This window comes from Lacerta agilis, chromosome 9, assembly GCF_009819535.1.
Source record: "Lacerta agilis isolate rLacAgi1 chromosome 9, rLacAgi1.pri, whole genome shotgun sequence".
NCBI lineage: Eukaryota > Metazoa > Chordata > Lepidosauria > Squamata > Lacertidae > Lacerta > Lacerta agilis.
The window spans coordinates 678261-966618 of NC_046320.1; the positions used below are offsets into that span (position 1 = coordinate 678261).

Here is a 288358-nt window from a genome sequence, read left to right on the forward strand (position 1 = left end):
GGGCGTGGCGCTGGAGCGGCGCGGAGCTTTGCGCGCCCTTCCCAGCGCTCCAGCTGGGGCTCCGGAGGGTGGCTGGCTTGCAGTGCCAGGCCCCTCATCCCCCGCCCCATAGGGGCGGGGGCAGGTTGGTGAGGGGGCGCCCGGTATGCCGGCGGGCTCGCGGGGGCGCCCCTGGGGGGCCTGGCGCCCTGGTGCACCGCGCCACCTGCCCCTATGAATGAGACGGCTCTGGGTACAAATCAGCGGTAGAATGAAGAGAATCGGTGAAACCAGCTATTTTCTATGAATTTCCAAGTGTTTTAGACTATTTACTGTGCAAACAGGGCTTTCTGAAACACTGAACCGATCCTCACGAATTTACTCAGGAGGTAGGTTCAGATGCAAATCTGTGACAGTGTCCCAGGGCTACCCAGCAAGCTCCGAGGCTGAGTGCAGATTTGCAGGGGGTCTAAGCACAGCACCACAACTGGTTCTTTGTCTCCAAACTGTGATGATGCCTCTTGCTTCCCTGGATGAGTGTTTGTGTGTCAGAGAGAGAGGGAGAGGGAGGAAAAGGTTTCCAAACAGAGAGACTTTTGCATGGCTGGAATGCCAAGGTAAAAGTCATGTCCATTTACCTCTGGCCATGCGGCCCCCAGAAGGTAGCCTATGGGGGAATTTGGCACTCGTTCTGAAAAGGTTTCTCCAGGCCCATCCTTTTGCATGCATGGTGTGTCAGCTGTTTGTCCTCCCCTAATTTCATTGTCCCATTCATTTTCATCACAAAGGCATCTTCCATTATTCATTCCTTGCAAGCCCATTGGTTCTGTTCCCCATTCATTTAGACTAGTGCCTTACATTTGGTTTCATTCTTTTTTGGGTAGTTCTACTGCTGCTGTTTGTAGAAGAAGAAGAGAAGAGTTTTGGATTTGATATCCCGCTTTTCACTACCCGAAGGAGTCTCAAAGCGGCTCACATTCTCCTTTCCCTTCCTCCCTCACAACAAACACTCTGTGGGGTGAGTGGGGCTGAGAGACTTCAGAGAAGTGTGACTAGCCCAAGGTCACCCAGCAGCTGCATGTGGAGGAGCAGAGACGCGAACCTGGTTCACCAGATTATGAGTCTACCACTCTTAACCACTACACCACTCTGTTTCCAGCAGCTATTCCCGTCAGCTGCCATATCATTTCCCCAGGATGTTGCACTCTTCCAGCATGACACCTCAGGTCCATTGGCAAAATCAAATGCTCTACTCAAAGCAGCCTCCAAAACTGGCATCAGATGTTGTTGGAGGCCAACTCCCATCAGCCACAGACAGTCTGGTCAGGAATAATGGGAGCTGAACTGCAGCAACATCCCCATTCCTGACTTATACAGTTTCCCTGAGTGATATAGCAAGCACTGGAGAGCTTGGGAAGAATCCACAGAGACATTTTATCTGATCTCAGAAGCTGCACAGGTCGTTCCCTCTAGAAGTTGAGTTTTGGTTCACCATCTTGATTCAAAATAGTGACCAGTCCAAACATTGACAACCACCCTACACCAAGAGACTTTGTGCCAAGTTTGGCAATATCTCGAGAGGTGGCTGAAACTATGTCAAAAAATAGACGAAGTCATGCCAAAGTGATGCTTCTGCCTGCTGTATTGATTCAAAATGGCACCCAGTGTCCAAACAGCAACAATGTCTGGGAACCCTGGTGCCAAGTTTGCTGATCTTCTCTCCAGAGGCATCCAAATCTATAGAAGCCAAACCGAAACTGTGGTGAAGCATATACTCCTGCCGCCGGGGGTGGGCATACGAGGTGCCCCCCCCCCGAGGGGTGTGTGGTGTGGAGGAAGCCTGTTGCACCTGACCTGGCCAGGCACGAGTATGCTGCCTTGACAGCACCCTTGCGTGGGGTTACCGAGGAGAGGCATGGCAACACTGCCACCGCCCCTGGGTCAGGCTGCTCGTGCCAATGGGTGGGCATTCACATGCTAGGTGGAGCATAGAGCGTGATGCTCGTCACCCTCCGAACTCACCCAGCCGTGTGCACCCAGGACAACGGCCCCCCACACTACGCCAGTGAATGGACAGACAACCCACTTCCCAAAATATATAGTAGATAGGCTGGCGGTCATGTAATTTGCCACCCCTAAAACACACCCACACCTAAACATGCGCTATCCCAGTGATGTGAATCCCAAACTTGGTTGGGAACACTGTGCTTTTAAAAATCAAATACTTTGCCAAGAAAAGGTGATATTTTTGACGTTGTTATGTAAATCAACTCCATTCGCATGTAATTTCATTTCATTGCATAAGTCCTGCTTTTGCTCCCTGTTGGCCTGAGTACACAAAAGTCCTGCTGAGTCTTCACACCTTGGCTACATGGGACCCTGGATCTCTTTCCGCCACCCACCTGTGAAGCAAAAAGAAGCAAGCAGGAGGAAGTTAATTTGGAGCAGACCAAAGGAAGCAAACACTTGGTCTTTTATTCCCAATGTCAGTGCCCCCCCCCCAAAAAAGAAAAGAAAATGGAAAGGCGGATCACAGAATTCCTCATCACATCTCCTTTGACTCTATCTATCTATCCCTTAGCAACATGGGATAGAAAGAAACCAGGGGTGAAAATGGACTGAGAACCTATAAATAAACATGGGTAACGATTTTATAATGGGACAATTAATCAACTTCTTTCCGTTTATTTTTGCCCATTTTATGGATGTCCTTTATGAATCCCCAGCAGGCATTGGGCAGAAGTGAGGGGGGCAAAAATTGGACAAAGAGAAGCCCTTCGTTTTGAGTTTTCCTGTTCCAGCCTTCCAAGATAGCTGAGCAGTGGGTGGTGCAAGCAGTCTGGAAAGCTGATTAAAACTAAGAAACCGGGTGGGTGGGGGGGGGGATCTAAAATTAAGAGCTCTTATTTTTAGTTGATACACCATTTGTCTTTTGAGGTCCCTGCTGCAAATGGATCAGAGCCCCGGTGGACTAATGGCTTCATTAAAGGCTGGGTGTATAAACAGCCCCTCACTTTTCTTGGGGCTTCAACAGGCAGCCGTTGTGGGTTCCATCACTCCATAAATGAGGGAACTGCCATAGGCATGTAGGCTGAGTGGAAATTTCATTTTCTCTATTTATTCGGAGCTATTTTGTTAACCTTCCCAATGTTACTCAGTGATCTTCATGTGGCCAAGGGGTGCATAGGATTGCAGCCCATCTTATGCACCGTCGGCTGGGGAATAAGTCCCACTGGGCATGATGAGACTAGATTGCTGCTGTGCAGTCCTGTTTCTTAAATAAATGTTTTCCTTTTCAGATAATACAGAGCATGGTGAAATCACAATAAATAAAACCTCCCCTTCAGTAGTTTCAAGCGCTTCTACAGGTTCCACATTATATCTGTGCTGCATTGTTTACTGTGGCAGCACCTGCACTTTGGAACTCCCCGCCTATTGCAGCTAAGAACTTGCCTTTGCTAGACTCTTTTCGGGCACCTGCTAAAAGCATTCTTCTTTAGGCAAGCATACCTAGATGCTAAGGAAGTTGAAGTAATTTTAATCTTAATATTTTAGGTTTTGTATGTTTTAAAGTAGGATTGTTAATTTTTCTTGATTTTACTGCTGTGGTGTTTTTTGTTTTTTAAAATAATTTTTATTAAATATAAAATATATATATATAAATAAAATAACACAAGCCAAAACACAATCCATCCTGTAGATTTAAGTATCTGTCCATAGTCGCCTACTTGTTATCAGAGGCCCAGAATCCACATTCCTTTGTAAGAAAAAAATCAATGTGTGTGGGGGGGGGGGGTGACAAGAAATTTTCTGCACTGGGTACCACCTGACCTTCCTACGCCTCTGTGTACAAGGAGCCACCCCCCTGTATTAGGGACTCCGCTCTGGATTTGTGTAGGGTTTATTGTGTAATGCCTTTTCTTCTGCTGAAAATATCCTGCAAGGCAGCAGAGGTTTAAGACCAGAGTTTTCCTTCTGCTAGAGGGCTACTTTCCCAGGTGGATGAGTCCCATCTGCCCCTCACTTCCCTCTACAGGACATGCAGAAACCCCCTTTGGACCCACTCTTGGTCTGATGCGCTCCATCCTCCAGAGCCTGTCTTCACATGCAGGGGAAATACACTCTGGATTTGTGCAGGGTTTACTCTTTAGCCTTTTCTTCTCCAAAGGCAAGGCGGTGGGTGCTGGTTTTTCCTCAGGGTTTACTCCCAAAGCCTTTCTTATGAATGAGTGTAGCTGCAAGGCAGCGGAGGTTTAGAATAAGAGTTTTCCTTCTCCAAAACCAGCCACCTTCCCAGGATGATACAGAAACATAAACCTATAACTGAAACCACGAGAGGCTCAAGGAGGGGGGGGGGAGGCTCTGTATTACATCGGGAAAAATGTTCAGCCAATCAGATGTAACTCACCTCGAATTTCTTGAGAGACTTGTGGAAGAGAGAAATGTATTTTTGTTTATGTATTCAATAAAATCCCAACAAACAGAGACAGAAATGGCCACCTTTGTTTTTCCTTTCAAAATATGGGTGCAGTAGGTAAGCTTTTCATGTAATGCAATTTTCTCTATATTATTCCACCATAATGAATTTGATGAATTTGTGGAATCCTGTGTTGAAAGCATCTGAGTTGGTGGCCATCATGGCTTTTTGTGGGCGCTGTCTCCATAGTTTAACTATACACTGTGTGAATAATTATCTTTTGTCTGTCTGTCCTGAATTTTCAACATCATTGAATTTTCCTGGGTTTGAATATCATAAGAAAGAGACTCTTTCTCTTTCTCTTTCTCTTTCTCTTTCTCTTTCTCTTTCTCTTTCTCTTTCTCTTTCTCTTCCTCTTTCTCTTTCTCTTCCTCTTCCTCTTCCTCTCTCCCCCCTCCATGTATAATCTTTTGCACCTCTATCACGTCCCCTCCTTATTTTCCTACTATGGTAGTATTTAGTAGTGGGTGGACATAGCAGACGACACAGAGATTTCTCCAAGTAGCTCTTTATAAGTAAGCTGGAACCGCACAGCAAACAGCTCAGCCGGCCTGCTTTTATAGGCAGGCAGCATTGTAGCAACAACAGCCCAGGGTTTCCTGCCTAAATTAACTGACGTGGACCTGAGGGAAAACTACATACACAACACCCCTGGTGGCCAGGGTGAGAACTTCAATACATAACAGATAGTAGAGGGTATTTTGACTGGCTGGCTCAGGATATACTGGGGTATTAAGGACAAAGAGAGGGTGAAGACAGGGCCATGGAAGGCTTTGAAATTAACAGCACAGAACTAGTGCTTTAGTCATCTCTGTGCTAAAAATGACATTTTTGTAACACCAAGACTAGATGGTGTGGTTTATGCCTTGCTATATAATCAAGATGTCACAGCATCACAATGTTGCATGCTGGCTGGGAGGTCTCTCTCTCTCTCTCTCTCTCTCTCTCTCTCTCTCTCACACACACACACACACACACACAGTGCCATTTCATGATGGTGAAAGAATGGCAAGGAAATCCATGTGTTTGGTTTGTTTTCCCCATAATGTTAATTCAATTATTTCTGCTGCAATGAATAAAGAATTTGTTTAAAGAAGTACCAGATACACTACATTGCTCCAACTATTCCAGGGGTAAGCACTGAAAACAGGTTCCAGAATTAAACCCTGAGAAGACCACAGATGACCTGAAATTTCTTCATGGAACTTTCTAACCCCCCCCCCCCAAGTGAAGGCTTTAGGGAGAGCAAAAAGTTTCATGAAATTGACTCCCATTCCCTCTGTTGCCACCCACACTTGCTTTATGGTGCAGGCAGCAGCAGTTCCACTTCTAGAAGTCCTGTTACCTGGTGGAGAAGACCTTTCTTTCCTCCCTCCCTCCCTCCCTCCCTTCCTTCATTGAAAAGCTCCAGAGTCAGGGGCGTAGGAAGGGGGGTGCGGCCCTCCCCAGGTGTCATCCTTGAGGGGTGTGACAAAATGTCACACCACGGGGGGGGGGGGTGGCACCGCGGGGCCTGGCCTGCAGCGTGCCTGAGCCACGTGTCTCTTCTGGGAGTAACATGGTGCTTGGGGCCCTGCGCTGCCCGAAATGGCAGCGTGGGGCTTGCGTCTGCCAGGCAGACTCCATGGGCAGCTCACCGTGCCACCCCCAAGGTTGATCGATGCCATGCCCCATGCGCAGATTGCCCCACCCCCACTGCTCTGGATGCTGGAGCAGCTAGCTACCCCCCTGTCCAAAGTGAAGGCACAATGCATTGCTATCACTCTGACTTGGTTTCATGACACTGAGTTTATTGCCCTTGCTCTGCCTTGGTTTCATGACAACAACAACAACAACAACAACAACAACAATTTATTTATACCCCGCCCATCTGGGCAGCTTCCAACATAACACTAAAATGCAATAATCTATTAAACATTAAAAGGCTCCCTAAACAGATGTCTTCTAAACGTCTGGTAGGAGGGTGTTCCGCAGGTCTGGTGCCACTACCGAGAAGGCCCTCTGCCTGGTTCCCTGTAACTTGACTTCTCGTAGTGAGGGAACCGTCAGAAGGCCCTCAGCACTAGACCTCAGTGTCCAGGCAGAATAATGGGGGTGGAGACGCTCCTTCAGGTATACTGGACCGAGGCCCTTTAGGGCTTTAAAGGTCAGCACCAACACTTTGAATTTTGCTCAGAAATGTACTGGGAGCCAATGTAGGTCTTTCAAGACCGGTGTTATGTAGTCTCGACAGCCGCTCCCAGTCACCAGTCCAGCTGCCGCATTCCGGATTAGTTGTAGTTTTACAGGTCACCTTCAAAGGTAGCCCCACACAGAGCGCATTGCAGTAATCCAAGCGAGAGATAACTAGAGCATGCACCACTCTGGCGAGATAGTCCGTGGGCAGGTAGGGTCTCAGCCCGCATACCAGATGGAGCTGGTAGACAGCTGCTCTGGATACAGAATTAACCTGCGCCTCCATGGACAGCTGTGAGTCCAAAATGACTCCCAGGCTGCACACCTGGTCCTTCAGGGGCACAGTTACCCCATTCAGGACCAGGGAGTCCTCCACACCTGCCTGCCTCCTGTTCCCCAAAAACAGTACTTCTGTCTTGTCAGGATTCAACCTCAATCTGTTAGCCACCATCCATCCTCCAACTGCCTCTAGACACTCACACAGGACCTTCACCGCCTTCACTGGTTCTGATTTGAAAGAGAGGTAGAGCTGGATATCATCCGCATACTAATGCACACCCAGCCACTGGCGTAGTAAGGGCGGGGCATAGGGGGCGGGGCGTCCCGGGTAGTGTCATCCCGGTAAGGTTCCATCTCAGTTGCCCCCCCACACTCCGACCCCAGAACGTGCGCCCCTCCCCAGAACATGCACCACGCCCCTGTGGGCAGTGCACCACGCCCCCAGAACACACACCACGCCCCCAAAATGCGCACCAGCCCCACCCCCGCCTGCTTCCTGCCCCCGGTGCCGGAGCATGAAGCTACGCCACTGCACCCAGCCCAAACCCTCTGATGATCTCTCCCAGTGGCTGCATGCAGATGTTGAAAAGCATGGGGGAGAGGACAGAACCCTGAGGCACCCCACAAGTGAGAGCCCAGGGGTCTGAACACTCATCCCCTACCACCACTTTCTGAACACAGCCCAGGAGGAAGGAGCGGAACCACTGTATAACAGTGCCCCCAGCTCCCAACCCCTCTAGACAGTCCAGAAGGATGTTATGGTCGATGGTGTCAAAAGCCACTGAGAGATCCAGCAGAACTCAGAAACAGCTCTCACCTTTGTCCCTAGCCCACCGGAGATCATCGACCAGTGAGACCAAGGCAGTTTCAGTCCCATGATGAGGCCTGAATCCCGATTGGAAGGGATCTAAATGGTCTGCTTCTTCCAGGCATGTCTGGAGTTGTTCAGCAACCACTCGCTCAATCACCTTGCCCAAGAATGGGAGATTTGAGACTGGGCAATAGTTGGCCATATTGGCCGCATCTAAAGATGGTTTTTCAAGAAGTGGTTTAATAACCGCCTCTTTTAGCGGGTCTGGGAAGGCTCCCTCGCAGCGAGAAGGATTCACCACCCTGCGAAGCCCATCGCCGAGCCCTTCCCGGCTCGCTTTTATAAGCCAGGTTGGGCAAGGATCAAGGAGACAGGTGGTTGGTTTCACTCGTCCAAGCATCCTGTCCACATCCTCAGAGGGACAGATTGGAATTGATCCCACGCAACTTGACCAGACAGGACTCTAGCACTCTCCTGCCCTGGCCCTGCTCCCACGGTGGAGTCTACCTCTTCCCGAATCTGAGCGACTTTATCTGCAAAAAAACTTTGCAAAATCATTGCAGGAGATCATGTGGCCATCCAGAGCGAAGGCAATACTTCCTGCTTTTACTTTGGCTATGTTAAGGTAATAGAAAGGAAGAAGGGCTCCTTCTTCAGGGCTCCAGTAGGGCTCCTGGTGCTATGTTTGCACAGTACTGCCCTCTCTGCCAACATGCCCTCCTCATCCTCCTCCCCGTAAGCAGCAGTGACTTACCTGGTGGGAGGTCAGGAAACTTCCTCCATCCCCCATGCCATGGGTGCACAACTTGTGGCCCCCCAGTTGTTTCTGAACTACACCTCCCATCAGTCACAGCCAGCATAGCCAGTGATCAGGAAGGATGGGAGGTGTAGTCCAGAAACATCTGGAGGGCCACACGTTGTGCACCCTTGCCCCATGTCATCAACAACTGGGGGGAAAGGCCACCAGGAACTGAGTGTGTGCTCACTGCCAATTTTGCTTGTTGTTTTGTTCATGTCTCTACAAAATTGCCCCAGTGCCAACCTGACTTTGTGTCATGCAAAGATGCACCAATTTTGTGTGTGTACATGTGTGTGTGTGTGTGTGTGTGTGTGTGTGTGTGTGCATGCAGACACATTGGGGCAGGGTGGGGGTTTCAGCTCTGCTCTAGATAAGACCTTCTCCAGATTGAGCCATGGCTTTGGTGGCGATGTGCTGTGGGTATAACCTCACTCGGCGTTTATTTCTGTGCCGTGAGATTTCATTCATTAATGCTTTCTGAAGCCTGCTGTGATTGTTGAATGGGGATTGCTATATAGAGAATGATTGGAGGGCTGGGGAACCCTGCTTGCTGCAGGAGAGAGAATTCATCTCCGTCTTTTTAGTTTATCGGAAAAGAAGGTGAAGAGGTGACTTAATGATGCCTCATCAGGGCCCTCCCAGGGAAGAAGAGTATTGGGGACTAAAGAGCAATTTCATCCAGAAGAGTGGAGAGCGGCAGAACAGAAGCCGAGATCAGCATGGCACTGACGTCTCTTGGCAAATTCAGGGAAGGGAGGAAGGGCTAAGGATGATTCATTGTTTTGGAACACTTTCCCGTGCCTGGGATGGGCTGGCAAGGTTTATTTTCTTCTCTTTTACATTGCAGTTCTCAGCCTTCTAAAGATGTAATTCATGGATTGGACTGAGGGCATAATAAGTGATGAACACTGCACCAGGAGTTTCTGGTAAATGAATCATGGAATCGTAGAGTTGGGAATGACCCCAAGAGTCATCTAGTCCAACCCCCTGCAATGCAGGAATCTCAACTAAAGTCTCCACGAAAGATGGCCACCCAGCCTCTGCTTAAAAGCCTCCCAATGACTGTTAGCTCCTTCTCCCTTAGTCTCAGTATTACCTTCTGGAACTCAACAGGGAGTAGGGGGGCAAAAGCAGAAGTAGTTGGCTCTGCCTGTCATTGGCTCTGGCACACACACACACACACACACACACACACCCTGTTGGACTCCCTGCCTCCCACCCTACCAGTCCAAATGGGCATCAGCCAACACTTCATGGCACTTTACAAAAAAATGAGAGGATACGTCTCTGCCCTGAGGGACAAGAGAGGCATGAGAGAGAAGCAGAGGCAGAAGAGAATCTATTGCTGCTGACCTCTTGGTCATATCCTCAGAACCCAATAAGGCAAAGAGACTGTTGAAAACCCCATTGATTGTTAGTATCATATTTTTATTGTATTGTATGTTGAAAACTTTCAATAAAAATCAGATAAAATGAAATAAACTGACTAAGCCTGGGTTCTCTTTCTTTGTCTTTCTGGACTGAAATAAGCCAATGGAATTGTTCATTGCTAGGTCTGGAACTTTTTGTCAACTGTGTATAAAGTCTCCAAGCTGATGCCATCTGTCTGGGAACTGGAGTTGGCGCATTCTCTTGGTGCCAAGAAGGTTCATTCAAGCTGTGTTTCCATTTATACCCTCCCTCTCCCTCTCCCTCTTATTCACTTTCAATACATATTTTATTATATAAAGGCTTCGGTTGACATTGGTTAGTATACTTGCAATGGTGGTTCTCTTGTGTTTTTTCAAATACAGTGGAATAATTAAAAAAAATATCTTATGAAGTCTTTGCCCCTCCTCCCAGTTGCTCAATTTTCAGGTTACAAATCCAGGAGCAAAAGCCTCAGTGATATCTGTGTTATAAGGAGCATTTGTTCAGACCAGGCTGTGATCTGAAGGCACCTGAGCACACCACCTTACTAACACTAAGAAGGTCAGATTCTAGTGAATAGCTGTGTGCATGATCACCAGGGAATCCTCATGTACACTGTCTTTTGTTCATGAATGAAGAAAGATGGTGTATAAATTAATAATAAAATAAATATATGAAATATACATAAAATAAAAAATACAAAGTAAGAAGCATTACATAAGAAGTATAGTATGGATATCGAAGAAGCCTTTATAGCTGTTGCTGAAGTTCTCCCCATTGGACAGGTTTCTCTGCACCATAGCAGGGATGGAGAATCTGTGACCCTCCAGAACTCATTGGGCTACAACTCCCTGGCCATTACTCAGGCTGACTGAGGCTGATGAGAGTTGGAGATGAACAACTTCTGGGTTCCCCACTCCTGCACTATAGGGAAGACCCTTTACTGAGTCATTCCATTGCTTCATTGAGCTGGCTGGCAGCACATCTCCAGGGGTTCAGGCAAGGGATTTTCCCAGTTATTTCCAGAGAAGCTAGCATTTGATCCTTTTGCATATATACAAATATATACTGTTGGTATGAAATAAGAACAGGCAGAGTTTACTTAATCTTTTAGTTCCTCTTGTTTATTGGAATGTTGTCATCTGTGCCTACATGTGCATTCATTAAACATTCCTAAAAGAAATGCAATCTTGTTTAATATATAAAAATTCCTTCCATGGTTCTGTTATGAAAGCTTCCCGCGGCGGCAAGTTGAGAGACTGACCCCAAGGCGGACGAAGCTTCTGTGCCCTCTGGCTTCTGGAGTCCAGGAGCACAATGTAATATGTGGTTGTTCCCAGCTTGAAAACAACACACACAAGCCTTTTGGCTAAAACCTACTTTATTGTAGATAAAGAGCAGAATGTCTGCGTAACCAGCTCGTTAATTCAGAGCTGTCTATTAAAGCGTCTTGCATCTCCGATGCAAAACAGAAAGTAAGGAATACAACAGGATTACAATGACATCACATGTGTGGAATGATTGTTGGATTTCCCACAGTGTGAAACATGACTCTTAAGTCAGGTGCCTCGCTTCTTGCAGCTCGGCTTGTACTCATATCACAACAGGTTCCCCCCCTACCACTGCCCATTAATTAACACACAAATAGAGACTGAATCTGAGAAGCATTCAAGAGATGTTTTTAAAGTGAAATTCTTTCAGATAGGGTGCAAGGCTTCGGTTGTGCTTACCTTATCTTCAAGGTGGTGAAAGGATTTTGTGAATGTCCTTCCTTTCATTCTACAAATCCTCTGGTGCAGCCTTCTCAAGTGCCCCCACTTCTTGGAATTCTTCAGGTGGGCTTTCAAGTGTGGGAAGCTGGGGAGGCTGCCCATTATGGTCCTGTCAGCTGCACTGCTGATCTCAGGCACTTGGTAGACAACCTTCATGGCTCCCTGTGCTTCAGTCAAAGTCCAGGGGAAGATGTCCCATGCCACTCCTCTCATGGAGCTTTTTTAAAACCAGGATGTGTGGGAGACATTTTTAATGGAAAGAACACACAGCTGTGAGCCACCTCATGGTGATAAGGTAAGCTCAGCCATGTACCCACTGAAATTATAAATAAATAATCTCTGCATAAAAGAATTTATAGAACAATGCAAAAGTGAAGTGCTGGGTGAGATGTCACTTCTGCTGGTCAACAGTTTCTGCTGGTGGGGATTTCAGTGTGCCAACTCAAGCCTGGTGAAGTTGGATGGCCCAATTCTGGAAGGGACTATGGATTCAGCAAATCCAGTATTTCCTCTGACACATAGTGTTCTGTTTTGAGGGCTATTGCCAGCAGAAACAACACAAGTGCTATATATTTTGGGACTCTCAATACAGGAGTACAACCAGGTGGAGTTCCATTGCTGTTCCATCCTAACACCATCCAGTGAATCAATGGGTTAGGATTTCTCTGCTAATCATTGCACTGCATTGCCATTTTCTCAGCCTCCTTCCACCAATGATCCTGCTATTGACTTTGCTTCAATTGCTTTCATTCCATGCAGCTTTAATTACAGCTTTCCAACTCAAGAATGATCCAAAATGACTTGAGGTTCTATTTTGTTTGGGTGGAGAAATGCCATCTTTGAGAACGCTTGCATTAAAATTGCTGCTACCTCCCTTGTCTACTTCATAGCAGTTGTAGTCTCTTAAAGGTGACAGGAAATTCTAATTGTGATGACATTTTCTCCTCAGCACATGATTGGAAAGCAAAGGAGAGGATAACACCCACTGTACCCCTAGAAGCCAATCAGCTTGCATCCTGACACGATCTTCCTTGGGTAAGTGGGGGTTCTTCTCTTAGCACATGAGACTAGATGAAACATGGAAAGCTCCACTGTATGTTACCTCGTTCATGGTGTGGATTTGTCTGCATTAATCAAAGCGAGGGCATTGTATCTGTCCTAGGCAAGTGTGGTGCCTGCCAGGTGGACCCCCTCTCCCCTCAGCCTTGGCCATTGTGGCTGGGGGTGGTGAGACCTGCATTTCTCCAGTAGCTGATGGACTTCACGTTGGCTACCCCTAATACAGGTTTGGGTCGTTTACTTTGTTTTTTACTGGATCCTGGGATCTACTAGACAGAGCCAGGTGCAAAACAGTGGCTGAAGTGGGCATCCTTTCTATTGTGTGTCCAGGATCATATGTGCTCATGATGGTATTGAGGCAATTATGTGTGGGCCCACTTTCAGTACATCGGATTCAGGGTGGTCTTCCTGCTTCATTTCCAATCAGAGCATATCCCGGAACTTCCTATAACTTTTCATGCCCCAAATGTTCTAGTCGGGGGGGGGGTGTTGTCCCATTTGTGTTGTGTTGTGTTGTGTTGTGTTGTACTGCAAAAGTGACCCTTCAAACAGCAATAGCTCAACAACATTGTAGAAGTATTGCATAACAACTAATAAATCAGAATGATGTGTGGGTGGTCCAGGGGATGGACCACAAATTCATGGTCATTATGTTTATGAGTTGTTGCAGAATACAGCTGCAAAAGAACACCACCAGTTTTGAGGCACTCTGAGCAGATGTACAGGTACCTCTGACCCAGGAATAGGCGATCGGCACAAGAACCAAGCTCATGACAAAAATCACTTCTGGTTCCCACCCTCCTGAACCTGGTTATGCAAGACTTTAACTAGGGGTGGTTTCTCAATGTCTGAGAAATGGAAAAGGGGAGTGAGGTGCACTTTAAAAGACATTTTGTTGGGTTGTTGTTGTTGTTTGTTTCGATTATGTATTTTTTGGTTTTATATTCTGATTTTATTCTGTGAACCGCCCTGAGCAGATTCCCCCAGCCGGGAGTATCCAGGTGCTGGAGAACTACAACTCCCCCCATCCCATGCCATTGGTTACGGGTGATGGGGGTTGTAGTCTAACAATGTCTGGGGACCCAATGGGAGGAAATGCTGTTTTCAAGCAAAGACAGGAAAGTCCATTGTCAAATGCTTCCCTGCACTGAAAACATGTAGAAAACTAGCTCACTAGAGGGATGTCGAGCCAACTTTTCAGTGTGCTAAGTCTCTGCCTGCAGGGAAATTTTAATGGAGATTTTAATTTGATGGACATTAGGAATGTTATCACCCCACCTGGGGTCAGAAATGTACCGTCTATTGGACCAGAACATTTCATTTTCAGCCCTGCAATGATTGAGGGCAGGAATCAGAGATTCAATCTAAGTTTTTGGGGGGGTTGGGGGAACGGACCTGTGGCGCTCCAGGTGTTGCTTTAGTTCCCATCACTCTCATCTTGTGATTATTGTAATGGAAGTAGGTAATGTTTGTGAGAGCTTCCCAATGAAAATTTGCAGCGGGCCTTGGTTGGTTCTGGTTATGTATGTTGCATTTTCAGCACAAGTGGTGTTAAGCGGGTGAAGGATAGACCTTGTGTGCATTCCTCTCTCCTCTGCCAACTGAGTGTGGCTTGGCATCTCCTTGTGCCTTTCTGCAGGGGGCTATGGGAGTCGGAGGCTTCCTTTCTCAACAGGAACAACAAAATGAGCCCTCTCACTGCTGAGCTGTGCAAGATGTCTCTGTTACAGTCACACACACACACACACACACACACACACACACACACACACACTGTCCTTTTTTTCCTCCCAGCCTCTCTCTTCCCAGGACAGTCAAAGGAGACAAGAGCAGGTTGTGGTTTGTACAGTACATACCAAATCCTAGACTAAAATCTGTGAACTGTCAGCTTGATGCAGGTGGTGCGTGAGACAGCAAACATCAGAGCTGACTGGGCTTAGGCAATTTCTCAGCATGACAGCTCTCTGGAGGGAACAAAGGGATCTTTCAATGCAGAACAAAATTTAGTTCCTTAATGAAAAACATCAGGATGATTCAAGCATCCCTTCCACAGCAGGTTGGGGGCTAAGGCTGGGAAATCACACTGAAGCGCGACTCGTCTGGTTTATGTTAGCAAAAGGTGCTGTGATCTCTGGCTATGTTAGATGCAGAGAAATGTACTTATTAGTGTTCCCAGTGGGAGCCTCTAGGAATGTCCTGCACCAAATATCATTCCAAAAAGTACCATTGATTCTGTCCTAGGGTCAGAGGGAAGGCAATGCCCTAGTTCTGTTCCTATTGCAGTGAAGAAGAAGAAGAAGAAGAGAGCAGTATGGGAACTCTGAAGGATGAACCAGCAGAAACAACTCTCAAACATGACGCATTTTAGTCCTTGCACCATGTTCTCCCTTCCTAGAGGCTAGACAGGCTTAAGATGCCCTGTGTGCCAGTATAATGGGCACGTGCATCTGTTTGGATAGGGCTGAGAGGAGAACCACTGGCATCAGGGTAAGGATGGAGGAGGAATTTGGTCCCAGACTGGTTCGTGGATCAGAACGCATCTCACATTTGGGCTACACCCTTCTCTGGATTTTGCTGTGCAGTTTTGGGGCACAGAAGTGACACTCCAAAATATGTGTCATTGTTTTAAAAATTGGTATGAACTGTGAACGAATGGGCTGAAAAGTACTGATAAATTAATATTTTTCATTAAAAGTGCACACAGCACGTACCATTTAAATTCTTCACCAACATGGGATGGAGTTGATGTAGGATTGACTGCAAGGCTGTCTGTACCCTGGGGTTGCAAGGGGTGCGGTGCAGCTGTGCGTCAATTTCCAGGGGGGTGCCAAATGTATTCTGGGGGGGGGGGTGCCAAATGTATACCTACTGTATACTGGTCCCTCTTGATCAGTGGCAGTGAAAAGCAATGGAGCAAAGGGCCCCGCCCCCTCCTCCGTGGCTTTGTTACTCCGTAGCGTCAAATATTCCGATGAATCAGAAAACAAAAGCAGTTATTTCCGCTGTCGTCATTGTTACAGGTGAGCGATTTTCCTCCCCCCAAAAAGCTCAACAACCTTGAGTTCGCCCCCCCCCCCAAAAAAAATTCTGGGGGCGGCCCTGATTGACTGCAGCTGAAACTGAAATGGGACAGAATGAGGCTTCTCAGTCCATCTCTGTGGTGGAACAGAGTTTCCTATAACATATGTCTCCCCCACCCCACCCATCTGAAGCCACACCCCTTCCTGACCCTGCTTTGCACTTTCCTTGGGTGTTTCTGCCTGGCTACAGGGCATCCTTGAACTCTGATAAACCTGAAGTCTACTTGCATATCTGATAGATAGATAGATTTATTTATTGTCATTGTCCGTATATACACAGTATACACAACAACGAAAATCAAACACCCAAAGACCGGATTTACCATACACATTTGCACATATCTCCAACACTCTCATCCTTATTAAAATAATCTATTAAAACATAACATAATCCAGAGTATAACATAACCTATTATGGATGGAGGGGAGGGGGTGAGTGTGTGTCAAGAGGCCTACTGTGAAATTTACTTTTTTGCCCCACCCACGTTTGGCTATGACCCCACCCACCAGCACCATATACTCCCCAGAAAGATGCCCAGAAAGGAATGCAGCTGTCTGCTGGAAAAAAACCCTCCCAGCTCTAGCAGCAGCAGTGATAGACTAAGCCATGATTAGGGACACACTTTGGTGAACCCTTCCCCCCACTTCAAAGGTGACCACATGATCCCCTCCCTCTGCCCATTTCAGGTTGGTTCAGCTGAGCAATTATGACTGGCCCAAATTCACCCAGAGAGCTTCATTCAGAAACAACAAATTCAACGTTTTCTTGAATCATAAGTGCTATACTAAAATTTAATCACACTAATGGGGGTTTTCTGACCAATCCTTCAAAGAAAATATTTTAACACCCTTCTCCCAAAATTGAGCATGCTCAATAGTCCAAGAGTGGAAACCACAAAACCAGACAGAGGGGAGGTCTCTTGAGTGCCTTAGCCTCCACCAAATTTCACTTAAGCCCAACCCAGAGTGATTCTGGAGTGCCTTAGATGCGAGAAAAAACTTTTGGAATTTTGGGGGAAGAATATGGACAAAATGCATGGTGGCATTTTTGCAAGTGACAAGAGCTGGTCACTTATATAAATAGTTGCATAACTTAATGTAACTTATGTTAAAGAGCAGACAGTGAAACAAAGAGCGTAGCATTTGGCAGAAACTGAATGGCAATAGAATGGAAACAGCACCAATTAGGATTAATACAGGTTGGAATGGAAATTGCTCCCTTCCTGCAATTTTCTTCATTCCCGAAATGAAGAGGGAATGTGTACAACTTGCCACATTAATTGCATGTAGAACTAGTCATTCTCTAGTATGGCTATAAAAGAGAAAAGTAGGTTCTTTCAAGAGGTCACATCAATAGTCCTAACATGGTTGGAAATGGTGCTCTGACTGGATTGTTTTGAATGAAAATGACGTAACTCAACTGATGGGTGAGCCAATAGTGATAGGGTTGGATTTAGCCAGAATGCTTGCAGAACAGCTTTATAGAGGAGCACCTCTTCATCTGCTGGTGTTCTCATGGATATATCCTTCCCATCATTTTTCATGCCCATGACACATTCTGCAGCTATAATCAGCATGATGGAGTGTGTTTGATGTGCAGGCGCCATAGGGAAGAGAACTAATGATCGCCAATCATCTTAGCACTTCATCATCAGAACATTAACAGATAGTGGGTTCCTGGGGTTGTCATTCAGCTGGTGTGTGGTGTGTGCGTTTGCCAATTCCAGGTCAAGCCATCCTTTTGCCATCCCTTCCGATAACTCAGACATGACTGGCAGTGAGGGGAGCTGGTGGAAAGGGATGCTTGAGGAATTCATTCTTGGTAAAACTTGAGAACTGACCTGTTGCAGCTCCCAGGATGATACAAGGAACAAAAGGTAGTTTTTTTGCATTCTGGAAATGTTGCAAAATGATTCTTGGCTCAAAATGTGTATAAAGCTTTATTTTGGTATATGGATATGGAATGGAACGGAATTATGTGAAACTGACATACTGTAGGTTAGAAACTGACTGATCCATCTATAGGTGGATTGCTGTAATCTGCATGCTTGTGGTCAGAAATGGAAATCAGTCAAGCAAACAGTAGTAGTATTTGTTCAATAGTTCTCGTTGTTTTGAAGTCCATGAACCAAATGTAATTAATGATAGGGTTTTGGGTTTTTTTATACTAGCTTTGATGTTTCCTTTACATTGAAATGAATGCAAGTTACGTAAATAGTTGTGCAGCTTAAGTTGTACATTGAATAGTGGGCAATGAGACAAACAGTGTAGCATTTGGCAGAAACTGAACTGCAGCAGAATGGAAATGGCACTGATTGCAATTAATACAGGTTGAAATGGAAATTGCTCCCTTCCTGAGCTGCAAAGTCTTGAGAGGGTCACCTGCCTGATTTTCTAATGACAATATTTCCACCGTTGCATTGCCTTTTCTTTCATGGGTTTGCACTTGAATGCTGGTTTATTTTGCTGGTGGCTATTAGAAACAGAATGCCGGGCAGGGATCTCCACATGTCTTTTCCGAGTTACTCCTCCCTCACTGACGACTTTGCTTTGGAGGGGTGGAGGCTCAGGGCAGATCTGACAGAAGCCCAGAAGTAATGCTCTTCCTGGCTCAGATCAGTCCTGGCCTGCTCTCCTTTCTTCACTAAAGCTATGCACCAGATGAGGCTGAGCTTTGAGCCAAATGGGGCATATTGAGATGGACACGGGTGTTGAATGAGTGGGGTACAGGCTGCGATAGACTGCTGAAGCAGAGCATGCCATTTTAAGGGGTGTGTGAAACTTAATTTTTTGCTGAAGGCTGAGTTGGATGGCTCAGAGCAAGCCACTGGGCATGAAGGAGAGACTGACATGGGGGGGGGGCAGGATACCCTGTGAAAAGGCTCAAACCTACCCTGACCACTGACTATGTCTTCCGAAGAGAAGGGATGAGCCTGCAGCTTGACTCCTCTTCCTGCCTTGGTCCATCAGACTATGCATAAAAATGTATTGGATTCTGCATTTTGGCTAAGGACTCTGTGATTCTCATGTTGTCAGAGACCACTCTCTCAGGTGTCTGAATAAGATGAATCTATGCAATTTCTTTTGATTTCCACAGCACTGTGAAAACACCAGACAGTGGTATTTCTGGCAGGGGGAGCTCGTATATATCTGCAAAATGGGGCATTTCATGGGCAGAGAGACAGTTGGGAGGGAATCGAACTTGGCTATGCAGAGATCCAAAAAGCAGAATGGGGAGGAATTGGGAGGGAGGGAGGAAGCAAGTATAAAGGGAAGGGGAGAGAGCAATGACATTTCCATGCTCCCAGCAGGGTAGGCTCCTATTTTGAAAGTGCTCTCTCCCCTCTCCTCTCCTGCCAGGTGCTGCACACTTTGAAAATGCCTTCACTCACACACCCCGCCCCCATGCCCCCCCCCAGGTCTTCCCCTCTGCAAAACGTATCAATGGCCAGGGGCAGAAGATGGGGAGCCAAGCTACTCTGAAAGGGGCCTTGGGCAAAATTGCCGCCAGGCAAAAAGGGCAAGTTAGCTGCAGGCCCATTGGGACTCCTCGTAGCAAAGAGGAAAAACATGAGGGCTTAATTGGTGATCAGGGCAGTTGGAGAGTGTAAGATACTTAAATTGCTTTGTAATCACTGTTTTTTCTAAAAAATAAAATAATGTTTAGGGGTACTCTCATTTGCCTACTCATATTGAAATACTGTCCCTTAATGAGGCCAAACTTACGGTAGATGCACAAAATGTTTAGGGGTATGCGTTCCCCTGCACCCCCCATAAAAAGCACTGTTTGTAATATACATTATTTACACATTCATTGACATATAATGGCTGCTGTCCTAAACAGGAGCCTCTTCCCTTATCTTTCTTCTGAAGTATCGCCCATTGTTTCTGAGTGCATATAACTTGTCAGTTGGGAGCAGAAGTCTATATGCAAAAAGGCTAATGAATTGGGTGGGATTTGCTTCTGAGTAGACCTGGTGGCACGGGTGGTGCTGTGGTCTAAACAACTGAGCCTAGGGCTTGCCAATCGGAAGGTCGGCAATTCGAATCCCCACGACGGGGTGAACTCCTGTTGTTTGGTCCCAGCTCCTGCCCACCTAGCAGTTTGAAAGCACAACAAAGTGCAAGTAGATAAATAGGTACCACTCCAGTGGGAAGGTAAACGGCGTTTCTGTGCGTTGTTCTGGTTTCGCCAGAAGTGGCTTAGTCATGCTGGCCACATGACCCGGAAGCTGTCTGCGGACAAATGCCGGCTCCCTCAGCCTATAGAGCAAGATGAGTGCTGCAACCCCAGAGTCATTCGCAACTGGACCTTTACCTTTAGAAATGGCTAAATTTACAGCTAGAAATGGCTTTGTGAGGCACCATTACCCACTTTAACTTTGCCTTTAAGGTTCCCGGAGCCTCTTTGTTGTTTGTGCTGCAGAAGACTAACAGAGCTGCCCCTCTGGAATTTCGTTAACATTGAAAGGGAGCACACAGGGAAGGTAATTGATTTGTAAATATCTGTGGGTGGTTGAGATATGCATGTCTGTTGGGTGCTACAATTGTGCAAAATAAAGCAATTACATTGGGAGGGAAAATACCAGTGAACAGGGGTTGTAATTTTGCAAGGATCCTGAGCGTTAGCAGTTAGCATTCCCAAGCCCAGCGCCCTCACAGAACTAGAATTCCCAAGATACCCTGGTGAGAAAGAACTCCTTTTGAAGCAGCCTGGTCTGTATGGGAGACATGCCCTCCATTGCTGAAATGAAGGAAAAGATCAAATGGAGAAAGGAAAGGGAGGGAAAGAGAGATGAAGAACTCTATTTGCCCCCTCAAGGGAGAGAGGAAGGGCTAATTTATAGAAACATGTCTATCCAGGAATTGACTGTCACTGAATAGGTCAGCACTCTGCTGGAGAGCATGTAAGAGAAGTGGTCAGGTGCAGAGAACAGCACTTCTGCCAATAGCTTCATTTTCTGAGCGCTCCGCTCAGAAATAAACGAAAGAGACAACTCCTGGCTTTATCAGAGGCAGGGTACAGACCAAGCTACCATCTTAAGGTATCTACAGGGGAGTTTGAAGCCTTAGCTTTTTGCTTTGTTGGCGGGGGGGGGGGGGATGGGAGCAGTGGGAGATTTTTATTTATTTTATAAGTTTCTCCCCCATAACAATATAGCAGAAGTTTAGAAGTTATTTCCATATTATTTGCTACTTGCACAGTGGTCCACTATAGTTCTAGAAGTGGCTGTTACATCGTGTGAAATCTCAAATATAACATGGAAATTAACAGTTAGGGAAATGTCATTAAAATGGAATTAACTGCCCTGTGAATACAGCCATTATTTATTCATTTACTAATTACTTTCCACGAGGCATCCTGAAGTGTCCTACAGTATGCTCACCTATATAAAAACTGTTGAAACAACTAAAAATTAAAAAATCCTTCCAGTAGCACCTTTGGGACCAACTAAGTTTGTTTAGTTGGTCTCTAAGGTGCTACTAGAAGGACTTTTTATTTTTTATTTTGTTTTGACTATGGCAGACCAACACGGCTACCTGCCTGTAACTGTTGAAACAACTGTTCTCACACACGTGATATTGAACCTGGGACCTTTTACATTGGGGTGTCAAGAGTGGGGTTAGAGCCCTACTCTTTCCCTCCATGTGATTGTAGTTGTTGGAATCAAAATGCTTGAAGGGTTCTTGGGTGCCCCCATTTTTATAACTAAGACTGAAAACAATCCATTTCCTCCATCTCCTTCTATCAATTGGGCAATAAACTTCCATCTCGGGAAGGGGAAGGTTGTTATCTTGTTCACTGTTCAGCCCAGTGTGTCAGTTTAATGTTAAACAGGGGGAAGAGCTGGCATAGAGATGAGCACAAGAGGAGCCCCATGGCCGCTGATTTGCTTTGGCTTAGGTTCTGGTTCTTTATGGCTAATTGCTCCCTGACACTCATAAAAGGTGGGTGAGGGTGGGGTTTGTTTGTTTTTACCCCCTCCCCTTTTCTTTTAATTACCTCCTGTGAAATATTCAGGGTGATATGACTCTTGGAAGGAAAAATGAAAAGCAACCTGAGATAATTTCTCCCTACAGGGCTGTTTCTGGTTTTCTCTAAATAAGGAGATGTACATTGAATAGGGAGAGAATCGTTGCTAATGCAAGGAGAGCAGGTGTGTGGTCGAAATCTGCTTGTCCGCAGAGATTTTTATGCAGGCTTCAGCGCAGGCTGGAGCTGATGAGATTTCTAGTCCAAACATCTGGAGGGTATCGGTTTGGTGAAGGCTACCTTAAGGGATCTTGCAGAGCCAACAGAGGTGTACACAGTTATGACTGCTGTAGTTGAAGAAGTGGTTGGAGAGACTTTTCTTCCTCCCTCTCTCAGAATACGAGGATGAGGATGGTGGGAAATAATTTTTTGATTCAGTTCACATCTAAAGGTGAACCTCCCAAATTCACAGTGAGTGGATGAGCAGAAACTCAACCATGTCACAATTTGCACTTCTCAGAATTTAGCAATTCAGTTCTCCAGCCAAGTGATGTTTGCAAAAATGCATGTGCTGAGGTAAAAAATAACATTAAAAATGCACTGTACTAGAGGAAAATGCTTTGCAAAAATGGCCATATAAAACAACATCAAATATAAAAAATGCATGTGAGAGAAATTTGCATCAAAATACTGATGAATTTTCATGAGGATTTTTTTTTAATGCGAACTGATGTGGAAATGTAGAGAACTCAATTTAAGATTGAAAATACAGTGGTACCTCGGGTTAAGAACTTAATTCGTTCTGGAGGTCCATTCTTAACCTGAAACTGTTCTTAACCTGAAGCACCACTTTAGCTAATGGGACCTCCTGCTGCCACTGTGTTGCCAGAGCACAATTTCTGTTCTTATCCTGAAGCAAAGTTCTTAACCTGAAGCATTATTTCTGGGTTTGCGGAGTATGTAACCTGAAGCGTCTGTAACCTGAAGCGTATGTAACCTGAAGCGTATGTAACCTGAGGTACCACTGTAGTGAGATGCTGGGAGAAAACAAAACTGCCAGATTCCTAAAACTTAGGATCACCTAGGGAAGCTGAGTGCTCACTGGAAGGGCAGATCCTGAAGTTGAGGCTCCAATACTTTGGCCACCTCATGAGAAGAGAAGACTCCCTGGAAAAGACTCTGATGTTGGGAAAGATGGAGGGCAAAAGGAGAAGGGGACGACAGAGGATGAGATGGTTGGACAGTGTTCTCAAAGCGACTGGCATGAGTTTGGCCAAACTGCGGGAGGCAGTGGAGGATAGGGGTGCCTGGCGTGCTCTGGTCCATGGGGTCACGAAGAGTCGGACACGACTGAACAACAACAAGGGACGCTGCCTGTTGATTCAGGACACAGGAAAGAAACTCCTTCTTAACACAGCACTGTGACGGAAACCAGAGCACATGGAAACGCCATTTACCTTCCCGCCACAGTGGTACCTATTCATCTGCTTGCACTGGTGTACTTTCAGACTACTAGGTTGGCAGGAGCTGGGACAGAGCAATGGGAGCTCACCCCGTCGCGGGGATTCGAACCGCCGGCCTTCTGTGGTTTAGACCACAGCACCACCCGCATCCCTACTAAAGTCTGCAACTCCGTCCCACAGGAGGCAGGGATGACCACCAACCTAGAGGACTTTTAGAGGATTGGACCAATTCATGGAGGAGAGGATTATTGCCGGCCACCAGCCACAATGGCTGTGCTCTGCCTTCACTGCCCAAAGCAGAATGCGTCTGAATACCGGTTTCTGGAAATCACAAATGTGGCATTCAGGTCCCCCTGGTGGGCTTCCTACAAGCATCTGGTAGGCCATTGTGAGAACAGGATGCTGAACTAGATGGGCCTCAGGACTTGCCTTATGATAGCAGCTTATCCGAATGTCTCTCAGATATGGTGATGTCAGCAGTGTCTGGTATGAACATCTCAGCAGTTTGGAGCTCATTAGCAGATCATGTCTCCTGTTCTGCCACAGTAAAGGTGTGTCTATATTATTCTGCACAGCAGGTTTTCCCTGGTGCAGATACCTGTATGAATTATGTATTGGTTTTATTTACTGCTTTTTGTGTCCCAGTTTTCCTCACAACGTAACTCCTGGGAGCTCCTGTTCCCATACAAACACATAAAATATTCTCCCTACATGCACAAACACGTAAACACACTGCCTTCCAAGAGTTAGCAGATAGAAAATAGGGCTCAGTGGCAACACCCCAGTTCTCATGCTAAAGATCATTTCAAGATCCTCACCTCCTCCACTAGGACCCATGTGTCCTCCTCGCCCATTCCCCTCTGCTCATCGACTCCATGGGTGGAGAGCAGAGGAGGACCGTTCTTGTGGGAAGAGCCGCAGCTTAATGGTGGAGCATCTGCCTTGGCTGCAGAAGAACTCAGGTCCAATCCTTATTAGTTAAATCCTCTTTCTGAAACCCCAGAGAGCCACTGCCCATAGGTGAATCTGAAATCCAGACATCACCACAATTAGCACTATTAAATATATGAGATGGCACTCTGTAACTATTATCTTCGAAGGAACTGCTAACTTGGTTTGTAGTAGCTGCCAGGCTTTCTGTTGCACAAAAATGGAAGAACTTTAATTATCTGTCTCTTGAGCATCTCGTATAAGAAATGGAACCTCGCAATTGCTGAAAAGATAACCCGCAAGATTCATTCAATGAAAGGCATAGAGCTAGCAGAACAATTTCATGCAATCCGATGGCACTGAAACACAGTTATCATTCAAAATTCACCCTCCTTCGAATTTTGCAATGGAGTTCTCCAACCCAAAAACATGTACAAAAATGTAATTTTATGGGAACGTGTGCATGCAAATTCATCTGTTGGTGAAAATAAGCAGGCAAAAATGCATTCTTTTTATTACTGATTTATTAATAAAGAAGTGCAAACATAACAAACCAAAACAAAGAGTCAAAAATACAAAAATTCCCTTTAAAAATAATAAACTAATAAAACTAAAAGTATTCTCTACCTGTGACTTCCATTATTCTTGAGAATAAAGGTTCTATATAGTCTTAAATGAGCCAGATATTTGCATATTCCAGTAGTAGTGAGTGACCATGCAAAAACACATTTTATTATGGGGCATTGCTTGGGAAAACATTGAGCCAAGTTGCATCCACAGATCTTTTAGAAATGCACTCTAAACTGCCAATGAATTTTTGTGAAAATGCACAGCTGTTTTTTAAAACTCATACAGATGTGGAAATGTGGTAAACTGCATTTAATGATGGGAAAATGAGAAACTGGGAGAAAAGGAAAATGGCAGATTTGCTCATCGCATTTTGCACCTACAGATGTGAAGGTAATATACTTTTAATGTGTGGTGGCAGCCGCAGGGTATGTGACTGTGTGGCAAAGATCTGTTGGCAAACATGTGTCCTCTTCTAGCGATTCCAGCAGCTACTGTGACTCCTCACAGAGCAAATTACTTGGTAGCAAATTTGCCGCTGCATAATCTTTGCATCCATCCCAGCAGGATGCGTAACAGTAAATTTGCTCACCTTGCTGAGGGTCTCTGACCTTTGTTTTCCAAATAGCCTCCTTTCTAGTTACAGATCTTCTACCTTTGCATCGCAGGGACTCCCAGACTTTTTGGCTCAGGGAATCCAGCAATGGAGCTGGGCTTTGTTCTGGAATGAAGCTTTCCGTTTGAATTTCAAATTTGCATGGGAGACCTGCCATTTATTTGACTTTTAAAATTGTGAGCAAAGCTGTTGCTTGACTTCTGAGAAGAGTTTCGTCCTCTTCAGCCTTTTACAAATGGAAGGAAGGGCCATCCGAGAGGGCTAGGGTGGCGTACTGGTTTGAGTGTCAGAGTAGGACCTGCAAGAGAGCAGGGTTCAAATCCTCACTGCCTCTGTCAGCCTAACCTACCTCACAGGGTTGTTGTGGTGACAAAATGGAGAAGGGGCTGCCCACTTGTCAATCACCTGACTGCACAATGACATTGAGTTGTGGGGTGCTCTGCAGTCCCCACAACCACCACAACTTCAAAACGCCACGTGGGGCTTGCAAGGAGTCCTGGACGGTGCTCTGGAGTGCCGCTGATTAGCTGGTCGCTGACACTCCAAATCGCAGAGCAGGACTCTTTGCAAGGATCAAGGGTCCTGCGGAGACCTCTGCTTGGCTCTTTGCAAGTCCTGCCAGGGATCAGCTGGCTGTGGAGTCCCCTGTGGAACTGTCAGCTGATCCGCGAAAACTCTCAGATCCTTTTTCTGCTGGGATCAGCTGCGCTTTGGAGTTCCCCATGGCAAACTCAGTACATAGCGCAACCAATTCCAGCTGGCTGAGACTCACCATCAGTCAGCTGATTGGCAGTGCCAGCCTGCCGCTCTTGCCAGTGCATAACCAGGAAGGTGCTTCAATACTCTTGTCGGAGCATTGGCAGCCACTTCTTCAATCTCACATGCTTTAAGTGAAATGGCTTTCTGATTCACATTGGAACCTGAACTGGGCCAAACATAGCCTGTGGGCCAGAGGGTCGTCCCCCCCCCCCAGCTGCACAGTAGAGCCACAAATCAAATAATAATAATAATAATAATAATAATAATAATAATAATAATAATAATAATATATTTGTACCCTGCCCATCTGGCTGGGTCTCCCCAGCCACTCTGGGCAGCTTCCAACAAATATTAAAATACATTAAAATATCACAGATTAAAAACTTCCATAAACAGGGCTGCCTTCAGGTATTTTCTGAATGTTAAGTAGTTGTTTATCTCCTTGACCTCCAATGGGAGGGTGTTCCACAGGGCAGGTGCCACTACCGAGAAGGCCCTCTGCCTGGTTCCCTGTAGTTTTGCTTCTCGCAGTGAGGGAACCGCCAGAAGGCCCTCGCCGCTGGATCTCAGTGTCCGGGCTGAATGATGGGGGTGGAGACGCTCCTTCAGGTATACAGGACCAAGGCCGTTTAGGGCTTTAAAGGTCAGCACCAACACTTTGAATTGTGCTCAGAAACGTACTGTGAGCCAATGCAGATCTCTCAGGAGCGGTGTTATGTGGTCCCGGCGGCCACTCCCAGTCACCAGTCTAGCTGCCGCATTCTGGATTAATTGCAGTTTCCGGGTCACCTTCAAAGGTAGCCCCACGTAGAGTGCATTGCAGTAGTCCAAGCGGGAGATAACCAGAGCATGTACCACTCTTGCGAGACAGTCTGTGGGCAGGGAGGGTCTCAACCTGCGTACCAGATGGAGCTGGTAGACAGCTGCCCTGGACACAGAATTAACCTGCGCCTCCATGGACAGCTGTGAGTCCAAAATGACTCCCAGGCTGCACACCTGGTCCTTCAGGGGCACAGTTACACCATTCAGAACCAGGGAGTCCTCCACACCCACCCGCCCCCTGTCCCCCTGTCCCCCCAAAACAGTACTTCTGTCTTGTCAGGATTCAACCTCAATCTGTTAGCCGCCATCCATCCTCCAACCACTTCCAAGCACTCACACAGGACCTTCACCACCTTCACTGGTTCTGATTTGAAAGAGAGGTAGAGCTGGGTATCATCCGCATACTGATGGACCCCTAGCACCAACTCCCTGATGGTCTCTCCCAGCGGCTTCATATAGATGTTAAAAAGCATGGGGGAGAGGACAGAACCCTGAGGCACCCCACAAGTGAGAGCCCAGGGGTCTGAACACTCATCCCCCCCACCACTTTCTGAACACGGCCCTGGAGGAAGGAACAGAACCACGGTATAACAGTGCCCCCAGCTCCCAACTCCTCTAGATGGTCCAGAAGGATGTTATGGTCAATGGTGTCAAAGGCTGCTGAAGAAGTGTGCATGCACACGAAAGCTCATACCAGGAACAAACTCAGTTGGTCTCTAAGGTGCTACTAGAAAGAATTTTCGATTTTGTTTTGACTATGGCAGACCAACACGGCTACCCACCTGTAAAAGGCTGCTGAGACTGAGAGATCCAGCAGAACTAGGAAACAGCTCTCACCTTTGTCCCTAGCCCGCCGGAGATCATCGACCAGTGCAACCAAGGCAGTTTCAGTCCCATGATGAGGCCTGAATCCCGATTGGAAGGGATCCAAATGGTCCGCATCCTCCAGGCGTGCTTGGAATTGTTCAGCAACCACCCGCTCAATCACCTTGCCCAAGAATGGAAGATTTGAGACTGAGTGATAGTTGGCCATACTGGCCGGGTCTAAAGATGTTTTTTTAAGAAGCGGTTTAGTGACCGCCTCTTTCAGCAGGTCTGGGAAGGCTCCCTCACAGAGGGAAGCATTCACCACCCAGCAGAGCCCATCGCCCAGCCCCTCCCGGCTCGCTTTTAGTAGCCGTAATGGGCAAGGATCAAGGAGACAGGTGGTCGGTTTCACTCGTCCAAGCAGCCTGTCCACATCCTCGGAGGTAACAGATTGGAATTGATCCCATGAAACATGACTAGACAGGGCTCTAGCACTCTCCCGCTCCGGCCCTGCTCCCACGGGAGAGATACCTCCTTCTGAATTTGAGCTACTTTATCTGCAAAAAACTTTGCAAAAGCATTGCAGGAGATCTTGGGATTCCTACCAGGCCCCGATGTCAAAGGTGGTTCTGATAGATTGCGAACCACCTGAAGAGTCTCCTGCTGCTTTTTTCTGCAGATGCAATAGAAACGGTGAAGAAGGTCCTCTTCGCCGTCACCATTGCCACTTGGTAGGCTCGAAGTTGAGCTCTAGCTCATGTCCGGTCTGATTCAGAATGAGTTTTCCGCCACTGGAATGTGATTTACTTGCACAACTGCAGCTTTGTGCAGGTGGCAGGTGAACAAGCAAGGAAATAAATAGAGTACAGGGGCAAAGAGTTGTTAGGGGACACCTGGAAAGGCCCACGTGGGTCCAGGAAGTGGTAGTAGGGTCCCTACTGGGTTGTGCACATTGGCATTATCCCAGTAATGCAAACCCCAGCGCCCTTGTCCTGGCACTTCTCCTACAACAGCAACATGAAACAAAAAGATCTATGATGCCTTAATTCTCCTACACAAAGAGAGCCAAGCAACCCAAACTTGGGACGAGGACTCGGCTGTGCTGTTTCACCATTGACATCTGTTCATGCTGCTCCCTGCACAACTTCCCTCGTGCTCGTGAGCAGGGCAAAGGCTGCATCTCCTTTTTATGAATTAATCAAAAACAATAGTGTTGGCTCAAGCCTTTGATTTAAAGAGGCTTTTGCAAGCGTGCGTGTAGTGTGATTTCTTATCGTGCCTTTCTCTTTGTGTGTGTGCCTGCCAACAGGAGCCCCTCCAACTCCCAGCCACATCCTGAGGAGACGGCCTGAGCGCTCTTTTCATCTCCAAATAAAACAAACAGGAACAAAGAAGACAATAATATTGACTTTCATCATTGATATTCCCATTTATCTCGGCAATAATTAGTAATTCTAGCACCAGAAAGGCATTGCTCATAATCTCATTGTTTCCAAGGGAGCTTGTGTAATGTCATGGCAGACAATGCTGCTGGCACGGGAAGCTTTCCATGAGCTGAGCCACTGGAAGGAATGGGGCAGCAGGGGCCACACATTCAGAGACCTGTTGCAAGGAAAGGATCGCTGGATGATCCATGGGGGAGAACAAGTTTTGCATGTAAAAGGTCCCACGTTCAATCCCTGCAATCTTCAGGTGGAGCAGGAAGGAATTCCACCGGAAACCCTGGAGAGCCGCTGTGAGTTGAAGGTCCTGAGCTAGTGAAGTCAGCAATGTGTCTTGCAGAAGAAGAGAGTCCTCCGAAACCCTCAAATTGGTTGGAAGACTCATAGCAAGCGAACCCCCCTCCCAGCTCCCAATCACACCATTAAACTTGGGTACCTTCCCAGTCTATGGAAGGTAGTTTTCCGGCACACAAAGTCCCAGGCATTATCAATTCCACAGGAACCACTGTCACGGCAGCCGCAGGGACCAGCAGAGAAGCAAATGCAAATTCGGGGCAGTGTTTTTATTAGGATTTAAATGAGTTTAGGGCTGTTTAGAATTACAATACGATCTGAGTCAGGAGAGGCTTATAAAATCAGCACCAGTTCATATATTATACAATAAACGTGCCAAAACCCATGACTCCGAGCTCAGTGCATTTCTGTTGAGAGATGGGGGAGGGGTGGATTTGGAGATGCAAAAATGCAAATGCAGAATTCAAAACCAAGCAGGGGGGAAGGAGGTATGGGGGAAGGAGGCGCCGGCTGTTTGTTCGTTTCCCCTGGGACTGAGAAAGGAACTGCCGAGTGAAACCAATACTGTATTGAGAGACCAATACTAGAGGCTTTAAACAAGCTCATCTCCTGGAGCACTGGCTTGAAGATCCCTGTGCAAATGGCTTGAAGAAACACCCTGCCGGCCGCCCTGCTGCACAATTCCCTCCGGGGCTCACAACCCTTTTGCTTCCATTCCCCCCCCCCCTTGTTTCCTTGCAGTCTTGACCCGTGCATCCCTCTGATCGGGAGGAGGCGAATGAGGATGTCATTCACGGGCCAAGCCCAGCCCTTAGAGTGAGGCAGCTGCCAGGGGGGAAGCAGCAGTCTACCATACCCCCCCCAAAAAAACCCAGTCTGCTCTGAAGCCTCCTTGCTAGTCTGCTGCTTACAGGTACAGTGGAGGAGTCTTCCCTGTCACCAGTGCTGAAATAGTTTAGTTTAGGTCACACAGTGAGTTTTGTCACTGAGTAGAGATTTGAACCCTGGTCTCCAAGGTCAGGACAGGTAAAAGGAAGGACCCTTTCATGTAGCAGATAGTTGAACAGCTCGTGTAGGTTGGTGGCCATCACTGCCTCCTGTGGCAGGGAGTTCCATAGTTTAACTCTGTGTTGCATGAAGAAGGACTTTATTTTATCCATCCTGAATCTTCCAACATTCAGTGTCACCGGATGCCCATGAGTTCTAGTGTTATGAGAGAGAGAGAGAGAGAGAGAGAGAGACTGATACTTTGTTCTATCCACTTTCTGCACACCATGCATCATTTTATAAACTTAGAATCATAGACTTCTATAACAGGAAGGTTAGAAAGGACTCCAAGGGTCATCTAGTCCAACCCCCTGCAATGCAGAAATCTCAACTAAAACATCCATGACAGACGGCCACCCAACCTCTGCCTAAAAACCTCCAACTTCTATCAGGTCGCCTTTTCCCTAAACCAAAAAGTCCCCAAAGGTTTCAGCCTTTCCTCACAGGGGATCGTTTGGTGTCCCTTTTCCAAACCTTTTCCAAATTCTACAATATCCTTTTTGAAGTGAGGCACCCAGAACTGTATTATATTCCAAATGTGATGACACCATCGATTTGTATAACGCTGTGGTGATACTGGCAGTCAGTTCCCAGGGTTGCCTCACAGCCTCTCCTGAGTCCCTGACCTGCTACCGCAAATGTGGTAGTGAGGGTGCTGCCTTTTCCAATACTGGGACTGAAGGTGGCTTCTGAAGGTGGACTGTGGGGGTGGGGGGAGTCCTAGCTTGTCCTTCTCCTCCCCCAGCAGCAAAATGTGTTGCAAGATTCCTACTGGGCACCACAGAAGCATCACTAATTAGATCTGAGTTTCCCAGCTTTGAGCACAAGCTCTTGGTGTGATTTGGACAAGCTGGTTGAGACATTCAAAGCCACCGAGGGAGTATTGAGACATACTGCCGCTCTCCATTTCAGCAGGGACGGCATGTCCACGTCAATTCCCCCCAGTCCCTTGGAGGCTTTGAAAATCACAAGCACTTAACTGAAGCCAGATGAAGTCCACCTGCGGATAGACAATAATAACAGCCCCCACCCAGGGATGAGGCATTGATTAGAGAAGGCTTATGGGGGAGCAGGCAAGATTTGCTGGGAGAAGGGAAGATGCACATCAAACACACGTAACAAAGCCACATCAAAGAGTCCCGAGAGCCAGCAGCCAATGAAAAGCTTTTAACTCAAAGCCCCAGAGCAAAGGAAAATATACGCAAGGGGATCATTTACATGCTTTGCCAGGCTTTCATAGCAAATGGTGTCAATTTGAAATGGGGGGGGGGACTTTACTCAACACCTTATTGCAGCCACTTAGGAGTTCAGGGGTAAATCGAGAGTGTTGTGCATTTTGGCATTCTTCAGTGTTGTTTACTGCTTCCCTTACTGTCTGCGGAAGGGCTTCTGGATACGGTTGCCAAGCTCACACCGTTGCATAGCATGGCAGCTACATCTAAAGTCCTGCTTGGAGTACAGAATTCCCCTACTCAGGCATCGGGTGTGCAATTTTTAACCATGGCCCTACTGAAACCCAGAGCTAGAGCAGGAGTTCTTCACGCATTGACAAAAAAAGTCAAGTCCAGGCTGTGGGTTGATTCTTAGACTCTGGCCACCCACAAGCGCAGGCATGAGATGTGGATTCTCCAGCCATGTCTGTATAGAAATCCAGACCTGGAGAGCAAGTTTTCCAAGCTACCATCCTTGATGTCAAAGAGTCGTTCTGCCGCTGAGTTTAAAGTTTGGTGATCAAACGTTTGGCAGAAGGGAGGCTTAAAACTGAGGTCTGTTCAGTGATGACAGGGTGGGAAGCGGGACATGCCTGGCAGCTAGCAGAGCTGCCATTTATTCTTTTATGACAAATCTGTATGGTAGATCCACAGGGAGGGAGAGTGCTCTTGGGTTTTCTACATGCACCTGGTTGTTCACTTTGAGACGAGGACTAGATGGGTCCTTGGCCTAATCCAGCTGGCTCTTCTTATGTTCTTGAGGAGAAATGGGAAATCCTTTCCCACCTTGTTAGGTTAAGGTAAGCAGCAACACACACACACACACACCCCAGAGACATTTCTTCTTCTCTCCACCCTCCAACCACCTATGGATATTCAGAAGGGCATTTGTTTCAAACCCAGCCAGGAAATGGTCAAAAAGAAATTGTGGTATGTGGGGCCATGTGCTTAAATGATAGTTGAATAGATTTTAGCACAAACCCACCCAGCAGCAAGAGCGGGGGGGGGCACACACCAGATCTTAGTGACTCTAGGCATATCCATGGTCAGCTCTGCATTCAAGAAGAAGGTACAAATACAGCAATAATGGGGGGGTCCTCTTGTGGGGGTAGGGGTGGGGCAGGAATACACCAACTGACTTCTCTTCTTCTCGCCAGCTGCCTAACAGAGCCGCAGGGCCCAGGAGCTGGAGGTGGCGGAGCAAATTCACATTCCTAATGGAGGAGCTTTGATCTGTATCAGTGGCTCTGATTGGCTGCAATGGGCCCTTGGATAGCATGGAGGCAGCAGGAGGTACTTCAGTCCCTATTCATGTGTCAGGAGAAAAGGAGTGGGGAGTGACTGGAGGTTTTTTTTTTGGGGGGGGGGTGACATCCAGAATAAAAAGGCTAAAGCACAGCAAGAGGATGACTAAGGACAATGCCAGTTCAAGCTGGCTTTTTAGTCACCATTTCCCTCTGAAATGTGCTGTACTATTTACTAAGACTTACAAGAAAAATGAAATAAAAATAATAATGACCGTTTTGCTTGAGGGGGGAGCATTCCATGGAATCATAAAAGTTGGAAGGGACCCCCTGGGTCACCTAGTCCAGCCCCCTGCAATGCAGTAATCATTTTGCTATTTGGGGACCAATTCTCCAACCTGCTAAGATAATTTTGATGAGCTGCACCCAATAGTACTAAAGGAACTTGCTGGTGTAATCTCAGAGCCTCTGTTTATAATCTTTGAGAATTCATAGAGAACAGGTGAGGTCCCAGAGGACTGGAGGTGGGCAAATGTTGTCCTCATCTTCAAAAAGCAGAAAAAGAAGACCCAGGTAACTTACCAACTGGTGAGCTTGATGTCAATACTAGGAAAGGTCCTAGAGCAGATCATTCAGCAATCAGTCTGTGAACACTTACTGTAGAAAAGGATGCTGAGATTACTAAGACCCAGCATGGGTTTCTCAAAAACAAGTCATGCTAAACAAATATATTTTTTCTTTCTTTTTATAAAACAAGCTTGGTAGATATGGGGAATGCTGTGGATGTAGTGTATCGTGATTTTAGTAAGGCTTTGACAAATTCCCCTTTGATGTTCTTGCAAGGAAGCTGGTAAAATGTGGGCTGAATGAGGTAAATGTTAGGTGGATTTGTAGCTGATTGATTGACCAGTCTCAAAGAGTTCTCACGAATGGTTCCTTGTCATTCTGGAAAAATGTGACAAGTGGGGTGCCACATGGTTTTGTCTTGGGCCTGTTGTTGTTCCACACTAGGATGAAGGAACTGAAGGGATGCTCATCAGATTTGCAGATGACACCAAACTTGGAGGGGTAGCTAATGCCGCAGAAGACAGAATCAGGATTCAAAATGACAACAGATTGGAGAACTGGGTGCAAGCTAACAAAATGAATTTTAATAGGGGGAAATGAAGGGTTTTGCACTTAGATGGGAATAGCCAGATGCACCAATATAGGATGGGGAACACCTGGCTTACTTGCAGTATATGTGAAAAGGATCTAGGGGTCTTGGTGGACCACAAGCTTAACATGAATCAACATTGTGATGCAGCAGCAAAAAAGCTGTCACTATTCTAGCCTGCATCCACAGTAGTGTCCAGATCAAGAGAAGTAATACTCCCACTCTGTTCTGCCTTGGTCAGAACACACCTGGACTAACATGTCCACTTCTGGGTACCAGCATCCAGCATCCGAATTACACTGAAAATCATGGGAAACCTTGTGTTCAGTTTGGTGACAATATCTTGTGAGGTATTTGAATGCATAGTGAACAGATAGACAGACAGATGGACAAACCAGCCAACCATTTCCCCAGTTATATATTAGATTCTTTCATTATTTGTGCTCATGATGGTATTGGGGTAGTTCTATGTGATCCCACATTCAACTGGCAGACATTTTTAGCAGTCATACCACTTTGTTTCCAGTCAGTGAAGGCCCATTGTTTCCTGCTGAAATCCTATAACTCTTCATACCACAAATATTTTGAGTCCATTAGTTTGTTATCCAGCTTTGGTTGTGCTGTAGCAGAAGCCTGCATCTTGGTCTGTTAAAGATGCATCACAGAACAATAGTAAATTGGAATGATTTGTAGACGGTCCAGAATATTGTGTCAATTACATGTTGCAGAACAGACCTACCAGAAAGCACCAGTCTACACACACACACACACACACACACACCAACATAAACTCATCGAGGGCAACCAGAATATGAAAGGGAATAATGGAAATTGTTGTGATCCATTGATCAGCTTTAGAAGCCATTACAGGACATTACAGGGCGAACAGCTGCAGAAGACAGGATTAATTCAGCGATGTATAATGATGTGTTGACAGTGATGTGAAAAGGCGTATGTGTTATAAATACCCAAGCATGTCCCTAATTTCAGTTGCAATCCTTTGCACACTTTATCAAGGGAGGAAACTTCATTGTGTAGAGTGGCCTTTATTATTTCCGAGAAAACGTGCAAACGATCACAGCCTCAATCTGTGAAAATTTGGAGGGCGTACAGTGAAATGGGAGAGATCTGATTTCAGCCTAACATTATCTACTCTTTTTTCTTAACCAGGATCCTTGTGGTCCAGCAAATGAGGCAGATAATGATGAGGATGATTAGATTTCTGTTTCACCCTTTCTCTAAAGGAGCCCAGGGTGGCCATACAATAACACAATTAAAAACATTATCATTTTTGAAAACACAACATAACCATGCACAGTGGTTATAAGCTGGCAAAGCCCAGCAGCTTTCACCCCAAGTTCCTGGGTGAACAGAAACATCACCAGGTTCCTTCTGAATGATGATAAAGGTGGGGGTGCACCTCACCAGCGAGGGGCTTCCGTAATTGGGCACCACTATGGAAAAGGCCCTTCTGTAGGTCACCATCTAAAGCAGTAGTGCCAGCAGCAGGGGTTTCCCCCACTGACCTCAGAGCCCGGGAGGGGGTGTGAGATGAACCTGACAGAGGACAGCTCCAATTCAGATTTCAGGCACAGATTTGTTGCATATTCCTCCATAAAATTATAATTTTAAAAATCCCTCCACTTATAAAACTAGCATGTCAGGAAGAAGGGTTCAAGCTCTGCCATCTTCTTAACATGCTAACTTTCTAGTTGCATGAATGTTCTTTCAAAGGAAGAGGATTCCCAAGGAAACAGACCCATCTGCTGTTTGTAAGGCAATGGCCTTGGTTTCATGGGTTCTTTTTGCATAACGGAAAGCCAAGGACATTCCCTGGCTGTTTTACTATGGGTGTTGCAATTTCCACTCTGGTTGCCTCAGAAATCAGATGGCTGCTGTGATCTCAGCACTTTCATGGCAGGCAGGCAGGCAGGCAGGCAGGTGAATTTGTTTATGTATTAATTTATTGCATTTGTATATCATTGTTCTCTCTCAAAGGAACCCAGGGTGCTGTACATGGTTACCCCTCTCCTCAATTCACCAACACAACAACCCTGCGAGGTAGGTTAGACTGAGAGGTGGTGCACCCAGTGAGCTTCATGGCTGAGTGGGGATTTGAACCTTGTCTCCCAGGTCCTAATCCGACACTCTAACCACTAGGCCACACTGGCTCTGAAGATGTCTGAGGTGTCTTCGTCTCTATTCTTTAAAGCAGTTTTTTGCTAATCTGGTGCCCTCCAGATGTTTTGGAATACAAGTCCCATCAGCCCCAGTCAGCACAGGGCTGTCAAAAGTGGTCCTCTCTGCTTGCTGCACCACAGACAGGTAGCAGCTTCCTTGGATATGAATGCTCAGCAGTTAGATAGACTCCGGGAAGAGCAAGGACTCCTGTCACCAAATGGAGATTTAAGAGAGCTCTTTCAAATCTGCTCCCTTCCAGCCAGAGAAGCAAAGTATGGAAGCTGGGAGCACTTGAGTGTTAGGGCAGCTGTTATCCCCTGAGCAAGAGTGATGTGGGGCTGAGATAAACGAGAGAATGGAATTGCAGGTCCGTTCATGAAATTTCTCTTCACAATGGAGTTCGCTGAGCCCTCAAAGAGGTCCCCCCCTTCTTGTCTGCTTCACAGGCAATTGCCACTCTGTCTATTCCTCTTAAAGCTTCCATTTACAAATGTCCTGCCTCTGTTGGCGTTCAAAATCCTGGCTTATAAACACAATTTCTCACCCACCTTTAGAAAAGCATCTCCCAGAAGTCCCCAAAAGATGGGGGTGATGATGATGATGGTATCTATACCCCACCCACCTGGCTGGGTTGCCCCAGCCACTCTGGGTGGCTTCCAACACACATAAAAATAATAATAAAACATCAAACATTCATAGTAACAATCATATCCTATATAAAAAGTCACAATAACTTTTAAATAAGCAACTTATATCAAATAAAGCAATATTCAATCATCCATCAGAATCCAATAGTAAACAGTAAAATTAAACACCAGCAAATAATAGTTTAACAGTTTACACTTATCAATTACAACAGAGAATTACTAAACTATAATCAATAAAATGACAGCAAATTACAGCACACCTAAGTTGCTTTGGTATGTTACATCTGCAGCTAGGATTCTCTATGCACAAAAATGGGAAGAAGCAGAAATGCCCACTGAAGGATGAATAAGCAAGGGGTTGGATGATGCAGAATTGGCAAAGTTAACAGCTAAAATAAGAGAACCTAATGACGAAGGTTTTGTGGAAGAATGGAAACCATTTTCAGATTATTTAAAGAAATATTATTATATGATGAACACACAAGCAGGATTTGAACAGTAGCAGAAGGCTTTAAAGATTATAGTACTTTTGTTAAGGTTTAAGAGATAGATGACAGAGTACAGCAGGGGCAAAGAAACAGAAACACCATGGAAAATGAGGTGGGAAGTTGGGGAAATAGTTTTTATTCTGTATTGAAATGTGTGTGTGAAATTTTGGAAAACTTAATAAAAAAAAACTTCAGACAGAAAAGCACCTCTCCCAATTACATCAGAAAGATCTTCCCATTCTGAAGCAGCCTTAGGGGAAGGACCACAGCTCAGCAGTAGTGTCCTTGGCATCTTCAGGTATGTCTTGGGAATTTCCCCTTTCCAAAACCCTGGAGACGTGAGGGGAGAGATGACCTCCAAGCACACCTTCAGCCAGGTCTAATTCTGTCTCTGACTGGACTGGAACAGAAGCCAGATTCTGACTATGGATGTAAAGAGAAGAAAGCAGTCAGAAAAGGAACATAAGAACACAAGAAGAGCTGGCAGCAGGATCAGGCCAATGGTTCATCTGCACCAGCCTCCTGTTCTCACAGTGGCCATCCAGATGCAGGATTTGATCACAAGGTCTCTCTCCCCTCCTGTGGTTTCCAGCAAACAGTATTCAGAAAATAGCCCTCTCCTCCATGAATTTGTCTAATCTGCTTTTAAAGCAATCTAGGTTGGCTGCAATCCTGTGCAAGTGAGTTCCATAGTTTAACGATGTGCTGCATGGAGAGAAGTACCTCCTTTGAAATGAGAGCAGAAATTGCCACTGTTCACATGTTTGTCTAAGGTTGGGAACAGAGGTCATGCAAGCAGATATGAGTGGTTTTTGCTGTCATGTGGTTTTACACACACACTTAACTTCAGTGCATATCAGTGCAGCAAAAAACATCAAAACAATGCAGAAAATAATGTTATTATTTTTGTAACATTGGAGATCTATATATCTCCAATGTTACACAAATAATAACATTATTTTCTGCATTGTTTTGATGTTTTTGCTGCACTGATATGCACTGAAGTTAAGTGTGTAATTAATTCCTTAATAACATTGTGTTACTTAATTAGAATTGCACAAGTTTCAGTCATAGCAGATAGTGCGACAAATTATGTAGGTTTTAGCAGAAGACAAACTGCAGAGAAACAGAAACAGCACTGATTGCTATGAATGCAGGACAGAATGGAAATTGCTGCCTCCTTACATCCTGCAATTAATCCAGAATGCGGCAGCTAGACTGGTGACTGGGAGTGGCCACCAAGACCATATAACACCAGTCCTGAGAGATCTGCATTGGCTCCCAGTATGTTTCCGAGCTCAATTCAAAGTGTTGGTGCTGACCTTGAAAGCCCTAAACAGCCTCGGCCCAGATTACCAGAAGGAGCGTCTCCACCCTCATCGTTCTGCCTGGACACTGAGGTCCAGTGCCGAGGGCCTTCTGGCGGTTCCCTCGCTGCGAGAAGCGAAGTTACAGGGAACCAGACCGAGGGCCTTCTCGGTAGTGGCACCTGCCCTGTGGAACACCCTCCCATCAGAAGTAAAAGAAATAAACAACTATATGACATTTAGAAGACATCTGAAGGCAGCCCTGTTTAAGGAAGTTTTTAATGACTGATGTTTTAATATATTTTTAACCTTCTGTTGGAAGCTGCCCAGAGTGGCTGGGGAAACCCAGCCAAATGGGTGGGGTAGAAATAAATTATTCTTATTCTTAGTGCCGTCCTCAAGTGTTCGACACCTGACCACAAGGTCAGTGGGATGTGTGCTCAGATATCCAAAGCACTGGCATGGATTTACGACCACTTTGAGTCTCATTCCTGTTTCAAATACTCACACTCCCTTTGATTATTCTTCCCTTCTTCTTTCCCCACCAGTCCCAGACAGCTGGCTCAATGCTGGCTGTATTTCCATGCGTTTGCCAGGACACGTTTCTTTGAGGCTAGATAGACCAAGGACCAGGGCACCGTCATCCATCTTTGTGTGAACAAAGTTCAATTTACAGTCAGGGAGAGCGGATGCAGTGTTTGATCTCCTTGGCAGGGATGCTGAGAGTCTGTGGTTCCCCTTCAATGTCAACACCATAAAAAGGTAAAGGTAAAGGGACCCCTGACCATCAGGTCCAGTCGTGTCCGACTCTGGGGTTGCGGCGCTCAGAGGAGACCAGCAATCTTCATGGAATAGATATACAGTATGGTCAACACCATACTGTATATCTATTCCATGAAGATTGCTGGTCTCCTCTGAACCGCAAGTCTGGTCTCCTGCATGCATTGCTGCAGCCCTTGATGTTGCTTCAGCGCTAGAGGAAAGCATGTCTGTTTCCTGTTGAGAGTTCAGCTCACAAAGAGGCCCAGGGTGTGGTCTCAAGGCATGTGATGCAGCAACCTTGCTGAAGCTAAGCAGGTCCAGGCCAGGTCAGCACATGGGTGGGGAGCTGCATGGGAACTGCTCTGGGGTGGAGGAGCCTAGGTGGGTGATAAATTGTTGCCTACCAGTATTCCCTTAAATTAGATGCTTTGATGGTAGTAGGGAACTATGCCATGAGCTGGTTCACTTAAAGCAAGGGTGGCTAGCCTGTTGTCCCCCAGAAGTGACTGAACTATGCCTCCTATAATCCCCAATCATTGGCCATGCTGGCTGGAACTGATGGGAATTGGAGTTTAACATCCCGAGGGCCTCAGGTTTCCCACCTATGATTTAACGGCCCCTGTAAGCAATGCAGGTGAATTTACTCTAATCTCAAGGTATGTAGCAAATATGTATTTAGCCACTGCATTCTGAGCTATTTAATGCTTAATTTAAACCAGCAGGGAATCAGATCAACAAAACCATCATAGCTCTGCCTCAAGCGGCAATCACTTTCCTCAAGATTTTTGCAGAATTATGATTTCAGTGCACTAAGGCAGTGCTATTATACGTGGGGGAAATGCCCACCGATCTCAGTGGGACGTACTTCTGAGTAGACATGCATAGGGCTGTGTTACAAATGCAATGAAGCCTACCAAAACCTGTGTTTTACACACTGCTACCATGATGGGTAGACACCTTTTTCTTTTTCTTTTTTGGTTCTGTTCTTATCAACAATGACATTTGTGTCTGCCGTGAAGGGAAACAGACAAAGAGCCACTTTGTACATGGAGGATCTGTGGGTCTGCCATTGCTTCCCTGGAATTCCCTCCTGGAATGGGGCATTCTGGGAAAAGGAAAATGTTGGCCACCCTGCCAATCAGAATGGTGAGCAAGCTCCTATGGGTTGTCCCAAAGTCATCCCCACCTGCACAGCAAAAAAAAGTTGTACAATGCTACCTGCTCCCCACCAAAATATCATCAGATGTCTCTTCCATATTTGCAGCTTTTAAGGGAAACTGAAACTGGAGTGAGTCATTTTGGTCCACCTCTCAGAGTGTTGATTTAAAGCAAAGAGGGAAACTTCCTTGCATGAAACATTGGCTCAGCCCATCTTTCCTTGTCTTGCATCCTACTGAGCAGGCAGACGCACATTAAAAATGAATCTGGCTCCTGCAAAACAGATGAGAGAATGATGCTCTTGTCACCAAAGGCTTGATCTCTGCCCACCAGTGAAATGGGCAGGTCCCTAGCCACCAGCTCCCTCCCCATATTCCCTCAAATGTCACTTGTTTTAAATACACTGGTATTGTAAAGTAAGAAAAAAACTGCTCCCGGCCTCCTTAAACCATGGAATTAAATATGGTTTTGGTCTCCAGGCAGAGTCTGCCTCCTCGATTCTAAATCTGCTCAGTCAAGCGAAATATTGCAGGCAGAAAAGAAATCAATATTTCTTGGGCTGAGCAGAAGGGAAGCCTGTGTGTGTGTGTGTGTGTGTGTGTGTGCACATTCATATATATTGTACACAAGGACACAACTTTAGAAATGACCATGCAATCCTATACCCCAGCCAGCATGGCCAATGTTGAGGAATGATGGGAGCTGAATGACAGCAACATCTGGAGGGCTACAGGTTCCTCCTCCCTGTTATGCTCATTGACTCGGAAATAAGTTCCATTAAACTCAGCACAGGAACACAGGAACCTTATGTTGAGTCCAACCACGGAACCCTCTAGCTCAGTATTGTCTACACTGACTGGCAGAATTTTTAGACAGGGTTCTCTCCCAGCCCTACTCAGATTCGACCCAATAAAATTAATGAACTGAGGATGTCCATTGACATCAATAAGTGTACTCTGAATGGAATTAGTGTTGAATGCTACCCTCAGTTTGGAATGTGCCCCACGGCTCACTGCTGACTGTGTTCCAGTGGTGTCCAAACTTTTTTCAAAGAGGGCCAGATTTGATGACGTGAAGGGCTGTGAGGGCCAACCAAAGGGCCAACCAAAGTTGTTAACCTTTTTTTAGGATTGAAGTTGTTGAGGTTTTTTTTAAGATTTTACCCCAGGAGATAAACTGCCACAGGGGCCGGATTAAAACGACTGGCGGGCACTTGTTGGCAATGTACAGGTGCGCCTTTGGGGTGAGGTCAAGCTGTTGGGCAGTTGCAGCACCTGCTGTGGCTGTAGAGACTGATGAGGGAGAAAATATTTTTGTCGCAGAGGAAGGCATCCAGTTGTGCTGCTGCAGATGCACAAGGGCACTTCTCTCCCTGTGCTCCTCCCAGCAGTCATTCATCCTCTGGTCAGTGTTATGGATACATGACCTGACTGTCTCCGAGCACTGCCAGTTACAGGTGGGTAGCCGTGTTGGTCTGCCATAGTCGAAACAAAATAGGAAATTCTTTCCAGTAGCACCTTAGAGACCAACTGAGTTTGTTCTTGGTATGAGCTTTTGTGTGCATGCACACTTCTTCAGATATGGCAGACCAACACGGCTACCCACCTGTAACTGGAACTATGGAAGTATCTGAAGAAGTGTGCATGCACACGAAAGCTCATACCAAGAACAAACTCAGTTGGTCTCTAAGGTGCTACTGGAAAGAATTTCCGAGCACTGCCGTCGTCTGCAAGGAATTCCCAGTCTTCATGTCTCGTTTGCAGACATCTTTGTAACACAGAGTTGGTCTGCCAACGGACCTGGTGCCTGAGGCCAGCTCCCCATGGAGCATGTCCTTGGGGATCACGTTCTTTTCCCTTCTGTGGACATGACCAAGCCAGCATAGACATTGCTGAGAAAGGTGTGCAAACATGCACAGGAAACCCAACATGCTCAAGAAACAGCTAAGAATTGGCATGGATGTGTATAATGCCATTATAACTCCCAAGTACTACTTATAGGGTGGCAAGGATTGCATTAATATGGCTGGCCCCATGTTTATGCACCTCATGGGGAATGTCGTATTATTTTACAGCAAGATAGGGAAAGGAATCTTCTGCACTTCATATTTTAAAGACTTAAATCTCTTATTCTCTTATAATATGTGCTTATTAATCAGAAGCTGTCTGCTCAGCAGAAGGAGTTATACTTAATCTATTTTAAAAATTATTAGTATTCTTATTATTTATGAAATGTGCATACCGCCGTTCTCCTGAAGATCACAGGGAGGTCCACAACATAAAAATACAAAATGAGAACACAAAATGTACAATAAAAACAAGAACAAGAACAAAACAAACCAGGGCTTTTTGAGAACCAGGGCTGTGGACAAAAGCAAGTCAAATACCTCTGTGCCTCCCCAAACTCCGTCTCCCTCCCACCTTGGGCATTCAAAGAGCAAACCAGAGCAACAATAAAGAAACAAGATGTGATGTGGGAAATCGGTCATTCTTAAACACACTCATAACTCCAGAAGCCATCACTTTGAAAATGAAGGTGGCACAGGGTACCTTAAAGACAACCTTGATCATGGAGATCTTCTGATGGGGCACTTCTCATGGCCCCCATCATGACCCTGCAGTGCTTGTGGACTTTGCCATCATACTCATCAAGAAGACTCCAGAGAGCTCAATTATGGTGGAAGAATTTGCTGAAACTCCCCTCCATAATACGAGAAGTTGAGGATTCTGCTGTGCCCCACCACCTTCCTTCTCGGACTAGAGCAGAGCCAGAGAAGGACCCCAGCATCAGCACCTGTGGGGATTAAAGGGAGTCAGTGGGCACTGCCCCCCTCCCAGGCCACTATCCAGGCAGGTGCCCCACTTGGGGAAAGTGATGCTTGAGGAATTCCAATCATATGACTTGAATCATTACTCTAATAATACTAGAAGTTACAGTCCTGTGAATGAAATTGGTAAGCACTCAAAAGGAAGGACTTCTCAAAGTGAAGCAAGGATGCATTACCCGTGGACCTCCAGGTGTTGTTGGACTCCATCTCCCATCATTTGCAACCCTTGGGCCTGATGGCTGAGGCTGTTGGGAGTTGGGCAACATCTAGGGGCATCACACAAGCTCCCTCTGCCATGGAGGCCTTTATGGCCTGTCTGTGTGCTTCCTCAAAGACTCTGTCTGTGGAAAGCAAGATGTCAAAATTCTGACTCCTTAGGTGATCATGCTTTGGTTTCATAACTTGTGTCCCTCAAGCTGTGGGGCTGAAGCATTTCTGGTGATAGGCAGAAAAGTGCCCAGTAATGAAAGGATAAGCCTGTGCCTATAAAGCATTCCTTTTTTAAAAAAAATGTTTAAATTTCATGCAAACACATATACTTACCACTAAGAATACCACTGTGTGGTTATAAAACGGCTCACACATTCTAGTAAGCTAAGCCAGCTGTAAGAAATGGATCACAAATATAAACTAGATTCAAAACATCTTAAAGCATCAGAAAGTACTATCAAATCACAGTAAATGAAGGATAAGGCTTAGCAACATAGTGGAATTTAGCATTCCAATATGTTCCAAATCTCTGTACAAAAGATTGCCTTCATTATGTCATCATCCCCTTCCAAGCTTGGGTGTAATAGGCTGTTTTAAACATAATGGCAACTGTTGAAGCCAAAGTGGTGCTTTGTTTATAAAAAAAAAACAAAGCCGACAGTGCCAAAGCATTCCCCATTCTATGATCTTTCAGGGTGTCCAAAAGATAGCAAAGATGTCATGCTTGCCCCAGGCCCAGAATGGAAGTCACAAATTCCAAAGACCTTATGGGGGCTCCTGACTCCAGGACCACCCCATTACAGGATCAGAGACTCCCAGCTCATCTGCAGCTGAGGACCTAGAAGGACCCATGGACACCCCATGACTTGCTTCTAGAGGCTGCCAGGGTGTATCTTCAAGAAGAGAGGCCCAGCACCAGGGAACCTCTGAAGGACAGGGTAAGGCTTCAACCCATCAGTGGAGCTGTGTTTCCAGGCTCAGAAGAACCAGGCATCTCACGAGTAAGGGGACTCCTTGAGAGCCTCAAAAGCAGGGAACCCTGGAGATTGGGCTAACTAGTTGCAGCTGGGCTAGACAGATTCTGGGCAAGGAAATAAATAAACAAAACTAGATCGTTTGAACAAATTCTGGAAAACCATTACCAGATTTAGCAGAACAATAAACTGGTGAAAGTTTTGAAGTTTGAAGATAATATCTAGTTAACAACAGTGCCCCACACTTCCACTTTAATTTTAATGCACATTGTGCTTATTAGAAATGTGTCTGAAAATTTGCATGGGGTTTTGTGCAGACTCTTCTAAAACACACACAATCACAAATTGATGTGGCAAACTGAACCTAAGTTTGGAAAAATAAGAAACAGAGAAAAGCCCAAACTGATCCATCCCTATCAGGGCTCTGCTTGAAATGGGACCAGATGTTTTGAGCAAGGGGTTGTGTCAGTTGCACATCTCACCATGACTTTCTCATGGAGAAACCCAGACCAAGCATCCCACCTCCATATCTGGCATGGTGTGTGCTTCAGTTCCTCATTGTTCCAATCTCAAATTCAGTTTCTATATCAGTCCACATGCAATATCATCAGAAGCTTTATGTCAATTTCTCCTAATATACACATTTGTATACACAATTCTTCCTAATGCAGTACTGTGAGTGATTTTCACAAACATATTCATTTTATGCGCACATTACGCTAATGTACATTTCTTTTGTAAACATTACTTGCAAAATTCAAAGGATTTCAAATTTTGAAGGATGTCTCTGTTGCAGTTTGCATAGAGATTTGGAAAGTGAGCATTAGTTTGGTTTGAAATGCGAACTGAATCAAATTCCTACCCACCCAAAGCTGAGAGAGAAGCCTCAATTGCAAGTTGTTTGGAAGGTGGGTGGGAGGAAGGAGCCTGGCAAACTAGCAGGGCTGGCCCAATACAGAATTTTGCCATCCCAGGTGAATCTGAAAATGCCACCCACCCCTGGAATTATAGTTTACAAAACACCTGGAAGAGTCACTCCCCTGAGGGGGCAATGTTGGGGAGCCGTGCCACTGAGCCGTTGACCAAAGGCAGAAGGAGGGCTGAGTCCTGGCGCTTGTGTGCCCTGCCACCGCCTCTGCTGCCCTGTGGTGGCCTCTGCAAGGAAGCCCTGGCCTGAGGGGCTAGAGGTGCCCCAGGGAGCCACCAGGCAGCATGGGGCATCAATAGCCTTGGGTTGCTGCACCCATCAGCAGAAGGGGAGCACTGACCAGACCAAGAGCAAAGCAGGTTTTAAAAAAAATTGCTGCCATCTTCCTGCTTTGCCTTGGTACTGCTCCCCACTGAAGGAAGATGAGAAGTGCTGGACCATCCCTGGAGGAAAGCACTGAAGCCACCCACCCACCCACCTACCCACCCATCTATGATTTGCAACAGCTGGCCTGATTCCTCACTGTTGTGTGGGTGAAGAGGCTTAGGCAGGGGGGTCACTATTTATATGGTAAGTGTGTTGTTTTCGTTCCCCCCCTAAATATTATGTTTGACAATATATTACTTTCACCTCCATATATGATCCATGTATGATCCTCCTCTTTTTGTATTCCGTGTGTGTGTGTGTGTGTGTGTGTGTGTTGCTTTGAAACCTTCAGGTGACTAGCAACTAAGATGTTTAATACATAATAACAGCAATTAATAAGAATCTACAGTCAGCGGCGTAGGAAGCCTCTGCGCTGCCTGGGGCGGTGGGACGGAGGCACCCCCCTGGGGCAGGGCACGATGCACATGAAAAGCCAGGGAAATCCTCCCCCCCCCTTTAGCAGCAATTTTTCGGCGCAAGGAGCAGGCCAGCAAGGAGGGGGCGTCAGGCTTGTCACTGGCATGATGCCCCCTCCTCGTTGGCCCACCCCTCACACAAAAAAAAAGCCGAGGAAAGGGGGAAAAGGCGGCATGGCCTTCTCTGGGCCTGCCCGGCGGGGTGGGGTAGGGGAGGCCGGCCAGAAGTGTCACCCCCCCTCCCCTGGAACCCACGGTGGGCCGCTCCCTTGCTCCGCCCCTGTCTACAGCCACACGAGGAGCAGCAGAGGTGTTTGGGGATGCCCCTCTCTTTCCTTCCCAGATCCGCCCCCCCCCCAGCATTCCCCAGCCTGCCGCTTGAGGTGGCTGCCTCAGGGAGGCCAATAGGTGGGTCAGTCCTGCATGCTAACAGGCTTGAGAGTGACTCAGAAGTGCGAGCAAACAGCCTCCCCAGCTTCCTTGGCCTCCTGCAAGACAACCAGGGCTTCCCTGCCTGCTTCCCCTCTAGCAAGACAAGGCAGCAGCCTGGGTGGCTGCAGCAGGGCTCTGTGAGCTGTCAGGGCTGGACACCCTTATGTCTCAGTAAGAAGACGCTCCAAGGCAGCCTTGGAAATAAATATTTAAAAGAGACGCGGCTGTGCATTAGCTGTGTGTCTCTTCTTCCTTCAATGCTTTTCCATTTGACTGAACAGGGGAGTTCATTGTTTGAGGTGGCCATGTGGTGTCCCCCCCCCATGTAACTCCAACAGTTGCATTATTAATGATTCAAATGCGCACAAGCGGTGAGGACTCGCTCCATGCCAGTCTTGTTCCTGGACAGTTCCCCTTCCCTTTTTAAAACCCCCCAGTTCCCTGGGAGCTTAGCAGACCCCCCAGAACGCCAGAAGGTGTTTCCCCTCCTCCTCCCACCATTCCAAAATGGGCCAAGGAAGAAAAAGATCTCACAAAATGTCTGAGGGGGGCACGGGGGGGCACCACCTTTTTCAGCAGGAAGGCTTTGTGGAAGCCTCCAGAAGCTGCAGGGTGGCAGCCACGTAGTGTGAGCTCCCAGTGCCTGGGGAGGGTGCATGCGTGCCAGAGGGGTGTGTATGCGCACCAGGGGTGGGCAGGTGTGCACAAGGAGCATGCACAGCAGTTGGTGGCTGCAAACCAAGCTGTGCCATTGTCTCCTGCTTGCCTAGATGGAGAGATGCATGTTTATATGGCCAGGGGGTTCACTGCCTGCTCCTCTCTGGCCTCCTTCTGCCATCCTGGCGGGCAGTGGGCAGGCATGCAGCAGAGGAGGTGGAGGATGTGGCACAGGGCAGGGGCATAGTGGTGGGTGAGGGGTATTTTCTGCTTTGCCTCTAGTGGCAAAGCATCCTTGGCTACCCTGAGTGGGCGCACTATGACGTTCCACTCATGCAAATGCCTGAGCTTTCTACCCCCTCCCACAGATAGTGCTGCTGTGATCCTGCGGGCGGCTGTGTCCCCACTGAGCCAACCTTGCCGTGCCCTTCCACTCCCAGTCTTGGTGTGGTGCAGTGTCTCATCCAACCAAGGTCCTGGGAGTGGCCCCATGCCAGCCCCTGTTGCCCCAGAGGGTCTCTCCTGCTGGGCAGTTCTTTCCTCTGGCATCTCACGATGGAGGGAAGTGAGAGGACTTCTGTGGATCAAGGTGTGATGGGAAGAGGAGCCACTGCTGTAAAAATTTGATCGAGTTCCCAGCTATTTTTAGAAGTTTCTGTCACCTTTGGAGAATTCTCCAAGCAGATGGCACCTTCTGAGCGGCAGCTGAGCCACCAGATCTGAAGGGGATTCTCACTGCTTATTGAAAAGGCTCTCTGTTGTCTTTAGGGTAGAGAAATCAGATGAAAATCTGCTCTGGGGCCCAGCTCACCACTCAGTGGCAATATGGAAAGGCAATATTCACCCCAAAGGCCCGAAGATTCAGCATCATCTGGGATCCTCTGCTCTTCCCAGATTGAACCTGCTCTCCAAAGAGAAGGAGGGCAGCACCTGCCTCGCATGCCAAAGGTCCTGGGCTTGATCCAAGGAACCTTCAGACAGGGCTGAGCAAAACTCCTGCCTCAAAGCCTGGAGTGCAAGCAGCAGTCAAGGTAGACAATGCTGAGCTCAATGGAGCAATGGTTTGACTCAATATAGGGCAGCTTCCTCCATTCCTCAATGATATTGCTTCTTTCTATGTAGTGTTGCAAAAAGGAAAGGGGACGTAAGGAACTCTGTATCTTGATTCCACCTGGCCAATTGTCACAGCCCATCCCCGGTAAGGAAGGAGCACTTGTCTGATAGTTAGCCCTTTATTAGCAAGAGAAAGACTTGCAGCAGCTTCCGCTGTGCTCCAAGACACATGCACACAAGCTTCTGGCCTCTAGGCAGCTGTCCACAGGTCTGAGCCCTATGGAGCAGTTGCTCCCCTCTTCCAGCTTATACACTCTCCTCTGACGGGTTGTGTGCCCTCAACCTGAGACTTTTCCTGCATGGAAGTCATCACTGCTCTTCCCTTGTCAAACCCCTCCTTGTTCTAGGAAACAGTGGGATGGGAGAAGGGGAGGAATCCCTTCTTCTTCCACGTCATCCTGTGTACTGTGTACTGTGGAGACCTTGGACTGCCCTGACTCCCCCTCCTCCCCTGGCTCCTGCCTTGCAGGTGGCATCATACCCCATAAGTCATTGGTCCCTGCTCCTGGGTCACTCCCCTGGTCCCCTGCCTCCGCCACACACACTTTGGAGCCCTGCCAGTCCCGGACACCAATGCTCTCGCTGGTTCTTGATCAGACTGCTGTTCAAGCTTCTCACTAGCCGTGCTGCTTCCCCAACCTCGAGGCCTCCAGAGGCTGTTGGACTGCAGCACCCATCGCCCCTGGCTGTTGAGCCCCTTGGTTGGGGCTGATAGGGTTGGAGTGCAGCAGCATCTGGAAGGCACCAGGCAGAGGAAGGCTGCTGTATGCAAAGAGAGGCCATAACAATTCCCCTTGTAATTCCGCCTCCTGCGTGGATCAAATTTTACACTGCTAAGAACACTGGGAACATGTTGCCACAATCCACACACACACACACACACACACACACCTCAATGCATATTTATAGCTTGCTGTGGGGAGGATTAGCTGCTTTCTATAAATACGGAGGCTCTACAATTATCATTAGAGCTATTTATTCCAATTTGCAGGTAGATTAAATAATGAATGGTTCCTGCAAACATTTGGGTGATGCTGCACCGTGGTGCCTGGCTGTGAACATCTGTGATACCTGAGGACCTCCCTCCCGCCTCCTGAGAGTCAGGCTCAAGGGAGCAGAATGGGGGATCATTCACCTCTAAGATGCCTTGGAGGCTGTGGAGTCTTTGGGAGGCCTATCAACACGGCTACCAAGGGATTGGGGAGAGGAACGGTCAGGACTTCAGAACAAGTGAGCCAGGAATGCTCCTCCGAGGCGGAATGAGAATCTAGTGAGGCAGGTTTCTCTCTCTCTCTTGCAACTGCCTGCCCTGATCCCTGAGCTCGCTCCCTGCCCCCATTTCATTGCACATTAGGAGCATCGGTTTGGTAATTTCAGGCTAGGCTGCGGATGGAGTGGAATCGGAGGCATATGATAAGGCTCCCCAAAGCCTCTTAGACACTCATTTGGCATGGTAATTGATTTTCTCGGAGGTTGAACACATGCCCTGGCAAGCGGCCTCTCTGCTCTGGTTGCTGCTCTGACTCCATGTTTCCATGTTTCCGGCAGGTCCCTCTCAGAGCTCAGGCCTTGTCCCACAGCCATTTGAACACCCGCCACCTCTTTTGGGTCATCCCTTTTGGCTTCCCGACATACAGTGAAGGTCCACCACAGAGCTCAAGCAGACATTTCACCGAGAATTTGCTCGTCACTTCCAGCCCATTCCAGTGAATTAATTTGCCTCTTCTAATCCTTTCCAAATGGCCTTAGCGATATCCTTCAGTGACTGCATTGGAGCTACCCATTCCCACAACTGTACAGACAATTTGAAATGCTTCAGTGCAAGAACAACAAAAGGGATGGAGTCTGGAGATGTCACCAAAAGACTTGTGTTCCTGACTCATAAATATTTATCTCGGGGGCTTGTGGTGGTTGTCTCAATTACAAGGGGAGAATCACGCCCCTCCTCCCCTCACTATTCCTCTCAGGCTTGGATTTAATCTGAGTCAAAGGAAAGAATTCCTTCCTCTCCCCCATCCAGCCATTTTGCAAACCTTCACCATCAATAATCTTTGAAATCCCTTCACCTCCTTTCTTCGTGTGCATTTACCTTCTAGTAACTCTCCTGGAGTAAGTGGGAGGGAGGGAGGGAGGGAGGGAGGGAAGGAAGGAAGGAAGGAAGGAAGGAAGGAAGGAAGGAAGGAAGGAAGGGTATGCATAGATCTCAGAAATGCAGTTTTCCCAAGGGTTGTTGACATTAACAATAGTCTGTGGGAATACTGCAGTTCCCAGTTCTATTTGTGACCTGGTGCATTGCATGGCAGGCAGCAGACTTCCTGCATGCAAAGTGTGAGCTCTACTGCTGAGCTAGGCTTTGGTAACAGCTGGACCAATGTAAAGGGCTGCATGCCAAAGAGTCACACACCAGCAGGTGAGAAGAGACCCTCCTCTTTTGCGCTGCCACCAGCTTGCCCACCCACCTTCCACTCTGCCCCATACAACAGCGCTGTTGAGAAGGAGAAGCCATAGATGCCACTTCCACTTCCACATTGGCTCTGTGGCTGGCAAGCAAGCAGGTGGTAGCAATAGAAACATAAGGGGGGAGGGCTGCTGGATCAGGGCAATGGCCCACCTAGTCTGGAATGCTGCTCTCACAGGGGCCAACCAGATGCCCTAAAGGGAAACCCGCGGGCAGGACCTGAGCCCAAGAAGAGCAACCTTCTTCTCCCCTCCTCCAGCATTGCTGCCTCTGACTGTGGAGACAGAGCAGAGCCATCCTGGCTAGGAGCCATCCATAGCCCAGTATACCTGAAGGAGCATCTCCACCCCCATCGCTCTGCCCAAACACTGAGGTCCAGCGCCCTCAGTGGTTCCCTCATTACGAGAAGCAAAGTTACAGGGAACCAGGCAGAGGGCCTTCTTGGTAGTGGCACCTGCCCTGTGGAACGCCCTCCCATCAGATGTCAAAAAAATGAACAACTATCTGATTTTTAGAAGACATCTGAAGGCAGCCCTGTTTAGGGGATTTTATAATATTTGATGAATTATTGTATTTTAATCTTTTGTTGGAAACTGCCCAGAGTGGCTGGGGAAACCCAGCCAGATGGGTGGGGTATAAATTAATAAATAAAATTTATTATTATTATTATTATTACCCTCTCCTCCTCCATGAATTTGCCCGATCCTCTTTTAACACCATCCAAGTTGGTGGTGAAGAAGTAGAGCAATAGCTGCCGGTGGTGATGGTGGGAGGGAGCAGGTAGGCTCAAGGAGGACAACAGAGGGAGTCTTGCTGAGCACCTCACCACCTTCCCCCAAATGCCTGGAGCCAGCAATAGAGACAAGAGACCTTCCAATGGATCCAACTAATTTGTTTGTTTGTTTGTTTACAAATTTATATACTTCTTGATTGTAAAAAAGCAGTTTACAAAGCAGTTTACAAACAAGTAAACCAATAAAATAAGGGGGGGGGGATCAAACATACTTAAGAACATATAAAAGTTAAAATACTAAAAAGGATTTAAGCCACCTCAGCTTTCTAAGCATCTGGACAGGTTTGTCTAAATGAGAATGTTTTTAGCAGGTGCCAGAAAGTATACCATGAATACACCTGCTTGATATCAATCAGCAGCGAGTTCCAAAGTGCTGGCGCTGGCACAAGATTGATTTATTATAGATGCAGAACAAGTCAGCAGTGGGGTGTGTCGATGGCACCTGGGGCAGGTGTGTGTGCGCACAGGCGCACACCCGCGCCGGTGACACTGCAAGCGATGGAGGACGAATGGAGCCCACTGCTGATTCACGCCACACTCTCGGATCCGGGGAGGGAGTTGTGAGAACAGCACAACAGCCACGCATCCCTCAATCCCAGCCTCTCCAGCAAAGGAAGGCTGGAGTCAAAGGGTGCATGGCTGCCGTGTCCCCACACTGCCCTCCCTGAGCAGCCTTGCAAGGCCTGGCAAAGTGCTGCAGGGGTGGCTTAAGGGAGGGCACCCACTCCCCCCCCCCAAAAAAATGTGCCCAGGGTAATCGCAGCAGCAGCAGCCCCCACCCCACCCCCACCCCTGGAACAAGTATTATGTGGCACCCATAACAGTACCAATTCCACCAATCGAAGCAGTCTATTGGGCACATGTGGGGCAGGGAGATCTCATAGGTAAACTGGTCCCAAGTTATTAGGGGATTTATATACTAATATAAATTTAAAAATAAAATACCCTTGAACTTGGCCCCATAGCAAAGGTACATCTATGAACACAGGCGTTATATGCGGACAAGGCCTCACTCCCATCAGCAATTGTGCTGCAGCATTCTGCCCTAACTGCATCTTCTGGGTCAAGAACAAGGGAAGCCCCACATTGCAGTAGTCCAGCCTTGAAGTAACCATTGCTTGAACTGCTGTGGCCAAGCTCCCCTTCCTCTTCATCCTCTCCTGTGCCGGGCATCTTCAAAGGGCCCATGGCAGCCGATCTCTGGACTCCACAGCTTCATCAGAGTAACTAATAATGGCACACCGACAAATTGAATTATACTTCCCCAGCTGGTTGTGCCATTGATCAGAGATGTTTTATTTTGAAGTTTGGAGTTGCATGATCCTGGAGGCTTTTAATGAACTAAACGAGGTCAGGTTAGCAAGAGCCAAATCCACCATGGCAGCCTGGGGATGGGCGCTTGTTCCCATTACATTCAAAGGCACAAGAGAGCAGCAGCAGCAGCACAAATGCAAGATCTAATCCTTTCTGAGTAAAGAGGGGAGCATTTATTCTTGCAAACTTGGGAGAGGAAAGCTACTTTCTAGAGGAGGATTTGTTGGCAAGGGCCAGCCCGAGACGTCTCCATGTCACAAACAGCAAGATGCAAAGGCATCCTTAGCTACCTTAGATGCAAGTCAGACCGTTGGTCTATCTAGCTCAGTGTTGCCTACATAGTGGCAGTGGCTCTCCAGGGTTTCAGACTGTGGTCTCTCCCCTACCTGCAGATACTGGGGATTGAACCTGGGATTTTCTAGATGAGGGTTTTTCCTGATAGATATCCAAAGACAGCATAGGAAATAAGCATCACATGCTCCTGTGCAGAATCTATTCCATATATGTCAGCGCTCATGTAGCAGGACTACAGAAATAAAACTCTGGCTGATTACTTTGAAGAATGTCTACTAGTTAGACAAGTCAGCAATGGGATAGAAGGAATGTTTGCAGATAGGAAACATGAAGATATAGGATATCATTTTCAGCCTCCCATTCTGGCCTAGTGGGCTACAGGCGCTGGAGATGGTTGGTGCTCTTCTCTGCCAGGGGCAAGATATGTGAATCCTTCTTTGCAACCCAAGGGCTGCCATTCTCTTAGCTGCTCCCTCTGCAAAAAAGAAAAAAGAACACCAGAAAACAAAACCCTTTTCCCTCTGTCCTCAGGGGCCTGCTTGGTAGTCTGTCCACACCAGGCACAGGATTAACATTCCCTTCGCTGTGTCACTTCATCACCATTTCTATTAAACTCATTTGCTATCTAAAGGAATCCATTTTCCCCTTTGTTTGCCCATAATCACAAACACACACAGAGAATGGGCTTGTCAATGGGAAGGGAGGAGCCAGAGGATTCCATTTTATCCAGCCATCAGCTGGAGAAGACCACCACAGCACAGGGAGCTGACGGCCTGCTCTAGCAAAGCTGAGCAGGGGGGTAGAAGACTCCGGAGCCCATTGCCACCCCATAGCTTCTCTGTCTGGCCCTTGAGACTCTCCCCGGCCCCCTTCCCCCCCTCCACATCCTTTTTGAGTGATTTGGCCAGTCTGGGACATGTCCTTGAGCTGTGCTAATGTCTCCTGCTTGCCTAGGTGGAGAGAGGTCAGGGGTGGGGGTGGGGGGATCCACTTCTGCCTCTGGCCCCGCCCACAAGTGGCATGTCTCATCTGGAAGGCAGGGTGCTAGAGAAAGTGGTCCTGGGGCTAAAAAAAAGTCTCCTCACCCTGTGACAGATGGACGGAGAGTCTTTAGTGCACCAAGCCTAAACAGTGGTACACCGTGATGCAGGCAATGCTAGTCAGGTGGCATTCACGTGGCACTTTATTCCATTTCCGCAGCATTTCTCTGACTGTTTCCACTTCCTATTTTAGCTTTCGCATAACATAAAAGACGCTTCTGGAAACATAGCAGAATATTGCACAATTTTAGTGCTCGTTTCCCTCTTTTTTCTTTCCAGAAAAATATTCCATTTGCACAGGACATGTAAATGAGCAGCAAACACACGCTACATTCCACTATATTTTCAGAAGTGGCTTCATGCGGGAGCTCAGATATAATGGAGAAAATAATACATAGGGAAACATCAGGAAAACAGAGGAACAAATGCAGCCTTGGTGATATTGACCAAGTTTATGAGCACTCTGTCCAGCCTGTGAAGATTGGCTGTGTTACAAATTGAGCACCATGTCCTTCCCAAAGTCTTTGGCAGGCTCGGAAGGCTCAATGAGTTTCTGAATGTGCACAATTTGTGTTCAGCAGACCAAGCGCTGAAGGCTGGTGCCCTGTATGGACATGATATTACCTAAGCCCTTACTCTCACAGAAACTCTGATTGCTGAAGACCATGCAATGAGACCATCCGCTCAACAACACAGCCATGTGTTTAGTGAGCATCTCTTCCATCTGCTGATTTGTGTGCACACATTTTCCAGGATTGCTCTCTTCCATCGAGAGCTACAAGTTTTGTTCCTGGGAGCCTTTGCTTTGGAAGGGGGTCTTCATAGTTGGTGCTGGGAACATCAGTTCCAAGGGAACAATATGATAAGGCACAAGTGCACCCAGACACATTGTTAGGGGGCAGCTTGAGGGGGGCCAAGCCCCAAACCTTTGGTGATGGGGCCCAGGGCTTCTATTCCTTCCCGACTTTATAAAATCAGCAACATGCTTTACTTTGTTTATAGGGAGCTGAGCATGCCATAAAGTGCAAAAAGAGTGAGCCCCTAGCCACCAATCAGGCTGAATGGGGCAGTGCCCCACTGATCTCAGTGTGCCGTAAGCCACTCACCTGCCCTCTTACAACCAGATGAGGCCTGTCAACTTCCTTCTCCTTAGTCTCAGTGTTGCCCTTGTAAAACTCAACAGGGAGAAGGAGGGGAATGAAACTAGACTTAGGTGACCCAATGAATGCTCACTAATGGTTCCTTGTCATCCTGCCAAAAAGGGGGGGTTGCAGAGGTTTAAATTTGTATTTATCAATCTGTTATGATATGGGTGTGTAGGGTGCCTTGACTCCCTAGGTGCCAGGTCTCTCCTAAATTTAGCAGTGTAAAAATACAGGCTAAACCTGATTTTTCCTGACTGGGGAATCCCTTGGCAGATAAGCTGTTCAGAAACAAAGATTGGCTATCTGATAATGCCAAGGTTGTAGGTTCAATCCTGATAATACAAAGGTTGTACGTTCAATCCCTGTACAGGACAGCTGCATATTCCTGCATTACAGGGGGTTCGACTAGAACAGGGGTCAGCAACCTTTTTCAGCCGTGGGCCGGTCCACTGTCCCTCAGACCTTGTGGGGGGTCAGACTATATTTGGGGGGGGGGGAATAAACAAATTCCTATGCCCCACAAATAACCCAGAGATGCCTTTTAAATAAAAGCACACATTCTACTCATGTAAAAACACGCTGATTCCCGGACCGTCCATGGGCCAGATTTAGAAGGTGATTGGGCTGGATCCAGCCCCCGGGCCTTAGTTTCCCTACCCATGGACTAGAAGATCCTCAGGGTCCCTTCCAACTCTACAATTCTGTGATTCTGTGCCAGCCGCAAAGGGGGAGGAGTTAGCAAAGAAAATGCCAGAGTTGGGAGGGGGAAGTTTCAGAATTACTGTGGGCCTGAAGTACGCAAACAGGGGGGAAGTGTCGGTTTTTGCAAGTTTGAGAGCAGGAGAAGAAGAAGAGAAGAAGATTTGATATCCCGCTTTATCACTACCCGAAGGAGTCTCAAAGAGGCTAACATCCTCCTTTCCCTTCCTCCCCCACAACAAACACTCTGTGAGGTGAGTGGGGCTGAGGGACTTCAGAGAAGTGTGACTAGCCCAAGGTCACCCAGCAGCTGCATGTGGAGGAGCGGAGACGCGAACCCAGTTCCCCAGATTACGAGTCTACCGCTCTTAACCACTACACCACACTGGCTCTCTGGAGCCACACATGGCTCACACTGGAGAGGTCAGTGCACCATGTTAGCAGGGAGGAAAACATCCTCTCCAGTCTGGAATTGGCAAGCAGGAGAGAGAGACACAAAGTCATGGCTGAGGTCTCTTTAAAACATGGGTAGGCAAACTAAGGCCCGGGGCCCAGATCCGGCCCAATCACCTTCTAAATCCAGCCCACGGGTGGTCAGCGTGTTTTTACATGAGTAGAATGTGTGCTTTTATTTAAAATGCATCTCTGGGTTATTTGTGGGGCATAGGAATTCATTCATTATTTTTCCCCAAAATATAGTCCAGCCCCCCACAGGGTCTGAGGGACAGTGAACCGACCCCCTGCTGAAAAAGTTTGCTGACCCCTGCTTTAAAATCTGAGACAGTTGTGCCTAATGGAGATGTAAGAGACCCTCTTTGGGTGTAATGCTGGGATCCCCCCCCCATAATCTAGACTTAGGTTGTACATATCTGCAAATAAGCCATATGTCATAAAGACACCCCAGTCTCTGCTGTGCCTCATTTTCCTAAAAGGGAACACAAACCCTGGTAGGAGCATCTGATACCCCTGGAATCTCACACTGCTCAGAGATTGGGGTGGTCTGTAACACAATTTTAACATGAGCAACTTCTATACAGATTTGTGTAACAGGCCTGTGTCCTGAGTCTTCTAAGTGCCTTGCAACACCTGCTGGGTGCATTGACTAAACATGTGGGAAACAAATTAGCGTGTGTGTTTTCCCTGAACACAAAGGAAGTTCATCTCTTCATGGTTTTTGCCACAATAAAGATTCATGAGACACTCAGGTTATTCTTAACTCTGATTTTCTATGAGCCTGATGTAAAAGAATAAAACAAGTAGCCGCCCAGTTCCAAAACTTCACAAGGTGTGTCCTTACAGCTCCTTAGTTTGCGAAAGTGCTTTCTGGCAGAAATTGTGTGTGTGCCTTTCGGAGAGACGTGGGGAGAATGGGGAGCGTGCATTCTGAGAGATCAAGAAGCAAATTTATTTACAGTTGCTCCCCATTATGTTATCAATGTGGTTCCTGGTGAGATCACCTCCTGCTGGTGGGAAGAGACAGAGTGTATGTGAGAAAAGAAAAGGAAAGCCTTCCACTTCTTGTGTTCAAAGGCAGATGCAGGTGGGCAATTGATCCAGTCTGCATGTATTGATATCATAAACCAGTAGAGCTTTAGACAGCAGTATCTGTCTGCTCTGGATTTTAGGTGGTAGTGACAGCAGATAGATACACTGGTGTGCATGTATGCCAAGATGATAAAGGGTCTGGAAGCCAAGTCTTCTGAGGAACAGATGAGAGAGTTTAGTATTGTTGCACTCCACCCCAATCTCCAAACGGTGTGAGGTCCCAGGGATTGCAGGTGCTTCCGCAGGGTTCGGTTTCCTCAGAATGAGGTACAATGGAGTACTGTACTCAAGAGATCATATTCATTCATGGGCCTGTTTGGAAGTTGCAATCAATGTACCACCACCAGACTCCTAGTCACGGAGGCGCTTTTCCTATGACTTTTCCAAGTTTGCCCATAAATGAATTGGCAGACGATGCCAACTCTTGGAGAAATGTGTTTGCTTTAAATATAAAAAAGTGTTTCTGAGGTGATGATAACCTCTGCAGCAAGATCAGTCTGCTAATTAGAAAATCCTATGAAATTTGGATCCCATAATTCTGTGATTATATTGGTGTAAGGATATCAATTGTGACAAGTATGGAATTATCAAACTGATGCTGCATATTGAAAGATTCCCTCTCAAGCAGGAAATCCTGGGTGCCATTAATAGATGATTGAAGGTTTTGTGCCAGCTGTGTGTGTGTGTGTGTGTGTGTGTGTGTGTGCTATATAAACAGAGTACCACAACTTTATTAGTCAACTAACTAGAGCCAGTGCGGCATAATGGTTAGAGTATTGAACTAGGACCTGGGAGACCAGGGTTCAAATCCCCTCTCAGCCATGAAGCTCCCTGAGTGACCTCAAGCCAGTCACCATCTCTTAAACTAATCAACCTCACAGGGCTGTTGTGACAATAAAACAGGGGGGGGCGAACCATGTACAGCACCTTGAGCTCCTGGAAAGCATAAGGTGGTTTATAAATTTAACAAGATGGTTGGACAGTGTTCTCGAAGCTACCAACATGAGTCTGACCAAACTGCGGGAGGCAGTGGAAGCCAGGAGTGCCTGGCGTGCTCTGGTCCATGGGGTCACGAAGAGTCAGACACGACTAAACAACTAAACAACAAACAAACAAACAAACAAACAAACAAGAAAAATGGGCAGGTGTAGTAAGTAAGTAGCAATAAGTTAAAGTCAAGTTGCTGATAATTTAGTTGCTTAATAGATGGTGCAATCTGTTGCAGAAGTTTCAGTTGTGCAACTGTTGCACTGTATTCCTCTGTTGCACAACTTTAAAATTCTCCCATCCTTTAGTTCTAGAGTCCTTGCACTAGTGGACGGAGAATTTTAGACACAGACCATGATATGCAACAGGGTTATTTGATTTATATATACTCCCACCCCACCCCACACAGGAACTATTGTCTTGTGGGTGAAACTCTGCCTTGGTTAGTTGCTAGTACTGCTTAAGGCTACTCAAAGCCAACACATTGCAAAATGCATTGGTAAAAGCTTGTTGAATTCCAACTTTTCCTCAAATTGATAAGGCCCACAGACAGCTCTTCTCTTAGGCTGTCAACATCAGGTAGCCCTCAGAGACTGGTCTGAGGAAGCCCAGCCTCCAAATGTCACCTCAATGCTCACCAAGGTTCTCTGCTCTCCATTATCCCCCTTTACTAGGGCTGTGCATGGGCCTTGCAATCTGATCTATGGCCCCAATTTGTAAATCTGGATTGGATCTGCTCCACTCCAGACCAATCCAAACCCTTTTCGACAAACCCTAAATCAATCTGCATCCTAACAGCCTGTCTTCTCCTTTCCATGCCATGACCATGCATGCGCGCGCACACACCTTGTCCAGGGAAGAGGCAGGGAGAAGAAACATTAATGTAGAGCTTCAGGGAAACCTCTGTGCAAAAGAAAATGCCCTGCAGATCTCAGGAGCCGTGCAAGCAGGCAGCCCTAGTCTCATGCTGCTGGAACCGGTAACATAAAGACCATGCTATAAGCAGATCCCTTTGTTCATGCATTTGTCTGTGAGATGCATTCTCTCCATCACACGCATGTGCATAGTCATATGTATGCACACACACGCCAGTACTCCCAGCATCCAGCCAAAGACACTGAAATGTCTCCAAATATTGGGAGGCTGTCAAATGAACAGCCTCTGCATTATGTTTCCTTTTCCAGTAATGTTGCCAGAGACAAGTGTCAGCCCTGGAATCCAGTCACAATTGAGCAGGTGCTTTCTCTATGGCCATATACAGCATCTCAACAGCTGGAGGATGGCATGTCAGGAACAACCTGTGGCTACTAAGGAATTTCTTCCCACTTGGATGGCTTCAAAAGAGGATGAGGAGAGGGCTATCCATGGCTAGTCATCATGATGGCTATACTCTACCTGCACACTTGGAGGCAGCAATGCTTCTGAAGACCCACTGCTGGAGAGTTCGTGCTTGAGTCCTGTTTGTGGGTTTCCCATTGAGGCATCTGGTTGGCCACTGGGGGAACAGGAGGCTGAACAAGAGGGGCCATAGGCCCAACCCAGCAGGGCGCTTCTTATAATTGTATGGTATTAACTTTTCCACCAGACAGTTGTCCCAAAGGCTGAGTTTGCAAGCTACCTTTCGGTAACATCTTCTTTTCTCCCCCCCCCAACTATAGTTGTGACCCCACCCCAACACGCTAACTTGAACTTGAGTACCACTATAACCAATGGCACAATGTGATCAATGTATTTTGTCATTGATCAGGATGCAATGGCCCCTCTGTTCTGTTTTTTGCTGCACACACACAGAGATTCAGATTTTGCCTCACCAGGGTGGTTGTTTGATTTGTGGTTGCATAGGATTATCAACACATAGTCCTAAGCTCACCTTGGGTTGACCTACTGGTGCTTGGAAAGGGCCGTCCCTCCAGGTAGAGCATCAGCCTTGCATGCAGCAGGTCCTGGCTGAAACCCTGCGGAGCCACTGCCATTCGGCATAGATAACACTCAACTAGATGTACCAATGGTCTGACTCCGTAACCGCTGGACCAAATCACATCAAATTTAGGACAAAGCGTAACATGACCATGGGCATAATAATATAGCATAATAAAAATTTTTTAAAAAAAACACACCTGTCATGCCTAAAATATAGAATAAAGGCAAAAAAGTGGCGCGCCTATTATACCTCACCAGCAAAAGGAATGAAGACTCCAACAGCATCCAATAGAAAGGCGGATTGCCTGCTGACGTCATCAGACCTGGCCAGAGCAACAATGCCTTTGCCCTCACCTAAAATGGCCGCCGCAGCTTTGCATGTGCCGAGAAAAAAACCCACGGAGCAGGAGGCATGCCTGAGAGGTCGCACTAAGAAAGACCAGCTCTGAGGGGATTGTGTTGCTGGGGTGCGTGATTTTGGGACTGGGTAATTTTGGGTCTGGGGTAGGGGAGAATGCTCTTTAAGGCTCCTGTGCCCTAACCTAAAATGGCCGCCGCAGCTTCACGTGTAAAATGCATCTCTGGGTTATTTGTGGGGCATAGGAATTAGTTCATTCCCCCCCCCCCAACCAAAAAAAAATATAGTCCGGCCCACCACATGGTCTGAGGGAAAGTGGACCGGCCCATGGCTGAAAAAGGTTGCTGACCCCTGCTGTAAAGGGACAGGGAAGAATGAAAACAGGAGCTTCCAGAATATTCTCGGGGTCAGGAGAATTTTAAAAAGAAGAAGAAAAAAAACAGCAACGCGAAAGTGGGGGGGGGGGAGGGAGACAGAGAGGTGCCAGGCAAGAGTTCAACGGGAGAAGCTGTGGGGAGGCAGGCAAAAACAAGGAAAATATGGAGAGGAGGCAGGCAGAAGTTCAACGGGAGAAGCTGTGGGGAGGAAGGCGAAAGCGGGTGGGGGGAGAGAGAGAGAGGTGCCAGGCAAGAGTTCAACGGGAGAAGCTGTGGGGAGGCAGGCAAAAACAAGGAAAATATGGAGAGGAGGCAGGCAGAAGTTCAACGGGAGAAGCTGTGGGGAGGAAGGCGAAAGCGGGTGGGGGGAGAGAGAGAGAGGTGCCAGGCAAGAGTTCAATGGGAGAAGCTGTGGGGAGGCAGGCAAAAACAGGGAAAATATGGAGAGGAGGCAGGCAGAAGTTCAACGGGAGAAGCTGTGGGGAGGAAGGCTAAAACAGGGGAAAGACAAACAGGAGGCAGGCAGAAGTTCAACGGGAGAAGCTGTGGGGAGGCAAGCGAAAATGGGAAATACGGAGAGGAGGCAGGCGGGAGTTCAACAGGATAATCTGTGGGGAGGCATGCCCTTTCTCTTTTACATCTTGCTTTGCCTTTCACAAAATGAGCCACAGCAACGCATGGCCGGGTCAGCTAGTGGTACATAGATGTTGTGTTACAAATAAATAATAAAATGTCAGAAATGGGGAATTTCTTGTTCTCTTCACTCCCTTCACGGGATCTTTCCATGTTCTTGTGAAGCACAGCAAGGGACTGCAGCCTGTGGAACTCATAGGTGTGGTGGTCAATGAGTGATGAAAGGCTCTGTGTCTCTTCATTATTTTCCAATTATTTTTACAGGTAAAGTAAGGTTTCTAGTGGTTGCACATTCTGAACCAGGAGTGTGCCAGGTACTTTGGATTCATTAATCATGGTGAGAAGAGAGAGGCCTTGTTATTTGTGAAATGTCAAAGAGATTTTCACTTTTCTTAGAAGCCCTCAGCTTGTACCAATCTTGTTTGTCGTCTTCCTCTTCTTCTTCTTCTTCTTCTTCTTCTTCCTCCTCCTCCTCCTCAGGCTAAGTGGTTCTCTGGCTGCTGCATCAAAAACCCAAACTTCCTATTTTCTTATTTTCTTCTATTTTTTCTTCTAATTTTTATACTTTTCCTTCCTTCTCTTCGTTCTTCCAGCCTTTCTTTCTTCTATACTTTTCTTTTTAATTAATAACATTATCAAGAACTTTGTATATATGAATGTAATCGTAACACAAAGTTTTGATTTTATGCCAAATTAAAAAATAAAAATTAAATAAACAAAAAAATAAAATAAAGGAAGGGTGAACATCTGTGGGCGCCTAGATGTTGTTGGACTCTAACTCCAATCAGCCCCAGCCAGCATGGCCAATGATCAGAGGTAAGGGGAGCTGTGGTCTAACAACATCTGGGGAGCAAAAGGTTGCCCACCTCTCTATTTTGAAGATTTAGGGTCCCTTCTGCAAAGTAGGCCTTTCCTCTAACTCGCAGACCATGTGGACATGCTAGCAGGGTGCCTGGTTAGAGCTATCATTTTATGGGGTTCTCTCTTCATCACAGAAGAGATTATCTACGCATCTTACTCAGGACCAGTTGCTGGGGAACCACAGGGAGAGAAGGCATCAAGAAGCATCTAGTTGTCCACCACGGAAAACAGGAGACTGCATGCAAGAGAAGGAGGCCTTTTGGTGGCTCTTCATGGGCCCTTAGCCAGAGCTTTGATTCAAACGTTTTTCACAGCACCCCATTTTTCTTTTTTCTTTTTGACCCTGCCAAGCAAATGCATTTCTAGGATGTTCCAGAGAGAAAACAGTCTCCGCCCTTCTACATTCTTTTGCCAGCAGTGACCACACTAATGCGCAAGAGAAGCAATGTTTGCTTTCCTTATTACCTGTGGCTACCAGCATAAAGCCTTCTAGCAAAAGAGTTCAGGTAGTGCCAATTACCCAGAATTTAGGCAGCTCAGCCTGCACAACAGCAGCTACTTAATGTGCAATTAACCCCAAGCAGCACAGACCCAGCTCCCCTTGCCCAGTCGCAATCCACAAAGGCAACAGGTAAATAACACCAGAGAGGCCACCGATCAATCTTTTTCCAGCTGGGCCGGCTGGCAGGTTCACCACATGTCTTCCATCTCTGGACCACTTCATGGATTTCTGAGTAAGAGGGTGCACAATGTGCAAATATCTGCACATAAGGCATATTATGCTATGTTTGGAGCAGCTGTGCTCATTCCCATCGCAGCATGCACAAGAGCCAGCCAGCTGCAGTTCCCTGCCTAGTTCAGACATGAAAGCACATATGTATCATATGCTTGCAATCTGTGGGGTGTGAAGTGTTCCCAGGACTCCTGTTTTCCTTGGCCTTGTTATCACAAATGACGGATGAGGTGGTCCATCTGTAGTGAGGATATAATTTCATTTGATGATGCACATTGGTCAGAGAGGGCAACCAAGGTGACAAAGGGAGTTGGTTGAAGGAGTTGGAAATGCCTGGCCTAGAGAAGAGAAGACACAGAGGTGATGTGAGAGCCATCTCCAAATATCTAAAGGGCTGAAATATTCAGTGTCATGGACTAGTTGGATGCAGAGGAATGGTGAAAGGCTCAGAGCCAAGGGATTGGTGGTGGGACAATGGTGAGTGGTCAGAGGGAGAAGACTGGGAGGAGGAGCTATCAGAAGCTGGAGAGGCAGAAGTGGAAAATAGGAGGGTGGGTGGAGAGAGGCCAAGAGGCAGAAATGAGTCAGGCTGGTGCAGAGTCACGAGTGCCTTCCCCTCCTGCTGCAACGCGTTCCCCTCCCCCCTTGTCTCAAAGAACCAGAAGAGGCATGAAAAGGATGGAGGAGAAGTTGGCTTCACGCAGGCGCAGTCTCCGATTGCTTGAAAGAAGTCCTGGGGAAGAGGAGACAAGTCTATGATTCTATGATACCTATGCAGGCACCAAGTGGGAGGTAGCAGCTGGGAACCAGGGGTCAAAGCCAAGAGGTCAAGTCAGGAGTCAGAGCTGGAAGGTCAGAACCAGAGATAAAAAGCAAGGTGTAAAACTATTCTCAGCCAGGCAAAGTTTCCATCCAGAGCAGGAAGGTGGGTGAAAATATAGCAGGGATGGGGGAAGCGGAGACCTCCATCTGTTGTTGGACTCCAAATCCCATTATCTCTGATCATTGACCATTCTGACTGGGAATGATGGGGGTTGTCATCCAGCAATGTCTGGAGGTCATGGATTCCTCATTGGCCTCATTTTTAGGGAACAAAATTTCTGGGGTTTTTTGTGGAGAGAGGATTGGAGGAGAAATTTTCGAAGGTGACAAAATAGGAGCAAAGGGGCAGCCAAAGTCTGGACTTCAATTCAGTGGTGGTGACAGCACTTCTCCTAGCAGGCTGACAGCCCCCCCCCCAAAAAAAATCCCCATGGAGCAATACTTTAGTTATTCCCAGGTTGCATTCTTGGAAGAAACTGTGCCCCCCCTTCATCCCTGAAGCACCACAGCCAGTGGGAGGAGTGACACCACCCTATGGTGGTGACAATGGAAAACACAGAGAAATTTGATCTGGGGCAGTTGGGTGGGGGCTGTTTTGAGAAACATTTCAGCTCTTCCGCCCTCCCCTCATTTCCTTAAAGCTCAGAGCCAGCCTTTTCTATCCTGTTTAATAACAGCCTCCCACTTCTTTTTTCATCCTCAAATTTGCAGCTTCTTGGGGCAAACATTCTCTTGGGTCAAGATATACCAATACAGATTTCCACAATGTGAAATCCCACACCCCTGAACAACGCAGGAAGGATGGATTTCTCTTCTCAGCCAGATCTGCCCCCGACTTCTCTCCACCAAATGGTGGCACAACGGCTCCCCCTAGTGGCAGAGGGGCAGCACCCCTTCTGCCTCTCCCAGCGCTGGCTTTCCCCTTAAAGCCAAGTGGGCACCACACATTTGTTCCGCTTTTTACCCTTTGGTTGCCATGGAGACATTCCAGTCCTTCCCTCACAGGGGGGAACAAAGTTCTAAACATTTAATTCTGCAGCCCACCTGGGAGCCTTTTATACTCCCCACTCAGCGTTTGACATGCAGTAATTTTCCCCCTCCCTGCTTTCAAGATTATCCTAAAATTCTTGTCCTCTTTCTTTCATTCTCTAAATCTCAGCAGTTGGGCCTCAAAAGAAATAAGCACAAGAAATATGGATACATGCTTCTAATGATAATTTGACGCTGTCTCCACAAGCTTGCATCAAGAGGCACTGGAAAGAAGCTGGAGGGAAGCCAAAAGACTCTGGTTCATTGAGCTCTCAAGGGAGGAAGGGAAGGCAGGTGGGGCTTCCCAATAAGACCTGCGTCTGCCCTACCTGAGACCCATAACCTGACTGGGTTGTGGCCAACTGGGCACTTGATGCCCCCCATATTTTTGAAGAACGTAACAAGTATCCTGCAGAACCAGATCTAGACCAGCATCCTGCTCTCACAGTGGCCAAACAGATGGACATAGAAGGCCCCCAAGCAGGATGTGAAGATAACAGCTCTCTCCCTGTGCCTCCCTGTGGTTCTCAGCAACTGGGATTCAAAGGTGGACTGCCTCCAGTCGTGGAGACAGCTCTCTCTCGTGACTGGTAGGCATGGAGAGCATCGTCCTCCAGAGAGGCCTCTGTGGGGAGAAAATTCTGTAGTCTAACTATGCACTGTCATGAATCTTCCGATATTCAGCTTCATTGGATAGCCCTGAACTCTAATATTATGATGATAATAATTTTTATTAGTTTTCAATTACAATCCAATAATAGCCTTATTATAACAATACCAATTTATAATACAATTATTAATACCAATTGTTCAAATACAGAATTATATAATTTAGATAAGGTGCCCTCCGCGTGCTAAAATTGATGGCTTGATTATTTGCTTTATTTCTGCATTCCAAAATTTTATTAATTTCCATAACATTCCAGTCATGATAATTCCTTATGCAGCAACTGCAATATTAATAACTTCTATTCGTGTTGACAGATTAAATGATTTATAAAACTACAAGTGAGGCACTCAAACTATATCCTTGTTCTTCCTGTCTATGGCAATTATTCCATCTGAGGTGTTTCTTCCTGTCCTTGTAAGATGCTATGTCTTTCTTTCCCCAGTTGTTGCTGTTCTCCGTCATGCTTTGGGTGAAGCTGGTATCCCGTTGTTGTTTCAGAAATTTCTCCATTGTTCTGTTCCGTGCTTCGTTGTTTTGCAACTTTTAACAACAGTTGCAAAAATCACTCTGTCCCAATAAATAACCTGTTTTCACCATTTTTCCTCTCAACCTTGGAAGAAGAGTGGTCTGTCGAACTGCAGATGACTCAATAATGAACCTTATCAGTTCCTTGGCAAGTTCACAGACTCTTTTCATCCTTCCACCCAATTAAATTAAATTCCAAGTCCTCTTAGGGTTATTCAGTTCACTCCATAAATAATAAATAATGGGGAAGAGTCAGCTCTAGGTTTCCATCATAAAACTTTTGCAAAATAAAGCTTCCCTTCCTTTTTCCTTTTTTTTTTACACACACAGTTCCATTTAATGTTATATTCCATATCTATAATCCAATTTCTTCCATCTTCACTTGTACAAATATAATTTGAACTAAACATTCAGAGGAGGGTTGCCAAATCATAAATGTAGAGGAAAAACTTTTAAGTAAAGAAACCGTAGAGTCCCCTCTCCTCCCACCCATCTTTTGGACCAAATGAAGTCTTGTTTCAAGTTCAAACCTTAAAGTTTTGCAGTTGGTTTTGTTCTGCAGTTTGTTAACAGAACAACCTCTGCTTCTTAATGGTGACGTAGGAGGGTTACCTGCAAGCACTCAACACCTCCCTGCCTCCTGTATTCCATGCCAGAGTGAGAACCAGGCATTGAGGCGAACTGCGAGTGAAGCCCATTCCCCCCTGTTCCGGGGGCGGGGGGACTTGCAAGGATAATTACCCTCAAGTATCCTTGTTTTTCCTTCGCCAACAGTCTCTCGCTGTTGTGGGAGCTGCCTCCATTAAGGTAGATCGGAACTGGAAGCCTGAACTCTAATATTATGAGAAAGGGAGACAGAACTTATCCCAGTCCATTTTCTTCAACCCCTGCATAATCTTATACACCTCTATCCTGCCCCCTCATTTGTTTTCTAAATTAAAAAGTCTTGTGGGGAGCCCACAAGCAGACATGAGTGCAACAGCCCTCTCCCCATGTGTTTTCCCCAGCAAGGGGATGTTCCTTCCCAGCATTTTACTGATGTAAAATGCAAGTCTCCACAATCCAAGCAGTAGACTCGTTATCTGGGGAACCGGGTTCGTGTCTCCGCTCCTCCACATGCAGCTGCTGGGTGACCTTGGGCTAGTCACACTTCTCTGAAGTTTCTCAGCCCCACTCACCCCACAGAGTTTTTGTTGTGGGGGAGGAAGGGAAAGGAGAATGTGAGCCGCTTTGAGACTCCTTCGGGTAGTGAAAAGCGGGATATCAAATCCAAACTCCCCTTTTTTCTGAGGTTCCCTGGAGATGAAGGGGAAACAGGACAGAGAGAAGTGCCCAGAAGCCACCTTGCTTTCCTGACAGGCTTCCTTCTACCGCTCCTCATTCCTTCCCAACTTTGTTTTGGCAGCGTACAAGCCCAACAGCAATAGCAAAAGAGAAAAAAAGTTGTGCATCTTCTCTCTGAACAAAGATGAGGGCGGGGTTAAAAAAAACCAGAAATTATAGTGTCAGTTTCATACAGAGGAGTATCTGCAAAGTAGTCAGAAAAGAAATATTTCCCCTGTGTCTCACTCATCATCAGAGCTGTTCGCATTAGAGGGAGCGGCTTTCAAAGCCCCATGATCAGACGAGAACCTGGGAAATGGCACAGGACAGAGATGTCGGGAGGCGGAAGAAATGCTTTGGGCCAGTCTGCCAGAAGACTGCAGGGCCACACAAAGGGGTCAGCTGGCAGTGACGAATGCTAAGAAAGAGGTTCTAACCCACATATAAGTGGCCACCTGGACAGGCGAAATAGAGCCAACCATGTGCTCAGGGCCGTCTCATCCATAGGGGCTGGTGGCGTGGCGCACCAGGGCGCCGGGCCCCCCAGGGGCGCCCCCACGAGCCCGCCGGCATACCGGGCTCCCCCTCCCCAACCCACCCCCACCCCCACGGGCGGGCGGGCGGGCGGGCTGCAAGCTGGCCACCCTCGCCTCCTGGAGCCCCAGCTGGGGCTCCGGGAGGCGAGAGTGGCCGCCTTGCAGCCCGCTGGTGCGCGAGCGCCCGCCCGCCCGCCCCTCATCCCTCGCCCGCCGGCACGCGAGCGCCCGCTCCAACACCACGCCCCTCATCCCCCGCTCGCACACCCCCCCTCCCGAGGGGCGGCCAGCGCAGGAGGGAGGCGGGCGTAGAGGCAGCAGGCCGGGGGCGCCGAGGGATCGCTGCACCACGGCGGCCAATCCCTCTAAGACGGCCCTGCATGTGCTGCCCAACAACCTTGTCTTAGTCATGAAGCTCAGTGGATGACATTAGGCCTTTCGATAGCACCCCCAGGATTGGGGAACTATTATCACCGCAAGGGCCTCATTCCTTGGCTAGTGGTGGGCAGGAACAGGGACAAATGGAGCAGAGAAGAAATGTCAGTGTTGCCTCTGTACAGGAGGCTTCTTTGTACAATGAATTGTATAACACACACATGCACATTTCTGTCCTCCTTCTGGGCAAGCAAAAGACATCGTGAGAGTTCGAGGACACATTGCAGCCAGGGAAAAAAATGTTGGAGCCTGGCCTGGGGAAAGAGGTGTGCCTTGGGAGAGACCGTGGTACGAGGCAGTGGCATGTTGTGAAATTTTTCATAGGGGAACAGATAGGACCAGAGGCTCCAGCATGCAAGGGCGATGGGCAGGGAGGGGGGGCATTATGCACGTGAGCATCCTGCTTCCCTCCCTAAGCTGGGCAGAAGCTTTCCAGGCTTTGGGAAGGAGGAGCCAGGCTTTAACACTTTAATACTCTAATTCACTGGGAACTTTTAGGGGACAATCCCCTTTGTCCACTGACCACATGCCACTGGTCTGAGGGGAGTCTTGAGGGCCATAATGAGAGTCACCTCAGCTCAAAAATGATACTGCAGAGTTGGGAAAGGATCAGAGAAGGGCAGCCAGAGTGATCAAGGAGTGCAGTGACTCCCCTAAAAAGAAAGGTTTGAGGTCTTTCAGTTTAGAGAAAAGGTAAGAGGTGGCATGGTGGGGGCTTATAGAATTATGCAGGCTCTGGAGAATGTGGATAAAGTTTTCCTCCTCTCAGAATACTAGAACTCATGAACATCCCATGATCTGAATGTTGGAAGATTCAGGGCAGATGAAAGCAAGTCCCTCTTCCCACGGTGCAGAGTTATCTATGGAACTCACTCACCTGGGAAGTAGTGAGGACCACTACCCTAGATTGCTTCAGAAGAAGATTCACCAAACTCATGGAGGAGAGGCCTACTGATGTCCCCTAGGCAGGAGGGCTCTGCTCTGTCTCCACAGTTGGAGGCTGCAATGCTTCTGAATCCCAGTTGCTGGAAACTACCAGAGGGGAGAGGGCTTCCCATAGAGGCTCACAGGCTCCTCTGGCATTCCTGCAAGAGGCAAGGAAGGCACATTTGGCCCCCATACCTGAGGTACCTCATCTCTGGTGTAAACCTACCTCACAATCAGAGCTTTCTTTTCAGGATAAAATGAGTAATCCTCATGTCTGTCATCCATAGTTCCTCAGAGGAGTAGTGGAGGATACAAATAAAAGAGAGAGAGAGTTAAACAGAGGAAGTAGCCCTAAGCCACCATCTTAGACACTGTTGATTTTTCACTAGATGCCTTTGCATTGTCTCTGTTCTCTTGGGACTTGAACTCCCCTTATGCATTGCTGGGGACATAAATCTCCATCCTGTTATATTCCTATGCAACATAACCTGCAGCATTTTAAACTAATATTTCTTTGAGTTGAAACAAAGCAGCAGTTTCCTGCACACAAACAGCATCTACATCGGCAGCCCTTTGGCAAATCAGCTTCAAATTGAGCTCTCATGAGAACTTCTCTGTAAAAGATGGTGACTCCAGTGTGTTCATTAAGTTTCCTGGACAACTCAGCTGTGATAGGGCTTGATCACATCAACAGTTCTGAAATTCCATTTTGGTTCTTTTTCAAGGGATTGTTTTCATTTGACTGTCCATTTTGCCCGGCTCCTTCTGCATACATCAGAATCAGCTGCTGCTATTCTCTCATTTTCACCGAGCTTTCTGGAACATTCTAAGAGGACTAAGAAATGGGAAACAGGGAGGTCCTTTGCAGATTAGAGGGGTGGAATAATCCAGAGGGTGCTGAACTAGAGTCCGCATCATCCCAGACCATTGTCCATGCTTGCTGACACTGAGAGACGTTTGAGTTCAGCAACATCTGAAGGGCCAAAGAGGCCTCATCCATGGTCAAGAATTTCCCAGCAGAGGTGAGGGATGCAGTTTTGGTTTAGGACTGGGATGGGGAACTTGTGGTCCTTCGGACACCGCAAGGCTGGGGCGGGAGGCACTCACTGTGGGGCCTCTAGAGCAGCCGAGCCACGTGTCCTTCCTGGGAGAGACGTGGTGGCTTGGGCGTGCACAGGCTCTGCACTGCCCAAACGGTCCACCCTCAGCCTCCCCCTCAGCTGTAGGATGGCTGAGTGGGAGGAGGCAGGCAGACTCCTTGAAGGCCCCACGGAGCGTCCTGCCCCGGTTGGCCCCACTCCCAGGCACGGGGCACACGTGCCGCCCCAGGCACCCGTTCGGCTTGCTCCACCGCTGGTGCACACTTTGGGGTGGGGGCTGGTGTCCTGGGTTTGAGCCAGTGAATGTTGGCGCATATGCCATCATCAGGCTATCCCTGTCCATGATTGTTGCTTAGCTTTCTCCAAGATAAAAGTTTTTGCCCTGCTGGCAAAATGGCAGCAAGCCTTCTAGATAGAGATAAATCTTCCCCATCTTCTGACTCAGAAAACAGCGAGTCCTTGAAATGCAGGCTGCTTCCTTAAACATGTCCTGGCATTCACTCACCTCTTTTCCCCTCTAATAAGACAGTTTTGTTCTTCCCATCACATAAGAATGCACACTGGGCATAATTGATGGACAGGCCTTTGCTTCTGAAAGCTATCAACGTTGCAACTGTGAAATCACACGTCCAAATATGTTTATCTTCTCAGCTTTTCTAGGCCGTGCTTTTCGGACACAGAGTTGTTATTTTTTGTGTGCTTCAAGGGGGAAGAAGAAGGCATTTGCTTCTTAAAAGTCAGGGTAGAAAAGGAGAAGATAAAGGGGGAGGCACAGTCCTGGTGCTGCCTTGGAATCCCAAACAAAAACCAGGGCTGGAACCTGGCAGATGTATTAATGAAATGTCAAGCAACAGCTCTTATTCCCACTGGAAGGGAATAGCCATTTCTTTGGAGGGCTTCATGTTCTTCCTGGAGGTGATATGGGACTGGTAATCCTTCTCACCGATGTGCCTCCCCTGGCCTAGGGAAGCAAGCCTTATCTCAGAAACACAGGGCTGGATTAACAATCACACTCAATAATCTCTAGCAATAGGGGCCAAACTCTGGCTCAGCAAGCTGCCATATTTGCCCAGTGAAAGCACTTAAGAAGCTCACCAATCTTAAGCAAAATGCCCAACCTGATTTCACAACCATTATTTCTTCAGTAATGTATTCATACAGGTAGCTTGTCCCATCCTGAAGCCCACCAGAGATCATGCACAATCTCTAATCATCAACTATTTAATGCAGCATATGGCTGAAATGATATTTGAGAAGCTGTCTAGCCCATGCTGTCGGCACTTTGGGATAACGTGGGGATGCTGTTTCTGGACTTCAAAACTGCTGATGGAAGAGAACATTGGAAGCTTATCTAATCAGGGCAATGTGTGAATAAACCTTAGAGGGTGTTCACACATTACATTCAAGAAGTGTACAATCTGTGTGCCTGTGTACACAAATAGTTGAGCTGCATACATGTGAAAGTATTGTGTGTACTTGTGTACACAGTGCGGAGCTGTACAAATCAACAAGTGTACTCTCTTTCACAAAAACCACTCTGAACATGCAGGTACAATTTGCACCAGTGTTCAGTGTAATGTGTGAACAAGCCCATTATACTGGACATGAGCTACTACCTCCCTCCCATTGCAGTGTTCACTGCATATGGAGTGTGCATGGCACTGGATACTAGAACAATGGCAAAAGGTTCTGGGGTCTCACTGCTGTCTCAGGTAACCCTTTGTCTGGAAAGCCTGTGAAAGAACAACCCCATGTACAGGGAAGTCCTTGTTGTGTGTCAGGTGGAAATGTGTTGTCCTTCCCTCCTATTCCCTATCATTTTGTTAATCTGTCAGGCCGTCTCGCTGCAGAGACAGCCAAGGGATGGTGTGATAGATGTGCAATGGAGACAGAGCACTTCTGTTGCACTCGGGATGCGTGGCTGATTGATGGGGAGAAAGCACACCGGCATCGCTTTATTTCCAGCTGCAATAAGGGGTCCATGCCGCCACACACCCAAATGGAGAGAAGGTCAAATCAGTGATGCAAGGCAAGTTTATGGATTTCCAAATTTCCCAAGATACTTCAGTGGCAAATGCTCTTCCATTTGGGCATGTGTGTCTGCATGCTGATACAGAATTTGAATGCAATAGACGTTTCTCCATCTCCTTCCAATTTTACTCCCAAGTAAATTAATGATTTCACCTAGCTGCAAAGTTGCAAAATACTTCCAAGTCTTCATGAATGAAAACAGAAGCTGGTACTCTCCACGTTTGCTCAGTTATCCTTTCAAGAAACCCATTAGGCAATCTTCATTTCCTCTTATTTTCAGGACTTGTTTTCAGTAATTGGCATCCAGCATTTGGGGCCCCCTCCCGGTCAGCTCAGAACCAGAACTACTGTAGTTGAGACTTCCTTCTTGACTGAGGACCCAAGGCCAAAGCTAGGGGGTGCGGAGGTGGGTCCCCACCAGGGGCACAGGCAATTGGGGGGGCACAAAATCGGCTTTAAAATACACTGATTGTTGCCTCATAAGAAATGGTTTTAAATAGAGGGTGAATTGATGGGGTGGCGGAAAGAAGAGCTCATTTGTCCATGGCTGGGGGGAGCAATCTGGACGGTTCTGCCAGGGGCACAAGATCACCTAGCTATGACTCTGTGAGACCCCATCACTAGCCCCAGTATATATGGCAGGAGTGGGGAATTTCAGTCTTGGGGGCTGAATGTGTCCCTCCAGGGCTTTCTACCTGGCTCTCGGGAACCTCTCTCGCCAGCCCACCCCCCTCATGAATTCTGCTTTGCATCCCTTTTGAATGGTCTAGACCGGCTGCAATTCTGATAAGGCCTCTTGGGAAGAAGAGTATAGAGGGTTGCGTAGGGGGGGGTGTGCATAGAGAAGCTGCCTAATGCACAAAGGGGGGATTTATTGCATTCATTTTCCAGCCCATTTCTGCCTCTGCTCTGGCCACCTTCTGAAATGTGGCCCCTGGAAGGTTTCCCAGAAGGGAATATGGCCCTCAGGCTGAAAAGAGTTTCCTGCGCCTGACATATAAGAACCAAGGAGAGATAGTGGAGCCTCACCATTGTCTGGGGAAATGTCTAATGCAGGGAGTTGGTAAAACTGGGTGACCCGATATATCTGACCAGTCCCATTTCCCCAAGCTGCCACAATTCACTCTGCAACCCTTGGAGCAGAGACATCCATGAGCCAGAGCTGATGTTCTGATGAGGCATGTGAGGGGGCCTCTGACACTACAAGCCTTTCCTTCTCTGAGCTCTGCTTAGCTGGAGGAAGCACAAACAGAGGCAGAGCAAGGCGGGTGCAGTGGTTGCTGGCTGCCCTAGGTGTCATCCCTGAGGGGGGGTGACATCGCCGCCCGCCCCCGGGACGCTCTGCACGGGTGGCGCACGCCCTGGGATGCACACCCCCTGGGATGCTCGACGTGGGCGGCGGCACAGCACAAACCCCGGGACACTCAGCGTAGGCGGCACACCCCTGGGACGCTCATCCTGCCCCCCTGGGACACTAGTCCCTCTGCTGGAATGCTAGCTCCGCCCCTGGGACACTAGCCACACCCCATGGCTGCCTAGCACCGCCCCCAGGTGCATGCTGCTCTGGGTGCCAGAGCAGCTAGCTCCGCCACTGAGAACAAATGAAAGTATATTCTGAGGAGAGCCCCACTGATGCTCTCAAAAGTAGTGGAGCTTCAAGAGTAGCTGTAAATTTAAACCTAGGGAACTGGCTGAGCAGCTGATTCCATCCAGTTTTAGTCCCTCTAAGACTCAATCGTATGTCCATTCCATCCTGATCCATCCTGCTGCAAGCTGTTCCATCCCATCTTAGGCAATTTCTGTGCATCTTGTACTTGCACTGTTTACTAGGGATGCACATGACCCCCCCCCATCTGATCTAGGATTTCAGGGCTGACCCACCCTGGATATGGGCCCTGAATCAATTCAGGGGTCAGCCCTAATGTTTAGTTAGGCTTTAAAAGGCTGATTAAGCATGTAGTTTGGAGGGAGAGGAGAAGGAGAGGCTGTCTCTCAAAACCCTATTAAAACATAGGGTTGGGGAGGGGCAGGGGAGGAGAAACGGCATCTCCTTTTCCTACCCCCCCCCCCCCAAAAAAACACTGCAGACAGCAGAAATGAACTTCCACTCACCAGCTGTTGAGCAGAGAGTTTCAAGCTGCTGGGTGCTTTTTCACTGCTATGTTCCCTAGAGGTGATCTGGGCCCAGATTGACCCAAATCGGCCTGATTCTGTACAGGATGAGGGTTTTGGCTCAACCCAGTGCACAGCCCTACTTTTTGCATACAACACATTGCCCCCACTCCTATCCAATGCATTCCCCAGTGAAATAGGCATTTTGTTTGCAGCTTTCTTGTACAATCTTTGTTCACACTTCTTACACACTGAAGATGCATTGCAAAATCCAGAGAAGTGTACCATCCGACTGGGAGTTGTGCTCCAACCTAAAAGCAAGTTCAGGAGCATCAGATCTGGTGGTCTACTGCACATATCCAGCCAAACAAATTCCTCCCCAATCCCAAATCAAACTTCTTTGGTGACTGGCTGTTGCTAGAACAACATCTCCTTCTGCAGAGCACCTTGCCTTTTGCTGGAATTCCACCTTCTTGGTCAGACAGCTCCTTTCCTTCCTCCGCAGCTTTGCCCTGGATCTGCTCCTCTCCTGACCTCACCAACAAGATGGGGACTCCAAGCACCCCAGTGCCGGGGACAGGGTACCAGCAAGGCAGCCTGTCTTCCCCTTTCGGGCCTATGCAAAACCTTCGCGTTGATGCACACCTGTGCTTCCTTTGGCTGCCAAACCTTGCAGAGATACGTTGGGTCCTGGGGAAGGCAATGCAGTTGAACTCACAACTTACACACATTTAACTTGCACAATTGCAGCTTTATGCACTTGGCTGGAAAAAAACAGGGCAGGAGAAGGGCAGAAACTTTGGAAGGGGTCAGGAGAGTGCTGATGGGGAACCATCTGTGGCCCCAGCCACCATTACATTCACCCTGGGAGAGCATTCAGAGGTGAAGGGAGAGTCTGTAGCGGCCTTGGGAGAGTAATGTGTGGCCTTAGGAGAGAGTGCAGAGGTGGTTGGAGAGTCTTTTTAAGGTTTTCAAAAGGTTGTTTTGACTATACATGATTTAGGTTTTTTGTGATATCCCCAGAAGGTAGCCTCTGTGTAAGCTAAGGGGCGAATGTACACACAAAGCTCCCTCCTTCTTTCTTGGATACCTAATATCTGTACCCAGGTTGAGCTGCCAGCTATTGAACTGGTGCTTGAGGCTGTCTCTTTAGCAGCAGCTAGATTTGTGGGCATTAGCAGGAGAGAACGTTTAGCCTGCCCCCCCCCCAGTCTGCCCTTCATGTATGCAAACAGGTGGCTGACTCACACCCCTTGCTCATAAATTCCTTTGCCCTTAAAACTGCTATTTCCCAGATGGAAAACCCTCTCCAGAACTGCTTGCACTGACAAACAGTCAGCTTTCAATCTCTCCCCCCCCTTTTTTTCCTGGCACCAGGGTACCCTGATTTCCTCAGTGAGTTTATCAAAGAGTACAAAGAGAGCATACATATTGTTTTAGATTTAATTGTTCAGAATGTTAACCTTCAGTTCTAAGGTTTTAGTCATTTTCTTCCCTCTAATCTTGGAATATAAAGGGCATCTTCATAAATAATGTTGCAATTCCTCCATAAAATTCACACCGCAAGGGGTATTTCCTTTTTAAGGATGACATTTGAAATTCTCCCACTTTCACAGAAATCCTGATTTCATCTGCAGACAGAACAATCTTGTGATCGTTTTGCTGAGTTGTACTTGACAACTAAAACTAATGTTTTATTAGACCCAGTTTTGTTACTTCTAGTGCTGTGACGAATCCTTTCTGCCAATTTCTTGAGAGTGTTCCTCCCCTTTGAAAGAGGGTCTCATTCGCAATGGGCTATAGAATTTCTCGAACATTTTGCTTGGTGTGGGACTGAGCTCACCTTTGTGCTATGAGGTGGGGGGGGGGCTTTGTTTTCCACTGAAAAGTTCCCCAACGTCCTTCTCCTGGACGTTAGGTGAGGCACAGGAACAGATCCTCCAAGTGTCCCTATTTTCCAGGGGTGTCCCTGATTTAGAGAAGCCGTCCTAGTTTCTGATTTGATCCTGGAATGTCCTGATTTTCCTTAGGTTGCCCCTATTTTCATTGGAGAAAAGTTGGAAGGTATGGAGTTATCTGACCCCCGAGCCATCTGAAGGCAATCTTGTACAGTGGTACCTCAAGTAACAGACGCTTCAGGTTGCAGACTCCGCTAACCCAGAAGTAGTACCTCGGGTTAAGAAGAGAAGAAGAGAAGAGTTTGGATTTGATATCCCGCTTTTTACTACCCGAAGGAGTCTCAAAGCGGCTAACATTCTCCTTTCCCTTCCTCCCCCACAACAAACACTCTGTGAGGTGAGTGGGGCTGAGAGACTTCAGAGAAGTGTGACTAGCCCAAGGTCACCCAGCAGCTGCATGTGGAGGAGTGCAGACACGAACCCGGTTCCCCAGATTACGAGTCTGCCGCTCTTAACCACTACACCAAACTGGCTCTGCACGGGTGGCGCACCCCCTGGGATGCACACTTTGCTTCAGGATGAGAACTTTGCTTCAGGATGAGAACAGAAATCGCACGGCGGCAGTGGGAGTCCCCATTAGCTAAAGTGGTACCTCAGGTTAAGAACAGTTTCAGGTTAAGAACGGACCCGAGGTTCTTAACCCGAGGTGCCACTGCATGGGAAAGTTTTTTTTTTTTAATGTTTAATGTTTTATTATGTTTTCAAATGTGTTGGAAGCTGCCCAGAGTGGCTGGGACAACCCAGTAAGATGTGTGGGTTATAAATAGTAAAATTATCATTATGGAATGGGACATCCCCATTTTCATCAGAGAAATCTTGGAAGGTATGCAGGAATACGGGAAGGCTGGTAGTAAAGCAGATGAGAGCCATACATTTACTCAATTTGTTTTTAAGGGAAGTGCTTCCTTTTAACTCTTAGAAAAGCTTTTCACACTGATTTCTTTAGAAGTAAAAAAAGACTTTAAATAAATAAAAAGAAAGCACTGTAGATAGTAAGGCTGCCCATGCCCCCCCCCCCCGATTTGATTCAGGCCCCAGTTCATTACATTGGAGCAGCCCCGGAATTGGTGGGCCAAAGGTCTCCCTCCCTCCCTCCCTGTGTTCCTCAACCACCTGCTGCAACATTTTGGTGCCTTGAGGCACCCTGAATAATTCACTGCAAAATTGCTTCCTGAAGGAGGACAGCACCCTTAGACTTCTTTAACTTGGCTTTTTCAGTTCACACTTTAAAAATACTTTGGCAGACCCCCTATAGATTTCCTAATGTCCTTGAAGACAAGCATAGCAGATGTTCTGAGCTCTATAGGGAGTGCGTGGACTTCTAAGAGCTTCAAAATCCCATGGCAAATAAGCCCAAATTAACCATGCAGTCTCCCCCCCCCACTCCACACACATGCACACACCAGTTCAGCTGAATAAAATAAATGCACCCAGAGTTAATAGACCAGGCAGTTTTGAAATATGACAGAGAGGGAAGGAGGGTGAATTATTTTACTAGTGCCTTGTGCAGATTCATTCATTCACTTTTTAAAATCATTTTTCCTGTCTTGTGAAGATCTCTAAGAAGAAGCCACTTTATATTTGGAGTTGTCAGGCCTTTTTCTTCTCCCCATCGGGTTCAAGATTGTAATCAAAACATAAGATGGCTACTCCAAAATGGCAAAAATGGCCACGAAAATCAGAAACCAGGAAAATAGATAACTTACAAATTTTCCCTATTCCTTGTGAAAGTTTCTAAGAGAACACTGTGAACAACTAAAAACCTTGGCAGGATTATAGCAACACTTGTATGAAAAACTAAGGTAAAAATTGATTTTTAAGATAAATGGAGAAACTATAAGATGCAGTAGAAAAGGTTTGACAATGGAAACCATGGAGGGAAGTCTAAGGGTTCAGGGAATCCTATATGTTTATGATAACGATTAATGTTTAAATTCAAATGTATATTGTAAAACTGAATAAAAGTTTTAAAAACAAAACAAAACCATAAGATGGGGACGAGTGGAAAGGGCTGACAATTAATCTGTGATATTCTAATGTATTTTAATATTTGTTGGAAGCCGCCCAGAGTGGCCGGGGAGACCCAGCCAGGTGGGCGGGGTACAAATAATAAAATAATTATTATTATTATTATTATTATTATTATTATTATTATTATTATTATTATTATTTAGATTCCGGAGCCCCCATTTGCATTTCCCCCTTAGGCACCTTCTGCTGCAGTGCGAGGCTTAGCTACTTGGATGTAAGTACTGCAGAAATCAGTGTGGTTTGCTTAGGACTGGGTGACTTGTGTTTGTGGAGTCCAGCAGCAGAAACAGTGAGAAGGCACTTTCTAGGAAAGTGTGGGAACAGAGGGGCTCCACTGGGTCACACCAAAGATCTGCCCAGTTCAGTGTCCTGTTCTTTCAGTATCTGAATCAACACCTCTCTCCAAAGCCCACAAGCAAGACCTGTGTGTAATAGCACTCTCCCCATGTGTGATTCCCAGCCAAGTGGTATTCAGAGGCACATGGCTAGAATCATAGAATTGTCGAGTTGGAGGGGATCCCAAGAGTCATCTAGTCCAACCCCCTGCAATCCAGGAATCAGCTGAAGAATCCCTGACAGATAGCCACCCAACCTCTGCTGAAAAACCTCCAAGGAAGGAGAGACCTTGGGGGAGGGTGCTTTCAATTTGCACAGCCTCAGATTGCTCCCTCTTCTGCATCAAGCGGAGGACAAAGATGTCTCAAATACACAGACACACAAGAATTAGGCAGGTGGCCTTGCTGCATCATTTCTTTATATCTGTTTAAACCTGTTTTTATTTAAACCAGCCTGTCCAGATATATAATCTCATCACCTAGAATGATTTTAAGTTTTACTGGTGTTATATGTGATTCAATGACAATTATTTTTAGTTTTTAGTTGCCTTTTCGAACATCAGAATTAACAGAAAGGTTGGTGCTTGTCCTCTTAAGAAATAAAAATAAAGCTAAAAGGTAGCCAGGGTTTGTGGCCTTCAATTAAAGTTGCAACAGCCACCCTTGATACTCAGAGAGAGCCTTCGAAAATCTCTTCTGTGATCTCGGCTTCTTGCTTCTGATGAAATTTTGATTTGTACTATGATATTCTATGAATGGGGAAAGAGGAGGAGGGTGGGGGAACCCTTACACTGGAAACCATCTGCTCTCTGTGTTTGGGTGTGCTGTTTGATCAATAGATGAATCGATACATCTGTTAGAGACAAAGGTGGGAAGAGGCTGAGAGAGAGGAGGGCATTCGAGGATGGCAGCAGGACTGCGGAAGCCATGGCCTCGGATGTCCCCGGGCTGCATCTTCCACCAGCCCCAACCAGCATGGCCAGGGGGAGTCATAGCCCAGCAACACCCCTAGATTACAGAAAGAGGGGTCGTATCTGGCACCCACCATTTCCTACAGATGCTTGACCAATCTGATCTTTGCAAATCCCCGTGTGAACTGCCCTCCTGGACTAAGGGGCAGATCAAAAGTCAGTTCTCCATCAGACTTCACACTTCTCCAGCATTCTGATTTAGCTCTCACCTCTGAAAAGAAGAAGGCATCATTTATAATAACAACCAGGGGCTACCGCCTCTGCTCACGTTGCTGGCCAACTTCACCAATCCTTTCCCTCTCTCCCTCCCTCCCTCCCTCCTCCTGCTTTTGCAATGATGCTGTTTGTGTGCCCCCTTACTGATGACCATGTCAACTCCAGTGTGACACCTTTTCTCTTGCAAAAATATTATATAGTAAGATAATAAAAAAATTATGAATTGCTTCCTCTGAAGCATCTCAAAGCAATTTTACAATGCAATAAAAGCATATAAATTGTTTAGTATATAAACACACACGCACACACAGTATATAACATTTAAAAATATTTTCAAATCTAATATAGATACTGACTCAGATAAACGCCTCCACTTGGAAGTCTTGTTGGAAGAGGAAATTCTTCCAATTAAAAGACAATAGAAATGGCACCTGTCTTAATAAGTAACGAGAGGGACTTTGCATGTTTAGAAAAGTGTGTTTTTAAGATAGTGAATTTATAAGTGCATATTTTAAAAGAAAGCATGTTTGAAAATATGTATTCTGACACATCTTGAAATGCAATTTGTGTGCAATTTTATTTTATTTTTAAAGCAAATTAATAATCAATCAATAACAATTTATTCGACCGTCAGTCAGAACACAATCAAAGCAAATTAATAAAGAAATGGGGTAGAACAGATTTATGGGTGACACATGTGGAACTGACACAGACCAGAAACGGACTGAAGCCCCCACCACTTCTTCTCCCCTTTGCTGAAGCCCTTCCATTCCTTGTGCCACTGATGGAGAAATTCAATCACCTCCAAGGAGGGAGAAATAATTGTATTTTTTCCAGCGAGGGCGTCTGCCACTATTTTCCAGTGCAACACACCATCAACTTTCAATTGTGGGAGCTCAAGCACTTAGTTCTTGTCTGATCTGCCTCATCCTTTGCAGCATCAAGGACAGCCTTGATCATGGTTGGGCCTGATGCTGCCTGGTCCTGAGAAGCTGACTGCTTTGAGGAACAGAGGAAGGGCAAGGTGCAGGGTTCGCAGCATTGGCCACCCTAAGTGATAGGGTGGCAATAGGAAGATGCGAAGGTGGCTAAGGATGGGGGAGATTTTGTTTTTGTTAGCAGCAAAGAATGGCAGTAAATGTACTCCCCAGCTCCAAACAACATCCCTCACACACGTGCAATGCAACGAACACAGTTCTCCTCTATTCTTCCTTGGTCAGACCACACCTGGAATACTGTGTCCAATTCTGGGCACCACAACTTAAGAATGATGTTGACAAGCTGGAATGTGTGCAGGAGAGCAACCAAGATGATCAAGGGTCTGGAAAACAAGGCTTATGAGGAAACAGTTGAAGGAGCTGGGTATGTTTAGCCTGGAAAAGAGAAAACTGAGGGGAGATATCATGGCCATCTTCAAATATCTGAAGGGCTGTACCCCTGACCGTTAGGTCCAGTCGCGGACGACTCTGGGGTTGCGGCACTCATCTCACTTTAATTGGCCTAGGGAGCCGGTGTTTGTCCGCAGACAGCTTCCAGGTCATGTGGCCAGCATGACTAAGCCACTTCTGGCGAACCAGAGCAGCGCACGGAAACGGCGTTTACCTTCCCGCCAGAGCGGTCCCTATTTATCTACTTGCACTCTGACGTGCTTTTGAACTGCTAGGTGGCAGGAGCTGGGAACGAGCAACGGGAGCTCACCCCATCGCAGAGATTCGAACCACCAACCTTCTGATCAGCAAGCCCTAGTCTCAAAAAAGTAAAAACGAAAAAGAATAAACACTAAAGTTACATCAAAGTGTCATACACATTCACATATCGAGATTGCTCTGAATTTCCTGACTTCCCCCATCCCATGCATGGGTCCTCTTACTTCTGTTTTCATCTGCATAACAATACTTCTCCAAAGTTTTCATCATCCTAAATTATATGTTGTTTCTATTACATTACAAGTATATTTAAAATCCTACGATCTTTTTAAAATTTCTTGTCTTCTTGGTTCCTGAGCTTCCCAGTGAATTTTGCCATCTCGGCATAGCCCACCAACTTGATTTGCCATTCTTCTTTGGTCGGGGCTGTCTCTTCCTTCCATCTCTGGGCTAGCAGCATCCGGGTGTCTGTTGTAGCATACACAAATAGTTTCTTCTGATCTTTTGAATTCTAGGTACCTATAATTCCTAGTAGAAAAGCTTCTGTTTTGTTTTTTAAAGAACAAAAGTTAATTTGAACATTTTTTTTTCATTTCATTATATATCATTTCCCATAAATTTTTGATTACATCACAGTTCCACCACATGTGATAAAAGGTACCCTCTTTTTCTTTGCATTTCCAGCATGTATTGGTACTTGTTTTATACATTTTTGCTAGTTTAGCTGGGGTTAAATACCACCAATACATCATTTTCATATACTTTTCTTTCAATGAAGAACATGGCGTAAATTTCAGATCAGTTTTCCACAGCCTCCCACAGTCCGTCATTTGTATATTATGTCCCACATCTTTTGAGAAGGGGAGGCTATTCCTATTTATTTGAGGATGCAATCCTATGCAGCAGGCTTGGGGAGCCTCGGACCAAGGAGCCCAATGTGTCCCCCAGGCTTCCCTGTTGGTCCTCAGGACTCTCCCTAGGTTATGCCACACCTCTAACCAGCCTTGCCCCACGCCCTGCTTGAGTGTGTCAGCCTGGCTGAAAGAGGTCCTTCAACAGTGAGAATGTCTCTTGCTTCCTTGAATAGAGAGCTGGGTGTCGGTAGACCTCTGACCTTTTGTGGCTGTGTGCTGGCTATACAAAGGCAAGAGTCACCTCCACTGCTCAGCCACTTTTACCTCTGCCTCCACTGGCCTGCAGCTCCTGGACGGCTCCCTGCAAGAGAAAGCTGCCTTCACAACGAAAAGGGTTCCTCACCTTTGCTGCACACTTAGTTGGGAGTGGACCCCATTAAACCCAGTGGGTCTTACTTCTGAGCAGATGTGTAGGATTGCAGTTCATTCCTATTCAGGTTTTCTTACATGAGCCAACAGTGTGATGCCACAGCAAAAAAGCTAATGCAATTCTAGGCTGCATGAGCAGAACTATAATGACCAGATCAAGGGAAGAAATAGTCCCGCTCTAGTCTGCCTTGGTCAGACCCCATCTGGAGTGTTGCAGTGGTGGATTTAGCCTGCCAAGGGGGTGCAAAATAAGAAAAAGAAAACCTATATGGACAAAGTTAGACCACAGCCAGACAGATGACTGAGTTGCAACTTAGGAAGGTGAGATTGGGGGAGGGTGCCAAATTCTCTCCTCTCTTGGGGGCACCATGTTGCCAAATAAGTACTATGTCCAGTTCTGGGTGCCACAATTTAAGAAGGCTACAATTTGCCATACTGGAACGTGGCAGCCCTCTCTCCTCCTCTGTGTTTATTCTTCTTAATTTCCATTTCATTAAAAATAATAATAATAAGAGCTTTCGTCCAAGTCAGAGTCAATTCAAGCCCTGCGTTACTGGCAGCCAGATCCCCGTCCTTGAGTGAACTCTTGGAATACGTTAATCTGACCACAGGCAAAATCCATTTGCCAGTAATTCAGAGATTGCATTATGACTAGGTAATCGGAGCTGTGTCTTTCTTGTGGCCATTAATAGTCCTATGTTGTTGAAACTGCCCCTAGGCTTTGAATTTGGTGGGCATTGTTGCTAGGAGACCAGAACAATGGAGGTGAAACACCTACCAGGAGTCACAACATCAGTGGAAGACCATCTCCACCAACAAGCTTGCTGGGAGCAGCCGCCTGCTCTTATTGTGTCAATTAGGTGAAGTGATGCTATTTGAGTCAGACTTTGGGGCAGACATCCAGGACTCAACTAAACAGAATAAGCAAGAGGGGACCTCAAAGGCAGCAGGACTGGTTGATCTCATTTCAGAGCAGGAGAAATAGTAAAGACTACCATCTAAAGAGCCATTTGATGGAAGTGAAGTAACATACACGACCATTTCAATAGCCCCCTCCTCCATAAGACCATTAAGCCCAGGATCTGAAGTTATCTAAGTGTACCACTGCAATGGTGGTGGGCAACTGACAAGTGAGGACTCCAGAACCCAAACACTGGGGGAACAATGGGAACGCAGTCTTGACTTCAAGTCCATTATCTTGAGAGGGTGGGAATTGGAGCAAAATTGTAGAATGTGCTCAAGGTGGTTTGTTGTGGATGCAAACTTAGAATCATAGAATCATAGAATCATAGAGTTGGAAGAGACCCCAAGGGCCATCCAGTCCAACCCCCTGCCAAGCAGGAAACACCATCAAAGCATTATTGACAAATGGCTGTCAAGCCTCTGCTTAAAGACCTCCAAAGAAGGAGACTCCACCACACTCCTTGGGAGCAAATTCCACTGCCGAACAGCTCTCACTGTCAGGAAGTTCTTCCTAATGTTTAGGTGGAATCTTCTTTCTTGTAGTTTGAATCCATTGCCCCGTGTCCGCTTCTCTGGAGCAGCAGAAAACAACCTTTCTCCCTCCTCTAGATGACATCCTTTTATATATTTGAACATGGCTATCATATCATATCATCCCTTAACCTTCTCTTCTCCAGGCTAAACATACCCAGCTCCCCTGTTACCTCTGTGCTGATCCCAGCTCTTCCAAGATCTTATGAGATTTGCTGGAGTCAATCAGAAAACAGTGACAGAAGCATACAAGCAGCATCCTGAACTGTTCCTGGTATCTTCCCTTCCTGCTCCAGAAAATAACAGAGGGAAACCTAGCTTGTACAGGACATTGTGAGATTGCATAACACAGAGTGGTTGTAAGGATTTCTGAGATAATGTCTGTAAAAGCTCTATGAATATACAGCATTTCATTTTTTTTCTGTCTCTTGCCTGATGTTGGGGACCTAGGGATGGCACAATCATTTGTATTTAATTTGAAGAGCAGAAATCATGGTGGAGTGACTGTGGCCTGGACATTTTGATTTCCTCTGGATGCTTATTCAGAAGTCAGTCTCCCTAAGTTCAGTTGTACTCACTCACACACCAGAGTGCACAGAGTGGCAGATGTAGCTGTGAAATTCATCCTATCTCTATGGTGTGTGGAACTGCAAGGCACCAAGGTGGCCGTTTTGCATATGAGGGCCAGATGCCTTGTTTTCAACTGTAGGGTGTAAGACAAAGATGTTTTTTTCCAGACTGCCCCAGCACAGATCTGGCTTTTAAAGCTCCATGTCTGAGCCGGGGGGGGGGGGGTTGTCTTGGTGCTTTCCCCCCAAAACCTGCATTTGACTACTGAATTTGAGCAAATGGCAATTGGGTTTCCCGTGGATTGTTGTTTGCCTCAATTTAGTGGTAAAGCACAGGTTTTCCCAGGGAAAGCACCAAGACCGGGGGGGGGGGCACTTGGAGCTTTAAAACACAGACCCGTGCCTGGAAAGTGTGGCACAAAAGGAAGTCTGGACAAGCCCTCTATTTAAAATTTTATTTCTTTCCAGTTATCTGTTGGTGTGACACATGGTCCCCCCCCCACATTCACTAAACTGGTGGGGGGGTACGGGTGCCCATTGGTGGTTCAGCTCAGGTGCCAAGATGTCTTGGGCCAGCCCTGCTGCCTGGGACTGATGGGAGCTGGAATCTAGCAACACCTGGAGAGGCCTGGGATCCCCATCCCTGCAGCGGATGCTTGAATGCCTGGGGCCAGGGATATTCATGGAGCAGGACCATCTCTCCCATCCCTTGCTTGGTGAGGCCCAAACCCTTGGCTGCTCATACTTAGCCAGAGAATGTTGGTGTCATCTAAACCTCACACTCTCTCCTGCCATATCTCCTGGTTGACATCTTGTTGTCACTCAACATCTGTATTTATAATCCCCCCTCCCCATGCGCTCATATGGCCTCTCTGGGCTTGCTAACAGACTGACCCCTTGAGGCAAGCCAGTTGGCAGAATGCAATTTGATAATTGCAAATGATTTCAACAGTGAAGGATATCAAAAAAAGGCAATTGGCTTCCATTATAATTAACCATCCTTGTGTTTGGAGTTCTGCTAGGCAATGATTTAAAAGCCCATTTGAGTGGATTTATTGTGTCTGAGAGGGCAGGACAGAGTCACAGATATGGAGGCCGGCTGGCTAATGAATTTGTATTAATTGCTAACAGGCCCCGGCTTCTGTAATGGGGGATTTATTCAAACGATAACAAGAGGGACCTCCATTAGAACCAGATATGTGGTATCTTGATGCTGTTCCCCAGAGTTCTCCTTGGTACCAGCAAGATCTCACACACAAGATAAGTCCACTGGGAACCTCCCATGGATGTTGGCAGAATCAGGTGGCTGAGTCCTGATGTGGTGTAAAGGAATGTACCACTTTAGGGTGAAGATGGGCAGCATCATGTTTTGGAGTGGGGGTCATCCTTGGTAACCTCCTGCAGATACAAAGCTCCCTGGTACACTGCAGATGCACAAATTTCCCAAGGCCTTCCATGTTGTTCCTGGTCAGGACAGCCCTCTGCTTTTCAGCAAATATGTAATTCTGAGAACTTAAGATGGCAAGTTTTCTTCTGCACTGTTTTCATAGGAGCAAGTGGTCAGCCACCACCACTTTCCCCATCCTGCAGCCCCAGTCCACCCCCCAGCCCCACGGCAATGTTTTGTCATCAACTCTCAGCTATGAAGGAAGCTTGGGAAGCTTGTAAGAAAGGCTTCCGTGGTGCGTATAAGAGAAGAAAAGGAGTCCAGAGTAACTACACACAATATTCCCGCATTAGGGCTCTCAGCTCATTAGACTTTGTGCATCTTCCATTGAGGAGGGAACATTTGGTAGGATCCTTAGAAGGTCCACTGTGCTCCAGTTCAGCATTAAAATGGCACCCATCCTTATTTGGGCTCAATACAGGCTTTACACTTGTGTTTTGCAAGACCTGACTTCCTCATCGGTAATAGTCAATCCGTTCTTTTTTCCTCTTCTTCCACTTTCTAGTGTCTTGATAAGGGCTGGTTTTAAAGCAAACCTGAATTAATGCTTTTTGTCAGTTCCAGGGTTTTCTATTTGCTCGGCCATCCTTCCTTGCTTGCATTTATACCCCCTTTGGGGGCGGTGTATCCCATTTTGCTGTGTGAGGAGAAATGGGAAGTGCCACCCTGCCATGGCTCCTGCTGGCGCTGTCTCTGTTGCTGCCGCCACTGCCGCCACCAGCACTGCACAATGCCCCATCTGCTGCTGAAGAAGAAGTGGTGCCGCCATCTGCACCAATTTCAGGCAGGATCATGCCATTTCGGGGTGAGATCTCACCCGAAATCTCTGCTGGAAGTCCTGCTCCGTGGGCCCTTCAATAAGAGAGGTTAGGCTGATGGGTACTGGGGGCAGGGCTTTTTGGGTGGTGTCCCCAATACTTCTGAAATATAGCTCTCCATGAGGTCACATTGCTTCTTTATCCGTGAGCTTTCTTTTTTCTTTTTTTTTTATTTTAAAGTAATCTTTATTGGTTTTATTTACACACATTAAAAATATTTACAGTCTCATCAATACAGATAAGAAAAGAAGAAAAAGAAAAAAAAACAAAGAAAAAGAAAAACACAAAAAGGGTTAAAATTAATTTACATAACCACACTTCTCACATACATACATACATACATACATACATACAAGTCTTCCGATCTTTCTTATTGTACTTTCATTACATCATTGTTTGTCTGCACAGTTTTGATCTTCATTTCTCGTTCCTTTATCTTCAATAGTATTCGATATTTGTTTAATTACAAGTATCACTCTAGTTCTGCTAATATGGCCTTATTATTGCAATATATTCTGATGTATTCTTTAAATATTTTCCATTCACCAAAAGTTTTCTGCATCATTTCTCCTCTAACTCCTCCTGTCAATTTTGCCAGCTGCAAATAATCTAACATTAGCATCTGCCACTCTAGGATTGTCGGTACTGATTCGTTTTTCCACTTTCTAGCCACAAGAATTCTAGCTGCTGTGACAGCATACATGAATAGCGTTCTCCTTTCTTTTTTAATCTCTGGGGGTAAAATTCCTAATAGGAAAATCTCTGGGGTTTTTTTAAAAGTAATTTTAAACAATTTCTTCAGTTCATTGTAAATGTTATCCCAAAATTCTCCAATAATTACACACGTCCACCACATATGGTAGTAAGACCCCACGGCTTTTTGGCATCTCCAGCAATTTGGTGACCCTCCTTTATACATTTTTGATAATTTCGAGGGGGTGTGGTGCCACCTGTAAAGCATTTTCATGGTGTTTTCCCTTAGGGTATAACAGGCTGTAAATTTGACATCCTCCTTCCACAGTCTTTCCCATTGATCCATATATATGTTATACCCAAAATCCTGGGCCCATTTCACCATTACCGTTTTAACCTGTTCTTCTTTGGTTTCCCACTCTAAAAGATGGTCATAAATTCGTGAAATATTTTTCCCTTTAATCAAGATTAGATCTTTTTCAAATTTGGATGTCTCCCTCGCTATTCCCTGCTTTATATCTATTGCCAATCTTTGATTTAACTGAAAATACTGGAGCCAGTCCGTTAGGTAGCCCTTAATTTCCTCATATTATTTCAGTTTGAAGTTATCATTGTTTAATTCCAGTACTGTTCTATACGTTGGCCAGTTTGCTTTCATGTTCGGTCTTTTAACTGCTATGGCTTCGGTTGGCGACATCCACAGGGGTATTTTTGGCTCCAAGATTCCTTTGTACTTATTCCAGATCTTATACAATGATTTTCTCACAATGTGGCTCAAAAAACCCCTGTGGACCTTTACTTTTTCATAGATTAGATATGCATGCCAACCGAACCTGTTGTCGTGGCCTTCCAAATCGAGTATGTCTGTATCTCTTAGTGTGATCCAATCCTTTAACCAATTTAGTCCAGCTGCTGCGTGGTATATTTCCAAATCCGGCAGTGCGAAGCCTCCCCTCTCCTTTTTATCTATTAACGACAGATGTTTGATCCTAGGTTTTTTCCCACTCCATATAAATTTAGATATTTCCCTTTTCCATTCTCTAAAACAATTCATTCCTCCTAGAATGGGCATCGTTTGGAATAGATACATCATTTTAGGGAGGACACACATTTTTACCACTGACACTCTTCCCCAAAATGAAAGGTGGAGTTTGGTCCAGGTTTCCATGTCTTTCTTGATTTCTTTCCACACTTTACAGTAATTATCTTCATACAAATGTAGACATTTATTTGATATCCAGATCCCCAGATACTTGACTTTATTTTTTATTTCTAGCCCTGTCTTTTCTTGAAGAGTTTTTTTCTCATCCCCTGTGAGGTTTTTTGTCAGAATTTTGGTTTTTTGCATATTTATTTTCAGCCCCATAATTTCTCCAAATTTCTTAATTTCCTCTATTGCTGCTATTAAACTTTGCTCAGGATCTTGAATCGTAATTATTAAATCGTCAGCAAAAGCTCTTATTTTATAGACTTTTGCTCCAATCCGTATCCCTTTTATATTCTCATTTTTTCTGATACTGTGGAGTAGAGGTTCTATTGCTAGTATGAATAGCAGGGGCGACAAAGGGCACCCCTGCCTAGTCCCTTTTGAAATGGAGATGTTTTCTGTTAAGTTACCATTTATCAGCAATCTAGCTGTTTGTTTTTCATATATTGCCTCTATTCCTTTTGTAAATTTTACTCCAAAGTTCATTATTTCCAATTGCTTCTTCATGTAGTCCCAGGACACATTATCGAATGCCTTTTCGGCATCTAGTAATACAAGGGCAGCCTTCTTATCGCTATGTGCTTCTAAATATTCTAGAATATCTATAACATTCCTTGTGTTTCCAGCTATTTGTCTGCCCGGGAGAAATCCAGTTTGATTAGGGTGGATAACCTCCTTTATAGCCTCCCTTAATCTATTGGCCATTATATTTGCAAAGATTTTATAGTCACTATTTAAAAGTGATATTGGCCTATAATTTGATATTAGTTCTGGGTCACCTCCTTGTTTCGGTATGAGAGTTATGTAGGCTTCTCTCCATGAATTGGGTATCTTACCTTGTTTTAAGATATTATTCATTGTCTCAGTTAATGGGGTTGTTAACAATTCTATCATCTTTTTGTAGTACTCCGCTGGAAGACCATCTGGGCCAGGTGTTTTGCCTGTTTTAACTCTCTGGATAGCTTTCTTGGTTTCTGCTTGTGTTATCGGATCTTCAAGTGTTTGTAGTTTATCCTTATCTATTTCTGGGATTTTATACTGACGAAGATACTCTTCCACCTTCTCTCCTTTATTTGTTTTTTCCTTATATAAATCTTCATAGTATCTTACAAAACTTTGCATTACTTTCTTTGGGTCATCTATGTATTTCTCATTTATTTTTAGTCTATTTATTTGTTTTTCTTCTCTCCTTTTTTTGAGTTGCCAAGCCAGGTATCTACCTGGTTTGTTTGCAAACTCAAAGTTATTTTGTTTCCAGGTTCTCAAGTTAAATTGTATTTCTTGTTCTATTTTAGATGTGTATTCTGCCTGTAGTAATCTAAGTTCCCTTTTAATACTCTCATCTCCTGGTTTTTTGTTTAATTCTTTTTCTTTTTTCTTTATTTCCTCCAGTAGTCCTGCTTTTTTCCTTTCATTATCCTTTCTTAAAATCGCATTTTGTTTTATAAAATATCCCCTGATGACCGCTTTACTAGCGTCCCAGATTGATCTTACATCGCTATTTTGCTTGTTATTTAATTCAAAATACTCTTTCAGGGTTTTCCTAGCACCCTCTACAATTTTTTCGTCTTTCAGGAGGGATTCGTTTAGTTTCCACCTCCAAATCCCTGTTGTCCATTCTGGTTTTATTTTCAACAGAACCGGATTGTGGTCGGAGATTGTTTTGGGCAGAATTTTTACCTCTTCAATCCTTCTTAACATTTCTTTTGAAATCCAAATGGCATCGATTCTGCTAGCTGATTTATTAGGTTCAGAGAAGTAGGTATATTCTCTCTCCGTTTTGTGTTTATATCTCCAGGTGTCTACTAGTTCCATATTCTCCCCCATTTTAGAAAAGGTCGTCGGCAATTTCCCTTGGTTCTTTTTCCCTCCCGATCTATCTAAATGTGGGTCTGGTACCCCGTTTAGATCTCCCATTAGTATTATTTTGTATTCTAAATACTCTATCAGCAGCGTTTCTATTTTCTTATAAAATGCGGCTTTTCTTGTGTTAGGTGCATATATTCCTACTATTACATTTTTTTCTCCTTGATTCGTGATTTTTATTATCAGTATTCTTCCTTTGGGGTCTGAAAATAATAAATCTGGTTCTAGATTAGGTCTAACATACATCACTACTCCTCTTCTTCTTTTTTTTTGATCAGCAGCTATAAATTCTTTTCCTAGCTTGGGGTTAATCAAAACTCTCTTATGATCTTTTGTTACATGTGTCTCCTGTAGGCAGACCACGTCATTCTTTTGCTTTTTCAGTATATATTCTATTTTGTTTCTTTTTTTCTTATCATTTAATCCATTAACATTCCAAGACAAAAGTTTTAACTTCATCTTTATTTATATAGATTAAAAAAAAGAAAAAAAAATAATCAAGCTTTTATTTGCAGTGACTTTATATTCTGGTGTTGTTTCAGATGTTATGTTTCTTACTTTTTTAAACTCTTCTTCCTTTTGGATCAATGGTTTGTTTTTATTTGTTTTTCCTTATTCACTGTCCAAGCTACGGTCTGAGTTTATACCTTTTGTTTGTACATTTTTTGGGCTGGATTCTTTTTCTCCTAAATATTTTTCGCCCCCAAGCTCACCTCTGTATGTTCTGTGGAATTTTTTTGCATCGTCCACTGTTTCTAATCTTCTCCTTTTTCCTTTAAAATTGAAGGAAATTCCTTCAGGGAACTCCCATTTGTAAAATATTGACTTTGCATTTAGGGCTTTTGTTAGGAATTGGTAACCTTCTCTCTTTTTAAGCAGGCGGGGCGGAATTTCTTTTAAAATTATAATTTCTTCTCCTTGTATTTTGAAAGGTTTCTTTCTTCTACGCTGGAGGATCATGTTTCTTAATTTATTTGATGTTAAAGTAATTAAACAATCTCCAGGCCATTTGTTTGCCTTTGCTTTTCTGGAATTAACTCTAAATGCTGATTCTGTGTTTTCTAAAATTTCATCCTCTTTTATTTCCAGCCAAATAGCTAACTCCTTTGTTAAAATTTGTTGGATATTTTCTTCTGGAGTTTCAGGTACCCCTCTTATCCTGAGTACTTTCTCCTTATTCTGCATCTGAAGAATGGACATTGCATCCCATGTCGCCTCTTGTGTGATTTTAAAATCATCATTTTCCTTCTTTACCCTCTCGCATTCTTTCCTGCTCTCTCTTGAGTCTTTTGCAACCTTTTTATAAGATTCTTCTAAATGTTGTGTTTTTATTTTAAGGTCCGCTACTGCTTTTTCCAATTCTTTTTTGTCTTCTGAAAGTTCTCTCACCTGAGTTTTCAAATCTGCGATTGCTTTTGTATTGTCATCAGTTTTTATCCCCATCTTGTCTAGCTTTTCCTCTAGGCCTTTCACTTTCTCATTCATTTCATTTTTCATAACATTGAAATCCTTCCTCCTATGTCTCCTTTCAGACTTAATATAAGTTCTTTTAGTTCCATTTCTTGATCTAATCCGTGAGCTTTCAAAAGATGCAAGAAGGCATGACTTTCTGCTCCGCTCCATCAATTTCATTGCCAAGGAAACACAATGTAAGTGGCTGCATGTGCATGCAATTATGTATCATTCGAGGAAAGAAAGCAGCAGCAACAGTGAATACTGATAACGGGATGGGTTTCTTTTATGCACATGGGACAAATAAGCAAACGTTAGCAATTCCCGTTCCCATTTGCATTTTCACAGGAATCCTCTGATATCCCGACCAAAGACTCAAATCTGAGCTTGAGAAGAACTTTCTGGGCTGTAGCCCCCACTGCCAATGACTCCCTGATGGGGGGCTTTAAAGGCCAATCCCAGCACCTTCCATGAGGCAGGAGAGAGGCAGCGCGTGTAACCAATGCAGAATCCTGGCCCAACTCCCACTAGCTGCCTCACTCTTTTTCTGTAGAAGTACCAGTTGCCAAACCATCTCCAGCTGTAGCCCCACGTGGAGAACACTGCAGTAATCTGACCTGGACATAACCTAGGCATACAAAACTGTGGGCAAGGCAAGGCAACCATTCTCCATAGAAAAAACAAATCTTAAATGGCAAGAAAGATGTCCTGCGACATCTTTTATATTCTGGTGTTTTGTTCCAGATTAAGAAAAAGACCTTGCAGTCTTATGGTGCAAGAATGATCAAGGCCAGTTGCAGCGCTATGCTGCTCAAGTGCCAGACACTTCTGGGCTTAGTGCCAGTGTTGGAACTGACTCTCAGCCCCCCACTCCCCTGCTATGGTGCTCTGATCCCCAGTGGTCCTGAGCAGGATCAATGGCTTCCTGTGTCCCTTTCATGCTCCTTTCACCAATACCTCCTGCATCTTCTGCAGTGCAGCCCTTGCCTGACACTGCCTGCTTCGACAGCACAGGAGGTAGGGGTATGTGCATGTGGGAGTGCAATTCATGGGAAGACAAAGGAAGCCACCCTCTTCCTCCCTGGAGCAAACACACCAGCCAGATTACCAACCTGGGCTGGAGCATTCTACACTTCCAATATTTTGTGGCAGGCCATGCTGTTTGCTATATTAAGGGGGGGGGCAGTTCATGAGAACCAGAATCTTATATTATTTTTAGCTGAAGGATAATAGCTCAGGGATGGAGCATCTGCTTGGCATGCAGAAGCTCCCAAGTTCAATCCCTGGCATCTCTTGTGTGAAAAAATGGAGAGCTGCTGCCAGTCAGTGTAGCCTCTGGCCCACAGGGGTGTGGAGCCTCTGGCCCACAAGCCAGTCTCGGCCCACCAGGGGGTCCAAATTGGCCACAAGGCAACTTTTGGAAAACCACACCCACATGGGGCATACCATCTGATGGGCAAGGGCTCTGCACATTCAGATGGGCTTTTAAGCGCACCCATGAACTTTACACCTTCTTCAAATGCAAACGCTGCCTCCGTGGGAGCCATACTTCCGTGAGCAGGCACACATGCAAAGGAATGAGGAGTTAAGCAGTTCTGCAAAGTGAGCTATTTATGGATAATGAAAAACTCCCTGCTTCTCCCGAGATACGGCTCTCCAATCCTTTAATTATCTGCAGTTATTTCATGCTGCGTCTCTTGTTTGCTGGCTTCGCCATACACACTTTGGGGTGGGTGGGGGGGGCACAAACGTGCAAGGAGGCAGTGCTGGATTCTGCCTCGCAGGTCCTTCTGCTCTCTTGCTGGTCTCTGCAGGGGTGCAGTCGAGTAGGGCTGGGGGTGAGGAACATTTCTGTGCCAGGATCTGCAGGAGCTTATTTTCTGCAGCCTGCTGGCTCAGCTGGCTGTGTGGCGCTCAGGAGCTGCCAAGGGAAGGATCAGTGGCCTGTGTGACATATATGTCAGAGGAGGGCCACATGTCCATGGTGGGCTGGGCCGGAGACAAAAGCATGCAGAGCAACCAATGTCAGGTCCTCCAAGTGTTTCCATTTTCCAGGAATGTTCCTGATTTAGAGAAGTCAGTTCAGTTTCTGATTTGATCGCGGAATGTCCTGCTTTTCCTTAGGATGTCCCTGTTTTCACTGGAGAAATGCTGAAGGGTATGGAGTTATCTGGCCCCCAAGCTGCCTGAAGGCAGCCAGTGTGGTGTAGTGGTTAAGAGCGGCAGACTCGTAATCTGGTGAACCGGGTTCGATTCCCTGCTCCTCCACATGCAGCTGCTGGGTGACCTTGGGCTAGTCACACTTCTCTGAAGTCTCTCAGCCCCACTCACCTCACAGAGTGTTTGTTGTGGGGAAGGAAGGGAAAGGAGAATGTTAGCCGCTTTGAGACTCCTTCGGGTAGTGAAAAGCGGGATATCAAATCCAAACTCCTCCTCTTCTTCTTCTTCTTCTTCTTCTTCTTCTTCTTCTTCTTCTTCTGCTTCTTCTGTATAGGGAAGTTTTTTAATGTTTAATGTTTTCTTATGTTTTTATATATGTTGGAAGCTGCTCAGAGATGCTGGGGAAACCCAGTGTGATGGGCAGGGCATAAATAGTAAAATTATCATTATGGAATGGGATGTCCCTATTTTCATTGGACAAATGTTGGAGGGGATGCAATGAAAATGTCACCTTTGTACAGTAGCTTAAGCACCCCTCTGTATCCTCCATCAAGCAAAGAAGAGGCAGTGCCAGGGTCCAAAGACCTGCTCAAGCCAAGCCACTCGGGGGCCAAGGAGTCTGAGGAAACAATGTGGCCACGGGTGAATTGCAAGGGCCACACCGAGAGGCCTGAGGTGCCCCACCCTCAGCAGTAGAGCAGGGCATGATCAGCTCACAGGGGGAACATTCATTCCGTTTGCCCTTCCATGGTCTGGTTTCAATGTTTGAGGGGCTACAAAGTCATGCAGAGTGTGGACCACAGAGGGCTAGGAGTGGGCTGAGCACACACTGTTTTCTTGTGCATTTCCAACCATCTGAACAGAAGTGGGTCTCGGCTCAAGGTCTTTCCTTCCATGCAGATGTGGGACATCTGGCCAAAGCTTGGCCTGGGGGCCATCATGCCTTGGGGCAGAGGTGGGAGTCCCTCCAAGATCTTGGAAATCCTGCTGCTGAGCTCAGCGGCTGACCACATGCACATTCCTAGTCCTGACATTCAGAAGTGGAAATGGCGGCGGCGGCTGCACCCCAGCTTTCCTCCAAGGAGGCAGGGGCGGAGCTACCTGCCCCGGCACCCGGAGTGGTGTGGGGGCGGGGCTAGCCCATGGCGAGCGTGTGAGCATGGGGTAGGGGTAGGGGTGGCACGGCGATGTCACCCACCCTCACGGCTGACACCCGGTGTGCACCACCCGCCTTTCTCTGCCACTACAAGGAGGTTTACATGGTCCTCCTCCTCCTACTGCCGGAGGAAGAGGAGTGGGGGGGGGAGCGCACCACCCCCGGCAGCACGATCCCAGTAGGGTGCCATCGCAGCTGCCCACCCACCCACGCTTGGCGCCATGCCCCTGCAGGCAGCGTGCCCTACCCCTGGGACGCATGCCAGCCCTGCCCCCACCTGCTCTCTGCCCCACCCCCCACCCCACCCCCGGTTCCAGAGTATAAAGCTCTGCCACTGCCTCCTCCTTCCAATTTTCCCTCATAACAACCTTGTGAGTTAGCTTAGCCAGGGGTCAGCAAACTTTTTCATCAGGGGGCAGGTCCACTGTCCCTCAGACCTTGTGGGAGGCTGGACTATATTTTTTTTTTAGGGGGGGGAATGAACAAATAACCAAGAGATGCATTTTAAATAAAAGCACACATTCTACTCATGTAAATACATGCTGATTCCTGGACCGTCCGCGGGCCGGATTGAGAAGGCGATTGGGCCGCATCCGGCCCCTGGGCCTTAGTTTGCCCACCCATGGCTTAGTCTATGAGAGGCAGCAACAGGATGTATTGCTGTGAACACAGCCTCCCTCTCAGTGAGAAAGGGTGCCCCACTAAGAAGCTAGAGCACCCGCCTCCGCTACCTCCCCCCTTCTTCTTCCCCAGTGCATAGTTAAACTATGGAACTCCCTGCCACAGGAGACAGTGATGGCCACCAACCTAGACAGCTTTAAAAGAGCAGTAGACAGATTCATGGAAGAGGGGGCTATCGATGGCTACTAGTCATGATGACGATTGTCTGCATTCACAGCTGTTGATGGTAGTGATGCTTCTGAATGCCAGCTACTGGGAATCACAGGAGGGGAGAGGGCTGCTCTTGTGCTTGGGTCCTCTTGCTGGTTTCCCACAGGCATCTGGCTGGCCATGGGGAGAACAGGAGGCTGGACCAGACAGGCCACTGGCCGGATCCAGAAAAGCTCTTCTTATGTTCTTAAAACTGGCTTTTCAGGGGAAAGACTAGGATTCTTCTACCTGCCCTCCAGTGATTTATAAGAATCATAGAATCATAGAGTTGGAAGAGACCACAAGGGCCATCCAGTCCAACCCCCTGCCAAGCAGGAAACACCATCAAAGCATTCCTGACAGATGGCTGTCAAGCCTCTGCTTAAAGACCTCCAAAGAAGGAGACTCCACCACACTCCTTGGTAGCAAATTCCACTGTCCAACAGCTCTCACTGTCAGGAAGTTCTTCCTAATGTTTAGGTGGAATCTTCTTTCTTGTAGTTTGAATCCATTGCTCCGTGTCCGCTTCTATGGAGCAGCAGAAAACAACCTTTCACCCTCCTCTATATGACATCCTTTTATATATTTGAACATGGCTATCATATCACCCCTTAACCTTCTCTTCTCCAGGCTAAACATACCCAGCTCCCTAAGCCATTCCTCATAAGGCATCGTTTCCAGGCCTTTGACCATTTTGGTTGCCCTCTTCTGGACACGTTCCAGCTTGTCAGTATCCTTCTTGAACTGTGGTGCCCAGAACTGGACGCAGTATTCCAGGTGAGGTCTGACCAGAGCAGAATATAGTGTTACTATTATTTCCCTTGATCTGGACGCTATACTCCTATTGATGCAGCCCAGAATTGCATTGGCTTTTTTAGCTGCTGCATCACACTGTTGACTCATGTCAAGTTTGTGGTTTACCAAGACTCCTAGATCCTTTTCACATGTACTGCTCTCAAGCCAGGTGTCACCCATCCTGTATTTGTGCCTTTATTGATAAGTCATAGAATTGATAAGTCATAAATTTATTGATAAGTCATACAATGTGCCATCTGAAGAACTCTGTTTAATCCACTAATGGTTTTAGGAGTAAGACAGCCAAACATGAAACAATGGAAATAATCTCCTGTGCTTTTGGAGGCCCAGCTGAATGAAGCCTGCTCTCCCCGTGAATTATTGTGAGTGCGCCCTAAAAAAAAACTAAAAAAAACCTTCCTCAAATATTATGTTCTTTGCTAACACCTTTCCTTGCATCACCCCCACCCAAACTGGATTAGACAGAAGTCATTGAGTCCTGCCTCTCTGCCCAAGCAAAGTTCACAGAGTATGAAATGACTGAGGATCCGTCACCCCACTTCTCATCAGCCATTCCAAGGGAGGAATACTTGGTTGCAACAGGTCAGAGGTTCAATTAGAAACATGGCTGAGCTGAAATTGGCTGGTTGGTAAAGGACGCATCCCTACGCCAGTTGCGTGGACTCCTGGGTAGAACCGGAGTCGGAGGGCCAGGTTGCCACGCCAGGTTGCCACGTGCAGCTGCCCTTGCCTTGCTCACAACCAACCTGCGTCATCTCCATCCATTTTCCTGGGTGCTTCCTCCATTTCATCCTCACAATGACCTTGCAAAGTTGGCTAGGCACAAAGGCGCAAGGAGTGCTGCTGATGAGCATCCTCTTCCCCAGACCTCCTTTGTGATGTTGAGTTCGAGGAGACTCAAGATGACATCGTGCTCAGAGTTTCCCTGTCCCCTTCCACCTGCGATGGGCAGAAAATGCCCAAATGTGATGACTTCGCATCTTGGACTTGAAATTATCACAGAGGTTTGCTCAGAGATGTGGGCCAGTGGAGACTATAGGGGTCCCTTATAGGCGTACTCTCTGCCTAGCTGCCCTAAAACAGGGTTGTTATGATGATAAAGTGGAGAAGCTCCTTGAAAAGATGGTTGGGTCAAAATATAATTCATTAAATAATGCACCCATATGCAGGAGATATATGAAAATAAGCAACACCTCCTGCAAAACCTACCCACTTTAGCAATAATTGGGGAGGCCTTGAAGCTGGGAGTAAATATTCTCCCTTCAGAATAAAGGAAGGAAATATTTCCTGCACTCTGATATGCCATTATGATGTCATCCAGTAATTGTATCTGATTGTATCTATGCTGTGCTGTGGCATCATCACGCTGGCTACTTGATCCCTGCTTGGCTGGAACAGGAGTTGAGCAGAAGAAAAGAGGGTGAAAAGACCAGGAAAGAAAGAGTCTTCCAGGAAGCAGCTGTGAGTGCCAAAGCTCCCTCTGCAATACCAAAGGTGTTCGCCCATGAAATTTGCCCCAAGTCTCCTTTCCATAGCCAGCTAATTCATTTCATTCGCTTGGGAAAGGGAAACTTTTTATATTGCTAACAGCATCAATGGGCTGTCAAGAAAATGTAGCCACATTTGATTTTTTTTTGTCAAAACCTCATTTGTTTATTTTATATGGATTTTGAAATTTCATTTCTGCTCAGCTGAGGGAGCCAAGGTGTTTAGACTAGACCTGTGCCATTCCAGCTTTTAGGTAACCGATGGAGGCTTTGACGGATAGTGCAATTTCCTGGGGAAATTTCTCTGTCTTTTAAAGTGCTCTTTTCCTTTTTTAAAAAAAGACTGGATGTTGCAGCTGTCCTACTTTTTCACCTTAATAGTCATAACATGGTGGGCTTTTCACCTCCTCTCTTTCTCTGCTCTGATCAAGGCACCTGCACTCTGATTTAACTCTAAACATCCCTGGGGGGGGGGGGAGTTGGGTGTTTTTTGAAAAAAATAAACCAAAAGGAGCAGCCAGCTGGTTAGATATTCACAAAGTCCTCTCAAGGCAGCCCTGTCTGAAGGGTCACTGTGTGAGTTGAGGGAGCCACAAGGTTGGTGTCACACCTGAGCCAGGAAAGGTGACCAGAAGGTCTGCAAGTTGGAGGAGGAGAACAATTCTCGACTGTAGCTTGAAGAGTTCTGGCTCCTGACCCTCCTGACCAGGGAAGTCAGGCGATCCCATAACCCCCTCTGATTGGCTATGTTGTGCTATGGCTTCATCAGGCTGCCACGATCATTCCCACTTGGCTGGTTCACATGCAGCCCAGTGATATGGAGGCAACCGATGCATGGTCTGGGTGACTTGGCAGTGGTGATGACACAGCAGCCCAGGGAAGCCAGGTGAGGAGAGAGAGACAATAAGAAGAGCCTGCTGGATCAGGCCAATGGCCAGGATGCCTGTAGGAAACCTGCATGCAGGAATCAAGCCAAAGAGGGCTCTCCCCATTGGCTAGCAGCCTCACAACAACCTTGTGAGGTAGGCTAGACTGAGAGCAGGTGGTTGGGCCAAGGTCACCCAGAGTACTTTGCAGTACTCCTTATCCAGCCGCCTAACTGGGACTTTGCACCAAATGCTGATTGGCTACTGCGGAGCCCGCCTAAAAACCGGAGCACATGGTCTGGGCTGGTGTCCAGGCATCTGCTGATGGTGCGTACCCCAAGAGCCTCTTTGCCACCGGACAAAGCCCCCCTCCTCTTCATGGGAACTGTTACGTATGCAGAAGTGAACCTCCTTGCTTGCTCCCCAGACAAGAGTGATGATCACAGGCTTTTGGCCTAGCCAGTGGGAGCAAGGAGGAGAAAGAGGAGCAGCCGGAGGAGCTGTGACCCTCTGACAGAGGCGGGGGCCAGGGCGTCTTGTCAAAGGGCCGTGCGAAATCCAGAGCCATTGCTGCTCAAAAGCCCCATCTGTGCTAGATGTTTAAAGCACTGTGGTAGCACTTTAAACAGCCGTGGCCTCCCCACAAAGAATCCTGGGGATTGCAACTTCCGGGCGCAGGAATTTATGAGGAAATCTGCTCACAGGGCTACAATTCCCAGAATGACTTAAGCATCAGCCTCCCTCCCTGGACAACTCCAGGAGCTGTAGCTCTGTGAGAGGAAGTGGGGTCTCCTAGGAGCTCTCCATTTTTAAACTACCGTTCCCAGGATTCTTTGGGGAAAGCATGATGGTTTAAGTAGTAGGCCTGTAATACTTGGAGGGTTCAGTGCATACTGTGGATGTAGCCACACTTTGGAAGCAGGTGCAGCTGGAGAATGGGGCGCTCGGTATTTGCAGCAGAAAGTGGTTCAAGTTCCCAGATGAGCTCCAATGCGGCTTCTGATTGCCCTCCCAGCCTGTTATCCAAATATTTGCCCCCACCCTCTTTTCAGTCCCTGCAGCTGTTTCTCCTCTTCCTTCTCCGTATCTCAACAGGCTTGCTGCTCTCCTGTGTGATCAGCATGTTGGGGGGGGGGGTTGTCTCTGGCTTCCAGATCCAAACGAGGCCTGCAATTCTGCCCCCCAGCCCAGCCCACTTTCCTCTGCTCTGCCACAGGCTTTTTAGTATGTAAATCCCTTCTGAATTAAATCCACCAAGGCATCAGAGACTTTTTAGAAGGAACACCGCTTCCCGGGGGCGCTTAAGGGTTTTACTCAGCAATCCCAGCCAATCTTTGGTATCTTCATCTCTCTTCCTCCTTGGCAGAATTGTCTGTGTTGGGCTTCCTTCCCCGTTTCCCATTAGTTACCTCAACCACTGAAGCTTCACTGGTTCCACATAAAAGGGCCTCTTCCCTTGGGCAGCTTTTTGCCTTTCTAAAAGCAGCATTATCTGAAACACACACACCCCCCCTTCTATTTCCAATGTTCATGCTGTACGTGCCATCTACTTATGCACCCTCCATGTGCATGCACACTCTCTCCCCCCACCCCCAAAGGAACCCTCCAAGACAGTCTGAATCAACCTGAGCATGCTCAGTGCCCATAGAAACCTGACTGGCTGTTGGCAAAGGGGGAAACTGACAAGCAGGCGGCAGGGGGAGTGGAACAGAGGAGCTGCAAAAGAAGGACTGGGACACAGAGTCCTCAGAAAGCCAGAGAGAGCTGTCCCTTTGTCGGGACAGGCCATACTATGAAGCAGGACTGAGCAGGCAGAGCAACCCATCTCATGCCTAGTGGAGGCATAGAGACAGGGTCCTATGTGTGGGGGCCACAGGAGATGCTGGTGGGCAAACGGCAAGCATCTCTTTGGTGGCCTTTGCTCCACATCAGGTGTAATTTTATACACCTGGCTCATGTCTTTGCTCACCTGCCTTTTATTCCAAAATGAAAACCCTCAAGTACTTTAACCTTTCTTCCTCGGAGATCAGTTGCCACGGATGGTGAAAACAAAACAAATCAGGAGAACTTAAAAACACAAGAAGAGTCCTGCTGAGTCAGGCCAATGGCCCTTGCAGTCCAGCCTCCTGTTCTCACAATGGCCACCCAGTGGCCGGAGGGAAGCCTGAGCACCAGAGCAGCCCTCTGCCCATTGGTCATTCCCAGGAACTTATATCCGGACATGCCACCTCTGACAGTGGAGGCAGAGCAGAGCCATCCTGACTAGCAGCCCCATCCGCAGCTGAATCCGCCATGAATCTGCCTGGCCTCCTTTGGAACTCTTCCAAGTTGGCAACCATCACCATCACCACCTCCTTTGGAAGTTCCATAGTGCAGCCATGCGCTGCATGACAAAATTGTTGGGCATGTGCATCAAGCGAGTTTGCGCAGCGGCTGGGGTGATGGAATAAAAACTTGCCCACAATATCTTTGTTTACTTTTTATTTTTGAATATACTGTATAATAAATCAACACCTACAAATCACTGCTTCTCACCACCATTCCTCAACAGTTCACACTACACTACTTGATCAACATACATACAGTTTTCCAGTAATCAATTACCCTACCACATTGCTGCATTCGGTGCAGCAGGTAAACTCCCCCTACTAATTAGTTAAGTTGTTAAGATACCTCAGGTGTGCTGAATTGTCAAGAGCTCACAGGTGTGCTGCCATGCAGGTTATAATTACAAACATACCATTGACCACATCAATATTAAGAAAACCCAACAAAAACAACTCCTTGTTTTATCTGTCCTGAATCTTCCAACATTCAGTCTTGCCAGACATCCTCCTTGCAACCACGGATGGTACTTTGCAAGGGGGGGCTGGAGGGCGACACATCCAGCCCCCCCTCCCCCGCTCCTTGCTGCTTTGCTTGGAGACAGCAAGGAGGAGAGCAGGATTGCCCAGCATGCTGCACTGAAAGGGGAGGAGAAAGCATTTCACTTTGGCATGTGGTGTTTGCTTGGAGAAGAATAATGAACAGGGTGGTCATTAAGCAATTCTAATTGGGCAATAACATTCTCATTTCTTCTAACTCTAACCCATAAAAGGCTGGAAAGGAATTAGGGAACAAAACCACCACCCGGAGGCAGCCACCTTTGTTAAACCTATGTTCATTAGGACCAAATTTGTGCTACCTTATTAAGGTTGTGTGATGGAAGAAGTTAATTATCAATTGCTTCTGTCCGCACTTATCTCCCCTGAAGGCCCTGATGGGTTCACAATGAGAGTCTCCATTCATCAGAGAGTACCAGTTTATTTCCAAGTAGAAGGCTTGACCGAAGGTACCAGAGGTAATGGATCTTAGGATCATGGATCATGATGGCCCTTAAAGTTCAAAATGGCTTAAGTCATTAAGTCATACTTGAGGGACTGCCTCCTCCCATGCCACCCTTTCTGCAACCTAAGATCTGGTGGGTGTTCTCTTGATATCCCCAATTATGGTGGTGGCTCGGTTGATGTTGGCCACAGCCAAGCCATACATTGAAAGCACTATGATGCTACTTTAGACATTCATGGCTTCTCCAAAACAATTATGGGAGATGTCGTTTGTTAAGGGGGCTGAAAGGTGTTAGGTGACCCCTACTCCCCCAACCAGCCACAATTCCCAGATTATTAAATCAATCCATCTTCACAGGGAACTTTGGCCTAAGGGTCCCCATACCTGAATGACTGGGTCTCCCAGGACATTCTATACAAGATCTCAAAGTAGCTGTCTTACTACAAAGGAGTTTCAAAAATAGACTGGAAAGAGAAGTTGCTGAATTGCAACTAATTACCAAACTTAAAACCATGGAGAGACCTGGTCTGAACAAAGACATTGGATTCTTATTTGTCATTACTGTATACATGACAAAGCTATCTTTAGCCATCTCACCCCTTGCTTTTTCCTGTAAGACCAATTACAGTTGTTTTCCACACCTATCAGCCAATCCCCCATTCCCACCACCCTTCTGAGTAATACGCCTCCCCACTCTCCCACTATATATAAGGGTCTGGTGACTTCTGTTTCAGTGTATCTGAAGAAGTGTGCATGCACACGAAAGCTCATACCAAGAACAAACTTAGTTGGTCTCTAAGGTGCTACTGGAAGGATTTTTTTTATTTTTTATTTTGTTTTGACTATGGCAGACCAACACGGCTCCCTACCTGTAACTGGGTCACTTTTGTGCCATTTCAGTGTTTCCTCTCTAGCCCTAGCAGAAGGGCAGATTTCAACAGACCCTTGCTTCTTCATCTTGCTGTGTTTCTTATGCTGGGAGAAGCTGCCTCTTTAGAAATTCTCCCTCCTGTGTCGGTATGCCAGACATGGCAATCCTAGGCATATCTATCCCGCCTTTCTCTTTATTTATGTACACTTTGGGTGATTTTTCGTAAGGTGTTTGTTGGTGCTAATATTCTCCAGTGATTCTTTAATGGGCTGTGAAATTTGAGATGCTTCATTAATCACAATTTAATCAAGGATTCTTTAGCATTTGTATGGACCTGCCCACCCATTTACAGATATGAGAGAGCAGCTTTAAAAAGTCAGCGGAGATTGAATCAGGCATGTTTGCATAGAGACCTCTAGGTGTGAGCAAATCCCTCCCTGCAGCACGGGATTTAAGGGCATGGGGAAATAGTCAGGCAGTCATGTCTAAACCTCCAGCCCGTGGACCAGTTTGACTCATGATGTCATTTCCTGCTAATATCACAATGCCATTCTGCAGATCTAGGGTGCAGCCTCATTTGGGATACTGTGGACAGCTCTGATCCCCTTATCTGGAAAGGGTATTCTGGAGGTGGAAAGGGTTCAGAAAAGGGTTGTTGGGGTTTTTTTAGTTTAGAGAAAAGGTGAGGAATAGGCAGCATGAAGAAAGTAGATAGAGTAAAGCCCCCTCCCCCTCTCGCAAGACTGCAACTCATGGGCACCCAGCAGAGAAAGGGGAGTCCTTCTTCACTCAGCAGGGAGTTAAACTATGGAAGTCCCTCCCCCTGGAAGGGGAGATGGCCACCAACTTGGGTGGCTTTCAAAGAGGATTGGACCTATTCACGGAGAGTAAGGCTACCAATGACTCCTAGCTCCAATGGCTCTGCTTTGCCTCCCCGGCTGAAGGCAGCAAGGCTTCTGAATGGCAGATGCTGGGAGCCACAGGAGGGGTCCTGCTTGTGGGTTTCCCATGGGGGCATCTGGCTGGCCCCTGTGAGAAGAGGAGGCTGAAATAGATGGACCATTGGCCTCACCCAGCAGGCTGTTCTTGGGTTCTTATGTTTCCCCCCCAAACCACACCTGATGTCATAGGTGCACCTACCAAGGAACTATCTGAAGCCTTAAAGCAGGTGTGAGGGTTGTTGAACTAGAACCCCTACAAGCCCTAGCATAGGGTTACCAGACATCCCCATTTCCCAGGGACAGTCCCCGGATTTGCGAATAAGTCCCCGGACATATTCCATCCCCGGAATGTCCCTGGATTTCATCTAATGTCCCCGGGAAACGCAGCAGCTGCAGTCTCAGCAGCCCGGAGCAGTTGCCTCTGGCTGGCTTCAGGAGCTGCTCAGAAGTCCCCATAGGATGGTGGTGCAGGCGCTCTAAGATGCAGCTTCCGGGCTGCCTCCACCTTCCCTGACCCCAGCAACTAAGCTGTGAAGGGAGGCTTCATGCTGCCTATCAGAGCTTGCGTGCAAGCAGGAGGGGGTGGGGTCTCTCAGTTAGGCAACGGGAAGCCTTTCTTCCCAGCTGAGAGATCCCTGCCCCCTCCTGCTTGCACATAAGTAGGAATGGGATTGGGGCTGCTCTGATGGGAAGGGAGGCATCGCGCTGCCTGAGCCTCACTGCCACCACCGTTTTCAGCCCTCCTTCTCCGCCTTCCATGCCCGACCCACCGTGCACCGCTTCACCACCACCACCGAAGAACCAACAACCCAGGGGCTGCCCAGGCTCATGGAGAAAGGAGATAAAAGCCTCCGAGGAAGGGGAAACGTGGCGGTTGAGGTCAAGGCGGCAGCTGCCCCTCTGCCACCGCCATCGCTGAAGCATCAACGTCCCAAATGTGTAGTAGGCCTATGTATGTATTTATTTAAAGTGTCTCAGGATTCATTGAAAAAATTGGGTAACCTTACCCTAGCAAGCATGGCTAATGGCCAGGGAAGGTGAGAGTTGTAGTTTAGAGGGCCAAATACAAGAAGCTGGGAAGGAGGCATATAGATTCTTCCCCCTTATAGGGATGGGAAGCCTTAGGCCTGGGGGAAGGGCAGATGCAGACACACACACACCCCAGCCCACCCTGTCTGGCCCTCAGGATGTTCCCCAGACCACCTCCCTCACCAGCCCAGCATCCCACTCTCCTTGAGTATCTCTGCCTGGCTGGACGGCGTCCTGGAGCTCTGAAATTGCCTGTGTGTCGAAATGACACCATGGACGTGTGCCCACCCACCCCCAACAGAAGTTGCCCAGAAGGGGGTGAGGCCTTCAGTCTGGAGAAGGCTCTCCACCCCTCTTCTGCATCTTGGATTAAAAATCTGGAGAGGAGAAGAGCTTTTTCCCCTTTGAGGGGAGCTTTGCAAGCTGTCTAGATTTTGCATCCTCAGCCAATTCAGACTTTGACAGTGTCACTGTTCCCACTTGTTGGCCGCCTAAGCTGTAGCTGCTGTGGTGGAAGGGATGCAAGTCCTCTGCACACCAGCATGTGGGATGAGGCGCCCAACTTGGTATGTGCAAAGAGCATTGCGTGGACGGCCCAGGAATAGGAGCTCAGTGAGGGATATTTACACTGCTGCTGAATTATTTAAGCAAACACAAGAGGACAAATGACTCAGAGATTGCGGTCTGTCCACGGAGGGTTCAGCAGAACAGGCCAAAATGCCAGTGATTCAGTTTGTCCTCTTTGGTTTATTCAAATAACTCAAAGGAAGTGTAAACACTGCCCTGGTGACAGCTTTATTTTCAGCAGCTTGGCATCAGGGTGCTTGTGCAGAGACACATTTGCACTTACGGACAAAATTACCTGGTATCCTTCAGTATTGCCCGCACAGACTCTTCCCTTCCTGCCCTATCCTAGGACTCTCCATAGCCAACAGAGGCTAGAAAGAGAGCAGCGGCAATTACATGGTGGTTTTAAAGCACAAGGGACCCAGGTGGCGCTGTGGGTTAAACCACAGAGTCTAGGGCTTGCTGATCAGAAGGTCGGCGGTTCAAATCCCTGCCACGGGGTGAGCTCCCGTTGCTCGGTCCCAGCTCCTGCCCACCTAGCAGTTCGAAAGCACATCAAAGTGCAATTAGATAAATAGGGACCGCTGCAGCGGGAAGGTAAATGGCGTTTCCGTGCGCTGCTCTGGTTCGCCAGAAGCGGCTTTGTCATGCTGGCCACATGACCCGGAAGCTGTCTGCGGACAAACGCTGGCTCCCTCGGCCTATAGAGCGAGATGAGCACCGCAACCCCAGAGTCGGACACGACTGGACCTGATGGTCAGGGGCCTTTACCTTTTAAAGCACAGCACCAAAGTCAGGTCACTAGTCCTCATGGTACTTTTTGAAATAGAAACCTAAAAAGCACTGTCAGTTTCTCCTGAATGGAAAAGTGAGGATCAGCATTGCTTCAGTCCCCACTCACTTGGTGTCCAGGGGTTGGGGGAGGCAGAAAGACTCCATCGAGTCCTAGACACTGATGTGGAGTTTACCAAATGCTGGCTATGCTGTACAAGGTGGGTTACTGGATGAAACTGAGTAGCAGGGAGGGTGTTGAGCAAAGTGGTTGAGTGACGTTTGCTGTTTTGCATGATGTGATTTCAGCACTGACATTTTGTTTGCTTTCTTTTATTGTTTATTCGGGCGTGTAGGTTGAAAAGATAAACATAAATGGCAGAAATAAATCATATGTTTCAGCACATACAGCAACATTGGTTTACACACCTCCAAAGAAGAAATGGAGGAGAGGAAGTGGCCCTGAGCAGCCTTGCCTTTCTGTCTTATCCTGATGTGCATACAGGTGTATAAGAGACACACACCATAGAAGGGCTCTGGATATGTATGTCTTGGTCTGGGTGTGTGAGAGAGACAGACAGACAGACAGACAGAGGAGCTTTTCCTGATAACTCTAAAGCAGTGGTTCCCAGCCCACCCCCTTGGTTCCATATATCCCCAGTGCCCCCCTACCCTATAAAAAGCATTATTTAGAATAGCGTTTTGTACAGCCCACTAAGGAAGATAATAACGCAACAAAATTCAGACCAGTAACATTTAATTGCACATTTATTCAAAATTCCTTTAAAACTATTCAGTTCCACAAAACCTATGAACTTGATCCAGTGATATCAGCTTCCCAAAGTCTGATAGTCATGAAGTGCCCCCTCAGGTAACCCCCCTGCCTGCCCCCTTTGGGAACCAGGGCTCTAAACCCGGAGGAGACTGCCTTGCAGCGTCTTGGTGGAGGGTGGGAAATAAGAGATGCCAACCTTCCCCTTTTGTTTGTTCTCACTAATGAGGTGTTTGTAGGAATGACATGACATCTGCTTCCCTCTTTATAAATTGGGTAATTTATGAAAGGTATTAAAGCCAAAGTGATCTCCTGGATAGAGCCTGGGTATTAGCTAAGAAAGGGGTCATGAGTTACACTCAAATAACACAGAGATATATTTCTTTTCTCCCTTTATGAAGGGGCTTCCCCCCTTTTTCTCTTCCCCCCCTTTCTTTTTTCTTTTCTTTTCTTTTGCACATAAGTACACCAGCTCTTTGTGTTTCCCTCTCTTCCTGCTTCTAATCCTTTTTTGGAAATGGGCCAGTCACTTGCCACAGTGGCAAGCATTCTGGCTAGTCGCAAGGGAGTGAACAGTGGCAGGCTTTACAGGCAAGGGCAGCAGTGGAGGGCAAACTGGGGTTTCCTCAGGGAAGGTGTGCTGTGCAGCGTCCAGCAGCAGTGCCCGGGTGGAAATTGACCCCCCCCAAAAAAAAAAATGTCTGGGGAAATCTGGATGTATGGCAGCCCATGGCAGCAGTGCCAATTTCCCCAAAAAGTAGCTCAAAAATGGCAAACAAACAAACCAAGAACAACAACTCAACACCTTTGCCCCCCAAAAGCTGAACAACTTTTCTGTCTGGATTTTCACAATTTGAAATACGGCACCCCTAGGCAAGGGAGCTGGTCACTTTCTCCTGCAGCTCCTGGGAATGGGAAGCGTCCATTGCATCTACAGTGCCCTGGGGGAATTCCTTGAAAGTGGACCAGAACAAGTTTCTCTCCATGTCCAGGAATGCAGAACAATGGGTCTGATTGACAGGAACTGGATGCACATCTTTAAAAAGGCTAGATGGCATCAGAAGAACAGAAGAGCCCTGCTGGATCAGACCAGAGACATGGAGCCTTTCAGGAAGAAAACATCCAGGCATCTTCGTTGACCCTTGGGAAGCCCACAAGCAAAACCTGAGTCCACCTGTCCAGCTAAGGATGCCTTTTTAAATTTGTTTTTTCCTAAACTACACCATTTTGCAATCATCTTTTAGCATATCTTGTGAGTGCAGAACAGCAGCTCAGAGTTTTGAGAAGTGTGAAATCTGAAGGAAAACTCACGTTCCAATCCACGCCCTTGTCTCAAAGGTGCAGATCAGGTTCGTTTGTATCCGTACATGCAAAGATCAAATTCCTCCAGTATTCTTCATAGCCATGAGTGGATGTTGCCATTTTCTCTCCTGCTGCACTTACAGGGAGTGGGCAGTAGAGCTCTGTGTTAGGAATTTTATCTGCATAGAATTTTTTCCCTTGGCCACGATCCAGTGGAAAGGTGGGTAGGTTTGCCTTTAATTCCATAAGCTGGTCTCTGAAAATAATGACTCACACCCAGTAGAAGCCTCTCTCCATATCTGAGGTGTCGCTGGAATAATTAGTTGAAGAGGGAGTGACGGGGGTGTGAGATGAGCAATATTTGGGGGAGCAAGGAATTAGTTAGGCATTCTTTGAACAAGGCACCAATAATGTTGGTGGGTCCGTCCCCCCCCCCCCCAGAAAAAACCCTTACTTTCATAAGGAAGCAGAATGAAGCTGTTTGTGTTGCAAGTGCCACATTGAGGAGAGATGGCAAGTTCATTCCAGCCAAGCAGCCTTCGGAGATATTCACACAACAACCCAAAACAAAATGTTATCTGCTTACTTACATGCAAGCACCAAAGGTGAAACAGAGGCGACATTTTGATTCATGCAATGGCCTTAATTTACCTCTTGCTTCCAAGATATTCCACTTCTCTGGCAGGTGGAAGATGGAGCTAGCCTGGGACTAAGGTGGGGGTGGGGGAGATATTAGAGTCAGTTCACATTTAGAGGCCAAGTGACCTAATTGACCCTTTCCTAAACAATATGTGAACAGAGTCACAGTCGTCCTTCGAAATTTGCACCTCTTCAAATTCTGCAACGCGGTTCTTCAGCCACTCAATGTAGACAAAAATGCATTGATGGAGGCAAATGTGTTCATAATGATGCAGATATATTGAGGAACGCAACATCCAATAATGCATTAAGTTTGGGGGAATTGCTTTGCAGAAATGGGTGTATTAGGCAACATTGCCTACAAAAATGTGTATATTAGGAGAAATTCACACTAAATTTTATTGAATTCTTTTTTTTTTTTTTTTAACAGAATTTATTGACATTTTCACAAAATAACACAAACCCAACCCCCACACCTACAAATATCAAAACAGATACAAATACACATAATGTCAGGATTCTTCTTCTTGTCTGTATACCTTACTAAAAAAAAAAATCTAGTTCCAAATCTTGACGTTTGACTTCCCCCGCCTGTACACCTTCGGTTTTAAATCAATACACTATTTCCTTAACAACTTTTCTCTATAAAAATTTAGCATTGCTTAAAAAAAAAGGAAAAAACACCTTTATCATAATCTTTGCATTATAACCTAAAACTTAACCAGATATTCTTACAGCTAGACTTATTTCTTCTATCATTTATCATGCTGCTTTTAACTTAGATTCAATATCTCCTTACTTATTTAAAATAAACTTGTAATTAACAGACTTCACACTCCGATTTCGGATACCATGGCAGACCATCTATGTTATACTTTAATTGATTCAGCCCACTCCCCTTTTGTCCATTATCTTCTCCTGTCTTTCACCAGAACCGGATCTCCTATTGTATTCTTCTGAGTGTCCACAGATCCTGATTGCAACCCCAACAAACCCTGCATCGAGCTCCAAGATGTTCGCCCTCTCCAATCTGAGTTTCTCCGTGTCTTTGTGCCATACTTCTTCTTCTTGTAGAAATCTTAATTCTATGTCCCTCGACCCCGAGCTGCCACCTCGAAGTCTGGATATTAAAAATCTTTCCGTTCCAGGGTTACTGCCACCCCCTGAACTCGGCCCCTGTTCCAGACGGATTTGCTCAGCCATCTCAAACCATCCTTGCAGCACATCTTCCAACTCTTTGCAAAAGTCTGTTTCCATTGAATAAAACTTTCGAAAAGCCTCCTCTGTGGAAAACAAATTCTTTCCATTTATAATCGCACTCAAGGCTCCCAGTTTTCGACCAAGCAGTTCCAGTTGAAAGACAGTGAGCTTTTCCTCCTCCTCCCAGTCCTTCAGTGCCAACATAAATGCAAAGTCCAGCATCTTCGGGGGGAGGTGGGTATCAGATTGCATTTCCTGTCTTTTCCTTCCTTTGTCTGAATTTTTTCCTACGCAAGTCCGAAACGTCGCCATTTCTTCCAATGCCGGAGTATAAAGACCAAAACTTCAAATGAAGATATTTTTTCCTCAGTTAACCCCCAAAAGGAGATCTCAACAGAGTCAACTTTCAAATTCCAAGTACTTTCAATTGATTGTTGTAGCAGCAGTCACTTAAAGAGTTAATTTCTTTCACCACCCGAAGGGAGAGAGGCGGGCTGCCTTTCTTCTCTTAATCCCAGAGCTTTCCCGGAATACAAAGAGTCAGTCAATTACTCACAGCTTCTGGTTTCTTAGCAACTCCTTAATGATAGGTAGAACAGAGACGCTCATCACGGACTTTGCCGCCGCATGTAAACATCCCGGTTGGGGCATTTCCCCTAAGGCCCGGCTCCGTGGTCCCTTCACCCCCACTCCCCCTTTACAGGGGGTGCGGGGGAAGGGTTCGGAGCACAATGGGCACAGCCGGGGAGCCCAGGGCACGGGACGCTCTTCCCGTGCCCCAACTGGAGCCCGCTATGCGGTAGCGGAGCTCCTGACCCCCGGGATGAACTGGGTGCCTCGCAGCCGAAGCAGCCCACGACCATCCATGATTGCGCCAGCCGCCGGCGAATTCTTTTTTTTTTATTAATCAAATTGTGGAGAAATGAACTGAAGACTAGAGAAATGAGAAACAGAAAGTATCTGAAGGTTTTAGTATTTTAAATGTATTTTCATGGGAATTTCTCCCAATTTACGCATTTTTGTAAATTGTAAAGTAAAATGTCCCCAAATGGAATGTATTGCAGGATGTTCTTTTCACATCCCCTGCCCTCCCCAGCACTACCTATGTTAAGTTATGTTGAGACTTTTTCCTTTTAGAATAACAGAATGGCAGATTGGAAGGGACCCACAAGGGTCATCTAGTCCAACCCCCTGCAATGCAGGAGCCACAGCTAAGGGATCCCTGGCAGATTAAGGAAAGTCCACCACCTTGTGTGAAGCAGCTGACAAACACCACCATCACCACCACCACCACAACAACATACTCTTAAAGTTCTGAGAGTTGCAGTCAGCAGCACATCCAGGTGTAGCATGATTTACCTGGTATTTTCAGTGGTGTTTGTGTCACTCTTTCTCGTCTTCTCCCTCCTCCTGATTGTCTCTCTCTGCCTGTTAAAAGGGAATGTGCGAAGATGTGAAATAAAAAAGAATAACAGGAATAATTAAAAGCCTCTCTGTCTTCTGTCAACTAAGCCCCTATCAAAGCACAGCAGGACTTGGATGGGATGGAGGAGCTCTTTAAAGCCAGCAAAGCAGTGGCATAGCAAGGGTGGGGCGATGGAGGCGGGGCGCCCCAGGTTCCAGCAGCAGCGGGGGGGTGACACTTGGCGGCCCCTCCTGCCACTCCTCAAGCCGAGCCCTGCCGCCCAGCAAAAACCTCGCTCGGTGCGGTGGTGGCGGCGGCGGCTTGCTTGCTTGCTCAGCCAGCTGGCTGGTGCGGTCTTTGCTTTTTGTTTGTTTGTTTGTTTTGGGCGAATGCTTTGCTAAGCTCTCCTCTCCCTTCCTGCTGGGCTGGGCCCTGGGTGGAGCCGCGGGGGTGAGGGGCGGGCCAGCGAGGCATCATGCTTGTGGCTGGTGTGGCGCCCCTCGCTGGCCCGCCCCGCGGCTCTGAGGAGGAGGGCAGCATGTAGGCGAGGGAGATGTTTGCGAGCACAGCAGTACCAGCCTGAATGTGCCTTGGCTGGGGAGAGGCGGGACGCGGAGGCGTCGGGTGGGGGGAGTGCTCCAAGGGGCGGGTGTGTTGCACAGGTTTGTTGAAGTTTGCAGGGTTGTGAAGACAGGCGCGAGGTGGGGTGGGGGGAGCAAGGGAAGCTGAAGGTTGCGCTCTGTCTGCTCCAGCAGGAAGGAGGTGGCGGGCGGAGGGGGACAGAGAGAAGAGGCTTCTCTGCGTCTCGCTCCCCTTTTATCTTTCGGATTTGGAAAGGGCTATAAAAGCCCCACCTCTGGCAGCCGCCACTTCTGGGCTTCCAGGGGGAAAGGGGAGAGTGGGTGGAAAGGAGTGTTTTTGGAGAGCTACTTGGCACGTCTTTTGGCCCACCGCCAGTGAAGTTCAAAGATGAGTACCGGGAAGAGACAGCCAATGTGACTGAAGCAAAAAGAGGCTCTCTCTTTCAGTACATGTGTGGGGCATATTTGTTGCTTTTCTAAACGCTCTTGGAAAGAGACTGCAGAGGCTGTGGGAGGTTTTCTTCTCAGTTGTTTTCGAGGCCACTTTTTTGAGGGGGGTGTTGGAGTCGGTTGGGCGGGTTGTGGGGGGAGGGAGAATAAACAGGAAGGTTCGGGGGGGGGCAGAGAAGCGATATTCTAGAGCTGGTGGTTCCAGTTCAAAGACTTTGTGTTGCTAGTCTGGGGTGGGGGTGGGATGAGGTCCAGCGCCACCATTAGGAATTTGGGCGTCCTTTGCACCTTTCCTTTCTGGCTCCGGGGAGGTTGAGAACTTGCTTCCCAGGAGCGGATGGTGGAGGGACAGGCAAGGAGGCTGCTGGCTGGAAAACCCTTTCCACCCACTCTCCCCTTTCCCCCTGGAAGCCCAGAAGTGGCGGCTGCCAGAGGGTTGCTTGCGCTTGTCATCTGAGGCACGTAGCTCGTTTGTTGCAAAGCTTGTCTTGCCTCGGGAGCAGCAGCACACATGCACCATTCGTCCTGATACGTGCGTCATGACGTCACGATGCACAACGCATGTGTCAGGATACATACACTCTGCAGAGCGACGCCCCGCCCTGGGGGGTGCCTCTGCATTTGTCACCCCGGGCAGCTAAGCGGCTCCGCTCGCCACTGCAGGAAAGCAAAGCCAGAGCTCTCCAAATGAGGGCCTAAATCAGCCCCCCAGGAGTAAGAATATTTGAAACCCTTATACCAATGCATTTACGAAGTTAGGTGTCCATATGGATGCAGAAAGCTGCCACAAACCAATTTGGCCCATTCCACAGATTGGTTCACACTGATTATTTGCAGTGACATTCCAGGGCTTCATAGCAAAGTTGTTCCCAGCTCTGCTTGGAGAAGTCAGGGGTTGAACCCGGGCTCTTCTGCCTGCCATGATGCAAGCACCCTTCTACCCACTGAGCTGTGGCCCCCTCCCACTGTTCCAAAAGCGAGACAGACAGGGCCAGGGAGAAGCCACAGCGGAGGAATTGGTGGGTGTCTGTGTGGACTAACCTGTTAGCTGCCTCCGGAACTAATGTGTGGATTGGAATTCAATCACCTACCAGCTTTCACACTTTTCCAAATGCAAAATGTTCTGACAAACAGTTCTTGGCTCAAAAAAGAAAATTTATTTTTTAAAAAATTAAAAAGGAAAGTTAAAGGGAAAGCATGTGTATCTTGAGAGAAATTGCATTTATAAATGTGGTTTTGATTTTTAAAATGTATTCAAATACATATGGTATTTGCATTTTTTGTGCATATATTTAAAAACAACAGCCACAAATCAACCTGCAGAAAGGATGGAATTGGCTCTTGAGAAATAGGGGGTTGCTTCCAGGGTTAGTCCTTCTCAGAGTAGACCCATTAATGTTAATGGACATGGCTGCTTCCAACATCCCCCAGAGAAGACAGGATGTTTGGTTTATTCGTTGCATTGTACCCTCACGACAACCCTGTGAGGTTGGGCTTGGGCTAGAGGCTATGCCTGGCTAATGAACCTGAAGGGAGGATTTGAATTCGGTGCTCTGTGCTTCTTCTCCAGAACAGTCAGGCCCTACTGCTGCCCTCCCAGGGCAGATCCATGTCACACTTTTGAAGCAGTGCTGCATATTTATGACTTCTCCCAAAGAATCCTGGAACTGTAGTTCCCAAATACAGAGCTGCAATCCGCAGCATCCCCAGCAAACTTTGGGGAAAGCCATGTGCTTTAAATGTAAGGTATGAATACTCCCAAGGGTCATCTAGTCCAGCCCCCTGCAATACAGGAATTGCATCCTTGACAGATGGACGTCCAAGGAAGGAGAGTCCACCACCTCCCAAGGGAGACCGTTCCACTGTCAAACAGCTCTTACTGTGAGAGAGTTCTTCCTGAAGTTTCACCAGAATCTCCTTTGTCACTTGAATCCCTGCCTAAGATGTCTAAGACCTTGCTGTTGTTTGGGACTTGAAGCCGTGAGGGTAATTTCAGCCTCTAGCCCAGAAGTGTGTTTGATACATCAAAGACAGCGAGTGAGGGGCGGGGTGCCATCCCAGCAGCCTGTTCTGAGGTCCACACAAAGGGGCAGAGGTTTCAAGCGCTTCTGCCGCAGGACTGGTGACACAGTCAGATGGTTCTTCGTTAATCAGAGGAGATTAAAACTCGATTAGTGGAAAGCACACCAGTGGCCAAACAGCCCCTCCTCATGTCCACCTGAAGTAGGCTGGATGCGTAAGGAGGAAAATAAGGATTCCCAGGCTTGTGGGCTGACATTTAAGATGAATAAATTATTTAAGGCTCCAGTTTATGAAGCTGGGGGGGATTTTCTTCTTCTTCTCCATTTGCAAGCAATAGAAGAAAAAAAGAAATAGGCTGCACAACTTCACATCCATTGAACTGCCTGTTTTAGTTACTGGAATGTAGTTATTGTCTCTCCTGTGGGATTTAGGGGCGAGGGGGTGGGGTGGGGGGACAGGAAAGAACCAAAACTGTGGGAGGGGAGCATTTCAGGGCACCCCAGGAAACATTCCTGCAAAATGGCAGGGGGTGCTCACCTGTTTCTGAGCACAAGAGAGCATCGCCCTCCCTTTGGCTTGGCTTTCTGACACGCCCTCTCCTAGCAGCCACAGCTGCTTCCTATGCAGCACAGTGGCATCATCAGGGTGGCCGAGTGACCCTTCATTGCCTGGGCCGCACAGGAAATTCTGGCTCACAAATATGCTGCCCAGTCCTGCTGCTAAATGCACAGTTCAGCCACATGGCTGAGAGCTGCTCACACTCGCCAGGTTTCCTGCTGCACTGCCTTGACTCGCTTTTTGAACAGAAGCAGCTTCTATTGATGCTCAGGTGGCCCAGGAGAGACACAGGTGCCCTCAATGTGCACCTCTCCAGTTCAGCTCCCTCCAGGGCCTTTCCCCCCAGTCCATCTGAGCTCCACATCACCCCTGTGACATCTCACAACCAGAGCCACTGCCGCACCAGAAACCTCAGCATAATCCAAATGAGGCAGCCTCCACGGGAGCGATACTACAAAGGAGCATGCGGAGGCACAGATCATATTTCCTTCCATTTAGATGAAGCTCCCTGCCCTGCTGGCATCTCATGGGAAGGGCTGAGCCCTGTTAGGACGGCCATGTCTAACAGAGCTGGAACCTAGCAACAATATCAATCTAGGGCTCTTCATCTTCTCCAGTTCTGAGCACCTGTGAAACTTCAGGATTCAGTGCAGAGTTCTGAGCACCTGTGCTTTCAGCTTAAAAATGGGTTACTAGTCATGGTGCTGGTGACTGGTATTTTCTTGCGTCTCTGGTGTGGGCAACAATACCTATGCTAATGTCCATAGTGGGATTAATATGAGACAAGCAGAGAATGTGTACAACCCTCTCCCAGTGGTGCAGCAATAAGATTGCTAGCAAAGCCAAGCAAGGTCTGGTCTGGTTTCAAACTGGATGGGGGGGCCACATGTTGAGATGCCTGCATTGCAGGGGGTTGAATGAGATGACCTTCAGGATCGCTTCCAACTCTGTAATTCTAGAGTGACATTATTTGGCAATTAATTTCATATCCTGCCCGTCAATGCAGTTGAGTAATGTTGGAGAATAAAGACTCAATGGAGGGATTTAATATAATCAGAAGAAAGGCTGTAGCTCAGCAGTAGAGCAGCTGCCTTGCATGCAGAAGGCCGCAGGTTCAATCCCCAGCATCTCCTGGTTCATCTGGGAAAGACTGCCTGTCTGAAACCCCGGAGAGCAGCTGACCATCAATGTGGACAGTAATGAGCTGGACCAATGGGCTTAACTTGCTGTAAGGCAGCTTCCTATGTTCCTATATTACCAGTCTCAATATGTGTGGATGAAACACCTCGTTTACAATGTCAATTTGTGCACATTCCAGGACACCATTTGGGATTGTGCCAATTAGTTAGGCAATGTATGAAGTAACCAGTGTGCTCTGTTGGCTTGCGTATGCTTGGCGCTGATTCAGATTTGTGAAGGGAGAGGGGAAACGAACTCCCAATCCCCAATGTTTCATTCCCCTGCATGGAGAGGGCTGGTTGCAATAATCTGAGTTCTTGCCACTGAGTTAAAGAGCCCTTTTCTGCTGTTGCTCATCTCTCTTTCTGAGGCTGCTGGAATGAGTCACAACCAGCTGGGACCTAGGACTACTATTATGAGATTTCAGATGTCTAGCTGGTGTGAAAATATCTTAAGTGTGTTGAAGTCGCCCTTGTCAGATTTCTCTACTCATCAGGGGGGTCCTGAGCTATATGCCTAACCAATTCCAGTTTTCATGTGGAAGTGCCCTGACAGCATTTTTTTTTTGACTACAGCTCCCATTATCTACAGCTCCCATTATCCCTGGCACCAGAGGTGGATTTAGGGCAGGACCATCAGTTCCACCATAATGGGTGCAGAGTCTCGGGGTGCTGAAGGGCGTCACCTCTACGATGTAGTGAACTGAGCAGAATGGAAGGTGAGAGACAGGGGCACTGAATTTTGGCCTCCCATAGGGTGCTGCTGAAATTTGAAAGACCAAAGTCCACCCCTGCTGGTACCTGGGCACCAGGTCGGGAAAAGCCACTCAGTTTTCCTGAAAACATGCCAGCATCATCTGCAGAAGGCAGTCAAGTCTGGTAATTTTGAACTCTGACCTCAGTGGTCTCATGGGATGGGCTCTATTTGGATCAGGCTGGCAGTGGTGGCCACCAAGCTAGATTGCTTTAAAAGAGGATTAGACAAGCCCATGGAGGAGGAGGAGAGGGCTCTCGATGGCTGCCGGTCATAATGGGTATGCTCTGCCCTCCACAGCTGGAGGCAATAATGGTTCCAAATACCACTTGCTGGAAACCACAGGATAGAAGAGGACTCTTGTGATTAGGCCTTGCTTGCTGGTTTCCACAGGCCTCTGGGAGAGCAGGATGCTGGACTAGGTGGGCCATTGGCCTGATCCAGCAAGCTCTTCCCATGCCGTTATGTTCTCCCAAGTCCCAGTTGCAACACTCTAACCACTACATCACATTTCCATAGTGCAACACATTAGATACATTACCATGTAACATTGATTGCTCTGTTTCCTTCAACATCTGGCATGCCAGCTTTGCTACACTTCGGGGGGGGGAGCTCTCTCTCATTTGGCTGAGAGGGCCCAGGATGCTTGCTCCAGAGCCCTGCCCTAACTGCCCCCCAGGACTGCCTCATTCCCTCCACCCTTATCCTACAGATTCTTCTGGCCTTATGCCTGTCTCTCATTCCATCTTCCACCCACCATCACCACCATTAAGGTTCGTCCATCCTTTCTTGACCTAATCCTCCTTCCTGCCTTCTACCCTCACACTGCATTCTTGAGCAGGAAAGGGGTTAGAGATTCTGCAGAGTCAATTTAGGCAAGCTGACACATGATTTGCATTAGGTTCTTTGCATAATATCAAGGGCAGAAGTTCCTCCACAGGACAAGTGGACTTTTGGTCTGAGATCCAAACATGAACTGCCTTCCATTTTGGGTTTGGTGGGGCCAGCAGACAAAGACAAGGTCTTTTGTGACAAGCACCACAATCTAATGAGATTCTGCCTTACAGCTATAACGATCTCTGGCAGGCAAGCAGCCTGATAAGCAGCAATGACTCTCCTTCAGTTTTATGTAGGTTTATTTGCAAGAGAAAACACACCCAGAGCATGGCCCTCCAGCCTGCTCTCATTAACAGTAGTTGGTCAGTCTGACTCATCGTCCCTCCCCCAACAGGAAGAACGCCCAAATCCCGCCTTTCTTCTCCTTCCCTTCCATTGTTCTCTGAGCTGCTCCAGTTTCCTCATACGGGGACTGAACAGCTGGCCTGTCTCTCCTCCCTACTCCCCGAAGACTCTGGCTTATCTGATGGTTGCCTGGCAACGCTCGGGCCAACTTCCAACTCTTCCTCTCCTTAGGAGCTAACAGCTTCTTCCCTGAGAAGGAGGGGGGCCAGGCTGTCCTCTCTAAACTCTGACAAACAGGTCTCAGCTGCAGAGTTGGCCCCTTGCTCACTTAGTTCAGTTTCTGAGGTCAACTCTTCTGCTGTGTTCTGGGGGGGCCAAGTTCCTGACACAGCCCAATTTGACACCTGTTCAAACTGAAGCCCTGTTGGATTCAAGGTGGCTCAGGTTAAGTATGCATAAGAATGCAGCCCTAGACATTTTGCAGAAGAACACAGGGAAGCTGCCTTCAACTGGTTCACATCATTGTTGCCTCCTAAGTCAATATTGACCAGCCTACACTGCCAGCAGCTCTCCAGAATTTCAGAGCGTCTGCCCCAGACCTACCTGGAGATGTCGGGGATTGAACCTGGGTCCTTCTGAATGCCAACCATGTGCTTGGCCACTGAACTGTGTTCCTTCCCTGCAGCTGAGCACCCAGATCTGCCACACCTATGTACAACCAAGCAGCTAAAGTGCTCCTCCTTCTGAAACGGCACCCTATACAATTGCCCAGGATTGTCTGTTGGTGAGATTTGCTTTAGGCTTAAAAAAAAAAAAGGCGAAGAAGAAAGAAAGAAAACTTTCCATTGATTTTAGAGACAGCAGGACTGCGCAGGTGCATCAATCTGGCATCTTGTCTTTGATCTTTTTATCACCGGGTGCAAAAATCTGTTCAGCTGAAGTGATAGTAAATGTCACTTACAGGAAAGGAATCAACCCTGTGATCTTGGAAACGTCCTAGAATAGCAATTTTCTTCCCCTGTTTTGGAATTCTATTTTTTCTCTTTCATGTGGTCCTCTGTCAGTATAAAAGGAAATTTTACCTAACCATGTCCCCCTCCCCATCTGCAACACTTCCCTGCCCACCTCATTTCCCCGCCCCCCTTCACGCAAGCCCCTTTCTCCCTCCCACTCTCTCCAATATGTTTCCAAATGACAAATACACACAGATGCTTTGGCATTTGCTGTCCTTTCCCCCCTTCTCCCCCCCCCCAAACGCCCACTTCCCTTCATTATACTTACCGAGACACCGAGTCACCTCCCCCCCACCTCCTCTGAAGTGTTGCTGTTACTATTAATGATTTTAAAGTGCCAAGGATATGTCTGAAGAAACAGCAAGAGAGGGGCCTTGAGGCCTCAGAACGTGGATGGTGGCCTGGCCCATTGAGAAGCTGAGGACAGCAGAGGCCCAGGAAGCAGAGCTTCCTGCTTCTGGTAAGTGAGCAGCTGAGCCGAGCTCCATTTCATCTCATGGGCAGAAGCAAGCAATGACTTGAGTTTCTTAAAAAGCAACAACCAAAAATGGTATAAATAACCCACAAGCAAATAATTGCTGTTCTCAGGTTGCCTAAGGTCGTAGAGCAGGTTACAACATTAAAATACAACATTAAAACACAATATCAAAAACAGTTGAAAACAACTTTCATTTATGGAAGTAAGTGCATCCTAAAAATACACATTTCAAGTGTCAAATGGGTTTGTTTATTAAAATATTGAGATGCTGCCTGTTCTGTAAGCATCTCAAACCAATGCACTTGAAACACCAGGCCCTAAAGCACTCTTACGTGGGCAGAGGGTGCATTTGCATACATGGGGGGTTTTCTCCCCCCAACAACACCCCAAACAGTTTGCCTTGCAGGCAGGTTTAGAGTTCTTCAGCCCCAAGGATCCAGCTTCCGGGAACTGTAGGCACTGCAGAGAGAGGAGGGGGGGAAGCAAGAGGGCAGAAGAGCCATTAGGATCCAAGTCTGTGGCTTTAGAGCAGGGCTGACTAACTTCTTTTGGGCCTTAGGGCCACACTGGCCAGCCCACCAGGGGCCGTTTGCCAGTCGGGGCTGCGGACAAATGCGTGTGTGGGCACCTCACACTTTTGCACAAAAAGATGACTCAAACCTGCAGAATAGCTGAGGAGAGGAGTTGGGAGGGCAAGCCCACAAAGCTCTTACTGCTTTGCGATTGCTTTTGTAAGCCCATGCTATATGCACAAGGCACCCTGGAGCGGTTGGAGGATCAGACTAGGGCTTGTGAGATCTGGGTTCTAATCCCTCCTCAGCTATGAAGCCCCCTAGGAACCAGAGCCCTATGGGGGTTTCACTATCATGAATGGTGAATGCGAGTCCAAAGGGGGTGCAGGGAAGCACACCTGGTGCCCATTGGGGCAGCTGGGGCAGAAGACAGCGAGGACCACCGGGGGAGCCAATCATGGGCAGCCCATCTCATTCTCACCTCCTCTTCCTTCCTGCTGAATTTACAGTGTTGGTTTTAATGAATGTATGAGGCAGTCTTGGTGGTCCCCACCACATTTTTTTGTAAAGTCACTTTGAGTTCCCTGCGGCAAAATAGTGTCTAATAAATTTAACAAATAATAATGGTAGAATTATAGAATTGTAGAGTTGGAAGGGAACCCAAGGGTCATTTGGTCCAACCCCTTGCAATGCACAAATTTCAGCTAAAGATTCATGATAGAATCAAACCTCTGCTTTAAAACCTCCTGTGAAGGAGAAAATGCCACCATCCGAGGCAGTCCATTCCACTGTCAAACAGCTCTTTCCATCAAAAAGTTATTCCTGATGTTGAGTCGGAATCTCCTTTCTTGTAACTTGAAGTCATGGGTTCGAGTCCTGCCCTCCAGAGTAGGAGAAGACAAGCTTGTTCCATCTACCATGTGACATCCCTTGAGATATTTGAAGACGGCTCTCATATCTCCTCCGAGTCTTCTGTTGCAGGCTAGACATACCCATCTTCTTCAACCATTCCTCACAAGACTCAGTTTCTTGGTCACCCTCCTCTGCATGCCTTCCAGCTTGTCCATATCCTTCTTAAACTATGATGCCCATACATAAATAAAATATTGGGGGAGGGCCCAGGTAAGTCCTACCCCGCACACACCATTTGAATGACAATGTCCAGCCCCCTCAAATATTTTATTGGTGGGGTCGAAGGGACCTCAGCCCCTAGGAGTTGGCTCCTATGTCCCTAACCATTGGTCATCCTGGCTGGGCCTGATGGTAGTTAAGAGGACCACAGACCCTGCCCCCGACTGCCCTGTAAGCTGCCAAACATGTCTTTGGAATCACAAAGGTTAGAGACTTGATCTTTGAGAGATCAATAAATAAATGGAAAGCCACTTCACAGACTGCACTGCGAAAAGCAAGACAAAAGACTGGGAGTGCATGAGCGCCAGCTGTGTAAACAGGGTTCACGGAGAGACTAGCGGGGAAATCAGTGAGTCCGCGTCTCTCCAGATAGGCGCCACTGGCTCAACTATGGAAATGGGGGTGTGCCCCCTCCCACTTTAAGGAGTCCCATGGAGACGTTCTTTAGAGGGGGTAGTCCAATGCTGAGGAAGAATGGGAGGAGAAAGGGGAGCTGGGTGGGTGACCTCTTTGTAACTGCAGTGCTAGGTTGGGACACTGTAGCAACTTCATTAGTAAAGCTTTTGAAACTTCCAGATGTGGTAGAAGACTCCTCTTCAGAGTCCGAGAAGGAGTGCCAGGGCACCCACTGAGATTAAGGCAAACTGCAGGGAGCTATAAAAGAAGGCAAACTGGTCAGGAGAATGGACCTGTGCAAAGTTATTATTAATGATACAGCTATACGGAACCTTCAGATTTAAAGACAGTCTACCTCTGAACGAAGGTACCTACCTACCTCACGAAGTCTACCTACCTCACGAAGAGTCGGACACGACTGAACAACAACAACAACCTCTGAACTGCAGCTGCTGGGAGCCAACCGGGGGGGGGGCTGGTGCAATAATGTCCTGCTTGTGGTCTTCCAGGAAGTGTCCAGTTGGCCACTGTGAGGAACAGGACCCTTGGTGGGATCCAGCAGCATGCTTCTTATGTGCTGGGCCTGATGTGAGAGATGGATCTCCAAAATCTGGTTCATGTTTATGTGTGTGGTTTTACTGCTGTACCAAAAATGCCCAGAAGGCTCTGCACACAGGACAAGAAAAAGGTGAGGTGGAGACTTTGCCATGGGCACCCATTCCCATCTCTCCTGTCCATTGAGCAAGAGCCACGCACCCCTTGCCTTCCGCCTTTCCTGCTTCTCAGGCACATCTACCCAACATGGCTGTTTCTGCGGGTGCTGCCAATGCTCTTCTCCTCCAACCCGTCCTCAGGACGAGGCAGGTGGGCAGGCAGCTCCAAGGCAAAGCAACGCTATTGGGAGTCTTCAAGGAAGGCTCATTCCCGCTTTCTCATCCCTGGATGATTCTCCTGTGGTGTCAGCCCAGAAATCAAGGGCTCTGTGCATGCCACACTGGCGCCCTCTGTTGGAAGCCAGCAGGCACTGCTGATGGATGGGAAGCTGGAAGCCAGACGTCAACGATGTGCCTGGAGAAAGAGGAGCTGGAACTGCCTGCTTCCCTTTCACAACATGCGCGTGCACACATGGGTGAATTCCAAGATAGGGGGCATTAGTCTGGAAGGCACTTCAACACTCTGGTTCCCCACCCCCAAGGCACTGAGATAGTTCTCCCTTGTCGCTCCATCTGGTGCACAGGATGAGACCCTCCCTGCCCCCGGACTGTCTCGCCAGAGTGGTGTATGCTCTGGTTATCTCCCGCTTGGACTACTGCAATGTGCTCTTTGTAGGGCTGCATTTGAAGGTGACATGGAAACTACAACTAATCCAGAATTCAGTAGCTAGACAGGTGACTGGGTGTCAGAAATGTCCCCCCCCCCCCGGGAGCAGCAAAAGGGTCAGCCTCAGACATTGAGCAAGGAGCCGACTATTCAGCTGAGAGCTGTCTGTCTGAGTTTAGACAGCTGTCTGTCCCTCCTTCCCAAGCAAGACACCGTTAGCTCTCAGGGTGAAGGAGAGTTGGAAGGCAGCCACAGTGAAGCCGGCCTGCCAGCAGATAAGAGAGAGACAGAGACAGTGTCCACTGAGGGTGGAAGGAGGAAGGCCAGCTTTTCAGTCCCCGTACCAGGAGATTGGAGAGGCTCAGAGAATTGCAGAAGGGGAGGAGGAGAAAGGCACGGTTCTGGCGTCCTTCCTGTTGGGGGAGGGATTCTGAGTCAGACTGAGCAACTCGTTTGCTGAGAGAGGGCGGGAAGTTTTGCTGTGGGTGTTTTTTCCTTTGTAAATAAACATACGTGAAGCTGACAGAGACTCATTGCTGCTTATTGGACAGGTTGCATGCCAGGGATCATGAGACTGGGAGTGGCCGCTGGGACCATCTAACATAGGTCCTAAAGGATCTTCATTGGCTCCCAGTGTGTTTCCAATCACAATTCAAAGTGTTGGTGCTTTAAGGCCCCAAATTGCCCCGGCCCAGTACTGTATACCTGAAGGAGCGTCTCCATCTCCATTGTTCAGCCCAGACACTGAGGTCCTCCTGTGAGGGTCTTCTGGCAGTTCCCTTACTGCAAGAAGTGAAGTTACAGAGAACCAGGCAGAGGGCCTTCCCGGCAGTGGCACCCTCCCTGTGGAACACCCTCCCTTCAGATGTCAAGGAGATATAGAACACTACTACTTTTCGGAGACAGGTGAAGGCAGCCCTGTATTGGGAGGTTTTTAACATTTGATGTTTTTAATTATGTTTTTAGATATGCTGTAAGCCTCCCAGAGTGGCTGGGGAAACCCAGCCAGATGGGCAGGGTATAGATATTATTATTATTATTATTATTATTATTATTATTATTATTATTATTACAAGGGTCACTACAATTCACAACCATAAGTCACTTTTGTGAGTAAAGTAACAGAATTGATGGTGATGATGCTAAATCAGCCTGGTGCTGTCCAGATGAAGTAGGACCTCCCCAGCCAGCAGGGCAGGCAGTCAGGGATGATGCAGGTTGTGACCCTCCATCACCTGAAGGTGCCACGCTGACTCTCCTCCCACTAAGGGATCCAGGAACAAGAATTAGAAAGAACACTCTCTGAACTCGGCTTTGGAGCAGGGATGGAAGCTTTGTTCCGTTTACTCAGACCATGGATCAGGTAAAGGAGGGAAGGGGGACTTGTGATCCTCCAGATCTGTGATCCTCCTGCGGGCTGGAATGGAGAGGCATCTGGAGGACCACAATTTCCTCACCCCTGAGTGGCATCCAAGAGGAACTTAAAAAAAATAAATGCTTAACATAACATGTAACAAAAAACCAGAGGCATTCCTCTTGGGAATAATATTGACGGATATCCCTGCTGCTAGAAAAGAAAAGTTTTTTTATACGCAATGGCTGCGACTATTGCAAAAAATTGGAAAGGAGAGAGAATTCCCACAATAAGGGAATGGCAAATAAAATTTTGTGAATATATAGAATTAGCAAGACTTACGGCAGCAGTGAGGGGTCAAGCAGATCAAAAACTGATAGAGGAGTGGACATGTGTCAAAGAATACATTAAAAAACATTGTTCTGGTATTAATATATCAATATGCAACAAATGAAAATTTATAGAGGAAGTAACAGAGACGTAATGGGTATAAGAATAGGAAGTTAGATTAATATTGATAACACAGTGATGAAAGAAGGAAAAACAAAGGAAGTCACACACAGGTGGAGGGAAGTCATAGAATCACAGAATCCTAGAGTTGGAAGAGACCACCAGGGCCATCCAGTCCAACCCCCTGCCAAGCAGGAAACACCATCAAAGCATTCCTGACAGATGGCTGTCAAGCCTCTGCTTAAAGACCTCCAAAGAAGGAGACTCCACCACACTCCTTGGCAGCAAATTCCACTGTCCAACAGCTCTTACTGTCTGGAAGTTCTTCCTAATGTTTAGGTGGAATCTTCTTTCTTGTAGTTTGAATCCATTGCTCCGTGTCCGCTTCTCCGGAGAAGCAGAAAACAACCTTTCATCCTCCTCTATATGACATCCTTTTATATATTTGAACATGGCTATCATATCACCCCTTAACCTTCTCTTCTCCAGGCTAAACATACCCAGCTGCCTAAGCCTAAAGTTTTATGAAATTGTAATTTTATGTTTAGTTTTGTATCTTGAGTTTTAGTTTAGTTTTTGATTAAGTGTGTTTGTTTTGTGTTTAGATGTGTGTTTGTGTGTACTGTATTTATCAATTAAAATAATATATATATATATATATATATATATATATATATATATATATATATATATATATATCCTCACCCCTGAACTAAAACTTCAGGGGCCAGTCCTAATCAAGCAGAGCAAAAATAAAGTAATAGGCAGCAAATGGAGGACCTGTCTATCCTCAAAATCCCTTTGGTTTCAGTACTTTAATATCACAGAATGAAAAGAAAGCACATTCCTTCTGAACAACTAGTCCATGTTCTTTCTTGAACTGTTAGAGAGCTTTCATTTGGCAAATCACTTCTATTGAATGAAATAATCAGGTAAGATAAAGTAGGGGCAACTAAAGGAGAGTTTCATTAGTCAAGAGCCTTCTTTTTCAGTTGCTCTACCTCTGAGCTCTGTGGCACACCCCAATGGCAGGGACCATGCTTGGTCTGCAGAGAGCCCCGAGTTCAATTCCTGCCATCCCTGATTAATATGTTCCCAAACAGCAGGTCTAATGGAGGTCCTGGGGAGCTGCTGCCAGTCAAGCCAGGCACATGGGGTCTGACTCTGGGCAAAACGAGGCAGAATTTTTTTCGCATCGTTATCACTTGCAGGATGAGAGCCTAAGCATAGTCCTGATGGATGGGGCCAGTAGCCCATCTAGTCCAGCATCCTCTTCTCATTGTGCTGCATGTTCTCACAGTGGCCAATCTGTAGGAAGCCTGCAAGCAAGACCTGAGCAATATAGATTTCCAATAGCAGGCCCTGGGGGATGTCTGAACAAGATTGGGACTGCAGGATCATAAGAGTCTGCTGGATCAGGCAATGGCCCACCCCACCCAGCATCCTGTTCTCCCACTGGCCAACCATTTGCCAGTGGGAAACCCTCAAGGAGGGCTCAAGCACAAGAGCCCCCTCCCCTCCTGTGGTGTCCAGCAGGTGGTCTTCAGAAGCATTGCTGCCTCTGAGCAGGGAGTGGCCAGAGATTCCAATCTCAACTGAGTCTATCCCAATCTAGCCAACCCACATCCCAAGCTTGCTATTTATTTAAACACACACACAAGGGCTAACAAGACGATCAACATCCCACCTCCAGTTTGGTCCTCAGGGTAAGGCAGCTTCATCTCTTAAGATGAACCCCACACAGACTGCATGGAGACAGCTTCGTTTGTCTAGAGCCACCTGCTCTGCAGACAACCAGGGGGTGGGAGGAGGTCTTTGTTGGCTGTGGCAAAGTGAAATCTACATGCCTTGTATTTTAAGCAGCCAGCACATGGCCATAAAGTGGTGCTGAGACTGCTATGTTCCTTCTTGCAATGAATGCGGAGTAAAATGCTTCTTGTCCCCTCATCCCAACCATACGGGATTAACAGATCATTAAATTATTGCATGTGAGAGAGAAAGAGGGTGGTGGTGGGGAGACACACTTTGCAGAACACCCCAGGGGTAACCCTTGGCATTTCCAGTTAAACTGGTCAGGCGATGGGAAGGACTTGCCTGTCAGAGACTGAAGAGCTGCTGCCATTCAGAGCAGATGATCCTGGGCTGGGTGAACAAGCAGCTCAAAGGAAGGGCCATAGCTGAGTGGTAGTGCAGCTGCTTGGCATGCAGAAGGTCCCAGGTTCAATCTCTGCCATTTCTATTTAGGGTTAGGTAGCAGGTGATGAAAAATGCATTCTGTGCAGGAGACCCCAGAGAACAGCTGCCAGTCAAGGTAGACATCTCTAGGTGGACATAGCTTAAGGTGATTTTAGGCAGCTTCCTATGTTCCTATTTTTTGCCTCCATCCTGCATGACAGCCTTCCCCAACCTGGTGCCCTCCAGATGTTTTTGGACTACAATTCCTATCAACCCCAGACAGCACATTTATAGAACATTGGATGTGATGGAAGTTGTAGTCAAAAGTATCTGGAGAGTTCCAGATTGGGATGGCTGTTGTCAAAATTAGACATTTCCCATGTCTCTGCTGATAACAGCTCATCCAGGCACTTCCATTGGACCAGGGGATCAGCTGCAGTTCTTGTAACAAACGTTGAACTCCATGTGCCCGTTCCAAGAACTTCACCTTATCCCATTTACAAAACAAATCTTTAGTTTGGATTTCTTATTAGGTGGATGGAAAACATTGGCCATGTAGTTAGAACTTGATTCCTGCCCCCATTTCCCAATTATCCAAATTGCTGTTTCTCATAACTGAGCAATTGCATCCAAATCACCGTTGACCATTAAGCACCACTTTGCAGGAGACACCGAAGCCCGCCCAGTCCCAGTAGGACCTCCAACATTTGCCTAGCTGATTTCAGGTTCCCACTGCCCAATCAGGGGTGTGTTCTGAATGCCCTGCAAACTGTGCTGTTTTGTGTGTGTGCATGCATGTGTGTGGGGACGCGGGTGGCGCTGTGGGTTAAACCACAGAGCCTAGGGCTTGCTGATCAGAAGGTCAGCAGTTTGAATCCCCCTTAATGGGGTCAGCTCCCGTTGTTCCGTCCCAGCTCCTGCCAACCTAGCAGTTCGAAAGCACATCAAATTTCAAGTAGATAAATAGGTACCGCTCTAGCTGGAAGGTAAACGGTGTTTCCATGCGCTACTCTGGTTCACCAGAAGTGGCTTAGTCGTGCTGGCCACATGACCCGGAAGCTGTCAGAGGACAAACGCCAGCTCCCTCGGCCAATAAAGCGAGATGAACGCCACAACCCCAGAGTCGTCCACGACTGGACCTAATGGTCAGGGGTCCTTTTACCTTTATGCCTGTGTGTGCACTCCGCCTGGGGAGTTACAAAGAGCTACTGCAGGAGAAGATCTAGAATTTCAGAGGTGTCAAAACTCTGAATAAGGTTGCACACACCTTTCCGTGGAAGGAGGGAGACAACCCAACATAAACGCTCATGACGGTCTTGGACCCCTCCAAAAGCGCTGAAGAACATGGGTGTGCAGTCAGAGGGGGTGGGATCTGGGTGCTTCTGTGACTCTCCCTCCTCTTTCTCTCTCTTCTCACAACAGAGAAGAGCTGATGACTGTTTAGAGAATTAACAAGCTTACTTCTTAACACAGCACACGGTTAAACGATGGAGCTCGCTGCTTCCACAAGAGGCGGTGATGGCCACCAACCTGGATGGCATTCATGGAGAAGAAGGATTTCCGTGGCCACCAACAACCACAATGGCTCTGCTCTGCCTCCATGGTCAGAGGAAGCAACGCTTCTGAATGCCAGTTGCTGGAAACTTCAGGAGGGGTGAGGGCGCTTGTGCTCGGGGGCATCTGATTGGCCACTGTGAGAGCAGGATGCTGGCCTGATCCAGCAGGCTCGTCTTCGCTCCCATGTCTCTCCACCGTTTCCTTAGGCAGATCTCCGCCTAAGAAGAAGACCCCCTCCCTCTCTTTCTGAGATCTCTGGGCTTCCCAGCTGTCAGAGACAGAGAGACAGATCTCCACACCCAGAATCAACCTGCCCCTCCCGCCGCTCTCCTGGCTTTCTTCCTTCCGCCTCGCTCGCTCCGGGCTTGGTAGATCATTACAGGGAGGGCGGCGGAAAAAGCGGGCGGGCGAGCGGAGAATGGACTCCGCGCCTGGCTCCCTCCTGCTTTGCCTTTGAGGCCCCCCCCCAATCGCATCCAGGGACCCCCCCTCCCCTTCCGCGCGCACCTGGATTGTTCCGGCGGCGATTAGCATACCTCGCCCCCTCCCTGCAGTCAGGAAGGAGGCGGCCCCATTGATCGGTGGTTCCCCTCCCTCCCTCCCTCCGCCCTCCCCTCCCCGCGCGTCCCTCCCTCTCTCCCGTTTCCAAGCGGCGACCGTCCCAGCGCAGCGCGCCGCCCGCTTGCGCGTCGACGGGGCGACGCGCGCCGCTTCCCGTCGGCTGCCTGCTGCTCGGCGCCCGCGCCCCGTGTACCGCCGCTCTTCCCGGGCAGCGCGCCGTCGCACCTGCCCCTCGCCAGGCGCCCTGAGGAGCCGCCGCCGCCCAGGCAGGAGCGCCGCGCCCGGGCTGCCAGCCAGTAGCGCCTCGAGACTGACGAGAGACGAGCGAGCCCCGCCGCTGGCCTGCGGGAGGGGCCGGGCGGTGGCCCCGTTGTGCCGGGAAGAGGGCGAGGCGCCGCCGAGTCCCGAGCGAGGACGGCCGGCGAGCCAGCGCTGCTGGTGCACTGGGCGGGCGGCGCTCGAGGGAGGGAGGGCGAAGCAGGCGATGCCATTTCTTGGCGAGGGAGACGGGCGGCCAGCATGAAAGATGCAGGTGAGGGGCGCCCGGGGAACCGGAGGGGGGGGAGGCTGGTGAAACGGGAGCGGGGGTCTGGGTGGGGTTGGAGCGAAGGTGAGGGGTGAGCTGGTCCGGATTTGATCTTTTTGGGGGGGTGTCAAGGCATAATTCGCGGCTCCTGGGATTGTGCTGCTCCGCTGTAATAGGTGGTGGGGCGGGCGGGGGTCGACTGATTTGGTGCCGGAGAAACCCGAGCCAGGCTTAATAGGAGGGAGGGGTTTGGGGGAGCGGGGGGGGGGGCTTCCAGTTTGCTGCCTTTTTACACAGTGCTCCAGATTCGATGCTGTGGCGATGGAGAGCTTGCTAGAGGTGCGGGGGTGGGGGGCGGAGAGATCCTCTTTGCCCGTTCAGAACTCCGCTCTAGACTAGATGTGCGTGTATTTATCCTTTTCAGAATTAGGGCGGGGGGCTGTGGAGGTTTAGGGTTCCTGGCTCTTTTGAGATTCTCGGGGCAATGGTTGCCTGCCTTTCCCGCGATTTAGGGTTTTGTTTTGTTCCCCACCCCACAGCTTGATTGAACCGGGTGGGCTGCTCCTGCCTCGATTGGGAAGGGGGTGCACCAAATTGGGAGGGGGTTGGGGTTCAGCTGTGAGCTTGAGGGGGTCTGCTCTGGGAGCTGATGTTGGAGGGGCAATCTGCACCAGCCCGTCCACAGCCACCCTCCTAGCATGCAGTCTCGGGGCTCCTAGCTGTTAAAAAAGCAGTAATAGCCCACCATCACCCCCCTTTTTTCCTGGGTCTTCGGGGTTTGCCCTATGGAGCCTGCTGGCTTTGGGTGAATTTGCTCTGAGGTTAGTAAGCACTGGCTTATTTTATATATGCACCAGGAGAACAGTTGTGTGTGTTTTTTGGGGGGGGGGTACATACAGGATAAGCTGCGTTCCTTGGGAGTGACATCTGGGTGTCTTTATTGTCTAGCGATGCCTCCCCCCCCTTACCTTTGCCAGGTGTGTGTTCGTGTTAACAGATGTGGGGCTGTGTATGTGTTGCTTGAATTGATGTTAGGGTGTAAAATGGTCCTATGTGGTATTATTTTTGGACTAAGGAAGGACGGTTTAAAATGGTAAAAAAGGAGAGGTCTCTCTGGGTGGATCCTGCAATGGACGGGGTGGGGGTTGATGTGTTGCCTTTCCCTTCTGCACCATCTCTGGGTCTTTTGTCCCAGGTGAGCGTTTCTGGGTCGCCTTTTCTTATGCAATGCGTGTCCCTTTCTCTTTTGTCCCGATCTTCTATGGTTGTGTGTGTGACTGCCTTGTAGAAAGGGATAGGGACTGGGTGCTTCGGGGCAGATCTGTTATCAGAGGAGACCTGCCAGTTCTCTTTCTGTCTCTCTGGATGTGTTTGCGCACCAGACAAGGGGTCTAGAAGAAAAGGGTGTCGTTGGGGGTCAGTCCTTTTCGAGTGCAGGAATGTGTTACCTTGCAAGAGGATGAGTCGAGAGAGCCCCCCCCCCCACCAGCAGCCAAGGCACAATGTTTTCTTGAATGATGATGCCTCAGAGCTGGAGGCTTTGGGGTTTTTTTGTTTTTTTGTTTTTGACAATGCCTTCCTTCCTTCCTTCCTTCCTTCCTTCCTTCTCCCCATCTCCCCACCCCTCGACAAAATCACCCACTGGCTTTCCCTGTGGCGACATCAGCTGCCCCAGCCTTAGGTCTCCATGTGAGGAGAGCTGCATCTCTTGCACAGCCATTGCCCCCACATCTTTAGCCGGAACCCCCTTATCGCCTTGGGAGGAAGTGTGTGAAGCAGGGGCAGGTGGAGGTCCTTAGGTGGGGCTGAGAAACAGGCTGCACAGGGTTCCCCTGGCATCAGGGTGAATGGCTGGGCCTGTTCAGGGTTGCCCTGATGGACCCCTTGGCCCCCTGGGCTGAGAGCTGGGAATTGAACATTGGTCACCTTCTGCTGGATGTAACTGGGAGGGTCGGCAGAAGCAAAGTTCCCCTGGGTGTCCAGGCCAGCAGCCAGCTGGGTTTAAGGTTATTGTTTACCTGGGGGTCCTAAACTCTAAGGAGGCAGTTAAAGGCCATGTTGCTATCAAAGCAAGTGCCTAGTCCCCCCTCCCCTTTCCTTCTTATTGATTTAGTTAAGTACAAATATAACAAACAAGGAAGAAACCAAAGCATCAAAAATGTAAACCATAACAGTTGCAGCCTGAGAGAGCAAAAGCACAGTGCTGTGCAGAGATTTGAAGCTGCCTAGGAATCACATTTAGGAAGCTGCCATATGGCAGATTAGACTGTTCACCCACCTAGCCCAGTGCTGTGGGCTCTGATTGGCTGGGATCTCCAGAATCTGACTTAAAAGATATTTCATCACTTGGTCGCCTGGACTGTAGATGTTGAGGGATAGAACCTGGGACCTTCTATGAGCAAAGAATGTGCTGTGCCCCTTGGCTATCTGACCCCAACACTCTCTGTTGTCTGTGGGCTGATTGCTGTGGCTTAATGACTTTGCGCATGCCCAGTGGCACGACCTTGATTGTATTTCTGGCATTCCAGGCCATGTCCTGGTACTAAGAATGGGGCATCTAGAAACAGAAGATGCCAACCAGTACATGAGCCTTAAAAGCTGACGCGTTCGCTCATGGTAGATTGTGCTCATTGTGCATTGTTGGCTGTTTGGACTGGCTGTGGCTTCTGGAGGCTTCAGCGGAGGCCCTGCTCAGCCCAGGTACCTGAGGTCCTTTTCTGTTAGGGGTGTCTGGATCTGGGACTTTTTCTGCTCGCAAAGTTTGTGCTCTGCCTCTGAGCTCCCAAGTAATATTTTAATCATAATTTTGTTATTTATATGGCACCCATCTGACTGGGTTGCTTCAGCCACTCTGGATCTACATACACCAGAGATTCAAAGTAGGCTATGGTTTGTCTATAGAGCCCCCTTCCAGAGAAGAAGGGCTCTGCGTGTTTTGAAAGCTTGCCAACTCCCCATCACCAGAGCTAGCTCAACTCAAAGTATTCATCTGTTTGAGATTGCTTGACCTCTGGACAAAGAAACTCACATACAAATGGAAATGTGGCACATTGACACACAAGGTGTGTGTGTGTACGTCAGCAACTGGTGCACATCTGTGCAAAAGACTCAGGCAACTCCTCATATGAGTGGGCCACTTTGGCACGTTGGCCTGAGGATAAGGGGTTTCTCTGGGAGTGAAAAAGCTCAAACGGATTATGAGGTCATCCTCACCCAGTTGGGGAAGACTGAATTAGAACATGCAGGAGAGTAACCTGGAGACCCCAGGACATGAAGAAGTGGTGAAAACAGCTGAAAATGCACAGAAATTGATATTGCTATGATGCCTACACCAACTTAGGATGCAATCCAGCAACTACCAACTGCTGAATTAAATGGGCGAGAGAGCACATATTTAAATTGAAATAAATAACATTTAAAAGTGCTTAACTGTTGTTAGCTCAGTGCCCATGTTTATTATATAGTACTTTTGAGTGTCCAGAGCACTTCACCTACAACAGTTGTATAAGGCAGCAGGTAAGTATTATTGTTCCCATACTGCAGATGGGGCGACTGAGGCAAAGAGAAAGCGGATTGCCTAGGCCCACCCACTGAGTATACTGAGCTTATGAAAGAGGCAGAATATGAACCAAGGACCTCCTGGTAGAGAAGAAATGAATATCCACCATTTTTTTCTCCAGAATTCACCAGGCTTCTTTGGAAAGAAAAATGCTGAAGGCACCCTTGAATTTGCACTTTGAATGTGAAACCTTGAAACTTGGGGCACTATTTAGGCTTTTGATTTTGGCAGGCTTCAAATATGACAACTCACAAGCTGTTGCCTGTCAAAAATACTAGCTGTTATTGCAGGTTATGCTGTACAGTATACTGAATGGCATTGCATTTTGCAGCCACAATATACCATTGCATTTCAACAATTTAAATTCTACTGCATGGCATACCAGGGCTTTTTAGACTGCCTTTGGGGTAGCCTCCCACAACTTAGTGCCTTCCAGGTTTGTTTGTTTGTTTGTTTGTTTGTTTGTTTGTTTATTTATTTATTTATTTGCCTACAGCTTCCACTATCCCTAACCAGAGGTGACAACTTGAATAAAATATGGGGGTTGGGGTCAGGGTAAGCTCTGCCTCACATAATTGATCACATGATGCAGTGTATGCACACCATTTGAATGGCAATGCCCATTAACTTTTTTGGGGGGGCTCAAATATTTTATTGGAGGGGTGAAGACCCCCTCGGCCCCAAGCAGTTTCCTCCTATGTCCCTATTGGCCATGCTAGCCAGAGCTGATAGTGCACAGCATCTGGAGGGCACCAGGTTGGGGAAAGGCTGCTCTGGGGAATCCTGCAGTGATTTTTTGGATGCTTCAATTAGAAGGATGATAGACAGACACAATGCCTGCTATTGCTGATCTTCCTGGGCTGAAGGAAGAGCAAGATCTATTGGCAGATTCTTGGATAATTTGCAACAGGTTGGTGAGGACTTCTGACTCCCAACAGCTAAACCATAGTAACCATGAAAAGTGAAGCGTGAGAGTAGTAGACATACACAGGAATGATATTTTGTTCTTACATAGGTTGCACTTCTGTGCCTGCTTTATGAGCCTCAATGTTTCCCATCTGAAAAATGGGACTTTAGGCTTCATTGTGCTGCTGCCAATTGCTGTTCCATAAGAATACAGTAAATGATTCTAATAGTTCTCAGCCGTGATTGGGCTAAAGCTAATTGATTCAGCGTCAACAGATGTATTACTTGGCTTTCTTTGGCTCGGTACAGTTCAGCAGTTATTACTGGCTGTGATGGCTGCATGCTACCCCCATGGACAGAGGAATACCAGTTGCTGGAGAGCACAGGGTGGAAGAGGGCTATTGCACTAATGCGCTACCAGTGGACTTCCCATAGGTGCATATCTGGTTGGCCGTTGTGAGAACAGAATGCTGGGCATGCGAGGCCTTTGGTCTGATCCAACCAGGCTCTTCTGATGTTTTCCTGAGGTGCACCAACTCAGCTGCCTCTTGCACCCCATGAGCCGTGCACTGGAACAACCTGCATATGTAGGTCAGGGCTGGCTCTGCTCTGAGGCAGGGTGAGATCAGCACCTCAGGCATCAGGTGCTGGGGAAAGTGAAGGCAGCCCCCTGGCTGTGCCTCCTAAGCCCTCTGGCTCCATCCTTCTCCTAGAGGACCAAGCAGGGAGATTCATGTCCTGTCCCTCAATCCAATAGCTAGCCTGCTGCCCGCAGGAGCGATGGAGGTCGGTGGAGGTTGCAGTCCCATTACCAATATTAAAATGAGATTCACTTGCCAGTGGGGTCAGTTTCTATATGTGGGAAGGTCATGGTGCCACCTTGCACTTCTCCTCAGGAAGCAAAATATCTTGGGCAGCCCCAACCCAAGCAAAAATCTGCTTCTGAGTTTCTCTCAGAGCTCCAGGGATTCTTCTCAGTCAGTTCAGGTTGTATGTGACAGGTACAGCAAATTTGCTGTGTGCTATGTTTTTAGGTAAGTGCCCAGTGCTGATCAGGCATCCCACCTGCTATCCAATTCTTGCTGAAACAATATCTTCCCAATTAAAGAAAACATGGGGGAGGGGTGTTTTGATGCAAATGTTTTTCCGTGGAGCAAAACTCCATAATCAATAAATGTAGATCCTACCACTTTCCCTAGACACAGTCCATCACTTGGATGCTTTCAGCACAGCCGGGAAGAACCTCTTGTCTGAAGGCCCTTCCCAGCTCAGCCTGCCAAAAGTGTGCCATCAAACTGTGGTCCATCCTCTTCCTTCCCTACATGGAGGGTGGAAAACGAACATACAATCCATTAGATTACTGTATAGAGCATCACACACACACACACACACAAACCCATGCAAGCTAATACAGCTGCTTCAGAGACCTCTCCCGTGATGCCTTTTTGGACTTAGTCTTGAAGTGGTTTGAAAGTGGTAGCCCTGATCCCAGATAACAACCCACTCTTCTTCCTCTAAGCAGTTGTGGGTTTTATTACCAGAAGGAGCAATTCTGCCTCTAGCCCTGGGCTTTAAAATAGCAAACAGAGAAGGAGAAGAAGGAGTAGCCAGAGCAGATGTTTCTGTTCTCTTTCTGTTGCTCTGGGCTTTGCATGCAGAAGGATCCAAGTTCAGTCTTGGGCATTTTCAGTTACTAGGCTTTCAGCTAGCATGGAAAGATGTGATTTTGGGTCTTTGGTGGACTGCTCTTGGCCTACTCTGGTGTCCAAGTAGATCAAGAATGGTGGGGGGGGACCTTTTCAGCCTAAGGGCTGCCAATCCTTGTGGGGAACTTTCAAGGGCTGCATACCAGCAGTGGGTGGGGCCAAGGTAAAAGGGGGAGGAGCAGCACATGTAATAATTGCCTCCACATGGTAGGCTAGTTCCTACACACTGTCTCACACCCCTCTCTTTCCTCTGTCTGGGTGAGCCAAAATAATTTCCAGAGCTTAAATACATATTCCAGCCAGCAAAAGTGAGGTGGCCATTGGTGTGGCCAGGGCAATAGCCCCCAAGGCAAGATGGGGAGGATTTCGTAGAATCATAGAGTTGGAAGGGAGCAGGAGGGCCACCTAGTCCTGCTTCCTGCAATGCTGGAATCTTTTCTTCAACGTGGGAATCGAACCCACGCCCCCGAGACTGAGTCTTGCGCTCTGCCACCTGAGCTCTCCATTGAGTAGGGGCTGCATTGGGTCTTTGGGCCTGAGGTTGTCCCCGCCTGCCCCCCCCCCCACCCGAAGCAGATGGTCCTGTATCCTCCTCCAGTCCAGTGCCCTCAAGGTGTATTGGGGCTACATCACCCCTGCCCCTTGGCTGCACTTACTGGAGCTGATGGGAAATTGTGCTCCAAAACAGTTTGAGGGCATTTTAAGGAAACATTCTGAGCTGTGTAGGATCCTGGTGCTAAGCAGTTTTAGGCCACATTCCCTTCAGTGAAGGTGCTGCCTTGCTTTCCTTCAGATCACGCTCCGGGGGCAAAATGGTGAGGGTCAAAAGCCTATTCTCTTTTTTTTTATGAAGAATTTATTGGCATTTTCATAACACAATACACACCCAAACCCACACCTACAAATATAAAACAAATACAAATACATATATTGCCAGGATTCTTCTTCTTGTTTATATACATAAAAAAAAAATTTCTATTTCCGAATCTTGACGGTTGACTTCCCCTGCCTTTTCACCTTCGGTTTTAAATCCATAATCTACTTTCTTAACATCTTATCTCTGAAAAAAGAATTTAACTTCAATTAAAGATAACACAATTATCTTAATCTTCATATTCTATCATAAATCTTAACAAAATATTCTTATACAATCTAAACTTATTTCTTCTGTCCTTTATCATGCTGCTATTAACATAAAATCTCAATATCTCCTTACTTATTCAAGATAAACTTACAATTAACAACCTTCACCCTCCGATTTCAGGTACCATAACAGACCATTTAACTTTTACATTAAATACTTCACCCCACACCCCCTCTGTCCATTGTCTTTCTCTGTCTTTCGCTGGGACCAATCTTCCAGTTATCTTCTTTTCCCAGATGTCCACAGATCCAGGCAGCATTCACAACAAACTTTGCATCGAGCTTCAGGATACACATCATCTCTTTTCTGGGCTCCTCCGCATCTTTGTACCATACTTCTTCTTCTTGTAAATATCTTAATTCCTTGTCCCTTGCCCCCGAGCTCCCACCTCGGGGTCTGGATATTGTAAATTTTACCGTTCCGGGACTGCCACCCCCAAAGAACGGTTCTTTTTCCCGGAGTAGCCCAGACATTTCAAACCATCCTTCAAGCAACCCTTCTAACTCTTTGCAAAGGTTTCCTTCCATTGTGTAAAACTTTTGAAAAGCCTCCTCTGTGGAAAGTAGATTTTTTTTATTTATTATCCCACTCAAGACTTTCAATTTCCGATTAAGCAGTTCCAGCCTCAAGACAGTAAGCATTTCTTCATCCGTTAATCCAGAGTTCAAAACAAGTTCAAACACAAAGTCCAGCATGTTGGGGGAGGGGGTGAGTGTCAAATTTCAGTTCCTGTCTCTTCCTCCCTTTGTTTCAATTGTTTCCCACATCAGTCCAAATTTTCCATCGCCATTTTTCTGAAGCCAGAGCGTAAAGACCAAAACTTTAAACGGAGATATTTTCTGCCCACTTAATCCCCAAAGGGAAATCTCAGCAGTCTCAGTTTTCAAATTTCAAACACTTTGTATCCATTACTGTAGCAGCAGTCACTTAAACTGGTTATTTTCTTTCTTTCCCGAAGGGAGGGAGGCAGGCTTCCTTTCCTCTTCCCCCCGGATCGTTCCCAAGATGTAAAAATCAGTCAAATACTCACAACCACCGGGTTCTTTAACACCATTAAAGACAGGTAGAACTTAGACGCTCATCACGGGATTTGTCGCCGCATTTGCATCCCGGTTGGGGCATGTCCCCTATAGCCCAGCTCCGTCGTCCCTTCACCCCCACTCCCCCTTTACAGGGGGAGCGAGGGAAGGGTTCGGAGCCACAATGGGCACAGCCGGGGAGGCCAGGGTGCGGGACGCTCTTCCCGCACCCCATCGGAGCCCCGCTTTGCGGTAGCGGGGCTCCAACCCCCGGGACGGACTGGGTCGCCTCGCAGCCGAGGCAGCCCACGACCTCCCGCAATGGCGTCGCCGCCGGAAGTCCGGGTCAAAAGCCTATTCTCAATCCAATTTGTCACCCGCAACCCACATTTGTAAAACCTTTGAGAATGAGTAAGAATTTTATGAGTGCACGCTTTGGGAGGATAGGAATTTTGTCGTGAATGTCATGTAGGAAGAATGAGTTTTGGCTCATGACAGCTTTTGCCACCCCAGCGCTGTGGTGGGATGAGATATCCCAGCCAGAATTCTTCCTCCTGCACAACTGTTCTAGGCTCAGGAGCCCTGTTTGCATTTTCACTCTGAACCACTCTGGTGTCACTGCAAATGTCTTGTAGTAATAATAGAAGATCATCTAATTGACTGTATAATCCCAAAACACAGCATACAGAATGCATCAATTACAAATCCTTTTCCCATGTTGGGAGAGGGGGCAAAAAATGGAGCAGACAATGTTTGCAGCTTCAGGACAATCCTAGGTTTAGAACAGTGGTTCCCACAGGCTGTGGGATTGCTTAGGGCTAAGAGGCAAGGGGACAGCAGGGGGGCACTGGCAGTGTAAATGGCTATCGGACTTTGAAAAGCTGGTATCCCTGGATCAAGCTCATCAGTTTTGTTTAACAAATTAAGATAGTTTCAGCTGGATAAATGTGCAATTAATTGTTCCTGTTTTGAATTTCACTGTGCTATTTTCTTCCTTTGTAGATTGTGCAAACTTCTATTCTCTATAATGCTTTTTGTAGAGTAGGGCAGGGGGCTCCAAATGGCCCCAAGGGGGGGGGTGACCCCAAATGATTTGGGGACCATTGGCTCAGATGGTAACAGTGGTGGTAGGAAGCATTTCTTTTTCTCCCAGACTGTTGTCCAGGCAGAAATCTTGGTCTGTATATCCTGCCCCCCCTACTCTCCACCACCACTTCTTCTGTACAGCCAAACATCTCCACATGCCAATTTCCAGTTGGGAGTGTGGTCATCAGCTCCACAGAAAAAGCCTATAAATGGAGAAATAACTCAGGAATAGTTTGCAGAGAAAGAGAGATGATACTTCTCATTGCTACAGAGTGGGGGGCAAGGTAGCTTAGGCCCCCCTCCTGTTTTGCAACTTCCAAAGAAAGAATTTTTTATTTTATTCTTTAGCGCCACTTTCCTTCTTCTCCAGAATGTTCAGGGACCCACATGTGAAATCCCAGAGACTTGAGGATCGGCAGAACAGCACCCAAGCCTTGAAGGTGGCCATGCCCTAATAACCAGGGTCTTGATGGACTGGATCTACTATTCTGACCCTGTGAAAAACAGTGTGGCTTGCATGTGAAGGGCTGGCTATTTCCTGGCTAAGGTTGCCAACTATTTCCCTGGCCCTTGCTCCCATGCCTTTAACAGCATTTGATCATCAGTTGTTCTTTTCTCCAGTCTTTTGCCGTTTCCAGGGTTCAACCCTCTTTACATGCAGCAGATCTCACATCAGAAATGTCCAAGGCTTCTTTTCATCATGCTCTTATAATGTTGGAATAGAAGTATGCCAGCTTTGGAGTCATACATAAAATTTCATCAGGTAAAAAAGAATATTGAGCAGCTCAAAATAGCCCACATATTCTGCAGTATAGGCCTATATTAAAAAACAGCAACAACTGGCTAGAGAAGAGGGTGTCTTGCTTTTGAAATCGCTCTGTTTAGAGGCATGTCTTTATCTTGGTGGGAAGTGCCAAAAGCAGTTAGCTCCAGAGAAAGGTTTACAGATCTGATGGTCACCCTTTTTTTGGCCTTTGTGCACAGGCCCACTCCCTGGACTGCCTCCTTTCCGGAATAAGCGATGCCAGCAGATTCACTCCATCTTTATGTAACAGTGAGGAATGAATCTGACTTGGACGTCTTTCTGCTTCATCCTTCCTGACCTGTCTTTGCAGAGGATGCAAAGCAACAGCCACCTGCTTGCCTCTTCTCCCTTGGGCAAGGTTGAAGCCTGTGGTATGGGGCATCACTAGGTATGGCACAGATTTGCATGCTATTTGCATATGCTAATCAATACTGATTGCTGCAGAATAGTTCCAGGTTCCCTTCCCAGGGGCATCTCCAGGTAGGGCTAGGGAAGAACCTTCTCTGGAACCCTGGAGGGCCACTGCCAGCCTGTGCAGGCAATATGGAGCTAGATGCACCAAAGAGAGCTTCCCAGGTTCCTATAGCCTCACTTGGGGGGGTCAGAAACATTGGGATTGCAGGGGGGGCTTATTCTGAGTTTCTGGGGAGAGTATAACACACTATGTCAGGGCTGATGAGCCTGATGCCTAAGGACCAAATGTGACCCCCCCCCCTTTGAAACTCCTCCTAGGCCACATCCAGCCCCTCCCCATCCCAGCCAAGCCCCTCACCAGCACACACCTTTACCTGACTTTTTTTTATTTGTCAAGACATCCAAACCAGACCAGGGTGTAAAAAAAAATGTGTTTGTGTCACAAGGACATTCTTTCTTACTTTATCCACACCCCCCCCCCATTTCTATCCTGCTTTATCTGCGAGGAGCTCAAGGTTCTCCCATTCCCTGTTGGATGCTCTCAGCAACCCTGTGAGGTAGCTCAGGCTGCGCGGCTGTGACTGGCCCAAGTTCACCAGGGAGCTTCATGGCCAAGTAGGGATTTGAACCCAGGTCTCCCAGGTCCTAGTCCGACACTCTAACCACTACACCACACTGGTTTTCACCCACCCGGATGCCCACGGGAAGCCTCACAGTGGTGCCCTCGTCACTTATGGAGTCCCAGCATCTGACAGTGAAGGGGGAGCAGAACCAGCATGGCTGGCAGCCACTGAGCATCCTAATTCAGTTTGTATCCATTTCTTCTCTGCAAGAGAATTTGCACCCAAGGCAGCTTAAGAATAGAACAGTAACTAGGTAATAAGCAGTAACACATAGCAAAAGGAATATCACTGGCATATCAAACAACCCATTTCAATAACTCTTTCAAGAATATTTCATTCAGTAACAAGTTAAACATGAAACAATAAACTAGACGCTGTAAAGCTCCGCAGAAAAAGTGCAGAGGTTTAACAAAGTAAATTAAAATCATAGGAGCCTCTTAAAAAATGGCAGCAGCGATGTCAGATCTGCAGATATGACAGTGCTGGTATGCATAAATACAACTCCATTAACCTCAAGCAACAAGAAAGCAGTATAAGTTGTCCTCACATCTTCTTCTCAGGTGTCCTGGCCATTGATGAGAACATCTGTATCTATAATGTAATTTATTTGGTGGCACTCCAGTTACTACCGCATGACATGATCTGCAAGGTCAAAGGTACACACACTTCAGTTTTGACCACATTAGTTCATGGCTTTTGGGAGTTTTCTCCGCTAACCCCTGCATATTAAGCTCAGAGCAGCACCTCTTTGCGTGTCGCCCTCATTCGACAACATGGAAATTGGTGTATCATTACACTTTCATTTCACTTACTGCCATCTGACAGGGACTTGCTGCTGCTCCTGTCAGGAGTTTGGAGAGCGCCAGCAAAGAGAGCGAGGTGGCACCTTAAAGATTTAGAGATCTATGTCAGCTTCATAAAAAACGTAAGAGCCCAGGTGACTCAGGCCAAGTGCCCCTCTCTAGTCCTGCATCATCCTGATTTCAGAGTGGCCAGTCAGGTGCCCATGATGAGAAGCCCACAACCAGGTCCATGAGGCTATCGGAGGCAGCTGCCTCCAGGGGTGCTGCGGGGGGGGGGGCAGCAGATGTGGATCTGGGTCAGCAGCAGCAATGGCAGCAACACCTCCTCCTCCATGGGGCAGTTTCTTCATCCTCACATCCCTCCATCCAGGCAAGCACTCATCTCACACACCCCACCGACTGGCCTTTGCTCCATGGCTTACTGGCGGGGGGGGGGGGGGCTGAAGCTGCTGTCCTGCACAGCGGGGAGAGAGTCTGCCTGTCAGGAGGTGGCTGCATTTGCCGCGTGGCTCTTGTGTGGGGTGCCGTGTGCTAGTGATTTGATAGAGGAAGGGAAAGGAAGATGCCGTGAAATGGAGATGAGAAATGTTGTGCTGAAGCAAGAGGGAAGAAATTGAGAAAGAAAAGGGAGAGGGAAGGAGAGGGAAAGTGGAATGGAAAGAGGAGACCTAAAATTGCAAGGTGCAGCAGGGGGGAAATAGAAATAATGCAGGCACGTGAACAAAAGCTAAATACCTTGAAGAAAGGGTCAGAGCAAGCCAGCGTGGATATCTGAATTGGTGCACCAGAGGTGGGTGGACCAATGGCTGTGGAATACAAGAAGTGCAGTCTACTCTGGGATGTTGAAATGCCAAAATAAAGAGAGCTACAGTTGCTGCGTCTTAAAACGTTAGGTTGGGGTAGGGAATCTGTGGTCCTCTAGAGGTGTGGTTCCCAATCACTGAAGTATTGCAGACCTCTTGTTTTCCAAAAGCCAAATTTTTGCAAATTTTGATATCTCTATGGTAGATTTTGTTCTGACACCCCAGTCAGGTATGCCAAGAGGCTTGGAAATTGCATTCACAAAACCATTAAACATACCGGCAGTTAAATGTATTATAGCAACTCTGGTTTTGTTCTTATTGATAAACCAGCTCCCACCCAGAGTTACAACATTTTTACGACAGGGTTGACAGCTTGATAGCAGGCAGAATTTGGAAGTCAAACTGCTGGAACCTCCCCCCCCCCCCCCCATTTCAGAGACACAGTGATAAAATAAGCACCACCAGTTGAATTTGTGCCTCATCTGCATATGCTTCAGCCATAGGTGCTCACCAGGAAAAAATGGCATTCCTATAGCCAGAAAGTTACCTAAAACATGTTACATACCTTTCTGTCACAGCTGATAAGTTGACTGAAAAACTTAAATTCAGAATGGGCATTCTGAGAGATATCCACTTGTCTAGTGAGACCCATTTATGTTTGTGGTGTCCAATTAATAGCAACAATTGCTATTAAAAATGTTATATGTATTAACAATGTGTCACTGATGTGAACTGTGGATTAGTTCATGTGTTTCGGGGGGGAGATTACTGTAATAGGTAAAATGTGAGACTGAATTATAAATACATTAATGTTGACAATATACACATTTTTTATTTTTTGCTTTGTAATCTTGCAGGAAGAAAAATCATGCCTAAACATTCTGCTCTTGCACCCATAGCCTGGGTTTAAGGATACATTTAATGAATAGCTCATGTGTCTGAGTTTCTGACGCAGTGCAGGAGATGGGGTGTCCTTATCATGGTGCTAGGAAAGTTGCCTTGGTGGGACAAAAATTAATTGGTGCTTGATGGATGTTGATGGATGCAATATCTCATTCATTGGCCACGCAGGTGCCTTTGCATACTGTCAAGCAGGGGTGGGGAAAATGTGCAGCCTGAGGGCCACACTCCCTTCTGGACAGGCTTCCAAGGGCCATATGCCAGTGAGTGGTAGTGGAGGCAAAAGCAGGTGCCACAACAAATGTTGATTTTATCATTGTAAACAAAAATACTTGGGGTGTGAAGCAAGACCAGTGAAGGATGTGACCTAGGGAGAGAGGGTGTGCAGTCTGGGAAGAACCCTGAGGGTCAGAGAAGGGGGCCTGGAGGGCTGCCTTGGGCCCTGGGCCTCAGTTTCCTCACCACCAATGGTGCAGCATCCTGTGGCCACAAGTGGCCAAGCCCAGGAGCAGGAGACAAAGAGCAAAGGGGTCCCATCCTCTTTTGGTACACCCAGCAAAGGATGTCACTGCATCCCCTTGTTTTGTGTTCAACTGCTTCAGCTGAAGACAAATTCTCTTAAGTAAGAATGAAGGTCCTAGATGAAGCTCTCGGTGGTCTGGTAAAAAGTGATAGGATTTTAGAAGCTTCGTGCCACATTTGCCAGAAACATAGATTGCGGAAATCCACGTGGCATTGGAGATACAGCAACATGAATGGAGACAAATTCAAGTCTGCTGAGCCATGATTCCACACACAAACCTCCTCCCCGTGCCTTGGATATGAGATGCATTAGTACTGTGCAGTGATCTTTCCATAATAAGTCTGTGGTCTGTGACATCCCAAGGTCATGATTCCTTCCTGTCTGAAAGTCTGGATTGGTTTATAAGAACCAGGATGCTGTTCTTTTTCTTTTTTTTTTTCTTCATTGCTAAGTGCCACTTGCCTTTGCCGGAAGGCAGACCCAGAGAGAACCGGCATCCCTGACTCTTCCTTTCCACCCGCCGCCTGGGAGATGCCTTTGGGAACAGATCGCCAAGTTCAAGTGCCGCTTAGGAGACGGCTCTGTGTGGGCAAGTGCTCTGGTTCCATGATAGCTGACTGAGCGCATACCTTCCAAATGCCCCCGTTTTCAAGAGACAGTCCCAGAATCACAAAAGCCACCCAGGCTTCTGATTTGATCCTGAAACGTCCCTCTTTCTCCCGCCAGTGCCAAATGTAGGGAGGGGGGAGAGCTGCCCTGTCCCGAATGGTGGCAATGGCAGCTGTGAGGGAGCTCCTGCCGCCTCTCCATGCTGCTGCCAGCCTCCTCCCTTGGGCAGCTCATAGCAGCTGCTGGGGAGCAGGCAAGGAGGAGGAGAGGCTGCCGTAGCCCAGCCCCACAGGACACACTAGCTCTGAGGGGCAGGTGGAGGGCAGGGGTGCCGTGGGTGGGTGGGAGGGAAGAAAGGAGAAGCGGAGCGGAGCACAAGGAGTTTCGATTTTTTTTAAAAAAATGCTTTGTGTGTTCTTTTCTAATCTCTCCCCTTTCTAAAATTTATTTATTGGTGTGTGTTTTTCTTTCCGTAAATCTACCAAAGCCAGGGTTAAGGGGTTTTCTCAGGATGCTGGAGGGATTGTGTCCCACTGGGGAAGTGGTTCTTGCCCTTCATTTGATAGGAAATGCTCTGTGGAGGGGGAGACACACACAAAATGGGGGGGGGTCAAGTATGGTCAGTTGTGGGGGAGTGAAATCATAGAATCATAGAAGAGTTGGAAGAGACCACAAGGGCCATCCAGTCCAACCCCCTGCCAAGCAGGAAACACCATCAAAGCATTCCTGACAGGTGGCTGTCAATATGTTCCTATTTTCATTTGGGACATTGGAGGGTACATGAGAGTGCAACCCAAATTTCCCCCTTCCTGCAGCTCATGGTGGAAGGTGGGGAGGGGTGTTGGGGGGCAGGGCAATCAGGCTGTAACAATTGCCTTTCAGAGACCCCAGAGATCCTGGAGAAGGGCAATGCTAAATGACTCATGCTAACAACTTTTTAAGATTGCATCTCCTCAACAGGCTTTTTCAAAAAGGGGGCAGGGACACAACTGTGAGCCAGTGATTGGTCGGACAGGACCAGGATGCTTTAAAGGGGCCTGCTGGAGCATACGTTCAAATTCTCCTGCAGTCATGGGATCTTGCCTCTTGGGTGAATTCCGTGGTTGGATGCCCATGAACAGCCTCACTGTCTAACACAAGCAGAGCTCTGGACAAGTATGCGGAGAGCTATCGGAAAGCGGATCTTGTGTATTGCATGGTCACGCCTTGTTAGTTTTGGGTACAGCCAAGCGCAGGAAAATGATCACATCTTCCCCTGGATTATAGAATATGGGGGGGCAGGGGGGACTAGGACAAAGAAACACCTCAAACTGGAGGGCAAAAACGTGCCATCAACCATGAGAATGGAAGATAAACTATATGGGGAGTGGGGAGCTTTTTCTATTTGATGAGTGGGATTTGTGGGAGGCCAGGAGCATCTGTCCACTGGCTCATCGAGGCAGAAAATCACCTGGCAGGGAATCTGCCAGGATCATAGGATGTCCTGTGACTAAGGAAGATTGGTGATCTGAAATAAGGTACATTGTCTTGATCACCACAATACACAGTGGCAAAGTACAAGAAGCAGTGATGGCCACCAACTTGGATGGCTTTAAACGTGGAATGTCAGAAGAACCTACAGGATCAGGCCAATGGCCCACCTATTCCAGCATGGTCAATCTGATGCCACAACACAAGGAGGACATGAGCACAAGAGCAACCTCCCCACCCCACCCATCCATCGGTGGAGGCAGAGCCTTCCTGGCCAACAGCCTTTGATGGACCTCTGCTCACTACAAGTAATTTTACCATAGGATGGCATGCCTGATTTTTCTTATCTCCACAGTTAAAAAAGAACCATATATATATATATATATATATATATATATATATATATATATATATATATATATATATATATATATATATATAACAGCGTTACTTATTTTCATAGGCTCAGAAGAAGACGCTGTTTCTTGATCAACCGCTTCACACACAATTGCATAAGACAATGAAAGTAGCCACAAGAGTAAGCTAAAGTCTCAAGTTCAGCCCAGGGACAATACAATCTAGCAATGCAGTCTTACTGGGTGACCATGGACCAGTCGCTCCTTCTCAGCTTAGCCTACTTTGCAGGCCTGTTGTGAGGATAAAGGGGCCTGGACCATCCTCTCCTTGGAGGGAGGGCAGGATAAACTCCTCATGGATTGGTTTTGATGTGTAGCCTGCTCTTTTCCACTGACTCAGAGTGGCCAATAGCAGCAGGTGGTGTTGTTGTTTTAATGTAAGTAGCTCTGTCTCTAAGGGGTTTCCAGGGATTTGGGCAGGGGGACATTCCCAGCCCTCCCCAGAGATACCAGGGACTAGCTCTGCATGCTAAGCAAACACTCTGTTGCTGAACTATGGGCTTCCCAAAGTGCTGATAGAGTGGAGGGTGGCCTTGTGTTCAGTTTCCAGCTGTTGAGAAGCCCATGGACAAAAATTGCTCTCAATTCTGAATGCAAATGCCACAAGAAAACGGAGCTAAGAGCTTGCAGCCAAAGAGCTGATAGCTTAGCTTGGATCAATATGTCCATTTCAGCCATGGACACTTCCTGGCTCTCACCGTGTCCATGGGGCGGCCAGCTTGCAAAGGCTGCAGCAGCAGCAGAAACCACAGCCAAGGGCACCATAGAATTGTGACTGATCCACAGGGACCCTTCCTGCTCCACCCTGTGCTCTGCCCACTCTCCCTCCATGAGCAGCAGACAGTAACTGCTGCTGGCTGCCTCTTGACCCCCAGGCTACGGTTTCTTCAGCTCCCCCTTTCTGCAGATCCACATCTCCTCTGCTCCCTGCTTCAAAGGGCACTGCCAGCTTTATTTATATATTTTATAAAGCCATTTACAGGCAAGTTAATAGTAAAAAATAAAATAAAATCTCTTAAGCAGTGTATAGTCTGAAAAACACGACAACGCAGTATATCATTGGAGCAAAAATGCAATGTATAAACCAATAAAACAGCAATATGTAAACATGCAAAAGCAGAAAAGCAAACAAAACAGAAAATCTTCCCAATGCCTATACTTGCTTTGAAGGGGGAATTTTCCTCAGGACCCAGCAGAGTAGTAAAGAGTTAAATGTTCCTTCCATACCTGCTAAGATCCTGATAATTATCAGTCCCCTCCCTCTAGCTGATGCAACTTGCATTCTGAAAAACCTGCTTGATGAATGCAAAAATGCATTTAACAGTCAAGTCCTGTTTGGCCCACAGTCCAATTCCTGCACAGCACCCTTTTCCCAGCCTTTAACAGCTGTCAGAGCCACCTCCAAATCCTTACTATCCCCTTTCTTAATCCACAGAGTCAGTCATCCAAAGATATCATTATTCCATAGCTGACCAGAAATCCTGAATGGGTAGAAGCCAACACACGTCAGTTTGTTTGTTTGTTTGTTTGTTTGTTTGTTTTTCTACCGCAAAACCTCCCTTCATCCCACTGAAACAAAGGTGGTGCACAAACAAAACACAATCCACAATAGCATAACAATGAGAAACAGGAATAATTAATACTGTTTTTAAAAGGAAACTAAGCAGAGTGTTTTGCTGAGTTGTCAAACAACAGTACGCCTAAGGGCAGGTCCATATGATACATTTAAAGCACATCCCATTCACATTTAGAGGATGTGAGTTCCTTTAAAGAATCATGGGAACTGTAGTTTTCTAGCGCAGAGCTGCAATTCCCAGCACCCTTAACCAACTACAGTTCCCAGGATTCTTTGAACAAAGTTGTGAGCTTTAAATGTTTGGCTCATTTCCAAACACACACCTCTCTCTCTCCTCCTCTGTTCAGGCAAGCAAGAGTCATTGTCAGGGTTCAAGAACACATTCCAGCCAGGCAGAAACGCTCAAGGAGGGTGCAACCGAGGAGGGATTGTGGCCTGAGAAGAGTCCCGAGGGCTGGATAGATAATTCTGCAGGGCATAATAATAATAATAATAATAATATTTATTATTTATACCCCGCCCATCTGGCTGGGTTTCCCCAGCCACTCTGGGCAGCTTCCAACAGAATATTAAAATGCAATAGTCTATTAAACATTAAAAGCTTCCCTAAACAGGGCTGCCTTGAGATGTCTTCTAAAAGTCTGGTAGATGATGCTCCTGGGGTTTCCCATTCTTGATGGTGACAATCCTGGCCACGATGGACCAAGGATGTCTTTCGTTTTTCTCTTCTCCATCCTCAAGTGGCTCTTATTCCTCTACCATTTTTGTTCTGTCTCCATCAACCCATCAGTGGCGTAGGAAGGGCGGGGCGTAGGGGGCACTGCGCCCCGTGTTCCAGGGGAGGGGGGATGACACTCCCCGCTGCCTGGCACCCTGTCCGGACGGGACAGCCCCACGAGCCACCACTCGCTGGCTGGCTCACAGCAGCGCCGGCCGGATCCATTCTAGGCATGCTCAGTGCATCCGACGTGCCGTGACGCCCCGCCCCCAGGGGGTGCCTCCACACCGCCACCCCAGGCGGCGAAAAGGCTTCCTACGCCACTGCAACCCATCCATCATTTCCTCTTTCCATTTCTTCTTTGGCAGCTGCCCCTCTGCCTTCTGTCCCTAAAATGCTGGTTTTGACCTATAAAGCCTTAAACAGCTCAGGACCACAAGACCTCAAGGACTGCATCTTTCCATATGAACCTACACGAACCCTGAGATCATCTTCTGAGGCCCTTCTTCATGTGCCGCCTCCTCGAGAGGTCCAGAGGGTGGCAACATGAGAACAGGGCCTTCTCTGCAGTGGCTCCCCATCTGTGGCATGCTCTCCCCAAGGAAGTTTGCCTGGTTCCTCATTATACACTTTTAGGCACCAGGCAAAAACATTCCTTTTTAACCAGACCTTTGGTTGATCTGATTTACATCCTATGCCCTTTTAAAATGGGGGGTGGGGGTGGGGGGACTATTGGGTTGTTGTTTTTATTTTTATTAATTTTTGTGGTTTTATATTTTGATTTTATTCTGTGAATCGCCTTGAGATCCCTGGGTGTAGGGTGGTATATGGATTCAAATGATGATGATGATGTTGATGTTGATGATGATGTCGGCCCCCCCATCCCACCCCTTTATCTTGACTGACTGAGTGCTCTTAATGGGCTCATTTTGCATTCCACTCCATCTTGGGTCTTGGGGTGACTAAGAGCAGTTAAATTGGTCTGTGTCCTTTCAAGGGCTCACATTAAAAATAGATCCCATAAATTGGCCCAGGAGGAAAGGGAGAGACAAACAGAGGGAAGGAGGAATTAAATCCTGAATTCAACCCCAAGCGTCCCACCCACAGGGAATGAATTGCCCATCTCAGTATGGCTCCATCCCCAACCTTCCAGTATTAAGTAGGAAGCTGTAAAGGGAGGTTCTCAATGTATGTATTCTGCTGAATGTGCAGGAACCGCAGTTGCCCAAGTGTTCCCAATCATGGCAGGGAGACAAAGTGAATTCAGCTGAGTTGCCTTTCAGTCCTTCCCATGAAGGATCCAGATATGGCCTTTGGGGGCAGGGCTGGTGTTGGTGGCCCTGCTCCCTCTCTTTGCAAGTTGAATTTCAGAACACCTGAAGAGGGCTTGTGACCAAGCATGAGACCCCCAGGGGGGACTGTCTGTACCTGAACGACAGGTGTGTGTGGAGAATTCAGATGGGCACATGAGCAGAAATTGCACATTTGTGCCATCCCTCAGGTGGAAATCAATCCAGGGAATAGAATTGGTATTTGCTGCTGCTGTTGTCAGCATGACAAGGCCAGAGGATTATACCACTTCTTTAACCTCATTTCTTACATTTTATTGGGCTTTCATTGGTTCCCTTTCTGCTCTGCTGTTCTGTGTTCATCCATCCATTCATCCATCCATTCCCAGGACCGGCTCTATCCTTTGTCAGAGGGAGGCAGCAGTCTCCTTCCACCCCCATTAGCAGCCTCTGCTCAGCTTCTCCCTCAGGGTACGGCAGAGAATATCATCCCTCATGGGGGGGGGCGTTGATGTGGGATTCCTCTCCCAATTATATGGGATACTCAGGGACCGCCAACTTTTGCAGACAGCTCCACGGGCACATCTGCAAATCAGAGAAACTGTTGTGGGCACTAAACAAGCCTCAGCCACACACACACCGCCGTCTGTTCCATGGGCTGTGGCAAACACACTTGGCTCAGGGGACACGGGGGGGGGGGAGCCTGTGGATGCCAGAGAAGGTGGGTGCCAGGCATGCCTGATGCCGGGGGGGGAGGGGCACCATCTTGTTCTTCACCTAAAGCAGCAAAATACCCTGGGCTCCCCTTCTGTCTTGTGTCTTCAGTTGATGGGTTGTTGTTTGTTCCAGTTTAAAGCTAAAGAGGGGGCTTTCCCTGGAAAGGAGCGAAGCAAGGGGAAAACAGGTCAAACCTAGAAAGTGCTGGTCAACCAGAAAGCTGCTTGGACACCCCTTCCCCCCCCCATGCTTTCTAGTGGAAGTGTGAATGAGTTTTAAGCTGCTAACCTAACCAACATCTAAGTACTCAGAAGTAAACTGCATGGAATTTAATGGGACCCAATCCAAGTTTAGATTAGGTTGGGACTGCAGTCTTAGTAGGTAAGAATATAGGAAGCTGCAGCTGCCTTATATTGAATCAGGCCATTGTGTCCATCTAGCTCCATACTGTCCACACTGACTAGCAGCAGCTCTGCATGGTTTCAGGCAGGAAGTTTCTCCCAGTCGTACCCGGAGATGCTGGGGATTGAACCTGGGACCTTCTGCACCCAAAGCAGGTGTTCTGCCATCCCCCCCCCCCCGTCTCACTCACTGACCCACAATGTAAGCACAACCAAGTTAAAACAGGGCTCCTATTTTTTTCATCTGCATTTTATTCCGTGTAAAAACTAGTGGGTTCCATAGTGCCAAGCTTAAAGGCTGAAAAGTACACATCTAGCTTTCTTTTGCTTTTGTAAATTATAATCCCTCTAAAGAGGCCTTGTAAGATCTGCTCGCAGAGGCTCAGGATGATCTGGTTAGCAGCTTGCGTTTGGCACAATTGGTAAACCCTCTACTTTGAAAGAGCAGAGCTATTCTATTAAATGTTATATTTACAAGAGAGAGTTGGAGTAGCAGAGGGCGTGGGTGTAGCCATAGGGGGCCAGAGGGCAGTTGCCCCCCCCCCCAAATCAGGGAAATAAATAAAAATGCTTAATGAGCTGACAAAGTGTGTTGCAGGTAGCTCAGTTCTGCCCACCCCCTCAATCTTGGCTATGCCCATGGCAGAGTGGCTCAGAGACTGAACTCCAAAGCAAAAAGGACCTGGTTCAAACCTCACCTCTGCCATAAACTCACCTGGTCAGCAGACTTTGGGGGCCAGTGGTCTCATTTGCATAGCTTGGCCTGTACACTTTGCACAGACTGTACACATATTGAACATTACTTGTTATTAATCATATGAATGTCTAGCTTGACTATTACAGGTAGTTAGCCGTGTTGGTCTGCCATAGTCAAAACAAAATAAAATAAAAAATTCCTTCCAGTAGCACCTTAGAGACCTACTAAGTTAGTTCTTGGTATGAACTTTCGTGTGCATGCACACTTCTTCAGATACACTGAAACGGAAGTCACCAGACCCTTAAATATATTGAGGGAGTGGGGAGGGGTATTTCTCAGAAGGGTGGTGGGAATGGGTGATCAGCTGATAGGTGTGGAAAACATGTAGACGACTGTTAACGACTGCGATTATTACAGTAACTCAGAAAATCTGTGGTGTCAGGTACGTAGCTGGGAGCACTGATGGCATATGGTTTCAGAACAGAGTCCATATAACCGGAAACCCCCACTGTAATGGTGCCGATACCTGAGATGATGGGGCGTCCTGGATTTCCTGGTTTGTGTATTTTAGTTAGAAGATAGAAAGTTCCTGGTCGAGGTTCTGCTGGTGTGTTCGTGAGGATCTGTCCTTGGATGTGTGGGGGTAGCTCCTTAACAATCTTGTTCAGTTCTTTTTTTGTATTCTTCTGTGGGGTCTGAGTCCAGTTTTATGTAAAAGGTGGTATGGGGCTTTTTAGTTTGCCAAAAATATGAGTGCACAATAGAAGTGTGTAAAATTATGTGAGGAGAAAGAGTCCCCAACAACAACATGGGGACACCCAATGAAGGTGACTGCTGGAAGGTTCAGGACAGATAAAAGAAAATACTTCTTCACACAGAGCATAGTTAGTCTATGGAACTCACTGCCACAGGAGGCAGTGATGGCCACCAATGTAGATGGCTTTAAAGGAGGATTAGACAAATTCACGGAGGAGGAGAGGGCTATTGATGGGTAGGAGCCAGGATGGCTCTGCTCTCCCTTCACAGTTGGAGGAAGCAATGCTTCTGGAGAGCAGATTCAGGAAACCACAGGAGGAGGGGAAGAGCACTTGCTGGTTTCCCACAAGCACCTGGTCAGCCACTGTGAGAACAGGATGCTGGCCTTGATGGGCCACTGGCCTGATCCAGCAGGCTCTTCTGGTGTCCCTTGACCACATGTCCTCCTCCCCAGACTGGCTTGCACCTGCTGGCATGAGCCAGACCAGCTGCCTGTTCTGCAGCCTGAGCTGGCAGCGCAGAAGGACAAGGACACTGGTCTCCAGTTTCAGCCTGACCTGAAGGAGGTGGGGGGAGGTGATGCCAATGCGTGCTTTCCTGCATGTTTGAAGGGATCCAAATCTGTCGATTCAGCAGCTAACAACACTTATCTGATGAGCCCAGGGATGCAACAGGGACCAACCAAGAGATATTTGTTTTGCAGCACAGCCAGAGAGAGAGAGAGGGAGGGAGGGAGAGAGAGAGAGAGAGAGAGAGAGAGAGGGAGGGAGGGAGGGAGGGGGGGAGAGAATGAATGCTATTGCTGGTGGAAAATTGCCAGGAAAGCCAACTGGGGGTTGAAAGGAATTGTGAGGCGGGAGGGGGACAGATGGGGGGGGGGAGGTGTTTAACCCACCCTGTGAGAGGGAGGGGGAGAGATAGATAAATAAATAAATGTGACAAAAGGCTGTGACCTCAATTTTATTTTGTGCTGATTTTTCTCCCTCCGTTTTGAAGGGAAGGAGGGAGGGGGGATTGGGGGCAGGCAGTGACAAGGGAAGGAGAGCGATTTCTCTGCTGCAGGTAAAGAAGCAGACTGCTCCTTTTGCTCGCAGAGACCCCATGGCCAGCAAGAGCTCGTGTGTGCAAGCATGTGGCAATCAGAATGAACGTTTCCGATTTGCACTTTTGTCATTTCCCTCCTTCCCTCTTGGCTTTCTCCCCCACCCCACCCCCTTTAAAAAAATCCTTTCTCCCATAGGAATGCAGGAAGCTGCCTTAGTCTGAGCCAAGCTGGTGGTGCACCCAGGCCAGGCGACACACCCAGCCAGCCCTCCCTGGAGATGCTGGGGGGTTGGACCCTGGACCTCCTGCATTCAAAGCAGCAGCTCTCCCCCCACCCCTCAAGGCTGTGTTTCTGCCATGGGTGATTCATCCCAGTTTGAAAGCTTGCCTTGTGGATTTGCACTTACTCTGATCAGTTTGGCCTTCTTATGGGAGAGGGCTCTTGCACGCGCATCCTGCTTGGGGGCTCCCCTGGAGGCATCTGGGTGCTGGTCTAGCTTGGCCATTGGCCTGATCCAGCAGGCTCTTTTCACGTTCTTTGCTTGCTCGGGTCCTGCTTGGGGGCTCGGGGGGGGGGGCACTGCGTGAAGAGGCTGCTGGAGTCCATGTGTGCCTGGATGAGCCTGAGCGCTGGCCTCTGCTGGCTAGCAGAGAGGGCCTGGCTCTCTAAAGATGGATGGCAGAGCAGTGGACGTGTCCGAGGCAGGTGAGCATTAATTGTCTTCTTGACCCGGGGAATTGAATAAATGCTAATAAATGCCACAAAGGCCGCCATCCTCTCTTTAGCACTAGCAGGAAGTCTGGAGTGCCATCCATCACTGACGGGCGGGGGGCATAAATTGTATCTTTAGCCAAGTGACTGACACAGGAAGGATGGGGAGGAAACAAGGGCACAACTCTCACCTCTTTTACCCAGGCGACAAATTAATTCTCTTTGGGTGCACTCAGGGACAGCCCTCTGGGAAGAGGCTGTTTGCATCCTCCACTCAGTTGACACTTCAAGAAGCTTCTCTTCCTAGGCAGCGTCCCTCTCCATGCAAGTTGCTGGGGAGTGTGCCGCTGCACATTTTGGGCATCACAATAGGCATCTTCTGGGCAATGGTGAGAACCAGATGCTGGACTAGATGGGCCTTTGGGCTGATCCTGCGGCCAGGCTCTGCTTTTGTTCTTTCCCATCTGCACCCTGAACCTCATGGAGGCAGCTCTTCAAAGGCGCCCAGTCTGTTCACTTGCGTTTTGTTCATTTCACTTTAAATACTGTGTTTATATCCTGCTTCCTTAAAACTAAATAAATAAACCAAGCACAACCACTGAAGCAACGTCTGGTGAAAATAGTGGCAAAAATAAAAGCAACAAATGGGTAGCTGCAAATGGGTAGTTAAATTGACAGTATTAATACAGGTACATGAACTACCTGTATGTAACAGTATCAATGAGCAGCAGTTCAAAATGAAAAAGAAAACCACAGCAAGAGTATTGCAAGTTTAAAACTGCAGATCATACTTCAAAAGCTGACAGGGTAGATTTCTATAATCTATATAGATATTAATTGGCTCATCTGGAAGAGAATGCCATGATCTGGCCACCACTACAGAAAAAGCTACATCTTTCGAACCCATGCCTTTATGACCAAACCAGCTCTTTTGCCAGACAGTTGTCTGTTGACTCTCTTCTGGCTCCCCCCGTGTTTTCTGCCTCTTTCCCATGCCCCCCAAGCAACGCCTATTGCCCTGGTGGTGCTGGTTCTCTCTGAGAATGCCTCCTCTCCCTCTCATCTCTCAGTCACAGCAATGTCTGGGTCAGGTTCCTTCCCACCCTTTAGAAACAGGCAAATTTCTGCTCTCATGCTGAGGCCACCCATCTCAAGGTTTCCCAATCACAAAATACAGCAGTGCCATCTTATGCATGACTACTCAGAAGTAAGCTGCATTGCGCTTAATAGGACTTATTCCCTGGCAAGTGAGTATAGAAGTTCAGCCTGAATGTTTGAGATCCCCATGCTGCAATAACCCAGTGCTATGTGGAAGTATCTGGCCAGAAGTTATAAATATTCCTTTGTACTCCTGGGCATTGTAAATTTGCGTTTTCAAGACATTTGGCCACATTTGCAAGAGATATTTGCAAAAGATGTCTCTTTTCTTCCTCCCTGATCCTCTGTATTTTTCACTACCAATCACCCTGCCTGATCCCCCCCCCCCCAGTTTCCCTGGTGGCTTCAGATAAAAGGCCAGATCTAGGTTTGCGTATGGCGGAATATGATGGCAGAATCCTCGGGTGGGAGAGAGAGAATAGGACCACTTCAGACAGCAAGGGATGGCCACATTTTTAAAAAAACAAAAACAAAAATCCCCTTGATTATTGGCAGAGGGAAATGCACAGCAGATTGAAAGCTAGTAAATTATTATTATTATTATTAAATTTTGTATACCACCCTTCATCCATAAATCTCAGGGCAGTTCTCCAGCTGAAGAGCATGGGTGGCAGAGGGGCTGCCATATCTTGAAGAGCTCAAAAGAGGACAGTCCAAGTCACTTCCAGCCCAAGCCGGGGAAAGAGGTGCATGGGTGTGGGGAGCCTGAACTGCCTGAGCCCAAGCCTCCCCCCCCCCCAAAAAAAACCCAAATCCAGACATTTCCTTTAAAATGTAAAAATCTGCCCAAATGGGCATGTTGGCCCTCCAAAAGATGCCTGTCTGGGTTTTCCTGGCAACCCTAACAGATGGGAAACCTGTGGACTCACAGCATGAATGGGGAACTGGTGGCCCCCATAATTTGTTCACTTACATTGTATGTTTTTAAATTTCTATTTCACCTTTTGTCAAAGGAGCCCAAGGTGGTGCCCTTAGCTCTCCCCCTCCCCATTTTATTCTTGCAGCAGCCCTGTGAGGTCGGCTGGGCTCTGATTGTCTCAAGGTCAGAGGTGTAGGAAGGTCAGGTGGTACCTGGTGTGGAAAATTTCTTGTCAAACCCCCCCCCCCATTGATTTCCCCCCCTGCAAAAATGGTTTTACGTTATTTCATATTTTCTTACAAAGGAATAATAACAAGTAATAATAATTTTAAAAACTTTTATTTATATCCCACCCTCCCCGGCCGAAGTCGGGCTCAGGGTGGCTAACATCAGATACATAACATTGGTATAAAATCAAACAATAATTAAATTACCTCCTAAAAACATCTCAGAATCAAGTCTAATTAGATGGCTTTCCACAGGGTTAGGGTTGGGAACAGTAAGTGCTCCACTGGACTGAAATTTCAGCCTTCATGACATAGGAAAACCGCCAAGTGAACAGCTATTTTGGTGGAGGAGGGTCAAGATATTAACCAATATGCATGAAATTTCATATATAGCTATATAATCCCTAGTATAGTAAGATAAGACCTTTGGAGCTTTTTTTTAAAAAAAAAGTTTTTTATGAACTGCCCTAGTAGGGCAGTAATTGTTCCTTGATAATTTGTCACCCCCTTGCTACGCCCCTGCTCAAGGTCACTCAGTGAGTTTTCTGGCTCCAGCCCTGTGACCCTTACACCACACTGTCTATGCTGTTGGATGGTGACTCCTCGTCATCCCTGATCAGCTGCAGCCGATGAGAGCTGCAGTAGAAAGCACTTGGGAGGCACCAGGTTGAAGAACATTGAATTATAAGGCAGCTTCTTCCCATTCTAGCAAAGGGAGCGTTAATTGCTTGACTTTGACCATTTACACTATACAGTGGAACCCTTACGAAGGCTTCGGATAACGAGCTCCGCTAACCCGGAAGTAGATGCTCCTGGTAGCCAACTTTGCCCCGCGATGCGAGCAGGAGTCGTGTGCCGGCAGCAGCGGGAGGCCCCATTAATGAAAGCGCGCCTCAAGTTAAGAATGGTTTCCGGTTACGAACGGACCTCCGGAACGAGTTAAGTTCATAAGCAGAGGTACCACTGTACATTTCAAACCCCCTGGGGGCGGAGAATCGCCAGGACGAGTCCCCTGTTGCCTCCACAGAGCATCAGTTCCCAGAGTTCCCTGCAGCCCAGCGCCCTTCGTGAACAACAGCTCCCAGAAATCCACCGGGGGGGGGGGGGCTGTGTCAAGTAGTGTCATCTTTAGTGCAGATGAGGCTTTTGCTTGTGTGTTGCTTGAATTTCAAGGGAAAGAGGGTCATTAAAAAAAAATTATTTGTTTTTAGTACATAAAAAAGGAAAAGGAAAAGAAAGTAGATATAATAATACAAAAAAGATTCTTTGCACCAATTGTACACTTCTTCAGGTAAGCTGAAGTTCAATTACATTGCAATAACATTAGAAAGAAAATACAGATTACCCATAAATCCAATTCATTTTAACAGTTTCAATACTCACATAAAGAAGAACTTGATTATATTTGAACATTGACTTCCAAGGGAAAGACGGTCATTTAGAAGGTCCTGTGTTTCATCTACCATGGAACAATGTTTAGTCCAGTCTAACCTGAGACTGGACTAGACCAGTGTTTTTCAACCTTTTTTGGGCAAAGGCACACTTGTTTCATGAAAAAAATCACAAGGCACACCACCATTAGAAAATGTTTAAAAAATTAACTCTGTGCCTATATTGACTATATATAAAGTAATTTTTCAATTTTTCCCACGGCACACCAGGCAAAATCTGGTTGAACAGTGGTTGAAAAACACTGGACTAGACCAGACGCTCCAGGTGTCCCTATTTCCCAGGGACAGCCCCAGATTTACGGAAGCTGTCCTGGTTTCTTATTTGGTCCTGGAATGTCCTGCTTTTCCTTAGGATGCCCCTATTTTCATCACAGAAATGTTGGAGGGTATGGAGTTATCTGACCCCTGAGCCATCTGAAGGCAGCCCTGTATAGGGAAGGGTGTTTTTTTTTAAAAAAAAAAAAAAAAGTTCATTGTGTTTTATATATGTTAGGGCAACACAGATGAGCGGGGTATAAATAGTAAAATGATGGTGATGTAATAGGATGTCCCTATTTTTATTGGAGAAATGTTGGAGGGTATGCTAAACTGAAAATGAGAACAGAGCATAGAAAAGTGCCAACCTTCGCCCTCAGCTCGAGGCACCGTGAACATGCCAGGGATTAAACCTGTTGCATGGCCACAGAGGAAACAAAAGGATCTGTTTCGATTGTGGATAAGGAATGAGAGGGCAACCAACTAAGCCACTTCTGGCGAACCAGAGCAGAGCACGGAAGCGCCGTTTACCTTCCCGCCGGAGTGGTACCTATTTATCTACTTGCACTTGAGGTGCTTTTGAACTGCTAGGTGAGCAGGAGCTGGGACCAAGCAGCAGGAGCTCACCCCGTCGCGGGGATTCGAACCGCCGACCTTTTGATTGGCAAGCCCTAGGCTCTGTGGTTTAGACCACAGCGCCACCCTCATCCCGAAAGACAATATAGAAATGTAATAAATAAAATGAACAATAAAAATAAACCATCTAGGTCAGTGGCTGCTAACCTTTGCCCTTCTAGAGATTGCTGAATGAAAACTGCCATCCTCCCTGGCCATGTTGGCTTGGACTAGTGGGAGTCTGGCAACATCCAGGGGGCCATCAGTTGCAGCCCCCACCTCCGGAGCTGATGTTACTGGCTCTGCTCTGGCCTTTCTCCGTTGGAAGGCTACTGGATGTGGCCTTTGCTAAGTGGCATGTGAGCTGCAGCAGTAACAGCTCCCCTGGGGAGATGCTTCAAAAACAGAACACCTGCAGCAGCTCAAGTCTCTTCTCCGCCAACGGCAGGAGGAAGCGAACGCCGGGCAGCCCAGGCAGGCTCTTGAGGCCGGCATCTGCCTCCTCCCACCTCTCGGTTCCCGGGCTGCCTGCTGTCACTTGGGAGACGCAAGTCCTCCAGGGAAGCAGTCAGGTTTAACTGCCGTGACTTGCTCCGGTTTAAATTAAATGTCGGCACTTTCTCTGTGATTACTTTTTATTGTCAGGCAGCCCAATGTGAATTCTCCCTTCATCATTATCATTGCTGACATTATATTTTTATTTATTTATTTCTGTTGTCATCACGCGGAATCTAGTTCTTCAGGAAAAGCAACCGAAACAGAGCAGAGCTTGTAGGATTTAGCCAAGTAGGGTGTCCGCTTATGCTTTGCCGGAAAAGAGGGCAGAGGAGGATGCTGTTTTGCATGCAGTTTGCATGCGCTAATGTTTATGTCTGGATGCAAATTTAGAAATAATTGCCATGATTTAAGTGGGGGGGGGGACTGTGACCTGTGTACCCGCTGAGTCTGTTGCCAGGGGCTCACTCTTGATGGCCCTCTGGCTCCCCCTTCTTTATCTTTAAACCATAGGTCTATCTTTAACTGGATTTGGACCCAGCTGCCCTTCCAGTAGAGAATGGACTCCCCCCGCTCACTGCCCCCATTTATATACAGTGGACCCATCGCATGGTGCGCCTATTAAACAAATTTCTACCATTTCCCACAGGCTACCTTGTGGGGGTCTTGTGCAAGGGAAACTTTGATTCAGGGAGTCTCAGGCAAGAGTTGATCAGACGTGTCATTCTTCTCCAGAGCGCTGGCAGCAATGGACCAGGCTGCGCATTGGAAATCTTTGGCCTCTAACTAGCTCATGGAGTATGCAGGCATTGGATTCAGTAATTAAAAATCACTACAATTTCCCACACCACACTTTTAAAAAAAGAAAGGCAGCAAAGATCTGGAAGAAGGGTAACCCAAATTCTGAGTGAAGAGCAAAAGGGTTGTACATTCAGTGCAAACCAAGCACTCTTTGTTCACATAATTCACGATGTAGAAATTATTCCCCATTCACTACAGTGTGGAAGCTAAAAATGGCTATAACTTCCTCCTTCATTTTAACATAACTGGATGAAATCTGCTGGCATTTCAGACCCTTCCAAGTGGATTCCCTGAAAATGTCTGTTGGCCTGGGGAATGCTGGTCCAACCGATACTGGTTTGCAGCCCCATGCAGAACTTGTCAGAGACCCGGGGCAGGAGTCTTGTTGGAATAAAGTTATAAACTCAGGCAAAACAGCAGCTGGTCCCTGGTGGGGGGCCTCATAGCAACTTAGCCCCCCCCCCCCCCCCCGCACAGGCCTGCTGGCTTGACATTGGTGGTGGAGAACTTCTGGACCAGAAAATGGCTCCATTTGTAGCCCAGCTGAGCATAATGAGCCAAGCAAATTCCTGTACAAACCAGGTCATCATGGATTTTGAATACTTGAGCTCCTAACATTCCACTGAGAGGGAGATATGGGTGTGACCAGATCTATATTCCTGTCTTTTGCTTCCATCCAGATGGTTCCCTAGCAGTTATTTTTCTATAATGAGACCGGCTTCTCACTAGAAAGATGAGAGGAGAAGGAAACAGGCTGGAGAAGAATGGTCTGAAGGGGAGAAAATGTCTGGTTCCTTTGGGTTAGCAAAGGCAGCACATGCACCTCCAAAACAGCACCTTCAAGACCCAGAGTAGAGTGTGAAGTAGCCCATGTTGTGATGTTCAGATATTGTTGGACTAACAAAGCCCATCATTGCTGGCTGGGAAGGAAGGAAGCTGTAGTTCAACAGCATCTGGGCAGCCCCATGCTGGAGCCCACAGGACCACCTCTTGGCTGAAGCTGATCATGTCTTGAGTTGGGACATTGCCTGGATGGGAGACCTCCAGAGAACTGCAAGCCAGACACCTTGGCTTCTGTGTCGGGAGGAAGTTGTCTCTGTGTGTGTGTGTGTGTGTGTGTGTGTGTGTGTGTGAAGGCTCACAGCTCGATTCCCTCTTTATTCATTTTGTCTTGGGCATTCTATATGCCACCCAATTAGCCATGTCCTCTGGGCGGTTCACTGCTGTGAAAACAATGGGATGCTGCTCCTCTCCAAAGCGAGGCAACGTCAGCGTCACAACACAGTGCTTAGGACAAAGAAAGGCAGAGAACAGTTGGCATTTTTATCTAATCCATTTTATTGTTGAATGAAACAATAACGGCAAATATGGACAAAGCCATAAATAATGTAAACTCAAACAAGCGAGAGACACAGAGGAGAAGGGGAGAAAATATTTGCATGGAAGTAAAACCAGCCTGGAGGCAGGGAGGCTGCAAAAATGATCATAGTCAGAGCTTCTCTCTCTCTCTCTCTCTCTCTCTCTCTCTCTCTCTCTCTCTCCCCCTTCCACACTCCCTCTCATTTCATCCTTTCTCTCTGCATTTCCCTGGGGCCATACTTTTTTGTTATTAGGTGCATCTTGACAATAACCCAGGGAGTGACAGGAATCTGGCTTTTCAGGGAGAAATCTCTGCAAGAAGAGACAGGTGGGGAAGAGAAGGGTCTGCTGCTCCTTTCTGTATCGTCAGCTGCAGCAGTGTCACCTTCAGAAGCCGGGCTCCGTATCACAGCCTTTTCCTCACTGCCCCAAAGCAAAGCAATGGTGCAGCCAGTTGGGGCCTTGAATGGCTGCAGAAGGAGGCCGTGAGCATGCTCTAGCAACCAACCAGGTCTCCTTTGGCTCCAACGAAAGAAAATGCAGGTATTGCAGAGCAGAGAAACACCCGGCTGCTGTGCTTGGCAGAACGGCGCACTGTTGCCATGCTCCAGCTATTCTGGTTTTATCTGTTTTCCAACGCCTGTCCCTGGTGAGTAGCAATCCCTCATTTTTGGCAGCAGAACGAGTAGGCAAGGATATAAGAAAGGCTTTGTTTTGATCCAAAGGTCCATCTTGTTCCCACTATGGCCGATCACGTGCTGAAATGGACATAACTGCAGTAGCCCTCATATGTCCATGGTCCTCAGAAACTGGTATTCAGAGAAATACTGCACCAGATACTGGAGAAAATGGCTAGCCATTATGACTAGTAGTAATTGATAACTTAGCCTCAATGAGGTGGCCTAATCTCTTTTTAGTGTCATCCAGGTTGCTGGCCATTGCTGCATCTTGTGGCAGGGAGTGCCACAGTTTGCCAATGGGCTGTATCCATACTCAGGGGTAAACAACAAGGCACAGAAAGATGTTTGAAAATTGGCCCATGCTCAGTGAGTTGAGCTGGTCAGACTGAATGTTAGGGCATGCAGGAACTTTCAGGACAGTTTTCAGAGACTGCCGTACTGCTTTGCCTTACCTTGTGAATGCCCACTTGGCCACCTCAGTCAGCGCAAGTGGCACTTCTACAAACGCCGCATGATGTTCATTCTCCACTTTTATTGGTGGCAGTCCAACACTCTGGAACTCCCTGCCCATTGACTTTAGGCAGCCGCCATCACTACTTTTTTCTGCCCTTGCTTAAAGCTTCTACCCAGACATTATCGTTATTTTAGTTTATAATGTATATAATTTGTTGGCTTTATTTTTATTAAAGCTTGTTTTTAACTGACATTTATTGACAACATTAGCATATATTTTACGCTATTTGCAAACTGCTTAGAGGTTTTATTTACATTTGAACAATATATGAACCCTGCTAAAATAAAGAAGCAAAGCAAGATAGCCACAAATTGGCAGAGATCTCTCTTGCTTTTGCACGCTCTCCTTGCAAGAGGCTTGTGGTTGCTCTGAAGAGATGCACGGAAAGCTCAATGGTGGGGGTAACTGGCAGCAGGAGTGTCAGGAACGTGGCCCCCCAGGACCCAGCAGAAGCGTTAGCCTTAGAAAGTGAACAAGAGGCAGAAGGGTTAAACTTCAGAGCTAGCAGTTCATAGGCTGAAGGTTCTGATGCGGGAGAAGGACTGGTTTCCAAAATTGAGACCCCGCAGCCCCCCCCCCCCTTCACACTCCTAGCTCAGATGAAGAGGGAGGGTTGCCAAGGAGAGGCCAGGCTGCCAACAGATAAGAGAGAGAGAGTGGAGAAGAGCCGATTCAGGCTTGGGGACGCCTTAAAGAGGAGCAAAAGGGGAGGGTCAGACATACGAGGTTCTGGCGTAGTTCCTGTTGGAAGCAGAACTCGGATTCAGATTAGAGCATCTGTTGTTGCTGAGAGGAGTGCGAAGCCCTGCTCGGGATATTTGTTTCTGCAATAAAAACTATCTTGAACTGACAGGAGTCTGCTTACTGCCGGGAAGCTGGCTAGTTACCAGGGATTGTTACAGTGTAAGGAGTAAGTCCAACTCACTATCACACAGATAGACAAGCCAGCTGACCTGCTTGAGCTGAGCACAAAACACACCTTTGCATAGGCAAGAATTTGGGAAAGGAAGCCTCACCTTGAACCTTATTCCTAGGTCTGCACTCAATTCAAAATGGGCCCCATTATTGGAGCAAGGGAAATCTCAAAGCAGTTTGCAACAAATCCAGAATAAAACATCACTGAAGGAAGCAAAATATAAAATATATCTTCAAAACAACCTAATGAACAGGAAACAGAAAGTCAAATATATTTAAAACAGCACAATTAACAAGGGAATAAGATGTTATCATGACCATAGAACCGATCTGCTGCTGTTGCTTCCAATCCTGCCAAGGGCGGTTCATGGCAGGAGACGGCTGTGGAAGCTCAGGCTCAGTGACCTGGGTCTGCACTAAAAGGCAGCCACTTGCAACCCAGTAACAGTTTTGACCCATAATCTGTGGTTTGGTGGTAGGCCAGGCCTTTGACAGAGTGCAGCTTGTCTCACTCTATGTGCACCCACCAGGCATTGCTGGGATATCCACATGGATGGAATGGGGATTGTTTTGATTGAGCATCACCCATCTGAAACGTTCACCTCATTCATGTGACACATAGAGCATTCTGAATGAAGAACTGAAGGATCGTCCTCTGACAGGTTATCTCCATATTGCTAAGCTGTGCCCACACCTTATGCATCCAACTATCCTTAGCTTGGAAGTAAAGACACTTGTGTACATCTGCAACTTCTCTGTCGTCACACAAACCTGCATGTGTTTGTGTGAGTGCACACACACACACACACATTGCCGAGCAGAGGCAGCTCCAGAAAAACTAGTTTGAAGCAGCAAAGACCAGTACTCCTGCATCGAGCAGGGAGTTGGAACCAATAGCATAGAAATTCACACCTATGATTCTGACTGTTAAGGATGCAATCTGTATTAGACTTTAATAAGCTGTCAATCAGGGATGGAGGAGAAAAACGGTTGGTTCACTTTTTGCAGCAGACCAATCTCATTTGCTGGTCGTGAACTTGCAGATGGATCAGAAGACATTATCAATCCAGTTAGTAATCAGATCAATGACCTATTGAAACTCTTGGTATGCAGAGTGAGAAGCTTTTCAGCCAGCAGAGTTGACTTGTTGCAAGCTCACACAAAGAGATGCTTGTAGGTAAGAAAAGCACAAGGTGGTTTCTTGCAGGAGATGCATCAGAGTCACAGAATTGTAGAGTTGGAGGGACCCCAAAGGTCAGAGAAGAATATGGCAGCCATGCTTCCACCTTTATTCCCTCTGGGATAGTTACGGTAAATATGACTTGCCACCTTGAGGCTTGAGAAGGAAGTGGGAGGAGGAGGAGCAAAAACATGATGCAAGCTGAGAGTATCAGTCTAAATAATGTGGAGAAAAAGAGGCCAGCTTGAGAGGTTAAAGAAACAGGGATAGTATGGGAATCTGGAGGTCCCTAATCTTTGGGTTAACCCCATGCAAACCCCTCTTCTGCAAACGGAGTTGCACCCAAACATGCAACAGTTACATACTTCTGATTTTGTGATACAGTGTTGGCCCTCTGAAAGTGTGCACAAAATATGTATTTTATGTAAAAGAAATTAAGTTATAAAGATGTACAAACTGCATACATTAGGGTGAAATGCATTGAAAAGCATACCCCCACAAATGCATGTTTTGGGTTATGTTTGCATATAAAATGTATACAACTTTTTAAAAAAAATCTGGGGGGATGATGCATTCAATTGAAAAACAGAATAAAGTGGATGTAGCATTCAGGAAAAAAAATGGGAAAGGGTGGAAATGAGCAATACGCTCCATCTGTAACCGCAAATTGGATATTTTGGGCTATCACCTTCAGGAGCTATCACTGTTGCTGAAGGTTCCTCTCTGTTGGCCTTGATCAGTAGACATTCATTTGCCAACAGCCTCTCCTGAAGCAGCTTTGTGAAGGGCAGAAGTGGCTGGTGCCCATGGGGTGGTAGGGGGAAAAGCAGGGAGAGCAGCAGGAGGTGGGAGGGGCTGGCTCCGTCCAGACTGAGGTGGGGGGCTGCTGCCCCATTTGCCCCAATCGACCTGCACCATTGGGTAGGGTAACCTTTACTGTTTCCTCTTTAAGGAACACAGGGTGTTTCTTGCATGGTTTAATCTCACAGTGGGCCTGTCTCTGCTTCTTTTGGAATGGCTGCAATGTATGGGGCAAGAGCTATGGTTTTCCCAGTAGTAATGTATGGAAGTGAGAGCTGGACCATAAAGAAGGCTGATCGCCGAAGAATTGATGCTTTTGAATTATGGTGCTGGAGGAGACTCTTGAGAGTCCCATGGACTGCAAGAAGATCAAACCTATCCATTCTCAAAGAAATCAGCCCTGAGTGCTCACTAGAAGGACAGATCCTGAAGTTGAGGCTCCAGTACTTTGGCCACCTCATGAGAAGAGAAGACTCCCTAGAAAAGACCCTGATGTTGGGAAAGATGGAGGGCACAAGGAGAAGGGGACGACAGAGGATGAGATGGTTGGACAGTGTTCTCGAAGCTACTAACATGAGTTTGGCCAAACTGCGGGAGGCAGTGAAGGATAGGCGTGCCTGGCGTGCTCTGGTCCATGGGGTCACGAAGAGTCGGACACGACTGAACGACTGAACAACAACAATGGGGCAAGAGCCCTTACCTGGAGAGGCAGGTGGGGGTTGATGGTGGCAGTACTGAGCAGTGGGTATTAGGAGCCTGGAGGCTACAGCTGCAGGACCTTTCTGGGAGTCAATATCAAATACTTAGATACACAAGTGATTTTTCAGTTCTGCTTCTATGAAGAGAGGTGGGCAGAAAAGGCTCAGTGGAGCCTCTCAGTGGCAGGAAATGTATGACTATGGCTCTGGGGCACACAAGACTGCTGGGTTATAGCTTTGGATCCGGCTCTGCCCAACCCTGCCCTAGTGACCAACCTCCCCTGGATGGTTGTGAATAGGGGCCTGTCACAGTTTCCTTTGTCACTACCATGCAGTGGCAATGATTTTCCTGGTTCCAAATTGCTGCCTAACCATCTCCGTTCCTATGTATTGTGTTGTGTTTAAGTCCCCCAGAGTCCCAGATTTGGACTAGAAATGCAACCTAACAGGCTCAGAATCAAAGAGACTATTCTTAAGGAGCTTACAGTCTTAGGTTGATTGGAAACAGGTGGCTAGTTATGTCCAGATTGTTGTGGGTATGTTGGAGGGGGGCAAGAAGAGAAAATTGCCCTCTGTAATGTGATGACCAGGAGGGCTGGCACAAACCAGTGCTTTCACAAAAGCAGAATTATAGAGTTGGAAAGGACCTTAAAGGCCTCCTAGTCCAACCCCCTTACTTAGGATGGTCCTGCAGCATTCCTAAGGGATGGTGGTCCAGTGAAGGAAAGCTAGCCACCTCCCAAGGCAGCCTGGGCCCACTGCCAAACAGATGTGTCCCTCCACGCAGTGCTGCATTTTAAGGTAGGGGGCTCAGGATTGCAAGATGTCTGAAAGCAAAGTCCTACAAGGGAGGATTGAAAGCACTGGGGGTGTCTGGCCTGGAGAAGAGACGATGAAAGGGAGTCATGGTTAGGGCTGGGGGAGAAATTTGATCCAGTTTACATTTAAAGCTGAACTAAATTTATTACTTATTGCATTTATATCCCACCTTTATTTCTCCAAGGAGCTCAAAGTGGCATGCATGGCTCTCCCCCTCCATATTTAATTCCCCACAACAACTGGCCCTACTTCATGGCCAAGCAGGGACTGGAAGCCTAGTCTCTTCCTGGTCCTAGTGAACCAAAGCACAACTGTGCTTCAAAATTCGCACTCCTCTGAATTTTACAATGCAGTTCTGCAGTCGAGTAATGTACAGTATACAGAACTGCATATACTCTGGGGATTTGTGCCAATAAATGCATAAATTAGTGAAAATAACATGCAAACATGCATTCTGTTATGGGAAATTACTTCGCCAAAAAAATCATATTGGGCAAAATTGCATACAAAAATTTGTATTGGGAGAAATTCACACTAAAATGCTGAAGAATTTTCCATGAGGAGTTCCTTTAAAAAAGGAAAAAGCACAAACTGGCATGGAAATGTGGAGAACCAAACCTAGGATTGAGAAAAATGAAAAACCAGGAGAAAGCAAAATTGACAGGTCCTCCCATCCCAAGTCAGGACAGCAGTCTCTCAACATTAGAAGAGCTTCTCACACAGAAGATGAAGCAATGCGCTCTTGTGCTCAGCATGCCCCAGCCCCAGGTTAGGAAGTCTGGACTGATCCTTGGAATGTGGGTAGTCCTGGACCTTAGAATTGCCCAGGAAACAGTCTGGAAAAGTCTGGGCAGCTTCTAGCTCAGGGAAACAGAAGAAGGAATCTGCAAGGTATCATGTGGAACCTTGGAGATGTTGGAAAAACAGCAACAGTTTCCAAAGCCAGTGCAAGATCTGTGGGATACCCTCCCTTTTCCTCAATGTTGCCCTGGACCAAAGGACCACTTATGTTAGTGCATTTTGTAATTTTATAAGCTATGTGACCTTGCTGCTCGGCGGAACCCTTGTAAACAGCCTGTTGTGACTTTGATGCTATTTTTATTGATTCTAGTCTAGTACAGGCAGCAACCATTTTACATGTCTCTGGTTGATGCGCACACACTTGTCGTTGCCGACCTGGAAGTGGCCGGGAAATGGGGAGGGCTTAGGCACACTTTGCCAACACACACGGGGGTCAGGAATGGAACCCCCTTGCCTTACTCCTGTAATGATTTGGAGTGGATTTCTGTTTAATTATCATTCACTGATAATTATTGTTATTGTGTAATATTCTAAATGGATTAGGGGGAAGTGGGGCAGATTGATACAGAAAAATTCAATCTCATTTCATGTAACAATTTTATGTAACAAAAATGAGTCAAATGATAATTTTTTGGTTTGATGCATGGCATAACTAATCAATATTATAATAGCAATCAAAAGAACCATTAAAGTTAGGGGATAATGAGAATATAATGACTGCAGTAAAAAAAGGGGGGGTATCATTCTGCCCCACCTACAGGGCACTTTGATACATTGGACGGGGCACTTTGATACAAAGCGTAAATTGTATGAGAATGGTAATTATTTGCAAAAATTTAATGAAAAAACAAATTTTATTGTGAGAGATCATAATCAGCCTTACAATTTGTTACAGTACTTAAAATCTAAATTATGTATCAAAAGTAACAGTGTTTCACACATATCATAGACTTTATAGCAAGTTTTCTTAACAAAACATCAAAACTTATTAATCTTTCCTCAAACACCTATCCATTAAAAAAAAAAACTTTGGAAAAACTTAAAAAGTATAAGAACTCACATTAGGTAGTCAAAAATAGTAATTTAAACAAAATGCTTATAAAAAATAAGATAATTATTTAACGTTTAGCTTCTATTGCACATTATATCCACTTAAGTCAATAGAAAAAGTATAAAGTGATGATGTTCGAAATGTGCCCTTTGGGAAATTTGGTTTTGGCAACGGCAACAGTTTTTTTTTCTTTTCAAATTTAATGAATTTAGAGATTTCATGCAAACTTGTATATTGGAACACTATTATACACTAGCGGGGCACTTTTATATGTTATCAGTGTGTCTTGGTGTATCAAAGTGCCCCAACAGACATTTTAAAAAAACCTAACAATTATTAATAAAACCACTGAACTTATTTAAAAATCACATGTAATCCTGATTACTGAGTGAAATAACTTACCTTTGGTATTTTTAAATCTTAAGTAAACAACGTAAAACGGTGTTGGAACACTTTAACATTTCACATAATTTTTTAGTTGGCCGTGCTAAAAACACTCCTACTCTCGTCAAACGCCAACGGCTAACTGGCGGGAGGCGCAGGCGCAACTGTTATACTCACACTTGTATAGACACTTTTTAGTGACGTCGCGACACGAATAACATGTTGGTGTATCAATGTGCCCCGTGCATCCATGTGCCCCGCTTCCCCCTATTCATTGAATACTACTTTACTTGATATAAGTTGCTTATTTTAAAGTCATATTTTTTATTATGACTTACCGGTATTTGCATTGGATCAGATTTTTATAGGTCATGTGACCTTTGTTGTATATGTTGTTGCTTCTACAGCTTGTAAATGGTCTTGTGCATAGCAATATAAAAAGGCAATGTACAAATTAAAAGCAAAAATGAAATGTGGGCTGGGAACTCTTCACTTGTCCATGTTGAGTGGGCGAATGCTTTCCTGGGCCTCTGTTTTAATGTCCACTTGGCTGTTTCTCGGTCCCATCCGCTCCTCCCTGTGGCTCATTCCTGACACTCCCAACAGCCTCTCTTGCCTTGGTATCTCAGCACCAGGGCTCTGTAGCTCTCCACCTGGTGACAGATGCAACAGTGTTATCAAGATGACTTTAAGACTTCTTCACACTGCCGGTAATCTGGCTCTGCTCACAATGTCAAGTTAATCAAGCTGTATCAGTGCTCACCTGTCATTGGAAGTGTCGCCGTGTTGGCCAAGAACACCTTTCTGTGCCCGTGAGTTATCGGAAGTTATCGGAACATCAGTTCTGCGATGTTCTGACTTCCTGAAGTATGCTGGGCGATAACTGTGGCTTAGCGGTGCTGTCTGCAGATAAACCAATAGGACGTAGTGATTTGTGCCTGTATTATGGCTCATGCGATCCCGCTCCAGAGCTGCAGCACAGCTGATACGACACCAGCCCTTTGCATAATTAAACAGCATCACATTAATTGGGAGGTTATTTTAGGGGATGTGCCATGAGAATGCAAATCTTTCTAGCAGAATCATCCTCTCTCTAAATTAATCATAACTAGCGTAAAGCTGTTTTCAATAAAAGAAACAGCTTTTTACTCATGCTTTTGGTGGCCTTGCCTCTCTGTCTTGTCTTGTTGCTGGGTAGATACAATGTTGGTGGCAAGGCTTCATTTCTGCATGCCTTAGAAGAGGGAGAGCTGGCATGGTGCCCTCCAGCTGTGTTGGACTACACCTCACATCCTCCCTCACTGCTGGCCTTTTTGCATGTGGCTGGTCAGAGCTGTAGATCAAAACATCTGGAGAGCAGCGTGAAGGCTATCCCTTCCTTGCCCTCCAGATGTTTTGATCTACAGCTCCGACCAGCTTCCTTCTGGCTGCAAATGATGGTTTGGGCTGCGTTGCTTTCCTGAGCAAAGCACTTATGCAACCTGCTCTGTATTCCAAAACTTGTCTCACATCACTGTTCCACTTCAAGGTTTCTTCACAGGCAGGCGGGGATTTCATCAGAGGGACTGTTTCATTCAACCGGGTCTTCTCACCCTTGTTCCTGGGCCATATCACTCAATTTGTTGGGGTTGGAGAAAGATAGATAGATGATAGATAGATATAGATGATAGAAGCTCAGATTTCATCTTGCATATTATTTACTTCACAAAAGTTATACCCAAACATTCAATTCAAATACCGTTTTAAAATGAAGCAAAAATTAAAAAAAAATCAGGGAAGCAAACATTTTAAAAGGAAGGAAGAAGCTTGCAGCAGTTGTACTAAATGAGGAAGAGCAAACTCTGCATAATGCCCTGAGATCTCCGGATGAAGGGCGGTATACAAATTTAAGCACTCAATAAATAAAATAATTTGCAACCAATCAAATGTCTTTCCAAATGGAATAGTTATTTTTTTTAACAGAATTTTATTAGCATTTTCATAATATAACACAAACCCAACCCCACACCTACAAATACAAAAACAAATACAAATACACATAAAGTCAGGATTCTTCTTCTTGTTTATATACCTTACACACAAAAAAATTCTAGTTCCGAATCTTGACGTTTGACTTCCCCCGCCTTTTCACCTTCGATTTTAATTCAATATACTATTTCCTTAACAACTTTTCTCTATAAAAAAATTTAACTTTACTTAAAAAAAAAAACATACTTATCTCCATCTTTGCATTATAACCTAAATCATAACCAAATATTCTTATAGCTAAACTTATTTCTTCTGTCCTTTATCATGCTGCTTTTAACTTAAAATTCAATATCTCCTTGCTTATTTAAAATAATCTTATAATTAACAGACTTCACACTCGGATTTCGGATGCCATGGCAGACCATTTAGATTATACATTTAATACTTCAACCCACTCCTCCTCTCTCCATTGTCTTTTTCTGTCTTTCTCCATAGCCAATCTCCCATTGTCTTCCTCTGAGTGTCCACAGATCCAGGCAGCGTCCACAACAAACCCAGCATCGAGCCTCAGGGCGTTCCTCATCTCCAATCTGGGCTCCTCCGATTCTTTGGCTCCTTCTTCTTGTAAAAATCTTAATTCCATGTCCCTTGCCCCCGAGCTGCCACCTCGGGGTCTGGATATTGTAAATTTTCCCGTTCCAGGGCTGCCACCCCCAGAAACCGGCCCTCCTTCCATTCGGAGTTGCCCAGCCATCTCAGACCATCCTTCAAACACCTCTCCCAGCTCTTTGCAAAAGTTTGTTTCCATTGTGTAGAACTTTTGAAAAGCCTCCTCTGTGGAAAGTACATCCTTTTTATGAATAATTCCACTCAAGACCTGTAGTTTCCGATTAAGCAATTCCATCTGCAAAATAGTGAGCATTTCCTCATCCCTTAAACCAGAGTTCGATGCCAGTGCGATCACAAAGTCCAGCATTTTGAGAGAGAGGGTGAGTATCAGATTTCAGTTTCTGTCTCTTCCTTCCTTTGTCTCAATTTTTCCCACGACATACCAAGTCGCCGCCATTTCTCCGAAGCCGGAGTGTAAAGACCAAAACTTCAAACGGAGATATTTTTTCCCCAGTTAACCCCCGAAGGGAGATCTCAACAGACTCAGTTTTTAAATTCCAACTTCTTTCTATGATTGTTGTAGCAGCAGTCACTTAAAGGGTTAATCTCTTTCACCACTCGAAGGGAGGGAGGCGGGCTGCCTTTCTTCTTTCCCCCAGAGCGTTCCAGGAATACAAAGAGTCAATCAATTACTCACAGCCTCTGGGTTCTTATCAGCTCCTTAATGACAGGTAGAACTTAGACGCTCATCACAGGCTTTGCCGCCGCATTTCCATCCCGGTTGGGGCATGTCCCCTAAAGCCCGGCTCCGTAGTCCCTTCACCCCCACACCCCCTTTACAGGGGGCGCGGGGGAAGGGTTCGGAGCCACAACGGGCACAGCCGGGGAGCCCAGGGCACGGGACGCTCTTCCCGCACCCCAACCGGAGCCCCGCTATGCGGCTGCAGGGCTCCTAACCCCCAGGATGAGCTGGGTGCTTCGCAGCCGAAGCAACCCACGACCACCCATAATGGCGTCAGCCGCCGGAAGCCCAAATGGAATAGTTAGATGTCATCAAATGCTCATGGTGAACATCCCTGGGGAACACATTCCATAAAATAGGACCTATGACAAAAAAGCCCTGTTTGTGGTAGAAGCCGACCTTCTCTTCCAAAGCAGGGGCTTCCATAGAAAATAGAAATAGGCAGGTTGAAGTGGCAGAAAGGGCTCCAAGTGCTCTCCATCTCCAAGTGCACAGCCAACATGCTGGTGGCCACTCTGGGGGGTCTGCCATGCTGGTTGAAAGCACCCAGTTGGCTGCAACCTAAAAGTCATCACAAGTACTCTCTGGAACTCACCTGGCACCAGCTTGGCATCTTCTCATCTAGGGTCAACAGGCGTTATGGGGTATGCAGGAACTCTGTGAAATGTCTGTCTTGCTCTCCCTCTTGTCTTGTGAGTACAGCTTGTGTCTACTCCACTTCCTTCAGTCTCTTTCAAAGCCATTGGCGTACACATTCTTCCAATTTCCACTCTTCCAAATAATTATGGAGGCGTGAGAACACTTGCCAACAAATCCACTTCAGTTCTCTTCTGAGGCTGCAAAATGCATTTAATGCCCATACAAGGCCATTAATACCCTCAAATGCTGCCTGTTGGAGGCCTAATGAACTTTTAATGCCTTGGGATTATTTGCCACCTTGTTGCCTTGGAATGATGATGATGATGATGATGATGACAATAGCACCGTGCATGTGCATAGTACTTTGGAGTGTTCCCCATGCAGCACTGACATCATATCCACCATATCAACAGCTACTAGCCACAATGTCTTTGTCCTACCACCATGGTCGGAGACATGATGCCTCTGAATGCCAGTTCCTGGAGATCACAAGTGAGGAGAGTGCTGCTGAGCTCAGGTTCTGCCAGTGGGCTTCCTGCAGGCATCTGGCTGCCACTGTGAGTTTGCTGAACTTGGTGGCCTTCGATCCGATGATCCAGCAGCGATCTTCTTATGTTCTTTGCTTTGCAAAAACAAAACAAAACTGCAAAAAGGAAGGAAATTAATTGACTATAGGCATTATTGTGTTTGGCAGGGGAACTGCTTTATGAAATTAGGAGATGTAGGGATTTCAAAGGATAGCTGTGTTCATGTATTGTTTCTGAAAGTATGGATTTTGTAGCTTTGCATTTAAACCTGAACTGACTTAATTTCTCCTCCATCTCTGCCCCGGCACTTTCCAATGGTACGAACACTGAAGTGCCAATTTCAGTAAGGCATAGGTGGTGGTGGACCTTAGGGTCTCAAATTTCAGCAGTGCCCTGGGTAACATCAAAATTTGCCCCCTTCCTCTTGCCTTCCATTCTGCATCACACATTCGGCTAGTTTCTAAGTGTGCTCCCTTCAGGAAAGCAAAGGTCCTTATTGGAGTTTGAGGGCAGGCAAAAGAGAAGCACTCAAAGAGAACGTAGAGCGAGGCAGGTGAGCAGCATGGCCTGCAGACCTTCCAACATTACTCTGATGGAAATCAGGGCGTGTGTCTTTTGGTGTGGTGCTTCTTCCTGAGTTAGGTGGCAAGAGTTTTCTGTGCTCAGGGAAGTGGCTGTGTTTAGCTTATTTATTTATTTTTAAATGCTGGTGTGCGCCTCGCTCTGCAGCCCCCTGCCTGCTGGATGGAAATGACATGGTGCCAGACACCCCTTGCTGCTTGAGTCTGCCAAAGTTACACACTAGAAGAGGGGATTTTATGCACCAAACACCAGCTTAGGAAGCTCATCCTTGCTTCAGGGCCTGGTGGATGTTGCACAGTATAAGAACTAAAGAGAGAGTGTTTTATTCTTTGGCTGCCTCTGTGCTATTTCTGAAGGAAATCAGCCCTGAGTGCTCACTGGAAGGACAGATCCTGAAGCTGAGGCTCCAATACTTTGGCCACCTCATAAGAAGAGAAGACTCCCTCGAAAAGACCCTGATGTTGGGGAAGATGGAGGGCACAAGGAGAAGGGGACGACAGAGGACGAGATGGTGGGACAGTGTTCTCAAAGCTACCAACATGAGTCTGACCAAACTGCGGGAGGCAGTGGAAGACAGGCATGCTCTGGTCCATGGGGTCACGAAGAGGCGGACACAGCTAAACAACAACAATGCTAGATGGTTGTCCAGCTTTTGTTGGCAACTAGTGGAAAAGGGACACTGGACTGAACTCTTCCACCATTTTGGTTGTGTGATCAGAGAAAGGCTCAAGCCATGGGCTACTGCAGGGGATGGGTTCCTACAGGTCCAGGGTCCAAATGCAGCCCCTGAACTGGCCCTTGGGACTCTCCTCAGGCCACACCTTTCACCAGCTTTGCTTGCAGTCTCCTTGGGAATATGTCCTTGAGATCTGATCATGAATTTGGCTTGCCTGGAGAGAGGATAGAGAGGTGTGAGTACATTCCCTGCAAGTGTCCCCAGGGGAAATGGGGCATCCCATTTTCTCACATGAGAGCACAGACTATAAATACATATAATTTTAAAAAATCTCATTCTTCGAACCACTTGCTTGAGATACAAAATAATGACCTACAAAAAAGAGGCTTTGCAGGACATGGAGAATGGAAATCTTGGGTCTTACATGCACAAGAAAGATGTTAGAGCCTGAGAGGCGATAGCTGAAGCCCCGCCCCCCTTCCCTGTTGTAAGATTAATTCCCCCCCCCCCATTCCAGACTGCAGCCTGCTCTCTTGGGCTTTGCACCTCAGCTCTGCTCAGCTGCCTTTGCAATTACTTATTGATCATTTCATAGAACTTATTCTTTGTTGGTGGGTCACTGAGGCATGTGCAAGATGAGTGTGAGAAAATCTTATTTGAGGTGGAAGGGCAATGGTAATCTGAGATATAAAGGGGGGAGGGGAGACATTTGCATGGAGATGATCATTTGCAGTCCAGCTGAATCCAGTGCAGAGCTGCTGCTTCTTTTAAGCACTCTGAAGAGAAGCATTTCCATTGTGCTGCATTGCAAAAACTGGGTTGCCATTTGGGGGGCAAAACGAGATGAATTGTGGAATGCCTGTGTGCATTTCTCATACGTGTTTAAAAATAAGAACTAAATAGCAACCACGGTGTTTAGAATTGTGCTGCTTGGGGAGAGGTGTTTATTAATTTCTCAACAGCAGCCAAATGGGGGGGGGGGAGTGACAATGGCGTACTACTGAATGACATAATATCTGAAGAAGTGTGCCTGCACACGAAAGCTCATACCAAGAACAAACTTAGTTGGTCTCTAAGGTGCTACTGGAAGGATTTTTTTTGTTTTGTTATAACATATGAAGTTTGCTATAAAGCCCAAACTATATCAGTATATTTTCAAATAAGTGTCACAGGTTGAACAGCATCAGGGAGAGGAGGCTAACTCCTCCTCCACCCTTCATTAGTGCGCCATAGAACCAATCCTGACTCCCCATATCCACCCACCCATATGTAAATAAAACCTGTTTGTGAGACATATTCCTGCATTTCACATATTCTCTGGTTGGGCCTTGAAATAGCAGCTTTGCAGAGCCAGTTCTGCCGTTGGGCAGAAGGAGGCAGCTGCCTCGGGTGCCAGAGGCTCGAGGGGGGAGCGGCGGCAGCAAGGGGATGGAGCTGCATGTGTCCTGCACCGCGGAAGCTGGCCTCCAGCAACCAGGTGTTATGGGGGATGCTGCCCCATCACTAGCTCTGCAAATCCAGTTGGCTTCTGTATGTGGAATTTGCGCGGGGTGTGGGGAGGTGCTCCATCTTGTGCTTTGCTTCAGGCAGAAACATGTCTTTGGCCAGTCCTGTGGTCCTGTTTAATTTAGCCTTTGGAATTTTTCCTTTTTTCAAAGCAAATTATCTGTCTTGAGGTTTTCAGCAGAAAGAAATGGTAATAAATAGGAACAACAAGATGCACACACAAATTGGAAACTGGAACCCAGTAGCTTAGTAGACAGGCTGCATCGTTGGGTGGAATTGATTCATGCAAGATTCAGCTCAATAGAGATTACATTTGACAGGCGCACAGAGAGAGGAAAGAAGAAATATTACATGAATTTCCAGTCAAAGGGCCTAATGAGGATGGCTGCTCTCATCTTCCCCATACCTATGTAAAAGGAAATATATGGGTGTTCCTGGAGAACCTCTGCTTTCCCAGATACAAACATTGGTACATACAAAAGATGAGAACCACATTTCTGGAAAAGAAATGATTCCCCCAAAGCCTGTCAAGTCAGCTCATTTGTGGTTATAATATTCCACTTTCAAACAGAAAGGGGGGGGGGAGTAATGAAACTTAAGGCATTTGTTCCTTTTGTATATACACACCTCAAAATATCTATAGCAGAGGCAGGAAATTTATGGCCCCAGCTGTCCTCATCCTTGGCCACTCTTGGTTTAGAGCTGGTGACAGGCAGAATTCAACAACATCGGGGTGGGGGGGGGGAGAATCCCCCACCCTGGAGCTGCAAGAATGTCCTGAACACAAATGAGACAGTCATCCTTCAGGCAAAGAGAGAGAGAGCCATGGATATTAAGACTTGGGACCATATCCTATGTTCTGTGTGTTTATGGGTGGCAGAGCTCAAAGGTCCTTCAACAACGGGATCTTGGTGATACCTGGTGGCACAACACAAATCAGCTTTTGTACAACAAGTTTGGCAAAGTACTTGTGTTTTCTGTTGCACGACAACATTCCACTAACACAATCCGTATACCCCTAAGTGACTAAGAATTGATTATGATAGCCATTCAGTGCCAAAATACATGTGTCTTCCACGTGGGTGCCATGTATTCCTTCTAAAATAGCCAACATATGGGCTGCTAGCTGGATCAGGTCCCTGCTGTTCTTCAGATCCAAAATGCCCCCCTCATGCCTGCTCCCTGCATAGTGGCTGCAGGGGAGAGCACCCATTCACTCCACCCATGGCTCTAAAGGTGACGGAGAATTAAAAGGGGGCATAGCAGCAGTTGGGGATCTCCATAGGTACGTGGTTATTTCCCAATGAAATGAAGGGTTATTGGGTTCCTAACTGACCTCAGAAGAGCCCTGATGGATCCAAACCAACACCTTGATAGTCCAGCATCCTCTGACATATAGCCACCACAAGCAGTAACTTTCTCCTCCATGAACTGGCCTCATCCTCTCTTAAAGCCATCATGAATTGTTGACCATCGTCAAATCTTGTGCAAATGAAAAAAGGAGGTGATTTGAGGGTTTGTGCCACTGCAGGTGTGTGTGTGTGTGTGTGTGTGTAGGTGAGAGAGATATATATGTGAGGCAGGAAAGGGAGTTGTTCAGCGGTTGTCGATGTTGTTAGGAATAGAAATTGTGTGTTATGAAAATGATACTGTTTGAGTATGCCATCATGGCAAAGCTGATGAAAGAAGGCTGGCCAAAGATTCATGCATTAATGCAGAACTGGGAAGCCATTATTAATGTTAAGAAAACCAAATCAATTTTTTAAATTAATAATACTAAAAAGGGACTTGGTCACATTGCAGCCCCTACCACAGGCAAAAGTGCTCGCTCTTAATGTCAAATGTGTTTGTTGAGTGTAACCAAGTTGGCCTCTGCAACAGGTAATGAAAGTCAGAGCTGGAAGTTGGGAAGAGAAACCAGAGTATAGAGATTTGGGGAACATGCTGGAAGGAATAGCTTTGCATTTATTGTGAGACTTAATTCAAAAGCAGATACACTAGAACTTGAGGGTATGACCATAGCTGTCAACTTTTCCCTTTTTTTAAGGGAAATTCCCTTATTCCGAATAGGATTCCTCGCAAGAAAAGGGGAAAGTTGACAGCTATGGGTATGACTACTGTCATCCTTCAGAGGGGACCTGAATGTCCCATTTCCTCACAGTCCCTTTGACTTGTCTCCATACCAAGCTACCCAGCCTTTTCTTTTTCTCTACCTAAGAACTCCTTTGCCCTTGAATATTTCCGCTGTCCTCTTCCATTCCCCCACACAACAGGCCCTTTTAACGTGAATTTAGTGCAGTTATTCAAGCATCAATACTGAAGAAGTGCCGTTTTCTATTTCCCTCCTGAGGTGCTCCATCATCCAAGAAGGGGCTTGTCACTAGTCGTGGGCAAACACCCTCTGGCCCTCTCCATAATTGGCCCAGTTTTTCCAAGCTTTCCCAGAGCAAGCAGATAGGAAGCTGCCTTGTGCTGAGTCAGACCATTGGTCCATTCAGCTCCTTATTCTCTCATCTCAGGGGCAGCAGCTCTCCAGAAGCCTCTCCCAGCCCTACTTGAAGAAGGTGTTGCAGATTGAACCTGGGAACTTCTGCATTCAAAGCAGATGCTCTGTCACTGAGCTACTGTAAGATTCTAGTCCTCGTGTCTCTGGATAAAGGGCTGAGTTAAATAGGTCCTAAGTTCAATCGCTGGCATCTCCAGGTTGGGTTAGGAGAGAATCCAGACTCCCTGCCACTATAGAGCTGGGTGACTGTTAAGAAGGAGGGAGGGAGAGGGAGAGGGAGAGAAGAAGAGGGGCAAGGGATCTTGGGAGTAGAAGGAGAGAGTGACACAGAGAACATTCTCCACTTGTAGGGTTATTTTTACATCTCTCCTTATGGGACACACAAACATCCAGGCACAAACACCATCCAGCTGCTTTGCTATTTTCTTGCATTTCTCAAGCCCTCTGTGTAAAAACTAAGGAACTGTTAGTTACTGAAGCTGGGGAGGGTTTTTGTTTGGGGGATTTTAAGAAGATAAACAGTCATGCAAAAGTGTTTCCCCACTTTTTTTGCTGCTGTTTTATTTCAGGGGTCTTTTGTGACCTTTCGAAAAATGGAAGCAATTAACCATTTAAAAAAAAGAAAGCATCAAAAATAAAATGAGCACCCCAAAGCATACCTTGTATTTTGGGCAAATTAATCTGGAGTAACTACCATTTCCTGGTTCTGTACCAAACAACAACAATTAACACATATTACAGGCCTACACAACTGAAGGCAGAGAAGTCCAATGCATTTCTTTATTTCAGGTATTTATATCTAGCCTTTTAATCCAATGGATTTTAGTTTACAATTGAGATGGATTAATCAGAAGTGAACCGAAACATCAGCAAAGTTACTAAATAAACCAATTATCAACAAGCTCAATACTGTATGGAAGCAGGTTATTCTTCAGAATGTTAAATGGAAATGGCAAGGAAGTCTGCATGCGTCCCATGGCTTCCTCCACTAAAGAAAGGCTGTGCAGGTTTTCACCCACAAAGCTGGCCAGGTTTAGGGTGCAGAAAATGAAAGGGTGGTGCCTGGGTCTCCCCTGAACATTCCTCAAGTCTCCCCAGGGTGCAACAGCGCTCTGGTTGACACCCAATGAATTCAATTTGTGATGGGCTAGACAATGCTACCATTCAGTGGATTTGTAACTGGCTGACTGACCGAACCCAAAGGGTGCTCATGAATGGCTCCTCTTCATCCTGGAGAGAAGTGACTAGTGGGGTGCCACAGGGTTCTGTCTTGAGCCCAGTCTTATTAAACATCTTTATCAATGACTTGGATGATGGGCTTGAGGGTATCCTGATCAAGTTTGCAGATGACACCAAATTAGGAGGGGTGGCTAATACCCCAGAGGACAGGATCACACTTCAAAATGACCTTAACAGACTAGAGAACTGGGCCAAAGCAAACAAGATGAATTTTAACAGGGAGAAATGTAAAGTACTACACTTGGGCAAAAAAAATGAAAGACACAAATACAGGATGGGTGACACCTGGCTTGAGAGCAGTACATGTGAAAAGGATCTAGGAGTCTTGGTAGACCATAAACTTGACATGAGTCAACAGTGTGATGCAGCAGCTAAAAAAGCCAATGCAATTCTGGGCTGCATCAATAGGAGTATAGCATCTAGATCAAGGGAAGTAATAGTACCACTATATTCTGCTCTGGTCAGACCTCACCTGGAATACTGTGTCCAGTTCTGGGCACCACAGTTCAAGAAGGATACTGACAAGCTGGAACGTGTCCAGAGGAGGGCAACCAAAATGGTCCAAGGCCTGGAAACGATGCCTTATGAGGAACGGCTTAGGGAGCTGGGTATGTTTAGCCTGGAGAAGAGAAGGTTAAGGGGTGATCTGATAGCCATGTTCAAATATATAAAAGGATGTCATATAGAGGAGGGTGAAAGGTTGTTTTCTGCTGCTCCAGAGAAGCAGACACGGGGCAATGGATTCAAACTACAAGAAAGAAGATTCCACCTAAACATTAGGAAGAACTTCCTGACAGTAAGAGCTGGTCGACAGTGGAATTTGCTGCCAAGGAGTGTGGTGGAGTCTCCTTCTTTGGAGGTCTTTAAGCGGAGGCTTGACAGCCATCTGTCAGGAATGCTTTGATGGTGTTTCCTGCTTGGCAGGGGGTTGGACTGGATGGCCCTTGTGGTCTCTTCCAACTCGATGATTCTATGATTCTATGTGTATATACTCTGTTAACTCAGCTTCCCGAAGTCTAGGATTATGGGTAAAACTAGATGAAACTTGAGTTCCACAACTGGCTCTCCTGTTTTGTTTTTAAGTTAGAACTCAACTCATTTTATTTCGGCTTTAAGCCCATAAACATAACAACCAAAAACAGAGACAGAACATCACAGACTGGTTTACAATTACTAACAATAAAATAGCTTAAAAATACTCAGCTGAGTAGAATATGATAAAAGTTAAATTGAAATTTCAAACTGTATATAGCAAACCATTGTGTTTCTTAAGTGTCAGGACTGAGGTCAGAAATTTTGCCATATGTAAAGTTACAATTGGGTCTGTATCTTGCAACAGAAGAGCAAGGCAAGTCTCTTCCAAATACCCCGGTAATTTTTGAATTTTAAGTTAGAAAAGGTTTGGAGGTTTGGGGTTTTAAAAAGGGGGGAGGGGACAAAATCCCCACCATTGGTGAGCCTCCTCAAAGGGGTTCAACCCTTTGGGTGGTTTCCTCAAATCTTGAGTTTGAGGGAAACTAATATGAAGCAGAGGCTGCAATTCACTCAGACGGTAGCAGTCATAGCCCCTGCCTTTCCATTTGACCCAGAACCAGCTGCAATGGGGATTCTGTTGGGGGGCTGCTTTTAGTTACCTTCCTCTCTCTGTCACTCATGCTGTGTGAGTAGGGGTCTCATTTTCTGACCTCATCCAGTTGCCAGTCAACTCCTTCATTAAAAATGGAGGTGGAGGATGGGGGATCAAAATGAGCGAATAGCAAGGAGAAGACAAAGGCACAAACGTGTTTGGAAATGAAAGCATTCCCGCCACCCTTTTGTTTCACTGCTTTGCAGATACAGTAGCTGCAGGAATACTTAGCACAGAGCCTGAGGTCTGCAAAAGCCAGTCTCTTAGCAGCAGGGAAAAAAGTGGCTAAATATTTATTTGTAATCCCAGAGTCTTTATCTCTAAACCTGTGTTGCGTTCAATAAAACTTGATTTAGCAGCTTACAGCAGGAGGACTGCGCCGGAAAGCCCTGACTCAGGGGCTTTTAAAAGGAAATCCAAAATGGAGATGCAAGGATTAGTTCTAGGCTGCTTTTGTGACATCCCTTGGAGTCAAGATCCACTCTCCTGGTACCTGCGCGGATGTAGGGATGATAACTTGCTTGCATGCCCATTGAGCTTTGTCCATTCGTGCTGAAATCCATTGAGATCTATCCAAATGTACCAGAGGAATAAATATTCCCAGTACAGAGCAGCCTTACCTGGCCTGTGGTTCTCTAGATATTCCTGAACTCCAGCTCCCATCATCCCTGACCATTGCCAGGCTGGTGGAGGCTGGTGGGAATGGAAGTCCACCTATATCCATCCAGCAGGACCAGGCGGAGGAAGACAGGTTCACCTGCTAGACTCTGGAGTGCAATGACACCCCTGACTAGTCTTAGCCTTCATGGTTCCACTCTCTGGGAATGTCACGATCTGCTGAAATAACTGCTCTCAAAAACAAGCATTAGTATTTTTAGAGGGGGAAATGTGCTTTTTATACTTCATAATAATTTTTTCACAGTCATCCGCATATCCCAAAACATTGTGCCTTTGCCAGGTATGCCTCCTACCTAGGCTCACTTTCTACTTTATCACAAAGAGTCACTCAGGATGCAGAATGGGCAGGTTGACCAGAAGCAAATGTTTTGCAAAGAACTAATCTCATCAGTCCCTAAACCTCCCCTTTTGGGGGCAGGGGGCCTCTGAATAATAAAAAAAGAGAAAGACCCCTGGACAGTTAAGTCAAGGCAAAGGTGACTATGGGGTGCGGCGCTCATCTTGCTTCAGGCTGAAGGAGCCGGCATTTGTCCACAGACAGCTTTCCAGGTCATGTGGCCAGCAGGACAAAACCGCTTCTGGTGCAACGGGACACCATGATGGAAGCCAGAGTGCATGGAAACGCTATTTACCTTCCTGCTGCAAGGAAGGTTGGCAGGAGCTCACCCTGTCATGCGGATTGGAACCGCCAACCTTCCGATCAGCAAGCCCAAGAGGCTCAGTGGTTTAGACCACAGCTCCACCCTCATCCAGTTGCTGGGGATCACAAGTGGAGAGAATACTGTTTTGCCAGGTCCCCATGGCATCTGCTTCCCCACTGCGAGGTCAGAGGAGTGGACTAGAGGAGCCTCTTGCAGAGTCAGAGAATGGGAGAGTTGGAGGGGTCCGCTGGGTCATCCAGGTACCAGGCATCTTCAACCATTTCAGACCCAGGGACCCACTTTTAACTCAAACATGAATTTGGGGACCCATTTCTTTACCTATTGCTATCTATTTTCATGGTGATAGTGCTCCTGTGACCCACCTTGGTGCAGGCCATGGCCCACTTGTAGGTCCCAGCCCACCAGTGGAAGATGAGTGATCTAGCCCAACCTGCTGCAATGCAGGAATTCACAGAATTACTTTTGTTTAAATTGATTTTTATTGAAATTTGCTCAGACAAATGAGAAAGACATAATAACAAACACAACATACATGACAAATACTGACTTTGAGCTTAGGGCTCGTCCACACTTCCTCTCGCCCCCGCCTAGAGAGCACAGCGCTGCGAGGTTTCCTGCTTGCCCCACACTTCCTAGGCATGTGGCTGAGCAGTTTTTCATTTGTCCCACTGCTTTCCCCAGGGTGGCGCTGTGGGTTAAACCACAGAGCCTAGGGCTTGCCGACCAGAAGGTTGGCGATTTGAATCCCCATGACGGGGTGAGCTCCCGTTGCTCGGTTCCTGCTCCTGCCCACCTAGCAGTTCAAAAGCTTGCCAAAGTGCAAGTAGATAAATAGGTACCGCTCCAGCGTAAAGGGAAATGGTGTTTCCATGCGCTGCTCTGGTTCGCCAGAAGCGGCTTAGTCATGCGGGCCACATGACCCAGAAGCTGTACGCCAGCTCCCTTGGCCAGTAAAGCGAGATGAGCACCACAACCCCAGAGTCGCCCGCGACTGGACCTAATGATTAGGGGTCCCTTTACCTTTACCTTCCCCAGGAAAACCTGCTATTCACTGCTGAATCAGAACAAACATCAATCCACAGAAAAACTTATTGCCATTTGTTCTGATTCAGCAGTGAACAGTGGGTTTGCATGGGGGGAAGTGGAACAAGCAGAGGTGTGGATGTGCTCTTCATCCCAGCCCCGGGGCTTTTTTTCATCCAGAATTTAGTTCTGGTGTCTCTCAGGTGGGCACCATTGCCACCCTAAGAGAATGAGGGAGGTGTTCACAGTGAGTTCTGGCACCTCTTTCTCTCGAACAGGGGTGGCCAACTCCCAAGAGTGTTTACAATCTACTCACAGAGTTAAAAACTGGCAGTGATCTACCCCCTTTTTAGGGGTTCAGGTCAAAGTTGTTGAACTTTTTTTAGGGAGGAGGGAAGCCACGTTTTCTTAGGGGTGCAGGGCAAAAATGATGAGCTTCTTTTAGGGGAGCCAAAGCTGCTGAGCTTCTTTGGGGGGGGGAGCCAGTGATCTACCACAGACATCCAGTGATCTACCAGTAGATCACGGTCTACCTGTTGGATGTGCCTGCTCTAGAAGAATAGCACTGCCCAGTACTACTTGTTGAGCCACAGAAAAAAATGGAAGAAACCAACCAGAGGACCCATAAAAGAAGTAAGATGTAGAATTCATGAATGTGGAAGCTAAAGGCCAAAAGCGTTCAGGTATAATACTCGTCTATAATGGATGGTGGAGATCTCGGGGGAAGAACTGCTTTCTTTTGCTGCAAAACAAATCCAACAAGTTGAAATCAAGAACCTGTGGTGGATGTTTTGGATTTGACCCCTCCAAGTTGTCTGTTACATTCTACGAACTGCCACTCCTTATTCCAGCATCCCTTTAGTGACATGGGAGTTAGATCTCCCGCCTGGTGGATGAGTAAGTCTTTCCACAACACAGTTTGCATTGCAGCCTTAACACAGGAGAGCTAGGGTCTCTCCTCGCTTCGTTGCCTATACCATGCCTCGCCAGCCCAGCCTTCTCCAAGCCACTCCATCTCAAGCCATCTCAAACTTTTAAGTCTCCGCCCTTGCACTGCTGGGGTTTGCTGAAGTCAATGGTGAGAAATGTATGCAGGCAGCTGGTTCAAGGGTGAACATCAGGAATGTAATTTATGATTGCCTTTTATTAGCTGACTCTGAAATGCTGCTTGGGGATTTCTTTCCCCCCACTCCCTTTCTTTCAGATAGAAAACATCCTGTCCAAACTGCTCCATCAGCTTAGTTAGGCTTCTCTCCTCACAGAGGACTCTTCCCAACTTAAGGCAGGTTGTGCCCTTGCTTCTAGAAAGCTGAACCCAGAAGTAATGAGCAGCCAAGCTTTCCTAGCCTAGCAGCAAAGGGGTCTTATGAAATAACAACAAAGATAGACAAATAAATAAACATAAAAAATGAGTTCTGCTAATTTTCAGCTCCACTGATCGAGTGGGAGCACAGCAGCAGGCAGGCAGCAGATCCAACCACTGAAATTGAGAGTTTGGCCCCATCCTCACAAGGGTGTTTATGTTGGTTCCCCCTAAACAGTTTTCCTGTTCCCTTCTTATTAAAAAACGAACCTTTAAAAAAATTAAAAGAGGCTACCTCTGCTTGGTTGCCGCCCTCCCCTTCCCTTTGATAAAAAAGGAGAGATTGGTGGGATGGGGCTGGGGGGGGGTACCTTCTGTGTCACAATAGGTGTAAATGGAGCAGGAAGGCCTTGTGTTCTTTTAAGTTGTGGCTGCTCTTGTTGAGATACCTCCATTGCAGCGGTACCTATTTATCTACTTGCACTGGTGTGCTTTCGAACTGCTAGGTTGGCAGGAGCTGGGACTGAGCAACGGGAGCTCACCCCCTCACGGGGATTCGAACTGCTGACCTTCCGATCGGCAACCCAAGAGGCTCAGTGGTTTAACCCACAGCACCACCCACATCCCAGAAGAGAAGATACTTCTTAATTTTTTAAAATAACTTCACACACACACACACACACACACACACACACGATTGATTGATTGATTGATTGATTGATTGATTGATTGATTGTGTCCCCAGATTCATTGAAAAAAAATCTGGTAACCTTAAAGGGCTTTCACACAGAAGATGGAGCAAGCTTGTTTTCTCTTGCTGTGGAGGGCTTTTAAGCAGAGGTTGCCTGGCCACCTGTCGTGGATGCTTTACTTGAGATTCCTTCATTGCAGGGGGTTGGGCTAGATGACTCTTGGGGGTCCCTTCCAACTCTCCAATTCTCCAATTCTATGAATGGTGAAAATGCCACTTGCTTGCCTGGATGGAGAGAGGTTTGCGCAGAAACATCTTGAATGAAGCTTCCGGTACAAAGGAAAGAGTCAGATCTGTTGCTCCCTTTTCCTCTGTCCCTGCTCACAAGGGGTAACTGGTTGCCCATGAGGGAATGTGGCCCTTCCTTTATGCTGTTTTAATGTACCCTGCTTTGCATTGCATCTTAACTTGCTGTTTGCTGCTTTAGAAGCTTTTTCGTTTAAAAGTGCATGCACACGAAAGCTCATACCAAGAACAAACTTAGTTGGTCTCTAAGGTGCTACTGGAAGGAATTTTTTTATTTTTTATTTTGTTTTGACTATGGCGGACCAACACGGCTACCCAGCTGTAATCATAATTATTGACAGGTCAGTTGACCATTGTGCCAACCAAGTTCAGGGAGAAGAATTTGAACCTAGCCTTGTTTCTGACCTGCTAGCTTTCTGTGGGCAGGGCCTTTTCCTGTTTTGGTCACATAGCCTGTTTGAACAGCCCAGATGTCATCCTTGACTGTCAATTGACAAGCATGCCAACCCAAGTCAGAGAGAAGAGTTCTAGCCTAGGCTTCTTCCTGACCTGCTAGCTTTCTAAGGGCAGGGTTGTTGTTGTTGTTGTTGTTGGTGGTGGTGGTGGTGTGTGTGTGTGTTTTGGTCATGTGGGAACATTGAACACTGCCCACATTCAGTGCTCCTTATGAAATATCCACCAATGTTTGTTTAGCTCTTGCAAATGCAGTCCTTTGTAAATAGTGCTCCTGTTTATCCAAACATCTCATTATCCAAATGGTGTTGTGTGTTGTTGTTGTTTTTAGATGTTGCTTCTGAGCATCTCCAGATAAATGAAGCATACTGTAATAAAAGAAAATGGGGATAATGGCACTTCCCTCCCTTCCGAATACTTTATGAGGATAAATATATTCAAATATATTAATGACGCCGAACTTATCAGGGAAGAGCAACACAGGCAATAAAGCATCTGGAAGGGGTGGTGACAAGTCAGGAGAAGCAGGAAGAAATGCGAATGTTGAGCTTTGGGAAATGAAGATTAAGAAGGCAGAAGAGGAAGGTCATGGAAAGATGGAACAAAGATGGTTTGCATTGTCAGGGGGAGATTTATAAAATCAGGGTCAGAAAGGATCAAAAGGCCACTTAATTTAATCCCCTGATGTGAGTCAGGATCATCTAACCACGCTACACACAAACAGAGTAGCTGCAGAAATTTTGTCTAAAGAGAAACTTGGAGTAATTATTGGGAGAGTTTGTCCTTTGCACACATAGGAAGCTACTGGACATTGAGTCAGACCCTTGTTCTGTCTAGCCCAAGGGAGGGGGAATTGGTTCTGGCACCCAATCCCAACAGGCCATTTGGGCAACTGGGTGGGGTGCCCACCTCTCAGTCACCTGACATCACAGTGACATCAGGTGATATGTTTTCCTTTGCCCAGGCAGTTTTAAATCAAACCGTGTGGGCTAAGACACAGGGGATTCTCTACAATTAAGTTCTTCTCAAAGATGTTGGCATCCATCTGTCTTGAGAGACAATGGAGTGCACCTCTGGGGATGAAGTCATTGGCAGCGCCAAAGTGACCTCCCTGGAGCGCAAGTGGGGGCAGTGTGGACTGAGATCCTGGGCTGCCCAGATGAAAAGAGACCCCTCTCAGACTCACTGAGGGGGTCCAAAAGAGAGCAGATCAATATGTTTAGCACCAGCTTAGCTGTAGGTGTTGCCGGAAGAACTTCCTGACAGTAAGAGCTTTTCAACAGAGGAATTTGCTGCCAAGGAGTGTGGTGGAGTCTCCTTCTTTGGAGGTCTTTAAGTGGAGGCTTGACATCCATCTGTCAGGAATGCTTTGATGGTGTTTCCTGCTTGGCAGGGGGTTGGACTGGATGGCCCTTGGGGTCTCTTCCAACTCGATGATTCTATGATTCTAGGTGTACAAGGTGCCATCCAGCCACCTGTCTGGATTTGTGTAGGGTTTACTTTTCTTTCCCCAAAGATGTCCTGCAAAGCAGTGGAGGTTTGGGATCGGAGTTTAGCTTCTCTTGAATGAGCTACCTTCCCAGGTTGACATTGCCCCTTTTGCCCCACACTTCCCTAGTACATACAGAAACCGCCTTCTTGACTGTTGGATCCTCTCTTGGTCTTGTAACTTGGAGCCATTGGTTCGAGTCCTTTACCCTCCAGAGCAGGAGAAAAAAGCTTTTTCCCTCTCCCATGGGACAGCCTTTAGATATTTGAAGGTGGCTCTCATATTTTCCCAGCCTCCTCTTTTCCAGGCTGAACAGGCCCAGCTCCCTCAACCATTCCTCATAAGGCTGTGTGATTTTTGTGAGAATCTGGCATTCCTCAGATGAATCCTCTGGAAACACAAGCCTTGTAATATCAAGAGGCAGTGCTGGAGTCTAGTGGCTTCTCTGCTTCCTTTGTCTAATATCCATTTGCTGCTCAGCTCTTTACCACAAGGATGTACATGGAATTGTCAGCTCCCAAACTCGTCCAAATAAGGCAGGATGTTCATGGATATAATGAGGTGTAGCCTCTCCAGTCTCCGCCTAATTAGACCCCTTAGACTGTGTTTTCTTTTGCCAGCATGCTTCTGCTCCTCTCTCTCCTTCCTCAATGCTTTCTCAGCAAGATCACAAGTACAGTGAATGGGATTCCAAAGGAGAATAACAATGATGACAGAGAGAACAATAGCAGAGGTTTTGCAAGTGTCCTGAGCTGCAGTGCTGCTAAGCATGTTAACATTTTACATCTGCTGTGGCTAGGGCGGGGCAAATACGTCAAGGTCGCCTTCTTGTTTTTACAGTTTTACGTTCAGGCATCTCCATTTCAGCATCAGTTTGCCAATTTTTATTTTTATTTTTTTAGTCCTCATGTGATACACATAGAAATCCTTCCTTTTATTGTGGATTTCTCCACATATATATATTTTGCATGCAATTTTCCTTGACATACTTTGGAACTCCCTGCCTATTGACATCAGGTAGGCTCCTTCGCTGTACTATTTCTGAAGCCTGCTAAAAACATTTTTTTTCTTTCTGCCCACCCAGACATGTAGAATGTGGATGTGTGTGATGATCTGCTGTCAGTTTATTGCTGATTTTCTTTAATTTTTTTGAATGTTCAAAATAGTTCTTTTAAACAGTTGTTTTATTCTTCGTGTAAACTGCTTTGAGGGTTTAAAAAAGCTTAAGTGATGTATAAACTTTATGAAATAAATTTGCAAAGCAATTTCCCCTGACGTAATGCATTTGTGCATGATACTTGCACTAATATGTGCTTCTATAGGCACACTTCACCCTTGTATACAAGCCATTTGGAACACACAACTTGGCTGGAAAACTGCAATGAAAATTTGGAGAAGTGCAAATTTTGAACAATGGCCAAGTTTCCGTTCTAAGCTTGTTTCAGAAAGTGTGAATTAGGTAACTTTGCCTTTAAATGCAAAGTGACTTGACTTTCTTCCCCATTCCCTAGTCATGGCAAAACAAGGCCTTAAAGATGCTGGAGTCCTACCTGCTGTAGAGACTGTAGTCACAATGACAGGCGCCTTTATTAATTGTCTGGGATGATCTTTTTCTCTGTCTTGGCTAATTCCAGGAAGGTGTCTGTTTGTTCTTTTCCCTTTCTGAAAGCAAAAGAAGTTTAATTAGGTTTGTGCAAGGTAATACCCTCTTATCTGGAAAATAAATGTCCCCAGTGAATATCACAAGAACAGAAGGTGTTAAACGGAAACAGATTTTCCTCTTGCTCCTTTGGGATGAGAAGTAGGTGAGAGGTTGCTGGTTGCTGCACCCCATATGTTGCTGGAGAGGATTAAACCAAGTGAGATGTTGATTCAGCTGCTTGCAGAAAGCCGAGGGTTTTCTAGCTCTTCCAGCTGCATCTCATGGGCGATCAGTTGGTTCCCCCCAACTCAGAAGCGTGTTGGCTTGCTTTAACTATGGGAGCGGCTCTTAAACGGAGAGGCCTCCTTAGAAAGGCATGGGACCTGTAGCATAGGAGGAATACAGTAAGCTTCTCATAGATGGCTCCCAATTTAAACCTTAGTTGGAGTGGGAAGTACAAGTTTCAGCCAACCAGTATATGAGTGAGTTATAATCCTAATTTGTTCAGTATATAACTTTCATGCAGGGACTGAGAACCTGTGCCCTTCCAGGAATTGTGGGACTCCAACTCCCATCATCCCCGCCAGCATATCCAGTGGCCAATAATCTACCATCAGATGAAGGCTAATGCCATGGGGCATTGTGCTCCGTCTACTTCCAGGAGGTGCATTTCTTGTATCACCAAGCGGGGGAAAGAGTGTGAGATATAAAAACTCCTGGGGTCCTGAGACCCTCAAAATAAAATCTGAGCAAAATTGGTGAAGCAACAAAAAGTTTTATTGATTACATATATGCTTCTTGCAAGAATTGGGTGTCCCAAAAGCAGGCACACCCAGTTTCAGAAAAACACAAGTTTATATCACCTTCCCCAGAGCGAAAAGGTCCCTCCCCTGTCCCCCATTGGCTGGTGGTGCGCAGGGGCTACAGCCTATCATGACCGCCTAATTAAAATATTAAACTCTCCTCCCCTGTTGACATTTCCCATTCCTCTAAATCCAGGGACCATCACTCTTAATTACATTTACCCAAATAAGGAAGCGTGTTCCTATGCTTTCACACATTTACTCAAGTGATAAAGCCACTTCCTGCCACCCTCTTGGCATACCTGAGTCCTACCCTACTGAAGCCTGCTGAAGTGAAGTGATAAAACCACATCTGACCACCTCCTAGGTGTACACAAGTTCTCCCGTGCCAAAGCATGCTGAGCTGTCTAGATAAAGCACAGCCTAACAGCAAGCTGGCCTGTTTTCAGGTGTTCTAACCCCAAGACAGTAAAGAGAAGCCTCCAAGCAAGCCTGCGGTTCCTAAGCTGTTGCAACTGTTTGAGGTCTTCTGACTTTTTATGAAAAAGTGTCATTTTTATTCCTTAAAGGAGGAGAAACTTCTGTTATAAATGTCTTTAAAACTTTTCAGTAATCTAGAAGAAGAAGAAGAAAAGAACCACATGGTGAAAGCTGGTTAGAATTGTGGAGTTGGGAGGAAGCCCAAGAGTCATCTAGTCCAGTGTTTTTCAACCACTGTTCCGTGGCACACTAGTGTGCCGCGAGATGTTGCCTGGTGTGCCGTGGGAAAAATTGTTTATTTGATTCCTATTCAAGAGAATTACTTTGTATTATAGTCAATATAGGCACAGAGTTAATTTTTTTAACATTTTCTAATGGTGGTGTGCCTCGTGATTTTTTTCATGAAACAAGTGTGCCTTTGCCCCAAAAAGGTTGAAAAACACTGATCTAGTCCAACCCCCTTCAATGCAGGAAGAGTTGTATTGTGTCATAGTGTTGGAAATGTGGTGAATGTTGACATTTAATGGCAATTCTTTAGAGGACCAATGGGAAAAGTGATGTCGTTTTGTGGCAGGACGTATGATTTGATGTTTACATCCCTAGCGCAGTAAACACATTTTAACCTGTAAGAGGTTAATATTTGGGCAGTTACATGATTTTGGAGGTCCTCAGTGATCTCACTGAGCCAGAAAGAAGTGGGATGTGTGAATGATTCAGGAGCAAATGCTGCTCACTTGGGAGTTTGGAAACGGCTTGGGATTTTACCAGCTGCCTTGGAAAACATTCATCCTTTGGCTTGGTAACGTAGTCTGCAGCAGCATGGCCTGGTCACAGAACATCCGTTAAATTTTAATCAAAAGCACGTGGTTTGTACTAATAATTTCTGTTTCTGTGCCTGTGAAACAGCTGGTTTTGCAGTTCACGTAGCTCCTTAAGAGTAAGGGCTAACATGGAAGATCTTCATTGCATGCGTCTTCCACAGAAGGTGGATTGGGATATCCTGCTAGATCTGCTGAGCAACCAGCAGCAGATCGGCAAAGGTTTCAGACTTCCAGTGGTTTAGCTTCAGCAGCAGCAGCAACAACAACATTATTAGGATGCTGAAGTGGAGAAAACTACCCAAGCACAGACTTTTTGTGTGCAACGACTGCAAGCTCAGCTCAGTTTTGGTACTGAAAACAAATTCCTAGGCTCAGAGGCACCCCAGGAACACAGGAAGCTGCTTTATACTGAATCAGACCTTTGGTGCATCTGGCTCCTTCCATGTACACAGATCAGCAGTAGCTCTCCAAGGTTTCAGGCAAGGAACTCTTCCAGCCCTGCGTGAAGGTGCTGGGGTGGAACCTGGGACCTTTTGCACACAAAGCAGGTGCCCCAACACTGAGCTATGACCCTCCTTGTTCTTTATTTCCTTTGCACCCGGCTTGGGTTGGGGAGATGCTGGCATTCTATTTTTAAAAACCACCATCAAAGTCTGCCCCCCCACACACACTGATCTCTAGAGTGATCTAGATCTTTGACCACTAGATCTGCTGAGTGCTGAGTGCACATGCTCAGAATATTCTGAGCCAGAATCCTTCTGGGGAAAAGGGGTTTGACTCTTAGCAGAGCCCAGCATTTAAGCCTGGACAAATTAATTAATATAGCAAGCCAGAATTGCAGCAACGCCACTAATGCAAAGATATAATTCCCACACGCCTGCCACTGAACATAAGAAGAGCCCTGCTGGACCAGGCCAAAGGGGGTCCACCGAATCCAGCCTCCTGCTCTCACAGGGACCCACCAGGTGTGGATGGGAAGCCCACAAGCAAAGCCCAAGAGCAACAGTAACTCAGCCACTTGGGCATCCCGCCAGCTGGTATTCAGAGGCATGCTGACTCTCACAGTGGAGGGAGGACATAGCCACTGGGTCACTAGCCGTGGTCACAGCCTTACCCTTATCTCTCATTTGAGAGAGGGTTTGGGTGACTTAGCCTTATCCAGACGTTGATAGCTTTAACTGGCCTTCTAGGATGCTCCATGCAAAATTAGAACAATGGCATTGTTGAGTCAGAAAGCTTTTTCTTAGCCCTGCTAAACCTCACCATCCTCTGATTCTGGCCTGGCATTTGGATATCTACAGAAAGCACCCAGCTGGCTCTCAAATTTACTCATCCGAATTTTCTGGCATTCACCTCTGGATTGGGTAAAGGTTTAAGACAGTCCAGTAAATTGTCAGCATTGACCAAATTTCTTGCTGTAAGACTGGCATGCAACACAAACTGTGTGTGGTTTCTGCATGTCCCTTGGAAGAGCAACTTCCTCAGCTCTTGACCACAAAGAGCACTGCCAAGGGAGTTATGGAGAAGCAAGATCCAGTTTAGGACTGACACTGTGAGGAAGGAATTCAGCAGAGTAAAACCATAATTTACTCCTTATTCTGCATTGGCCAGGACAGCCCTGGTTCACGAGACCTTGGGTTTGGCAGGGGGTTGGAAAATGGACAGATTTGTGGTTCACCCATCACTTCCCAACCTTGCAACTTCCCAACCTTGCAACAAAAATGTTTGAATAATTTTCAAGGAAGTGAAGGGAAGTTAAGTGCAGGCCATACATTTCTGCAAAATGACACATATAAGCAGAAGCTATGAAAGCACTGTTTAGGGTATATCCAAGAGCCATAAATAGTACTGGGGTAAGGGAGGAGAGTAATGCACAGGAGTAATGCAAAAATGTATCTCCTAACCACTGAAAGTAATGTGTGGCATATATTCAGAAGCAGCTGTAAATAGCATTAGCCAAAGCAAACGCTGAGCATCTGCATAACAACAGAGATAAACACAGCCAGTGGGGGTGATGAGTGGAAGCATCATAACGTGCGATATTAACGGATGCGATCCTTTGTAACAGTTGGGGCAACATTTAAAAAAGAAAAGAAGATGGAGGCCCCAGAAGCAATGTGACAGGAGGTTTCAGCATCCCTCTGGCAAGGCGATGGGCTTGTTTATGGCAGGGAAGGAAAGGCCGCTTTGACAGAGCCATAACTTCTCCCAAATAACTTTATGTATCAGATGCAGTGCCGTCCCTTGGCAGGGATTCTTGGTGGCTCAGCTCTCTCATTGCTCATTTGCCTTTCAAATGGACTTGCCTCTTTCTGAGTAGCATGTGAGAAATCGGTGACTCCGGGAAGCTGAGTTTAGCATGTGCATTACTATTAAACAAGTGCATAGAGGAAAGGACTCTTGGTGGCTCTGCTCTGAATATAACTCGCTGGGAACCACAGGAGGGGAGAGGGCTCTTGTGCCCGAGTCCTGCTTGCAGGCTTCCCACAGAAATCTGTCCAGCCCCTGGGAGAAGAGGGTGCTGGACTAAATGGAGCGCTGCCCTGACCCAGCAGGTTCTTCGTGTGTTTGTACTCTAGCCTAGTAACAGCAAGAAAGCCAGAAGAGTGTTCCACAGTACAACAACATTGCATAATTTAAAATTAAGGTATCCTTAATTTTGGAAACATAATGCAGAACACTTCCAGCAAAAATCCCTCAAGTCATTGCATTTGTCAAACTGCTTACTTCTTAGAATTGAGAATGTCTTCTCTCTCTTTCTCGGAAGGAAAAGATCTACATCCTATTTTAAGCTGATAAAGCTGCTCATTTCCCGTGAGATTGAGCTTGAATCTGTAAAATACCATTTGAATACAGAACTCCATTCAAACGGGAGCAGAATGAGAAAGCCCACGAAAGCCATCTTGGCTGCAAAGGAGCGGGCCCCATAAATGCTGTCCTCTCTAGATGCAATATCCACAGCCTTACTGACCTCAGGGGCCTGTCTCTTAATTTGCAGTCCTGCTGCTTCACTTCTGCCAATAAATTCCTGATGCAGCACACAATTCTAACTTGCTTCCTGGAGAGTTTATGAGCAGCATTCTGCGCCTCTGGTAATTTCAATGCTGTTAACAAATAAAAGGGATGTTCAGAACAGCCCCACCAGCCACCATTCAGTCTAAAACTGCACAATCCCAAATATGGGACAATTGATCAATATATTCCAAGATTTGGTGGAACTTGCTTTATTTAGCCAATACAGCAAACCACAGAACAGGTAAGAAACAGCTGCCCTCAGAGCTGATAGGATTTCCAGGAGTGCAAACCACCACCACCCCATGACTGTGAGTGGGAAGAATGATTTCACCCTCAGCCTCCTCTGAACAAAGTCCTATGAGATGTGTCCCCGAGTACAGGACATTCATGTGCATTCATGGAGGGGAAGGGCTGAATGCCCCTCCTTACGACAGCTCCACTCCTAGACCTCTCTAGCTCCAGTACTGCCACCCTCCCACCTTACTTTGCATTATGGAGGGCATGAGGATGCCAAGGGGTAGTTGGACTCAAACTACCACCATCCCTGGCTATTGCCTGGGCTGATGGAGTCCAGTTCAGCAAATGGTCCCTGTGTGCTTCTGGACAGGCACTTAATTTGCCAATGGATTGTTGCTAACCCAATCAGATCATTGGGCATAGTTTTGTTTTGTTTTGTTACTTACTGGATTTTCCTCAGAAGGGGCAAATCCAGATTGAATGGGGGGGGAGACACAGGGTTGGCATTTTGATGTTAATAACATTGTGGAGCATTCAGATCAATGGCCACAGCTCATGGAGTACAGCATGGCACCATCTGGAAGTCTTAGCACAGGCATCCCCAAACTGCAGCCCTCCAGGTGTTTTTGGCCTACAACTTCCATGATCCCTAGCTAGCAGGACCAGTGGTCAGGGATGACGGGAATTGTAGTCTCAAAACAAGGTTGAGGAAGCCTGTCTTAGCAGATCAGATTGTTATTATTAATGTTTGAAGTTTTATTATGTTTTCATATGTGTTGGAAGCTGCCCAGAGTGGCTGGAGCTGGAGTCCAGATGCTATTGGTCTCCAACTCCCAACAACCCCAGCTAGTATGGCCAGTGGTCATGGAGGATGCATCGGAGGAACATCCGTAGAACGCTTGGTCTACCACCTTGCTCTGTCCATTGGCTCTTAACTTCTCCAAGGCAGTTGAAGAATGGAGGGGGAGAAGGTTGTGTGTGTCATCCATTTGGATGACGGCCCACAACTCCTCTTGCCTGCTAAGCTAGGAGCTGCCGTCATTCATACGCATCTCAGTTCTGCAGTGGGGATTTCATTAGTGGAGCCTGTTATCCTAATACATGAGTAGACTGCAAAGCAATCCCTCAGCACTTGCTGGTAGGGCTGGGCGATAACTGGTTTTCAACATTGTGATAAGGAAGGAACTATGCAGAGGCAAACAGGACAATGTCGTGGCAACTGCTACAGAGGCCTGTGGTGACTCGCGACAGTGACAGGAGGTGGCGGCAGTAGCGCCATCCTGAGAGGCTTTCCAGTGGCGACAGCAGATGGTGGCAATATTAGTGGCAGCCTGCAAGGCCTCGTGGTGACACAAGCAGTGGGGCTTGTGAGGCCTCGCTGTGGTGGCAAAAAGTGGCAGTGGCCAGCAAGTCCTCCTGGTGGTAGTGGGAGGTGGGGGCAGAAGCTGTGGCAGCCTGCCTCACCGAGGCCTTGCAGCCTGCCTCTGCTTCTGCCAGCATCTCCTGCTGCCACCGCAAAGCCTCACAGGCCCCCACAATTGTCACCGCTGCAAACAGATCTTTCAGGCTGTCACTGCCTTTGCCACCACGACAAGGCCTCACAGGCTGCCGCTGCTTCTCTCTCCGCCGCCCCCCCCCCCCCGGTTGTTGATTCTGCCACCGCCAGGCTTCTGCTGCTTTTGCCACCTAACAGGCCTGCTGGCAGCCTGGCAGTCCCAGATTATTTGTATTCACTATGATTCCTCACCGTACTTTGGATTGTCCTGAATACCACCATTTGGTAGCCAAGCCCTAAACCGAAAGTCTCATTTGGGTGCATTTGGGCTTGCCTGCTGATGAAACTGAGTGTGTGATCATTGATAATATTGCCATTTATCCGTTTTAGACCCCTAAGTAATAACAGTTGCCTGGACATTGTCCTGTTTGCCTCTCCATAGTCCCATTGTTATTTCAGACATTGTGGTAGATTGCAGTGTTTAGTAGGTGATATTGTGAGGTTTAGCTGGTGATAGCATTGCAGTGTTTAGCTGGTGAGTTATATTATGAAACAATTATCACAATGTGAACTTCAAACCAGTTTTGGAAGATACATCCATATATTACCCAGTCCTGTTTGCCAGGTTTGTGGGCTGCAGCTTTGGGGGAGTTTTGGGAAGGAGACAGGGGTGGCAGAGAGCGAACGACCCCCTTGCTGCCATTGGCTTTGCGTTCCAATGAGTTTCACAGGATCACCTTGATCTGGCAAAGGATATTACGGTAACAGCAGCTTTCAAGCACTCTTCTTCCCCTCATGGTCATGCATCTAAACCTTAATTGCACTGGCAGATTCCCTGCCTCCCTCATTAGTTCCACAGCCTAAAAGATGCTGGTGCTTCACAAATCAGGTTTGGGATTGGATGGTTTGATCCCTGCCACTGAACCTCAGGAGGACCTGCTTCTGGTGTAGTCTGGAGTAGGGGGGAGTCAGGCTTACTGATCTCAGGCCCCAAACCCCACTTCCCCCAAAATGTGCTAAGATCTTTTTCCACACCCCAAATGGCCTATTAGAGAATATTGCCCCCAAATACTTCCAAGAGCATGCCTAAGAATCAATTGCAGGGGGCGAGCACATTGCACAGGCCTACAGCATGCAGAGATGTCTTTGTGTAGCCTGTTTGAATGTGCCATCAAGTTCAGTCCTCTGCTAGCAGTCTGCAGGGAGTTGTGGGTTTCTAAAACATTGCCTCCCCATCTACTCTCTCAGGTTTTTTCGTAGATATCAACAGTGTCATGTTGCCTGGTGACTTCATGTCCATTCTGTTTCTAACACCTCCTCTTGTTTCTCTTGCCTGCAGGTGAAAGATAGGATGGTGGTGGGCGAGCTGAGCATGTATAGCCCAATCCTGGCCTGCTGGCAGCCCATTCTCATCTTGATGTTGGGATCCATCCTTTCAGGCTCTGCCACGGGTTGCCCACCCCGCTGTGACTGTTCTGCCCAGGAGCGCTCGGTGCTGTGCCACCGGAAGCGGTTCCTGGCTGTCCCTGAGGGCATCCCCACGGAGACAAAGCTCTTGGACCTGGGAAAAAACCGCATCAAGACTCTCAACCAGGATGAATTTGCCAATTTTCCTCACTTGGAGGAGCTGGAGTTAAACGAGAACATTATCAGTGCCATTGAGCCGGGGGCTTTCAATAACCTTTTCAACCTCAGGACTCTGGGTCTCAGGAGCAACAGGCTCAAACTCATCCCACTCGGGGTGTTCACTGGACTCAGCAATCTCACCAAGTTGGACATTAGCGAGAACAAAATTGTGATCCTCCTGGATTATATGTTCCAGGACTTGTACAATCTGAAGTCTTTGGAGGTTGGGGACAATGACCTGGTCTACATCTCCCACCGGGCCTTCAGCGGCCTCAACAGCTTAGAGCAGCTCACTCTGGAAAAATGCAACCTGACGTCCATCCCCACAGAAGCTCTCTCTCATTTGCACGGTTTGATTGTGCTGCGGTTGCGCCACCTGAACATCAACGCCATCAGGGATTACTCATTTAAGAGGCTCTACAGACTCAAGGTCCTGGAGATTTCACACTGGCCCTACTTAGATACCATGACATCCAACTGCCTCTATGGGCTTAACTTGACATCCTTGTCCATCACCCACTGCAACCTGACTTCCATCCCTTACGTCTCCTTGAGGCACTTGGTTTATCTCAGGTTCCTGAACCTGTCCTACAACCCCATCATCACCATTGAAGGCTCCATGCTTCATGATCTACTCAGGCTTCAGGAGATACAGCTGGTTGGTGGCCAGCTCACCATGGTGGAACCGTATGCTTTCCGGGGCCTGAACTACTTGCGCATTTTGAACGTTTCAGGGAACCTCCTGAGCACCTTGGAAGAATCAGCCTTCCACTCCGTGGGGAACCTGGAGACTCTCATCATAGACAACAACCCTCTGGCCTGCGACTGCCGGCTTCTCTGGATTTTCCGCCGCCGCTGGAGGCTCAATTTCAACAAGCGTCAGCCCACCTGCGCAACCCCTGAATTTGTCCAAGGCAAAGAGTTCAAGGACTTCTCTGAGGCGCTCCTGCCCAACTACTTCATCTGCCGCCGGTCCCGGATAAGGGACCGCAAGCCCCAGCAGATCTTTGTGGACGAGGGCCACACGGTCCAGTTCATCTGCCGTGCGGATGGAGACCCACCTCCGACCATCATGTGGCTCTCGCCGAGGAAGCACCTCATCTCTACCAAAACCAATGGGCGGCTCACCGTCTTCCCTGATGGCACTCTTGAGGTGCGCTATGCCCAGATCCAAGACAACGGCACCTACCTATGCATCGCCAGCAATGCTGGCGGCAACGACACCATGCTGGCCCACCTGCACGTCCGCAGCTACTCCCCCGACTGGCCCCACCAGCCCAACAAGACCTTTGCTTTCATCTCCAACCAGCCCAACGAGAGTGACGCCAACAGCACGCGAGCCACGGTGCCTTTCCCCTTTGATATCAAGACCCTCATCATTGCCACCACGATGGGCTTCATCTCCTTCCTGGGGGTCGTCCTCTTCTGCCTGGTGCTCCTCTTCCTTTGGAGCCGGGGCAAAGGCAACACCAAGCACAACATTGAAATAGAGTATGTCCCGCGCAAATCCGATGCCGGCATCAGCTCTGCTGCGGATGCGCCACGCAAGTTCAACATGAAAATGATCTGAGGAAGGGAGAGGGGGAGAGAGCATTGGCTGGAACTCAGTAATGAGAGGCGTGTGTGTTTTTTTAATAAAAAAAAATTAATAATAAAGAGATCCAGTTCAAGAAACATGCAAACCTCTCTTCTCTCCACCCAGCTCCCCATCCTCCTTCTGTGGGCCACTATCCTGCATCACTTCCCCCTTGACCTCGGGGGGTGTGTGTTTTGTTGACGTCTCCAGAACTTCCCGTGTTTGTAGGACCTATTCTGACAGGCTCCAGTGTCAATCCTAACAATGACAGGAAATTCAACAAGAATTCAAAACAACAATTGATTTAAAAGAAAGTTACGAACTTCCTCTGTAACTTTGATTTCAATAATTATGGATTTTTATGAAAACTTGAAATAATAATAAAAAGAACTATTTCCTATAGATAGTTGGAATGCAAAATCTTGACTTCTTGATCTGTCCACTTTCGTTTCTGGCTCTTGCTTGCTTTGTTGTTATTTTTAATGCTTCTCTAGGATTGACTTTGATTGACCTGGGGTTGCAAGCAGATGCAGAAAGGAGGCACTGATCCTGCACCTTGAATAGCAAAGGGTGCTGCTCTTATACCTTTCTGTCTATGCACTGTGCCAGGTGAGGCGGTCAGTCAAAGTGATAACATTTCAGGCAGTGCTACCTCTGACTGCAGGTGGGGACATCCTATTTTGAGAACCTGTGGCCCTCCAGCTATTCTTGGAGTCTAGCTGCCATCCCAGTCAGCATGTCCAATGGTGAGGGATGGTGGGAGTCTGAGTTCAAGAACACATGGAGGGTCACAGATTCCTCTCCCCATGCTGGATGAGCACACAAGGAAAGGAGACACAATGAGCATTAGTCCCTGATGTGCTTGTCCCTTGTATATAGAAAACTTTCTCTGAGGTGTCGAGAGCATTCAGATCTATGACACACCCCATTGGCAGCTTGCCTACAGCTCTGCTGCTTTACTCCACGTCTTATGCAGAATGGTTGCTTCTCCATTCTTGAAGAAACCCTCCCAGAATAGAATTGCTCATTCTGAGCCAGTGGCTCAGAATAAACTCTTTGGCTGAGCCAAGGCCTGGGGAGCAAGGTCCCTTTGTCCCCCCCCCATAAAATATTTGAGGTGGCTGGGCTCCCCCAAAATTGATGTACATTGCCATTCAAATGGTGTGTGTGTGTGTGTGTGCCACATCCTGTGAACAATTATGTGGGGTGGGGCTTACCTGCCCCCCCAAATATTTTATTCAAGTTGGCACCCCTGGCATGCAGAAGTTCCCAGGTCCAGTCCTCTAGCATTTCTGCTTATTATAATTAATTAATTAAATTTGCATACTGCCCCATACCCGCAGGTCTCAGGTAGGATCAGGTAGCAGTAAAAGGAGCAACCTCTCTCTTCTTGCCCCCTAGGGAACTGCTGCCAGTCCGAGTAGACATTAATGGCTAGAAGGAACCCCCAAGTTGACCTTGTATTAGGCCAGGCATAGGCAAACTCGGCCCTCCAGATGTTTTGGGACTACATCTCCCATCATCCCTAGCTAACAGGACCAGTGGTCAGGGATGATGGGAGTTGTAGTCTCAAAACATCTGGAGGGCCATGTTTGCCTATGCCTGTATTAGGCAGCTTCTTAAGCTCCCTTCATATAAGCATAGTAAGTGGCTTTATATCGAATTAGACCATCTAACCCAATACTGACTGGCAGTGACCCTCCAGGATTTCAGACAAGGGGCATTCCTTTCTCTGCCTGGACACACTGGGGATTGAACCTGGGACCTTCTGCATGCAAAGCAGACGCTCAACCACTGAGCTAAGGCTGCTGTAGGTTACCTTGCAATCCTCGGTATGCCTGTTCAGAAGTCAGCCGTACCAGGTTAAATGGACATATAGCCAAGTGTGCTCAAGACTGAAGCTCTACAGATGAAGCCCTTTGAATATATGTGTTGATGTGGAGGAAGAATCGTGTGGGTGGATATGAGCGGGGGGGTGTGTGTGTGCATGTGCACGGATGGTCCTTCTCACGTGTGCGTTGCTCCCCCTTCTTCCTCTGCTGGCATGTGACAGCCCCAACCCCAAAGTTGGCCAAAAGGAACGTGGCCTTTGGGCAGAAAAAGTTTCCCTATCCCTGCTATATATGTCTACTCAAATGCAAGCCGCTTTGGATTTCAGTGGACTTACTTCCAGGTAAGTGAGTATAGGATTACAGCATCATTACCGGTAAGTTGCATCTCGGATGCTGAAGAAAGTGAGCAATGCCACTTTGCTGCTGCAGAGGTGGGTGCAAAAGTCTCTCTCTCACACACAGGTCATCCTTAATGTTGAATCTGCGGCTTGTGATAAATGGAACTCCTGCATTCTCAGCCGTACATCCAGCAGCCTCTCTTTATCAGCTCGTCTCTGTTTGTCAATGCCAGGTAGTCCTGCTCACTGAGTTAATTGAACCAGCTGCCCTTTTCCTATGGAGAGCAGAGCAGAGTTCTTTTTCAAGAAAATGAAAACACCAAGGGCCTTTCTGCCCATTCCTCTCCATTAGAGCATTGCCTGCTTGGCATCTATTTACATTTCAGATCTGCAGTCTCTGGATGCCAGTGAGCACCCTGCTAGCTATGAATGACTAAGCCGGCTCCAAGAGGATGCTAAGGGAAACAAGGCTGTTACTCTTGCTCTGTCCCCATTGATAAAAGCAGCAGCAGAGTTGGAAGTGAAACAGTAGCTCGTGTTTTTTTGTTTTTTTTTTTAAGAGAGAGAGGAGCAAAAGAAACCTAGAAAATTCACAGAGACCTCTGTCAAGGAGGATGTCCTTGACATCAGGTGAAACAAATCTCATGGTTGATATCTATCTTGTGTTTGCACTGGTGGCGAAGGCAGGATTCATATATTTTTGCAGGAAGCCCGGTGATGGATTTATAATCCTATTCCCTGGGCTATTAGTTAATATTAAATAGCAGAAGCTGAAGGTAGCCATACATCAGGAAGTGTGCTGAGGTACATGAAGTGAGTGTGGCCCTCCAGACTCTCCCCAGGCCACATCCCTCCCTGCTCCTCAAGCTTCTTCCCTGGCGGGAATGTGTCCTTGAACTGCGACAATGGCTCTCACTTGTCAGGTGTAGAAACCGCAGCCTCTGGATTATAGCCTGTAAGAGTCGCATCTTCCAGTGGCTCTGCCCAACATTGCCTTGGCCCCTAGGCAAAGGCTGCATGTGGACCCTGGAAAGTTGTCCATGAGCAAATGCAGACCTCAGGCTGAAACTAATATCCCCCGCATGTGGCCTCAAACATCCTATGCCAGTCCATTCTCCCGAGCATGTTCCCATCTTGCAATGGAAGTTGGCATGGAGCTTTGCAGGTTCCAGATTCAGAGCCACCTCCAATGCCTGTCTGATGCGATAACTTTCTCTTTTGTTATTCATTGTTGGTTTATATGTTATAGAACAGAAGGGAAGAAGACAATCCTTCAGGCAGCATGAAGTTAAACTTTGGAACTCTCTCCCACAGGAGGCATGGATGGCCACCAACTTGGATGGCTTCAAAAGAGGATTAGACAGGTTCATGGAGGAGCAGAGGGCTATGGGTGACTTCTAGTCGTGGTGGCTCTGCTCTGCCTCCACAGTTGGAGGCAGCATTGCTTCTGAAGACCGCAGGAGGAGAGAGAGCTCTTGGGCTCAAATCCTGCTTGCTGGTTTCACACAGGCATGGTGAGAACAGGAGGCTGGACTAGATGGGCCCTTGGCTTGATCCAGCAGGCTCTTATTACAATATAGTTCATGTATCTGGCTGCAACACCGGGGTAAATCAAATGGCAGGGGATCAAGTGATGGATGGTACGATATAAGCCAGCCCTAGCATTCCAAATGATCAATTCCAACAGGTGCCACCTGCAAATCCAGCTCCATTTCAGGTTCCATTTCTGGGTTTGGAGCTGGAAAAAGTCAGGGCTGTGTGGGGAGGAGTTATGCCTGTGTTAACCTTATAGAATCAACAGATGTGCAGAGTGGCTGCAGCTCTTCAAGGGGGCAGCTGAGTCGCATCCGCTTGCTACTGTCTTCCCTCAGAGTCTGGTTGCTCCCAAAATAGACCTCTGGCTTTTGTCTGTCTTGGCCTCCGGCAGGGATTCATTTGCCATGGCCATCCGCCTACACCTTCCACAGGGAGTTCCTTCCTGGCAACACCTTTCTCTGGTTCCCCTTCAACTGTCTAATAATAACTCCCACCGGCTTGCTTCATCCTTGGCAGCTGAGAGCTAGACTCCGATAGCCCCCCTCAGGCCTTTCTTTGGGACTTCAGCTGTCAATGCTGTGGGAGGGCTGGAAATATGGTGACAGCAGAGCAGGCTTGTAAGAAAAGAAGAGGCTCCCTTAGGTGCAGAAGGGGCGAGGTGCTCGCCATCCGCTGAACTCTGCAATAACCGGAGTCCCAAGGGCCGCAGGTCTCAAGACCAAGGTGCATCTCACCTACGTTAACAGGGTTGGTGCCATCATCCGTGGAAATGTTGCACAAATTCTATAATGGACCCAGACCCTGCTGCCTCTTTGCCTCTTGGTGCTCTTTGCCCTAGTTAATCCCACCTCCTGCCCCCCAGAGGGCAACCACACCTGCTTTGGGAACCACTGCTGTAATACTTGACAATGTAGAGCAGGGACTTGTAGCCCTCAGATGTTGGAACTTAACACCCCTCAGTTCCAGCCATCAAATGATACATACGTATAAAATGGCATTTGATGCTCTTGACTCCCAGCTGTGCGGCGCCTCCTTTTTCTACTGTTTAGTTTCCTGCATTTGCTTTAAATCAGGAGTTGGGAACCTGTGGCCCTTGAGATGTTATCGGACTCGTAACTCCCATCAGCCAGCAGCGCCAAAGGAGGGAGCAACCTCCAGAGAGCCAGAGGTTCCTCACTCACTCCAGCTTGAGTTTGTATAGTCTGCCCACCCTGTCACCTTAAAATAAAACAAAACCTCAAAGTTGAGGTTTTGGTGCTAAATAGATTTTTTTTATATGCACATCCGTACACATGTCGGCCCATTGGTGCGACTTGCACATTGTCGTCTACTCTGACAGCTAGAGGCTCTCCAAGCACTCAGAGACGAATCTGATTCCCTTTGCCTGCAAAGCAGGTGCTCCACCCTTTTGGTCACGTGAGCACAATTGTTTTCTAGAAGAATTCACTAGGAAAGCTCTACCCCACTCAGCATGCACAGTCCCTAAGTGAGTGTATCCTTTGTCTGAAATGCAGGCCCATAGGCGCTCAGCCCCGCCATCAGGTTCCATATTGCAGGTTGTCAATCGACATCTGGTGGGCCAAAGGTTCCTCATCCCTCCTCTACATAGAGATCAATAGTGAGCTAGAGGGTCTGGTGTCTGACAGCTTAGCCCCACCGCACCCCTCCCCCCCCCCGAGGAAAGAGATTTGTGTCTGCTTAGTGCCATGCCACGGTTGCCTTTCCACCAATGTAAAATTATCACCCAGAGAAGTTAGAGGAAGTGGCACTGAAGCAATCAGAAAGTGCTAGATGCCCCAAATAACCAGCTAGCCATGCATATCAGCCCACAAGGGATTTTGCCAAGTGCAAAAATGGTGGTGGTGGGGGGGGTTGCGGGGGCCGGGGGGGGCAGTCAAGCATAGGAGCTTGGCTAGGATGCAGCCTTTACGCAGCACAGGTGTAAACTCCTTCAAGAGCTACTTCCTCTTCCCGCAGGGGACTCTGGGAAGTGCAGTTATGTGTGGAGGAGCCAGGAGTCTCTCTCACAGAAAGCCAAGCACCCTCAAACTACTTATACTCAGAAATCTTTGGGGAAATGTGCAAACACTAAGGGCCTGTCCACATGTCCATTTGTCCCAAGCTTTTTTAGAATTTGCATTGGATCAATAGTAACGGTCCAAAAGCTTTTCATGTATCTCACGAGTCAGAAACGCAAAGCAACACATTTTACTGCTGTATCAGAACAAATGAAAAACCCCTTAAACCCCAAATAGAAATTTGTTCCCTTCCAATCCAATCCTTTTGCGGGGCTCCCTTTCCCTTGTGGCACATTGTGTGGGTGTTCCTCTGTGACCCTTGTGTCTCCACACATTGTCTCCAGAGCCTGTTGCTGTGCCCTTCTGATTCCCTGCCCCAAATGTGTCTCCCTTTTGCAATCCTACAGGCAGTGGCTTTTTTCTGGGGGGATGCAGGGGGACGCATTCCCCTAAACATTTTGTGGATCTAAGTTCGGCCTCATTGAGGGGCAGTATTTCAATATCAGTAGGAAAATGAGAGTACCCCTAAACATTATTATTTTTTTTAGAAAAAAGCACTGCCTACAGGCATTGTAATCAACTACATACAATATGTGTTTATTTTCAACTTGTGCTTGTTGGACACCTCCTTGGGTGTTCTAGAGAAGCAACAGCGAGATATTGTGTGCTTGTGCACAGGAACACAATGGACCACAAGAACTCCCGAATAAGAGCAACTGAAAAGAAGGGCGTGTGCAGCTGCACTGTGGCACCAGGGGCGGAGAAAGGGGTGGGTAAGAAGGAAGAAAAATGGAACAGCGGTGGATGGGATGTCACATGTTTTCAGGGCTGCCTTCTTGAAGTAGTGCAGAACAGGTATGGCACGAGGACCCAGAATCCTGGACAAAACTTGTGGTGGTATTAATCTGCAAATAATATACGCAAATATCATTTGTGGTGAAAATAATACAACAAAACAAAACAACAACACCACAAACTGGCTATGACTATAAAACCAAATTTACTGGAAGAGAAATGAGCTGATAACCATTGGATTCACAAACATGCTAAAGTGCCAAGTGCAAATACTGAAAACAAAAGGTAAAAATACAGAGATATCTGAACAAATTGGATTGCTGAATAATATAACAAGTGGCGTGAGTCCAAATGCAGGATAATGACCCCGTGCCGCCACAGTGGTGAGGGTGGCACATAGGAGAACGGAGAACGGAGAAAGTTCAAAAACCGTTGTTGGTGTCGAACTAGATGGAATGTTTCTCAAAGGGTCTCAAGTTGGAAACTCCAAGCCGTGTAAATGGAAAAGGCGAATCAAGGCCACCACCCAGATGGGGATGAAGACCTGCTTTCCGGATACATGTCCGGTTTCGCAAAGTGCTTCATCAGTCCAAAGCAAATAGTGCAAAACAGGTTACTCCACGTAGGAAAGATAATCTCAGGCACACCACATCTGGGTGGTGGCTTTGATTCGCCTTTTCCATTTACACAGCTTGGAGTTTCCAACTTGAGACCCTTTGAGAAACATTCCATCTAGTTCGACACCAACAACGGTTTTTGAACTTTCTCCGTTCTCCATTCTCCTATGTGCCACCCTCACCATTGTGGCGGCACAGGGTCATTATCCTGTATTTGGACTCACGCCACTTGTTATATTATTCAGCAATCCAATTTGTTCAGATATCTCTGTATTTTTACCTTTTGTTTTCAGTATTTGCACTTGGCACTTTAGCATGTTTGTGAATCCAATGGTTATCAGCTCATTTCTATTCCAGTAAATTTGGTTTTATAGTCATAGCCAGTTTGTGGTGTTGTTGGTATTAATCTGCAAGCACAACAGATGGAAGAAAACACAGGGCAAACAAAGTGTAGCTAGGCCCTAACTGGTATAAAACCACATAGGTTTGTAGTGCTGGCACATATGTGTTACTTTCAAAATAAAAAATTGCCTGACCTTTTGCTTCAAATAAAAAACGTGACAATAATATTCCTCTAATGCAGTGGGGCCTGGTGTGTTCTGCCTCCACTGTTGGAAGCCTCTCATTACCAGTTGCTGGGAACTGACAGCCTTCCCTACATGAAATTTGTCTCATCCTCTTTTAAAACCATCCAAGCTGGTGGCCACTGCTGCCTCTTTAGGAATGGAATCCAGTTTAACTCTGAGCTGTGTGAAGAACGACTTTCTCTGTGCTGAATCTTCCAGCATTCGGCTTCACGGATGTGTCTGAACCCTAGGATGAAGCAAACTCTGGTTTTCATTCCGTTTTTTCTATTTCAAGCATCCCATTTCATTTTAAAGCCCAGGGAGTTCTGAGCAGCCCTGTTGCGGATTTCCCCTTCCTTCCTGGCAATTAAAGAGTCTTGGAAACAGCCACTGACTGGTGGGCAGGTGCTAAAAGATCCATGTTTTTCCTGGATGCCTATTAACACTAGCAATTTGCAAGGGCTCTCATAATTGACTTCCAGTTATCCTTTTTTTTAATACTGCAATTAAAGAGCCTGATTCAGTTGTGCATGGAAGAGGGGGGAAAGAAAGCCCCAAGAGGCACCTGCCACATGCCAGAGTGTTCCGGCTGTCAAAGGAGAGGATCAGGAAACATGTGCTGCTCCTACAAAGGAAATTAAAGGCATTTGAATCCAAGTCTGGTTAGGGAGTGCAACAAGGGATGGCTGTTGCTCCAAGAATACCCTCCAGTTGTATTTAATTAAATAATAATAATAATAATAATAATAATATTACCATTATTATTATCAGTATTATTGTTACTTGTTAGTCAACTGTTACCGCCAAAAGGTCTTCGGGTGTCTAAGGCGGCTGGGATGAATATGAGGTAGTACAGGAGTGCAGATTGTAGCACATGAGGACAGGGGAGGGGGCAGCACCCCCAGGCAGGGGGCCAAAGTCTGATGCAACAGGCTTCCAGGTGCAAAAGAGCCCTTGAACGGGTCCAAACCTCTTCTCTCAGAGACGGAAGAGCACAGCACAAGCTGCCTTTGGGTGTCAGGAAGCAGCAGGTTGAAGGACGAGGTCTCCATGCCATGGGGAAATGACTCAGACCACAATATACAGAGGAAGTATTAGATGCTGGTTTTCAGTGCTTTTTTCTGGCGATATACAGTACTGTAGTACATAGTACCAGCGCCTTTTTCTTTTCAGTGACCCTGCTCTGATGGGTGACTGTGAAGGGGAAGGAGAGCCAGTTAGGGGGTGTGAATTAAAAAGAGAGCGAGAGGCACAGAGGGATCGAGCCATAAGGAGGGGTGAGGGGACAGTGTTTAGCAACACTTGGGGAGAGAAAGTTACAGGTAGGTAGCCATGTTGGTCTGCCATAGTCAAAACAAAATAAAAAATAAAAATTCCTTCACTAAGTTTGTTCTTGGTATGAGCTTTTGTGTGCATGCTCTCTTCTTCAGTGGTACCTTCTTCAGGGATATAAAGGAAGTGTTGGTGCTGGGGAACCAGAAGGAGGGTAAGAACTGGGAGGGAGAAAGAGGGAAAGGGTAGGCGGAAGAGGAGGAGGAAGAAATATTGGCATTTAAATTAGTGCTGAGAAAAGCAAGAGGAATAAAATGGTTAGTACCGGCACCTTTTTCTAGGAAAAATGCACTGCTGGTTTTCGTAAGAGGTTCACTGTGATCCAGGGAAGATCTCAAGCCTTTGGGGGAAGGGCCATACTTCTGTGGCAGAGCATCTGCTTTGTATGTAGAAGGCTCAACCCCCAGCATCTCCTGGCAGGGCTGGGAAAAAGCGCAGCCTGAAATCCCAGAGAGCTGCTGAAAGATAGGGCAGACAAATGCTGAGCTGGGAGGACACAATGGTCTGAAGCTGGGCTCCTCCACACGGGATGTTTACCCACGGTTCCTAGTAATAGGTCCAAGAGATTGCTTCTTTTTTGTCCTACCCCTTTACCCAGAAAACCCTGCTGTTTGCTGCTGAATGAAGAAAAGCTTCAATGTCTTCATAAACGAATTGGAAGAAGGAATTGAGGGGATGACACCAAGCTGGGAGGGGTAGCTAATGCCACAGAAGGCAGAATCAGAATTCAAAATGACCTTAACAGACTGGAAACTGGGCATAAACCAACAAAATGAATTCCAACAGGGACAAATGTCAGGTTCTGCACTTAGGCAGGAAGAACCAAATTCACAAATATAGGATGAGGGACACCTGGCTTACTAGCAGTACATGTGGAAAGGATCTTGGGGTCCTGGTGGACCACAAGCTTAACATTTGTCAACCGTGTGATGCAGCGGCAACAAAAAAAGCTCTTGCTATTCTAGGCTGCATCCACAGAAGTCTAGTGTCCAAACCAAGGTAACTAATAGCCCCACTCTCTTCTGCCTTGGTCAGAACACGCCTGGAATTCTGTGTCCCATGCTGGTAACCACAATTTAAGAAGGGTGTGAGAAGCTGGAAAGTGTGCAAAGGAGGTGGGCAACCAAGATGATCAAGGGTCTGGAAAACAAGCCTTGTGATGAACATTTGAGGGAGCTGGATATAGGAGACTGAGAGGAGATATCATGGCCATCTTCAAATATCTGAAGGGCTGTCACATGGAAGATGGAGCAAGCTTGTTTCTTCCTGCTTTGGAGGGCAGGACCTGCACCAATGTCTTCAAGTTACAAGAAAGGAGATTCCAACTATACATCAGGAAGACCTTTCTGACAATAAGAGCTGTTTGACAATGGAACAGATTCCTTTGGGAGATTGTGGACTCTCCTTCCTTGGAGGTTTTTAAACAGAAGGACGGTGGTCATCTGTCATGGATGCTTTAGCTGAGATTCCTGTATTGGAAGGGGTTGGACTAGATGACCCCTGGAGTCCTTTCCAACTCTGCAATTCTAGTATTCTGAGACTCATGACTAGACATCATGGAACAAACAGGGAAGTGTGGGTGAGCCCTCAGCAAAAGGCAGCCTCCTATGTTCCTCTCAGTTGTTTAGTTCCAGTACTTCTGGCAAATAGAAGGGGAAGAAATGGAGGCAGTGAGAGATTTTACTTTCTTGGGTTCCATGATCACTGCAGATGGTGACAGCAGTCACGAAATTAAAAGACGCCTGCTTCTTGGGAGGAAAGCAATGACAAACCTAGACAGCATCTTAAAAAGCAGAGACATCACCTTGCCGACAAAGGTCCGTATAGTTAAAGCTATGGTTTTCCCAGTAGTAATGTATGGAAGTTAGAGCTGGGCCATAAAGAAGGCTGATCGCCGAAGAATTGATGCTTTTGAATTATGGTGCTGGAGGAGACTCTTGAGAGTCCCATGGACTGCAAGAAGATCAAACCTATCTATTCTGAAGGAAATCAACCCTGAGTGCTCACTGGAAGGGCAGATCCTGAAGCTGAGGCTCCAATACTTTGGCCACCTCATGAGAAGAGAAGACTCCCTGATGCTGGGAAAGATTGAGGGCACAAGGAGACAGGACGACAGAGGACGAGATGGTTGGACAGTGTTCTTAAGGCTACCAACATGAGTCTGACCGAACTGCGGGAGGCAGTGAAAGACAGGCGTGCCTGGCGTGCTCTGGTCCATGGGGTCACAAAGAGTCAGACACGACTGAACAACAACAACAACAACAACAACAACAACAACAACAACAACAACAACTTCATCCCTATATACTAGCAGGGCTCAATGCTGGCTAAGCCTGCTAGACTGGGCTTTGGGCTGCTGCAATACTGCTCAGGTACCCACCCGTGCCCTCCCCTCCATAAGGACCAATCCCAGTGAAACAGGCCCTATAGCACTCAGAAATCAGAGCTGGCTCCTCCATCCATGCATGGTCCATGAACTCTGAGGAGTCTGCCCTGTTCCTGGTGCTCCAGACCCTCCCCTGATCACTTGCTGGGTCACTGTTCAGAACACAAACCAACAGATTCAAATGACAAGAAAGGAGATTCTAACTATTAGGAAGAACCTTTCTGAGGGCAAGAGCCAATCGACTGTGGAATTGGCCATCTCAGAAGGTTTAAACAGAGACTGGGTGGCTATCTGTCATGGATTCTTTAGTCATGATTCCTGCATTGCAGGGGGTTGGATTGCATGACCTCTTGGGTTTCCCTTCCAACCCTATGATTCTATTATACCTTCTGAGTCCGACTCCTAGACCCTCTTTTGCAGGACTTGTCCCTCAACATGGATCACCTGCATGTTTCCCTTGGCTGTTTTGACTGGCGGAGACCAAAATTCTTTTAAAGTATCTCCTCCTTCACAAAGCAGGAAGACAATTATCTTCCCCAGCTTCAAAACCACACTTCCTTATCTCCCATCGGGGCTATAAATCAGAGCCTGATGAAACATACCATAGATTTTATTAAGATCTTGTAAACAAATTATTGGTTGCCAGAAGAGCTTCCTGCTGTTTTGTAAAGGGGGAGAAAGGGCAAGATGCGGTTCTGTCATGCGGCCCCTGGGGAACAGGAGTCATGGCTCACAGGAAGAAGCTGGCTCCCTTCCTCGGATCAGCAAAGTCTCTCAGAAATATTTAATCATGACCACCTAGCAGCCATCACTGGCTGCTTGCACAGGCTGCTTGCACTTCCCAACCAACTGGGCTAATGGTGGCTGGTGCTCAGTGGGACTGGCAGGGAGGCTGGTGGGTGGGTGGGTGGGTGGGGGAGCCAGAGCCAATGGCAGGCAGTTTGGGCCCCTTCTTTCTCCACCCTGCAGAGTCTTACCAGGGAACTCAGGGAGCTGCCTTATCCTGAGAAATACCACTGCCCCTTTTCACTCTGTGCTGTCTACAATGGCCAGAAGCAGCTCTCTGGGGTTTCAGACATGGGACCATGCCAGGTCCAAGATTCTTGCATTAACTGCAGGTACCTCGGGGATCAGCTGAAGCTTTGTACCTCACCTTGATCATGGAGATCATTTTCAGGAGCATCGCTAGTCATTCCCCAAGCTGGTGAGGCTCTTCTTATGACAAGCCTTAGCACCATCAAACCAGTCCTGTGGAACACCCCAGCCCCAGCCCCAGCCCCCCAGGAGAGATTCTGTGGGCGTCTTCCAGGCCAACTATCAAATACCTGCTGAAATCGTTTCTATTCCACAAAGTCTATGCAGGAAATTAACAATACATCCTTCCACAATGGTTGATTGATGTCTGTTGTAAACTGATTTGATGTTTTATAGTATGGCTTTCTATTTTATTTTGTTTTATTTTTTTATTTGTATACCACCCTATACCCAAAGATCTCAGGGTGGTTCACAAGATAAAATCACAATATAAAAACACAAAATACATAATCAAAACAAAAACAAAAGAACAACCCAATTGTGTATTTACTACTGCAAATCATTACAATATTCTTTATGATAAAGTGGCATACAAATATTTTAGTAAATAAATAAACCCTACCTGGAGGTTCTGGGAACTGATCCTGGGACCTTGTGAATACAAAGCAGATGCTCTTCCACTGAGCTACAGTCCTTGCAGGTAGCATTCTGCTTAAATTGCAATTTATTTTTATTGCTGTCTAATAGAGGCACCAAGAGAAGAGAAGAGGCAGGAATCCCTCCCTGCCAGTCAAGATGTGCGCGCTCTCTCTCTCTCTCTCTCTTATAATCTTTTTATTTGATTTTCAAAAAGGAGAAAGAAAAAGGAAATAAAGAAAATAAACATACATTTAAAAGTACATAATCCAAATATTGAGATTGCTTTGAATCTTGTGACTTCCCCCCTTCCTTTTAATTCTATTTTCAACTGCATATCAACACTTCTCCAATTTTTCATCTTCCTAAGTTATCTATACATTCTGCTACAATACAAGTGTATTTAAAATACTGCTAATGTTTTGACCTGTTTGCAATGATTTTGTATATACATTATACACATTTCCCATTCTTTTTTCAATTTCATGTCTTCTTGATTCCTGAGCTTCCCAGTTAATTTTGCCATTTCGGCATAGTCCATCAACTTGATTTGCCATTCTTCTCTGGTCGGGGCTGTCTCTTCCCTCCATCTCAGTCAAGATGCTCTCAATGTGCCCTTCTTTCTAGAGCAGGGCCATTTCTTCTATGCCACTGCAGATTTGTTTGCCTTCTTCTTCTGGGCACACAATTCAATTGAGCTCCCAGGAGGAGAGTGCCGGTTTCCAGAGACCAGTGCCAGTTTGGAAAGTGAGAGGTGAACAGGAACCATCCGAGAGAGGAAGGGGCCTGGAGGTTTGGGGGCTCAGCAGTGGGGGCTCTGCAGGGTTGTGGACCAGTCCTCCTCCCCTTAATTAGGAAACCCCAGCAAGGGAAATGGGGTTGGAGCACTGAGCAGAGTATTAATGGAGAGCAACAGAGACAGTATATGATATTTTGAGAAGAGGGAGACGCATGCAAATAGGCAAATGTGTGCAAGAAGGATGAGTCAGAAAGGGTATAATCCATGCAGAGAGAGAGCATTTGAAGCTTCTGAAAGAGAAACAGAATTGTCAGAGGCAATATCAGGAAACAGGTTTTATGTATGTGTTAAGGGGAATTTAATTTGAGCGGTTAATGTGCAAAACAACTGGCTGTCGTGCACATTCTCCAGGCCTCGTGGAGAATTATTTTTTAAATAAAGTAAATAAATAATGTTGGGAAGATAAAGTAATTTCTCTGATGTAATTTCTCAGATATCCATGTGGCCGGTGTCATTTCTTGACACTGCAATCAAAATTCTAAGAAATGAAAAAATCAGCATAGTTTTCAAATCAGTAGTAAAAATCAGTGCAGTTTTGAATGGTTCAGTCTGCCATCTTGAGTCAAAATGGTGTCCAAACATAGAGGGAAACCTGCTCCTTGATCTTAGGAGCCGTCAAGGAGCATTTGGAGAAGTGTCCGAATGCACTGCAAACACTCTTTCTGTGTGGTGCGTGTCCCTCCCTCCTTCGCTCGCTCCCCCCATCCCCTACTATTAGACTTACGCCTCTCAAAGCCTTAATCTGGGCCTGATCCTATCCCTCCACCAGGCCAAGAAATTCAAGTGAGGAGTCTGGCAGCTGCCAGGAGTTCTCTTTAAAGGGAGCTGAATGAACTAAACAAGGCATGAAGAGCAAACACAGATATCAAGGGGAGAGCTGGTGTTGTGGCTTCATCACAGCCAAGGCTGATGTGATGTGTGTGTGTGCATTAAAAAAAAACCTCCCCATAAGGCTGAAGGGGGAATAGAATTCACCCTGGATAGAAACATTGTCTCAAGCATCTAATTATTCCCCTGGATTTGAAGACATTTATCTGCCTCATAAAAAATGGGGGGGGGGCAGGAATAATAAATCTTAGGCCATTAAATGCTGCTTCCTGCTCCAGCTGCAATTTCACCCCTCACAAGAAAAGGTGGCAGCCATTTTCGTGCAAGGTCAGGGAGGCCTCTGGCGCAAGACCAGAAACAGGAGTGGACTTCTCTCGGTGTTGTAACAATGGGGAACCGGTGGCCCTGCCAAACACGGTTGGACTCCATCTCCCATCAGCCCCAGCCAGAACCTCCAATGGTCAGAGATGATGGGAGCTGGAGTCCAGCAGCATCTGGAGGGCCACAGGTCACACCCCCCCCCCCGCCGCTGTATTGCTTTGGTCTCTCCCACACCATGCCTCCCAAACCCAACAGGGGCAGTCATTCCTTGCCATTGCCTCTCCAAGCCTCTACCTGTATCTCTCCCTCTGAGCATGGGAAGCAGGAAAGGAACAGGGCCTGGTTATCTGCTAGCTCGAATTATTTGTTGTCTATCTATTATAGCAAGAGGCTACCAACCTTTTCAGGGTGTCAGGGGACACGTTTGATGTGGGCCTGTTTAAGAGGGCGCATTCCGTCTAGGAGGCAGCGCAAACAGGGACTGAGCAGGAATATCAAGCTGCCTCTTACATGTTGTGAATTTTTGAAATGATATTTATTGGGACCTTTTGTGGGTGCCCCGGGAGATGCCAATGGGCGTACAGGTGCCTGTGGGTGCTGCCTTAGCAAACCCTGCTTAGATGATATAGGAATTGTGATAAAATATAGCTAGTGTGGTATAACAACTGAGCTGTGGAATTCAAGGTCCCTAGTTACGTCTGCCTTTGACATTAATTCACTAAGTCCAGGGGTGGGGGAACTGCAGTTGTTCACCAGACTCAGGAAGCACATTGGATGTTTAGGGATGGTGGATGTTGAAGTCTAACATATGGAAAGGCAAAGGTACCTAATGGTAGCACCTGCCTGACTATGCCCTGAAAGGTGGGTTGGACATATCTTAAATAAAGAGGCTCTGCCCGGAGACCGACCCTAAGCTACTGGGGTCTACTCTTAACTCCATGCCTGGGCCTTCTCTGGATTGCACCTCTAGTTGCTTTTTTTTAAGATTTCAAAAGGTTCTGGAGACCTTGAAGGAAATGTGTGCCCAGCAGACCACAAAGTCCAGCACTTAGGGGGTTGCCAACATGGCGCCAGCAGGTGTCAATGTGCCCACCAGGTTGCCCAGAGGGGAATACAGTTTCAAAAAGGTTCCCCACTGCTGATCGATGGAGCCAGGATGGAACCCAATGTCTTAGGGCAGGGGTCTGCAACCTTTAAGACACAAAGAGCCACTTGGACCCGTTTCCAAAGGGAAAAACAACAACTGGGAGCCGCAAAACCATTGCGACATTTAAAACAAATATAACGCTGCATATATTGTTTCTTACCTTAATGCAATAATAATAAATAACGCATAGGAGCCAATGCAAAGTATAATTAGTAAAAACAACAAGAATAAGTTATTACTTTTTTGCATTGACTCAGGGCCGTACCCAGCATCAAAACTAGGGGGGGGGGGCAAGCCATGGTCGTTCAGGTTGTGACATTTCAGCACAGAAAGGCGAATGAAACCAAAATTTTAGGGAAATTATATATAATTATAGCAGTGCTTTATTACAGTAGTTATTACAATTATTTGCTTGGTTTTTTAAAATTTTTGTTCTAGTTACATGTCTTATACCAGGGGTGGCCAACTCCCAAGAAACTGTGATCTACTTTCAGCAGTGATTACCCCTGTTTTTTGGGGTTCAGCTCAAAGTTGTTTTTTGGGGGGTGTGGTGGGTGGGAGAGAGGGCTTCCCTCTCTAAGATAGGTTGGCAAGCGAACTAATAAAGAAAGAAAAAGGGGGGTGGGAATGGAAAAATGGGGTGGAAAAATATAAATTGGGGGTGGGGTGGGGTGAATATCTATTAAAAATATGTAGTAGTTTAAAAAATAAAAATAAAGGGGGAAATCTTTTTCTTCTTTTTCCTTTTTTTTGAAAACAAAAACAAAAGGGGAAGAGAAAAGAAAAATGGGGGATAGAGGTAGAAAAGGGTAATAATAAAAATTCAAATAGAGTGGCTGCAGCAGCTGTGGGGGGTGTTTGTTTGTTTTTCGTTTGTTTTAAAAATGGGATTTCTCCCCTTGGATTAAAAAAGGAGGGGAGGAAGAAAAAGAGAGGGGGGTGGGAGAGCAAGGCAAAAAGCAAAAAAGCAAAAAACAGGTTTTGGGGGGGGGGGAAATCACGCCAGGCACTGCAGCGCACCGGCCTCGGGGCTCCGGGCCCCCGAGCCGCCCTTGGGGCCGTCTTGAGCATGTACACCGCCCGCAGTGAGCCTGGTGAAGCACCGGTTGGCGGAGGTTTCAGAAGCAGCCCGGACGTTTACGCCGCCGCCGCCCCAAAGCAGCTCTACTTCATCCTGTCGGCGACCATCACCGCCCTCCCGTCACGGCGACGCCAGGCCCGCCTGCTCCGCCCTCCGCGCGGCCGCTTTGAAAAGGATTCCGCCCGACAGGGGCCGCTCAGGACAGGGGCCGCTCAGAACAGGGGCCGCCACCTCCCGCCGCCTTTATTATCCCGACTCTTTTCTCTCTCTCTCTCTCTCTCTCTCTCTCTCGATAACTTGCAAAGCCCAGCTCCTTCTTCTCCCCGCCCTAACGCCACCCTCATTGGCATGTTCCCCTCAAACAGGAACAGGCATCCCGGCGGCTCATTGGCCGGACGAAGCATCGCTCACCCGTGCCCGCCTCCCGCCTTCATCCTCAGTGGCTACCTCGGCGGTAAGGCCCCGGCTCCGAGCCTATGCGCCAAGGCGGGCAATCTGTCCTGCCAATCAGCACGCCGAGGTGGTAAAAGCTCAGCCCTCCCCACACGCTTATTGGTGTGAAGAAGTCGCTTCCTCTCTCTGGGAGTGGTCAAGGTGGACATCAATCTTGGGTCTGTCCTCGGGAACCCCGAGAGGGCTGAGAAAGACCGCCCAGCTGTTCAACGTTGATACGGATTATTCATGGTTTTTTTGGCCCTTTTTTGCCGATAACCAATTATTATTGAAAGGGCATTGAAAGGGGGCATGCCGGAGCCGCGGGAGACCTGTCAGAGAGCCGCATGCGGCTCCGGAGCCGCAGGTTGCTGACCCCCATCTTAGGGGGACAGCCTAGCCTGATGCGTTGTGGGCAAAGCTTAGTCGGGCAGTTTTTTATTGACTGGCTATTCAAAACACAATCTTTCTAGCTCCACCTCTCTGAATTTCGCAATGCAGTTCTCCACCCAAGTAACGCGTATCAAACATATATACTGTAAGGTAAAAAGTGTGCATTAAAATGCAGATATTAATGAAAATATCATGCAAAAATATTAAGGAAAAATTGCTGTGCAAAAATGTGTGCTTTAGGCAAAACTGCATACAAAAATGCACATATTTAAATAAGTTTCCACAAAAATGTTGATGAATTCTCAGGAGGGCAACTAATGATAATGATAATACTTGCAAACTGACCTGGAAATGTGGAGAACTGAACTTAAGACTGGGTCAACAAGAAACCAGGAGAAACTGAAACAGGCAGGTTCACCCAACCTCGAAGCTCTGGGGCTGAATGGGGTGGTCGGTCTAATCTCAAAAGCCCTCTGTGGATCTCAAGGGCCTTCTGCTCTTCCAGCAAGGAAGAGGGAGGGGAACAGAAGGGGCTCCAGAGGGAGAGAGAGTGTGTGAAGAGGAGGGTGGCAGAAAACGAGAATGAAAGGAGTGGCAGAAAGAGAGAGAGGCTTGTCAAAAACACAGATTGAAAAGTAAGGGGGGGTGAATGAGTGAGGGGGAGGCCTGGGCTCCTGGCCCCGCCCACTAACAGAGTAACCCCCTCACCCCCCCCCCAGAATGCAACTCTCCACAGAACAGCAGTTGCTCATCCCCGAGCTCTTTTATTGGCACTCCTCACCCCCCCCCCCGGCGTCTTTAGCTCCCCCTCCCCTCAGCTGCTCACCATGTTCAGCTTTCCTCTTTTTTTAGGAGGAAAGACAGAGAACCAGAGGCCCCCTCCTTCTGGGGACCAAGAATTACGAGCCCCCAGTGGGAGCGACATTTCGATGGAGGGCTCCTGGACTTGCCTGTAAATCTGGCCGCCCCTAGCCAGTCTCTTTTAGGATGGCCACACACACGCACAACCCCACAGGACTGACCTTTGGCAGCCAATCAGCTCTGAGCACTCGGTGCCTCCTGCTCACCTCCAGCTGAACTCGGCTGGCTTCCGAGCGGGACCGCTGAGGTGGATTAAGAAGAAGCGGACCAGTTTCAAAGCTGACCAGCAGCAGCCATGTCCCTCCAAAGGAGAGGAGCTGTTTCCCTTCCACAGTATTATGCTCGCATTGCACCCCTCTCCGTGGCAGGAATAGCAGGAAATGCTCCCTCCCCGTATCTCTTCAGGGCACGCCCCATTTACCTAATATTGGTCACAACCCAAAGAGCACATTCAACCTGAAAGAGGAGGAGGATGAAACGTTGGTGCATGTGAGTGTGGGTGTTTTGTTCCAACGGGTCATTCAGGGCTTGTTTGTCCTCTTCCCTCCCAAAACCTTTTCCCTTTTGTGCTGTGCCTTTCAGATTGTAAGCCTGCAGGCGGCAACTAGTTGTATGGAAACTGCTCTGGGAGCTTGCATTAAATGGCTTTAAAAAACCACAACCCCACACACATACAATAAACAATATCCGTTCCCCCCCCCAAAAAAAATCCACAGATGTTCCACACCCTCCTCCTCCATTGGGGTTGATGATGGAATGGGCAAGGGAATAGTCCAGCTGCCCAGAGCAGGCTCAGAGGGGTGTTTGTACCTGCCGGCCAACACGCCTGCCTGCCTACCTGTATCCCACAGACCAGACCACTTGGGGTGGGGGGCTGAAAGCCCCCTGAGGCAGGCTGTGAGGTGGTCCTGTTCGTTCAGCTTTCATCCTGTTTTGCTTGCACAGAGCTTACATGGTTGCTTGACGATGCACGCTCTCTATGGAGTCTTTTTGGATTTGTTTGTGGGGAGCGGAGACGCCAAGGAACAAGTTGTTGGCCTCCCTCCTGAATTGCTTGCAGGGAGTTCATACATTGTCTTCCCATTCACCATTCATCCATGCCACTCAAAACATTACCTCATCACTTCCCAAACTGCAATAAGTCCAGGTCTGTGGTTTTTCCAAGTGAATATGTTGCACTGGGATGACGGAGTGCCCTAATCCACTTTTATTGCTCAGTTCTAGATGTCATGGCTGAATCCCTCCTGTATAATAGTGACGGTCCAGAGACACAGCCCCCCACTCCTTCTTTCCCAGCTGCACACACAAACACATTTTCTCCTCTAGTATAGATGGATCAGAGGAGTTGCCCATGGGCAAAGTCATCCTCAGCCCTGTCTGTGCCAGGTGTGTGTCAGCTTCAAAATTTGGGGGAAAGAGGTTCCCCATGGCCCATAAATCCCTTTGGCAGCCTTGACAATAAAATCTCTGCTTTAGGCTTTCCCATTCTCTGAACACTTCTGTATTTATGACTAACAGAGCTTTTAAAAGCCAGCCCTTTCGTTTTATGTTCATATTCCTGTGGTTGTGATAGATTTGCTGTAATCCTACAGTTACACGATTAAAGCCCATAAATGTTACTAGGCACTTCTCTCTCTCTCTCTCCATAATTCTGGAAATCTGAAGCAATCAAAATTTAACTGGGAAGTCTTGGGACGTGTAGCAAGATCTTCTCTTTTCCCAATCTCATCATCATTATGTGGGACACTAAAAGAAATATTAGCCCAGGAAAGACAATATTCTAAATTCCCCTTTTAAAATATGCTATGATTTCATCCATACTGAAGAGGTATTAACATAATACACACAGCTGGTTGCCATAAAACGGAGAGTCGTTTAAAATGTTCCAAGGAAATAAAGCATCCCCGGTCAGCTTCAGGGATTCCTGGTGGGTGTCCTAGCTCCAACCTTCAGACATGGAACTCAGACACTCAGCTAGAAGAAACCTGAAAGCTTCATTCAAGAAATCAGCATGTTTGTTCATATAAGCAGAGTTCTAAGATTCATGGCTAGACAGTAGCTAAGAAACTGGCCATATTCATATAACATTTGAAGCACTATGGTGCCACATTCAAGTCATAATGTCTTGAAAGAATTCTGGGAGCTATAGTTTGCTGAGGGCACTGAGAGTTGTTAAGAAGACCCCTGTTCCCCCTCCCAGAAGTACAATTTCCACAGTGTTTTGCCCAGAGCAAGTCTTGAATGACTCCTGCATTGCAGAACTAGACGACCCTTGCCGTCCTTTCCAGCTCTGGTGTGCTGCAGTCCCCTCTTCTGTACAACAGGATCCCTGCTCTCTTTTTTGGATCCACCCATTGTAGCTCCAGGTATTAAATGTTTGGGGGAAACTGGACCAGAGTTTTGAAGTTCCTGCACCTCCTGAATTAAATCTGGTGGTTCTGTGGGTCTCAGTGGCACAGTGTTTCTGTGGTTATGGATCCCCATCAGTGAGAATGCCTGGAGACTGAAGAAGGGTACCGCCGGAAGCCTCTGAGCCCTGCAAATGTCATCTTCTGCCAGATAAAAAGTGGGCAATAAGACACTTTTGCTATCAAATTGCCAACATTTATTTCGGCAGATCTTCAAACAGTGACATACATAAAACTATACTTCCCAGCAGTGTTTTTATTATATGCTAAAACTATGTCATCCTTCGCCTTTGTACAGGTGCTAAAACAGCTCCTTGAGATAAAGTGCAAAGTTTAGAAGACTTTTACAGGGCTGCTGAGATCAGTTACCTCAGAGTATCAGGCGACTGCCTCCCATTGGCACTTGGAAAGTTACACGCCTGGTTTGGGGTGGGCCTGGATGCTTCAGGCTGCAGGTGGGGGCTTGCACAACTAACTAACTAAATAATAGCAATAATAGCAATCAACAACAACAACAACAACAACAGGTACATAGAAAACTAGCATGTCAGGGAGAAAGCTAAGTTAGAACTCTTTCTCTTGGCCTGCTCGTTTTCTAGATTCAAGGATAGGGGCTATGGAGGAGCATGTGAGCGCACACTTGCAGTCTGAGTGATACAGCCTGAATGAAGATTGCCTACTATCTTTCCTAAGGCAGCAGAAAGAGGGACACGTCCCTGCCTGATTTGGAAACTTGGCTCTGATACTTGTGTCCCAAAGGGAGGGGAGTGTCCCTGAAGAGGTAGTTCCATTTTAAACCAGGCACCCAGTACTTTTTTTCTGGCGGTACTCACTGGCATGCAGTATTAGCACCTCCTCCCAAACATTTTCTTCCCCACCCACAGCAGGAGACTCCTGGGCACTGCCAGCCATGGCCACCCATGGTCCTTCCTCCTCCTCCTCATCCAGGCTCTTATGTTCTACCTCAGGGGTGGGGAACCTTTATTCAGCCTGAGGGACATTTTCCCTTCTGGGGGCCACATGCCAATGTTGGGCAGGGTTCTGAGGGCAGAAAGGGTGGAGCAATGGATGCAAATTTCACATTGGCAGAGTAGACTGACTGTGACGCCAAACCTTTTCTATCACCCATCCTGGCAAGCAAGTCACTATCAGAATTCAAAGAAACCTTCCAGTCAGACAAAGACATTCCAAGAGGATGTCAAGTGAGGCCAGTGATGGAGGGGTGACCTGGGAAGAGTCTCAAAGGCCAGCTAGAGATGCCTGTGGAAATACCCCAAGAGCACAAGAGACCCTTTCCCTCCGTTGCTTGTCCTGAGTCTCCCAACATTCAACTTCATTGGATGCCCATAAGTTTGACTATTATAAGAGAGAGAGAGAGAGAGAGAGAGAGAGAGAGAGAGAGAGAGAGAGAGAGAACCTTTCTGTCCACTTTCTCCATGACATGCATAATAAAGCTTTGGTCTGATCCACCCATGCTCTTCTTATGATCTTAAGCTCTTTCCTTGTTTATATCTTAATTCCCCCCACGTATCATGCATCCAATCTATGGCAGAACACCACCTTTCCCCACTTTCTATCTGTTCATGAGGCCATCACCAGCGCACACTCCAGCACCGCCAACTGCTTCATCTCCATTTCCCATGCTGTTGTACGTTCAGCCAGAACATCACCCTGCATTGTGTAGCCTTGCCTTCTCCTGCTCCATCACAATCTCCCAGCACTGTGTCCATCAGCTTTGGAATGCTGAACCCATGGATGCAAGTTACTGGAAAGAAAGGTGATTATGGCTAAGCATTGGGAAGAACTTCAGTCCAATTTATGTTGAAAGAAATTCCATGTTTGCAAATATTTAATGGATGTGGAAACCCCTGGGCTGAGGTTCCCCAGCCCTAATATAAAACCGTGAGGTCTTTAATCACAAAAAAAACCTGAGGATCAAAATTGGAGGGAGAGTTCTCTTGCACACTCTCAACAGCAACCCAGCTGCCAATGTTTATGAGAAAGAAATGAGATTCTGACTAAACACCAGGAGGAACGTTCTGGTGGTGAGAGCTGTGTGACAGTGGAATGGACTCCCTCAGAAGGTAATGGATTCTCCTTCGTTGGAGGTTTTTAAGCAGAGGTCAGGTGCCCATCGGTCAGTCATTCTTTAGCTGTCTGGAGGGGGGGTTGGACTAGATGCCTCTTGGGGTCCCTTCAAACTCTACAATTCTATGATTCTATCAATCATCACTATTCCTTATTCTTCTCTGGTACATCACCTCCGAGGCCTATTGCATTTGTGATGCTCTACACAGGCTTGAATGCCACTAAACTAATTAGCACCGTGCAAAAATGAGAAAGAAATCCTGTAGAATAATTAGGGAGACCATTGAAAGCAGGAAACTAGGGCATCTTGCCTTAGATTAAGGCAAGGCAGAATCTTTGCACGCAGCTGGTGACTCGGCTCTCAGCCCCAGCAAATAATTACAGCACTCTGATGCCTTCCAGGCTGGCTGCTTCTGAGGGTTCTTTTAAAAAAGGAAAAACAGGTGAGGGAAGGAAGGGAGTCTTGTACCTGCAGCAGTTCCTAAGGCCCCAGAAGCCAATCAAGCAATAGACGGAGGTGCTTGTGTTGTGACCCCAAGGCCAGGTGGATGAAGCCCTTTGACACAGACCAGAAGGATAACTTTCAATATTGTTGGAGGAAAAATCAGCGCCTGGTTGGTTGAGAAAGAAAAATAAGCAAATAGAAAGAGAATTCCCCGGATGCTAAGATCTAGGTTTGAGGCAAGTACTCTTTGGTGAGAGAACCCCAGCAGAGATTTGTTTCCTGCTTGGCAGGGGGTTGGACTGGATGGCCCTTGTGGTCCCTTCCAACTCTATGATTCTATGATTCTAAAACCACAAAATATGTAGCAAAGTAAAGGATGGCAGTTAGATCTTTAAAGTTAGATCTTTAAAATGTGCCGTTTTAAGTTCCTTCCAAAGTTTCCCGCTTTCCCTAACATAGAAAAAGACCACATGTTTGGTAAGTTAAGCATTGGTTTACTTACAAATTTATCTAAGGTCAGATTCATGTGCTTTGCCATATAGCATTCAGAAAACACAGCCATCAAAACTCTGGTTAGTTCTAAAGTGGTGAAAGTTCCTAAATTATTTGTAGGCCTATAGGAACGCAAGGATGGCTTTGTAAAATAAAAAATATATATTTTCAAAAGCCATGCAGTCTGAGCTTGGTGTTCACATGATAGACTAAGGCAGGGGTCAGCAAACTTTTTTAGCAGGGGGCCAATCCACTGTCCCTCAGATCTTGTAGGGGGCCGGACTATATTTTGAAAAAAAATATGCCTCACAAATAACCCAGAGATGCATTTTAAATAAAAGCACACATTCTTTCATGTAAAAACACGCTGATTCCTGGACTGTCCGCGGGCTGCATTTAGAAGGCGACTGGGCCGCATCCGGCCCCCGGGCCTTAGTTTGGCGACCCCTGGACTAAGGGAACAATAGGCCTGACTTCCTTCCTCCCAAGGTGAGAGGGAGTGTCCTAGCTAAGCCTGGCAGGACAGCTCACTCTATGGCATCAACTCCATAGGCATCTTCATGCATTAATTAGATTTAAGCATTTTGGTTGTATGAGGGATGGGGGGGGGGCTTCTTCTTTTTAGAAAAGAACAGTGTGCTCCACAATCTCCTGCACTTTTCATTTCTGACTAGTGCTGTTACATAGAATCATAAAACTGTAGAGTTTGAAGAGACCCAGAGGCTCATCTAGTCCAACCCGCCACAAAGCAGGAATCACATGGCTGTGGAGGCAGAGAGTAGCCCTTGTGGCCGGTAGCCACTGAAGCCTTGCCCTTCATGGATTTGTCTGATCCTCCTCTAAAGTCAACCAAGTTGATGGTTATTACTACTTCTTGTGGGAGCAAATTCCATGTTTTAACTATGCTCTACATGAAGAAGAAGTTGAATCCTAGAACTGTAGGTGGGGACCCTGAGGGTCATCTCAACTGAAGCATCCCCGACGGACGGCCATCCAGCCTCTGCTTTAAAGCCTGCAAGGAGGGAGAGTCCACCACCGCTCAGGGGAGTCCATTCCACGGTCATTACTATCAGAAGGTTCTTCCTGGTGTTTATTTGGAATTTCTTCTTGTCCTATCCTCTGGAGCAGGCTTGCTCCATCTTCCATGTAATAACTCTTGAGGTATTGGAAGAAGGCGCTATCTCCTCCCAGTCTCGTTTTTCCAGCTAAACATACCCAGCTCTGTCAACTGTTCCTCATAAGGCTTGGTTTCCAGACCCTTGGTCCTCTTGGTTGCCCTCCTATGCACACATTATTTGGCATTTTCCTTTTGTCTGTCCTGAAACTTGTGTTGGGGGAGGGGAGATTTGTGTGTTATAATTATGATTTGATTTCCTTTTTATTGACATTATTTTCCCTCCTTATATAATAACAACTTTAAAAAAAAACCCAGCTCTCTCGGACTCTCTTTCCTTACCAAGCACAGCTAAAGGCCTTAGCTCACCAGAGTCACTGTTGAAATCAGTATAATTAATCAATTATTTTTAATAATAACAATCTGACACTTTGCCTCTGAGGTTCATTCAAAACCTTGTAAATGAGCACTGGGTTGGAACTCCATAGAATGCGAGCTCTTATTAGACTTTGGACAAAATCTCTATGGAACTTGATGGTTTAAATATCTTGCGTTTTTAATCTCTTTTTAAGCCTCTGTTTTTAAAGTCTGTGTTTTAATATGTACACGCAGCCAGAGGCCAATGAAGATTAAATGTCCTTAATAATAGCTATTATTTTTAACACTATTAATACCATCTCTCTTTGTGTGGGTGGGTGGGAACCCAGGAGATATTTAACACATTCGTTTCTGTAGACATGTGACGGTCTGCCTCAAACTAGTTCTGATATCTTTGCAATCGTTGTTTTGCACGCACACACAAAATGGCTGTTGCACATCACCAGAGTGATTTAGCAATCCATCCCTCTTCCCGGGGAACTCAGGGAACCGTAGCCCTGAGAGGGAAAGGGGTTTGGGCAGGTGCCCTTCTAACAACTCTCAGCACCCTGAACAAAAGACACTTCCCACGATTCACTGGAGTCGGGTTGCCATATTTCAAGAGCTTGAGCTTTGGGGGTGGGCAGAATCGCTTTTTTCTGGAAATATAAACCTACAATGAGCTTTTTTGTGAATTCACCAAAAAAAAGGCAAAGAGTAATACTCCAACATACACTTCCTTGGTCTGTTGGCAAAAACCCAGACATTTTGCAGAGTTTCCAACCGCCGCACCCCCCATGCAAATTTTTGCCATTGAAATCCCAGACATTGGGAGAAAGCAATGATGATATGGAACTGCTTTAAATTTATTTTATTTTATTGTTAGATTTATCTACCACCCTTCATCACAAGATCTCAGTGCAGTTCACAGGATAAAATAAAAGGAAAAAAATAGCTGAAGTAGTTAAAACGAAAACAACAAAACCATAATGCCCCCTCCCTGCAAACACATTTAAAAGGCTGTAGAATATTAATCAGGAGGAGGAGAACATTCCACAGATGGGGAGGCACTACAGAAAAGGCCCCGTTCTCGTGCTGCCACCCTCCGGACCTCTCATGGAGGAGGCACACAAAGAAGGGCCTTAGAAGATGAACGCAGAGTCTGGGCAGGTTCATATGGGGAGAGGCGGTCCTTGAGGTATTGTGGTCCTGAGCCATTTAAGGCCAGGGCAGTCAGGGCAGGATCAGTGCAATATGCTCAAACCATCTTGCCCCAGTGAGCAACCTGGCCTCTGAATTCTGCACCAGATGAAGCTTTTGAACCATCTTCAGAGGCAGCCCTACGTATAACGCATTGCAGTAATCTAACCTTGAGGTTACCAGAGCATAGACAACAGTAGTTAGGCTATCCCTGTCCAGATAGGGGCATAGCTGAGCCACCAGCAGAAGATGATGGAAGGCACTCCAGGCCACTGAGGCCACCTGAGCCTCGAGCGACAGCAAAGGATACAGGAGGACCCGCAGGCTACGAACCTGCTCCTTCAGAGGGAGCGCAACCCCTTCAAGAGCAGGCTGTCTCCCACTGTCCAGCAGCTCTGACTGTCAGGAAGTTATTTCTGATGTTGAGTCGGAACCTCCTTTTTGGTAACTTGAAGCCATTGGTTTGAGTCGTACTCTCCAGAGCAGGAGAAAACAAGCTTGCTCCATCTGAGGGGAACATTGAGCATAGGAATCTGCCTTCTACTGAGTCAGAACTTTGGGTTCATCTAGTTCAGTATTCTCTGCACAGGCTGGCAGCAGCTGTCCCATGTTCCAGGCAGGGGAGCTTGGCAATGCTGGGGATTGAGCCAGGGACCTTCTGCATGCACAGCAGATGCTCAGCCACCGAGCTACAGCTGGTGAGAGTTGCCTTGCAGCCCTGTGCATGCCTACTCAGAACTAAGCCTTACCAAGTTAAATGGACACAGAACTAAGTGTGCTTAAGACTGCAGCTTTACAGACTGGACCTCTATCATGTGTGTTGATGTGCAGGAACAACTATGGGGTGTGCGTATGGGTGTGCAAGTGTGTACAGAAGTGCATGGGTGGTCCTGACCACATTTTGCATGTCTACTCAAATGTAAGTGTCTTCAGAGGCTGGGGATTTATCCTGGGACGTTCTGCATGCAGACTGGATTCCTAGAGACTTTTGGCTGGACTAGGCAGGTCCTTGTTCTGGTCCCGTCATCTATTCTCGTATGTTCACACGGGTGTTGTTGGCCAACAAGGAGTCCCAGCAGGGTTGTGCTGGAGTGGGAGCATCCTTTTTCATCATTGTCTTTCGTTCTTCACCTTGAATGGCTGCGACCTGATTCTAAGGACAAGAAGACTCCCCAGAGTAAGCTGCCTACATGAGCTATTATCCCCTCCTGTGTGGAGATGTTTGTTGTCACTGAAGTGAATGCCCCTCAAAGCCCAGAATGTGAAAGAAACCAGGTCTATTTATAACAAGTCCAGGAGCAGCATGAGCCAGGGTGGAGCTTGGATGTAGGGTTGTTTGTTTGTTGGCAAAGCAAAAGCAAACGTTAAAGGAAGAGGAAGAAGAAGAATTATTGGAATGAATTTGCCAGTTCACCATGCACCAAACTGGTCTGGGAGATGTCCTTCCGGCATCATTATAGCCTAACTCCTCCAAAAGGTTTGCAGAAGTAATAGATTTCATCACCCTCTGCTCTTGTCATGCGTGCTCGGTTATTAATTAATTCATAATCTGCTATTTGTAATTCATGATTTGAATAATTAAGCAACTTGGGTTTCCTAAGAATAAAAAACATGTTACTGCTCTGTGACTGTTTGCTTAAATATTAAAATTGGGACCTGTGAAGCCACAAATCACATATTGTTAAGTCATTAACAAGCTGCAAATCAAAAGAATTATGCAGAATCAATTCAACTGAAGCAATGTTCTCAAAGGGCAATGATGCAAATACATAGATTTGTCACAAGAAGAAAATTCTTGGCCTGGATTTGCTACATTATAAAATTCCAGATCTGCTTAAACATAGCAGCCATCCCATTCCTAACCATATTACTGTACTGAGAAATAAGTCCCAGTTGATTTGATCAGGCTTACTGCCCAGCAAAAAACTGAACTAAACCAAGGCTGCAGTCCTCTACACACATTTACCTAGGATTGTCTCATTGATCTCAGTGGGGTTTACTTCTGAGTAGAGAAGAGCAGGACTGCAATATAAAGTTAGTCATGAGGGTCTCTCCACTCCTGAAGCAACTTTGCCTGCATATCTCTGTGGTGATGCAGAACTCCTGATATCTGTTGGAAAGGCAGACCTGGTGGGTTTGTGCGAACCCTTCTAAGAAGGTAGGCACTTTCAGATGGCCTATTTATTGCGCATCTATCCTGATGGATTTGCAAAGAGGTTAGATTACATCAGCTGTTTCTTAAGCTTTTGTTCTGATTTGTGTCTGGAGAGGTTAGACAGCATTGCCTCAAGCAAGCATTATCCCACACTTTCCAGGGCATCTCCCCATCACTTTCCATATTGCAAAAAGTCTGATATTTTGCAGAAGCAGGTTCATTGTGCTCTGCTCAATATGCAGCCTGATGAAGAACTCTAAATAATTCACAAGCTTGTTCACTACTTTGTGACAATTTGGGTTGGTCTACTGATGCCTAGCTATTGATTTTGTAATTGCTCTATGGTGGGAGATAATGGAAGAGGTTTGGAGCACCTTGTGAGCAAGCCCTTCAAGATCAAGTTTCCTCTTCCTGCTTCTCAGGTATGTAAAGGCTGGGCAAAAGAACACAGAATAAGTGTTCTTATCTGGCATGACACAATGACTCAGAACAGCTGTCCCCCCCCCCCATGTAGTGGCTGATTAAAAGCAATGACAAGGTTGATCAGCCTCCAACTGGAGATCCCATTTTCCTTTCCTGTGAATAACTCCTGACAGTGTTAATGAGTGAGATGTTTTTAGGAAAGAAAAGAAAATTACAAACATGACATTCAGACACCTCTGGAAGACAGTCTCCAGCCTGGAGGATGGTGGTTTGGGGTTAGTTATGCTAGATCCTCTGGATCAGGCTTGTTTTTAAGGATTAGATTTGTTACAAAGGAGGTTTCACCACACCTGAATAAATCTGAGGACCTCATGAGCTGTGTTAGTGCATGGAGTAGAAGAATATGTCTCATCTTCTTTTAAAGCCATCCAAGTTTGAGGCCATCCCTGCCTCTTGTGGGAGTCACTTCCAGAGTTTAACTATACGTTCCATAAAAAAGGACTTCCTTTCATCTGTCCTAAATCTCCCAACATTCGGCTTCATTTGATACCCATGAGTTCTAGCTTTATGGGAGAAGGAGGAAAACAAAGGTTTGCAGAAGTAGGTTAAAAACAAACCAACAAACACCCCTGAGGGGAATCCCAGAACAGTGCAATGAGAGCTGAGTATGCTCAGAGGCTATGGATGCTGACTAACTGCTCTGCCTGAATAGAGTGAGGACAAATTGGTTCACAATCCAGCAGAGGTGACTTACCAGAGGCCTTTAGTCCCCCCGACCCCTGCAATCTGCACATGTTTCTTCTTGGTCTGTTGTCAGGTCCCTTTGAAACCAACGGCTTCACATGGCTTCAGTGCTCTTTGTACTGAATCAGAAGGGCGTGGGAAGAACGCGGGGAGCTATTTGTCAGTAGACCAAGCCCAATGCTCAGAGTCACAAGCTGAAGACAAGGTGGTGAGGCGCAACTGTGATGCTCTGCAGCTACCCAAGAGCACTGACCACAGCTTCTAGCCAGTCTTTCAAAGGCAACCTCTGCCTGCCTGTGCTTTTAAAAATTCATTCATTTTGAGTCGGTGGGAAGTGAGGGTGATGTGGCAAAATTATCCACACTGCTCAAAAATAAGAGCTCAGATAAATGATTTCACGGTCCCCTTCCCGTGAGTCTGTCAACAGCTGTTGCATGGAGCCCTCCAGTTCAGAGGAACCACAATCGTGGGCATTGGGAGAGAGGAGAAGGGATGGCAAGGGATGGCTATTCTCAACTTGCACTGATTGCTGACTTCCTGGAGGAATGTGAGTGGTCACTCTGGGGAAACAGGATACTGGACTAGACAGGACTTTGGTCTGGGCCCACGGGGGCTCCCTTGGCATTATGGCCTGCTTGTGGGCTTCCTGGAGGCATCTGTGGGAGGTAGGATGCTGAATGAGAAATAGGCCTTTGGTCTGGTCTGCCAGAGTTTTTCTTACATTCTTGCACCTCCCACATCTACATGTTGATTCAGGGGTTGTTTTCTTTGCTCACTTTCTGCTACTCCTCTGATTCACAGATAAATGTGTTCTATGTTGGTGTGTCTAAATTAGCTTAAGCCCAAGTATTCTGGGTTAAATGATTTATAGACTGTGCTGCCTGCCTCCTCCCCTGGATAAATGTAGCCACAGCACCACTGGGTGTTCACACACAAAAAGGCAGAGAGCGCCTTAAACCCCAAACCACGAGTCTTGATCAATGTCTCTCTTAGCCTGACTATCTGCATCTTTTCCTGTTTTTCTCACTGATGTCTGATCCTCTTTGGAATCCTTTAATACTTGACTAACTTGATAATAAGTTTTCATAGCTTTTTAAAAAGTAGGGTCTTAAAATACAATAAATGTCTGATTTCTGTATAAGAAGTATCTTATTTGACAATGAAAATGGTTTCATATACAGTAGAGCAGTGCTCCCCAAAGTGGGTAGAACCAGCCCCTGTGGGACACTGGGATTCCCTGGGGGGGGGCGGGTGCTAAGAGGCAAGGGGGCAGCAGGGGACGCTGGAGGTGTGAATGACGACCAGACTTTGAAAAGCTGGTCTCCCTGGATCAAGTTCATCAATTCTGTTGAATTAATTAAACTAAATAGTTTTAATTGGAATCTGACTAAATGTGCAATTAATGGTTCCTCTTTTGAATTTCACTGTGTTATTATCTTCCTTAGTGGGGAATGCAAACTGCTATTTCGAATAAGGCTTTTTAATAGGGCAGGATGGAACTTGCAAAACCCCTGTAGTAGAGCAGAGAACTTTCTGGTATGGAATAGCAGTGGCTGCAAGGGATGGAGAAAGTGGCTAGAGAAAAGCTGACCTCCCTCTCTCATCACACTGGAACTCATGGACTTCCAATGAAGCTGAATGCTGGGAGATTCAGGATGGATAAGAGAAAGTCCTTCGTTACACAGCACATTGTTAAACTATAGAACTCGCTTCCACAGAGGCAAAGATGGCCAGCAATTTGGATGGCTTTAAAAGAAGATCAAACAAATTCATGGAGTGGGGGAGGCTCATGATGGCTACTAGCCATGGTGGAGGCAGCAGTGCTTCTGAATACCAGTTGCTGGAAACCAGAGGAAGAGGGAAAGCTATTGTGTTCGAATCCTGCTTGCTGATTTCCTACATACATCTGATTGACCATTGTGAGAAGAGGATATGGGCCAGTGGCCTGATCCAGCAGGCTCTTCTGTTTGTGCAGTCCTCCCTTCAGCCAGAGACTTACTTGGTGCTCTACAAGTCAGTCATCTGCCTTCAGCTCTGTTCCCTCCAAGATGGGGATAACAATAGTATTGGCCTGCACTCCAGATATTTTGCTATTTAAGTATCGAGGTTAGCTTGAGGCATGAGCCCAAGGGAAAGAGCCCAAGGGAAAGAGTCCTTGTGCTCACTGCGATGCTCAGATAGCAACATACACAACCTCTGGCTCTCAGCAAGCAGATCAGAGCCCTCCTGGCCAGGTACCAACAAGCCTTGGCAGACACCTGGGGCTTGTTGGGACCATTCACAGCCTGCAGAACTATATCCTGTGGATCACCTTTTGGGGCTGGGGGCAGGATGCAGGTTTGACCTAATAACTAAAAGATTAAAGCACAGGCGGCTGTGCCCCATTTACATGGGATTGACCCACACACGACTGTGTATATGCGCGGCACCAGGAAACAATGAAATAACTCTATTCAAACCCAGAAATGGCAGGAGAGAGCTGGAGAGTCCTCATGGCTCATGAGGAGACTCTCCCTGGAAACAGAAGAGGATGTCTGTGAGGGCAGAGGAAGCTCCAAAGAGACCGGAGGCACAGCAGGGTTTTGTTTAGGCTGCTCAGCCTCCCAACCTAACAGCTGGTGCAGATTCAAGTTCTGGCTGAGCAAGAATGTGGCTTCAACCTTCTAGCACCCAGAAGCCACAGACTGTCCTTACGCTCACTTCAAAAGCAACACATGGCACACGGAGGTGCCTGATGACCTGTTACAGCTTTCATTCCTTGGTGCTTCATTTTCACTGGGTTGTGTCCCCCCCCCCCCCAAGGAATGTGTTATTTCAAGGTGCAAAAGCAAACATGGTTCTTTGGCCACACAGCATATGATCCCACAATTAATGGCTGAGTCACTATCGATCCAAAGTACCTGCAAGCAGCCGAGTCTACAAACGATGAATTCAAAAGTTGCAAATTAATGCCTCATTATGAGCCACAAAGTCCTGAACTAACTAATTGAATTTGTGAATTATTAATCAAGCCGGCAACTTGAAGATGCGGACGTGTAAATCTGAAAGAATGCCCAGGACTGGTTTAAGGAAATTAAAATGTCTTGCTGGATGCAGCAATGAGTCCAGGACACAGTTGTGCAATAGATGAAAAAATGAGGGGAAGGGAAATAGAACCCTGTAGGTAATATCTTAAGAAGAGCCTGGCTGCTGGATCAGGCCAAAGGCCCACCTAGTCTTGTTCTCACAGTGACCAAGCAGCTGCCTCCATAGGAAGCCTGTGAGGAACAGAGTGAAGCCACACTCTCCCTAATTGTGATTCACAACAGAGGCGCTGAAATGTACAGAATGAACAAGAGCCATGAGAAGGTATATAAACAGGCCAGAATCAAATCAGAACGAATGTGTGTTGTTGCCAAACCAAGCTGCAGACAAACTGGAATTAATGCTCAATAAAGATCAGGCAAAGGGTGCATTCAGTTTGGGGGCATAATGCGTTCATTTCCTTGATTATAATGCTAGCATTTCTGTCCTGTTTTATCTTGTCCCTTTCACACTGCAGTACTGGTTGTGTCATGGAACTGTGGCTTTTTAACTGATATCCCAGTATGTCATGCTAAATTTCACACACACACACACACACACACACACCGTGGGCACTGTGGTGTGACACCACAATGGATGTCCTTGGGCAATCTCAGTGCCTCCCCTTTCCATGCATGTGTGCTTTTGTTGCCCCATGAAACCCACTGGAAAGAACCATATGCCAGTGGAGATCACCAAATTTTGTCACACCCAAACACACACCAAATTTTCCAGGTTAAGGGAGCTGCAAGCGGCTTTGTTTTTGAATCAAATATCATAGAAATGAGCGCCAAACATGTGCTGTTTGTCGTTAGTTCTCCAGAAGTGGCTTTTGTGCCATATGAAAGGTCAGATGTAACAGGGAAACATCAGGGAAATGAAATAACTGTTGTGTGAGTTGGTCCTGGTCTAAGCTTCCCCAAACTTCGTGCAAGCAAGTCAGATAAACACTAAGCAGTGGTGGTGAATTTATGGCACGCATGCCAGGGGGCACTCGGAGCCCTCCCTGTGGGCACCTGCGCCGCGAACCCAGCACAGAGCCGGCAGAAGGCGAGGGCAGATCGTCAAGTCCTCAGCTCAACTTGTGTCCCAGTAGAAGCGCCTCAGATGGGGCGCTGGGCAGGGGCGGAGCAAAGCGGGGGCATTGGGGGCGGGCCATTCCCCATTCCGCCCCAAGAGGCGACACTCAGCGCACCCCCCCCCCCCCAAGCCTACAGCGAGCCCCACCGCCCGGTAAAAAGCGTCGCCACCCCTCCCTGGCCCACCCCTTGCCTCCGCCCGCAGCCCGAGCAGCAGGAAGGGAGAAAAGCGCCGAGCCGGGGAACGAGCAAGCCGCCGCCTCGCAAAGCCTCGCTCGGTGGCAGCTTGCTCGCCAGGGGGGACAGCGCTACTCGCAAGGCACCCCCAGTGCAAGAAGCTCCAAAGCTGGTCCCGTCCCTTTAAATTCAAAGCAGCGACAGCGGCTGCCTCGCTGAGATCCCTGAGAGCCGGCTGTTGGCCTGCCCACTGCCGCTGCGTGCGCATCTCCGCGCGCCAAGAAAGCAGCGTGCGCGCCTTTGCAGGACCCCTTTGGGCGAGGCCGCGAGGAGAAGACTCTTGTCCAGGAGGAGCAGGAGCCGGAGGCACTGCAAGGTCTCTCTTCTCCTGGCGAAGAGGCAGCAGGGCCAGCCATGCAACGCGGCCATCGATTTTTGGTGCAAAATTGTCCTGAGGAGACCGAGCGCAAAGCGGGGGGCGGGGCGGGGCTGGGGGGGGGGAATGTCCTTAAAGCTGCGGATTCAGCAGCCCCCTCCTCAAGGCAGAGGGCTCTGGAAATTTCTTGTTATTTTTGTGTGTGCAAACTGGAAAGGCAATTGGACCAGGGTGGTGGAGTGTCAGACTAGAGCAGGGGAGACCCAGGTTCAAATCCTCACCCAGCCATGTAGCTTACAATGACTTTGGGCTAGTTGTTATCTCCCTCAGCCTAACCTAACTTATAGGGTTATTGTGAGGATAAAAGGAGTGAGGGATAACCTTGAGATCTGTCAGTCTGCCCAGATAGCACTTGTGCTTAAGAATGAGATAAAAATCACTTATATAAATTAAATAAATAAAAATAGCAAGGAGCTCTATGTTAGACAAGTGGATTTTAGTCTTCTTCTTTTTTTCATGCATTGGGTTGACTTTATAGTTCACCCTCCCTTTCTCCTTTTCTCTATTTGTTGTGTTTCATGGGTGATTCCAAATCAGATGGTTGTTTGCCCATTTGTTGCATTTGATGGGAGCTGTTAGAAAAATGACTGGTAACTGGCAAGAACTGCAGCTACAGCTGACATCAACCTACTGCCAGGGTCTTCTGATTTCCAGGAGTATATTAAAAAGAGGCCAAAAGGAGGAATTAGAATAATCGAAACTGTAGAGTTGGAAAGGACCATGAGGGTCATCTAGTCCAACCCCCTACAATGCAGGAATCTTTTGCCCACTGTAGACAATGAACCATTTAGAACCAAAGTGTCTAATGTTCTGTTTGTACCAGAATTGAACTGCAACTTACTTAGTGTGTCCACATTTGAAAGGAAAGGTTTCAAGGTCACATTTGAAAATGGACAATGCAATGTAACCAAGCATGGTGAAGTGTATATCCAAGGAAAGCTAATCAATAATGTTTATGAGGTTGATCTTTCAGAAAGCCAGTCTGCAAAGGTTGACACAAAGAAGAGTGTCAATGACTGTTCCAAGGAGTCAGAATGGACTCAAGAACTTATACACTTTCCTTCTGTAACCCCACAAAGTACTAATCTGCCTTCTAGTGTCATAGCGCCCCCTACAGGTGATGCACCAGAAGACGCAGAGGACCAGAATCCTGGCGGCTCCAGAGACGAAGAGGATCCAGAAGGGGACATGCCAGCGTTGGAGGATGATGAAGAAGCTGATATGGTTCAGGAACCAGAACCAGAGGTCAGACGCTCATCCAGAACCAACAGAGGCTCACTTTTCTCTATTTGTTGTGTTTCATGGGTGATTCCAAATCAGATGGTTGTTTGCCCATTTGTTGCATTTGATGGGAGCTGTTAGAAAAATGACTGGTAACTGGCAAGAACTGCAGCTACAGCTGACATCAACCTACTGCCAGGGTCTTCTGATTTCCAGGGGTATATTAAAAAGAGGCCAAAAGGAGGAATTAGAATAATCGAAACTGTAGAGTTGGAAAGGACCATGAGGGTCATCTAGTCCAACCCCCTACAATGCAGGAATCTTTTGCCCACTGTAGACAATGAACCATTTAGAACCAAAGTGTCTAATGTTCTGTTTGTACCAGAATTGAACTGCAACTTACTTAGTGTGTCCACATTTGAAAGGAAAGGTTTCAAGGTCACATTTGAAAATGGACAATGCAATGTAACCAAGCATGGTGAAGTGTATATCCAAGGAAAGCTAATCAATAATGTTTATGAGGTTGATCTTTCAGAAAGCCAATCTGCAAAGGTTGACACAAAGAAGAGTGTCAATGACTGTTCCAAGGAGTCAGAATGGACTCAAGAACTTATACACTTTCCTTCTGTAACCCCACAAAGTACTAATCTGCCTTCTAGTGTCATAGCGCCCCCTACAGGTGATGCACCAGAAGACGCAGAGGACCAGAATCCTGGCGGCTCCAGAGACGAAGAGGATCCAGAAGGGGACATGCCAGCGTTGGAGGATGATGAAGAAGCTGATATGGTTCAGGAACCAGAACCAGAGGTCAGACGCTCATCCAGAACCAACAGAGGTGTTCCACCGGTAAGGTTGTCCTACCTTGCAGGGTCGGCGTCACCACAGGAACCTTCCACATGGGAAGAGATTCAGCGGATGCCAACTGCAGAAGCCAGTCTCTGGAAGAAGGCTGCGCAGGAGGAGATGGATGCACTGCATCAAAATAAGACTTGGACCCTCACAGAACTACCTCCGGGTAAGAAAGCCATTGGCTGCAAGTGGGTTTTCAAGGTTAAGAAGGGGTCAGAAGGGGAAGTGCAACGCTACAAAGCAAGACTAGTAGCACAAGGCTTTTCGCAGAAATATGGTGAAGATTATGACGAAACGTTTGCACCAACTGTAAGATACAGTAGCGTGAGAATGCTTTTGAGCATAGCAGCCTCTAAGCAAATGGACGTGCGTCACATTGATGTTTCGACTGCGTTTTTGCATGGGGAGATTACAGAACAGATTTATATGAAACAGCCTAAGGGTTTTATAAAACCGAATGAGGCTCATCTAGTCTGCAAATTAGAAAAAAGACTTTATGGATTAAGGCAGGCTGCTAGAGCTTGGAATCAGAAATTGCACAGTATGCTGGTGCAACTTGGATACAAGCAAGAAAACGCTGACAAGTGCTTGTACAGTAAGTCAAGTAATGGACAATTTTCTTATATATTGGCTTTCGTTGATGACTTGATTATCGCAACATCTAATAACAGAGACTATGTGCAAATTGTGAAACACCTCAGCAAAGAGGTGGGAGTCAAAGAACTAGGAGATGTCAAGTACTACCTAGGAATCCAGGTGGAAAGAGAGGAAGATGGATCGTTCCTTCTCAGCCAGTGACAGAAAATAAATGAACTGATTGAATGCATGCAGATGCAAGACGCAAACCCAGTTGCAATGCCCATGGCCACAGACTTCCTGAAGAATCAGCAGGATTCGAAGCTGTTGCCAGATAACAGTGAATATAGGTCGGTAATTGGTAAACTTTTGTATTTAGTTACCACATGTAGACCTGACATAGCCAATGCAGTGGGGATTCTTAGCAGGAAAGTGAGTTCTCCCACTGAGCATGATTGGGCTGGCGTGAAGAGGGTGGTGCATTATCTGAAGGGTACAGTGAACTGTAAATTAAGGTTGCCAGCTGTCAGTGACCCTAAGTTGGTGGGGTACACTGATGCAGATTGGGCTGGGGATAATGCTGACTATAAATCAACAAGTGGTCATGTTTTTATGTTTGGGGATGGACCTGTTGTGTGGGGCAGTTATAAACAGAACTGTGTAGCATTATCTTCCACAGAAGCTGAATATATTTCTGCATCGGAAGCGTGCCGAGAGATTGCCTGGCTCGATGAACTCATCAAGGACTTTGGTTTGGTGAGAAAGCAAGCTGTCAGTTTGCTGGAGGACAATCAGAGTTGCATAAAACTGACTCAGAGTGAAAAGTTCCTTGCCAGGACAAAACATATAGGTGTGAGGTACCATTATATACGTCAGGCAGTCCAGGATGGACTTGTGGAACTGTCGTACTGCTGCACCAATGAGATGGCTGCGGACATCCTGACGAAGCCCCTCCCAAGAGAGAGTTTCCAGAATCTACGTGTCAAGCTGGGACTCTGGGTGGTTGAATAAAGTTGTATGTTTTTGTAGGTTGTGTTTGTCTGAGAAGGGGTTTGTGGGATGTAAACACAGAGCAGCCAAACACAACACTCCTAGAGAGGACATGAAGGTAACCCAGTCCTCCAGGCTTAACTTCCTGTTTACCTGGACTGAGTTACAGGAACCAGAAGTTGGTGTGGTCTTACCTGGGAACCACATCCCAAAGAAGACTGTTCATTTTGCCTCATCTCCTGAAGAAGCAGGATGCTCTCTCAGCCTGCAGCTGAGAGAAGCAGAAGTGAAGCTTCTTTCCTCATGGAATCAGCTTCACCACATGTAAATATGTTTATCTAAGTTTATGTGCCTCTTTGAGCCTGTGACTCTTGGATGTCTGTAAGTAAACTCTATTATATCTAATAATCAGTGCTGTATTGTGTCTTTTGCTTTTAAGAGGGAACAAGGGGAAATATACCAGGAATATATATTTCTTTTACAGAGGTTTTAGAAAGCCTATGCAATCTTTTTCTGCTGTGTTTAAAAGGGAATGTAACTCTGCGAAGTTTGGAGCTTGCTCACACAAGCTGGGATTGAGATATATAAATAATATATACTCATCCACACTCCTAAACATTCCCACACTACATACCTGGGATATCAATACCTGCATTAGCTGTACCATGCACTCAGTTTGGTCTTCTTTGAGATTTCTAGAGTTTGTCATTGAATATGAACTCTTACGAGATTGTACCAAATCTGACTTTGGCCTTAAGACTGTTAACAACCAGTGTGGTGTAGTGGTTAAGAGTGGTAGACTCGTAATCTGGGGAACCGGGTTCGCGTCTCTGCTCCTCCCCATGCAGCTGCTGGGTGACCTTGGGCTAGTCACACTTCTCTGAAGTCTCTCAGCCCCACTCACCTCACAGTGTGTTTGTTGTGGGGGAGGAAGGGAAAGGAGAATGTGAGCCGCTTTGAGACTCCTTTGGGTAGTGAAAAGCGGGATATCAAATCCAAACTCCTATTCTTCTCTTCTATGTGTTTCTGTAGCATCGTGTGAGAGGAGTTTTTCAAAGCTAAAATTGATCAAGAGTTATCTTAGGTCAAATATGGGTCAAACTTGGCTTTCTGGCTTAGCCATCTTGTCAATTGAAAATAAAGTAGCAAAGGGGATTGATTTTGATGATGTGATTTTAAAATTTGCAGAGTTCAAAGTTAGGAAAAAGTTTTAAGAGCTTATGCTCACAATGTTAATGAACCAATGTAAATAAACCAGAAAGTAACACTTTTAACTGTATCTTATTTTTCCTTTTAATAATTTCAATTGGGGGGGGGTGACAAAAAATTTTTTGCACCTGGGTACCAATTGTGGGATATAAACACAGAGCAGTCAAAACACAACATTGCTAGAGTGGACATGAAGGTGTCTCAGTCCTCCAGCCTTAACTTCCTGTTTACCTGGACTGAGACAACTTCCCCTGGAGATGGGTGTGGCTTCACCTGGGCAGGTTTACACAAAAGCACAGGGGCAGTCTCCATCTTTCTCTCTTTTGGATTCACTTCTTCAAGGAAGAGCATCTCAGGGACAGAATGCTCTCTTGGCTTGCCTAGTGAAGCCTGCTTCTTTATGGAGTTAGCTTCACTACATGTAAACAGGGGCGTACCCAGGATCAAAACTAGGGGGGGGGGCAAGCCATGGTCGTTCAGGTTGTGAAATTTCAGCACGGAAAGGTGAATGAAACCAAAATTTTAGGAAAACTATATATAATTATAGCAGTGCTTTGTTACGGTAGTTATTACAATTATTTGCTTGAATTTTTTTTAAAATTTTTATTCTAGTTACATGTCTTATACCAGGGGTGACCAACTCCCAAGAGACTGTGATCTACTTTCAGAATTAAAATCTGGCAGTGATCTACCCCCGTTTTTGGGGGGTTCAGCTCAAAGTTGTTGACCTTTTGGGGGATGTTGTTGACCTTTTTTGGTTCGTTTTTAGTTGTTGAGCTTCTGAAATAATTGATTTAAAAACTAATTCAGCAAGACAGAAGACTGCCTGCTTTGTAAAGTGTGACAACCTTTGAGGTACAAAACACCCAGACAAGGAAAACTAACTCAGCTAACTAGTTTACACAGATCTGAGGAGCCAGTTGATGCGTGCTAGGCCTTCGATTTCACATATGGCGGCCAAACAACTGTACCCACACCACACTACCTCCAAAGTACTGTAAACCAAAAAGCTAAAAGCAAATGCAGTAGCAAACCTTTCTAAGCAGTAGCACTGGAAACTTTAGCAAGAGCAACATCCACCCAGAAGGCAGAGGAAAATAACAACCCAACCAGTGCCTGTCTCCTGACCCCACTGGCTTCAGTTTTAAAATGCAAATGCAATAGCAAACCTCAGAACTGAACTTAAAACTGTAATTCCTGGAATATACCAGGAATATATAATTCTTCAAGAGGCTTTAGCAAACCTGTGCAACCGTTTTCTGCTGTGCTTTAGAAGGGGAATGAAACTCTGCTAAGTTTGGAGCTTGTTAACACAAGCTGGGATGAGATATATAAGTTAATATATACTCATCCACACTCCTAAGCATTCCCACACCGATTTACCTTGCTACGCTACTGGCGCTGGGGTGTGTATGTGCAAAACGGAGCCACAACCTCCAGGGTGTGCGTTTTCCCTTCCCTCCACTGTGGGTGCGCTCAGAAGCGTGCTGCCGCGTTGGTGGGCTGCCGAGAGTTCCGAGCAGCAGCCTTCCTCCTCCGTCTGCTGCGAGGTCAAGGCTTTACACACTTTCTGGCCGGGGACAATGGGAGTGGAATCAAAAGTGGAGTGGAGGCTTCACGCTCCCCAGCTGAGCTGCCCGATCCCACACCTACTACTTGTGTGCAAGCAGGAGCAGGGCGGGGATCTCTCAGCTAGGAAGCACAAAGCCTCCACTTCTGAGACATCCCAGCCTCCACTCCTGCTTGCTTGCAAGTAGGAGCGGGAGTGGGCAGCTCAGCTGAGGAGCACCTGGCTGCCTTCAGGTGGTGCAGGGCTCTCAGATGCAGCTTCCGGCTTCCCCAACCTCAGCCTGGCTGCCTTCATGGGGTTGCAGGGGCTCTGATGTGGAGGTGGGGGCTCCTTTAAACTTTTCCCTTGAGGGGAGTGCAGCCGCGAATCCCTCAATGGAAAGTGTGACGGAGCCTGCACCTCCCCAGCTGAGCAGCCCCAATCCAGCTCCGGGGGTGGGGGTGGGGGTGGGGGTGGGGTGGAGGCGACATCCCTTGCCTGCTCGCTTGCTGCCCCAGCCCAGCCTTCCCTCACGCAGCAGCGCCTCCAGAGACGGAGGGCGGGAGGTGCCTGCTCTTTTGCCGCCAGGCCCACCTTCCCTCACTCTGAAAACACAAGTGTGGCCATCAAAACGGAAGTTATACTCAGAACACAGCACGTTCCGCTTCCAAAAAAAAGTTCAAAAACCAGAAGTGTTCAGGTCCCAATTAGTTCGAGAACTAAGCTGTTCAAAAACCGAGGTACCCCTGTATTTGCTCCACACTCTCTCCACATGGATGCGCCAACCTCCCCTTCTAAACTAAAACCTCCGTATTCAGGTTTAATTGCCGTGTTGGCACTTTGTGATAAATAAGTGGGTCTTGGGTTGCAGTTTGGGCACTTGGTCCCTAAAAGGTTTGCCATCACTGCCATAAAGGAAGGAAAGTGGGAGAGGAGCAGGGTGACAGCAAAGGCGTGCTGTGTTTTGCAGATCCTGAGGGTTCCCCCCCCCCCGCAAGGTCTTATCAAGCTTTCCTCTCATTGCTTCCATGATGCTCCCCAGCCTCCTCGCCCCTCGCCCGCCACAGGGACTCCTCCTGGCAGCACTGCCTTCCACTGCCTCTTGCATTTCATCCAGATATTTCCAGTAAATAAACATTGACGCTTTCGATATCATGTTAATTTCACAGGCTGCTGCTCCGCTGACAGTTTTCACACTCCGCCGCCGTGTCTTGTCAGTTTTATGCTCTCAGGCCAACGCCAGCTCACCAACTACGATGTATGGACATAAAAATAAATGACTCAGAAACCCCCATAAAGTGACAGATAACATAATGGGCCCTGGCTGCTGGAAATAAGCGTGTTTATGGAGATTTGGGGCTCCGGAAAGGTGAGTTATGTAGAATAGGATGCTGTTTTGATGGGGGAGGGGGGTTGTGTCTGTTTTGTAGGGAAGTTTGGTGGACTGCGAGAAAGAAATGGATTCGATAATTAAATACTGGAGTGAGCTCTTCATCTCAGAGGAGGAGACTGTGGGTTGTATTGGAAACATCAAGGATGGGGAAAGGTTTTCAGTCTGAGGGCCATATTCCCATTTGCACAAGCATTTGGGGGCCACATTCCAGTGGCAGGGTGAGGGGGGGACAGACACAAAAGTGGATGGAGCAAGGCATGAAAATTTAGACTTTGTACAGTCACCTAGTGTCCACACACACAAACACACCCCTCTGTCCTGAATCCATGTAAGCAAGAGGTTTTATGAGAGTTCAAGGGAGGGCTCTGACAATTCCATCTTAACCTGCTGAATTATTACAATTTGTGATCATTAATTTCCTTTACCTTCCTCTTTCCATGCCTTCCCCACCTCCGTAACATGCTCCAAAGTTGCTTCTAGAGCCCCAGCCTTTGCTTATGAATTTATGCCCTGCCTCCCCCCCCCCTTGTTTCAAGCCAGCTAGTGGTCAGATTACAAAAACTCAGTAACATCATTTGAGAGCATCATAATAAAAGGCAGCTGCCCATGCCCAGATCACAAAAGCAGGAGGATGGAGTCAGGGATGTCCTGTGTTTGCCTCAAGCAGCACTGTTTCTTTTCCTCCAGAGATCCACCCCACAACTTTGATGGGGGGGCATTAGGTGACCCATCCTGAGTTGACCTGGGGACCCCCTCCCCCCAGATCTGTTCCCAGAAATTTTCAGGGGTGAGGCTAATGTTTAGTGGGCCATCCTGATGTTTGAAGGCATCCAGCAGGCTACCTCTCCTTCCTGTTGAATGCCTCCCCACCGCCAGGGTCTAGGCCACCCAGCCCACTCTTGGTCATCTGAGCTGGACTCACCTGGTGCCTGAGCCCTCCAAAGAGGCCCAATTTGACCCAGTACCTGGTCACACCTAGTGTGCAGCACTATTTCAAGCAGCTCCCAAGGAGAGTGCCCAGCAGCAACAGCCAGAGGATGAGGATGATGATGGGCGGCTTCCATTAAAAACTTCCCTAAACAGGGCTGCCTTCAGATGTCTTCTAAATCTAAAAGTCAGATTATTTCCTTGACATCTGATCGGAGGGTGTTCCACAGGGCAGGCGCCACTACCTCTGCCTGATTCCCTGTAACCTCACTTCTCGCAGTGAGGGAACTGCCAGAAGGCCCTCAGAGCTGGAACTCCATATCTGGGCTGAATGATGGGGGTGGAGACGTTCCTTCAGCTATACTTGGCCAAGACTGTTTAGGGCTTTCAAGGTCAGCACCAACACTTTGAATTGTGCTCGGAAACGTACTGGGAGCCAATGAAGGTATTTCAGGACCACTGTTATGTGGTCTCGGCAGCCACTCCCAGTCACCGGTCCAGCTGCCGCATTCTGGATTAGTTGTAGTTTCCAAGTCACCTTCAAAGGTAGCCCCACATAGAGCGCATTGCAGTAGTCCAAGCGAGAGATAACTAGAGCATGCACCACTCTGGCAAGACAGTCTGCGGGCAGGTAGGGTCTCAGCCTGCTTACCAGATGGAGCTGGTAGACAGCTGCTCTGGACACAGAATTGACCTGCACCTCGACAGCTGTGAGTCCAAAATGACTCCCAGGCTGTGCACCTGGTCCTTCAGGAGCACAGTTGCCCCATTCAGAACCAGGGAGTCCCCCACACCCGCCTGCCCCCTGTCCCCCCCCCCAAAAAACAGTACTTCTGTCTTGTCAGGATTCAACCTCAATCCGTTAGTCACCATCCATTCTCCAACCACCACCAGACACTCACATAGGACCTTCACTGGTTCCGATTTAAGCGAGAGGTAGAGCTGGGTATCATCCGCATACTGATGGACCCCCAGCCCAAACCCCCTGATGATCTCTCCCAGCAGCTGCATGTAGATGTTGAAAAGCATGGGGGAGAGGGCTGAGCCCTGGGGCACCCCACAAGTGAGAGCCCAGGGGTCTGAACACTCGTCCCCCAACATCACTTTTTGGACACGGCCCAGGAGGAAGGAGCGTAACCACTGTACAACAGTGCCCCCAGCTCCCAACCCCTCTAGTCGGTCCAGAAGGATGTTATGGTTGGTGGTATCAAAGGCCACTGAGAGATCCAGCAGAACTCGGAAACAGCTTTCACCTTTGTCCCTAGCCTGCCAGAGATCATCAGCCAGCGCAACCAAGGCAGTTTCAGTCCCATGATGAGGCCTGAATCCCGATGGTCCGCATCCTCCAGGTGTGCTTGCACATGTTCAGAAACCACCCACTCAGTCACCTTGCCTAAGAATGGAAGATATGAGACTGGGCGATAGTTGATCATATGGGCTGGGTCTAAATATGTTTTTTTTTAGAAGCGGTTTAATGACCGCCTCTTTCAGTGAGCCTTGGGAAGGCTCCCTCACGGAGGGAAGCATTCACCACCCCACAGAGCCCATCGCCCAGCCCTTCCCAGCTCGCTTTTATTAGCCAGCTTAGGCAAGGATCAAGGAGACAGGTAGTTGATTTCACTCACCCAAGCAGCCTGTCCACATCCTTGGAGGTAACAGATTGGAATTGATCCCATGTAACGTGACTAAGACAGGACTCCAGCACTCTCCTGCCCTGGCCCTGCTCCCATGGGGGAGTCTACCTCTTTCCAAATCTGAGCAACTTGATCTGCAAAAAACTTTGCAAAATCATTGCAGGAGATCTTGGGATCCTTACCAGGCCCCAATGGCGAAGGCGGTTGTGTTAGATTGCAAACCACCTGAAAGAGTCTCCTGCTGCTGTTTTCTGCAGATGCAATAGTGTCTGGTCCGATTCAGAATGAGTTTTAAGCCACTGGCGCTCTAGCCAACTCAAAAATTGTTTCATTGCCCTCAACTCTAGGGAAAACCATGGTGCTGTCTGGGCTCCATGCAATCAGAGAGGGCGATTCAGAGCCAGACAGTTGATAGCCCTGGTTAACTCCGCATTCCTGTGGGCCACCAGGGAATCAGCTGAAAAGCCATCAACCTGGGATAAAACATCCCCTACCACTCTCTGGAAACCATTTGAATCCATTAAATGGCAGGGGTGGACCATCCAAATCAGTCCCACCTCCCTGCAGAGGGGAAGGGTCATGGAGAAGTCCACTTGCACCAGGAAGTGATCTGACCATGGCACTTCTTTTGTTTCGCTTTTACTTAGCGTCAGATTACCAACATCTGTAGAGGTGAATACCAGGTCTAAGGCATGTCCATGACTATGAGTTTGGCCAAACTTATTCAGGGACAGCCCCATGGAGACCATGCTTTCCACGAAGTCCCAAGCTGCCCCTTGTAAGTTTGCGTCGGCAAGGATGTTAAAATCCCCTAGGTGTGGCTTCGGGAGAGGGTGTGTGTCTGGAAGAGGCCTGAGGCAAAGTCCCTGGAGGTTCCTCATCCCTGTGGTGCTTGTCCTGATTGGGTCAAAATTCAACAGAATCAAATTGATGGATGGATTTTAGCTCTGAAGCTTTTTTCTCCCAGGCTGGCTTTCTGCTGCAAGTGCAGTGATCTTGCGCTGACAAACTTTCCAACATTTGCTAGAAAATGCAAATGTAATGTCTACTTCGTATGCGTTTCTCTTCTGTGATGTTTCTGCCTTGATCACGCACAAAAGAAAATGCAACACTTCTCAGCTTCTGGAAATGGGGAGCATTCAGATGATATTAAAAGAGTAACCACATTTCCCAAAGTCTACTTGAATCTGTATTTATATTTCAATGTGTTTAACTTTCCTCTGCCTTGAACAAAGACTGTGCAGTTGAAACAAGGGAGGAAGAAAGTCAATCTCTCAAGTGATGCTTTCTTGCCCAAACTCTGGTCTTTGTTACACCAACTTATAAACTTACCCTCAAACAAACATCCTTTTGTAAGTCTAAGGCTTTGAAATGGAAATGTACTCATTACTGAGTACAATCCAGCTTTCCACTCATCTACACACCTCCCTTCAGCTTTTGAGTGTCAAAATTTGTTGGCGTGTACAAAAAGGGGAAGGCTTTGTGTTTTATAATTATTTAAGTACTGCTTGTATATTTGTACTATCGGTTTTCTTCATCAATGTTTTGAGTCTTGGTGGGGAAGTGACACAGAAATCAATGGATCAATCAAACTTGCTCTGACAATTCCATCTTAACCTGGTGAATTATTGCAATTTGTGATCATTAATTTCCTTTCCCTTCCTCTTTCCATGCCTTCCCCACCTCCATAACTTGCTCCAAAGTTGTTTATAGAGCCCCAGCCTTTGTTTATGAATTTATGGCCTGCCTTTTTTTTTTTCTTGTTTCAAGCCAGCTAGTGGTCAGATTACAAAAACTCAATAACATCATTTGAGAGCATCATAATAAAACGCAGCTGCCCATGCCCAGATCACAAAAGCAGGAGGATGGAATCAGGGATGTCCTGTGTTTGTCTCAAGCAGCACTGTTTCTTTTCCTCCAGGGTTCAGTTTCCACTAAAACCTACAATGTTTGTTCCATCTGCAGATTTCTCTCTCTTTCTGGACAGTATTAACAAAACTACACAAAGCTCTCCTACATAGATTTATTGGAGATAACCAAGGCACATGTATCACTCACATTCCAATAGGCTCTAAGTATAGATGGCTAGAAGCTTTTTATGGCTAGAAGTTCTCTGTGGAGCTCTGCAAGGACGAAGTGAGTTCACCCTTCTTCTTGGGTTTCCAGAACTAGACTGCCACTAGATTACAAGGGAGGGAGGGAGGGAGGGAGGCCAGAGCCAATGGAAAGTAGAATATTGCTGTGCTACATTTCCCAACCTGCCTTGTGGTCTAAAAAGGGGGAAAGGCACTATCTTTTCTTAAAGGGGTAGCATTGTTATTCCTTCTACCTAATACTGATACATAGATTTTCTATCACTAAATAACTGAATGCTGTGGGGGCATAACAGTGTTTGCCATGCCATCTGCTGCAGCCAACGGTAACATGACTTAATATGCAATCAGTTCTGGTGCACCTCAGTGTTATTGTATTTTCAATATTTTGTTGGAAGCCGCTCAGAGTGGCTGGGGAAACCCAGCCAGATGGGCGGGGTACTGATGATGATGATGATGATGATAATAATAATAGGAAGATGTCAAAGCAAGGCAGAAAAGGAAGCAAGGGATGCAACGCAGAGCTAAGGAGGTCACTCCATCCATGAAAGCTGATAAAGGGTCTGCAAGACAAGTCTTACGAGGAGCAATTGAAGAAGTTCGGGTGCTTAGGTTGGAGGAGAGAAGACTGAGAGGTGATGTGGTAGCCACCTTCAAATATCTTTTTTTAATTTTTCAATTTTATTGTTTCATTCACATAATATACATTCTTTACAACAAACCACTTCGGCTCCAGAATAAAATCATATATGGCAAACCCTTAAATCTCCTGTTTTCATTATTTATACCAATCTCCTCTCTAATACCTTTACTTAATATTTCTTACTGTTTCTTTCCTTATTTTAATTCCTTATCCTATCTCCTTGCGCCTTTTAAGCTATTGCATATTAATTTTTAAACTCCAGCACTGACTTTTTCATGTATTCCTTAACGTATTCCCCCTCTTCCTTAATTATTTGATCAGAGCATCCTCTGATTGATGCTGCTATTTTGCCATCTCCGCAAATTCAAACATTTTGCTTCTCCATTCTAATAATTCTGGTATTTTATCAGTTTTCCCATTTTTCGCCACTACGATTCTGGCTGCCGCAGTTGCGTAAAGGAATGCATTCCTTTTATCCTTGGAGATGTCACTTGATACCAAGTCCAGCAGAAATGCCTTTGGTTTCTTAGAAACTGAACTCCTAAATATCTTTTTAAGCTCTTCATGTATCATAATCCCGAATTGTTTCACCACCTTTCACCCCCACCACATGTGACACATCACCCCCACCTCTGTTTTGCATCTCCAACAGAGATCTGATTGCTTTTTGTAAATCTTTAATAGTTTTACTGGGGTGAGGAACCAGCGATAAAACATCTTCATTATATTTTCCTTAATCAAATAGCATGCTGTAAAATTTATATCAGTTTTCCATAGCCTTTCCCATCTGTCTAAATGAATTGTCTGGCCCAGCTCTTGTGACCATTTTGTCATTGGTTCTTTTAGTACCTCATCTTTCAGCTCCCATTCGAGGAGCAAGCTGTATATTTGCAATATTATTTTCCTATTTGGTTGCAAAAGTTCACTTTGTAATTTTGATGTTTTCTGATCAAATCCTATTTTTTATCTGGGTTAAGGATCTGCAGTACCTGGTGATATTGTAGCAAGCTGTTATAAGGTCTTATTCTTACCTTATAACTGTTGATACGTTGGCCAGCCCTTCTTCATGGTTACTCTTTTTACCGCCAGTACTTCTAATGGAGATACCCACATCATGGTATTGTAGGTTCTAGCAACCATTGGTAGTTTGCCCATACTTTATATAGAGACTTCCTGATTATGTGGTTCAGGAAGTCCCTGTTTACTGCCACTTTATCATACAGTAGATAGGCATGCCACCCAAAGCAGTTGTTCCATCCTTCCAAATCTAAAATCTCTGTTTTATCTAACATGACCCAATCTTTTATCCATCCTAGGCATGCTGTCTGGAAGCCAAGCCTTGTGAGGAATGGTTGGAGGATCTGGGTATGTTCAGCCTGGAAAAGAGGAGACTGAGAGGAGATACAGTGGTCATCTTCAAGTATCTCAAGGGCTGTCACATGGAAGATGGAGCAAGCTTGTTTTCTCCTGCTCTGTAGGGTAGGACTCGAACCTATGGCTTCAACTTAAAAGAAAAGAGATTCCAACTAAACATCAGGAAGAACTTTCTGACGATAAGAGCTGTCTCCTTCCTTGGAGGTTTTTAAGCAGCGTTTGGCTGGCCATCGGTCATGCATGCTTTAGCTGAGATTCCTGCAATGCAGGGGGTTGGACTAGATGACCCCTGGGGTACCTTCCAATTCCACAGTTCTATTATTCTGTGAGTCTAAGGCTGTGTTTCTCATCTACTACATCCAGGCTCCAGAACTTGCAGCCTATCCCTTGTTACAGGAGGCTCCTCCCCACTTTATGCCCACATTTATGCACTCCTCTGTGACATAGTCATCTTTATGACTGCAAATAGCTCACACCATAAATATTGACCTATAAAAGTTGAGGTTACAGACATTATTTATGTGATGGAAAATTGATTTCACATCATTTGAATCTTCTTCAAATGTTACTGATTTCGACGGACAATCCTTGGTGAAAGGTTGCTGCTGGCTTGGCATTGTTGGGCTGGTGAAGTGGGCAGAGGGCTGGAGGACATCTGCTTTAACTTGAATTGCCATGGGATTTATTTATTTTTACCAAAAATAAAATTCAAGGTGAATTTAGAGAATCTTAGTTAAATCAGCAGTAGGCATTTCAAGGGCAGTAAAAGGAATTGTAACAAGCATGATGGGCATTTATAAAGAGGGTTTGAAAACATGCTGTATGCATACAATCATAGAATTGTAGGGTTGGAGGGGATTCCCAGTGGTCATCTATCCCAACCCCCTGAAATGCAGGAATCACAGCTGAAGCATCCCTGACAGGTGGCCACCCAACCTTTGTTTAAAAGCCTTCAACGAAGGAGAATCCACCACCTTCTGTGGTCATTCAATATACTGTTTGAACAACTCTCCCTGTCAGAAAGTTTGCTTATTTAATTTATTCATTACGTCCATATACCCCACTTCATCTGAAGATCTCAGGGTGGTTCAAACATAAAAATAAAAATCAAGAACACAAAATACATAATAAAAACAAAAACGCTTGGTGTTTCAGCAGTGGTCGGATAGCCGTCTGTCAGGGATTCTGCAGCTGTAGTTCTTGCCTTGCCTGGACGGCCCTTGGGGTCCCTTCCAGCTCTACGGCACTATGATTCTGCGATACCTAATGTTGATCTGGGAGGGGTGAGCCACAAAGCATTCCTTGGAATTCAGAGAGAAATATATTTTATATTGGAAGCGTAAAGTAAACTGACAAAAGGTGTGGAGGTAGTTCTTGTGGTAATTTGAGGTTTTCATTTCCTTTTTCATATAACTGGGTTACAATGGCAATGAGGAGTGCAATGCAGACCTTTGAAAGGTGGCCGTAGGCCTTCATGAAGCACAGAAGACCCCACCCCTAGAACTTGGCTTCTTACGCTGGCCAAGGCAAAGTGAAGGGGGGGTGTTACTGGCTCTGGGGTGGCTGTCAGAGAAACTGGGATCAGACCCGTTGCCCCAGTCTTTTGGCAGCTGGACTTGCTCAGCACACATCAAGTCCTGAGCCCACTCAGTTCTGCCCTACCGCCGTCCCACGAGATCTTGCTAGAGCATCCCAGGGGGGCACACCTTGGTGTGCAGAGAGGGCCTTTTCTCTCTGCACCCCTCCCAATATAGAAAGATTAAAAGAGCTTTTTGTGCTGGGAAAAGCCAGTATAAAAAGAGCTTTAAAACAATAAAGTTCTCTGCCTTGCTCGGGGGCTTTGCACCAGCTCTGGAAGCCCCCTAGTACTCATGCAGCAGCATTTCCAAGGGTTTGAATATATGTGGTTTTGTGTCTATGTGGAACTCTTGGAACTGAACCCCCCTCTAAGATGCAGTTGCAGTGCAATTGGCTCTGCCTGTCCTTGGTCCTGGAGCCCTCTATGGTTGCCCCTGGCCGCCACTGGTTCATCCCTCCCAGGGAGAGCGGAAAATCCTTCCCGTAAGTGAGGTTCCTTGTTCAGTCAGCCTTAAAGATCTCTCCAGCCGTGCTTGCTTTCTACAACACAAATGCCACCTGAGAAATCGATAGAGACCTTGGAGGGATCCTGTAAATATGTTACTATAAGAAATGGGGACAAAACATGGAAGAAATGAGAGGCTTTGATATTTCATTGGACTAGTGGAAAGCAGAATAATCCTGTCCCAGCGAGAGTCCCTTGAAACAGTAAATGCATACCTTTCTGGAGACATTTAAGGACACAGGAAGAACCCTGCTGGATCAGGCCAGCACTCTGTTCTCACTGTGGCCAAGCAGATGCCTCTGAGTGGGAAACCCACAAGCAGGACCTGAATGCAACCCGGGATTCCCACCCATGGGTATTTAGAGTCATACTGCACAGTATGAGGGGGAATAGAAAGGAGGAGGTGGCAGGGGAAGAAACCGAGGATAAATGTATAAATTGTTAACATACACTAAGGAAAGAGATGGCATCTCCCTGCCAGATCTGAGATTATATTATGAGGCATCCTGCCTGTGCTGGCTGCTGAAGTGGATTGATTTAAGAATGTGGATATTTTGGACTTAGAAGGCTATGATAATAGATTTGGTTGGCATGCATATTTATGGTATGAAAAGACAAAAGTGCATAAAGGTTTCCTAAACCACTTGGTAAGAAAATCAATTTACTTAGGCATTCAGAGTCATATTGTGCCTGGCAGTACAAGGGGGAATAGAAGGGAGGAGGTGGTGGATTCTGAAGGAAGTGTACATTTAGAACATAAGAAGAGCCAATGTTGGATCAGTCCATTGTTGTTGTTGTTGTTGTTGTTGTTGTTGTTGTTGTTGTTATCCTTATTAATTTAATGTATATCAAGAGATTAGGGGGTTGCTAAAATGACTGTTCACTCATGTAAAAAGGAAGAGCAGTGGCATTTATTTGGCAGAGAAGGAGCTAAATGGCTCCATGTTCTTTTCCCTACTCAAGCGGATGGGCTGAAGCCGCTCCCTTTGCAAACGAGGAGTTGTCACTCATACAATATGAAAGGACCTTGGCACAATGAAAGCTAAGGCCAGGAGGCAAAAATGGATGGATTATCCCATAAATCAAACACTTGTTGCTGTTGGAAAAAGCCTAAGGGGGTGGTAGGAAGTGGGAGCAAGTGCATTACTGCATCACTCAGCCATGAGGGATTGGCTTTCTTCCCTCCATCTTAAAGAGAGAGAGAGAGAGAGATGCTTCTGCTATTCTTTTCCATTCTTTTCCTTTTACTATTCATATATACCCCCCCCCCGAAAGTTCTCTCTGTAAGATGCTCACAGGTTAAAATAAAATAAAAAATCTCTCCCTTGTGTCCACTCAATCAAGAGGAACAAGGAGCTCCTCTGCTGCACTGTGATCCTGGTGCCCATCTGATGTTGCCAGAACACTCCGGCAAAAGTATTCAGGACTCTTCCTTATCAGGAAGGAATAGAGGCTCCAGATTAGCTGATCCCTTGAGGCTCTCCTGGTCTCCATCTGCCAGGTGCACTTGCCAGCGTCACAGCCGCGCAACAGTCACAGCAGGCTCTACGGGAGGCCCCTGGATGTGAGCACAGCCAAGGGAACGCAGCTCAGAAAAGCTGCTGCTGTGCAATTAATTGAGGACTCCTTGCTTGGTGCTGCGGGGACATTCGGCAGAGTAAAGGCAGAAGCACTGAGGAACAATGGGAGGTATTTGTGTGGATTCCAGCCTGCTGTGAAACAGGATTGTTTCCTCTTAAACTCCTGCCTTTGCTGTAGGCTCTTTGTCTCTCTTCCTTGTCTTCATCCGGCATAGATCTTTTGTACTGTCGATGCGCAGGTAGTTTTCTGGCTGATTCTGTCACTTCAAGTTTACTCTAGGCTTTCAACAAGCACTAATGCACATACACCCAATCCCCCTTCCCTGGAAGTAGCTGTGCTCCAGTCTGCGCAGAGGTTGCAACCTCTGCCACGGAGACATATTTCTGGCTCAATTTACCCCTCGTTTAATGATCCAGAACACCGCGATCTCCAATAGAAGGTCACAGCCCTGCCTCTTCATTAATTTTAGTGGAAAATCCTCTTCATCATTCAAGCAATATTTGGCAGCTCCACACAGATGTCGGGTTAAGAGAGAGGAAACTGATATTTGCTGATATTTGGAGAGCTAATTTTATTGTGAACTATTATATTCTAATAGAATATTTAATATTGCTTTATTTGGTTCAAGTTTGTTTTAAAGTCGTATTTTTATTATGATGTATTTGCATTGGATCGGATTGGTGCAGCTTTACAGTTGGGCTGAGTGAAGCAAGGCACTCACTTGCTCTTCTTTAAAAAGAAAAATCTTTATTGGCATTATGAACAACCCAAAAGCAGCAGATTGCATCATACCATATACAAAGCAAAGAAGTGATAAATAATAAGAGAAGGAAATGATAAGACACCAATATACATGAAGGCATTCATATTTCCTGAGCTGGTATGGATGGTGAAGTCTGAAGCATAGGAAATAAAATTCTGCCGGCATTCTGGATGGTCCACCGTCCCACAAAATCACAGTTTAAGTGTACCCCCCCCCCCCGGTAGCCAAAGTCCACAAGTCTTTATACCATACAGACAACTGCAGATTTTTCAAGTGGTTCCATGGCTGGGCTACTGAAATCCTAGCAGCAGCTCACATCTGTGTCCAAAGCTCCTTAGAGCGACAGGCTTCATGTTGTCTGTCCACATGCATAGCAGTGACAGGTGTGGGGAAGCCTGAGCAGGTGATTTAATTATTTTAGATATTTCTTGGTATACTTGGGGCCAGAACAATGAAACCAAGGATGGAAGGATGTCCCTCAGAGCCCAAAAGCCCCTTCATCAACCCTTTGTTTTGTTTTGTTTATATAATTTTTATTAAAGATTTTCTTTAGTTACAAAAGTATGTGCTTTGTCTATTTTCCAGTTCATAGTGTCTTTTCTACAGATCTGTTACATTTGATGTGAGACATTAGTGTTGGATACCGTACAAGGCTGGGAGGGGGGAAGAGGGGGGAGGGGGGAGGATGTTAAAACCAGCATTCTTTTACTTAGTGAATGTGTGGGGTTTGGGCGTCAAGTTCTCTTTCCATTCATTCATTATTTTTCCTTGGCAGTGAGAGAGGTGGGGTGGGGTGGGTCTTGGCTGGTTATCTTTATTTGACTGCATTGAGAGTTGTTTGCGGCGGGGGAGATTGTTGGGTCAAGTTAGGCATATGGATTCATATGCCATCAATCCTGCCCTGTAATAGATCTCTGCACAGGTGTGCGATGCCATCTGGGCAGAACTTGAGTCCACCTGTGCTGGGGAAGCAGGGTGCTCCCTTGTTCTTCTTCAGGTTTATTCTTTAATCCTGAAGTGCTCAGGTAAACTCAAACTTGAGCAGCATTATTTAAGTATAGTAGACAGCAAACCTGCTTCCTCCTCAGCCCCCTGGCCCAGCACATATTGAGGGCAGCATATTAGGAAAGGCTGCATTGGTGTCTGAGGATAGATGTGGTTTAACATGCTCATGGTGTGGAAGAAAAGCTTGGCATTATCCATGAAGCATTGTCCATTGGGACCCCTGAACTTAAAACTGCAGGAGTCCAAGAGATGATGGATTATTTGATTATATTTTTATTTTCTTTGTTCTTAGCCTTGAAGCCCAAGGGGGAGGAAATGGCCAGGGAACAGAAATCTCAAGCCAGTAAACTCTGGTGAACCTCTTCCTCCTCTGCTCCCAAAAGACACTCCATTAGATGGTACATTTGGAGCATGTATGGTACTTGCAAGATCCGAATCCTTTCAAGTGTATGTTCCGCAATAAAGTCTGCAGCCAAAACAGCAATTGGCATTATTTCAGCTATTTGTCTGAAAGCTCTTTTCATCTCTGTTGACAAGATTTGATACCTTCCTGTTTCGTTTTATCTTTTGTTTTAGGCTTGAGTGCAACAACACCAGCTTTTATTTCGCGTTTCATTTCGTTTCTCCTTCAAAATGATTTTGGGCTGGCTGTGTTATCTGCAATGATGGGAGAAGCCTGATAAAAAGCCATAGGTTCATTTTGGGGACCAGGTGAGGCAGCTGTCTTAATCTCACAAGGCGCTATCTACATGTGCAAACTGGGTTTGCAGAGAATATTATCATTTTCAACATTCATTTCAAAGGTTAACTGAAAAGATTACAGAGAAGGATTGACCTTGCTGACTTTTCTTCTGTTGCAATGCTGTGTGGAGCAGTTCTTCCATTGTTCGCTCATGGAAAACTCTTAGATTCTGCCTCTCTCTCTCTTTTACGTTTTCAAGGTGGTTAGCAAAAATTAAACAAACAAGAAAAATAACAGTAACTGATATTTTAAATTATTACATTTATTGATCACGTTTTTACCCATGTAATTTGTTACTTACAGAACAAATAGATACATTAAGATCCACAAAAAAGTAAACTCTAAATGTTGGGTGAAAACATTCCCCTGCTCACAGAGGCCATGGATAATTAAAAGCCAAAGGCCTGGAGGGAAAGGAATGCTTTTCACCTGGTGCCAAAGATAGGCAACAACGGGGTTCCAGAAGCAGACTTCTGGTTTATCGTTATGGTTGGAAGGGAATGGGTTTGCTCCTCAGCGACGAACCTGATCGTGGAACAGGGTCTAAGGGGGAAGTGAAGGCAAAAATGGAAGATTTGAGACTGGGCGATAGTTGGCCATATTGGCCGCATCCAAAGATGGTTTTTTAAGAAGCGGTTTAATAACCGCCTCTTTTAGCGGGTCTGGGAAGGCTCCCTCGCAGAGAGAAGCATTCACCACCCCACAAAGCCCATTGCCCAGCCCTTCCCGGCTACCTTTTATAAGCCAGGTTGGGCAAGGATCAAGGAGACAGGTGGTTGGTTTCACTCGTCCAAGCATCCTGTCCACATCCTCGGAGGTAACAGATTGGAATTGATCCCACACAACTGGACTAGACAGGACTCTAGCACTCTCCCGCCCTGGCCCTGCTCCCACGGTGGAGTCTACCTCTTTCCGAATCTGAGCGACTTTATCTACAAAAAGCTTTGCAAAATCATTGCAGGAGATCATGTGGCTCGTACTGGACCCTGATGGAGCAGGTGATTCCGCTAAATTGCAAACCACCTGAAAAAGTCTCCTGCTGCTGTTTTCTGCAGATGCAATAGAGGCGGTGAAGAAAGTCTTCTTTGCCGTTGCTACCCCCACTTAGTAGGCTTGACATTGAGCTCTAACCCGTGTCCGGTCAGATTCAGAATGAGTTATCCGCCACCTGCGCTCTAGCCGTCTCAATGATTGTTTCATTGCCCTCAGATCTGGGGAAAACCACGGGGCTGTCTGGGCTCCATGCAATTGGAGAGAGCGCTTCGGAGCCAAACAGTCAATTTGTTGTTGCTCAGACATTCAGTTGTGTTCGACTCTTTGTGACCCCATGGACCAGAGCATGCCAGGCACCCCTATCCTCCACTGCCTCCTGCAGTTTGGCCAAACTCATGCCAGTTGCTTCGAGAACACTGTCCAACCATCTCATCCTCTGTCGTCCCCTTCTCCTTGTGCTCTCCGTCTTTCCCAACATCAGGGTCTTTTCCAGGGAGTCTTCTCTTCTCATGAGGTGGCCAAAGTACCGGAGCCTCAACTTCAGGATCTGCCCTTCCAGTGAGCACTCAGGCCTGATTTCTTTAAGGATGGATAAGTTTGATCTTTTTGCAGTCCATGGGACTCTCAAGAGTCTCCTCCAACACCATAATTCAAAAACAGTCAATAGCCTTGGTTAACTCCACATTCCAGCAGGTCACCAGGGAATCAGCTGAAAGGCCATCAACCTTGGGTAAAGCATCCCCTACCACTCTCTGGAAACCATTTGGATCCATTAAGTGGTAGGGGCAGACCATCCGAATCGGTCCCACCTCCCTGCAGAGGGGAAGGGTCATGGAGAAGTCCAGTTGCACCAGGAAGTGATCTGACCATGGCACTTCGTTAGTTTCGATTTTACTTAGTGTCAGATTAACGGAAGAATTAAACAGTAAAACAAGGTAGAGGTTTTCTCTCTTAATTTTGTTTTTCATATTTTTATTTTATTATTTGTTGTGATTGAAAGTGTGTTAACCATGGACTTAAAATTATTACATGGAATATTAATAGATTGAATAATTTAAAAAATAAATTAAATGGAGCATATCCCGATGAAACAGAGATGGGACATATTATCTGTACAATAATTTTAAAATGTTCAAATTAACATTTACCAAAAAACCTGAAGCCTTCCTCTTAGGGATTATGGCATCAGACATTCCAAGAGAGAGCAGGATGATTTTTATCTACACAACAACTGCAGTGAGAATACTGATAGTGAAAGGGTGGAAAGGAGACAAAAGACCAACAAAGGAGGAGTGGCATATGGAATTATTTGAGCCTATGGAATTAGCGAATATGACAGAGAAGATATGGGATCGGTCAACCTGAAAGTTTAACAATGAATGGGACATTTATAGATTATATTTAAAAGAACATTGTCCCCACATCAAGGCTTTGACTAACTCTTGTAATAGCATAAGGCAAAAAGAGCACAAACAACATTTAATACAGGTTACGTTTATTGAAAAATAGATGCGATTAATAAGGAAACAAAGGACCCACACTGAGGAGTTCGGAAGTCGGTGGAGAAAGTAGTCTGTTTGTAATATTTTGGTGTTTTGGTGTTGTATTTTTTTCTTTTTTCTTTTTCGAGTTATGTTTTATTTTTCCTGTGTGTATTGTTTATAAACTAATAACGATTGAATTGGCAAAGATATGCAACGATGGTGCCAGGTGGGCCTCACCAGGGAGAGGATCCCACAAGCGGGGAGCCACCACTGTAAAGGCCCGTCCTCATATTGCCCCCCTCCAGACCTTACAAGGAGGGGATACATAAAAGGTCTCAGATGATGGTTGCGGGATCCAGGGGGACCCAATTCTCCACTAAGAAGAAGAAGAAGAGGTGGAGTTTGGATTTGATATCCTGCTTTATCACTACCCGAAGGAGTCTCAAAGCGGCTAACGTTCTCCTTTCCCTTCCTGCCCCACAACAAACACTCTGTGAGGTGAGTGGGGCTGAGAAACTTCAGAGAAGTGTGACTAGCCCAAGGTCACCCAGCAGTTGCATGTGGAGGAGCGGAGATGCGAACCCAGTTCACCAGATTATGAGTCTACCGCTCTTAACCACTACACCACACTGGCTCTCTAAGCTGCTTACCTGGCCCTGCAGAAACAGGGGAGTTATGAAGCATGTCTCTGGGGTTGGGCTCACTGGGGCACAAGGGAGGCATCCCTAAATTTGCAGGAGCAATAGCCCTGGCCCAGCTCCTTTCTCCTGCAGGTAACAGCCCCCTGAGGGTTCTCTTTGCACACCCTCTTGAGAGAATGGCTACATATCAGCCCAAGGCTGTTGGGCAAATCATCAGTTAAGTGGCTGGCCTCAGCGATGGAGGAAGCCTCTTCGCTGTCCGGGGTGGCAGCGCGGAGGCACCCCCCTGGGTCACGATGCACGTCGGATGCACTGCACATGCCCAGAATTTCCAGACATGCGTAGTACACCCAGACCCAAAAAAAGCTGCTGAAGGGGGGGAGGAGAGCCTTCGGAAGGTCAGCTGAGCAGCAGAGAAAGCCGCTAAAAGGGGGGGAGGAGAGCAAAGCAGGTGAAGCGCCTGCTTTGCTTTCCTTTCCCCACCCCCTTTCAGCGGCTTTTTTCGCTGCTCGGCTCCCTGGGCAGAGCCCCGACATGGAGGCGAGGGACGGGCCAGCTGGCCCTGGGGGGGGGGTTGACACTTGCTGGCCCACCCCTTGCCTCCATGCCGCATCTCCGAAGGCCAGCTGAGCGGCGGAAAAAGCCTCTGAAAGGTTTTTTTTCACCACTTGGCTCCCTAGGCGGAGCTGGCGCGGCATGGAGGCAAGGGGCAGGCCAGCAAGTGTCACCCCCCAGGGCGGTACCCAGGGCGGACCGCCCCCCGCCCCCTTACTCCACCCCTGGCTGGCCCCTCCGGAAGAACCTGCTCAACTGCAGGACGACCTCCTCCTGGCTAGAGATTCATTGTGATCTCAGCACTGGCAGCACGGCTACTTTGTTCCTCCAAGGAGTTTCACCCCCACCCCGATGTCTTCCATAAGTCTTTGCTTTTGGCCTTGCTATACATGTCTGGGCGCTGGCTTGGATCCAATGCCTGGGAGATGGATCTCTATCTGTTAATCCCCCACCCCACATGCTTCCTCTCTCCTCTCTCGCTCCTTCCCTCCTGGCAGAGTTAGGAGTTCATAATTAATCTGGAAGTGGAGAGATGTTAGGAGCTTGTAGGAGCTGTTTTAGTAAATGTCAGCAGAGGCAGGAAACCTTCCCAAGTTTTATTAAAGTATGCAAATCCAGAGAGAACATATACAGGCTGCTCCAGGGGCTCCCCGTCCTTAGTTATCAATAACAGAACATTTTAGAGCTGCCTCTAAAGTGGTCAGGCTGTCTCTGTCCATCTTTAGGTTTTACCACCTGCAACTGGTTTGACAGCTCTGGCCATTCCCGGACCAGGAAAGCCTGGCCGCGACAGTCCATGTACTGGTTGCTTCAGGACTGGACTGCAGCTCTGTGCTTGATGTGGGACTTCCTTCGCTGTGGATCCGTTAACTGCCATTAAAGCAGGATGCTACAACACGATTGCTGACGGGAGTGAGCCCTTGTCTGCCTATCACTCCTGCGCTCAGCAATCTGTACTAGCTGCCCGTTTGCTGAGTTCAAGCTTGTCAGCATCCTTCCTAAATTGTAGCCCCACAGCTGGACACAGGAATCCAGGTGTGCTCAGACCAAGGCAGAGTAGAGCAGGACTAATACTTCCCTTGATCTGGACATGAGACATCTGTGGGTGCAGCCTAGAATGGCGTTCGCTTTCCCCCCTACTGCATCACACTGGGTTTCCCCCGCCACTCTGGGTGGCTTTCAACAGAACATGAAAAACAGAATAAAACTTCAAACATTAAAAACTTCCCTAAACAGGGCTGCCTTCAGATGCCTTCTAAACGTCAGGTAGTTGTTTATTTCCTTGATATCTGGTGGGAGGGCGTTCCACAGGGTGGGCGCCACTACCAAGAAGGCCCTCTGCCTGGTTTCCTGTAACTTTGCTTCTCAGAGTGAGGGAACTGCCAGAAGGCCCTCGGCACTGGACCTCAGTGTCCGGGCAGAGCGATGGGGGGTGGTGACGCTCCTTCAGGTATACTGGACCGAGGCCATTTAGGGCTTTCAAGGTCAGCACCAACACTTTGAATTGAGCTCAGACTCGTACTGGGAGTCAATGTAGGTCTTTCAGGACCAGTGTTATATGGTCTCGGCAGCCACTCCCAGTCACCACTCTAGCTGCCACATTCTGGATTAGTTGCAGTTTATAAATTTTATGAAATTAAATAAATAAATGCCCCCTCCTTCTGTATATCTTGTTTATTTCAATAATTCGCCTTTCGTGAAACCATCTCTGTTCTGGTGGTGGGGAGTGTGCTCGTTTTTCAGACCCTCCACTCGGGCGCCTGGGCAGAGGGGGGAACTCTGCATCTTTCTGTAGTCCATTTGGCTCAGAATGTGGGCCAAACTATTTTCAGAGGAAGAGCTTAACATATTTTCTGAACCCATCTGATGCAAAGCGGGACCAGTTGCCTGTCTCCATTTATTTCTCGGCTTCTGCACATTGACTGGAATAAGGCAAAACGAGCCTCCGCAAGCAGACAGTTCCGTAAACTGGGTCCCACAACCAAAAAGGCCCCGCCCCAAATACCCACCCAATGATAGCTACCATAAGTGGAACTTCCATGCTCAGAGTCCGTCTGATCCAGAAGGGCCCTGGTGTTCTCACCTCAGATTTCTGCCCACAGCCCAGCCCTGGCACACGACTCCTTTGAAAGCAAATAACAGAGACCCAACTGTGGATCTCTCACGTCTTGCCTGGTTTTGCCTGAGGGAGCTCACGTGCAACAAGGGTAACTGCCTCACAGGCACATTTTCCCGAGTGCCTGTGTCTCCATGCATGGTGTGGATTTTCCCCCCTTGTTGTTCTGACTCTCATCTTTTACATTTTTCTGCATAAAGGAAGATCCATCACTTTCCTTCACAGTAACGATGCTGACCTGATTAAAAAATTTATTGGATTTTACAAAATAATTTCATACCTTAACATTCCCTGGAGCCCTGGCAAGGAAGTGGGTGGGAAGCAGCGAGGAGAGTCTATTAAGGAGGAGGTGGAGAAGTGAAATATTTTATTCCATTCAAAAGTTATTGGGATAGATGAATAATATATCGGAGGCCGTGCCGTTTTCAAAATTGCATTCTCATGCCGACCTGTGAAACTTTGTATGCCTGGGATGCGCTGTGTTTTCCTTTGATGGGAGTTTCTCCATAAGTTGGCTGCCCCTGCTGTAAATTGAGCAAAGCAGAAGCCCCTCCATCCCCCAGAGATTGCAGGGGGAGCTTTCCTCTCCCTTTCTCTTTTTTGAGGGAGGGGGGCTTCTACCACCTGAGAAGCCCAGCACAGCATGTTCCAGCCCTATGCAGTCGATCTGTGGGGAGGGGCCAGGTTTGCAGCTGGGACTCCACCCACTGGCCACACCCAAACTCTACATATTGGAGGGCCCATCGCAAATAGGGCTGGCATGCATAGCTCCCAATGTGCCATAAGCCTAGTGACTGAGAGACCCTGCTTTGCACACAGCAGGTCCTTATTCCAGCCCCAGCACCCCAGTTAAAAGGAGCAGCTTTCCTGGAGGCCCAGCTCCACCACACACCTCCTGCCCCTGTCCTGGGCCAGCTGGTCTTTAGAGGAACATCTGCTTATAAATTTGTGCCCGAGTTGGGAGCCTGATTCCCCTCTTGCCTCCCTGTCACTTTTTCTTTGATGTGATGGTTTGCTTATTTATTTTATTTTATTTTATTTTATTTTATTTAGGTTGCAAGGCTGCCTTGTTTTGAGTGCCTGTAAGCTGCCCTGGGAGCCTTTTGGGCTGAAGAACAGAGTGCAAAGGCACTAAATAAATAAAAATGAATAAATCAACTGTCAATGTGTGGCTGGGGAAATCCCTGCTTGCAGCCCTAGAGAGCAGCTGGGCTTGGTGGGCAAACCACCTGAGCCAGTCGCAGGGGCTTTCCTATTTTCCTGTATGGGCCACTTGAGCTTGGTTAGCATGGAGTGTGAAGAGAAGTTGTGGAACTGGTGCAGCATCTCTTAACTGCTGCCAGAATGATTATTTGGTGGGATTGAGAATGAGAACACCCCCCACGAGAGAATGGATAACTAAAATCTGGGGATATAGGAGGCTTGGTTAAGCTGACATATGTGGTGAGAACCAGAGAGGGTAGACAACAAGATAAATTCTTCATTGAAAAATGGAGCCATCTCCCAACAATATACTGGAGTGATAAGGTTCTGGAGAACACTCACCCATTTGTGTTACTTGGAACTTCATGATATTAATTATTAGTTTTCAATTTTGGTATGGAATTCTGTTTCTATAGGCATGGCTCTAGATATTTCCTTTTTCTCTACTCCTGTTTCATTTCATTTGGCATCTGTTATTGTATTCTGTGGGGTTTTATTGCAAATATACCAGTATATTCTTTTTTCTTTTTAAGCTCTGCAACACGAACTTCATGACCCCCCAATGTCCTCGGTGGGGCTTCTGGCAGCAACCCCCCCCCCCAGACCCTGAATGCGTGGCAGGAGGTGTCTAGCTGAGGACCTGTAGATCAACACGGGCCCATCTCCACCAAATTCTCACTTGGGGACGGCAGACAGCTGGCTGGTCATGTGATCTCAATGCCACCTCCTGGCTTCCATTTGATTATCTCTAATAATAGACAGAATAAATGCATCAAATGCTTCCCAAGCATTGCATCTCTGTGCAAGCTGTTGGCACAGCTGCTGCAGGGAGACTTTGAGGCAGCAGGCAGGAGGGGAGAGCCCAGAAAAAAGTGTCTGTTCATGCATGTGGCTTCCATGCTCTGCTGGTCGGAAGGTCCGGGAGGGAGAGTTGGAAAGTGGAGCATGCAGCATCTAGGCACAGCTGCACTTACAAATCCAAAGGCAACCTGAGAGTCTCCAGCTTTGAGCCTCCTCTGAAAGGTGAAGCTCTGGGGGTATCTTGGGAGCTACTAGAAGCAAGAACTGATGGCTCTGTGCACCACTGTCATGTGGTGAGCCATGAGGGCTACCGGCAGAGGTGGATGGTGCCCAATAGGACTCACAGCGCAGAGACAGCCAGAGCCAATGTTAGGCAGAACCAACCCATTCCATCTTCAGCCCCATCTTCCTCCCTGCTGAATTATACCAGAGCAACATGGAGATGGAGGACGAGGAGGCTGACAGCCTGGAGCCAGCAGACGAGGGTCTGGCTGAGGGGCAGACTGACATTGATGGGGCAGAGCCCCATTTGCCTTAATGAACCAACCTCCACTGGCTACTGGTTGGTGCATGACCCTAAGCCATGGGTAGCCAGTGTCCTCCAGATGCTCCAAGACTGCAACTCCCCTTGTGCCTGGCCATTGGCTAATGGCCACACTGGCTTTTGCTGCGGGGAGCTGGAGTCCCACAAGCATTTGGGGGCACAGGTCCTAGGCACATAAGGATTCCTGGGTATTGGAGGGACTCGGCCTATGCAAGATGGCAATTGGCTCACCTGGTCAGAAAAAGATATTAAAAATTCCTGTTGTAGCTGGAACCTTGCCTAGACAATGGTAGTCTTTTCTGATTATGGATGAACCTTGGAAGCTGCCTTATCCAGAGCCAAACTATTGATCCATATAGCTTGGTGTTGGAAATCTGTTTTGGCCCCAGGGCCATGCTCCTTTCTGGATGATCTTCTGGGAGCCACATGCCGGGGGGGGGGGGCAGAGGCAATGTGGGCAAAGCCACAAATGTAAGTCTTACTTTTATAAAGAAGACTGGTTTCTTCACACGGGGGGCGGGGTTGGGGTGGGGTGGAGAGCCTGCTAGATCAAGCCAATGTTCTCACAGTGGTGGAGCAGATGACTAAGGGATGGCTACAAGCAGGATCCGAGTACCAGAGCCCTCTCACCTATTGTGGTTTCCAGCAACTGGTATTCAGAACCATGGAGGTAGCACACAACCATTGTTGCTAGTAGCCCTCTCCTCCATGAATCTGGCTAATTCTCCTTTCAAAAACACGTTCACAATCCTCTGTCTTCCCTCCAGGCAAGCAAGGAGCATCACCAGAGACAAGGAACACTTTGCAGCCAGGCAAAAACACTCAAGGAGGGTGAGAAGCAGAACTAGGGATGGGTGTGGTCTGGGGGGAGGGGATGGGGATGGGGAGCCGCCTGGATAGAGGACCTGATCCAGGGCCCTAGAGGGTCACTTCTGGCCCCTGGGCCTGAGATTTCCCATCCTTGGTCTGTACTGATTCTTCAGGGTTTCAGGCCGTGGACTTTCCCACCCCAACCTGGAGGCTGAACTCTGGACTTTCTGCATGCCAAGCACATACCCTCCAACATTTCTGTGATGAAAATAGGAATGTCCTAAGGAAAAGTAGGACATTCCAGGATCAAATCAGAAACTAGGATGGCTTCTGTAAATCCAGAACTGTCCCTGGAAAAAAGGGCACTTGGGGGGGGGGGTCTGCAAGCACACACTATTTCTGGCCCCTTGTCACTTCCCCATATACTCCCTAGCCAGCCTAGCCTTCTCCCTTCTGTTTCCATATCAACCTGTGATTATAAAAATACATCAGCACAAGAGGGGGGGGAATAGCTTTCCCCTCCCAAAATAAATAAGTGGTTTCTCTTAAAATATTCAGTTCTAAACACGATTTGCCTCAAAATATCCGCTTCCAAATGCATTTTGACGCATTTTTGGAGCAGTGACATGCCACAGCGTGAGGGGAGCATGAGATCACACGGGCGGCAGCACTCCTGTCCTCATGTCAGTCTGGGAAGTAAGGGCCAAAGCAGCAGCTTCTGCCAGCTTTCCTGTTCCCGACTCCTGCCATGACCAGCTGGCCTCCGCTCAGGACTCCCAAGGTGAATGTGTTGCTTCAGCAAACTTCAGGCCTTCCTGTGCTGAGGGAATGTGGAGCTGGGGAAATGCACAGCGTGTTTCTAGGGGGACCCTGTGGGCAGGAGCAGCAGCCTTGACCCTTCCTCTTCCCATTCTCCCTCCCCCTGGTTTTTAACTGTAATTGCTTTCAGAATGTTTTTAACTGAAACTGCTTTTAGATGTTTAAAATTGTGGTTGTTGTTTTAGAAAGTTTAAACTGTTTTAGAATGTTTTTTGCTTGGTTTTTGTTTTTAAATTATGTATCTGTTTTTTGTTGAATAAACGTGGGGGTGGGGTGGTCAGGACCCATAACAGGAAGTAGGTACCGGTACTTCTTTCCACAGCACACAGCTAATCTATGATGGCCACCAACGTGGAAGGTTTTGGAAGTGGATTAGGCCAACTGCATGGAGGATAAGGCTTCTAGCTATGATCTGCCTGCACTGTTTGAGCAGCAATGCTTCTGAATCCCAGTTGCTGGAAACCACAGGAGAGGAGAGGGCTCTTACGCCCGGATCCTGTTCGTGGGATCCCCATGGAGGCATCTGGTTGACCACTGTGAGTACAGGATGCTGGACTAGATGGGTCCTTGGCCTGATCCAGCAGGGAGTTTCTTGTGTTCTAAATAAATAAATAAATAAATAAATAAATAAATAAATAAATAAATAAATAACAAAGCAATGCGTCCTACTTCGGCTCTCCCTTGTTTCCTCAGAGAGGCTTTCCTTCATTCTCAGACCTGATTCCACCTGCAGGGAAGAACTGGCAGACAGAGCAAGTTGTTCCTTTCAGAGTTAAGCCCAGCTCAGCTGTGGAATCCGAGGTCTCCTCGGGAGAAGCAGCAGCATTCATGTTGGCTACAAACTGCCTCAGCTTGCAGAGGCATATGATGCTGACGACGGCTCCCCTTTTACATATATGTATCAAGGCAATTTGCAGACATCTCCTAAAAACAGCTAGAACACTCATAAAAGCAATACAACACACACACACACCCCCACGGTGGAAATCAGTTTTAAAAATAATGCAAAATGAACACCTAAGGCAGTGAGAGCTTTTCATCCAGCTGGAAAAGCTTGTTGAAACAAACATGCCTTCCATTATTCCCAGGAAGTACAAATGACGAGTGTCTGTCATATCTGTGATGTATCTGAGAAAACCCTGGGCCTCGGCAATGAGGAAACAACGCTGCCAAAACAGTCCTTACTAAATTGCAGCCATTGTTTATTAAAGAATCATACACAGCGACGACATCCCTCCCGATGAGGGAGTAAAACAACTAAAAGAATGAATGGGAGGGGAACAGATTACAACTAAAATACCTGTATCCCAGCTAATAGGATTCAGGTGTACACAATGAGATTCCACACTTAAAGACACACACATCACAATATCTCAGCAGGGATTGCATGCCTCTGAAAACCAGTTGCTGGGCATTGCAGAGTGGCCTTCTCAGGAGGATCTGGCTGGCCACTGAGAGTTGGCCTGCTGGATCCAACAGGGTTTTTCTGGTGTCCTTGAATCTTCACACTTCCAGCGATCCCCAAAGAGCTGCTGGATCCATTCGCTGGATCATCACCTTGTCGTGGTGAGTGGGCTTGCACGTTCCTATGACCCTTGTGAGCAAAGCCGTTGGGAGTCTCGTACTCCCACAGGCAACATGTCAAGAGAGATTGATTGATTGATTGCATTTATATCCCATCAAGGTGGCACACACCTCCTCCTCCTCCTCCTCATTTTATCCTCACAACAACCCTGAGAGGTGGATTAGGCTGAGAGACAGTGGCTTGCTCAAGGTCACACCAAGTGAGCTCCATAGCCGAGTGGGGATATGAACACCCACCTCCCAGGTCGTAACCTAACAATCTGACCATCATGCTATGCTGGCTCTCTAGTGGAGAGAGGGGGTGGGAGACATCAGACCAGGTGGGGCCTTTCAGGTGCCCCTTCCTCAGCAAAAGGGGTGGGAGAGACCATCATATCCGGAAAGAATCTCAGGGCTCAATTAAAGCCCGTGACTCATCAGAACAAATGGGCTGTCCCAGGGGGCTGTCCAGAGTCCTGGAGGCCCTGCCATACTGACCTCCAATCCTTTCCCTTCTGATTCTTGATAGATGCCCCCACCTCTCGTTGCCCCCTCCTCTTGGCCCTGCCAACCCATATCCCTCCAAGCTCCTCTAGGAACCTATTTATTTAGAGCCTTTGCACCACTGTTCAGCCAAAAAGTGTCCCAGAGTGGCTTACATACGTACAATCAAAACAAGGCAGTCCCTACCCACAGGCTTAAAATCTTTAAAAAGAGGGGGGGAGCTTGACACACAAGGAAAAAGGTGCAGGGAGGGAAGAAGAAAATAAAAAACCCTCAGGCACCAGTTTCTAAGCAGCTGTTCCGATATGGACCAGCTGGCACAGTTCAGGGGAAGGAGGCGCCTGATGGAGCTGACCCTCCATGAAAGCTGATGGAGAGAGCCCTGTTGCTTCCCATTTCTCCCATGGAGGCAGCCTGATGGCGACAGCTGAGGGCAGACGAGGCCTGGTGGGGCTGGCCTGTCACAGCACAGCTGATGGAGGGAGCTCTGCTTCTCAGCTGTCTCACAGTGGAGTGACTACTTAGCCTCCCCAGGTCAGACCAGAGAATCTGGAGCACCAACCTGCCACAGCAGACGCATGGGGGCATCACAGGGGGTTTTCTCTTTCTCCATCTCCACATTTCAGAACTGCACGTCCTTAAAGTGTGTTGCGATTTGCAGCTTTTCAGTAATGCAGAGAACCAGACCCATTGGGTGAGACTAAACATTCACTTTCTCTCTCTTTCTGAAAAAGGAAACTGTTACTATCACATTGCTAGCACACCCTGCTTCAGAAACTAGTGCAAGAAAAACTGCTGCAGAAGAAGTGAACACAGCGCAAGGCAGGTAAAAAAAACCAAACAAACATTCAACAGGTTGCAACAGTGTGGCAGGAAGGCGCTTTGAATGTGATCCTTGAAATACAGGTGGGTAGCCGTGTTGGTCTGCCATAGTCAAAACAAAATCGAAAATTCTTTCTAGTAGCACCTTAGAGACCAACTGAGTTTGTTCCTGGTATGAGCTTTCGTGTGCATGCACACTTCTTCAGATACCTGAAGAAGTGTGCATGCACACGAAAGCTCATACCAGGAACAAACTCAGTTGGTCTCTAAGAAGTGTGCAGGTATCTGAAGTGTGCAGGTATACCAGGAACAAACTCAGTTGGTCTCTAAGAAGTGTGCAGGTATCTGAAGAAGTGTGCATGCACACGAAAGCTCATACCAGGAACAAACTCAGTTGGTCTCTAAGGTGCTACTAGAAAGAATTTTCGATCCTTGAAATACGTTTGTGCCAAGGGCTCTAGGGCAGAGTTTCCCAAACTTGGGTCTCCAGCTGTTTTCGGACTGCAGTTCCCACCTTCCCTGACCGCGCCTGCACCTGGCTTGACTCAGCACCTGGCACAACCCAGCAACATCCCCTTTGCTTCCCACTGCCTCCCCCCATCCCCCGCCGCGTTTGGAGGGAGGTGGGGGGAGGCAGCGGAGATGTTGCTGGATCGTGCCCAGCACCTCCGTTCGCCGAAAGAAGCTTCTTTCGGTGAACAGAGGAACTGGCACGATCCAGCAACATGGCCGCTGCCTCCCCCATCTCCCGCTGAACACGGTGGGGGATGGGGGGAGGCCGTGGGAGCGAAGCCTTCGCCCCATAAGGCGCACAGGGATTTCCCCTTCCTTCTTAGGAGGGAAAAGGTGTGTCTTGTAGAGCGTAAAATATGGTAGATTCTGTTTGCATTTCAAACGAAATCTATCCAATTTTCACTTTCCAAAACAATACGCAAACCAAAACATCTATTTCAAATACAGGTAGGTAGCTGTGTTGGTCTGCCATAGTCCAAACAAACAAAATTCCTTCCAGTAGCACCTTAGAGACCAACTAAGTTTGTTCTTGGTATGAGCTTTTGTGTGCATGCACACTTCTTCAGATACTGAAGGAAAACAGGAATTTTTTATTTTTATTTTGTTTTGATCTATTTCAAAATTCACACTTCTCTGAACAGGCCCCTAAAAGAACAAAAACAAATAAGGAATTTACAGTTTGGGGAACTTAATACTGTATTGGCCTGAATATAAGCCTCACTCCCCCCCCCCCAAATTCCGGCCGTGAAAAGTTAAAGTGCGGCTTATATTTGCGACCTTACGGTATGCAGCCAGGAGTGTGGGGCAAACAGCGCCAGGAGCGCAACAAAGCTGTGTCCGCCCCTTGCGTAGTCCCCTATCCTCTCCCCCCCCCAAGGCCAGGAAGGGAGGGAGCAAGGAAGGGGAAAGGCTGCAGACAACACAGCACCCCCACCCCCAGTATGCAGACAGGAGCAGCGAGGAATGGAGTGGCTTATATTCGGGTATTTTTTCTTTTTTTCCCTCCCCCTCTCTTCCAATTTTAAAGGTGCGGCTTATATTCAGGTGTGGCTTATATTCGGGTCAATATGGTAACTCATTTTAAATTTCCAAACGAAAGCCTGTTCTTAAGTATTCAGGACCTTTCAGAGAACAAACAGCCAAGCATCATCCTAACTACAGATGGAGAAGAAATTAGATTCAGGACACATTTGAAATGGAATCTATCAAATTTTCAGTTTCTGAAACAATATGTGAATCACAACAGCTATCCTTTGAAATTCACACTCATCTGAATTTTGCGAGGCAGTTCTCCAACCAAACAATATTTACAAAAAAAGGATCTACTGAGGGAAAGTGTCCCTAGAAATGAAGATATTAGTGAAAATAACTGAATACACAGTTGTGTTCATTAGGATAAATTCACACCAAATACTGACGAATTTTCATGAGGATTAAAAAAAAACCATGAATTGCTGCAAAATATGAATTAAAGATTAAAAATAAATAAATAAAAACAGAGAAGTGAAATGGACAGGTGCTTCCCTACCTGCTTGGGCTTTTTGTTTTTTGTTTTTAAGTGTGCCCACAAGTACATGAAATACGCATGCACCTGAAGGACTCTTCTCTCGCAAGCCTCTTCCTCATCCCATTACCCTCCTGGACAGCCCCCTTCCCCTTGCCTAGACCCCTCTGCTATTCTTGGCCTGCTTCTCTTCTCAGGTCACTTGTTCCTGCTTCCTGGGCCTGCAAGTCCAGCTCCATTAGGTATAGCAAGGCTGCCTGCTTCAGGTGTCTGGTTTTGGGTGTCATGAAAAGACAGGAAATTGTTGCTTATTTAATGTGTTTTTACTGTTGGGGGGTGGAGTTGCCTGTGGGATTTTCTTTCCTCAGTTGCCAAGATGGCACACTGCCTTTCTCCAGCACCATTTCTTCCTCTGCCTTAGGCACTCTCTACTACTTCAGCCTCCTCTGCCTCAAACCCTAGGATCTGAGCCGGCCAGCTGACATGGACTCAGAACCCCCATGACTTGAGCAAGACAGCCAATGGTAGCCAGTCCTGCCTGGCTGGGCTCTCCATGATGCTGGAGTGGCTCAGCCAATCACCAGCAGAGGCTCACCACCACCCACCAATCCCTTTTCTAACATGGATTCCATTCTTGCCTATTCTGGTCTAATACATTCGGTTCTTGTTTCTGGGTGAGCTTTGCTGCAATGAGAGCAATCACTGGAATAGCTCAGTCCATAGAGCATGAGACTCTTAATCTCATTGTTGTGGGTTCGAGCCCCATATTGGGCAAAATATTCCTTGGTTGAAGGAAGTTGGACTAGATGACCCTTGTGGTCCCTTCCAACTCTACAATTCTATGATTCTATGACAGCAGTGATTTCCCAATTTCAAATCCTGCCGTAGGAGAAAAAAGAATGTTTCTCTCTCATAGCAAGGGACTCCTTGCATAAACTCCTGTTCTTTGTAAACTCTTATGACATCAACTATGTAGGGGAGGAGGAGAATTTACCTTGTGATTCATTCGGAAATTATTGTGTGGGTTTCTGGGGAAAAATACTGTTCTTAGATAAAAATAAATGAACTGAAAAGACACAGTTTATAAAAGAAATAAATAAAATATTTAGGCATACTAAGATGACTGTAAATAACTGAAGTTGAACCAAATGTTTGTTGCATTGCTGAGGAACTCTGCTAAAATGTTGCTTTGCAACTGAAATCTCTGGACATTAAGAGGAAACAGGAATTTTTAACAAACATGGTCTTCCTCTTATTTTAAGAATTCAGGCTGGATGTGAGTTTCTCCGGACTTGGAGTCGTTCTTGGGCAGGTGTCTTCGTTCAAGGCGTTTTCCCTCTTGTTATATCCTGGATAATTTCTGTGTGGAGCAAGTGAGAAGTTAAAGGCTCTGGTGAGCATAGAAGTCAAGTGGACCAAGTTGTTGTCTTCCACTGAACTAGGGGTGATACTGGTAAGTGCCCCCTCCCCAAATTTCTGCTTAACTAGATCTCCCATAAATGTTTGATTTTTCAGATTTGAAATTTCCTTGCTGGATGTTCAGTCCTGGCCAAATAATCTTTGGCTGTTTGGGGAATGCTCCAAATCTCTACACTCTACATATCAATGCTGTCCCCTTTAATGTTAATTTTCTTTTCTTCTTGTCAGCCTTCCTTCCTCCTCTGAAATGTTGAGCCATCCTTTGCATATGCATCTCTTTTCATTCAGTTATTTTGTCCAATAAATGTTTGCAAACAAAATACAGTGGTAGCCCATGTTACACACGCAATCTGTTCTGGATTGCACTACATAGCACAGGAGTGCTTAACACGAACGCCCGAAATAAAGAAAAAACCTGGACGTTTGCGCGTTTTTGTGCTTCTGTGCGCTCCGGGGAAGACTTCCGGGTCGCAGAGGTCCGTAAGTCGAACGTACGCAACACAGAGCGTACTCAACTCGAGGTATGACTGTACTAGGAAGTCAACAGGCACCTTGTGGTCTCTGTCCAGACATTTGGACAGCTCTGTTGGAGATGGAATTTGGTTAAGTGAGGCCTTTGTCTAAGTGTGGAGTGGACAGCATCCAACTAGTCACCATGACCCAATTATGCACTGACCTGTGTGGAACTTAAATCTCCTGCTTTGCTAACATCAGAGGCAGACTTAGGGGGTGCAGCTGGTTCTGTCGCACTGAGAGTGGAGCCACAGGGCTAGCTGCCAGGGACGCTGCAACTATAAGTTACAGTGGAGTGTGAGAGGTGGAGAGGCACCAAATTTTAGTGAAGCCCAGGACACTTCTGAAATTTGAGACCCAAGACCCACCATTGCCAACTTAAGGACCACATTCACCATGCTTGACTTTTGATCTCTGCCTTACAAGGGATGGATGGCAAAATCCAACGGGGCTTCACAGGAAGCTTCATATAACTTCTGTGTCTTGTATTTTACTGTTCCAGCATGCCTGTCTAGATAATCAGAGATCCATTGCATAAACCACAAGTCTTCATAATGCTCCTTGGAAGAAGGGACCTGGTTATTTTTTTAGCTATGAAATGTTTTTACTCTACCACAGTCACACCCCTCCTCTCTTTTTACCTTTTTTTGTGAACCTGCCCAGGCTCTGAGATATTCAAGGGAAGCCCTTCTCTTGGCCCAACCACTCTCCCAGGCATGGAGACACAGGAGAAAGCCTTCTCCCTCGCTGCCCCCAGACAACCTTGGGACTCCCTTCCTGGAGAAGTTGGACAGGCTCCCTCCTCATGGTCCTTTCAGCAGCAGGTGAAGATCTGTTAATGAAAAGCCTGCTCTTGTGTTGTTTTATTGTAATTATCTTTCTGTTGTTAATAGATATCTTATATTTATATATAATTTTAATTCTATGAATGTTTAATTTTTTATTATAAGGGTTTCTTTTCCTACATTTTTAGCTGTTCTTATTTTATCTGCAAGCTGCCTTGGGTCCTTGTCAGGGGAAAAGGCAAGGTATATAATAATAATCCTTTTTTTTTTTTGTAAATGTGTGTTTATCTCTTCTTTCAACCTGAAAGCTTGCACCCACCTTAGGAACATTAGTTGGCCCTCTTAACAAAAGGTCTGAGTTTCCACATTCTTGCTGCAATATGACCGTAGATCAGTATAGATACTAATGTGTCACTGGGGGGCAGAGGGAGATGACACAGATTTGCATATATTTCCATATGTTCTTTTCATGCATACAGAAATACATCTCAAGACAATGACCATAATTTAAATACCGTAAAACTATGTCTTCCCATACTGGAGAAGACTGTGAGCCTGAAAGACTCTTTTATTTGTTGATTGACAACCTCTAGGCTTCTGCTGGTCTCCATTCTTGGGGTCCTTGCTCTTTGAGCCTTGGACTGAACAGACCTTTAAAAAGAGGAAGCCTTCAAATAATGGAAGACTGTAAATTAGGACACCTTACTGTGGGTGCCAATTCAGCATGGGCACAATGGCACTTTCAGCAAGGCAGTTAAACTCCCTCAACTCTTCCTCCTAAAGGGTCTGGCAACCCAGCCTGATGAGGAATGCTTGGGTGTGTTTAGCCAGGGGGAGAGGAGACTGAGAGGTGATATTATAGCCAACTTCATATCCCTGAAGGGATTTCACATGAATGATGGAGCAAGCTTGCTTTCTCCTGTTCCAGAGGGAGGGGGGTGGACCCGAACCGATGGGTTCCAAGGACAAGAAAGGAGCTTTTCGATTAAACTTTAGGAAGAACTTTCTGAGGGTAAGAGCTGTTTGACAATGGAACAGACTACCTTGGAAGGTGGTGGACTCTCCTTCACTGGAGGTTTTTGAGCAGAGCTTGGGTGGCCACCTGTCATGGATGCTTGAGTTGAGATTCCAGCATTGCAGGGGGCTGGACTAGATGGCCCTTGAGCTCCCTCTTGACTCTGCAATTCTAGGATTCTAAATATAGGTGGGAGAGAATACAGCGATGAAAATGCAGCCTGAAATCCACAGAGGGAGCAATCAGGACTGACTAGCAGTGATTCCAGAATGAATATGACAGACAGGCCCTGAAATGTGTTAAGTGACCTTATAAGTCCCAGGGACTTCCACAGGAGACAAAGATGTTCGCTGAAGTGAAGGATTATGCTCATTCAGGCCTCTGTGCCTTTTCAAAGGCCCCTTTACTAAAAAAGGGGGGGAGTTTGTGGGTCCTTCCTTGCTTCCTTTCTTTCCAGTTCCAACAAAGTACACTTTTTGATGGATTCCATGGACCAGTCCAAGCGCACTCCCATCTCACACAACCTTCAAATACCTCATCACAACCTACCGGTACCTTTTCTGTGAAGCTCCTGGCATACTGCTCTAATTCAGGGTTGGGGGAACCTTTTCTTTCCTCCCTGAGGACCTACATTCTCTTGTGAACAATCCTTGAGACTTGAAGTGAGTTACGTTTTCAATGGGATTCCCATTAATCATGGCTAAGTCCCATGGAAAGACAACCAAGTATGGATCCATCCCTTTGCATTTTGACTGCCAGGAAGGAAGGGAGACACACATGTGATTTTCTGCCTCCGATGCCGGAATAACTTGAGTGGCCTTGACAGACCCTCCAAGTGCCCATATTTTGCAGGAACAGCCCAGATTTACAGAAGCCACCCCTGTTTCTGATTTGATAGTGGGATGTCCCACTTTTCCTTAGGATGTCCCTATTTTCATTGGAGAAATGTTGGCGGGTAGGGAGTTATCCAACCCCAAGCCAAGGAGACAAGTAATTATACACCCTTTAGAAGACATCTGGAGGCTGCCCTGCATAGGGAAATTGTTTAGTGTTTCATTATGTTGGAAGCTGTCCAGAGTTGCTGGGGCAACCCAGTCAGATGGGTGGGGTATAATAACAAAACTATTATCATCATCATCATCAACATCATCATCATCATCATCATCCTCATCATTATATTGAATAGGATGTCCCTATTTCTACCAGAGAAATGTTGGAGGGTATGTCTTGAATGTTTTGCATCTTGACTTGGGTTGTGCCACCCTCTTGGGCAGCCACATGCCTGGGTGGGAGCGAGAGAGCTGTGGCCCCAAACACAAGACCAGGAGGACCCAAGGAGGATTTTGCTGCTGCTGGGGTGACAAATCTATAGAATTCTAGCCTTCTCAAACTCAGGTTTGATTCAGGGCATACATGTTTGCCCAACCAAGTTGATGCAATCAAAGGTTTGATTCAGAATGATTGGCTACAACAGATGGGACAACGGTCTCTCAGCCTAGCCGACTTCACAGGGTTGTTGGGATAATAACATGGGGAAGGGATGTCAATGTCCCTTGAGCTCTTCCAAAAGTGGGGCTATAAATGCAATAATAAAATGGAATATGGATGGACACCTTATGAAACACCCTTTTGCTACTTCCACACCTCGCATGTTCGTGGGGACTTTTAAAGTGGATTTAATGGATGCAATTCTGTCAAAGCTGAACACTTTTTCACCCCACTGAATAAAGTGGGAAAGTCAAGTGCATACTTCAACCTCTCCCCTTGAAATCAGTGGGGCTGGATGCTGTTCAATGGGCGTCCATGCAAAGCCAGACAGGAAGCTCCCCAGTCCCCTCATCTTTCTCAGTTAGGGAAAGCTCCTTTGCTCCCCTTCCCATATCCATTCCTCATATCAAGGCTGGCGCTGTCTTCTCATTTGTTAAATGGGGATTGAGGAAGAAAGGCAGTGGCCAAACAGTGAAAACAGAAACCACCAACATTTCCCCCTGAGGCACCTGCAATGTGATCCAGAAACATCTCAGAGCTCAGTGAGGATCCGGCAGGGCAGGGTCCCAGGGGAAAGGTCTTTGTCCAGTTCACACTGAACTTTGCCCAAAGGTTTTGGTTCCCATTTTAATCTGGAGCAGGGAACTCATTCCTAGCAGTGGCCTCAATCACAGAGCAAATCAACTCCACGACCTCCCCATTTCACGTGTCAATCACTTGCAGGGCGTTTGTTCCCGTCAATGCCAAAAACTATAAATGTGGATTCCAGCAGAGTGACGTTATAATTCCCAGAAGCCACTGTAGCAGCGGGGAGGCAGGGCCACATTCCCTTCTGGGCAACCTTCCAGGGGCCACATGCCAGGGATGGGAGGGGTCAAAGGGGAAAGTGGGATGGGCAATGTATATAAATTGTGCCTTTGTACAGGAGGCAAGTTTCCACAGAGACGGGCGCTGCTCTCTGTTCTCCATCTGGGCCAGCAACTTATCAGAGTTCATGGACACATCCCAGCCACCATAAATGTTCATGGAGAGTGGGCACCAGGTTCAGTGGGGCATGTGGGGCTGTGTGGTGGGTGTGGCCTAGGGAAGTTCCAGAACAGAGAGGCTGTGAGGCCCACATTTGGCCCGAGTCTCCCTACCCACACAATCCCAGGAACAATCTGAGCAGACCTGCACATAACAGTGAAGGGGGTGCTGGGATTTGTGAGTGCCATGCTTTTTAACAACAAAAATAGGTGCCAGTACTGAGTACCCCAGAAAAAAGCAATGGCTAGAGCATCTGCTTTGCATGCCGAAGGTCCCAGAGCCGCTCTAGGTAGGGGCTGGGAGAGCCTCCTATCTGAACACCTGAGAACTGCTTCCCGTCAGAGTAGACGATACTCAGCAAGATCTGACTCGATCTACGGCAGCTTCCTATGTCCCCTCCTGGAGCCTAGAAGACCACAGTATAGGCATAACATAAGAATATAAATGCATGAGAAGCAGCTGCTGGATCAGGCCAGCAGCCCATCTAGTCTGTTCTCACAGTAGCCAACCAAATGTCTGTAGGAACAAGCAAGACCCCAAAACAAGAGACCTCTCCCCTCCTGTGGTTTCCAGCAACTAGGATGCAGAAGCATTTGATGCCTTCAGCTGTGGAGGGTGGAGCTGAGCCATCATGGCCAGTCATCATCAACAGCCCCCTCATCCATGCATTGGTCTCATCCTGCATTTTACCTAATGCACCAGGCAAGCATTTCAGGGGAGGGCATTTCATAAACCGGGAGCCACCACTGAAAAGGCCCTCCACCTAACAGCTGCCTGCATTGCTCAATGATGTGGGGAAACCTGAGGAAGCCCCCCCCCCCCAAAGATCTCAAGCTCCAGGCAGGCCTCATTTCACAGTTTGGGTCTAAGCAGCTGTTCTGCACGAGGAACATTCGCCTTTCCTGGGCTTTCCTGAGTGGAGTGGAGTAAGATTCAGAGCTGGCTTCTTTGTGCTGCATCTGCTGCAGCAAAGCCTTGCACTCCCCCCCCCCCATTCACAAAGGCTAATACATCACAGCAAATGGGCTAATCTCTCCAGCAAAGCCTATCTCAGCTGTAACCTAATCTAAAGCTCCAGCAGAAGCTTTCACAGACAGCTTGAGTCAAGCCAAGAAACTGGTAATCACTGAGAGCGGGGCGGAGGCCTGGGGCTGGGATGAGCAAGGGCTTTAGTAGGTGCTAATGGGCCGGCGATGTGACCAGCGACAGCAATGGCACAGCAAAGCTAGCGGTGCAAGACATTAATTGCTTTTTAATTGCAGAGGAGTGTGCACCTCCCTCCCCTCCAGGTTTCTGTTGATGAAATCCCTGTTTCTATTATTCTAATAGAAAGAGAACCATACTCCATTGCTCCAGTGCCACGCAAACGTCTCTTCACCAGGGCCTTGGTAAATGATGCAGAAAGCAGCACATTGAAACAAGCAAATGCTCTCCTACTTTTGGAGGCAGCTAATGATGCTCCTTATTTACTAGGGAGAAGGATTGGTATGCTGCAGTTCTCAGATGCTGTAGATCTGAGTCTACATAACAGGGAACCGATCCTGCTTTAAGCCACAGTTGCCCACAACTTCAGGCGAGAAAACCAGCCTCGCTGCCTTCTTCTCCAGTCAACGCATCAGGTGATACATGCATGGATCTCCAGCACAGTCTCTCTGAAGAAGACACCCAGCAGCTTGAATTGGCGATGGCTGTAGCAACAGCGCCCTCTGGTGCAGCTTTGTCCACTGGGTGGGGGATATTTTTCCTGTGGAAGTTCCCTAAGGTGTACAGTAATCAGTTTTTGGGGGTGGGGGATATGCTAGCGGTGGGCGGAGCTAGAGCCAGCAAGGGTGGGGCAGCCCCTCTTCTCTGCCGGATTAGGAAAGAGGTTGCTGTTGCCAGAGAACTGTCTTGATTGCTTGCAGAGGGGCTTCATCCCTCCCCAGTCCATATACCATAAAGGTAAAGGTAAAGGGACCCCTGACCATCAGGTCCAGTCATGTCCGACTCTGGGATGGCGCGCTCATCTCGCTCTATAGGCCAAGGGAGCCAGTGTTTGTCTGCAGACAGCTTCTGGGTCATGTGGCCAGCATGACAAAGCCACTTCTGGCGAACCAGAGCAGCGCACGGAAACACCGTTTACCTTCCTGCCGGAGCGGTACTTATTTATCTACTTGCACTTTGACATGCTTTCGAACTGCTAGGTGGGCAGGAGCTGGGACCGAGAACGGGAGCTCACCCCGTCACAGGGATTCGAACTGCCGACCTTCTGATCGGCAAGCCCTAGACTTGCCATACACAGGGTCAAAACAAAATAAAAAATAAAAAATTCCTTCCAGTAGCACCTTAGAGACTGACTAAGTTTGTTCCTGGTATAAGCTTTTGTGTGCATGCACACTTCGTCAGATACACTGAAACAGAAGTCACCAGACCCTTATATATAGTGGGGGAGTGGGGAGGGGTATTACTCAGAAGGGTCTGGTGACTTCTCTTTCAGTGTATCTGAAGAAGTGTGCATGCACACAAAAGCTCATACCCAGAACAAACTTAGTTGGTCTCTAAGGTGCTACTGGAAGGAATTTTTTAATTTTAATTTTGTTTTGACTGTGGCAGACCAACAGGGCTACCTACCTGTTACATACACCGGGTGAATGTTAAATCTCAAGCTGCCTCCATAGTCTTTTCTGAACATGGTGAAGACTTAGTACTTTCAACAAGCTTTCTGGGTGGTGATATATATCCTGGGTGTTTTTGTTTTTATATACCTAATTCTTTTAATTAGTTTGTATTTACTTTTATTGTTATTTATCTTTCAAACAAATTTTTATTAATGTTATATTATTGCACCTTGGAGCCAAGACTGTTATACACCAAACAGCCTTGCTTGACGAATATAAAGAAAACAAGTGAAAACAAAAATGGAGAAAAGTGAGAGAGAGAAAAGAGAGAAATGAAAAAGGGGAAAGAAACACTTTCCTCCTTTACATGTCATTTTTCTTTTTCTTTTTAAATTGTTTTAAATTCTTTTTTACATGCAATTGTTTTAGTTGTTTTTTATATATGTAATTATTTTTATTTGGTTGTTTTATATATGCATGTGGTTTCAAATATTAAACGCCTCCTGAAAAGTTTTCAATTTCACCAGGCCAACACAGGCAGTTAAGAATACATCTTTTCAGAATAGTTAACTGGTGTCTGTTTTTAACTTTTTTATATATGGTTTTTACTGCATGGTTTTACGTTGTGTTGTTATTTTATAAATCATTTTTTTACATAGCTGTATTTATTTTTTATATAAATAAATCCATGAAATGAAATAAACCAGTTTTATATCTGCATTTGTTTAATACATTTTTACTGTATTGCATTTCACATTTCATTCATGAATGAGGTAAATGCATGGCAGGAGCAGCATCCTGCATAATTTGTTGCTTCGCCATTAGGCTACCTCTTTTTCCCTGTGTGCCTCTGTCCCCTTTCCTTTTTAGTTGTTCACTTGTCATCTCTTTGCTAAGACACTGGTTTTTTTGGTCTGCACCTCAGAAGTGAGTCCCATCAGACAGCCCAGGGTCTCAAACCAGGAAGATCCAGGTGGGTTCTTTGCTGCTTCTGACTAAAGAGTTGCATGTTTGTTTGTCACGCTTACCGGTATATCCCAACTTTCCTCCATGGAGGAAAAAGAAGTGTGCATGGTTCTCTTCCTCCCCAGCCTGTTTTAGCCTCACAATGAGCCTGCAAGGTACCGGTAGGTTAGGCTCAGAGGTGATGATCGGGATTGCTCAATGACCCTCATAGCCAAGTCGGGATTTGAACCTGGGACTCCATGGTCCTGAGCCACTGTGCCACGCACACCGACTGCTATATGCTGTCTTGCAGTGCCACCACTGCAGATGCCACAGGGTGTCAGTGCAGCTACTCCTTCTGGGGGGAGGGACAGGTGACCAAGAGCCAATGAAGCAGCTTAAAGCTGCTGACTTTGGCCCCGCCTCCTTACTAAGGATGGGGAGGAAATTAAATTCAATTCAAATCTGAAAGTAAACTTTACCATGTGCATTTTCCAAATTAATTGGGCAATTGAAACACAGCTGTCTTTTGAAATTCATGCTTCTCCACATTTTGCAGTGAAGTTCTGCATATGCCAGGACAAAGGGTGCCTAGAAATGCAATATATTATTGAAAATAACATACAAAACTGCCTTGCGTTGCCCTGAAAAAAAAATGTGCATATTAGGAGAAATCTGTGGTAAACCACTGTCGAAACAAAATAGAAAATTCTTTCCAGTAGCACCTTAGAGACCAACTGAATTTTGTTCTTGGTATGAGCTTTCGTGTGCATGCACACTTCTTCAGATACCTGAAGAAGTACATGCACACGAAAGCTCATACCAAGAACAAACTCAGTTGGTCTCTAAGGTGCTACTGGAAAGAATTTTCTATTTTGTTTCGACTATGGCAGACCAACACGGCTACCCCCCTGTAACTGGTAAACCACTGATTACTTTTCATAAGGACTTTAAAAATATATACTGTATATCACAAACTGCTGTGGCAATGTGGACTTCAGATTGGGGAAATAATAAAGAGAAACTGACACCCATTCCTACTCCTCAATCTCAGCAGTTAAATGTCTAGTCAAATTGCATGGGATCAATTCCAACTTGTTACCTCTGAGGATGTGGACAGGCTGCTTGGACAATCAGATTGATGAAACAATTGCTGAGAAAGTTGGAGCGCGGGCACCGGTTAGAGCTCAACATCGAGCCTACCAAGTTGCATTGGCGACAGCAAAGAGGACCTTCTATAAAGGCCTCTATTGCATCTGCAGAAAACAGCAGCAGGAGACTCTTTCAGGTGGTTTGCAATCTAACACAACCGCCTTCGCCATTGGGGCCTGGTAAGGATCCCAAGATCTCCTGCAATGATTTTGCAAAGTTTTTTGCAGATCAAGTTGCTCAGATTTGGAAAGAGGTAGACTCCCCCGTGGGAGCAGGGCCAGGGCAGGAGAGTGCTGGAGTCCTGTCTTAGTCACGTTACATGGGATCAATTCCAATCTGTTACCTCCAAGGATGTGGACAGGCTGCTTGGGTGAGTGAAATCAACTACCTGTCTCCTTGATCCTTGCCTAAGCTGGCTAATAAAAGCGAGCTGGGAAGGGCTGGGCGATGGGCTCTGTGGGGTGGTGAATGCTTCCCTCCGTGAGGGAGCCTTCCCAGGCTCACTGAAAGAGGCGGTCATTAAACTGCTTCTTAAAAACACATATTTAGACCCGGCCCATATGGTCAACTATCGCCCAGTCTCATATCTTCCATTCTTAGGCAAGGTGACTGAGTGGGTGGTTTCTGAACATGTGCAAGCACACCTGGAGGATGCGGACCATCGGGATTCAGGCCTCATCATGGGACTGAAACTGCCTTGGTTGCGCTGGCTGATGATCTCTGGCAGGCTAGGGACAAAGGTGAAAGCTGTTTCCGAGTTCTGCTGGATCTCTCAGTGGCCTTTGATACCACCAACCATAACATCCTTCTGGACCGACTAGAGGGGTTGGGAGCTGGGGGCACTGTTGTACAGTGGTTACGCTCCTTCCTCCTGGGCCGTGTCCAAAAAGTGATGTTGGGGGACGAGTGTTCAGACCCCTGGGCTCTCACTTGTGGGGTGCCCCAGGGCTCAGTCCTCTCCCCCATGCTTTTCAACATCTACATGCAGCCGCTGGGAGAGATCATCAGGGGGTTTGGGCTGGGGGGTCCAGCAGTATGTGGATGATACCCAGCTCTACCTCTCGCTTAAATCAGAACCAGTGAAGGTCCTGTGTGACCTTCTCCTTGTACCCTCCATCTTTCCCAACATCAGGGTCTTTTCTAGGGAGTCTTCTCTTCTCATGAGGTGGCCAAAGTACTGGAGCCTCAACTTCAGGATCTGTCCTTCTAGTGAGCACTCAGGGCTGATTTCTTTTAGAATGGATAGGTTTGATCTTCTTGCAGTCCATGGGACTCTCAAGAGTCTCCTCCAGCACCATAATTGAAAAGCATCAATTCTTCGGCGATCGGCTTTCTTTATGGTCCAGCTCTCACTTCCGTACATTACTACTGGGGAAACCATAGCTTTAACTATACGGACCTTTGTCGGCAAGGTGATGTCTTTGCTTTTTAAGTTGCTGTCTAGGTTTGTCATTGCTTTTCTCCCAAGAAGCAGGCGTCTTCTAATTTCGTGACTGCTGTCACCATCTGCAGTGATCATGGAACCCAAGAAAGTGAAATCTCTCACTGCCTCCATTTCTTCCCCTTCTATTTGCCAGGAGGTGATGGGACCAGTGGCCATGATCTTAGTTTTTTTGATGTTGAGCTTCAGACCATATTTTGCGCTCTCCTCTTTCACCCTCATTAAAAGGTTCTTTAATTCCTCCTCACTTTCTGCCATCAAGGTAGTATCATCAGCATATCTGAGGTTGTTGATATTTTTTCCGGCAATCTTAATTCCGGTTTGGGATTCATCCAGTCCAGCCTTTCGCATGATGAATTCTGCATATAAGTTAAATAAGCAGGGAGACAATATACAGCCTTGTCGTACTCCTTTCCCAATTTTGAACCAATCAGTTGTTCCATATCCAGTTCTAACTGTAGCTTCTTGTCCCACATAGAGATTTCTCAGGAGACAAATGAGGTGATCCGGCACTCCCATTTCTTTGAGAACTTGCCATAGTTTGCTGTGGTCGACACAGTTAAATGCTTTTGCCCCTTCATGGATCACTGCCTTGTCGTGGCGAAGGGGCTTGAATTACTCAGGGAAGCTATGGACAGGTCAAGATGGACAGGTCATAGTGGAGAGTTTGGACCAAACGTGATCCACCTGGAGTAGGAACTGGCAAGCCACTCCAGTATCCCTGCCAAGAAAACTCCATGGACAAAGAATAAACAACTACCTGACTTTAAAAATACATAAAAATCTGAAGGCAGTTCTGTTTAGGGAAGTTATGGTGTTATTAATATTCTATTGGAAGCCACCCAGAGTGGCTGGGGAAACCCCGTCAGATGGGCAGGGTACAAATAAATCATCATCATCATCTGACCTTTGGCCCATCCAGCTCAGCTCTGTCTAGACTGGCCAGCCACAGCTCTCCAGGATTTCAGGCAGGAGTCTTTCTCAGGCCTACCTGAGATAGGGATGGTTGAACAGGCCCATTTCATTTTGATGGACAAACAGGCCTGGGATATGAGGCAGCTTCTGATGCCTAAGAAGAGTTTGGCTCAAGCTCAGTGACAGCCCTCTGGGCAGCAAATTGGGCCAAAGATGTCCTCGGAACCAAAACATGGTTTACATGCCTGTGTGCATCTATTTATTTATTTATTTACAGCACTTACCGGTAATGAAAAAAGGCTCTCAGAAAAGCAGTTCTTTGAAGGTGCCTGCTTTTAAGATGGTAATCTGAAATTACACAGCACACAATGGAAAACAAATAGGAGGGAGAAAGGAAAAGCAGGCTCATTTCTCCAAGTTCTTCAGGTTGCAGCCAGAGGCTGTCTAGCCCTTGATGGGGCAGCAGTCCTTTCCGGGAAGCGGAAGACATCATCCAGTCGAGGACGGAGCAGCTCTGACACACAAATGTGGGGTGGGGAAGCAGATTATTGTTGGACTCCAGCTCCCATCAGCCCCAGCAAGCATGGCCAATGATCAGGGGCAATGGAAGTCGTCATCCAACCATGCATGGAGGACCACAGCTTCCTCACCCCCAGTTTAAATGCCTGAAGAGTCCTCCTCCCCAGTTTTCCTGGCAGACAGATTTTTGCATTCAGCGCTCTCTCGCTCTCCTCTCCGGCTCCGCAGAATTTCTCCTCTATGCGTATCGGAGGGAAGACAGAAAAGCAATGAAGCATTGTGGTCTATAAATAAACTAGCCATGAAATTAATGACCAGCACTTTTTAGAGATGGGGCTGTTGGGGGGGGGGTGAGGTGAAGGAGAGAGAGAGACAGAGAGAGATGTGTGTATTTGTATGCAGCCAGGGAGCGGGTGATGAAATTCAGTGCCATGAAAGAGATGCACGGGAAAATATTGGCAGGATTTAAAAGAGGACAGACGATTCAGAGATCAATGATAAGGGCTGTTACACATATTAAGATCTGAGATAACTGAAGATTGTGCTCGGTGCAGCCGGCTTGGAGGGGACAGGAAATCAGATACCATTTTCTGCATCTCCCCTCAGTTTGGCACAAGGAGGGGAGGGAGGGAGGGAGGGAGGTGTCTCTGCAACATTCCCAGGGCAGCATCTGGATAGGAGGTGGAGCGGAAATCCTCCTAATTGTGGGGAAGAGGCCTGGAGTGGGTGAGCAGGATTCTGCTCTCCCTCCCTGCAGCCTCCGCCATCAAAATATGTATGTGTTATATATTTGTATATTTATTTATTTTCTATCCACGCCCACCCTTCCTCCTGAAGGAGCCCACGGTGGCCAGGAATAGTTCCAGCTTCCACCAGCTTCATCTGGTTTGCCAGTTACAGCCCTTCCAGAACAGGGTTAGCCTGGTCACTGTAGTCCATGTGCTGGCAGCCTTGGGGCTGTAAAGCACCCTCTGTGGGGCTCCCCTTGGAAGCTCCAGCTGGGGTGGAATGAGGTGGCCAGACTGCTGGTTGAGAACATGTGGCAACGCCATGGCACTGACTGACTACCCACCACCAAGCCCAGTTCAAGGCTCCTGTGTTAATTTAGAGAACCCTGAGCAACTTAGGTTCAGGGGGCCTCGAGGAGTGACGGAAGCCTTCTATCCCAGCTCAGTCACTAGGATCTTCTGCAGGAGCATTGTAGGGCATTCCCCGAGTTGGTGAGGCTCATTTGACAGCAACCAGAAATGGTGCCTTTTGTGTCATTGGCCGAGTCCTGTGGAACAGTCTGCCACTAGATATCTTTTGTGCCAACTTTTAAATGCCTGTGGGAAACTTTTTTTATTCTGCCAAGCAATGAAGAACACATCTTTCCACAATGGTTAATTGATGCCTGTTTTTAACTTTTTTATATATGGTTTCATGCATTTTAGTTGTAAACCACATTGATATTTTTAATGATTTCCCAACTTTTCCTCTTATCTGCCTCTGAGCTG

The 288358-nt window shown here is 46.9% G+C and overlaps 1 protein-coding gene across 6 annotated transcripts; it reads left to right on the top strand.

The window, feature by feature from the left end:
• The first annotated feature begins 12672 nt into the window (after positions 1-12672).
• On the top strand, positions 12673-202829 carry LINGO1 (leucine rich repeat and Ig domain containing 1). 6 transcript variants are annotated; one of them, XM_033160120.1, is made up of 2 exons: positions 12673-12737; positions 200547-202829. In XM_033160120.1, the coding sequence occupies exon 2, from the start codon at positions 200559-200561 to the stop codon at positions 202401-202403; it is 1845 nt and encodes a 614-aa protein (XP_033016011.1). In that variant the 5' UTR covers positions 12673-12737; positions 200547-200558; the 3' UTR covers positions 202404-202829. The 6 variants fall into 6 exon arrangements, with proteins under 6 accessions (XP_033016011.1, XP_033016010.1, XP_033016013.1 ...); XM_033160119.1 differs by lacking the exon at positions 12673-12737 and adding an exon at positions 131672-131735; XM_033160122.1 differs by lacking the exon at positions 12673-12737 and adding an exon at positions 132187-132210.
• Positions 202830-288358: the final 85529 nt, after the last annotated feature.

What these genes read in the sequence shown, in the direction of transcription:
- LINGO1 (XM_033160116.1), top strand. Translation starts at nt 156,390, where the DNA reads ATGGCAGAGCAGTGGACGTGTCCGAGGCAG. An exon ending in AGTGGACGTGTCCGAGGCAG is followed by an intron (nt 156,420 to 200,546) that starts GTGAGCATTAAT and finishes TCTTGCCTGCAG; the next exon opens with GTGAAAGATAGGATGGTGGT.